General features: G+C 42.0%; 6 protein-coding genes across 12 annotated transcripts; 3 read left to right on the top strand and 3 right to left on the bottom strand.

Annotated features, from left to right (window-relative positions):
- Nucleotides 1–24,094: 24,094 nt before the first annotated feature.
- Nucleotides 24,095–66,950, bottom strand: setd5 (SET domain containing 5). Of its 7 annotated transcripts, none has more exons than XM_073469113.1 (25): nt 66,936–66,950; nt 42,419–42,688; nt 39,024–39,126; nt 38,373–38,632; nt 37,673–37,728; nt 37,372–37,559; nt 37,108–37,146; nt 36,691–36,981; nt 36,151–36,299; nt 35,399–35,516; nt 35,152–35,261; nt 34,641–34,890; nt 34,338–34,421; nt 32,499–32,660; nt 32,022–32,399; nt 31,639–31,899; nt 31,249–31,366; nt 30,746–30,975; nt 30,253–30,309; nt 29,659–30,144; nt 29,147–29,239; nt 27,127–27,410; nt 26,873–26,994; nt 25,938–26,026; nt 24,095–25,621 (listed from the first exon to the last, which is right to left on the bottom strand). In XM_073469113.1, the coding sequence occupies exons 2-25, from the start codon at nt 42,487–42,489 to the stop codon at nt 25,046–25,048; spliced, it is 4,575 nt and encodes a 1,524-aa protein (XP_073325214.1). In that variant the 5' UTR covers nt 42,490–42,688; nt 66,936–66,950; the 3' UTR covers nt 24,095–25,045. The 7 variants fall into 7 exon arrangements, with proteins under 7 accessions (XP_073325214.1, XP_073325213.1, XP_073325215.1 ...); XM_073469112.1 differs by lacking the exon at nt 66,936–66,950 and adding an exon at nt 64,887–65,316; XM_073469114.1 differs by lacking the exon at nt 66,936–66,950 and adding an exon at nt 64,887–65,316 and having other exon boundaries at nt 38,373–38,623.
- A 268-nt stretch (nt 66,951–67,218) lies between these two features.
- Nucleotides 67,219–72,453, bottom strand: LOC140998750 (probable peptidyl-tRNA hydrolase 2). The gene is made up of 7 exons (XM_073469120.1): nt 72,111–72,453; nt 71,323–71,436; nt 70,520–70,591; nt 70,334–70,408; nt 69,154–69,251; nt 68,799–68,913; nt 67,219–68,632 (listed from the first exon to the last, which is right to left on the bottom strand). The coding sequence occupies exons 2-7, from the start codon at nt 71,428–71,430 to the stop codon at nt 68,546–68,548; spliced, it is 555 nt and encodes a 184-aa protein (XP_073325221.1). The 5' UTR covers nt 71,431–71,436; nt 72,111–72,453; the 3' UTR covers nt 67,219–68,545.
- A 3,363-nt stretch (nt 72,454–75,816) lies between these two features.
- Nucleotides 75,817–204,271, bottom strand: plxnb1b (plexin b1b). The gene is made up of 40 exons (XM_073468036.1): nt 203,961–204,271; nt 173,948–174,018; nt 151,834–151,908; nt 127,064–127,152; nt 121,755–122,913; nt 116,712–116,894; nt 109,121–109,249; nt 108,708–108,808; nt 106,537–106,669; nt 104,056–104,212; nt 102,250–102,358; nt 99,404–99,512; nt 96,535–97,482; nt 93,281–93,415; nt 92,977–93,099; nt 92,731–92,824; nt 92,431–92,597; nt 92,108–92,259; nt 91,063–91,168; nt 90,378–90,514; nt 89,743–89,919; nt 89,416–89,650; nt 89,081–89,323; nt 87,772–87,951; nt 87,509–87,657; nt 85,850–85,950; nt 84,749–84,966; nt 84,470–84,648; nt 84,319–84,385; nt 82,925–83,071; nt 82,627–82,792; nt 80,997–81,100; nt 80,811–80,895; nt 79,700–79,866; nt 79,118–79,278; nt 78,827–78,974; nt 78,467–78,531; nt 78,207–78,282; nt 78,043–78,117; nt 75,817–76,970 (listed from the first exon to the last, which is right to left on the bottom strand). The coding sequence occupies exons 5-40, from the start codon at nt 122,901–122,903 to the stop codon at nt 76,866–76,868; spliced, it is 6,780 nt and encodes a 2,259-aa protein (XP_073324137.1). The 5' UTR covers nt 122,904–122,913; nt 127,064–127,152; nt 151,834–151,908; nt 173,948–174,018; nt 203,961–204,271; the 3' UTR covers nt 75,817–76,865.
- Nucleotides 204,272–216,349: 12,078 nt separating this feature from the next.
- On the top strand, nt 216,350–223,218 carry ube2v1 (ubiquitin-conjugating enzyme E2 variant 1). Its single transcript, XM_073469046.1, has 4 exons — nt 216,350–216,473; nt 218,266–218,411; nt 220,142–220,267; nt 221,770–223,218. Exons 1-4 carry the CDS (start codon nt 216,452–216,454, stop codon nt 221,914–221,916), a joined length of 441 nt encoding a protein of 146 aa, XP_073325147.1. The 5' UTR covers nt 216,350–216,451; the 3' UTR covers nt 221,917–223,218.
- Nucleotides 223,219–239,715: 16,497 nt separating this feature from the next.
- On the top strand, nt 239,716–242,431 carry LOC140998776 (transcriptional repressor scratch 1-like). Its single transcript, XM_073469151.1, has 2 exons — nt 239,716–239,872; nt 241,620–242,431. The coding sequence occupies exons 1-2, from the start codon at nt 239,716–239,718 to the stop codon at nt 242,429–242,431; spliced, it is 969 nt and encodes a 322-aa protein (XP_073325252.1).
- Nucleotides 242,432–252,110: 9,679 nt separating this feature from the next.
- LOC140997974 (zinc finger BED domain-containing protein 5-like) lies at nt 252,111–253,511 on the top strand. Its single transcript, XM_073468072.1, has one exon. The coding sequence runs from the start codon at nt 252,111–252,113 to the stop codon at nt 253,509–253,511; it is 1,401 nt and encodes a 466-aa protein (XP_073324173.1).
- Nucleotides 253,512–267,571: the final 14,060 nt, after the last annotated feature.

Here is a 267,571-nt window from a genome sequence, read left to right as displayed (position 1 = left end):
AGTTTCTGACAGCAGTCTTGTCATTTTAAGGTTGCTGGTTTAAATCTCCAGACCAGCAAGGGAAAGTAATCTCAGCGGCACCAGTAGACATGCTAAACACAGTGTGTAAGTTTGAACTGGTGTGAACGTGAAACAGTGAGTTGCTTGAAATAACAGTCATGTTATGTCAACTTACTTGAGACTGACGTTGATCAAAAACAAAAAAATCATGATCTTTTTTTAAACATGCTTCCTCCCTGTAGCTCCATCTTGGCTCCTCTCTACGAATAGACGGAGTAAGAGTTCGTATGATGTGTTCATCCAGCTGTGCAGCATGTCACCCTTGCATGCAGTTGATTACCTCTGTGAGAAACTGGTGGCTGTCCTTTCCTCTGTCTTGTAAAGAACAATGGACTGTGAACCTCTCTTGACCTCTCATTATTCTGTCTTTATGTTGCTCCCTTGTAATAGATAATGAGTTATTTGTCTTTTATGCCACTGATGTTGTGATTGAAATGTTGGTAAACTTTGGATTTGTTAAAAAACAAGAAGTACTAAGTAACTTCAGTGAGAGGTAGGATCACAGTGTTACATACATGTTTACTTCACCATACAAGTTTCAACACATAATGAGTTTTGTTGTTTTGTAGTTAGCACCTACCAATCTGACAAACTGTTACACACCTGGGATCTGTACTTACTGTCACGGTGCTACTATGGCAGCCCTGTTGTTTATCTGTGTTCAGTTCTCCCTACCTGCTTTCCCCCCTCCTTTTCTCCCTCACCTGCTCCTTCTTCTGTGTGTGTGTGTGTGTGTCTGTGGGCGTGACAGCAGCAGCAGCAGCAGCAGCGGCGGCAGCAGCAGAGTGGCACACCTGTTCCAGATCAACTCATCACCCACTGGCTTTATCTACCTGGTCTCTCCACCACTTCGGCGCTAGATTATTACATCCCACACAGTGACTGTAGTGCTGCGACATAGTGTTTCCTAGACACTCAAAGTATTTTGTGTTTTCTGTGTTTTCACCTTTGCGCTAATGACCCTGTTCTTTGGCTGCAGAAATCTCCAGCGCCGTTCTGCACTGTTTCCAGTTTGCTCTCCTGTGTTCCTCCATGCCGGCTCCAGCCAACCCTGCCTGCCTGCCTGCCTGCCTGCCTGGTCTTCTCCTCCCAATTACCCTCCGGACATCACAGTTTGTGAAATAAAATCCTTTGTTCACTGACTTCCTGTCTCGATATCTGCATTTGGGTCCTAAGAAAAACCCCCACCGTAACAGAATAATTTAGCCATAATGGACCCAGCAGACAACATCAGCGCACAATTTTTAAACATTGGTAACAAGTTGTGGGCTGCATTGAATGGCAGGATCGACATGGCACTGATGCTACAGGCCATAGCTGTGTTTGAGGGAGAACTGTTTTGTAGGCCCTGGTTGAGGGAGGCTCCGAGTGCTGCAGAATTTATTTCCGAGGTGGAGAATCTCAGAAAGACTTTAATTAAGAACCTGTATAGCGCTGACTCCCAGATGGCTGCTGGCCACCAGCCTGTTAGCCATCCAGCAGTTTCTGTGTTTGCTAGCCGTCAGCCGGCTAGTCTCCTGTCTGCTCCAGGGCCTGCCAGTTCCCAGGTGCTTCACCCAAGAAAGCAATGCTCCCAGCCACGTCCTGGCTCCCTGAGGTCCGGCTCCCTGTTCCGCGGTTCCTCATTCCAGCCCGGGGCTTCAGAGCTAAGCCTGCCCAGAACCCCAGCTCCAGTATCAGCTGCCCGGCCGACACCTGCCAGTGTTTCTCCTTCGGCAGCACAGCCAATACCTGCCGGGTTCGCACCATTAATGGCATGGCTGACACCCCGACCGACTCCTGTTCCTGTTTCCCAGTCGGCGTCCCGGTTGACTCCTGTTCCTGTTTCCCAGTCGGCGGCCCGGTCGACTCCTGCCAGTGGCTCCCAGTCAGCAGCCCGGTCGACTCCTGCCAGTGGCACCCGGTCAGCGGCCCAGTCGACTCCTGCCAGTGGCTCCTGGTTGGCAGCCCTGCCAGCACCTGTTCTTGCTTCCCGGTCGGCGGCCCTGCCGGCTCGTGTTCCTGTTCCTTCGTCGGTGGCCTGGCCGACTCCTGGCGGTGATCCTCAGTCGGTGGTCCAGCTGACACCTGCCAGTGGCTCTCCGTCGGCAGCCTGGCTGACTCCTGACCCTGCTCCTCTGTCGGCAGCCTGGCCAACTCCTGTCCCTGCCCCTCGGTCGGAGGTCCAGCCAAGTCCAGTTCCTGTCCCTTTCCTTCGGTCAGAGGCACAGCCGAGTCCAGTCCCAGTCCCTCGGTCAGAGGCATGGCCAAGTCCAGTCCCAGTCCCTCGGTCGGCGGCACGGCCAAGTCCAGTCCCAGTTCCTGTCCCTCGGTCAGAGGCACGGCCGAGTCCAGTCCCAGTTCCTGTCCCTCGGTCAGAGGTCCCGCCGAGTCCTGTTCCTGTCCCTCGGTTGGGGGTCCCGCCGAGTCCTGTTCCTATCCCTCGGTCGGAGGTCCCACCGAGTCCTGTTCCAGTCCCTCAGTCTAGGGCCCGGCCAAGTCCTGTCCCTGCGTCTTGGTCTAGGGCCCGGCTGAGTCTGGTTCCAGCCAGTGTTCCTCCGTCGGCTCCCAGGCCAACCGCTGCCAGTGTTCCTCCATCGGCTCCCAGGCCAACCGCTGCCAGTGTTCCTCCATCAGCTCCCTGGCCGACAGCTGCCAGTGATCCTCCGTTGGTGGTCCTGCCGACATCCAGGAGGACGGCCTCCAGAGGGTCACAGCCTTCATCTTCCCTGCCGGCTTCCAGAGGGCCTTCACCTTCACCGCCGGCCTCCAGTGGGTCCCAGCCCACGGCTTCCAGTGGGTCCCAGCCCACGCCTTCACCGCCGGCCTCCAGTGGGTCCCAGCCCACGCCTTCTAGAGGGTTCCAGCCCTCACCGCCGGCCTCAGAGGGTTCCAGCCCTCATTGCCGGCTTCCAGTAGGTCCTAGTCCACGCCTTCACTGCCAGTTTCCAGTGGGCCTTCACCTTCACCGCTGGCCTCCAGTGGGTCCCAGCCCACGCCTTCACTGCCGGCTTCCAGTGGGTCCCAGCCCATGCTTTTGCTGCCGACTTCCAGTGAGTCCCAGCCCACGGCCTCCGGTGGGTCCAGGTCCACGCCTCCGTGGCCGGCCTCCAGTGGGTCCCAGCCCACAGCTTCCAGTGAGTCCCAGCCCACGCCTCCGTCGCCGGCCTCCAGTGGGTCACAGCTCACGCCTTCGCCGCCGCCGGCCTCCAGAGGGTCTTCGACTTCGCCGCCAGCCTCCAGAGGGTCTCCGCCTCCGCCATTGCCGCTGGCCTCCAGAGGGTTCCAGCCTTTGTCTACGGCCCCCGGAGGGCTTCCGCCGTCTCCGCCGGCCCCCAGAGGATTTCCACCGTCGTCTACGGCTCCCAGAGGGTTTCTGCCTTCACCGCAGGCTTCCTGCTCAGCCACTGTCCCTCACCCTGAACTCCTGGTTTTCCCCCAGTGCTGTCACGGTGCTACTGAGGCAGCCGTGTTGTTTTTCTGTGTTCGGTTCTCCCTACCTGCTTTCCCCCCTCCTTTTCTCCCTCACCTGCCCCTTCTCCTGTGTGTGTGGGTGGGTGGGTGTGGCAGCAGCAGCAGCAGCAGAGTGGCACACCTGTTCCAGATTAATTCATCACCCACTGGCTTTATCTACCTGGTCTCTCCGCCACTTCCGCGCTAGATTATTACATCCCACACAGTGACTGTAGTGCTGCGACGTAGTGTTTCCTAGACACTCAAAGTATTTTGTGTTTTCTGTGTTGTCACCTTTGCGCTTATGACCCTGTTCTTTGGCTGCAGAAATCTCCAGCGCCGTTCTGCACTGCTTCCTCCATGCCGGCTCCAATCAACCCTGCCTGCCTGCCTGCCTGCCTGCCTTCCTGCCTGCCTGGTCTTCTCCTCCCCATTACCCTCCGGACATCACAGTTTGTGAAATAAAATCCTTTGTTCACTGACTTCCTGTCTCGATATCTGCATTTGGGTCCTAAGAAAAACCCCCACCGTAAGACTTACCACAGTGCTGTTGCAATCAGAAACTGTGGGGGGTGCCAAATCACACAAAATGTGACAATTTCTACATAATGTTGCTTTAATTGTTTGTTTCATCTGAACATCTTCATCTTCATCAGCAGATTCTGTTTGTTGTCGAAGACGGCTCTTGATCAGTTTCATCAGGTCCATCTCCATGACAATTGATGAAGACCATGTGATAGAAATGAAAGATAGTAGGTGGGCCTCTAGTTGTTTTGTAATAAATGCAGATTCTGAGAAATACTGGCCACATGCTGTAAATACTTATTGTATTTTTCCATTATATCTGCTGGCCTGGCTCTACTTGGTTTGACTCTGTTCAGCAGCCTGGTGCGGCCAGGGTTTGGCATTTCCATCACAACTGGGCTACCTGCTTGAAGGTGTGTCTTAAACCAATGACGCACTTGTCTTGATCCTCACAGTACTATCGAAGAATTACTGCTAACAAAGTGGCTCCGCTAATCCAGTTACAAACACGTTTCATTTGCTATAATTTCTTCACAATAAAAGCCCCCCATTATTTAGACATTTAAAAGCTTTTATTATGAAGCAGCATCACAGGAAACGTGTTTTCACCAGCAGTAACTAAACATGGCTCCTGAAACAGCTGAAAGTGAACACAACGAAACAGTAAAACACAGCAGAAGCTTAGAAGCAGAGGCTCAGTTAGAAGCTACAAAAGTACTGAGAGCTGAACACACTGACTTTTAAAGACATCTTTCTCTCAGGTTTCTTGCACAAACAATAGTTGAGTATTGATTTTAGGTGGAGAAAGGTGCTTGTTACGGGCTGGCTGCAGTCGCGAGACGTCACCGCAGCCTGCTTGGCGGCCGTGGCTTGGCCCTACTCCAGAGCAGAAAAAGCAAATCAGTTTTTTGGTTTGACTTAGTGCAGCCAAAAGTGCTAGTAGAGGAACGCCATTATTCTGTGACATACTGCATTGCTTGGTCAGCTGAATGTTGTGATATATCTAAACTCAGTTTGTTAAACATCTAAAAAATTACCTTCTCTAGGACAATTAAAAGTTAACAGCATGCGCACAAGGCCGGACGAGGGTGCTAAAAGGTGCCTGAGTGATTACCAAGAGTATTTTAATTATTCTGATTTTCTGAGGTGTGAGATTTGTAAGGTGGGGCTACATTTAATGGAAATACGTATTTTACATTGAATATTTGATCATTAGAAGATGCACCAAAATATTCAGAGGCTAGTGACTTTTGTATTGCCTGTATTTTCACTCCATCTATTTAGTTGTGTAATTGAATACATGTTATCTGTTGATGGATGTGTGTGCTGTGCGCATAGTGTGTCCAGGACTGACACATCTTCCTTATAGATACAAATGGAAAGCATTGGCTGAAGTTTTGAATGTTGCACTAGATGGGAGGGAGAAGTCTCAGAGCCTCATGTCCTACACATTAGAACACATTATAACTGGCTCTGTATGCACGGCTCTGTACAGCCGAGTCCCCCAGATAAAATCAAAAATGACGATGAAGACAGACCATCTCTGGAGGTCCAGAGGTCACCTTAAAAATATGTAATGATATCATGCCCACAAAAACTGTGGTCTCTCATCAAAAATATCCAGGGATTTCACATTTACAAATTTTGAAATGTAGTCGCAAACTGCAGTCTCTGGCTAGCCACCGTCCCCTACACCTCCTGATATGTCAGTCAGGTCATAAACATGTAGTTTTGTAGAAATGTCAGTATGATAGAGAAACGTTAACTGCCAAATAATAATAATAATAATGATAAAAATAATAATAATAAATGTAACTTATATAACACTTTTCAAAATACTCACAGTCTTATTAACAAAAGAAACCAACATTTTATTCTGGCAACTGGGCTGCAAACTGAGCACTAGAGGGAGGGTTGAGGGGTGGCAGGTATGAGTATCATGTTCCAGGTGGTGTATTTGTCTCTGTACTACGTGCCTTTTTCAGGCTGAGAGGATTATTGTCTGATGTAACAAGGCCATCAGCACACATTTGGCATCCACTCAGGGCGATGGAGCCAGAGAGACAGGTCATACTAAACAGAATAATAACACAATAATCCCCAATCTCTACACCTCACCATCCTCTCCACTCCACCCGTATCCACAACTCCACATGTCCTCACTCATTCACTGTTGGCAAACCTGATTCTCATTAAATTGGCTTGCATGGAGGATGAACCATCAGAAGGTGCTGCTCCACATGTTGCCATAATCAACTGCCCCCAATCGTCATCCCAGCCAATCAGGAGGTTCATCCAGTGGCAGCTCTAACTGGAAGGTCATGGAGGGTTAGGGTAGTAAATCATATTACTGCTTGCTTAATTGAGTTTCAGACTTCTTGTGATGGCCTCATTATTGACGTGCCAGTAAGTAGCTCTTATCTTCATCAGGAATGTGCTACTCTGATTATTTATTAGAAGAAGGGCAGTAATAAAATATTTGATTTATATTTTCATCCCTATTGACTACTTTCATGTTGGACCAAATCAACAAAAAATAGTATTCTCCTTTGACCCTCCTGTACATAGCAAGTTAACATTTTAATCGAAGAAACCAGAAGGCGGATAATAAAAAAAATGTTTTATGGGAGTCTGAAAAATGTGAGAGAAAATGTATGAAGGTGTGACCTTTCAAGCCCATTGCATTAGTTTGTTTCTCTGTTTGTTTTTGGTCCCTTTCATTATCCACATCTCACCGCCTCGTACTGACTCATATGTCAGAGCCCTCTCTCTCCTCCATCTGCAGCCAAATGGAGCAAAGCAACGGACACAGAGATGACTATCAGAATTGATATCTACACATGATGATGATGATGATGATGATGATGATGATGATGATGAGACTAGAACAGGTCAAACATCTTTCTGGGGCTCCAGAGACAATCATTTGAATAATAGCTGTACTCAAGTAAAGTTAATCAGATGTGTTAAACCTGCGTTACTGTATCTACAGTCTTTTGATTCAAATTTGATTTGAAAAATATAATGTGAAAAGGGGTGACAATTATCGCGTTTAAATGGCTCAGTGTTAAAGCTAGAATGAAGATACAGATATCATATGAAACTAGAATATATAAAAAGGCATCCATTGGTACCAACCATGGCATGATAGCTTGTTGGGCTGAATAATGCTCCAAAGTTAGGCTAAATTCTGGTGGGGGGAAAAAACTTTTAAAAGGGGTCCATTTGAACTCTATATCATCCGTGTGTGCTGTTCTTTTTTCTCTATCTCCCCCCTGTGTGTGTGTGTGTGTGTGTGTGTGTGTGTGTGTGTGTGTGTGTGTGTGTGTGTATGTGTGTGTGTGTGATTGATGGTTTTAAAAATTCAATTGGCACTTAAACAGGCTTGGTAAGGTTAAAGCAAATAACACTAGCAGCAATAAAAGCAGAATATTCAATGCATCAAATTAAAATGATCATTAGGGTCAGTCATTGTTCTATTACAATAATGGCATCTGGTCGCAATGCAGGCAGCACAGAGAGAGGGACAGTCACAGGCATGATATAGGGAGACACACAGAAAATAATATCCGGGGAAGGGCTCACATTTGGACCCCCCCAATATCTATACCATGGTTACGCCCTTGCATTTACTCAAGTACTGTACTTAAGTACAATTTTGAGGTAAACTCCACTCCACAGCATTTATTTGATAACTCGGTTTACTGATTGAAATTAATACAAAATATGATCAACAAATAAAATATGGTGTAATATAGATTAAGATAAAACTTTATTGAACTACCCAACACATAAAGTTGTTAATATTAGCTTCAAATGTTAAAGCCACCTAAAAGAAGGCACAAAAAATATATATCCGTTGAAGTGTATGCTATATTTTGAACGTTTTGGGCATTTTACACCAAAAATAAGCGCACTGACACTTTGCCTGTTGCAGCTGCAGTGTCTCTGTGCTCGTTAGTTAGAGCAAACGGGCCCTGTGGTGGAGTAGCAGCAGGGCAGCCTGCCCTGTGGACAGGAGAGGAGGCTGAAGACATCGGTGTGTTTACCAGCAAAAAACTACTGCTCAAAATCCACCGACAAACAGACATTTCCAGACCTACTGCTACTTAACAGTTTGAGTCAAACATAGAAAACGCTAACAACGAAGCCAACCAATCAGACGGAGAGTAAAGCAGGTCTTGTGAGAACTGCAGTGAGATCCATGATAAGGCCTCAGGGGGATGAAGAGGGATAGCAGGTTCAGTATCCCCCCTCAAATCGCTGACTGATTACAGAACATCCAACAATGGAGGTCACCTCTGCGGATCACCGCTGCAGTCAGGTTGATAAACAGGAGTGAAGATAAATCCACTTTTTAATTCTGACAAGTTTAAACATTAATCTCCTCCTGCTAGAAAAAAGTTCTGAGCAGCTGTCCCACCCTCGCAACACTCAGGAAAAACCTTTTTGTTTTGTTTTGGCAGAGACACCCCTAGTGGCAGAAATTTCATATTATGCATTTAAATTTTAATTCGTAACATTTGTCATTGTGGCTTCATAAAACAGTTCAGTGTGTGTGAGTGTGTGTTTAAAGGAGCTTGCAGTACAGTAGAGTGTAAGGTACACAGGGCATGAATGAGTGCTGGTGTTTCTCTCCTGTGTCATCCCCTCTTCTTTCAGGTATATTTCTCCCCAAAACACTTTTGGAGATTTCTTTTTCTCTGCTCAGATGTTGCTGCAGCCATCCTGACACCGCATTTCTTCTCTTTCTGTTCCTCCTCCAGATTGAAATCCGGGACACCAAGGATACAAGATTTGGAGTCCAGCGGTTCCACTGAGGGCCAAACTTCCTCTCTTCCTCTTCTAGTTGCCTCCACCCACCCCTCTCTCCTCTCCTCTCCTCTCCTCTCCTCTCCTCTCCTCTCCTCTCCTCTCCTCTCCTCTCCTCTCCTCTCCTCTCCTCTCCTCTCCTCAAGCTATTCAGGTCAAACTGTCTTGATCTTGATCTTGGAGGCCAGAGCTCAGCAGTTTGTAAGATAGGACTGAAGTGGAATCACCCAACAAAGATAAACTCTGTCTGTAGGAAGAGAAATAGATCCTGAGAGGAAGTCTGAGCATCGTCTATCATCAAACTCTGGGATAAAATGATTCATAACATACAGTGTTACTGTCTCATAGCATTGTTATAACAAAATATGAAGTTATTTATAATGATAATAATGCTTGCAGTGGGAGTATTCTATGAAAATATACATATTTTTATCGAGTGGAGAAAAGTCTCCAGCTTTAAAAGTAACATTATAAAGTGCGTACGGTATAGCACACAGGTGCTACTTCTGACGTAAGAAAAAAAGTACAAGATTAAAAAAAAGATGATTTTGTACAGCCACAGTGTAATTTTGAAGTCTTTTTCTGGACAATTTTCAACTACTCTTTGTATATGACAACGTCTGATCCCAGGAAATACAAAAATTAAAGATGTATGTAAATGAGATGTTTCTATGGAAACAGGGTAACAAAAAAAACTCTTTTAAAGATTTTTTCCTTTTGCCCCCATGTATGCAACATCCCTGTAAGCTATAAAAACCTGTTTCATTGTCAAATCTTGAAAAAAAAGTGTGGATTACACTTGTCTTTTAACCCTGTGTGTGTTATTTTGAGCCACTTGTTGTCATCCTTCAGCCCACACTACACTGAGAAAAGGAAACGCTGAGAGGCAGAAAAATGTCCTTCCTCTCCTCAGCGTTTTCATTCATTCACATTTCACTACATTCTGTTTCTTCTTTTTTCCTCCCCCAACTCACTGGTCCTGTTCAGTTCTGCTCTAGTCGACTGGGTTTGGTTTGTACATCCGCCACCAGAAAAGGCCCTGCATACTGCATCTATCTCAGGCTTCCTGTACACACTCAGCGGGGCTCCGACTCAGTTAAGTCTGACAAGCAGTCTGCTGCACCATCCACACCCACCAGCTGAGGAGCACAGAGCTGAGAGGACAGACCCAGCACATACTTTCCTCCAGGAATCCCTGCTCTGACTCTACACAGGAATCGTCCACTGGAGAAACATTAATGCTTTAAAATACATACATTTGAATTTGACATGTTCATTTGGAATGAAAGGCACTGTAACACTTAATAATAACTATTTTTAATGAATGGTAAATTTATGAATTAATTAATTTCGTTAATTAAACTTCAGTTAATAGTTTTTGGTATTTAATGGTATTTCACTGTTAAGAGATAATTAAAACATTTATGAACTAATTATAACTATAATTCTGCTTAATAAGTGGTTTATAAAGCATGTAATTGTTTTTTATTAGTGAAAAAGCTATTAACTAAAGTTTACTTAACTATAAAAAATTTACCATTTATTAATGATGGTTATTATAAAGTGTCACTGAAGGCACAATTGAATGCAGGCTGGAAAGTGTGAATGGCCCATATGTGATCATCATTTAATTTTACCTTGACCTACAGTTTTAAATTGAATTTTCTAAATTCAGTTGGTGCTCTGAAAAACTAATCTGGAGGAAAACAAAGAGACATATACAGATTCAGTCCAACAAAACTGTTATGGCTGCACCTGTTTGGTACCTTTGGGGCCCATTACAACAGAAAAGCGTTGGTGACCGCAGCATTTAGCACATAATTACAAAGCTATTTTTTTCAGAAATATACCAAATACCTAGAACCTAACTGAGTTCTGTTCTTGCTATTTGGACTAATTTGCTAGCCATATTAGCATCAATAGATATCCTAACAACCCACATTACTGTATAATGCAAATGTCAAATGTGCCTCCCTTGCCATTTATCTATTTTTACCAACCTGAAGACATGACACATGACATAAGAATGAAAAGAAATCAACTCTTGTTGTTTTGCTTCACAGATACCTGAACAAGTGCAGCAGCAAAATATGTTCTAAAAGGTTTCTATTCCGAGAAATAGTAAAAATCTGGCTGCACCTACAGCAGATAATAAACTGTCCCAGCTGACAGGACTGAAGGCAGGACAGCATCTCCTCTACAGATCTCTCACTATACATACTAATTTCAGTGAAGTAGTAATAATAAGGATTTTGTTTTGCATAGTTACATATGGTGTGTTTAGTTTGAAGGTTTTTTGTATGAAAGATTTATTTTGGAATGGTCTGTTGCTCACACTGTAGTTTTTGTTTGGTGATATCATTAGTCTGAACTGTGACATTCAAGCTTCATCAGCAGTCGTTGGTCCTCCTGGATGAATCATATGCCAGGGCCCAGCTCACTAAAAGCTGTCTCCTCTCTCACTCTTTCTCCTTTGAATTAATTGTACGTCTGCCCACAAACATTATACATCATCCCCTACACTGTTATTCAGTTGTGCCGAATGAAGATATGGAAACTGTACTTTTATATTTGACCCCTGACATTCTATTTCAGTGCTTTTCAATGTGTTTCTTTAGTTTCTCCTCTACATGGATTTATCCTCATTGCTCTGCTGTAGTTGTAATGTTATGTTCTCTGGTTATGGGATGCTGTGGTGTGTCAGTATTGAAAAAGGAATGTTTGTGCAGGAGAGTTCAGCATGGCAGCCAGTGTCATACAACACTTTCTTACGATTGGTACTGTTGTTTTAACAAGAAAATGAATAAACTGGTTGACTCTTAATATTATTTGACCTTTTTATTCTCCCTTTTCACTTGCAGTTTTTATTAAAGGTGCAATGTGTCCAGTTCAGGAAATGAACTAACATTACGTCTATGCACTGTGTTAGTTAGTTACTGACGTTAGCATGCTAAACCAACTAACCCCGGCCCATGCTGTCTTGTAATGCCACTTTGTACCTCAAGAGGTGATAGTCTTATAGTTTCCCCCTGTATCGTATCAAATGTTAGCCAAGGTCCCAGGCAGACTCCATTCACCTTATAAGGCCACTAGCTCCACAACACACTTTGCCAATTAGCTAAAAGTAGCTAGTGAAAAACAGTTGTTGGTTGCTTTGGTGATATGCTGCCCCCTGGTTTTGGAGCTACCTTTAATTTCTAGCTATATGTAACCTGGTGAAATTTAAATAACACTGGACACAACTATATCCAGGGTCTTTATTTCCCAACTACTTCTCCAAAAGGGATTAAATTATCTGAGTGTGTTTAATTTGGTTTAGATTTAACAATGATTTTTCGACACAAGCAAACTTACAACTAGGCACAAAGAGGCTAGGCAATATTAAATAGGCAGCTTGAAGGTTCAAAAGTCTTTTATTTACACAAAGATGAAAACACACTAACTAACATGCACTATATACAGGTGTGTGTGTGTGTGTGTGTGTGTGTGTGTGTGTGTGTGTGTGTGTGTGTGTGTGTGTGTATATGTGTCTGACAGAACAAAGAAACAATGGTGGTCACTGATATCACATGTGGATGTGATATGCTCCAGGCTCAAGGTATGTGTGTGTATATGTGTGTGTGTGTGTGTGTGTGCGTGTGTGTGTGTGTGTGATGTGATGCCAGGTTATAGAAGATGGTTAGTTGCATGCAAAGACCCTGAGTCTGTGTGAAGCATCATTTGACTAACATCGAATTAGCCGTCTAGGAAAGCAAACTACCAATAACCTGACCTGAGATCACAATAACACTCAAACAGTGGACACACATAAATTGAACATATATGCATTACATCAACCAGAGTTTAAAGTCCTGTGCTTAGCCGTGCTATGCTATGCTATCTAAGCCCAGTTCAACATTACCAGTCTTTAAAGAAATGGTGCTGGTGGTAGCAGGAGAACGTTGGGATTCCAATGCTGAATGCTGTTCTTGCTGTGCAAAGACGGATGAAAGTCGGCGGAGGAGGAAACGGTTCGCTCCTTTCCTTTGCAAGGATAGCAGCTCAGTGCTAACTTGCTTGGTGCTCCTCAGACTGTGAAGTTAGCTGGCAAGCTTCGTGTCGCAGCTGCTGGTGCTAACTGATCAGGAATACTGGCAGGACCTCGTGTCGCTGCAGTGAGGAGAAGTTCTTTGGGCCTGCTGTAAATGCGGCTTGCAGCTCTCCGCAGCTGTTAGGCCCAGAAGAAGAGATCTTGAAGGCAGGCAGCCCTGTGGGGGGGAGATGGAGAGGAGCCCTTGAGGATAAGAAGTCGGAGAGAAGAGAGGCTTGAGGAGAAGAGAGGAGAAGAAGGAGAACAAAGGAAGGCGCTGGAGTTTTGACTATCTGATCAGAGGGGGGTCTGTCACCCTGACCAATAGTAGCTCAAAGCTGAATTTTGCACCTAGGTGTGAACAATGGGGAATTCTGGGACACTGAGTTCAGTTCAGAGTCCATTTTGAAATCCACAATGAATGACTTCATCTGTGGGTCCCAACACTTTTCAAACATCCAAATGATTTCACAAATCTCGGATAATAATATAACTCTCTGAAATGTCTTAATCCTCACTCACTCTCACTCAAATTGTACCTTAGGCAGTTACTCAGCACAGTGCATAAACTCAGTGTATCAATATAAGTGCAGAAACGACTGTGTATAAACAAGAGTGCATAAATGAGAGTGCACGAACAACTGTAGATAAAACAAATGCTTTCAGAAAGTATTTGCCTTACCGTCCTCTCATGAATTACTCAGCGACAGAGCACATGTACAGAAAATCCAGTTGGAAAGCAGCAAAGTTTTTACAGGCAAACAGGTGAGTCACTAAAACAGACAAAGCTCTTCCCTTCCTGTTTTGGACAACAATTCTTGCTTTCTCACACGATTTTTGTGGGGTGATCTGGATATACAGATGTGTATGTTAGACACTAGAGGGGGCTCTAAGCTAAGGATTATCTGGGCCGCAATGTATGTTGGGGGATATAGTATGTTTGAGTGAGCAACCAGTAAAGTCACATTAACTTCAGCTCCTTGCAGTCTAGTCTTTATTCACTTACCTTGAAAGAACCCAACAAGATAATTTCCTCTGAAACACCTCGTGGGACGGCTGTGGCTCAGGGGTAGAGCCAGCGTCTTGTTAATGGAAGGTCGCTGGTTCGATTCTGCTGGTCTGTACCTCAAAGTGTCCAAGATACCAAACCCCAAAACTGCTCCTGATGTGCTGGTCAGCACCTTGCATGGCAAGAATACGACCAAGTGAGGAAGAAGCTTCAGAACATCGCTGGGGCTCATAACGCAATGGTCTACCCTGTGTCCCTCAGGATTATGGTGAATAATACTGTTAAAACTTTTCACTCTCCAGAACAAGCCTTACTCTCTAGCTGACATGTAATGCACAGCTGAACTTTCACTCTTTCTTTCAGGAGATGCGGTATGGGACAATTACATTTTATTTTTTAAAAACTGAAGGCATCAGAGGACTTCATGCTGCTTCCCGCATAGCCAGTGTTATTATCTGAGGTTGATTCAGTTGGTCAGGTCTCGGTTCAGCAATGTTATGTGCCAAAAAAATGAGGTCAGCTGACTACCTGAATATACTGAATTAAAAACCAGGTTTTTCCATCAATGGATTTTTTCTTTCTGATGGCATGGACATATTCCAAGATGACAATGGCACGATTCATCAGGTTCAAACTGTGAAAGAGTGGCTCAGGGAGCATGAGACATCATTTTCACACATGGATTGGCCACCACAGAGTCCAGACCTTTACCCCATTGAGAATCTTTGGGATGTGCTGGAGAAGACTTTATGCAGCAGCCCGACGCTCCCATCATCAATACAAGATCATTAATCGAAAAATTAATGCAACTCTGGACAGAAATAAATGTTGTGACATTGCTGAAGGCGGTCCAATGAAATATAAGAGTGTGTTTTTTTTTTGGCCGGGCAGTGTATTATAATTAAGGGTCTGTTATATGGGAAATATATCTCAATCCTTAATATGTATGCTCCTCCAAATCAATCCACTGACTTTATCACAAAGGTGTTGTTGGAGTTTGCTAAACTTGAAACTGAATGCTCTGTTGTAGGTGGTGACTTTGTCACCTAAGCCCACTTATTGATTGATTGTCTGTCTCATCTTACATGTATTGTTGTCTAAGTATAAAGTGAGGAATCTCTGTCTGTCTGTCTCTGTCTGTCTGCCTGCCTGTCTGTCTGTCTGTCTGCCTGCCTGCCTGCCTGCCTGCCTGCCTGCCTGTCTGTCTGTCTGTCTGTGGTCCACATATCTCAAGAACTGTTCATCTGATCTACTTCCCACTTGGCAGGTGCAGTATGTTGCTGAGGACCCAGGGAAGTGCAGTGTCAAATTTGTTTCTGCATTTCCCATCCTTTGGCCAGCCGACTCCTGACCCTGCTCCTCCGTTGGCAGGCTGGCCGACTCCTGTCCCTGCCCCTCGGTCGGAGGTCCGGCCAAGTCCAGTTCCTGATCCTGTCCCTCGGTGGGAGGTCCGGCCGAGTCTTGTTCCTGTCCCTCGGTCGGAGGTCCCACTGATACCTGGCATTGTTGCTACATTAGCGGTCCAGCCGACACCGGTTCCTGTCCCTTGGTCGGTGGCCCGACCGAGTCCTGTCCCAGCCCCTTGGTCGAGGGCAGGTCCGAGTCCGGTTCCAGCCAGTGTTCCTCCATCGGCTCCCAGGCTGACCGCTGCCAGCATTCCTCCGTCGGCTCCCAGGCCGACCGCTGCTAGTGCTCCTCAGTCGGCGCCCAGGCCGAGCGCTGACAGTGCTCCTCCGTCAGCTCCCAGGCCTACAGCTGCCAGTCCTCCGTCGGTGGTCCTGCCGACATCCAGGAGTGTTTCCCGGATGGCTGTTCGGCCTCCAGAGGGTCACAGCCTTCGTCTTCCCCACCGGCTTCCAGAGGGCCTCCGCCACCGGCCTCCAGAGGTCCCAGCCCTCACCGCTGGCCTCCAGAGGGTCCCAGCCCTCGTCGCTGGCTTCCAGTGGGTCCCAGTCCACCCTTCGCTGCCGCCTTCCAGTGGGTCCCAGCCCTCACCGCCGGCCTCCAGAGGGTCCCAGCCCTCATCGTCGGCTTCCAGTGGGTCCTAGCCCACACCTTCGCTGCCGCCTTCTAGTGGGTCCCAGCCCACGCCTTCCAGTAGGTCCCAGCCCACGCTTTCCAGTGGGTCCCAGCCCTCGCAGCCGCTGCCAGCTTCTGGTGGGTCCCAGCCTTCGTCTACAGCCTCCTGAGGGCTTCTGCCATCACCACAGGCCTCCAGAGAGTTCCAGCCTTCGCCGCCGGCCTCCAGAGGGCTTCTGCCATCGCTGCCGGCCTCCAGAGGGTTCCAGCCGTCGCCGCCGGCCTCCAGAGGGTTCCAGCCATCGCCGCAGGCCTCCAGAGGGTTTCTGCCTTCGCCACAGGCCTCCTGATCGGCCACTGCCCCTCACCCCGACTCTGTTTTTGTGGTTGTTTTTTTGTTCTTTTTCGGGTGTTGCCTCCCAGCTTCGTCCCCAGTGTTTCCTCCAGTGTCTCCTCATGTCTCCAGTCCGGTATGTTTCTAGTTTTGGTTTCTGGTTTCTCTTTTGATTTGTACTTTGCTTTTGTTTGCACTTTGTTATAGCCTTTAGTTGTTACTTTGTTTTTGTCTACTCGTTCCTTTTTAGTTTTTCTGTACTTCCTCATTTTCTTGTAAATTCAGCTTGGTTTATTAAAAGCTCGTCTTTTGTTTCCTCCCAATCCCGCCTCCTGTGTGTGTCTGCACTTGGGTCCTCATTTAATATTTCGTAAAACATAACAGACAGAGCAGCTAAAAGATGGCCGGCGGTGGAGGGCGCACAGTACGTCAGAAGAGATTGGTTTTCTTTGTTGTGGAGCAGTGTGTCCAGACTGTTGGCTGGATTGGGGATGGTAACAGAGATCCTTAGTGATGTGCCTTGCAGTCCTTACTGCCTCCCACTCCCTCATTTTGTCATCTCTCTGTCTGCCTGTCTTCACAACTCAAAGAAGAGCAGTGACCTCAGAGAGCTCATGTGGCCCTTCAGGTGAGCATCCACGTGGGACTACACACACCAATTATCAGAGAGGTTGAAGGTTGAGATGAGGGAGCAACAACATGGTCTGGGTTTACTACATATGGATGTCTTCAAAATCAGTGCTCATGTTATATTTCTCCGTCCCATTCATATCACTGATAGTTGAACAACAGAACCTTTTCTTTTCTAATGCAATGCAGTTCAAGAGTACAACAAACTACGTTTTTCTTCCAAAATTAGCCTACATTTGAATCAACAGCTTGTCTGGTACAGAACAGCATCAAACATGACCACAAGGCTTGCAAAGAGTGGTTCATTTGGCTAATAGCCATGATATACAATGTCTAAAGGATATTTACACATATTTACGTAATCAATGTGTGTCTGTGTGCCTGTGTGTGAGGGGGAGAGAGAGACAGAGAGAGAGAGAGAGAGAGAGACACAGAGAGAGAGAGAGAAAATCTTACACACTGACTCAAATTGGGACCGATCAGGGCTGAAGCTTTGGAAGCTCAGTGGTGTTCTCAGTGATCCTTGTGAAGGTGTCAGGAGGCCTGAGAGTCCCTTGGGTCCTTGGACAGTTATAATACTAGTTTTTAGTCTCTGCAGGTGTTTGTGAGTGTCTATGTGGGACTTTGAGACATGAAACCCTCCAATAATATCTGACTTTACTAGCAGACTGTCTTTGTGGGCTGCTGGCTCTGTCAGAGCTGTGCGGGTAGACAGTGTATACAGGCCATCTGGAGCGGTGGGAATGAAGACTTCCACATGCTGACAGGCCTCAGACCAGCCATCTGCTCTCTGCGTTTTCCTCCAGTCAGACAACATGTCATCAGCGTGGCCTCCAGCGCTGCTCTCTGACAACATCCCTGTTCACTCACTCGCTTCAATAAGTGTCTGTGTGCTTGCCACCTGCCTGAGGAAGCAAACAGAGAGGGGAGACCTCACACCGGAAATGTGTTCTTCCACATGGTCTCTGAAACTCATTCAGGTCCACCAGAGGCAGCTGTTCCAAATCACTCAGCGGTCTCCCCCCGATACAAACACTGCAAGTGTAATGTTTGACAGTCAATACTGATAGCTTTGCTCTGTGTTATACTGGGTGGATGACAAATGCCTTGGAAATGCTTGACACAAATTAGTTTATAGATCTGACTTAAAGGTGTTTGTACCTTTGGAAAACACTGACACACTCAGTACAATGGATATATGGCTTCATGGATAAATAAACAACCTAGACTTGCAGCCACCTATAGCCCATAGGTCACTGCTTTGTATGATGTATACATACTTTTAGTTTTAAGATTCAAACAGTACACATCCCATTACTAAAGTTAGCAATCGTAAACACAAAGAATATTCTCAAATACAGTGACTTTTCTGTCTTGGCAGTATTCTCCTGTAGCTCAATGCTGCCCTCTGGTGAATGAAGACAGTACTGATGATCCATTAGTAACACTGGATGCGTTGTCACAGATCAGATTTTCCCTACGTGATTATTATGGCCTGAAGTATTCACAATAAAGATACTATCAATCAATACCATTATCTATAGAACATTTGAAAATAAAGCTCAGTCAAATTCCTCTTTAACTTTGTTTAAAGTGTGTTTTGTCTTTGAATTACACTCAAATTACCAGTGCAGAGAGGTGGAGAGTCTGTAACCATAACTGTAAAACAACATACAAAAATAACAATTGTTTTTCTGTATTGCACGTGGCAACAAGAGTTAAGGTGCATAACTGAAATGATTAAAGATGCTGAATTATTTACATGATATTATCATATGTGTATTATTAACATGATACCAATATTTCAATAAACATGATAAATAATATCATATTTATCAGTATCGTCGTATCGCAACAGTACACTACACTACACTGGACAAAAAATAGATTTGATTAAAAAATGTAGAGGAACAGAAAAAAATGCTCAATCAGGAATAATGATGTAGAGGGAAATGGTACCTGAATCTTCTTTCTAACTGCTGACAAACATATGATGAGACCCATTGTGATTTTACAGTTTTTTTATTAAATTATGTGACACAACTTATTAACACTCAATAGCTGAATTGAAGAACTTGCTCCTGAGGAGGATGGCATTCTGGATCGGTAACTTCAGCACTTTACACCCAAAAATGCGAAATGAGACGTGCCATTTCTGTTCAGTCTACTGGATTATCTTTGTTCTCCATTAACAGAACGTCTTTTGAGTTATTGGAGATTTAGTTCTTGGATGGATGTGTAAAATTCATACAGATGGACTTAGTCAGAAATAAGTCAGAGTTGGAGGTGATTTGAATAGACTGTTTATAGAAAGATGAGCCTGAAAAGTCAGATTAGAATACGGAATTTATTTAAAATGCTAACACATATTCTTCACTAACAAAGAGTTATGAATTTAAAAGTTTATTGTATATTATGAATGGGGGAGATCTAAGATGATACAGGAAGGATGGATTAAGGGTCTGGAGGGAGGGTAAGGGATGAAGGGATGAGCTGATGAAGGATGAAGGATGAAAGGATGAGAGTTAAGGAAACTGGGGTGGTGGAAGAATGGCTGATGGACCAGTGTCAGCTGGAGGCAAGAAGACGGAGGTAACTGGGGGTGTTGAGAGTGTAGTGCCAACAAGAAAACTTCAGGAGGAAAGATATGCGAAAGAGAAAGATGTGTTGAGGTAGACCAGACTGGATGGCATTGCGGTGGAAGATGAGAGTTTCTGAAAAAATAATGTAAATGTCAGTTTTCTTTTCCATCTGTCACAGGGCATGTGAAAACTGAGTCTTAGGGAAAGGAAATGGATCAGGGGAGCTAAAACACTTGGGTGCAGTAATGTGAGTTGTTTAGGGCGTGGTCTTTGTTTCTGCACCTAAAACTTTATTTATCTTTCTATTAATGGGTTAAGATAAGATACGTGTATCCTTGTCATCAGAAAACATTATGAGTGGTTGACTTTAATATTAACATTAATATTATGTGTTGTAATGTAAAAGAGTTGTTGAAAAGAGCATCCTGCTATTACAAACTGTGGATGTGGGTCCACACCAAAACCTTCTTTACCAACTCGTTGCCACAATGAGACACTTCAGATTGTTTTGTTTTGAGTGCAACACCGGGTCAGTTAAACTTCAGGGATATCAATCTGTCCATTTAGGAAGCACAAGTGATTGTGAATCAATTTCACCTGCGTTGGTGCAAATGAAAGTGACAACAGGTGCAATGGATTGGCAAAACCAAGACAACCCCCAAAAAGGGAATGGTTTTGAATGTGGTGACCACAGACAATTGCTCTCTCCTTATCCTTCCTGACTGATTCTTCTCTAGTTTTGTGTTCTGCTAGTGTCCTTGTCACTACTGGTAGCATGAGGTGGTACCTGCAGCCCAATCAGTTTGTACAGGTAATCCAGCTCCTCTAGGATGGCACATCCATACATGTGGTCTCAAGAAGTTTTGCTGTGTCTCCCAGCACAGTCTCAAGAGAAAGGGGGAGATACCAGGTGACCAGCTGTTACACGAGGAGAGCTGGACAGGGCTGTAGAAGGGCATCGACCCAGCAGCAGGACCAGTATCTGCTACTTGGTGTGAGGAGGAACAGGAGGAGCGCTGCCAGAGCCCTACACAATGACCTCCAGCAGGCTACTGATGTACATGATTCTGACCAAACTGTCAGAAACAGACATGAGGGTGGCACGAGGGCCCGACGTGCTCTTGTGGGACCTGTGCTCACAGCCCAGCACCGTGTAACTCGATTGGCATTCGCGAGAGAACACCAGAATAGGCAGGTCTGCCATTGGCTCCCCGTTTTCTTGTTTATTGTCAGACCTTACGCTGGTGCAGTGGGCCCTGGGTTCCTCCTGGTGCAGGACAATGCCTGGCCTCACGTGGCCAGAGTGTGAAGGCACTTTCTGGATGACGAAAGCATTGATGCCATTGGCTGGCCCTCTCATTCCCGACCTAATACCAATTGAGCAACTGTGGGACGTGGGCATACACACTACTGAGTCACATTATGAGTTGCCTTGATAAAATTCACGAAAGTTGGACCAGCCTGTGATTTCAATGTTTTACTTGGATTTTCGGGGTGATTTTGAATCCAGCCCACACTGGGTTGATGGTTTTGTTTCAATCGACTGTTATTACGTAATTTTGTTCTCAACAAATTATACAATGTACATCAATAAAGATTTTCAACTTGAATAATTCGTTCATCAAGATCTGATGTGTGATTGAAGTGTTTCCCTTTATTTTTTTTACACTAGTGTATAAAGTGAGGAATCACTGTCTGTCTGTGGTCCACATATCTCAAGAGTCATTCATCAGACCTACTTCACACTTGGCAGATTTGTTGCTGAGGACCCACGGAAGTGCAGCGTCAAATTGTGAAATATTGACAAGCAACACGTTCAGTATTAATACATATTTGATAAACAGTGAACACTGCTCTGTGCAGCAGTGGGGGCATGGCTTCAACACTCACACCTGATCCCTCTTACATGATCTCATGGGGAAGCAGAGGTAAACAAAAGGTTAGCGTGGTATGACAACTTGCTTTAGTAACAACTGAAGTGAGAAAAAAACAAAAGCAGAAGGTTAAATGAGTCTGGATGAGTGGGGAGACATGGTCAACACAGGTTTTCTGTTCTTCAGAGAGAACTCAAGGTGAGATTTTAAGGGTGCGTTTCGAATCGCACACTTTTTCTTTTTTACTTTTAGTATGCACTGCAGCTGCCCTTACATACTTAAGTACATACTGTTACCTGCAGCATGCATACCATTGGGACAGACTACTTAGTCATGACACTGCGCCTTGAGCTTTGACACTCTTGCTCCTATATCTGTTGCAGCCTTAGCCAAAAAGAAGTACAAAGAACCAAGCACTGACACTTAAATGCGCTTTCATGTGTCATTGTGGTATCTGTCATCTGTTAGTGAGCTGTTAAATGTTTGTGCTCTTCCGGCTTTGTTTATATTTGTGTGACACACCGCAACGTATGTGACATGTGTTCCACTGTGCCAATTTTGTGGGTAATAGCCAGAAAAGCATGTTGGCTTGCATACTGCAAAATGCGACCGGATCTAAAAGGACATCCTAGTATTTTTTGGCATACTGCATTTCACATACTTCATATTGGGGCATTCTTAATCTTTTTCTGGCATACTAAATATTATGTAGTATGGGTATTGGAACACAGGGTACGTTTCTGTCAACAGTAGTATGCTAGCTTCATTAGCCTCAAGGGCTACAATGTTTACTGTTGCTTGGCAGCACTGTCGGATTTTAAATTGTAAATATCAGACGTTTGATATCATCACAGTGGCAGTTCAGGAGGCCTCAGATTGACTCTGTAAACCCCTCATATTACCAGTTGATCTGTGCTGAACAACATGTTTTGAACGGACACTGCACTAGTGGTTTAAATGGCAGAGGCAGACACTCCAGCTTTTTGCCAAATTTCTTTGACATGTTACCAGGTTATTAATATATCCTTAAAACCAGCAAAAACAGGCTCTTTTACAGAGATCAGAGGCCCATCAGGCCTAAAGAATCTCCTCTGCTGCGTGAAACTGAGCTTTGCAATGGGACACTAAAGAGCCCATTAACCAGAGCCATTATACAGACTTAAGAAACGAGAATGAAACTCCTCCCTGCTTGGACTGCTGTCATGTGTGCAAAACATACAAGGGACTCCCTCAAATGACACATCACAATGGTAGTTTTCAAAATACATTACCATCATGATTATTTTATTATCAAAATGCATTACATCTCTTGCTTCTCAAACCTTTTAGAGGGGAACAATTGAAATAGTTACTATGATCTGTGTAAAAATAAAACCAAATCAACAGAATGATCTTTGCAAAACAAAAAGAGAATGCAGCATCTGGTTTTTGGAGGAACCCAGGAACCGACCCAATCATTAGCTTCCAACCATCTGACAGTTGGCCACTCTGACCCTAATAACAAATATCATGCGATAAATTCAGTGTACTATATTTTCTCCGTACAAGTCTATATCACATTTCTTTCTATACAAGGACACATAATCATACATATTGTCCTATTGTGTCTTTTAGGTTGTATTTCTTTCATTTTTAAGGTGCTGGTTAATTTTGGGTCACAAGTTAAATTTTTCCATTTGTCAAACATTCATGTAACATGAGTACCCTTCTGTGTGTTTGTTAACTGGGGGAGGGAGGGTCTGGTAGGTGGAGTCCAGTCTCATGACCGGGCCCTCGGTCCTTGAAGTCTTCCACACAAACGCGGCTGTTTTCCGCATTCGGTCCAAAAGAAAAGTCTCAGAGGGAGGAGAGGGCGACTCCTGCTGCCGCCCAGCTGTCAGCTTAACGTCGGTTTGAGGTCCCACTGTGGCAGTCAGGAGAACCGTCTCTTTCTTAACAAGTCAGTCTTTTGAGGATCAGAGTTAAAAGGAAAAATAAAAATACAGCATTCTGTGGAAAGAGAAGCAGCTCTCACAGGAGAACATAGCAGCTTTTTTACCAAGGATTTTATAAACAATCCAAACACTCCCTCAGAGATCCTTTCCCCAGTTTTCCTCCATGTCACATGGAATGCGAGGATTGGTCAGAAAAAATACATACATATATACATACATATATATACATATATATGCACACATATATATGCACACATATATATGCACACATATATATATATATATATATATATATATATATATATATATATATATATATATATATATACACATACATACATATATATACATACACACACATATATACATACACATATGTATATATACATATATCTATACATACACATATGTATATCTATATATATATGCACATACGTATATCTATATATATATGTATATGTGTGTGTGTATATATATATATACATATATATACACACGTGTATATATATATGTAGTTATGCATACATATATACATACATACATATACACATATGTGTATATATATATATGTGTATATATATATATATATATATATATGTGTATATATATACACACACACACACACACACACACACACACACACACTTAAAGAAATCCTGCAGGATTACAGATCAATCCAACTTTTAGTTTAGAAATGCAGTTAGATTATTCACTTCCTATTTTGTTCTTGCACCCCATCACTGTAATGTATGATTCGTATGAATTTGGAGGAAGAAAACGGAATTGATATAATGACAAGATGAATGCAGCCATATGTGGGGAACATAACTGGATTTCAAATTTATTGGAAAAAACAAGAATGCAGCACCATGAATCATAAGACCTGTATGTCTCAAGTACAATATCAGACGTCTACAGTGAAGTAGTCCTAATGTAAAATCAAAACAGTCCAGTGGGGATGAGAGAACAGAAAAGAACCCAAAACAAAAGTACATTGGAACAGACGCAGAACGTCGAGAAGGGCTGTTTTCATGTTGAGTGAGTGAACACAGAAGCTGGTTTATCATATGGAATGATCCTATCCAGGGAGAACCCCTCCTCCCCACCTCCACAATGCATCTTTAGAACGGATGATTAACATGTTGCCTCTGCTCGCATCACTTCCCCCTTTCCAAATCACATCACCTATTTACTGCAGCACAGACTCGGCCACTCGCCAAATCAAAAAAGTAACATTGACAAAAGAAAAATAAATTGGAAAAAATAAAACAACTCTTGCTTTCAGTTACATATGCATTTAAGCATTTATCCCACCTGGGTACCATGACGACAGGTACGGCTTTTTATAACTTTGTACAGACATTTGTGTGGAAATTTAAACTTTCCGACATTAAAGAGCCTGTTTGCACAGTCCGGCACATGAGGAAACACTGGGGACAATTTCAAGTTACATGTGATTTCTTGTTTTTTTCTGAATGTGTCATCCAAATCTTTTCCCACTGATTCTGTAATGATGTCCAAAGTCAATGATTAGCTTTGTGCAGATTGTGGTATTTTTTTTTTTTTTTCTGAAAATAAAGACAGAAAATAAGAAAAGGAGAATTCTGTAAAGAAGTCTTTGCTCCTCTCAGGTCTGTACATTTCCCCTCCCCAAACTCCCTGAGCCCCATTTCACCGCAGCTTTAGGGGTTGAGGAGGTACACAGCTTCATACACACTCACGCAAACACACTCACTCACACATACACACACACTTGAACAAGGTCCTAAAAGCTTCCTGACTGTGTCCTTACTCCGGGTCCCTGGAGGGGGGAGTGCTGGAACTGACTGATGCTCGTCCCTCGCTGCGGGTAGTGCGTCGGTCCGGAGGCCGACAGCAGCCTGGAGCCGGCCTGCAGCGCCGTCTGGCCCGGGCTGCCCGACTTCAGGCTGCGAGATGCCTGCTGCTGACTCCCTCTGGAGGCCTGGGGACCCAAGTCTATTTTAGTCTGCCCTTGGACCCTGGGTCCTGGGGTGGGAGACCCCACCAGGCCACTGCTATTCAAAGGGCTCGCTCTGAAGTGGCTGGTGCTGTAGCAGTGGCCTCCATCCACATTACTGCTGCCAGTCTGCTGGTGTAGAGAGCCCGCTGGCAGCCTGGAGTCTGAGGAGGAGGGGGTGGGGGTGGGGGTATGACTGGGATAGGAAGATGGAGGGTGGTCCTGAGAGAGACCTGGGTGAGAGGAGCTGAGGCGTTGGTAGAAGCTCTGGCCTGATGAAGGACTGTAGGAACCCCGGAATGGAGAGTTGGAGGTTTGCTGGAGGAACGACGGGCTTTCAGTCTGCCGGTGGCTTTCTGATGACTGAACACACACATAAGACACACACACTTGTGACAATGACACATTTCTAAGGCTGCATTTCATGTCATTGGGAAAAGAAACAATTGGACAAATCAAAATGACATCTGTTACTAGCAATGAGTTTCATTTACAATGACTTTCAGAAAAACCAACTCATAAATAGCATTTAAATGTTTCTGTGAATAGTAACACAGAAAGAGACTCTAAAGACAACAAATGTTCATCAAGCAGCTTATCTACTAATATCATTCTCAAACGGTTCAGCTACTGGTGTTTAGGGAAAAAGCGATATACAGTAAATGGTTTGTTCAGGTACCTGGTGTGAGTACACAGAGGGACTGTATCTGTGTGGACTCTTCATGGGAGAAGCCATGGACACTGTCTGCATCTCATATCGATCTGTATCTGCAAGCACAGAAAGGAGGATCAACTCCAGCACAGACGAAAACACGTGTCATCATCTAGGAAGTTAAAGTACAACATACAGTCGGATCCAAAAGTCAGAGACCACCAGTCAAAATACTTCCGTTTGTATTTGTTGAATGTAATACAATTTTTTTCATTACAAATGTTAATACTGAATCAGTTTAACAGTTTGAGTGAAAAGCTACATTTCTGAAAAATATCCATGTATTTCTTAGTTTTTGGCTTGTCCCCCTTTGGCTTAAACAACAACATGCACTGGTATGGATTCCACAAGTTTGTGCAAAACCTAATGATAGCACGATAGTGAGCCCAAACACGCCTCAAAGCTTTGACACAACTACTTGATGACCAAAGAAGAACAAGGAGTCCTGACTGTCATGGACTTTCCTCCACAGTCCTCAACCTGAATCACATTCAGCATTTATGGGGGCACCTGAAGACTGAAAAAGCCAAGCACTCTGTGACATCAAAAGAAGCTTTCTGGAACACTGTCAGAGCATGCTCTGGTAACATGAGTTAGCAGGTTGTACACTTACTTGTGGAGTCCATGCAGCTCAGTGCATGCTGTCATTAAAGGAAAAGGGGGACAAACCAAATATTAAGATTCACTGATATTATAATTTGTAATGAAAAAAAAGAAAGAAAAAAAGCATTACTTTTGAAACAAGTATTTTGACTAGTGTTTGTCAGACTTTTTAACCCTACTGTATATTGCTGTACATTTACTTATATTTTTAGTTGAAGTATATTCTTGTTTTTCGTAGTTGTGGCTTTGTCAATCCAATTTCTCTGCAGGGATCCTTGGAGTTTCTAAGGTCTTCATACCCGATTCCTTCTCGGTAGAGCCATCACTCCTCTTGTAATTCCGCTCCATCTTGATGCTCCTTCGCACTCGCTCCAGAACCCCCTGACCTTCCCTTAGACGTTCAACAGTAGTGGGGACCATCCTTGGAAAAATCCAAAACCAAACGTTATCTGTCAGTCAACTCTACTAACTACTAAAGTATCACACATGCTTTTAAAGCACAAGAACCAAAGGTGATTTGTTGTGCACTGAAAGGTGTCTTAAAGCCTCTCACCACTGGTTGTTGCTGTCCTGGCGTCTGGGCTGCCCTGAGGGGCCCTGGTGGTCTGGAGGACTGACCTCCTCTATCTGTGGGATGGATTTGTGTGCTGAGGAAGAGAAGGAGCTGTGTGGGGAGGCTGGAGGATGCATCTGCTGATGGGAATGGGGATGATGAGAGTCCTGGATGTAATGGGAGACAGGCCGAGTAGGGGTGCCACCCAGAGACGAACTGCTCCCGACTGGCTCAGGGTCCCGACCGCCACCCTGCTTCCTCTTACGGTACTCCAGCAAAGACACCTGAAGCAGCAGAGGGGGGACAGGAGGGTTAGATACCTGTGTGTTGCAGGACTGACACACAGTCTGATGTGCAGGTTTAACATTACTTCACATCATTCAAACTGATGCTGGGCTGCGCTGACTGAATCACATCATTCACCAAAACTGAGTGATGGGCAGACCGCATGCACCACACCAGAGAGGACTCACCTGGAACCAGTTTTTATAACTATTCAATGTGACAAAAACAAGAACACACCTTCATCACCATGGACATTACCTTGGACATGAAAATGACACTGTATGCATCTCTGGTTTGTTCCATTCCATTAACATACTTGTAGTCATGAGAAAGGCTCAAATACAGCATACTGCAGATCACTGTGTCTCTCAATGCACCGTTAGTAACATACAGCATCTAAAGCTTTGATGACAGAGCAGGCAACTTTAAATGCATAACGCAATGACGCAACCACGCTGAAATAACTACACAAACACTCATATCAATGTCCACAGCATACGCATACACACACACACACACACAAAACATGTACACACACCGTCACTATTAACAATGAGAATGAGAGCACTCATCCTAGCTTAATGTCATCATGACACAGAAAAGGCTTGTGGGAACAGAGGGAGTTGTATGAATTAGGCAGGGAGAGGATGATGACCACAGTCACATACTGACATGGATGGCTCTTGCCTTAATCTTTCAAATTACATAATGTACCAAGCGCTAAATATCAATGACACATTACTACATGAGTCCTCTTAGACTTCCGAGTGGCTTTTGGAGTACATTGTACATGCCTCAGATATATATACTATACACACACAGTATTTGTCAGCTGTAAAACCCTCTATGAGCTGGCCACCATACACATTGTTTTTTCTGTGTTTAGTATGTTGGTGTGTTTCAACAAGGTCTCTGTTTGATTAGCAGTTCCAGCAGTGGCAAAGATATGTTTGAAGGAAAACTGCTGTTAATTACAACATTTTAATTTTTTTTATAGCTGTGGCTGAGCTTGCATGTTTTCCTCAATACAGAAGTTTTCACGACGTGCTGGGGTTTTTTGGTAGTGGGTGTGCAACATTGCATTACATCTGACACATTGCTACAGAAACCTGGGATTTGTATTTATGACAGTTGTGTTGCACTCAGAAGCATTGGCTTTAAAAAACTATGTGAAGTGACCAGCTACATAACCATATCAGCTCTGTTTAACATTACATTTGCTGGGTCAAGACTGATGAATTGTGTTACGAGGAAAACTCTCAGACACATCCATTTGTAGCATCCCCAATTCACTCTGAGCCCCTGAACTTTCAGATAGTGCCTTTTAAAATTGCATGTGTTTTGCTATAAACCACACTGGTAAATTTCGCCTTCCTTTAGTAGCAGTGCATGGACCATTGATCACAGTTTGGAAAAGAGCCATGGATGAGATGGAGCAGAGACAAGTGGGGCTTCATCTCAACAGCATCATGAGAATTCATGAACCATCGGCCTCTTATGTTGAAGGCAATGGATGAACCTTTACACACTTCAATGAATTTGACTGAAATGGCACAATAATACTCCTGCTCAAAACTATAGTGTTATAACTCAATGTGGGTTTGGAGGGGGTGGGGGGGCAGGGGGGGGGGTGGGACGGAACTGTTGGAGCATGGGGTGGGTGTTGTATGCAGATGCAAAGAAACAATATTTACATGCACACTTCTAAAGATGTAGTTGTAGGGAGAATATTCACCATATTTTGTACTGGCTTGTATTCACTTCTTACAGCTATAGCCTGGTAATCTGGCTTCCCTGTCAGCAGACTAATGGTATGCTGGTTGGCCCTCTGCCTTGGAAGAAAAGTGGAAGAGAGACTTGGCAAAGAGTGTCAAGGAGCAGCGAAGGTGAGGAAGGGAACTGAGGGAGAGGAGGGGGGGAGGGAAGGAGGAGGAAGGGTCAAAGCTACAGAGTGAAATCATTTCAGATATACACATATAATGGTTCAATATGTTTTTAAATGCCTGTTGCTTTTGCTTTTGGACCACCTGACACACAAGACCAATTGAAATATTTAAGACAAAGTCAACGGGCAAACAGAGCAAGGGGAAAAGCACATCATGATGTGTGGCTTTCCAGTTTGCACATATCACACTCAAAGTCATTCGTGCTGGAAAAGAGCAGATGAAACTGCTTCGGATTTACCTGAAAACTTTCTGAATACAAAACAGTTTTCACATTCGAATCATTAAGATGTGGAGAACTTGCCTTCTTCTTTTGTGGTGGGTTGCTGGTGTGAGGAGGTGTGCCACTATCTGGGTACCCTCCCCCATAATGAGGCTCGCCGTAGGGTGACATGGAACCAGTGCCCACATCTCCCAGCAGCCCCTGACCGCTTATGGAACTGTGGAAGGACTCTGCTGGGGAGAAACCGCCTTCTGACTGGGAGAGGCGGCGGTCGGTGGCCACGGGGTTCCCCAAGTTTGCGTTGAGGGGGGAGCAGGTATATATGAGGTTGAACTCTGTCCTGAAGGCCTGCTCCCTGTTTTGGGGCGTTAGGTCTGAGGAAGGACACGACACTGGGTTTAAGGAACTAGTCCCTACAGATGACGGGCCCTGGGAATCGTGGCCTGAAGGGCCTCCAGGAAGGGAAAAGTCTTCTGATGTCATAGCCACAGGGCTCTCCAAGCTCGAGGGCAGTGACAGGTCTGGGAACTGAGGCCGAGGGACGTCAAAGTCTGTCTGAAGACATGGCTGGAGGTGGAGAAAGAACAGAGATGAATTAGACAGAGGAAGAGCAAAAAAAAAAGTCAGTAGTTTGTCTGTTTGCATTAGAAAAATGGCAAAGAGATGGGAACCTACCTCAGGAGAGATGGACTCTGGCCGGTGAACAGGAGAAGCCTCGGGGGATGATATGTTCTAAAGAAAAAAGCAAAGGCTATTAGAAACAAATATTAACAAATAAGGTTTCGGTGGTGTGTTGGTGTTGAAGTCTAGTAGTTCTTCTCACAGTGTTTAATTGAAAGACTTAATTATGTCAGGCATCAAAAGGTTAATTTGAATACAAACAGTAGTTTATCCTCAATGATTAACAATGCTCTCCAGATGTAATGTATAATTCCAAACACTAAATATACTCAAGGGGAGGTCTGAATTAACTGACTTTGATCTCTTAAATACGCATTTACTCTATGCTGAAATAAACACAGACTATACATCACTATCTGGCTGTTGGGTAGCAAGCGACAACTCAGCCAATTGATTACAACACAGATAACAAAGATTACCATTTGGGACGGCGTTAATAACACAATTACTTCACTAATAAGGCAAGCTGTGCAAAGTAAGCCCTTACTTCAAATTGCAGTGGCGTGTTGCAGCGGCTGGCGGGCAGTGAGGGCATGGGTGAGTAGGCTACACCATTGGGCAGCAGGGAACCACAAGGGGTGTGGAGCAGCGGGTGGAGGGAGTCCTCTGGGAGCGGCGGTGTGATGGGTGACAGCGGGCGAAGCAGGTGGTCCGAGGGTGCTGGGGTCATCTCTGGTATATACTTGGAACGACGCTTCTTAAACGGTGCATTGAGTTCTGTGATTTTAAAACACAGAATGTGGGAAAGAAAATATGGAAATATGTATGGAAACAGATGACAGGACACAAGGGTTACAACAGTCAAGTATTTAATACTTTAATCTTGACTGCACTGACATGGAGAGTGCACCCTACATTTAGTTGTACTTTTAGTAATAGTACCAGCCAGTGTCTTCTTCTGATCTATAGTTTAATCTTCTTGCAGCTTTGATGATTTCATTAAATGCAGCAGTAAATGAGTCATCCAAATGGAGGTGGGAATGTACGTACCAGTGGACAGGGGGTTGGGGGTGGATCTGCTACTGGTACTTTGCTGGGAGGAGGTGGACTCTGTGCCATCCTCCACACTGGCTGAACAGCTCTCATCCTCCAGCTGCTTTATCCATCTCTGCATCGAGACAACAGAAATATCAGCATAAAGACAAAAACTGAAACATTTGTTTAGATTTCACAACTAGATAAACTCTAGACTTTGCATTTGAAACTTTAACTCAATACCTCTGAAAGTTGTTTTATAGAAAAAGAACAGTTTGGACAACAGAATTTAACATGTTTTATAACAGAACGTGAGTGGAAGTCTGCATACAGGCTGCACTGTAGGATGACAAGATGTACGTATTTTATATTCCTATACTCCCATCTTTCTATAATACTTCTCACCTTCTTGTAGCAGCCATAAGTGCCGTCCATTTGGAGTGGGCGGGGCCGGCGTCTCTCTGGGTTGAAGGGTGAGCCGAAGCGGACGTAGTGTCTGGGTGTCGTGCAGATAAGCGATGAATGGGAGAGGCCTGGCAGCATGTTGAGTGTGGTGGCCAGCACCGTGGGGTCAGTGGTTATCCGCAGCGGGCGCTCAACAGGCACCTCTTGGTGGACTTTGTCCCCTCCAGGGACCTTGTCATTCAACCACTCTGTCACCAGGTACTGAGAGCAAAGACAAACATTAACTCATCAACTCTGTGTCTGCATATACAAGTATAATCAATATTATTCAAGCTGAGTTGACAGTGGAAAAATAATATCTACAATCTCTAATGTTGACAAACCTTCTTGGTCTTGGGATAGCGCAAGTTGCCTCTGTTTATGCAGTTTAGACCCTGGCTATCTCCATCTAGGAGATGACCCCCTAGACAGCTCTCTCCATGGCCATGTTCAGCACCATATGGGCCCTGAGATCCCTCCTCATCCAGAGCAGCACCTTGATCAGCAGATGATGGTGTTGCTGCCAAGGCTGCGGCCGCAGCAGCAGCAGCTGCCTGCTGGGCAAGGGCTTGGCGCTGGCGCCGGGCACGCTGGGATGAGCTTGACCGGTAGCGAGAGATCCGACTTTTGGGCCGGGGCTTGGCAGGTCGCGCAGGTTTAGGGGGGGCGATTGGGGCTGGCAGGGTGGGTAACGAGGTCTTTTCTTCCACAGATGGGCCTTCCTGTGAAGGGGGTGTATAAATACAAACGATTGAACAGATCCAACACTAACAAGGAAGATTCACAAGTGCAGATGAAACAACCTGATTTCTGTCACTGACCACGACATAGGTGGTGCGTCGTGTGCTGACCCCCACTCCAGGGTTGTGGGGTAAGGGGATGCTTCCTGCAGGGTTTCCTGACCCATCCTCAGTCTCAACACCCTCCTCCTTTACCTCTGCTCCTCCTACTCTCCTCCGCCTCTTGTCCAGGCTGTTACATGTCTACATGAATAGGCAGACACACAGGAGAGGAATTACACACACAGTGTACCTAAAACATTTTGTCTTTTGAATAACTGATGTATTGCTGTAATTGAGATCCAATGGGCCTCATGCAGCAACATTCTCTTAAATTTCTTAAATAACTTTTTTGTCAAGAGAAAAAATAAGACAAGTCAACTCGAGATGTACCAAATGTTCTTACCATCCAAATCTGCTCTAACCCAGGTGTGTTGAATAATAAATCCCACTTGATCATAAATTGGAGGTGTGTGGCCGATTGTTTTTAATTAGCATAGGTACTGCCCAATAAACACCATATAAGGGCAGGTGTGCAAATAGTCGACACTGGCACAGTGATTGGAGAGATGCCACCAAAAAGGGTAGTAAGACGAAGGAGAATGTCAGCAGCAGTGAAATTGAGGTACTGTTAAATCAAATAAAACAACGTAAACATGTAATCTTCCACAGCGTCAGCACTGGCGTAACAAGAACGTCAAAAACACAGTTTCAGGGCACATCCACCAAGCCTTCAACACTCCGCTCTACCACGGTTGTAAGAGCACTCCGGTCTAGTCTGGGGATTTGCCAGGGGGTCATCAGCCATGGAATGAGGTTATAACCTTGGTCACCAATGTAACTTTTATAAAAAAAACATTTTATAAAAATGTAAAACTGGATGGTGGTTTTTAGAATTACAAATCATTTACCAATCAGCCAACGCATGTCCACCAGCTCCTTGAGCCAGCCGCATCCCCACGGAACTATACTTTGGACGTTAATAGAGTGATACAGCTTGAGGAACCAGAATGGATCTGGAGAGGGTGCTTTGATCCGTATATGCGTGCAATCTACAGCACCAATGACATTTGGCGCTACAGCAAAAAAAAAAAACGCTCTTAATCTCTACCTGCTGGTTAGCAGTGTACGGGAACGATACTGGACCATGAATGATATTGTGTTTTCAGTCCTCTCGAAAGAGGACAGCTGAAAGAGGACTGCAATGCCTGACCTGTCTCCTATCTCTCACAGGATTTGACCTGCATTTGTTTCTTTCTTGTTTCTATTTGTTTTTAAGTTGAGGCTACAGGTTTTTGCACAAATCCATAAGTAGTGCGCGTGGCAATCAGAAACAACTCAGCAGCCATTCATCTGTCTCATCAAACAGATCTGTGCGATCTCTAAAAACGCACTCTCTGCATAAGGCCCTGTTTGCCAAAGAATCTAGTAGCAGTAGGTAAGACATGATTCATGTGCTGAACGCAAGCAATCATCCCAGGGTTTTTATAGTCTTAATTAGTATCAGTTGACCAATAGTATCCCTCCCCCCACCGCCAACCCCAAGAATTAAACAATCCAATCATTTAAACATATAGGCTGATAATCTAAATTTGATTATATAAGGCATTTTTTTCATGTATGTTTCCGTGCATTGTAAATGGGATGTTTTTCTCTTTTCTTGGTAAGAGTGCTCTCGACCACTTACAATTTTCCGCCAAAGGGAAGAGCAAATAAAAGAAAACATTGGCGAATCCCAGAAATCAATGGGTACTAATAAAATAAGAGAAAATCGTGGATACAAACAAAAGAAAAAGAAGAAGAAGAGAAAATGATATTGCTTCTTGCATAAGGCACCATTGTCACACAAATCAGCATCGGAATATATTCAAAATGTCATACTCTTTTACTAGAGATGGCAACTCCATTTTCATCCATCTCTCCTTCGTCTCCCTCCTCTGCCTTCATATCATCCAGTAATCTCTCCTAATGGCACAAAGAGGCAGCACATGAGGACAACATCTTAGCCAGCAGGAAGTACAAGCAGTGTCTGGCTAATAAAGTATTTTCAAAAACTGCAAACCCAGTTTTTACAACTTTAATATTTGATGGAGATAAATCTAAGACTGATACCTTTGTTTAACCTCAGTTAGATTTATTTGTAAGATCCCTTTATCTGAGCCACACAAGCACACAGACACACACCTCTGTGTCACTAGTCCCCTGCAGTTCTTTGGCCTCCTGGTGCTGGTCCAGGGTCTGGTTGCTATCACCCGCAACACAGCCCTCTAGCTCTCTCCTGCGGGCTTTTCTCCGTCGGGTCTCAGCACCGACCAGAGGGGAGGGAGGTGGCAGAGAGGGGGCACTCAGCAAGCTCTCCCTGGGGCTCAGGTTGTGCTTCTGCACCGGGCAGTTCTGGTTGCCCTTATGGCAGGCACAGTCCACTTTGTAATTACTGGTTTGTTGTGAGAAAGAAGATTTTGATGAATAAAATGGCAAAGGATGAAGACAAGACACCTTGTAGCAATAAGCTTAACATGAGTTTTAAGGTAGATCAAAGGAAAACGTATACGTGGTTACATTTATATTTACAGTATGTTCCTAGAAAGGAATTGGATCATTACTACTTATGCACATGTTGTATGGATTTAACCTGTGTTTCTTTCTAGTTGCTGGTTTGTGGAAGGAGAAATATGGGTTGAGGGGCAGTACTGACCAGCTATTGAACTCATAGTCAAATCCAATGGTGACCTCAGCATCCTTTGTGATTTGGCTGACAGCGTAGATACACAGATGGATCATGCCATCAGCAATCATATGCCGGACCTGGGAAAGGAAACACATGCTTCTTAGTTATAAAAAAATAAATAAAATCAAATAAAGCACCTGACAAACCTCAGAGCTGCACAGAAGGGATACGTTGCTGGCAATTATTGAGACTTTAATAAAGCTTGCTGGCTGACCTCAGCATTGGGTGTGCAGGACCTCCTGATAAACCGTGCATCATTTCCAAAGGTCCTTGCATCTACACACATCTCTACATCATTGAACTTTGAGTAGAACAGCACAAATGGGTAGGGTCTGGAAGAAAAAATAATGACAATGGTGTCAAAAGCAGTTCACAGGTGATAGAACAGATGTGTAGGAGCCTAAATGCAGTTTATTTGATGTATAACTAATTAACAGTCAATAATTTAAGTTCATTGGTAAAACAGAAATTTACAGGGATTAAGAAGGAAGTGGAAAGAATATTTACATTTTTGCAGGTTGATATACTCACAGTGGATATTTACAGTGATGCAATAAGTTAAAATGTTTTAAAAGGTGTTGATAATTTAGTTAAAATGTGTAAAATCTCACTTATATTGTATTTGTAATATTTTGGAAGTAGGTAACTTTAATTGTCATTTCCTAGTAACTGCACTATTTTATTTTGAAAGTGTTGTAAGAATAGTTTCAGTTTCCAGGTGGTTACCCCCAGTGCAGTCAGACAAGGGGAGAGTGGAGACAGTTTTTTGACCTCTAGCAGTCAAACAATTCTTGCTTCAGGATTTAATAACTCTTGAAATGGATGTTTTTCTTTACCACATTTTCTTTTGTTGGAGTAAACTGGGAATTGTCAGAGCGTCAAGCTAAGGCTTAATTTTTTAGAAACCTACAAGGTGAGACTACATTGGAATCTTTGTCCAATAACACATATACCACAATCTCTTACTTTTTGAAGAAGTGCCCATTAACTTCAAACTGTTGTTTGAGCATGACCTTTCCCCGATATTCAATGATGAGTGTGTCTGGATCCAGGTTCTTGGCTGCTCGGAGGATCTTCCTGTGTTTCTGCACCCGTGTTACCCGCCCCAACTGGAGCTACAAACAGCAAATCACATATTGTTCATTCGCAAATACAGGAAAATATTCAACGTGTTGTATGCAGGCATCATTACACTATTGTAACTTGTTATTTGGCATGCAGGCAGCATATCTACAAAACATGAAACTAAGGATCAGGCTGAAGCAAGTGATTTATCAGCAGAACTCGACTTGTCTTGAAAAGGCTTTCGTGCTCTAATTTGATTTACTATCAGTTACATTTTTTTAAGAAATGTGTTAGTTATAAGCTTAATTATTATTGGCTAGTTGCTGCTATATTGCATTTTTTTTTTACAATGCTACAATTGCATTGTGACATATAAGCTGAATCAACATATTGTTTGATCCTACAGTGCAGTTGTGAGTTTGAATCAGGACTGTGGCTGACCTGCATCTGTGAGCCCAGCACTGTGTTGTTACAGGCCAGCTCAGTGCGGTTGATGGTGTCCATGGTAACAACTGAGGTGTGGATCTGTGTAGAGGAAGGAGGTGTTGTGGTGCCACTCTCAGTCTTTGAGATGGGGGTGCCTGCAGCGCGGTGAAGCTGGAGAAGTGTCTGGACATCAGCGCTGTACTGGTTGGCCAGAGCCTCCTCATACTGGTCTGTCCACTGGCGGATCCTGCTCTCCCATCCCTCTGCTGTGTTCTCATCCAAAACGTTGGCCTCTGTTGTTGAGTTCTAGGCAGAAGAAAAAATAGACATGGGTTTGATACAAGTTTTTCTTTACACAAAGGAGAAACATGAGGCCCGGAGAACTGAGTGAAGCATGACTGAACATAATTGTCTGGTTAACTCCAGTCTTACCTTCATCCTCATGGACTTCCTTGAACCCTCTCTGAAAGCCTAAAAGGGGGAAAATCAACCCAATTTAATACATGGACATGTCAAACAGCCACTATTCTCCAATCAAAAACCAAATAGAGCTCTTCTCAATATGACAAGCTAGTACCAATAAAATAAAACTTCCATTATGCAGTTTGATCTTAACGTTTATCAATTTTTTCCCTCTGTCGATTGCTTTTTGCTAGACTCACGCTTAACCACTCTGCTTCTCTACAGTTTGCACACCTTGACTTTCTTGCCCTTTGGCGTTCCACGGGCCTTCTCTATACTCTTCTTCCTCTTTTTGGATTTGCTCCTTTTGACCCGGTTGACAGTAAGTTTGATGCTGGTTGGTGTATGCTGGGTGGCGGTGTAGGAGATGGTGGAAGGCGACACCTCTTCATCACCACTCTCAGTGGCGCTGCTCTCTCCAGCTTTAAAAAAACAAACAAAAAAAATCATCAGATTTCATGAGAATATTAATTCTTAATTTATATTAAACTTGACACTAGACTTGAAACTAATACAGCAAGACAAAACAATGAACCTGAGACATTTTCTGTTTTTCTGTGTTGGCCTTCTCCTTTCCTCCTGTCGAGTCCCCTGCGACAAAAAAGTCAATAAAACACATCAGCACATAATATTAAACAGGCCATAACTCAAATGATCTCAGCAACAACATTTCTATATGGCCAGGCACAAAGCTAAACCTTTTAACTGACTTTTGCAAATGACAGTAGATTCTGCTAGCCTGAGCCTTTGAGAAGATTGTTAATTAAGCCTAAGGAGTGGTCACAGTTGAGGTTTAGAAACAAACAGTGATAGTTGTTTTTTGACCAGTGTGAGGGGTTTTACATCATGTTGTGTAAGGATATTAAGTTTGTCACAACCAAAGTAAGTTTTGTATCTACAAAATAAAATAATGTATTCTACTGCAATCTCAACACAGTGGATGTTATATAATAACATGGCATATAATTTAAAAGCTGTCTTAAGGGGAAACAGAGCCCTGATCCGGCCTGTGTATTGTTTGCACTGTTAAAACCAGAAGATATGAAACACAATACACACATTTTAGTAATAACTAAGCCTTAAAGGGTGTACTACTCTGCTAAATGGCAGAGCATTGTTTTGCTCTCCATTCTCATAAATTTCCAAGACTTGTGTGATCATTCCATACTTGCGTCTGGTACAGCTGATGGAGCTTAGCTCCAGCATCCAGACCGGGCAGGTTTTTCATCTCTCACCTGCAGTTGTCGCATTTGATTAGCAGGCCATCTGGAGTCAGGCTGCAGAGACACCAGCTGGCCACTGCACCGTCCTCCTCTGAGGAGCTGTCGCTGTCAGCTGAGTTGTCCTCAGTTTCGTGATAGCGGGAGCCGCGTACCACGCCGTTGAGATCCATGCGGGGAATGATGGTTTGGGAGAGCGGGGAGGCGGGTGGGGTGGGGGGAGGGGGTGCGCCATAGTTGTGATCCTGACAACACACAACGGAAGACTGTTGCATCTTCAAACAACGGGTGTTCAGGCAAAAAGGGAAACGGAAAATGGAGACGAATGAAAATGAGGGCAACAAAACAGGTATGTGAAACAGTACAGCTGTTAATAACGGACGTAGTTTATGGTTACAGAAGACTAAAAGTAGGATAGACATTCATGTACTTAAAACTAGAAGCACCACCAGTCCTTAGTTTTCCACTTACTGTTTTATTTTAATTGAACAAGGAACTTGAAAAGATTAGAAAACAAGAAAAGATTGGACAGATTAACCGAGTTATTATTTTAGCTTTTAAATTGCTTATAACTTATCCTTGATTAATACAGAGTACTACCAATTTCATACATTAAGACATGCTATGATTAGAATTGATGACTAGAAAAGAATTATATGAACTCACAGCATATGGTAGTCCCCGATACCCATGACTCTGCGCGCTCCCACAGCTGTGGTTGTTGTAGTTTTTCTCATTCACGGCAGGGCTTGCTTCAACTGACTCAGGGCTGGAAAATACAAAAAAAATCTATTATTTGAAGGAATACAAATTAAACAGGAACTGTATGTATAAAACAGTGCATACTTTGCACATACTTTTCAAGAGCTCTTATGCAAACAACATTTTTAATAGAAAACAGTCACTAGGTGGCACCAAGACCCTGAAGTTGCTCTCCAGCCAGGGAGAACAGCAATTTAGGAAATGGAATGTGGGCCGCCATTATGTTATGCAACTCCTTTTGCCCTTTAACTGGGGTCTCAGACAGTGAACAACCTTGCCTTTCCCCCCTGCTACTCCATTTCTGGAGCAAACTTAAATGTCAAAAGAATCAAAATGACAAAATGTTATATTAAAGTGCCTAGATTTGGTTTATTTCAGAAGAGAGGGTGTGTTTTCTTGTGTGTTAGAATCAATCTGACTGGAGGAGACTAAAAACGATAAATTACTGGCAGATAAATAATCAGCCTGATATTTGGAAATTATGTTAGCAGCTACTTATCAGTATAGGTGAAATTCTAGCCGATGAATGGAGCCAATAATATGAAGCCCAATTGCCTTCATTGACTTACAGCATGTACACACTGATAGAGTAGGTGGTGGTATGCACCTTTAAATTTGGCTTGGAAACCACCAGTAAATACAGAGAAGAAGAAAAAGCTGATGAAGAATAGGAACAAGTGCAGCAAGCTGTTGTCGTGCTCATGACGTCAAACTGCTGTACCTGTGTAGACTACAGAGACAAACACGTCGTCACAGGTGTGGCTGTTTTATATAGTTTCAGAGGAAGACAAACGGATCGTAATTTACAATACATTTACCAAAAGGGTTCAGACAAGAGGGAGAAAGTCTGTTATAACAACAAATCTCATTAGAGCTACCCAATACTGCATCCTCCATTTTTGCTCACTCCATCTGAGCCTTTTTTCTTCTCGGGTATAAATAAGCTACAGGTTACAAACTTACAGTTCAAATACAAAAATGTGAAACTATTGATTATCTTATCGGTATTTATTGTTTTTTATGAGAAAGAACCTACCATTGCTGCTTAATTGAGCATTCTGAGCAACAACAGGTCACTGAGTGGTGTGTGACTGCCATCGTAACACACTGTACACTAAATGTTTACAAAGAGTTTGATCCCCGTTTATTGTGAATGTTTTTCCAAGTTACTTGTTTACTTGACTTGTGAAATGTTGTCTCTCAATTGCGGTTGAGAGAAACACACTAACAGCGACCCACAGAAAATAAACACTGCAACACCGAGTGTCTTGGGTTCACCCATCTGGGCAGGTTTAATAAGAAAACAATAAATGTGACATGGAGACTTAGCATTAGGCATTGAGCTCCAACAAAGTTTTCATTCTCTCTCCAACATGTCACAAACAACAACTCCTGACTTATGGCAACTCTGACAGGACACACTACTTTTTGTGCTCTCTGGTGGGAGGCATCTTAAATCATGATGTTACAATGTTACAGGGCTCAGAGGTCCATGACTTTAAGAGTGTCTGCAATGGATGATGGCATCTTCTGTCAGCCCAAACCCTACTCTTTTCTAACTTCAACATTCACCTTTGGGTGTTGTTTTTGTTTGTTTGTTTATTTGGATCTGCATTAGCAACTGCGTTACAGCAGCTATTTAGGTGGTGTAGATGAGCAGAGGGCTATTCCAGAAAGGAGGTTCAACAGACTCTGAGCCTAACCCTGAACTCTGAGTTGACTTACCCTGTGAATTGAAACTCTGAGTTTTCAGTTCCAGAACAGCTGATCTGGTTAAGGTAAGTCGACTCTGAGTATGTTAACTCTGAGTTGAGCTCGTGCCTGACGACTAGTAAAAAGCCATCTGCAATGGAGCTCCGATACTGTGATTCACCATGGCAACAGGGGAGAAAACAGGAAGCAGACATTTTCTGGGGGGAAAAAAAGTAACACGGCTGCGGCCGTAATAAAAATCACTGACAGAGTTTTAGATGCGGTCGTGTTTTCATTTTGAATTTAACATCACTTTCTTTTATATTAGCCTTTGAGGAAGTGGTTGAATGTTGTTCAATGTTTTATTTTATTTTATTTTATTTTATTTTAGGCTATTTTATTTGATTTAAATCGGCTAAAAATGAAATATAAAAACAGTCTCACGATGGCTCCTCACTTTGGTTTTATTTCACATATTAAACATAGTAAAAGTTTATTCAGTGGATATTTTAACTTGTAGTAGCTTTTACCACCAACAGATGCTGTTTAACACACATCTGTGACCTAACATCCTGCTGAGTAGATGAACATGAAGTGGTGCTCACCTCCACCTCCACCACGTCCGCCAGAGGCAGAGGAGCTGGTCCTGAGTCAGGTCGCTGGGTGACCAGAGGCTGAGGGCGTCACTCACCCCCAGGACCCAACATTAGAGGCAGACACACACTTACTGTCTACAGATTGAACTAGAAGTCATTTAATCTTATACTCAATGCGGCGGCAAACTAGAAACACAGACTTTGAAATTACGTTGTTGGAAAAAATACAATAGGCTAGGCTATACTGATGGTTACTTTTGTAGCTATCTGTGGGAAATAAAGAAAGCCAAATGAAATGTGAGTTATTTCTCTTTTTCTGGCTGCTGGAAGGTGATCGATTAACCTGCGAAGTGATTTAAAAAAAACAAAAAACGAAGAGGATTGTTCAGATCTGAGAGCACGTCAGCGATGACGTGTAGCCTGATATTTGCTGTGCAGCCGGAGAATATAAATGACAGACTGATGAGAAGCGGTCTACTGTTCGGTTCAGTCCTCGTCAGGGAGTGAGAGCTCATCTAAATTAATCTAAATTCTCCTCCTGGTGTAAAACTATGTGAATTATTTCTGCTTCAACATGATCGGACTGAGAAGGAAAGGACAGCCGCTGTCAGACAGCTCCGTCAGACTCAGGGTTTCTTCAGGTAAACCTGCCAGTGAGCAGGTTAGGTTCACAGAGTAAGTTACCGCAGAAACAGACCCAGAGTTTAAGTTACCTCTCTTTCTGGAACTGAAAACTCAGAGTTTCTCTCATCTCAGGGTTAACAAACTCAGAGTTTTCACAAAACCCGCTTTCTGGAATACCCCCCAGGTTGAACAAGAAGTTTGTTTACAGTCTGTGACACTGCGTGTTTTACTTGAGCCGGATGTTACCACATCCACAGATATCAGCAAGTACGTTGGAGAGTAGAGAAAGACAACAAAAATAAGACCTGGGTTGTTAATACACAGATCTTTTCTTCAAGATGCAGGAATAACTATTTGAGGCCCACACAGCTGGTAGTGGCTACTTACTCTGATCCAGCAGCCATATCTGAGTAAGACGTTTCAGGTGTAGTGACTCCCAGCGCGATTACTATGCTCATGACGTCCAGCACAGCGGCGCGTGGGAGGGGGGGAAGAGGGGGGAGGAGGAGGAGGGGGAGGGGGAGGGGAGGGACAGGATGGGATGGGGGGAGGAGGAGAGGTAAAGAGAAGAATCACAGGGTCCCAACTACAGCAGCAGACCACTCCAGAGGTGGGGCGCCGCCGAGCCGCAGCCCACGGCTCACGGTCATGGGGGACCTGAGGAGAGAGGTCAACAGACAGAGAGACCATCAGATACACTCATACACAGCCACAGTCTACTACATGACTCAGCATGGCATGTGATACGCTGGAAAAAACCTGCACTTCACTAGACACTGTGTGTGTGACTGATACATTTTGGATTGATGCCCCTGACAGATAATATTCTGTATAACATAATATATATATATATATGTATATATATATATATATATATATATATATATATATATATATATATATATATATATATATATATACACACACACACATATATATATCATCTTTATTTACATTTAACATTTAGTCAGGAGTTGATTCAATTATTAGAATTTGGAAGAAATGTTAGAAATTGGATGACATAAAATTTTAAAAAATCATTAAAAAAAGAACAAAACAACCACCGCATGAGCAACTTTTAAAGTCAAAATTTGAGCCTAACCGATCTATTGGTTTGCCAAAATCATCGGCCGATATTTGCGTATCACAGATACAGAGATATATTGGTGTTGCCATAAATGTTGTCCGATATGCTCCAAAAGACTATTTTTTAGAGACCAAGAATGCAGAAAAATAAGTTTTTGGTTATTTTAAATTAATAACTTCCGAGTGAAGTTTACTGTCTGCAATAATGTTGTTTTGGACAATAATGTTTATTGTAAAAACTTTAAATATTCGGCCTCCATTATATATCTTTTATATTTGTGTAAGTGTTAAAAAAATACATTTGAAAGATAATTGCAAAAAATGTATTTATATCGTCAGATTTATCGAAATTTTTGCTCCCAGACATCACTATGGCAGTGCCCCTAGAAATGAGTATCAGTCAGGCTTTAGTCAAAATCTATGTGTTGTCATCTCACATGTCTTGCGCTATATGCCCCAACAATGTTAAATAAAGATAATTTCTTAAAATTAAACTTATTGGTATTTCAGAGTTCGTCATTTCTCGGAAAATTTTTTTTAAAAAAGCTGACTCCTGCACTCAGGGATGTATAATAATTCTGCATTCAATGAAATGCTTTCTTGAATTTTTTATGATGCCTCCAGAGCCAAGAGTTTTTTGGAGAACACTATTGTGTTGTTGTAGTTACTAGCCCTTTTCACACAGAGACTCTGTATTATCGCCGCAACGAAGGCTCACCTTTATGCTGCCTTTGTTTGCTCACACTGAACCAAGCAACGCCGGCTTAAAGCCGCTCCAGTGTGTCATTTCATACAGAATGCCTGCGCTGCGGAACCAGAAGAGCAGTGACGGTACACATCATGGGGTTGATATCCATGTGTTTTTTTTCTCCAACGCGTTTCCCCCCTTTTTTCCACCTTAATCTAAAAATGTATCAGCCGACTGTTTATAATCATATTGATGCAGTTATAATGTGTTGTGATTGAGATCCTGACCCACCATGCATCCTGGAAAATGACAAAGTTACGTTTTATGCTCTAAATTACAATTACCATAAGTAAAAAGCGGACCCTGTCTGATTCTGACTTGCGGGCAGGAATGCTGGGGGAAAGTTCACTGAAGTCTTGGTGAAGAGGTCTCACAGTCGCTGTGATTTTTTTCAATACTAGTTGCCAGAGACAGTAACCACAACAACATAATAGTGGAAGGCGACAAAAACGTGGTGAGTTAAAGTTTTTTGCTCTGAATCGCGTCACATAACCACGTCATTCAACTGTGGGAGCTGCCTGGCTCTGCGGCCGGGGACAGATGCTGTTTTTCGGGCAGAAATGTGATGAAGAGTCAGTAGGACAGACAGGATGACAGAGGCTTTTCCATCTATGGATGCAGTATTTTTTTCCTCATATAAGATGCCAAAGACACTACCTGTAACCATATTACTGTTGTCTGGTCCTGTAACGTTGCTTTGAAGGGTGAAGCGTGGGACATTTTTCTTTTATTTGATGAGTAAAGGATTGTTTAGTTATCAGACCGACACACCCTTGTTCCGCGCTGCAGGCTTTTCCATTCACACAGACACTGGCTCATCTCTGCTGCAGCTCTGATACTACCTCTGGAGGCGCATCAGAGCCGGAGCAAAACTGACCCCACCTGCGCATCTGTAACTTTCACACAGACGGCGAGGCGGAGTATCGGTGCATGATTCCCGCACTGAAAGGACAGTGTGAACGGGGCTAGTTTCTCTGGCAACTTCACTGTTAAGGTGAGCCCTCCGGACGGAACTTCAGTGAACTTTCCCCCAGAAAACACCATCCCTCCTCCTGAGTGAGAACCACACAGGGTCTGCTGTTTACTGATGGCAATTATGTAATTTAGAGCAAAAAACCTAACTTTGTCACTTTCCACGGTGCATGGGGGGCCAGGATCTCAATCACAACACATTATAACTGCATCCATAAGATAACAAACAGTCGGCGGATACATGTTTAGATTAACAGGTGTAAATCGATGTGTGCTGTCACGCCTCTTTTGGTTCCGCAAGGCCAGCATACTGTATGAAATGACACACTGGAGCGGCTTTAAGCTGGCACTGCTTGGTTAAGTGTGAACAAAGAAAGGCGGCATAAAGGCGATCCTTCTTTGCGGCAATAATGCGGAGTCTCTGTGTGAAAAGGGCTAGTGTTCAAAATGCACAAAGCAGTGGCCTGCAACTGACACTACATGAAATGCAATCAAAAGTAAATGTTACACATGTGCTTTTCCTGCTATGACAAATCAAAATGTCTTGAATAGGAGGCTTACGGGCTATTCTCTTGAATTTATGCTAAAATCTACCTGTATATATTAAATTATACACAGCAGAATTTGTTACTAAAACTGTTCTACAATTGTATAATAAACAGAGCAACGTCATCAAGCCCATTAAACAAGAGTAGGTCACCTTGGGGAGAGGTACAAGTGAAAGATCAACATTCAAAAGGTTGAGATAGATGGCCCAAACACTTCATTTATGCCAAGGGGGAATTCCCAGTCACATTCTCTTTTAGTGCATTATTTAAAAAATGTCTCACACTACATTATCTTAAATCAAAATTACCCATGACATAGTTACTAGTCAGACACAGTGCAGTTCCTGACTAGTAAAATGACTACTGAAAGAAAATGGGCAGTTCAAAAAAGGAAGCGGGGTCACATATAAACAGGGCCCCTGTACTTAAGGTCACAACAGTTATCTCAGTTGAACATTGACAAAGGGTTGTCAAGTTCACAAAATCCCAACACAACACAGGAAACCATCTTCTACACACCTGATCAGGACCCAAACTTGCTGACTCATGTTGACAATTAAGTCTTTTACGTGACAATATCAGAGAGCTTTCATCTGCCTTCATCTAAAATAATAACTTCATATGTACATGATGTCTCTCATCCATACAGACACTTTCAGCATGGGAAAGAGGGAGGGGGAGCTATTCAAGGAGCAGAAAAACAACCAGGGGCTTTATAGCTCAGCTTACATTCAGCCTCCCATGAGGATGCACTAACAAAGCGAACCAGCAGGAGGCGCATTCCACCCAGACGCCAGGAGGGGTGAGTCATCAAACATGAGGCCCGACCCTCTTGTCATGTGACCACACTCCTCTGAAACGTTGACCCACACTCCTCTGCTCTTACTGGCTCTCTCTTCCTCTGTCCTCCCCGCCTGCTCGCTCGCTCTGCCGCCAAGTCAGACGCAGAGCCAGAGACAGCAGCCACGGCTGCAGAAAGAAGCAGGCCCTCCTGAGCTCCGTTCACACGCTGACGAGAGGATTTGGCTTATAGCAAGGTCATCCCCCGGGCAGACACATACAAGTCCGTTACCTTACAAACATCAGAGTGATCAGATTCACCACAAGCGCATGTCCCAAAAAAGAAAAAAGCCTCTCTTCGACAACAAAAAAATTAACCCTAACATTCAAACAGAGGCTAGTTTAGTAGTAAAGAGTCACAGCAACAGGATGCATGACATTTCTCTAGTGGTCCCCTGGCTGCAGCAACTGCTGCCCTCGCTCTCCAGTACCAAGGCAACCACAGCAAGGCTGGGGACTTCCAACAATGTCAAGGTCAGTTCAACCATGCTCACTGTCAAATGGAGAATGTCAGCCCCATCCAGTTGGATCCAGCCACACACACAGGTAGGTAGCAACAAGAAATATCAGCTAGCCTTTGGTTACAAAAGCAGAACATTCTGCTACAACTCCAGTGGCCACAATGAGAACAGAGGCATACAGGTGAGGATATACAGAGACAGATAGTGAACGATAGGTAAGAACACTTCCTCTCGTTAAATACATCAAGAAAACAGCATGAAAGGGGACATGAAGGGTTAACAAAGATTTGTAACATACAAAGAAATGATAGCATGGAGTGGATCCCATGATGCCCCATTCAGAGCCTTTTTACATAAACCACTGGCTGTTTATTATCCCTGTGGAAGATCGCTGCCTCACACAAATAGCCACCTCACTCCTACCTAACTCACAAAGGGAGTCACTATTTGGGCCTCTTCCAAAAGAACCAGACGGTGAACCACGGAGGTAAATTCCATACGAAGAAGGAAAGCCTTTCTTAAACTCCCTTCTCCTCCTCCCCAACAACCTCCCTCCCTTCCTTGTTCGTTCCTCTGGCCATGAATACCGGGCTCAAATTACCAGCAGGCTCAACAAAGTCTTTTCACTTCCACTAGAACAGAGGCCATTTTGGAAACAAGTCCAAGGGGGAGGGACATACACACAAAATGAACAGCAAAGGAGACCCTCTGTCTCTTGTCATCTTTCACATAACTCTCTCCTCTCTTCTTTTTCTTGAACACAATAGTTCTGACATTGTTAAGCATCACAGATGTGCATTGTATTGCCCCCAAAAAGACATTTGATTATCCTTAAATATCTAACTTTGTCTGTAGGGTATTATAGAAGTACATTCATTTCACATAGAGGGATAAACATATGCACAGCAGTTCAAAGGCCTGAATAAACAAAATGCCACAACTCGGCTGAACAGAGCTCAGCACAAAAAGTTTTGCAAGCGTTATGACACGTTATGCACTTGCAGACACAGTGCCTATAGAAAGTTTAGCCAACCTCATGCACTCAATAATTACACAGATTAGGGTTGTGAAAATATGTAAACTGGTTTTATATTAAATCACATACCAGACTAGCAATACAGAGTTTTACCACTCCCAAGTGGAACATGAGAGCTGAGACTCCATGAATGAAGAGTGTAGCACAGGGGTATAACCATGCCACCAGGAAGTGTGCTGGGCTTTGAAGCCAATTTTATTTATAATGGCCAAACCATGCCATTACAACAACGTGACGCACAAGGACCTATAAAGACTTTTGACAAAAGCCGGTTCAGTCGGTTTGCATAAAATCAAGTCCATTTAACATCCTACACCAGACTGGCAATATTGGAGAGCAACCCAACACTGACATACAGTCCCCTTCAAAACTATTGGAACAGCAAGGCCAATTCCTTTATGTTTGCTGTACACTGAAAACATTTAGGTTTGACACCAAAAGATGAATATGAGACAAGAGATCAGTATGTCAGCTTCCATTTCCAAGTATTTACACCCAGATCTGTTAAAAAACTGAGAAGAAAGCACCTTTTGTTTGAACCCACCCATTTTTCAAATGAGCAAAATTATTGGAACATGTGACTGACAGGTGTTTTTTGCTGCCCAGGTGCGTCCTATCACATTGATTATTCAAACAATAAATAGCGCTGAATGTCTACTCTCAGTTTCAGCTTTGGGTTTTGCCTTTGCAGACTGCATTTATAGATAAAAAGGTGTAACCAACATGAAGACCAGAGAGCTGTCTATGGGAGAAAAGCAAGCAATTTTGAAGCTGAGAGAAGATGGAAAATCAATCAGAGCTATTACACAAACATTGGCCATAGCCAGTACAACCATTTGGACTGTCCCTAAGAAGAAAGAAACCACTGGTGTACTCAGCAACAGATGTCGAACTGGTAGACGAAGGAAAACATCAGCAGTTGATGACAAAACATTGTGAAAGCTGTAAAGAAAAACCCTAAAACAACTGTCAGTGACATCATCAACAGCCTCTAGAGGGCAGAAGTGAAGGTATCACAATCCACCATTCACATAAGACTTCAGGAACAAAAGTACAGAGGCCACACCAGAAGATGCAAACGAGTCATTTGCAGTAAGAATAGGAAGGCCAGATTGGAATTTGCCAAAAATTACCAAGACGAGGCTCATAAGTCCTCAGACAAAGTTTTATGGACTGATGAGACAAAGATTAACCTTTACCAAAGTGATGGAAAGGCTATTGTGTGGAGAAAGAAAGGATCTGCTCATGATCCCAAACACACAAGCTCTTCTGTGAAACAAGGTGGAGGTAATATCATGGCTTGGGCTTGCATGGCTTCTATGGGCTCAATTGATCTTCATTAATGATGTAACACATGATGGCAGCAGCAAAATAAACTTAGAAGTTGACAGAAACATTTTGTCTGCCAATTTAAAGAGAGATGGAACCAAACTGATCGGGAGATCCGTCATCATGCAGCAAGACAATGACCCAAAACACACTACTAAAACAACCAAGGAGTGGGGAAAGAAATGGAAAGTTTTAGACTGGCCTAGTCAATCTCCAGACTTAAACCCTATTGAGCATGCATTTTACCTGTTAAAGAGGAGACTGAAGGGAGAACCCCCCTAAAACAAACAACAACTGAAAGAGGTCACCTAAAAATGTGGTGTTCCTGCACCTCCAACCTTAGCGATCACAGTGCTTTTCATCCTTAAACTGGCCATATCATTACAAAGTAAATGTTGATTTCAAAATGCAATTGATATGTTGCTGTGTTGTCATTTGTGACTGAGAAAAATGGAAACCTTCCAGTTTTCTTTGTCAACAGTAGCGCCAACAATAATACCACTTGGACACACAAGGTGCATGCAAGATGTCTGTTGCCACTTTAAGTTAGTTACTTCACCTGTCACAGTTAGCTTTGTACATAACATATTGTTAAACAATATTTACCATGCATTTTTGTTCATGGTGTTTTCAGGATTTTTAATTGTTTTGATAATCACCTCACTAGCAAGTAGCGGTGTCACGATTCTCCAAATCCTTGATTCGATTTGATTTTTTGATTTTAAAGGTCACGATTCGATTCGATTCTCAATCTCTTTTTTGTTTTTTTTTCCTATTAGAACAGATACCTATGCCATTTTTAGACTAGTCTAGTCTCGGATCATTGGTTTTATGCCTTGATAACTCATTTAACTTTTTAATTCTTATTTCAAAGATGGTGTCATGAGTGATATAATCTCCATTATTTGTTTGAAATGTACAAATTATTGTCAAATCTACATAATTCATGAACAATATGTAACAACTTGTTTCACCAGTCAATTGGAAGTCATAGTCATAGAGGGTACCTGTCATCTAGTGACTCTTTTTTGTAACTGCAGTGTGCACTCTTCATAGCAGATGTCATTTAAGTTCACAACAAAACATCCAATATGTCGCGACACATATTATATGTGTCATAAATGTTGTGTTGTTTTCTCAGTTTCGTTTACTTCTTTATGATGCCTGCGGAGATGTCCTGCCATATTTGTCATGTTGCCTGTGGACGCGTAGTACACGCGCATAGCAAGCAGACAGTGGTGCGGCTAAACGCTGCAGGTTGGTGTGTCAGTGTGGGAGTGTCACGCCATGGTCCATGTGTGTGACATGTTGGCAACCCCCACTGATCAGACTTTTGCCGAAAGGGGAAGCTGCTCCGTTGTTCTGCTACTAGCATGCTGGACCTACTACTGATTGTTTGTCCTTGTCGACAAATTAAAAATAACAAGAAATTACTGTCATTACTGTGTGTTTTAAACTGGAGACCGAAGTGAAAGTGAAACTTAACGCTACATAGAGAAATGTCTATTGTGTTCCTTCTGTAGTATCTATCCATGCTAAATAACATGCCCTGCTTGTGACCTGTACTACTCATGATCTCTGGTCATGCCTCTGCCACAGTAGGTTAAACATGCCGGTCCTACAGTGATCATCGGCATCCACAGATGTGTTTTAAACTGGTGCACAAAGCCAAACTGAGTGAATACACACAACGCATTACGTTACACTCCACTGTGGCGTCGGTCGTAGTCTGATCAGCAGCTTATGTGACTGGTCACCGCAATGTGACATAGGGCTGTGTTTCTCTAAAAGTTGACTCCTTCTCAACTTTTTCGGCATGCAGCGTCGCAGCCAAAACTAACTATCCTCATTAAAATGAATGGGAAAACCTGTGTTTTCGCCACAGCGCTGGAACCAATCTGCACTCCACTCACTGCACTACGACATGCTGTGTGTGTTTTCTTCCCTCTTAGCACTCCTGCTGGACGTTACACTGGGGGCGTGGCTAAATCCTTGATTTCGAAGGTTGAGATCGTGACGTCATTTCGATCGATATCCGGCTTACAATCGAGATCCTTACACCCCTACTAGCAAGGTTAACCAGTCTGCTAGGCTAGCTGGCTCATAAAATGAAAAGAAGCAACTTTAAGAAGCAGCCTAAGTGCTAGGTGGTGAGGTGTAATGCTGGAAAGTATTTACATAACATGCCCATACTTTACTCTCCTCTGACACCCGTCATCACTAGGGATGTAACGATGCATCGTGACACGATTAAAAATCGGTACAAATGCGTGACGATTTGCACCGGTTGACAGAAAAAATGAATCGCGAATGCAAGAGAAGTAGGATACGTTCTTTTTTTTTTTTTTAGAAATAGGTTACGTTATCTTAAAAAAATGTCACTGTTTGGTGATTCATTTGTTCAACGTCAGACGTCAAGTCACGTGACTTACGTCACTACGTAGGTACGGGGCACAGAACGAGGGAAGACATGGCGACGGTAGGCAACAACTTTCAAAATCACCTGTGTGGCGGCATTTTGGATTCCCCATATACACAAATACAATCGGTGAGAAATGGACAGACAAAACCAAAACAGCATGTAAATATTGCAAGAGACTGCTAACATATACCGGCAACACGAGCAACATGCAGCAGCATATTAGCCGCCACCACAGTGAGAAGCAAAGTAACGGTACGCCACCTCCTGAGCGAAAATTGCCGAAGGGGCAAACCACCCTGACGAGGGGCTTTGCATCTCCTCTCCCCCATAACAACGCAAGAGCGCAAGGAATTACCAGGGCAATTGGTTATTTTATTGGAAAAGATTTGAGGCCATTTTCAGTCGTTGAAAATGAGGGCTTTCGGCTGTTGATGAACACGCTGGAGCCAAGATATCGCATCCCGTCACGACAGCACTTCAGCCAGGTGGTGGTGCCAAAACTCTACCAGGAGGTATGAGCTCATGTGGTGACCATTTAAGTTGCACTTTTTATAAGAGGTCATAAACTGTTTTACAGAGTTTCTGTAAAGAAAGCACCTCTAAGATTTTTTTCCTATGAATAAAAGATCATTTTATTTGGTCATAATTTGTCTGTAGCTCATTTTGATTTAAAAAAAAAAAAAAAAAATCGTGAGAAAATCGTATCGTGAACAAAAAATCGTGAACCATATCGAATCGTGAGTTGAGTGTATCGTTACATCCCTAGTCATCACTCATGCTTATCACATCTGTTTGCCATGTTAGTGAGGTAGCGCGCCAGTTAGAGTAGTAATTTAGCAGATTTAAATGTTAAATGGCATTTCTATAGTGCTTTTCCAGTCTACAGACTGCCCAAAGCACTTTACAACACTTATCAAATTCACCCATTCACACACACATTCATACAGTGATGGCAGAGGCTGCCATGCAAGGTGCCAACTAAGCAATTTGGGGTTCAGTGTCTTGCTGAAGGATACTTCAACATGCAGCTGGGGGAGATGGGGATTCGAACCAGCGACCTTCCGATTAATAGGCGGTAGGAAGATGGTGCGTTGGAGTTTCGAGTCTGTTGAGTGATAATTTCACTCTACGTTTGTTACCTTGTTTGTGAGAGGCAAGGCTGGGAAATAAATAAACAACGTCCCCAATCTCTAACTCTCCGACAACAAGCTTATCATATTCGTTGATGCCAAATGTTAACTGAGGAATATTGCAATGATGAATTGTTTTGATAATGAAGAAAAAAACTTTTCTGATTGGATTTAAATTAATTGAAATAACCGTTCGGAACAAAGCTGCTGAAAATGATTCCATTTATACAAGCAATAAAAGGGGAAAATATCCAAGGGGACAAATACTTTTTATAGGCACTGTACATAGGTAGACAGGCAGGTAGGCCATCCAATCGTTCAATTCAGGCCAAATTAAATGACTGGATGGCTTTATTACAGATATAGATATAGATTTTATTTTTTGCCAGAGCATTTGATTTATTGACTACCGTCAGGATGTTAAGCGCAATTCTGTTACTGTCAAAGGCTAATTCAGCATTAGCTAATTAACATCTGTAATTTGGTTGACCTACAAATTTATATTGTGGTGGGGGTGATGGCGAGTATGGCTATGTCAAGAACAAAAATCACTAGCTTATGTTTAAAAAGTAAAAATGGAGTCTGTTTTGCCATTTAAGCAGCCCTTCAGAGCTTTCTGTAGGTCACTCTGCTTCATTTTTGGAACCTTTCAGCTAAACCAAGGCTCTACACTGGAGCCTGAGACTTTTCCTTGAACACGACTGGTGTTTCTGGTAACAAAATCTATAAATTTACTTTTTGACAAAAAGGTCATCATGTTTTCTGACACAACCTCAGCCTGGCAATGGTAAAAACAAGCACTTTTAATGGACGCAACTTTGACTCTCAGAATTTCCCCACAGGATTACGTTGCGGCCATCACAGTTGTGTTGTGGCTGCCAGCTGACGCGATCTACTGGACCAATTCCACAACTTTTGGTGAGTATGAATCATTTACATATCAAACATCTAAATATAGGGCCCAGTTTAAAAAAAAAACAATTCACCTGTATGTGTTGGAGCTACACTCCAAACTGGATTCTCTGTTAAAGACAAACATGACTGGGTCATACGCAGGTTTGGTCACATTATATAGCCTAGCGGTATCTATAAAATCTATTGATACCTATAGATGCTGAGTATTTTAAATGGTATCAATATCAATTTTTGTCAGTACTGAAAGATCAGTACCAGCTGCATTTTTCCGCTCACCTCTAGAAATAAATTAACAAAGATACCGTTTTTATGAACACAAAGTAGACCATGTCCATTTAGGAAGCACAAGTGATTGTGAATCAATTTCACCTGCGTTGGTGCAAATGAAAGTGACAACAGGTGCAATGGATTGGCAAAACCAAGACAACCCCCAAAAAGGGAATGGTTTTGAATGTGGTGACCACAGACAATTGCTCTCTCCTTATCCTTCCTGACTGATTCTTCTCCAGTTTTGTGTTCTGCTAGTGTCCTCGTCACTACTGGTAGCATGAGGTGGTACCTGCAGCCCAATCAGTTTGTACAGGTAATCCAGCTCCTCTAGGATGGCACATCCATACATGTGGTCTCAAAAGTTTTGCTGTGTCTCCCAGCACAGTCTCAAGTAGGGATGTAACGGTATGAAAATTTCACACCACGGTAATAGTGACCAAAATTATCACGGTTATCGGTATACCGCGGTATTTTTAAAATGTCTTCAAAATGTTGAAAAAACACTGATACACTGATAAATTGAAATAATTTCACCAAGATTTATATTTAAATAGATTTATTATATATTAAAAGGCTTAGGGTATAAGCAGCCTGTTTTTGAAACGCGTCCTGTAATGTCTGCGTTACAGCGGTAGAATGAGATGTACTGGCAGTAGCACTCGATTAGCCAGCAGACCCTCTCTGTGAAAAAAATGAATAGAAAATGTCATTATTAATTATTACTGTCATTGTTACTTAATACTAAGGGTGCAACCAACAGATCACAAAACTCACAATCTAGATCATATCACTTTTGTGAGAAACAGGTTGGATAATCTTTTAGATCAAAACAAAAAGGATTATTGTTAAATTAATTATGAATACTCTATTTTGGCTCTTATCTCTATCTAGACACTTGTTATATTCACCATTTTAGATTATTCTTTATATATAGTCTATTCTACAAATTATCCACAAGTATTATATATTTCTGATATTACTTGTATATATTGGCTGTCTGTCTCTGTCTGCTTGCTCGTCTGTTGTCAATGGACTCGGTCAATCTGATTGGTCTAATGGCTGCTGAGCCACAGGTAGACGCTGCTCCGGTGAACGGAGCTGAGATGAAAGTCAGTCATCTCGGTCAGTTTGCATTCATTAACTCAGTCCACCCAGTACGTGTTTGTCTCAAATCCTCTTCCCTGCAGCTCTGCATCAATATTTGGGGAATTATTAGGTCGACTTTAAAAAGTGAAATCTACAATTAATAAGCGGTTCAGATAACGTGCCAAATCACGGATCAACTTCGTTCAGTTATACTACTATCTGGTCAGTTTACATTAGTGACAACAGCAAATTAGACAGAGAAAACTCGACATACACACACATCATGCACCTGAGCTTAAGGTTAATTTACCTTGCGTTCGCTTATCAGTTGAGGGTGATGGTCGCGCAAATGAGTAAGTAAATTGGATGTGTTGCCGCCCCTCGCAACAACTTTCTTCTTGCAGCTCCTGCAGATACGGCTGCCATCCTCGACCAGCTGTCCCTGAGCATTCTTATAATAACCAAAATACGCCCAGACTTCAGATTTGGTTCCCTTGAAGGCGGAAAAATGCCGCTACTATCACGTCCTCCCTCCGCCATGTCTTCTTCACTACATAACAAGCGCACGTTGCACGCTGCGCCTGCGTAGGGAGACTTGGATAAAGTATCTCGCGAGTTTTCCACACCGTGGTTATCGACCGCGGCGGTTACCATGGTAATTAAAACTTAAACGGTAACCTTCACCGTCGGGAATTTGGTTTACGTGGTTTACCGTGACACCGGTAACCGTTACATCCCTAGTCTGAAGAGAAAGGGGGAGATACCAGGTGACCAGCTGTTACACGAGGAGAGCTGGACAGGGCTGTAGAAGGGCATCGACCCAGCAGCAGGACCAGTATCTGCTACTTGGTGTGAGGAGGAACAGGAGGAGCGCTGCCAGAGCCCTACACAATGACCTCCAGCAGGCTACTGATGTACATGATTCTGACCAAACTGTCAGAAACAGACATGAGGGTGGCACGAGGGCCCGACGTGCTCTTGTGGGACCTGTGCTCACAGCCCAGCACTGTGTAACTCGATTGGCATTCGCGAGAGAACACCAGAATAGGCAGGTCTGCCATTGGCGCCCCGTTCTCTTCGCAGATGAGAGCAGGTCCACACTGGGCACATGTGACAGGCATGAAAAAGTCTGGAGACGTTGTGGTGAACATTATGCTGCCTGTTACATCATCCTGCATGACCAGTCTGGTGGTGGGTCAGTGATGGTCTGGGGAGGCATATCCTTGGTGGGTCCCATAGACCTCCATGTCATAGATAACGGTACTCTGAGTGCTGCATACACACTACTGAGTCACATTATGAGTTGCCTTGATAAAATTCACGAAAGTTGGACCAGCCTGTGATTTCAATGTTTTACTTGGATTTTCGGGGTGATTTTGAATCCAGCCCACACTGGGTTGATGGTTTTGTTTCAATCGACTGTTATTACGTCATTTTGTTCTCAACAAATTATACAATGTACATCAATAAAGATTTTCAACTTGAATAATTCGTTCATCAAGATCTGATGTGTGATTAAAGTGTTCCCTCAATGTTTTTGAGCAGTGTATTTCATTGCACTTGACAGCTTTTTGGGCACCTGTGTGACCAAAACAGTCACACCCTGGAGCCCTGTAAACATTTAAGCATGCTATCATTGTTCTTAAGCCTTAAAGCTAAGCAGAGACCTCAGAGATTTGGGGCCATCAAGTAATTTGAGCAGTTTGGTCATCAGTCAGATATAATGCCACTACCAGTTTACGCTGTCAGATGTCACTTACCAGGCAGCTATCCAAATTAATAATAATAATAAAAACTAATCAGAGTCATTTTAAGTTGAATATCCACATAGAATCACTGCATGTAGAATAAAAAACCCTTCTGCAGATGGCAATGTATTTACTTTCCAGTTTCCACACATACACAATCCCCTAACACTCATTCTAGAAATTCAGCTAAACCTCCACACAGCTCTACACAGTTGAAAGAACAAATGAAATGGGAGCGTTCACATGAGCATGCTCATTCACAGCAAACTCACAGAAGTTTATTCATCAATAAGGAACTTCTGAATTGGGTAAAGCGCTGATGAAGGGAAAAATACCAAAGGCAATTGTCATTCAGTAACTTGGTAACTTCAGTGACATGGGCATCCAACATTCATTTTAAAGGAATAGATCATATACAGCGTAATTCAGGGTTTCAGTGGATATCTGGATATTTGAACATTTGAAATGCAGCCTTGTGCAAGAAATTCAACAAAAACAGTATGTAACCAGCACCAGAGGAGACATTGTAACTAATAAGCAGCATCTTGTTAATTTGAGCATGACCCAATAAGTAAATTTATTTTTTAAACTTAGCATTACAGACATATAAGACTGTCTATAATATTGCAGCAGAGCACGAGACACTGTTGTTGTATTAATTTGTCTTTAATGCCACTGGAAGGCCATGACAACACGGCCTTCCTCATTGTATTTTTGTAGTTTGTTGATTTTGTGTGGCATATACATGATCAAATGCCTAAACCTAAAAAACTAGTGTCAATCAGATATGCAAATAAAGTAGGTAGATATCATTTTTATAAAAGGATTTTCACAACAACCTAAATTTTTCATGTTTGTATTCACTATGTCTATGACATAAAGCTCCAAGGAGAGACTGCTCGAGGGTATACATGAACATAAAAATGTAAAATAAATGTAGGTTTTTAACAGCACGTTTGTGTTTGCAGTGTCCACCTGTGCCTCGCCAAACCTCCACAACACATCTAGTCCAGTGAGATTACACCAGCCCCCTCAGTCTGCCCCCGCACACATGCTTGCTGTACAAGGCAGGATATGAATATCTGCCGTTCCCCAGCACTGCGCAGGGCGAGCTGCACTCTCTGAGCTACAGCAGGAGGAAATTGAAGTTGAACAACAGGCAGATCAATTGAGCCTGGCTTGAAGACAAATGCAATATGTGGCCAGGGAGAAAGCAAGGCTCATTGTAGATCTTATTTTCACACACACCCAAAAACATTTACAATATCACAGAGGTATAACAAACACTCACACGCAAGACATGATGCATCATACATGGATTTTTTACTAAACATATGCCACTCACTAGCAGCCTCCTTCCTATGTCACAATGCGAAAACATGCAGCAGAATGAAAGATTATAGGGGGCAGAGCTGCAATGATCTGTCATTTAATCAATTATTTGATCGAAAAATGGAAGTACATTAATTGCCGATTAGTTTGATAATCGATTCATCACTTTAGTCATTTTACAAGCTGTTTTCCTTGTTATTTATGACATTTGGTTTCATAAAGAATCAATTTGAAAATGTGACTTGGGGCTTTGGGGAATTGTGGTGAGTATTTTTCACAATTTGACATTTTATAGACCAAACAATCGGTTAAATAAATATGCAAACTTAAATAAATAATAATAAATAATCTGCAGATTAATTGATAATGAAAATAATCGTTGGATGCAGCACTAGTAGTGAGAGTTTGCACAGTCTAAGCACAAAAATAATACGAATATAAACATTGTGCTATTATAAACAGAGCTTCAATCACTATCATCCAACTTGTGCTGCTGTCTTCCTGAAACTCTGAGCCAGGTTAAATAAAACAATTATGTGATGTAATCAGACAAACCATTTCTCACAACAGCAGCATAATCATGTGTCTTTACCACAATTACAAAGCACAAGAGCAGCCTGAAACAGATATGGCTACTGCAGAGCCAGCTGAAAACATTTCTGGAGCAAGCTGTGATTAGACTAGGGTACCTTTAAAACATATTGTCTGCACAGGCTACAGGTGAGAGAAAAAGGCTTGACATATAAAAAAAATTCTGCAAAACATCTCCCACCACTGTAGGAAATGTGTACTATATTTCAAAGGGCCTGTGGCTGTGTTGTTTCGTCACTAGATAATGACTGGACTCTAGCAGCGATGTGGCTGTTGTAATACTGAGTGATCAAGCGTCCTGGGTGCACCGTGTGGCCCATCATTAATACAGCAACATCCAGCTGCCTGAATGGACCTGGACCAGGCCAGGGATGAGAGACACACAATGGGGAACAAAGACCAAGTAGGTGCTATAAGAGGGGTGGGGGAGAGAGCAGTCGACAGCAGAGCCAGCATGACACAAAATCAATCATCTGTTTCAGGACAAACAAGCCAGCCACTGTCCGTTTGAGGCTCAGTAACCCCGAGGAGGAAAAAAGAAAGGACTGAGCAAAAATACTGCTGCCTGTTTGGTCTCAACTACCTCTTTTTCCCTACTTCTGATTCCCCATTCCCTCTGAGGTGAAACAGAAATCAGACTGCTTTTATGGAATGAATTAACTCTATCATAAACGCATAACCAAGATAGCCGCAAAGTTAAAAGGGAATTGAAAAACGAGATAATGAAGTCAAAACTAACCCAAAATCTGTCTCTGTCTAAAATCTATCCCCAATTCCAAATGCTCTAAGAGGACACTTAGTTTTCACAGTGGCAGTATTTCCTGTGAGCCATGTCTACTCCCAAATGTGGGGAAAATTGTTTTCCAAGTACTGGTCTAGCAGAAGCATGAAGCCCATAACAGCCATCTCATTGTTAGATAAGCTCATGCTCCGGCATAACATAAACCAGAGACACCCTCTGTCTCTTCACCACATGATCTCACTGCATGACAAACACATTTACATGACATTTCCCTTTCCTCTTTTGGCCGGCAGTATTATTCAGAGCGACACAAGGGCTTGCCCTGGCTCCACCTCAAACAACATTTGTAGCACAACACGTGTGAGACTAGCCAATGCAAGACTACAAGGTGTCACTCAAAGAAAAAACACAGGATTGGCAGCCATTTTGTCCTGCTGTGGGGCTTCAACTATCCCACTCTGATTGCTTCAAGTTATGAAATTAACACAAAAAAACCCTATGATGTCTTGAGAAAGGCAAATGATTTGAGAAAGGCAAAAAAAACCCACAGGCCCTTTGAAAAAAACCCAAAAAAACCCTATGATGTCTTGAGAAAGGCAACCAAAACTAGGGAAAAGGTGTGTGTGTGAGGGGGGTGTATTTAAATAAATAGATAAACTGCCAAGCTTGAGTGAGGAGCAAATCTGGGTTGAAAAGGCTCAGAGGTGGTGTTCTACTTTAAGACCAAACCCATTTATAAAGCATGAGTGAATGGTGACAGATAAAGCTTGTTTACAAAAAAAAACAAACTAAAAAACCCACCTAACTCTTTCCAACAGGAACCATTTGCTCAAGGTGACAAAGCAAGACGCTTATGAACAGGAAAACCTGGCACCAGCAATTCGTTCCCCCCTTTGTTTTTAGCACTGCTGCTGTGCATTACAAAACAGGGCAGCTGTGAGCGGGCTGGTGTCGAGTGGCTCGACTTTGGTGCAAAAGGTCCCTTGGTTGTTTTTCTTCTGCCCTGCTCCTTATTTGCTCCCTCTCCCCGTCTGACAACACCCTCTGAGCAAACACACATGGAAATGTGCTTGAGGATTTTGCTATCTTGGTTTCACCTCACTCAAAACATTTAGGTGTTTTAATATACCATTATTCGGTCTCCTTTATTGTCCTGCTTAGTTACATGAAAGAAAGAGATGGACAGGACCAGGGGAAAGGGTGGGAAAAGAGAGAACGGAGGGTTTATGTGGTGAAGCCTAAAATGGCTTCCTGCAGTTCAAAAGGTGGATACAGAAACTTTGAATATTGGTGAGCCTTTTTTCCTGCTATGCGCTCAGCCAAGTATCACAAGAAAGCAAGACAGGCAGCGTGACAGCGAGAGAAAGAAAAGGAAATGAAGGACAAGGGTGCAATAAAACAAGAGCAGGAGAGACAGAAAGAACAGGGGGGAGAGAGCAAGAGAGAGAGAGAGAGGGAGAGAGAGAGAGAGAGAGAGAGAGAGAGAGAGAGAGAGAGAGACAGATGATTACGTAGATTGCCTGCCTCACCCCCCTTTTGGCCTTGTTTTTTTCCCCAGCCTACTCCTCCTCCTCCTCCTCCTCCATTATTCTCCCAAGAAGCATTGCTTCTCGGCACGAAACAGAATTAACCAGCACAGCCCTCTGCAACACTGCTCCCCCAGCGCCGAGGAAATGCTGCGCCCCATTGGAGCAGCTCCAGAGCTCCTGCACCAATAGGAAAGCACTGATGAGGCAGGCGTCAGAGCGACTTGTTTTTAACCCCCGTTGTGTAGGACGGCAAGCCACACAACACAGAGCAGCTGCAGAGGCTACAGAGAGGGGACGGTAGATGCACTGGTGCTACATACATCTCCAAAATTAAAAGGCAGAAGGTATCTGAGTCAGTCTCTCACACAACAGAAGAAATAAGCAATCTATGCAACATAATAAAAAAAAAATCTACATTGTTACTTTTATATGTTAAGAAAATAAAGAGATATAAAAATACATGTGAAGGAGCATCTTAATATTTTCATTTTTATAAAAGACTGATATCAATTTGCCTTTAAGGAACAAGAGAAAGACCATTTGCTCCACACTAATAGTATGCAATGCGGTCAAACTACTAGAGACAACATGCACACAACAGCTTCTCACTTATGTGCATTTAAATTGAATCTTTCTGCTTCAATGCAGGAGTAGAACCACAACACAGGCTTGGTTGACTTGGTCACATAGGCACAGCACACATGAAACCTTATTTACATATCAATAGCTACACCTGCCCTCCATGTAATGATACAGAGTGTCATCAGCATGCAAATGGAAAGCTAAAAGAACAGCCCCCCCCATTCCTATTCCTCACAGCAACACCCCCTGCTCCCTCTCTCTCTTCTCCAACCGTCTGCACCAAGACAGAATCCTGTCTTCTTATTTTGGAAATGGGCCAACATCCTGCTTCACTCTCTCTTGTAGGAGCACACATACAAACCAGGGTTTACATTCTGTATGGTGTATGATCCAGACTCATCAGAACACACAGCTCACCCACCAGTTACATTTCTGGGTTTGTATCCACTCTGTGAATGTGAATGAGAGAGACAGACTATTTCCTCAGCAAACAAAAAATGGGGCCAGTCTAACCTTGAATGTCTACACATTCCTTAGATCTCCAATGTTTCAGAGGCCCATATTGGGAAAGAAGGCTCCACATCCTGCAGACAGAGCCACACATACAAGTTCAGTGCTGCTCCAGAAGGCAGTCTTTCTTTATCAGTTGTTGTAAGGCAACACCCCTAATACATGTATCTTGCTCTACAACCTAATCTGAAGCTGCTTGAGAGGCCTGGAAAACTAACATGGCAGGTCAGTTCACAACAGAGAGGAACAGGCCGCCAAGCTGTACATGGCATGCTTTCCCAGGGTGGTAGGTTGAGTTAAGAAGACATGCCAGGGTCAGGGGGAGTGCTGGAGGGGCTTGTGTTTCCAATGATTCTGAGTGGCCAGGTTTGTACACTGCAGCCCACACAGTCTATTAAAAGACGCGAAACATATTCAGAGAATGTCAGTCACAACCAATGAAAACAAGGCACAGCACACTGCAATCTGGCTTCCAACAGTCACCAAGATCAATCCAAATACTTGGCGCTGGCTGAACACCCCCAGCAGGGCACGAGTGTAATCTTTGTACTCATGAGGCAAGGTCGACACAGGCTCAGGCAGAGAAAAAAAAAGGAAAAAAAAGAAAAAGAAAAGTTACCTAAAGCCACACATACATTCTGGAATCTCAACTTGATTTACTGTTTGGATTTTGAACCACAAAATGTAACTTTGACTGATTCATGGACACCAAATGTTGCACCTCTGGGGATGTTTAAGCATTCAATCGTATCTGTTTAAAAAAGATTTGATTGGGTAAGAAATTAATATGGCTGAAGTATGGGCAAATGATTTTCTGACACGTCAGACAAATATATTACTGCTGGGAGGTAGTCACACATCCAGAGGCACACTAATTGGTCTAAGCATATTTGAAAGAGAAAAATAACGTCTTGTTCCTATGTGCTTGCTGTGTCCACTGCTCCAGACTCCAGGCGCAGCACGACGCGAGCCGACGTGGTGCAGCTGAGTGGAGCACAGCTACTCAGGCGACGGTTAGGGCAGCCATTTGTGCTCGGGAAACACGGGGTCCTGATAAATTAAAAAGCTCAGAGAAAAAACACACTACACGAGCGGAAAGACGCTATTTATTTACTCAGCCATTTCCCTATATCACTTGTCAACTGGCGACTGGCTGTCGCTAGCTTACAGTTCTCAGTCTACTTAATTTTACCTAAAAACTACACTGGAAATGACGAGGCACAGCTTAATCTTGAGACCAGATTTTGATTCCTGAAATCAGCCCAATAGAGGTGTAACGTCAGATCAAACGTAGCATTGCCTCACAATCAAGAAAAGATCAGAATCATCAAACACGCAATGGTGTTTGAAAACATAGCAGCTATGAGGTCTCGATCCTGATCGAAACTTGTGATTGCTACATTCCGGTTCAACAATGACACTCGCACTTACTCACACGTCGAAATAAAAAATGGAGGCTAAAAAAGGAAACAAGAGCTCCCCTCTAAAATACCACCCATTTCTCTTAACCGCCACCGAGGCTGGGGGTTGGTAGGTGGGGGAGGTGAAGAACAGCAAGACAGTACTCAACAGATCTGGTTTTCTGATTGCTAGATCCCACACGCAGGAAAAAAAAATAACAAGCACAAATAGAGAAAACAAAACCGAGCTTTCAGCTTGATTCACACGCATGAGTGGAGTGAGGAATGTTGCCAAAGACAAACGCATTAACATGATGTAGCTAAACAACACCATGATGCAGACACCATATTTTTCATAAAACTATGCGTCCTAGTCCAGAAAAAAAAATAACCAATACGTTCGTACAGCTACGTCTTAGGGTGTATATATATAACGAACGGTTCACAGTATATATGCTGTGAAGTACTAGTTCAAAATGAGGACACAATCAACTGGAAAACATCCAAAAAGTTAGCTAAGAGGCTAGAATAGCAATTGTTGCCTATGGCGGTCTGCTAACGTTAACTAACACAGCAGCTGCTCGCTTAGCTAACACGAATCACCAGTCATGATCGATTTGCAAGTTGTGTCATGAATAACTTTACAGAAATTCGACAGTTTCGTGGTCCAAGAAGAACGTGTAGCATGTAGCCGTCAAAAGAACGATGCAAAAACGTGTTGTTGGTTCTTACGAAACAAGTTTGCATATTACCTTACGGGGTCTGATTCTGAACTTCCGAGCCCTAACCCCTTCCTATGGGCTGCAGATCGCTTGATCTCAAATTAAGCCAATACCTATGGAACACACCGAATAAAGTGCCTATGATGCGCTGCTGATGTTGTTTTTGCCTTTGTAATTGACTTTTGAATTTGGTATGTTAAGCCACTGTAGAAACACATTATCGAAACTTGAACAAAATTACTTATTAATGCTTTAAACCGGCACCCGTTTGTGGCCCAGTTGGCGTGGGGAAAAACTTACCTCTTCCAATTGGTAAGTTAATGTAACATTAACGATACAACGATAGCTAAGTGTGACAGATTCATCCCTGGTAAGACAACTGAGAAAAACCTGGTCGAGGGGGTGCCCTAATAAACTAAATGTCACACAAGTCAAACTCCTGAAAACTTGCAGCATGTTGTGGAGAGTTCTAGGGACAGGATTGCTCGAAATTATGTTACAACATTGGCTATTATTTGACTCGTAATGTGCTGGATTCCCAGCCTAACAAGCTAGCTATCAAAAACAACACGAGGACCTGATCAAAAATCCATAGGAGATCAGTCCAGACACAGCCAAATGCAGCCCTGCAAGCAGACCATCATTATGGGGAGCTTTTAACCACCCAAGCAAGCCGCTTGGACGTGGAAATGTAGTGGGGACAACCAACTTGTTCTTAGTATTAGCTAGCTGAGTTAGTTAGCTTCATGGCTATGTTTGGTTGACTGCAAACATGGTCAATACGTGAATGTTATATTTATGTTACTGCATGCATAGAGGGGGTTGCTAACAACTGACACAAATTTAATGTACTCACCTAAAGAGGCATTCCAAACTTGTACAAGCAAGGCAAATTCAAGTCAAGAAGAAAGTCCTTAGAGTATCCCAACATCAAATCCAACCAGACCAGTAGGCCTACAGGCCGGCCTCGGAGTCTCCTGTATCCTTTGCCCTTAAAAGTAGCTCCCTCTCCAGTGGTAGGAAACAAACTTCTCAGGGTCTCCAACGCAAGGCGGAAGGCGGAAAGTTAAATTCCCTGTCCTGTCCAGGTGCACTGCATCCATTGAGTGTCTATTATAGATCCTCGGTGGATAAATCCATTTATTTTAGTGTATTTTATATTTACAGTCGCTATTTATATTGGGATATATGCTGCTGTATGTGATACAGGGCTCTGATTCTGTCTCGGGTCCTTACATTCGCCGAGGCGCCCATCCCCCTCCTCACCGGCATCGACCGCGGGTCCCAGCGAAACTGACACACAACCACGCCACGGGGTTTCCCTGGCGACCGTGCAGGGGCTCTCTGTTTGGGCGGCCCTTACTGCGAAATCCCGCCTCTATCCGATGATTCGACAGCAATGTGCCAGTCATGTTACACACGACACATACATGCGTGTCTTTGGTAAAATACAACGTCAATTACATTTTCTCCGTCAGTTACGTAACACGGGGCGGGCACTGCTGTGAGGAGGGGTGCGAAAATTCAGTTCCATTATGATATGTGTGTGCTGGTGGCATACAGGGAGGAGAGCAGGAGAGAGTGGCTGGATTCGGGAAACATATTTCACACCCAACAGAGGATCTGCACCTTCGAGGTTTCGGGAAATGCTCGTTATTAAATTCAAATGCCATGGAATTAATTTCAATGCGTTAGAGGGACCAATGTTTTTTCATTTGAGGGTTACATCCATCAGTCTTAACGTGGAAGGAGCTTTCATACCAATAGATAGTAACAACGTTAGCTACACGGGGTCTCAGGGGCCCAGTTCCAGGGACACCAGAGGCAGGGTTAGCCCACTGGGTCAGCCCCACCTACCGGTATGTCAGACGAATGGGGTATGAGGTGTCGTCCTGGTAGCATCTGGAAAGGGGTTGGACAGGGAAATTGACCAGTGCTCCTGTGTTGCATCTTCTTATCACTGGTCCCTCCTACTTTTGTTCCTGCTGCCGAAATCAGTCTCTTCCCACACTTGGCAGCCACAGAAAAAGTGGCCGATGTGACGAAAATACCTCTACCAGCAGCGGTTCAGTAAAACTAAGTCACCTGGGAGTTGTCACTTACCAGAGGATCGGGTGAAAAATCGTAACGTTGGCTATGGTAGCATTTACAGAAAGAGAATAGAGGCGCAGCCCTTGTTTCTTGCTGAATAATGTAACGTTGTTTCCATGGCCGACCAGACACGCCGGATTTACACGCGTTTGGGAGACACTGCTTTCAATAGATACAAATAAATGCAGGATAATTTAAAAATGTGGACTACGATATTCATAAACAACTAATAACGATGCCGCAGTTGGTTTCATGTCATGTCATGAGACTTGGTGGGCGACTTTGATTGGCTGTGGTGATAAATGCCAACGTCATATGTTGCAGAGGTCTGACGAGCGATTAAATTAGATAGCAGAACAGTACAATTGATACGATGCGACTGTGGGGACAATAAAATCGACGAAAACTCATAAAGCACATTAAGTAAACATAGGTGGTTATGAAAATATTTGGGACATTTGCTTAGGCGATCGACACAGTGATACGAAAGACGTAGAGGGCTATCCTCCCTACTGTAGACTTCCCCTTCTCATAAGATGTAACAGATCAGAACTGTAATGTCAATGTCTTAACCACAGTTACACGAATAAGGTAAAATTAAATTAGTCCACGCCGGTACACTTTCGACTCAATGGCCAAGTCACGGACGAAAGTGTGTCTTTTTAGTCAGTAGATTATATTTTAAAAAAAACAAAAAAAACACTTATACCCAACAGCGACGTTAAGGTTGAACGTTGCTACAAATGTCACCGGTACATAAAAACAATTTGTCTGATTTCTTGAAATAACATCAAGTTGTCCCTTTCGTGGTTACCTTCAGCAGAATAATTTCTGAGAGGACGTCATGAGGTTAATAGTTGAACAACTTATCAGCAGGACTGCCATGGCAGGCAGCGGCCATATTCAACAACACTGCCATTGTTACTGCGGTGAAAAAGCAATGTCATATGGCCAGTCCAAACCACGCACTGCAACATGGCTGTGTTCAACCCTCCCCCACACTGCCTTCACCGCTACAGCCCCAGCACATCTCTTCTCTATGCACAGTCTGTATGTATGCTCGAGTCTGAAGGTAAAAACACGATTCGGGCTTCTCGTTACTTAATCTTGAGGCGTTTTAATTTTCCCCATAATCTGGAGTACTCACACAAATTACTGTATAACACAGGAGGTATCAAAGTGTGGACATGTTACTAAATCTGACATAATTTTAGGATTCCAGTGGTCTGTTTAAATATACATTTCATGAAGCATGCATGACACTGCCATTTTTTTTTTTTTTTAAGATTTCTCTTACAAATAAAATCTTTGACATTGAGCTACCAATTCTGGGAGTGGCAGCTCAAGGCCACAACTTTTTGTTAGTGAGAACACAGACACACAACAGCTCACACATCATTCTTTGTGTATTAAGATGATTAATGTTCAAGGCTATTCACCAAGTCCGTAACAACTGTCGTACACACAATCATCTGTGTTCTCTCAAGCTGTAAACTGATCAACTCCATTATTGGAAACTATCCACAACAGGCAGATAGAGTGCATAAAAAGCCTAGCACAAACCTTAACTATGTGTGACATTTGGCTCCCTCTCGTCCACCATCAAACTCAACCAATAAACCAAAAATTATAACACATCATTTGTTTCCTGTTGCAGAAAGAAAAACATACAATAAAACAAAGTTCAGTAACTGTGCATACTGTTTAGGATGGCACACCACAGATTATACGGTATATGGCCCTAACAGGCATATGTATACAAAATATAGCCATTTATCAATAAGTGATGTTATTGAGTCTGTAGGATAGGGGTCCTTGGGAGAATAGTTGCATACAGACACAAAATCATTTAAAATCAAATCAAAAATGAGTGTTCACATATTAATCAGGTTATAAGTTATTCTTCACTCAGGAGAAGTGGATCCAACAGGGAAATACTACATCTGCTATAGGCATAATTGTAATTACACTGTGTATTAGGCTACATTACATGGCCCCTTGAATAAGCATAATTACAATATTGTTCAGCCACTAACAAAACTTAATTTGACTTTTCCATATCTGAAATTGGACAACAGACTAAATGTGTTTGAAAACTGATATCAGTCAGGCCCCTTTAAGTAGGTGGCCTGTTTAAAAAAAGGGAAAGGTCACCGGAGAAAGACTGCCTTCGTCTTCTTCCCCTGTGAAGAACTCCTCCTGCTCTCAATGGCCGACAAAGCGGCGACAAAGAATAAAAGGGAAACAAATGGCTGAGAGTGTTTGTTTTCTGGTGCTGGGACTTTTGCCCTGTTCTTTCGGTCTTCTAAAAGGTTGTTACACTCTTGCATGCCAAGACTCTCCCTGCCGCTGGGAAATGCTGCCCTCCGCTGGTTGCATGGTGGCACTGCAGAGCCATGCCTTCCCCACTTGGGTTTGAGCCCCTCAAAGCAGCTTCAGACTCCCAGTGACATTGTTCACCATCTCCTCCTCACCCATGATGGCCAGGACAGTGCGGGACCCAGCCTCCACCTGTCAAAGACAAAAGGGGTAGGTTTAGTGCTCAGACTCCCAAATGTCTTCATGCCCTGTGCAACACTGACAAAATCAACCAAATTTTGACCAAAAATAATCAATAAGGGAAATAACTCTAAAAGACATTTACACAAAAACAACAAAAGTGGCCTGTTTCCCTCACCTGGGTGAGCCCTGCATCCTGTACCAGGTAGGTGGGCAGGCTGAGGCTCATGGCCAGAGCCTGCAGCTCCAGTAGATGAGCCACGTTGGTGCCCTGGACCACCACTTTCTTGGCTCTGTATCAACAACATACACAATTACTTTTTCATCAATAATGTTAAATTAGGATTGACTTCATTATTCAACAATGTTATAAATGCTGGCAAAAGATATATATGAAAAATTATCTCTGCAGTCAACTATGTCAGCATTGAAACACTTCACCAAGCAATGCTACAAAACAGACACTGAGAAAACCAAGGGTGGACAAGTGCCTAAATGCATGACTTGTCCTCATATACTATAGAAGGCCTTACCCACTGTGGTCCCACTTCCAGGCCATCTCCCTCCAGCTGTTCTTCTCCTGTAGAGCCTGGTACAAACCCACAGCAGCATGGCCAACCTGGGCTGCCACCTGCACAAACACACAGCACTGCTTTCACACCTACACATCTGTTTAAGTTTTCAGCCGTACTGAAAATTGCCTCAAATAAAGTTTAACTCTTAACTTGAAAAAGATAACTGCTCTAAAAAAATGCATTGTTTGCAAACTCTATCGTAAGACATTTGCATGAGATCACTACAATTACTTTTTCAGTGAAAATGGTATGAGCATACTATAAACTACCAGCAGAGCAAAAAAGCACATATGTAGTGCTCATTATTGGAAGAACCTGGAAAATTCCAGACAAATGCAAATTGAAATCAGTCGAACAGGACACACAGCAGCTTTACATCACTGTAAAACCAGAAATAGGAGTTAGTATACTGGCAATAAACCAGGTTTTTGCTTTAACCAATCATTATTAAGTAAATGTTGATAGCATAGTGTAATGGATATAAATTAACTTCACATGACATTAATGACAGCATTTACTTTGGTTCCCATTAGGAGTGTCACAAATTTCCTAATCCACAATTCGAGTACAAGTCAGGGCACATGTACAAGGATGTGTGTCAAACTTGGGCACAGACAGACAGCAGAGGAGAGAAGCAGACATCAATAAGACACTTTAAAGCACATTCCCCCGTGACCAGGAGGGATGTAAATGATTGCATCATACTGTGTAAATGTCACCAACAATTTATTGATCAATAGAAATATTTTAAAGATTTAAAATTGTGACACCCCTAGTTCCCAATACACTTTGCAATTTTGTCTAACACCAGGCACACAATCCCAGAGGGAAAATTAAGTCTGACTAGCAATCCAGTCAAGCAGGGCACCTGGTAACATTTCTATCTGCTTTCATATCTCCATTATAAACTTCACAAAGATAATTCAGTTGTCTTTGTAACAGCGGCACCAAAAATAATACCACTTGGAAGTGCTGGGGGCAGAAGTTGTATGTTTCCACTTTAAATACAGGCAAAATAATTTAAAAGCCAGCTTGGTTAAAAAGTTCTGCCTTGATGTTTTGTCAGTGGTGCATTTCTTCAGGATGGATTGTGTATTTGAACACAGCACACATTTGCCACTGGCACCACTGGACTCGCCTTTCCAACACCCATGGCAAGATCCATATTCACCACAAACACCATCTTGAACATGAGGTCATCGTCTCCCTCCTCCTGAGGGTCAGAGCAGACAAAAAGAGACACTGAGATTTGGCTTTGGACAAACTCCAGGAGGTCTAATGTACCAAGGTGTACCTGTGGGGACTAAGGCTAGCTTATTGGCACCTCATTCTCCAGCTTGTTGAAGTAGTACATGGCCGCCTCTTCAGCAGACACATTCCGAGTGTGCAGAAGTGCCTGAAGTGGTGAGAAACAATGAAAATGTTCAAAGAACAAAGCAGTAGATTATGTCACAATTTTGACCACCTGTGTGGTAATGTAAGAAAAATACATTTATTCAATTAAAACTCATCTTTCAAAAATGGTTCACTGGCACTATTTTTACTATATAATTATATGGGCTGTGCAATAAGTGGTGGATTTGAGCTGTTGGATTTCATCTCAATAAATCAAACAAACCTTTTACTGAAATGAATGAAACGCATAGCTACAATATGTTTCAGCAGTGGTATCTAAATCTAAATACTGGAGCAAGCAAGTCTGTTCGTCTGTTTATCACAATGCCGGGTCAAATCATCTTTTTGTTTTAGCTGAGGCTGTATCATAAGTCAGTCTTGGTAGAACTGTCCCTGAGGACACTTAGCATAAACAGTTTCTGGAAATCATCTCAAAATTCTACAGCTACAGGATTATGACATTCAAAAAAAGATTTTAAAAAAAACTTTTAAGTATTGCAGTGTTCACATTATATTGTATGGGTCATTGAAGGTCATCGATGGGAGCGATTACAACGAGATGACAGGTGCTACTGTAAGTCATTTAAGATGTAATCAGCGCAATGAATGAATACACTTCAGTATTGTTTACTGCCAAATCAACTATACCACTGAGAAGTGCAACATTCCCATACACAGTTATCATTGGATGTTGATGTGAATGTGGCCTTAATGGTGAAACAAGCTCCCCACCTGTTTGGCTGCCTCCTCTGGGATGTCCAGCTCTCTGAGCTGCTGCAGAAACACAGGATTGACCTCCTGAGAGCCCGAGTCTGGGCCTGACTGCTCTGATGGCTCCATTCACGACTGCAAGAACAACAGCAACACTAAACGCCCTGCACAATACTAACCCACATAAAACCGGATTGTGAGCAACTTTAAACAGAATCATATGCATCTGTCGGGCTCTTATAAAACAGATGACAGTGCTAATGAATGAATGCATACATTCATGGGTGGATGGCATTTTAGCACAAACATGACAAGCTAATACCATAGATTGAGTCACAATGGGTTTTAACCTCACGGCACAGCTCATGTGGTTACTTCTTGAATGAATTGAGCTGAAAATGGTGATTTGACGTTTCCTTCATACTATGCACAAAGGGAATTTAAGAGAATTAAAAAAATAATGTAACCATAACTGAGTGCCAGAAAGTGTGAGATGGTCGCAGAGAGGTTACCGTGAAAGCTAGCTGTACGCAGGTCGCAGCTAGCTCGCCAAATAACGTCAACGTACACGCCATTCAAATTAGCATTGAAAACACTGCAGCGAACGTTAACAGTTAGCGTTCGTTTGGACCACTGAGCTCTTTCAACAGAAATGACAAACTGCACTGAGATGATTATAGTTAATGCTTGACAGTTTAGCATCAGCTCATCAGCTGCTGTTACAGAGGTATCGTTAGCTAACGTTAGCATTAACGTTAGCCGCTACAGCTAACCGGACTAGCGTCAGTCATCGGTTTGTCTGTAGTTACCTGTTTTGCGCAGCTAGCTCGACAGCAGGAACGACGGCGACTTCCCCGCGGCTTCTAAAACTCTTAATTTTCCCCGGCGAGCGAACAGTTTCGGTCGATGTGGAATTGCATTCAGAGGGACTCCTGACTGTGTGTCTTCAGCGTTACTCCATTTTGGACCCTTGCTTGTTGGCACAGGATGCTGCTCCTTGTCGAATCAGAGTCAGCGCGGTGTTACGGACTGCTGATGTTAATGATGTGCTGAGGACCTGCGCCTGCACACAGCACATGAAGCCTCATCACCGCTGGCATGAACGCAGGCATGAATGTCGGCTGTTTATAACTGAGCTGCGTTTGTATAACCTCGTTACCACATAGTTATGCCATTTGTCGACTTAAAATCACTTGGACAATACCGTCAAATATTTAAAGCTATGACAGGTGAGGGTGTTCTGTAGTTTCTATCTAGTTTCAGTCGGCCTGTATCCTGTACCAGTTGACTATCTCCCACCTGTGTGGAAAGGTCGATAATAGATTAAGCCTTTTTGTTAAAGGGTAATTCCACCCATTTCACACCTTTAAGTGTGTTTACAGGTCTCAGGGAGTAGGACTGCATATGTGAAGTAATAGCATAAAGCCTTTTGTGGCTCCAGACGGGGCTGTGTGTAATCAGATAAATTGCCTCCAGTGACATCACTCAGGGCCACGGAAGTGTACAACACGGTACACTTCCGTGGCCCTGGCGAGGTTGGAAGTGGTGTGATTCGGCACAGTACGGTTGCTCATGCACCAGCACAAGCACAAACACGGGTGCACAACGTGGACATGAAGTATAATCATGTGTATTACGCCACCTTGCATAATCAAGAAATCCAGGAATGTGAGAGGGCCGTCTATGACCAAAACCACAAAATAAGCCACAAAAAAGTCAGTAAAGCGTCATGTTCTCTGTGTTGTTCTCTGTTGTGCTGCGACTGCACTACGACGTGATGAGTATGTACAAGAGGTAACCATGCTCAGGCCCAGTTGTGGCCAGAGCAATGTTTAGCGCAGGCCAACTGGGGAGGAGGGACAATCTGCTTCGGCACGGTACGGAGCAACTGGGCCAAGTGTGAGGTGCCGCGGTTTGAAAACCAGTCCATATCTATGTAGTAGGACTTCTGATGAAGAAATGCCTCCAGAAAATGAAAGAACACACTTCAGAGAGTAGGTTAACCAGATTTTTTTTTCTCGACACATTGTTCATCCCTTGAGTTTGTATAGGAAAGGCTCCAATTGGCGCTGCTGTTTGCGGTGTAAGTGCAGTCTTATTAGCAGAAATCAGTCAGACCTGCCTCCTTTGGTCACAATATTATCAGCCCTGTCATCATTTGGGGAAAATCAGGTGTTAGCCTAATCTCTGAGTAATTCTTTAATTTTCTGGAGGCTTTTTTTCATCAGAAGTCATCAGCATAGATATTTTGGGGTTTAGTGTGTTTCTCCATGCATCTCCCATAGACTTCAATACAACTGACACCACAGTCTGGCCCCAAAGCAAGATTTCAGTGATGTATTGACCCTTCCTTCTTTTTTTATTTCCTTGGTTATGTGGCCCAATGAATATATGCAGTAGTTTCCCCCACTGGCCCCGCTTGCGAGTTGATGACATCACAAACTTTTAAATAGCTTTTTTTCAGTTTGAGGGAAGTTTTACAAATATGAAACCTCCATGGATCAAACGTCTTATTTGTTACAGACGTCTCTTTTATAATAGAGGTCAGGGGAGACATTTTTTGCTGCAATAACACAAGTGGCCACTGGGCCAGATTGGAAGCAAGGCTGAGTGTGGACTCCAGGGATAGTCTATTGCCCTCCTGTTACACTGTTGGACTCATGGACAGTTAAAAACAAATGATACAGCAGGACCAGGGATATCACCTTTTTTATTCCACACATTCTTCTCCTGGTGCCTATATTACCCACAATATAACTCACCCATTGAGTGACATCACTGGAGGCAGTTTGTCAGATTACATTCAGCTTCTTCTGGAGCAACTAAAAGCTTTATACTACTTTTTCACATATGCAGTAGAACTCCCCAAGATCTGTGAACACACTTTACTGTGGAAAGTTACCCTTTAAACTGACACTTGCATTTCACATCTCAGCAACCTCACTATATTTGCATTTCACCAGATAATTGGCCAACGCCCCAACACACCAACAGTGGCATCCTGTTCACGATTACAGCTGGGTCCATAGCGCATAGTGAGTGTCACTTCAGTATTAATGCTTTCTTATGGAAAGAAAAAGAAAACAGAACACATCATTTTAAGAATACTTTATTACATCAGCATCTGTGAGAAGTTACACCTTCTCTTAATAAACAGGTTAAATCACTACAGTTACAATTTAAATCAGTATATACAATGATATTAACACACAAAATAAGAAATATTCTTAAAACTGCTCCTTGCAGAGCCTGCTCTACATTGCCAAATTTATACAGCCTAATAACAATTATAGTTTTCCCTCAGATTTTCCCTCAGTCTTTATCATCACTGAGCGTTCACCCCCATGGCAGATAAAACCATCCATTCATATGAGTCATTAGTTACTTGTGTGTGTTAAGTATGGGTGGGGGTTCATGGACAGAGATGAGACAGTTTGAAAAAAGATCATCCTTTTCACTATCATCTTTTTTGGTCACTGAGGACTAGGGCTGGGTATCCAACATCACTTCCTGAGTGCAGGTGAAACAGTCTAAAGCATTGACTGAAGTACAGATAAACAACTAAGCACCTAATTCAGCAAACGTTTTTTGAAAGATATTTATGTATTCTGCAAAGTTAAATTATTCTGGTGATGTGTCAAAGTCTGTTTCCCAGTTGATTTGGGCTTCCCCTTGCGTTCACCTGAACCCAACCAGTTATCTCTGAAATGCCTAACCATAACCTCAATATTAACCTAAATTAAGCCCCAACCACACAGGGCAGTGCCATAGCAAACACTACTTAAAGAGGAAACAGAGTTTGGCTCAAGACCAGCATCAATGAATGTCCAAATACAGTATACCCCACCCTACTAACCCCCAGAGGCCACCTCAGTCTTTGTCATTTAAATAAGAAAAACATCAGCAAATATGAGCTCATGTCTATAAGGTCTCTGTGCTCCAACTGAAAGCAGAACAGTATGACAAGATCAACTACACTTACTGAAGCAGGAGTAGTACAATCAATGCATAAGATGACAAAACAAAATGCCATACAGACTGTCAGCACATGAAGCAGTGCCACCTTGTGTTCAATACCTGAACTGTACACTAACAACAATGTCAAACATTTCAAGACGTACCGTTGCCTCGGCTTGGAGTGGAACAAGGTGAACCATGATTGAATACACTGTTCAAACCTACATGGAATGTTTAAAAGGTACAAAACAGAAATTTGACTGACTTACACAATAAAACACCGTGGTGTGCACTAACTTCATTAATGAGTTTCTTTATAGAAGGATTTTTGTTTCCCCCTAACATCTTTCCAGTGACTTGAACACTACAGACACATGAATAAGTATAAAAGCAAGAAACAAAAACAGAGTAAACTGTCACACAGTCGGGGTTAAAGTACCTAAAAATGCTGCAACGCGCAGGTTCTCATTTCTAATCTCACACAAAGTAAAGAAAATAATGAGCTCGAAAAGTCTGAAGTGTGTGTGTGTGTGTGTGTGTGTGTGTGTGAATGATTTGCTGCAAATTAGACTGTCCAGCAGGTGTGACTGTATATGTGCATGAGGGTAGATCTGTGCTGCTGTACTGGTAGTTGTAGCTGGTTGAAATGTACAGTAGTGTTACTGTTGAGTCAACAACATGAGAAAAAGTATTTGATGCAGCACAGTAGGCTGAGGTAGAGAGTGGCAGTGACTTAATAAACTCTCAGCAATTTGCTTTAAGTAAAAGGGGTTATGAACAATGATGTGGCCATTATTCTCCATTATTCATTATTCCACCTGTTCAAAATCTTCAAACTGGGTTCACTGTGTTCTGAATACTGCTGACTTAACATCTAAAATATAATAACCAGTTACTTCAATACTTTGAACTAGAAACCACAATTATGAAAATAACAGATGCAGATTGGCAACCAGAGCAATATGGATAGCTGCTGACACACACACACACACACACACACACACACACACACACACACACACAGAAAGAAATAACTTCTGACCGTACAGCTACGACAAGCACACAAGGCATAAGAGGTACCGCTTCATAAAAATCACTCGAGAGGGAAAACAGTGACATAAAATCCTCCTTTTATCAGTTCTGTCAGATCAGATCAGCTGGCTGTGGACCAGCTGGGTTCTTTTACATGAAAGCCTCTGTGTATAGACTGAAAAAATCCAGCACGTGTTCTGGAGAGACAAAACACTCCTTCAAATGTCTCTTCATAAAGTTAATGGAGGCACAGCAGGCCTGGCTGGTGTCTTTGTCCAGGTTTGTCTGGTGTCCATGTGCTATCCTGCCTCTACAGAGTGTCTGGACTCGAGTCACAGCTGCCTCCTTCACCAACACCAACTTTTAATGCCAAGCTGAATCTTCTGATCCTTTGTGTGGGAAGAAGTCACAGCTCCTCACCTTCAACCCTTCCTCCTAAAAGGAAGGCTGCGCTATCTTCTCCTTTGTCTGTGTGTTGCTCTCCTGCTTTTCAGTTCAATCTGCAGTCTCTTAATAAATCACCTCCTACTCCCAACCCACTCTGTTTGCTGTGGCTCTGGTGGGCGTTTCCTCTGTCACAAGTCCGTGACTTTATTCTCCACGGCGGCTGCGATCTGTTGCAGTCTGTAGCCGAGCTGCATTTTCTGGGCCGTGGTGTCCTCCTCCAGCGCTGTGATGATCTGATGAGAAGATGACAACACAAGGAAGGACGGATGGATGGAGAGAGAGGTAAAGAGGAGGAAAAGAGAGATGACAAACACAAAAATAGATTTATTATTCCTGTCAGCAGAAATTTAGTGAAAAATAAAAAACTCACAAAAAAAAAGTAGTGGTTGTATTTCCCCTTTAAAGGTCTTCTTATCCAAACTGAGGATCTAAGTATAGAGAGTGTTGTATGTTGCAAAGATTTCTGAGGCAAATTGTGTGATTTGTGATTTTTGTATAAATAAATTATATTGACTTCACTGGCTGATAGATCTGCAACAATTAGTCGATTAATTGATTAGTGGAACCAAAGAAAGTAAATTGCCAACTATTTTGATCAATTATTTTGATTCGACGGGTTCCACCAAGTGTATTCAAACCTCCACTGCTCTGACAGATGGCAGTGAGAGACCGCACAGATGGAGAGCTCAAAAAGCCAACTACGTATCTACATCCCAGACACCCTGGAAGGAACACCTTATCCCTCCACCTCTACACCTGTACACTAAATAAAGCTGTTTTAGGATATTAATGTCATTTTAGACAGTTGAATGTGTTGAGTTGAGTTGAGACTGAAGGGAGAAACCCCCCAAAACAAACAACAACTGAAAGAGGCTGCGGTGAAAGCCTGGAAAAGAATCACAAAAGAAGAATGCAAAGGTTTGGTGATGTCAGTGGGTTGCAAGCTTGATGCAGTTATTGCAAGCAAAGGATTTGCAACTAAATATTAAGTATTATTCACTCTAATCTATTTTAAGTCTACATGTTCCTATACTTTTGCTCACCTAAAAATGTGGTGTTCCGTTACAAATGACCAAAATGTTTTCAGTGTACAGCAAAAATAAAGGAATTGGCCTCACTGTTCCAAGAGTTTTGGAGGGGACTGTATATTCAGCTATTTACATTTTCAGTCAGAAGTAACTTTTGATATTTCACACTGACCTCTAGAATGTAGTGTAAACACAAAACACACCATCATATCTCTGTATTGCGCCATCATACACCATTAAACCTCTACTGTTGAGTCAGACTGAGTGGTGAACACACCTGGTCGTAGTATTTGTTGATGTACTTGTACAGCTCGTGCAGTGCGACCAGGTAGTTGAGCTCTCCAGAATAGTTCTGAAACACAAACCATCAGGTTAGTCTACATCTGTGTCTTGTCTCTGTATGTGTCCATACTGAGGGCTCTGGGGTGTGGCTGCACTCACCCTGGACAGTTCAGCCAGAGCAGAGTTCATCTCCTGGTCACTGGCTGAGATGGTCTGCCTGATGTCAGCATAGTACCTGCAGCAATGGCAATAACCATCAACTTCACAAGCATGACTTTGATACAATCATTACAATACATATAGATCATTTTATTCCAAAATGCAGAATGCAAAATTATAATTGTGTGAAATTAAAGTCCCATTGTCCAAGGACTGTTGGAGAATAAGTTCTAACTGGCTTTAATGAAATGTGAGCCCACCTTTCTACCATCTGTTTGTAGCGCGGGATGTCTCTGGCATACAGCAGCTTATTGATGGGAGAGTCCTGTTGAAACACAAAAGCGAGAATGAGAAGCAAAGACAGAGGGAGGGACAGGAGGCTGCTTCAGGGCCCGTCTGAATGTCAGCTCCATTTGTGACTGCTGTAAAGCCAAAACCGGTTTTACTGTACCAGCAGCAACTGAAAAAAGCCTTTTGTTCAGTCTCAATTATGACACAGACTAAAAAACCACAAACAACTATTCAAAATAATAATAATAATACATATATGTTGGAAACATGTTTTTTAATCAGTTCTCTGCAAGTTCTAATATGCATGAAGCTTGCACATGTTGCCTCACCCGTCCCAGTTTGTGCTCAGCAATGGTGCAGGAGTCCATGAAGGTCTGGGCAATGACAGAAAGCACTGCGTCCACGTGGTCCGATGCCTGGACGTCGAAGATAAACTGAGGATTCTTGACGATGTTGATCCAGAAACGCAGAGGCAAACTGAGGAAGCAGAATCATAATAGACAATTGCAAAAAAGCTGTGTTTATTTTTACCTAAAGTGGATCAAATTAAGAGAAAACCCTTTTGACAATTTCATCCTCATCTCTTTATTGTGAATTCACAGCTCCAGTCTCAAATGTACCTGTTGGTCTTCCAGATGTGTATCGTCTCAGGGTCGGAGATGCCGTGCTGTCCCGCCTGGTCGTCCAGCAGGTCAAAGAAGTATTTGACAGCCAGTGGGACAGGACGACTGGTGCTGAGGATCACTGTGAACAGATCGTCCACAAACTTCTGCAACGTCCCCTGGAGAACATGAAGGAGGAGGGAGAGTCAAAATGATCTAGTGTGCGTAATGTAAATTAATTACACCAAAATTACTGTGACTGTGGGCACCTGCAGCATGTGGGGACAGCTGTTTATATTTCTATATTTCTAGATTTACAGATGGAAACACGTTAAAAAAACGAACAAATCTCAATGTTATGGTGTATAACATCACACCTCTTTTGGTTCTGCAACGCCGGCATGCTGTATGAAATGAAACACTGGAGCGGCTTTACGCCGGCGCCGCTTGGTTAAGTGTGAACAAACAAAGGAGGTGTAAAGGTGAGCCTTGGTTGTGGTGATAATGCTGAGTCTCTGTGTGAAAAGGGCTTGTGTCTGTGTCTGTGTCTGTGTGTGTGTGTGTGTGTGTGTGTGTGTGTGAGTGAGTGAGTGTGTGTACCTTCATGGACAGCAGGCGGGTCAGGTAGATCTCAGGGATGGCCTTGGCCCTCTCTCTCTCCCTCAGGCTGCCTCTGCGGTGTTTGGGCAGCTCAGGCTCCTCACTGGCTTTCACCAGATGCCACAGCCTCACTCCACCTTCATCTGCATCCTCCAGCATCGGAGTCTCTGCACAGGTCAGTGTGTTCACAATGTTTTTAGGCAGAATTCACTGAGCAGTGATGACCTACTTCACCGTCACATATAAAGAAAGCTCATCAGTTCTACTATGTTTCATTTACAACAAACGGTTATTATAGGTATTTCCTCTGAATAGAAAACATCTGAATCAAAATTAGATTATAAAAGTACTACTTTCAGACAGTCATTTTGTAATTTCACTGTTCATTGTTTGAATAAAATGAAGGGAGTTTTCTTTAGAGTAACACTTCAAAAAGTACAACCCAATCATTATTATTATTATTATTATTATTATTCAAGTCAGGTGAAGTTCCGTGGTCCACAAAACATTTCTGGAGCTTCACAGCAAAACAGCGTTGCAGCATTCTTCTAAAGACCCAAAAATACAGTAAATAAATAAATAAAAAAGAGGGCTGAGATCCCAAATTGACTTGAAAAGCTACTACAGTGCGACAGTGAATAAATCTATTTGGGATCTCAGGGCATCTGGGAACTTGGATTATACTGTTTTTTAATTATTTTTCTTTTATGTTTTAAAACAAATCTCCAGCTACTTCAGTTGTTTAGAAGAATGCTAACGCTGTTTTGCTGTGAAGCTCCAGAAATGTTTTGTGGACTAAGTGTTCCTTTAAGATGTGCTGAACAGTGTCCTAAAAAACCTGGAAAGTAAAATCCAGGTCTAAACTCCAGGGTCATTTTGTGAAGAGTGATTAAAATCACTAACAGTGAGGCCTAGTTATACACATCAACAACAAGGACGCTGCCCAGTACAGTCCATGTTGAGTGATGCCTGCTGCCTAGATTTACCTACCAAATCAAAGTGAGTGCTTTGCTAACAACGGACAGTTTCTAGGTGGCAGTGTGATCACAATGAGGAAACTCTGATTTGGATTTATTATTACAGTAACAAAACTGCTCTCGTGTTAACTCACTCTCTCCTGCCACGTAGTCATGGTTGTCATGGTGAATGTGTTTGGTGTGACGAGGGACCAGTGCTACTGTTGCACCGTCTGGGACCTGATGAACAACCAAAAATATACAGTTAGCATTATAAGACCACAAACCCTTCAGTATGTAAGACATTGTATTTTCTCTGAGGAGGACGCGTGGACTCTGACCTTGTAGTGCTGCAGTGTGTTGAGGCGTTTCCAGTTGCCCTGAACCACAGACGTCAAGTCCTCGTCTGACAGGATGAGATGACCGGCTACACCAGACCGCCACTCTGAACAAGACACACCAGACACACAGTCAGCACAGTGTGTGTAAACCTGCCTATGTGTGTGTGTGTGTGTGTGTGTGTGTGTCTGATACATTGCAATATCAAAATCTCAAAAGCACTTCATAAATATTAGGGCTGGGTAACAAAATCAAATATCATGATATTTTTAAACAATTACCTTGATATTGTGAACATATTGTACAGATGACTACTGGTACTTTACAAAATAATAACACACTGAGGTTCTTGATAAATAATCAAGTGTGTAAAGACAGGTGTAAGAACAGGTAGAACAGTCCGGTGAGTTTTTCACTTTACTGTAATGCAGCCTTTAAAACCAGGAAAGGACAACCCTTATGATATATCACCATATAATAATATCCACAATCTGAAACCGTATATAGCATAGTTATCACGATAACGATATTGGGGGTCGACTGATATGTTTTTTTCAGGGCTGATACCAATTATTATTAATCAAGGATACTATGACTAATATACATATATTTGCAGTAAAAAAAAAAATCTTAGTGTCAAAATTTAGAATAACCAGTGATGGAATGTAACTAAGTACAATTTACTCAGAGGCATTATGTAGTTTTAGAGAAGAAACTCAAAGTCAGAATTTTAATATTTACAATATTAATGAGGTAATAATACAAACTCATAAATATGTATATTTCCCATAAGTGAATAAACAAGCTGTTCTACATGCTAGAAGCTAGAGAGGTGGCAGGGTCCGCCAAATATAAACAAAGTAAAACAGTATAAATTGTGTTGTCCTTTAAGGTCAGTTTGTTTATTCAGTCATGAAAACAAAGAGAGTTTGTTTATTTAGTTTGTTTATGCAGAAAAAAAAATCAATCAAAAAATATCTTCCTCTTCTGATTAACATGTCTTCTCAAAAACTACAGAGTGCTCCTTTAAGTACTATTTTGAAATACTTTACTTGAGTATTTCCATATTCTGCTACTTGTTCATGATGGTCTTCAGCCATCCAGGTCATGGTAATTCTAAGTGCTGTATCGTCGGCAACTGGATGTGTTTCAGTTTGTTGAAGAAGTTTCACCTCTCATCCAAGAGGCTTCTTCAGTTCTCACTAACTGGAGGAGCTGCAGGCTTTTAAACTCTGTGTGGGTGTTTCCATACAGAGTAGTTAAGGTCACGTGTGAACTCTTTCAGTTTCAGAGTCGTTAGGGCCACTTGTGGCCAATTTGATAGTATTGTGGGCTGGACATTATGTTTTTATATCAGTATTAAGAGCATTTGTCATTTTAACACGTGATAACTTTGATGAAAGACTGAAAGGTTCATGAACTTTTCTTGTAATTACGGTTGTCTTGCTGTAGGGGGCACCACAGCACAACAACTGTAACAGAGACCCTTGAGAGGAAGTGTACCATTTCATAATTTCTTTCACTTTGCTGTTGCAGATACAAGTGAATAGCTGAAATGCTACAATGTGTTTCATCTCTGAGTAAATCTGCTCTGAGTGTCAGGTGTGTCATGTGCTCTGTATGGATTCTCACCCAGGTCCAGTGAGTCAGCGTGGGGCCTATGGGAGAAGGAGGTGCCCTTGTACACCTGATCCAGCAGCTTCTCTTTCACCTGTGTGATGGTGTCACAGTCCAGCACTTTGGAGGGCAGCGGCTGGGTCTCGTTCACTCCTCCACCCTGCACCAGAACATTCAGAGTCTGCAGAAGAAGAAAAAAGAAGGGGTGAGGGAATGAAAAAGAAATACAACTTCCTGAAGGTCATGGTGGAAGTCTGGGAATCCTTAATTAGATGCAAACGATAATTTCATTGAAAGTCAGAGTTCTCCTCACCAGTGTCTTGTACTCCACGTCCTCCCTCAGCAGGCGGTTGTCATTGAGGGTGTACTTGGCCTTGCCGGTCACAGCATCCACCGGTCCTTTATCCACCTGGTGCTTTATGGCCCTGAACAGCATGTAGAGCGACTCCCCTGCTGAGTCCTGCGCGCGCACGCACACACACACACACGCACGCACACGCACACACACGCACGCGCACATGCACACACGCACACACACACACACACACACACACACACACTGAAGTCAGTTAGTCTTGGCCTAACACACTCTGCAGGAGAGAATGAAGGGCTCAAATGACGTGGACACAGAGATGGAGGCATTCTTCAAACTTCTTTGAAGTTAGTTACAGCTTTGTTGGGGCTGACAAGTTTCTACAAAGTCAAACTATCAGGAAAAGCTGGAATTCATATTTTCACCAGAAATTCTCCAACAGTTCTCCTTGGCTTGGAGCAGTGGGAATGACATTAGATGGTGCAATTAATCCATTGAGGTTGTTTTGGTATGAGGTGCAGAGTTTTGGAGGTATCAGCTGGAGAGTCGTGTCTGCCTTCGTTTCAGTACAGCGGAACTAGATGTTAATCAGCTTGTGGTGCCAAAATTAAAAAATAAACAAACAAAAAAAATAAAACTCAGCAGCTCTCTTTCCAGTAATCATGACCCAGTTACTCAAGATATTCAACAGAACTTGTTGTTGTGAACTAAACCTGCCAACCGTATTACTGCACAGAAGGAAGCGAGGATCTACTCATGGACAAAAGGCTTGTTCTCGTGAAAATGCCAAATGTAAACATTAATGGCATCTTCCTTGTGTGCTCTGTAACCCTAGCTAGCTCAGTTAGCTAGCCTCTCTTCCATCAGTAGATGCATGTTTCCTTCTGTGCAGTGATATGGTTGGCGGGTGTAGTTCAATAGAAAGAAAATAGTTCCGACATGAAACTGCTCACAACAAGGTGTGTGGATTATCTTAAATAACCAGGTCATGGGTGCCCCAGTGGCTCAGTTGGTAAGGTGGGTATCCCAAGTGCAGAGGCTTTGTCCTTGCTTCAGGTGCCGGAGTTTGAGTCCAAAGGTGGCCCTTTGCTGCGTGTCATCCCCCCTCTCTCTCATCCTATCACATCTCAATGCCATGACAAGGCTAAAAAATACATGAAAAAAAAAAAATTAAATAACCAGGTCAAGATTTCTGTAAAGAGACATTGCTGTTGAGTTCTTAAAATGTATTTTTTGGTGCTTTGAGCAACACAAGCTGGGTGCCATCTATTGCTATTAAATTGAAGAGAAGGCAGACATCTCTACGGGTGATATCTCCAAAGTGTCACTTTGTCACGTTTGACAGTTGTAGCAGAACAAATCAACATCAAATCATGTCTTATGTGCTGACTGACCCTGAGGAAAGCATAGAGGCAGATGGACATCCAGTTGGTGAGCAGCTTCTCCACCACCGTCTCTGTTCTGCAGAGAGAAAACACAGAGTGAATCACTGCTAAACATCTTTAAAACACCTTGAACCTAGAAGCACACTCTCTGACTTCTTACCGTCGCAGCATCAGTTTGGGGTTCTTGGCCACGTACTGCTCCACCAGGTCGTTGAGCAGAGTTTTGAGGATGTCGGTGAAATACTCCAGTTTGCCGTGCAGCGCCACCGTCAGCAGGGAGGCCACATAGGCTCTGTCTCTGGGAGAGAAGGTCCGCTGGCTCTCCAGAGTGTGAATGAACTGACAGGGAGAAAAGAGTGCCAAATTATCCCTCTGCTAAAAATGTAGATACTGTCCTCAAACCCTCTCCACTCACGACACTTGTGGTGATGATGACTACCTTGGTGAGGAAGAGTTTACTGTTGAGCAGGTTGGACAGCTGCACCAGGCCCTGCTCCACCGTCTGCCGCCGACACTCCTGAACGTCCAGGTCTCGCCTCAGCGGAGACTCCCGGTGGCCAGGAAAGAAAATACGTTCAGCGTACATCCGATAGTCCAGGAAAGGAATGCCAGAGCCCACCAGGTCACTGGACATGTCCATCATCTCTGTCATCAGGTCTGAGACAGGGTGGAGGAGGAGGAGAGACAGATCAGGAGGTTTTGCTACAAGCTCTTTGGTCTTCAGCTTCCACTAGGGATGTCATGATTCTCCAAATCCATGATCTGATTTGACTTTTGATTTCAAGGTTACATTTTGATTTAATTTGAGATTTAAACTTTTTTTTTCAGCACTGACAGCTCTGCTGTTGTCAGACTATCACATCTGGATTTGTAAAGATCAACAGATAATTGGTTTTATGGCCTGACAACTGTCATTACATTTTCAAATGTAAAAAGACAAGGGTATTTTACAACAACAGCTTGACCTTATCCTGGTGTCTACAATTGTTCAGTACTTCAGTGATTCAAAAATAAACAACTAAAGATAGAAATTCAGTTTGTTTTCTAATCTGTCACTCCAGTCAGTTGGTCATCTTCGTGCAGCTGAAGGCCATCAGTAAGCTAGCTGTGTTGTCCTTAAAGTGTTAAATAGGCAAGCTGGAGAGAAAGAAACTTTTGATTTTGATGATTGAAACTCAAAGTTCACTTTGACCATTTTTTAGTTCAGAATGGAAACCGTGATACCCCTAGCTTCCACCATATACAGTATTATATTCAAAGTGCATGCTGGGAGCTGTGTTGGGAGGTAGGAGCTGGTAAATATTGACTCTGGACATGTTGGCAGACTAAATTTAAACTCCTCTGCAGCAGCCATGTGAGGAACATTTCATCCAGGAGGGGTGATGTAATGGGAACATTTCATAAGCCCAGTGTGAAAACAAAGTGGATCTGTCGACCTCCACAAACTAAAAAAAATCTTTATTTTTCTTCCGTCTTTGGCTCTCCTCTCCCAACCCTTTCTCCTCTCTTTCCTGCTCTCTCTTACTCTTCACACTCTTACCTGTGAACTCTTTCTTGCAGCGGTCTCTCACGCTGGTTTCTAGGTTCTCCAGTTGGATCTGGACCTTCTTGTAGTCTCTCAGAGCCTGCTTACTCTTTCTCCTGATGGACACCAACAAGGACAAAGACAGAGGGTCAGGCAGAGATAGGGGAGAGAAGAGAAGTAATACCAGTTTCACACTGGATTAGTGGATATCCAAAGAAACAGTGAAAAGGTTGACTCAAGTAATTTGACCCAACAACCCCCCACCAGTGAGGATCAGGGTTAATCACGGGGTCATGCTGGGTCAGAAAATGGAAACACTGCCTGATTTGGTAACACCCAAAGGTGACTATCCTGATCCTACAGGTCTCAGTGGGCTAATGCTCAAACCTGCTTGACTTTCACTGAACAAGTCATCCACACCAAGAACAGTAACTACAAATGCATTGTGTTAAAAATCGTTCTAACTCTGGTGGTTGGAGGAACACTGACAGCCAAACCACATCTAGACTTACAGAAGTGTGAGTGTAATAGCTAACTGTTATGTGACATCCACATGAACGTTTAATGTTGTGGCGTATCAGTGTAGTTATCATTATAGTTATGGCTCTTGGTGTGGATGGCACTTTATAATGTTGGTAGGCTAAAGGTTCGGGGGATCTGTGGCAATAAAAACAATAAAATGCCGCCTTAATCAGTTCAGTACACTGAAAGGCTTTGCTGTTACAGACTTCTTTGCAGACTTAGGCTGGTATGACCTGTAGCTTATGCTGGTCATCTAGCTGACGGGTCCATGACTCTTATCTATTTGTACTAATGGTGAGCCCTTCTCAGACCCAGAATGTGTAACATTGGTGGCTTCTTCTATCAGTAAGTAATGGCCTTTTCTTGTTCACACATTAGTGTCCGTAAGTTTTATTCAGACATGACACAACCATTACAGAAAGTGACACATGCTCATGCCATTATTACCATCCAGAGTGACAGAGGGATGGTGTTGCTACAGGAGAACTATGAAGAGTTGGAAAATAAGGAGGAAGAGGAGTGTTTTCTGATCTCTCACTCACTGATGGATTCTAAAACTTGTTGTGCTGTTGAAGCCTTAATTAACTAATGTAACAAGAGGGAAACTCGCCCCTTCTTCTCACAGCAAATCCACTAATACATTTTCTAACAGGACATAAAGTTGGGACTCTCCCTGAATTTTTAACCTCTTCTGCAACACACTGAAAGAGGAATGTTTTTACGACTGATCTGACATGAGAGGAATCTCAACAAGTTAAAACTGGCTCATTCACACTTCTTCATGTGTTATTCAAATGTTGTGTGCATTAAAGACAAGAATTAATGTATCAAAATGGTCTCAAAGAAGTGCATTCTCTCTGGGTGCATAATAACATGCTGCTGCAGCCTTTGAGGTCACCTGACAGCATTCCATTGTTACATGATACGATCTGCATGACTGGTTATGTTAAAGTCATTGGCTTATTCAGATCAGAGATGGACATGTTGAATTGCACATCTACCTAATGAAGTTCATGTCTTGATGTTTATTACCAAGCCCTATTTAGTTCTCAGTATCATCAAAACATTGCTCTATAGCGCTACTAGTGTTTACTAATTTATAAATTGATCCAATTGAGTGCCTTTTTTCTTTGTCTGAGTCCACCCACTGACCTGTAAATGAGCACGATGATGAGGACGATGAGGGCTACAATGGATGCCCCAACCCCAACTCCAATCTGAGCCTCCAGGGGGAATGTGGACAGGCTGAGGTTGTCGTATTGAACCTTACCCAGGGAGAAGTTCAGGTTGCCCATTTGGACCTGAAACACAGACACACACTCCTTACTAAGTGCAGTGTCCTTGTCAGGTACTCGCACAGTCCAGGCACATGCTGTAAACAGTGTGGTATGAAGGTTAGAGTGTGGACGACTCACAGTGAATTCAGGCAGACTGTCGGAGCCCTCTTGTTTCTTGCCGTTGGATACTGGGGCAGGCTGCTGAGGTGGCGGCTCGCAGTACAAATGGTTTCTGGTCAGGGTCTTAACAGCACACACACCCTCCCCCACCAACACTACCACCTCATCTTTCGTGATGGCCAGGTCCAGGTTTTCCCCCTGAGAACACATGGAGATGGAACTTTTTAACTTCCAGTTCTTTTGATGTTGAAAAATGGATATCGTTTTAACCTTGTTTGATTGAAGAGTGCAGTTTTTGTTATTCTTTAACTATGATTAAACATGTATTTTTATAATAATTTTATTAGCCTTTTTAAGCATGCTTCATGCTAATGCTCTGTTATTCTACCACAATGACAAATAGCAAGACCAGCACTGAATTCAAGGCTACGCAAAGCTGTATCCAATTTAAGCAATGTCCAACAATTAGTGAAAGGTCCCAACACTGACGGGATTGATTGACATAAAATCAGAAGACACTCGTGGTCACCAGAGGATGAATCTGAAAGAATTTTTCATCTAGATGAGAAATGGTGGTATACTGTATGTAAATTAAGACTCGGCTAACATGATTGGATACCTCTTACACGACAAGTCCCATCTGCCTTAGCTGTACTTTGATGAATGTGCCCTACATGCTAAACGCCACTGTGTTAATATCCTGTAGTTGTTATCTCGTTAACAAGTTAAATGCGGACATGTTACCATGTATGTAAAGCAGTTAGCAAGCTGATGGAACTCTGAAAAGACTGTGACAGGACTTTTGTTGTAGCACAACTGAGACTGGTCGAAACAACTCAGACATTCTGGAGCTGAGTTAAGTTCTTAAAGGAAATTTACATTTTTCTAAGTCAGCTGTTTGTTGTTTTTTTCTGCTACAAGTGATCTGTTTTGATAAATGCATTAACACACAAGTCTGGTTGTTGTTTTCTGACAAACTGAGAATGCCATCATTGCTTCACTTAGTAAAATAACTTCTTCCAGAGCTGCCTGTCTATGGGTGCTTTTCATTACACTATGCTATGCTTCCTGGTCTCCTCTCTCCTCCTGTGACCTGGAACTCGTTCCCCCTAGGCCATCACTGACGATCTTTAAATCCCTTAAATGCACCTTGAAAAGCAAGAAGAGAGGAGGCTTCTGGAGGTGAAACACAGGTGTATTGTTCCCCACACCTCTATCTCACATCTCTCTGAAAGGAGCTAGGATGTGAGGAAGAGACGTGAGTGAAGGATCGAGGAGACATGCTAGCATAATGAAAAGCACCCTCTATCACAGCCTCTCCTCTGACCTCCAGCTGTATGAAGCTGCCAGGGTTGTAGCGGTAGGCCTTCAGAGGGTCCTGCTGGTTAAGGGGCCGCAGGACAGGGTTAGGTTCATAGCTGAAGGTCTGGGGGTTCAGACGGCTGAAATCAAAGCGCAGGTTGTCCAGCAGAAACTCCACAGTGACCTTTGACCCCCAGATGGAAGAGTCCACCATAGGAGAGCGACAGAGGATCAGAGTAGAGGAGTTCACCTCACAGCGCTCCGTGAACTATAAGAAGAGGGTGTAGAATAGATATTTAGTAAAGGAAGAAACTTGCTTTTAGTTTAGAAATAAACTAACACAGACACACACAAACTAACCTGTTTGACAGAGCAGACAGGGCCTCCAGGACAGACAGGGTTAGGAACCATCCTCGCTGGCCTCCCCACAGTCTCCTCCCTGTCCTCCCCCTGCTCTCCACTCCTCCTCTTCCTCCGTCTTCGCTTCCTCCTTTTATTCTGGCTGACTGACTCATAGGGAGTGACGGTCACCACCATGCGGGGCTCCTGCACCACGTCCAGGTTGTGGCCTGACACGTAGATCCGCCGGCCACCACTAAAACGACAGAAAAGTTAAATTTCATGTACTTCAATATGGACCACATATCAACTTTTAATTGAAGGTTGAGAAATTACGGTGAGACTCACTCCAGGAAGCTCTTTGCCGGTGTGGCGTGGGTGATGTTGGGGTTGTGGGTGAAGCGGTAGGCTGAGGAGTGGAGGTGGCGCTGGCTGCTGCCGTAGTGCAGGGTGAGCCGGTGATCTCCTGTCTTATTACTGCTGCCTGTCACACACTGAACACTGGACGTCTGCACCTCTGACACACTGAGGAGAGGAGGAGGAGGCACATAGAACACAATGATTCATAAATTATGCGATACTTCACTGACCCCACAGTCAAATTGTCTTTTCTCTTCCCCCTTCTGACACAAGGAGGTCAAAGGTCAGACTGACAGAGGGAAAGTTGCATGAAGAAGTGTGATGAGGAGAGAAGGAGTCAGAATAGCAGTTTCTATAGAAGCTAACTAACAGACTGGCCATCGGCTAATACATCATGTCAGTGTGTGTGTGTGTGTGTGTGTGTGTGTGTGTGTGAGAGAGAGAGAGAGAGTGTGTGTGAGTGTGTGTGTGAGTGTGTGAGTGTGTGTGTGTGAGTGTGAGTGTGAGTGTGTGAGTGTGAGTGTGAGTGTGAGTGTGAGTGTGTGAGTGTGTGTGTGTGTGAGTGAGAGAGAGAGAGAGAGAGAGAGAGAGAGAGAGAGAGAGAGAGAGAGAGAGAGACTTACATGTTACAGTGCACCCCTCCCACAGTGATGGTGAGGTCAGAGGGACGTCCTGTCAGCAGGTTTCGGCCAGTGATGGTCAGGGATGTTCCTCCGGCTTTAGGCCCCCTTTCAGGAGTCACCCCCATCACAAATGGGTCCTGACAGGGAGGAAAGGGTGGAGGAAGGTGACGGTTAGAACTGGATTGAACTCACAAACTCAAAGAGAAACTGATAATTAACCAGCTGATACATTTGGAAGAGAGTTGCTGAAATATTGATGTTTTTTTTTTTGCTCTGTGCTTTAGCCGTTTGCTACTGCAAAGACACAATTCCCTCAGATGAGTTGACAAAATCATTTTCTATTATAATTAAATGTCCAGTGTGTAGTATTCAGTGGCATGTAGCAGTGAAATGTAGCTGAACACCCATCGCCTCATCCTCCTCTACAGTGGCTGCTATAAATGTTGAAAACTCAAAATGCCCTCTCTGGAGCCAGTGTTTGGTTTGTCTGTTCTGGGCTACTGTAAAACCATGGCCAACTCTGTAGAAGAGGAATTTCTCCTTCTGTAGATATAAAAGGCTCAGTCTAAGGTCATGAAAACACAACCATTCTTAATGAAAACATCATTATAAATATTATCTTCCATTTCTGCCAACAGAACCCCTAAATTCTACATACTGGACATTTAAATGTAATCTGATGTACCTGATAGCTGAATGTCTGGCTGGACAGGCCAAACTCTCCTCCGCTCACTTCAACAGACACCTGGCCCTCTTTCTCTCCTCCACTGGCTTTGGTCCTGCATACAATCCTGGAAGACAGACATCATTCCTCTTAGGGTAGCCGACAGACATTCACCCTGGCACTGTTTAATTAAGCTGATAACAAGTGAACTTTTGCAAAGACCCATATGCTTTTGTAGTGTACAGTGTTGAGAAATGTGCTTAATCCACAAAGGATTTCATAATGCTGCAAAATTGTTTATGGATGCCATGATCACGTCACATCTCACATACTGTTTGACAAGCTGGGGACAAACTAACAGCTTGTCATTACAACAATTAGCAACCCTCTACAAAAAAAACCATCAAAGTACTGGATCAAAAGCCTAACAGTTCACATCACTGCATCATTTAAAAAAAAACATAAACTGCTGAGCTGGGAAGATATAATCAAATGTAAAAACATCTGCCTGGTCTTCAAAATCCTGCATAACATCGCTCCTCCCCCTCTCAACTTATTTATAATCCAACAAAACAGCAGTCACACCACTAGAAGCACCACACGAGGTGAGAGCAATACAAAACTGGAATTCACTGCCCACCATTATCAAAGACATAAATACATACTCCACCTTTACTAAACACCTCAAAACATGGCTATCGGATAACCATAACTGCAAACATTAACCCCCGTCAGACGTGATATGTGACGTAGTCATTATTTGTTGCCACTTCATGCCTTGTATGTACCTTTTTTTTAATCCTTCGCATTCGTTCTTTTTATCCCTTGCATTCTCCTCGTAATGTAAGCTACTCACATTTCTTTTATGTATTGTATCCTAGATTGCCTATTCTGACAACCGACCAGGGACTACAGCCAGAAATTAGCCGTAAAGGCTAAGATGTTCCTTTGACTGTTAAGTTTATTAAAGGGGACTGTCCACGTCATCATAAACAAATAAACTAAACTAAACCTAACTAAAATTGCCATAAAAGATGAAAATAAAGGTGCAGCAGATTGTATGTACCTGGAGGAGACCTCATAGAGGCTGGGGATGACCGTGCAGGGAACCCTGGCTACCATCACAGAGTTGAGGATGTCTTCAGCCTTCTGGCCCAGGTTGGAGCCTGAGATGGTCACCATTGTGCCGCCTTCCAACAGGCCAGAGAGAGGCTCAATCTGAGGGAAGTCAGGAAATGCTTCATTTAGAAAGGAGCTTTCTGGATACATGAGGTTATGATGATTATGATTAATGATACATTTGCAAGTGCCAAAAATTGATGGTGAAGAAAGAGCACTGTTGCTCCCACAGTAAAGATGTTAGTGAAGAGGTTAAAGGTCAGAACTCACAGAGTGGATGACAGGGGCAGGGCACGTCTCCTGTACAGGTTCACTGCAGCTGTCTGAATACAAGCAGCTGGCGTGAGCACCACCACACCACACGCAGCCATACTTGTGGTCAGCTGTATGACAGCGGCTGCAGTCAGTGCGACCCACAGAGCAGTTGTACAGAGTCACTGAGGGCAGAGCACACACATGACAGCATCAGTCAACGTTTGACTCAGAGGATAATAGTCACATGTTGAGAGGAAAAAAGCAGCATGAGAATAATAAAAATCTAGCACGGAACAATGTAATCTAGCTCCTCACCATACAGGTCAGGAGAGCTGTCCACATGGAAGGTGTCCCTCCTCTTCACATACACCATGGCGTTGTATTCCTCCACAGGAGAAGAATATGTGTACTGGACAAACAGCAATGACTTCATTAAAAAAGTAGAAACAGTTGAATCCTGCCTCAAATAACATCAGCTTATCATCATCAATGACATTTACTGGATTCAAGTTCCACACAGTGCTCCTGTTACATTCGTGTCTGTAGTGCACATTATCAGACCTGGTGCAGTTGACAGGTGATGTCAAAGTTTGACGGATTGGTGTCATCGGTCTCCACATAGGCGTCCACCACCACCGTCTGCCCTTCGATGACCAATACACACTCATAGTCCAGCTCTGTGTCCTGAACACACAAGGACATGTGTTTGGTGAGGGGATCATCAGCCAGGCTGTTGAAGCTGTGTGTGTGTGTTTGTGTGTGTGTGTGTGTGTGTGTGTGTGTGTGTGTGTGTGTGTGTGTGTGTGTGTGTGTGTGTGTGTGTGTGTGTGTGTGTATGTGTGTGTGTGTGTGTGAGAATGTGTACCTGATAGAGGTGCAGGTTACGGGCCAGTAAGGTGATCTTCCTCTCCACTCTGACAGGCAGCAGTGATGAACCCTGGACCTTCTCCACACAGGGACAGGCTGAGGAGCCCCAGCTGACGAAGGAGCCCTCGTCCCCCTGTTGCCCAATACACATACATACCAAGGATGAACACACAAGTCTCTGCTTGAGGCTCAACGCTCAAGGTCAATTACTAGCATAGCACACCTGAATATCCAACTGAACTGCTAGTGGAGTTGCACTGTGGGTAATGAAAGCACCAGGAAAGTTTTGCTTAACATGAGAGGTTATTTGTCCTGTTTGTTACTCTGTACTTCCTGTCATTTATACGTGGAAGATGAATTACAGTGAAGTTTAGCTATCAGAATGATCAGGTTACATGTTGTGAGTATCAAGTGTACAACTATAAGTACAGGCGTGAACTACTCCCTGGAGTAGGAGTAGGAGAAGAAGAAAAGGGATTACACTCTGATCTCCATGTGCTTCACTGTCAGCCATTCTCAACCTTGGGGTCCCGACCCCAATTGGGGTCAGGAGATGATTTCTGGGGGTCGCCAAATCATTTTGGAAAAATATAAAGAAGGACGATGAGTGGTTGGTCTGATACAGGCATTTTATTACTCAAAACCAGTTATTGTCGGCCGTATCTACACCAAAACAACAACAACGAACCTGTCCACTAGTCTCATGTCTGCCCTTCTCATTCACACATACAGACACAGCTGCACCTCCACCGCGCATCACCTGCCATCAGAGCTGCAGGACGCCCTGCTAGATCTCTCCTCTGACCGCACATTTCAGACTGCTTTCTCGGCATGCGCACTGGAAGAGTTCTGGTTGTCAGTAGCAACAGAGTACGCAGCACTGTCAAAAGCTGCAACCGATGTACTGTTTCCATTTGCATCCACATATCTGTGTGAAAAGACCTTTTCTGCGCTGACATACATGAAAAACAAATACAGATCACGACTCCTCAGAGTTGAGAGTGATCTTCGCGTGGCCGTGTCTAACATAAAGCCAGCTGCTCTGTTCAAACAAGCAGGCCCAGCCATCACATTAAATAGTGGTTGCCGCTATTTGGCTTTGTGAAGAAAAAAAAGAAGAAGACGTTCATGGAGTTAGGAGTTTTTGTTAACAAAAAACATCTCTGCTTTGACAAGGAAAGGGGCCGAATGAGCAGTTTGACAGTCTTAAGTTGTTGTTATGACAAAATGTTATGACGTTCTTTTTCATGTTTAAGCTCTCAGCAACATAGATGTTTAAAATGAAACATGGGCTGTTTTTCTCCCCAGTGTGTTTTGTTAAGGCTTCCTAATTAGCACACGCTGGTTATCGTCTTATGTCATTAAAAAGTGGACAGCAGTGCACCTCAAAAAGGTTGAGAACCACTGATGTAAATGACTGTTTGGGCTCTGTTAACCTGTCAATGTTAGCAGCAGCTATTTGTGAACACACCGTTTGTTTCAACTGATTGAACCATTGAACTAGTAACCACATTATCACCAGGCTCCTTTAACAAATTGTCTGTTTTTAGGAGTTGTTGAGTGAGGAGAAACTTAACAAACTTTGTGAAATGGCTACGACAAATTCTAAATCATTGGTGCCTTCTTGTAAATTCAGCATTAAATCAAAACACTGAAGTTGTGCTTCTGTGTCTACAGTGCGTCTTACCTGCCAACATTAAGCATCTGGTGGAACACACTGTTTCAACAGATTTCACCATTTACACTTAATTTATTAAAGACGACATTGTAATGATGTCAACATGTCAAATTTTACAAATACAGTAAACGATAACAGTAAAAGGTGTGAAGTGATGGCTGTTCTCTTGTAATTGGATCACTAAAGACTGTTAATACCAGGTCTGAATACCCTCACTGTCTCCTTTTTTTTTTTTTACAAGCCTTTTTGCTTTGATCTATTTTTGTATTTCATTTTGTTCTTCCTTCTGTTACTATATCATTATGACTGTACATTTTGTGTAACAAACCCTTTGCTTTTTGCCAGGCCGCCATTGTAAATAAGAGTTAGCTCTTAGTGACTTGCCTGATTAAATAAATGTCAAATTAATATAAATAAATAAAGCTATACAAATCAGAGCCGGACTTACATGTTGTTTTTAGATTTCTTTTTAACTCATCCTTATTTGAGCTTTAACACAAATATAGCCTTGCAGTAGATCGGGCAAGCATGGAATTTTATAGTCACATGTTCCAATTATGTCCACGACCAAACTCACTGTAGGCAGTTCATACAGACATCTGGGGGCTCATTCAGTCTGCATACATCAATGCTGAGCTCTGCATCGTTCAGGCTCTGTCAGGCCCCCCCCCCGACGTAGACTGAGCAATGTCAGGGGCAATCTGTGTCAGATTTGTTCCAGAGCTACACCCCAAAATTGTTGAAATAAATGCTTAAAGCCTTGACGTGAGTGTCCTGTGTGAGTATCAACTCCCTATACATTATTACCAGAACAAGCCAAGCATGCACCTGGTACCAAAAACGGTCTAATGACATTTGAGTATTCATGAGAAACACTGAGTGTATCACTAATGTAATATCTTGTTTTGTCTTGTCCACTGAACACTAGACGGTAAGGTAAGAAGGTAACTTATGAGTTGACTTTTTTTTTTCTATCTTTTAATCTATTTATCTGATTCTATTTATGTGGAAACAAGATAAGTTTGTGATTATGCTCAGCACGTTCACATTTAACAGATATTTACAGAAAATAATCACAGCATAAACACAATATTGGTCAGGAACATGATAATTACAAATTTAGTTTGAGATGTTCAGCTCTACTGTATGTATGGACAAGGATATGACCATGTGTGAGAAACAAGGACACACAATCAGCATCCTTAAAGAAAATCTAACATTCAAAGAGAGTTATTAAATGTAATAGTGAGTTGTAAATGCAAAACAATCTGGAAAGATTAAAAACATTTAAACAAAACACAACTTCTGCAGCTCTCACTGGAGCAGCTGTTTTTCTTGGGATCAGTCCATAAAGAAAGAAAAAGACAACATAAAGAACAGAGGTGTCAGACAGCAGAGAGGGAGCAGGGACATGGGGCAGACAAGGAGGCTTGTTTGAGCTGTGTTCGTACAGCAGGAGCACACAGTCCAGTCGGAAGCTGAGAGCTGCAGGAGACTGCTGAAGCTTTTAGAAGAACAAGTAGAAGAACAGGAAGAAGGAGAAAGAGGAGGAGGAGAGAGGCAGCTGAACTCACCGGGAGGAAGCCGTCGGCTTGATCATACTGGTAGTCCAGCTCTGAGTCAGTATCCAGCAGGTGGGGGTATGATGGGGGGGCATGGTCGACCTCCCCGTCACCTGACAACACAGTGGCAGCTGAAAATGTGGCTGTGTCATTCTCCGGCTGGACAGCACTCTCAGCGTGGACCTCTGTTTCTTCTTTGGGCCAGAGGAGCACCTCAGGGTCACCGCCTGGGCTTCCTGCCTCAGTCTGTGAACCCTGAGTGGGCGCTGGAGTGGGAGTCTGGATCACGTCCAGGTGGAGGGAGAGCTCAGTCTCACCGGTTTCGCCCACAGGGAAAGGCGTGGGTAGGGGGAAGTCAAATGTGGCCTGAGTTGGAGGTTCTGCCAGGCTTAAAGCTCCCTCGGCTTCATGGGTGTCACTGGAGGGCAACTCGGTCACCAACTCCAAGGGGGAGGAGTCAGGGTCATGGGGCGGGACAGTCAAAGGCATCACAGGCTCCAGATCTCCACTTAGACCATCAGCCACAGTGACAGGTAATAATTCCATGCCTACCGTGGGGGCACTGGGAGTAGCTGCTGCGACTTCAGTGTCACTTTGGGTGACAACAGCAAGCTGTCCTGCTTCACTCTCTCCTTCCTGCCAGGTGGTGACCTCTGGGGGTGGAGCTGTAGTGGGCGCTGGTGTGGTGGATGGCAGGGAGCTGGCAGGCTGAGGGGGCAGGGTGGTGGGTGAGGTGGTTGTCTCAGGGCTGGTGGTGGTTGTGGGTGGAGTCGTGGGTGCAGGAGGAGTGGTTGGCTCCTGGGTGGTTGCTACAGTGACAGGGGCTGCAGATGTTGTGGTTCTTGTTGTTGTTGTGGGAGTTGTCGTGGTGGTGGTTGTCATGGCAGCCATTGTGGTAGTGGGTGTGGTGATGACTTTAATAGGTTTGGATGTGGGTGGAGCTGAGGTGGGGAGTTTAAACTGGGGGAGGGAGGAGGAGGGGAGGACATGAGGAGAGGGTGAGAAAGAAATGAACAACTAATGGAGAAAGGAAAATGGACATAAACAATAACAGAACTTAAATGTGATGTTAAACACATAATTTGCTGTTATCGATGTATATGACAAATTCATGACTTTGTCACAAACAATGTTGGCTTGTATCGACATATGAGGTACAACAAAGCTTGAGGCCACTAATGAATGTATATAACAATCATTTTTTCTTAATAGGGAAAACTAGACCTTTTATCTACTTACCATGTTCTTATGAATCAGAAACACGCTCAGTGCAAGTTCATAACTTTGGCTTCACACAGCCACATTTAAGTTAACATGAGTAATCTATATAGTAATGTATATAGTGTATATAGTAATATACACTGAACAAAAATATAAACGCAACACTTTTGTTTTTGCTCCAATTTTTCATGAGCTGAACTCAAAGATCTAAAACATTTTCTATATACACAAAAGATCCATTTATGTCAAATATTGTTCACAAATCTGTCTAAATCTGTGTTAGTGAGCACTTCTCCTTTGCCGAGATAATCCATCCCACCTCACAGGTGTGGCATATCAAGATGCTGGTTAGACAGCATGATTATTGCACAGGTGTGCCGTAGGCTGGCCACAATAAAAGGCCACTCTGAAATGTGCAGTTTTGCTTTATTGGGGGGGTCAGAAAACCAGTCAGTATCTGGTGTGACCACCATTTGCCGCATAGAGTTGATCAGGTTGTTGATTGTGGCCTGTGGAATGTTGGTCCACTTCTCTTCAATGGCTGTGCGAAGTTGCTGGATATTGGCAGGAACTGGAACACGCTGTCGTATACGCCGATCCAGAGCATCCCAAACATGCTCAATGGGTGACATGTCCGGTGAGTATGCTGGCCATGCAAGAACTGGGATGTTTTCAGCTTCCAGGAATTGTGTACAGATCCTTGCAACATGAGGCCGTGCAGAAATTCACTTGCTCGTTAGGTCACCAGAATACACACGGTATGTTTTGGTAGAAAACACAAGCCACTGAAGATTTGCAATTCTGATTATTTCAAGACTATTTCTAGAAAGTATGGCAGTGTAGCTGAATACCTCTGAGAGAGAGAGACAAGTGTTTGTTCTCAATATTTGTGCCAGTGTTTGTCTGTGTATAGACAGTATCAGGGAGACTTCAAGAGCTTATGCTAGTTTTATTTGTGTAAACTATAATACAAAATAATTAACTACTGGGCAATAAATTAATATTATATCATTATTGTGATAAGATATATATTATCTTGAATATGGTTATATGGTGATATGACATAAGTGTTGTCTTTTCCTGGTTTTAATGGATGCATTACAGTAAAGAGATGTCAGTTTCTGAACTCACCACACTTGTTCTAATACCTGTCTTTACCCGGTTGCCCAGTCCTAACATTATGAAGTGCTTCTGAGGAGATTTCTAAAAAGACATATTGTGTATCCTGATATAACCTTAAGATATCACCCAGCTCTATTAACTAGCCTCTCAGTGAGAACCACAAATGTGACTTATATATGTATTAATCTGCATGTCCAAATCATCTAAAGGTAGCAAGAGGAACGGAGAATCCATTTTGTAAATGTAAATCCAATCTGCAAAGCCTCATTCAGAATCCAATCCAATCTGTGTGTGCCTCGTCTATTAGAATCGAGGAACGTGCAACTAGATAAATCCCTCATATTTAAACTGAATTTATTGTTTACAACAAAACCCCACAGGAGACCCTTCAGGAACCAGAACATGCTCAACTTTCCAGCCAATTGACCTCTTTGGCTGGTGTTTGATCACACTTTTCTCAAAGACCACCATGAACACTTTTGAGCACAAGTATCCAAAAAAATGCTTGATAACATGGTGCACTGTTTGAGTCACTTACATGTTGGTTGTAGATGATCACCCCCTCCTCACAGGTGGGCTTGTGGGTACATAAGTGCTGGTGAACACACCAGTTACAGCCCCATCGGCTCAAAACACAACCACGGCAACTGCATAAAGAAACAACAAGATGTTCAGATTAGACACATGGAATAAAAGTCTCTGTGGAAGGACTTGCAGCACGGTGACAAAGGGAGAGGAGAACAGTGAGTCAGGGTTAGGCGCTATGAAGAGAAGAGGAAAGAGGTCTAATAGAAGTAGTAGTAGTGCCTTTTTATCTAGAAGTGGAAGTAGGGAATGGTACAGAGTAAGAGAGATACAGCTACTGTAGTTTGTATCACACAGAGTAATCCAATTGAAGCCAATCTGGCCCCAGTGGTAAGAAAGGTCAGTGATCTAATTGAATTGAGCCTCAGTTTGTTATCAGAGTAGTGGCAAGGGCCGCCACAGACAGACAGAGAGAGAGTAGGAGAGAGGCTGACAGTGAAGGAGACCAGGATAATAGGCAAACAGTCAACACAATAATGTTCATCTGATTTAATTAGAGATCATTATGTTTTTTAATTTATCAAAACAAGGCAGCTTTTCTTCTAATGTTTCCTTCACTTTCTATTAAAGGAAGTGTCTTTTGACTTGTCCTCACCACCAGAGGACCCAGTTCACCGTAAACTGTGCTGTAAAAAGAACTCATTTTATTTGAGTGGGAGCAGATTTATCTAAACTGATTAGATGCACTGATGTAGTTTTATGAATAATGTTAGTTTCAGCTAAGTAGCTGGTGCTCAGTGTGTTCAGCCACCAGTGTTTTCAGATAGTTCAGCAACAACACATTTACACACTTGTCTGACAGTCTTTTACTACTACATTTGGTCGGTTTCAGGGCCTCATACTTGACATGAGTGGTGAAAGAGAAACTGCAGGGGACAAAGGCAGCCCATCAAAGTGTTGGAGCAACAGTCTTACCTAAAATAAACGATAACATGGTTGTGCTTATCTTTTAAACCTTAAGAACAAATTTGAAGTGACATAAAAACTACATGTACTGACAACAAATGACTCCAAAACCAGGCAGACGGAGACTCTTTGCATGATCACAGTTGTAATTTTGGGTTATATTTCCACAGGGCTTATCAACACTGGCAAATGATAACAGAACTCAAAATATTTTCATTTCATTTCATTTTTTAAATTACAATATCTAAAGTGAAACTTCACATCAGTCAAGTAATCTAAAAGCCTCATGAAAGAACCACTTGTACGAACAGGTTTGTTCTTCTTGTTCTGGCATTTACCCATTTTCTCATCCATGTGCCACTAATGTACAGATAGAGGTCAGCTTTTCTTCCTGAGTGGGTAGACCGTTGTTTGACTTGGGGATCATAACAACCATAAAAACTAAAACCTGCAAAGCAAGGTTTTTCTATGTTATGTCTATGTAGGTTTTCTATGACTCTGTGGAGGCATCAGCCATTTTCTATGGAGTAGTCTGCTCGAGCAGCAGCATCTCAGCAGCAGGCAGGAGGAGACTTGATAAACTTATCAAGAAGGCCAGCTCCATTCTGGGATGCCCTCTTGACCCAGTGCAGGTGGTGGGAGAGAGCAGGATAATGGACAAGCTGTCATTGCTGTTGGTGACGGAGTCCCACCTCCTGCAGGTCACTTTCACAGCACTGGTCAGCTCCTTCAGCAACAGACTGATACACCCCAAGTGTGTGAAGGAGAGGTATCGCAGGTCCTTCCTTCCTGCTGCTGTCAGACTCTACCATCAGTACTGCTCCCAATAGACCTCACTCTGCACTCTGCACTGTCAATTTTCTTAATACCCATATTTATTATTTATATTGTAAATAAAAAATCACTGCTGTTAATTTTGTACAATATCATGTTTATATGTATATACAAGTCTATTGTATTTCTTACCTTTTTAATGTATATTGTTAATTTTTGGCTATTGTTATTGTTTTTTTTTGTATTACTCGGTCCTTTGGCTGCTGTGGCAAACAAATTTCCCCGTTGTGGGTCAATAAAGGAATACTGATTCTGATTCTGATTCAAAACTGGATTCTGTTCACCATGTTACCATCAATTTACTGAGAGGTTTACAATATTTTTCAGATTTTTGGATAAGGCAACTGATCAGTTGGGTAGTTGTTGGGAAAACTCCCAGCTGCCTCCGGGTATTTACGTAGGTCGCTATCCACTGTTGCACCTGACAGTGTGACATCACCTGTTGTATAATTCTCACATCATCTCTGTGACGTCACATCTGCTTGACTGCATTTCATCTATGGGTGCTTTTCAGAGAGGTTTTTTAACTTTTTAACGTTTTTTTAACAAGTGTAGCATAAAAATTTGTGAGGTATGAGGCCCACTGTCTTTCACCTGTCATATGTTGGAGATCTATTGTGAACGAAGCCAGTCAGTATTATATATCTGTGTAAACCCAGGCTCAAGGAGGACAGCTGAGCAATGTGATGAGCATATGTGGAGATGGACAGAGTACTGAGAGAGAGTGGAGGGCAGGAGTCAGGTGTCTGCAGCCTTCATTGGCAAATGTTGATGATATATATGTGAGGATGTCTGGACATGAAAGAACAACTGGCTGAAGAGAATTGGCTCACAGATTTGTAGAGAACAATTAAACCAGGAGAGCAAGTGAAAAGAAATTGAAAAACAGACATGAGACAGCTGGTGAACGGTGAAAGTGATGGAGGGACAGAGAACGAACAAGGGTGCAAAATAAAAAACAGTCTCAGATAAAAACATTTGATTATGAGGTGTGAAGTGAGAGGAGCAGATCGGAAGGACACGGCAGAGCAGACTGATAAATCATCAGAGGTAACTCACGGCATGCTGCCAGACAGCTGCTTTACAGCCGTACAGTCGTAGAAGGTGAAGTCCCTCGCTGTGACAGTGACGTCTCCAAAGCGAAGAGACAGGATGACTGTGACAAAGTCTGAGAAGGAAAAATATAGAGAGAAATAGACCATGAGGAAGAGCTGGAAACAGAGTAACATCATGTTTACCTGAGCACAGTGCTCAGCGAGCAGGCCTCTGAAATTATTTGGCCAGGATTATAAGTAAGATGTTTCTCAAAACACAGTGAGAGGATGTGGGAGAAGAGTTGGTCCAGACAGCCAAAGCAGAGGCCTTATGGAGCCATGTGCACCCTGAATCCTCAGCCCAGGGAGTGCAAACAAACACAGCGGTGCTCAAGGCTCTGATGCTTCGCTTCTATCAAACACATGCTCAACACAGACACAAAGGTTAATTTACCCTGTTTTAGCTGCACGGGGCTTCACTGCATGGGTATACTTGATTAAAAAAATGATGGAATAATAGATTTGGATTTGAATTTAGTTTTATTTTTATTTTATTTACTTATTTAATTTCTTTACATGCAGCATTTTAGGGCTGGGCAATACATCAATATATCATTATTGTGATATGAGCAAGGAGCCTATAAAAGAAGGAAGGGTCATTAGGTCAATGGTACCAGACTTGATCCCTCTCAGTGCAGTTATGATAGTAGTGAATGTGCAGACCACTCCTTCATCAGCCCCGTCTCAGTTTCACAGGTTGTCTGCATGATGGAGGCACTGATATTTGTTATATGTTGACATTTAGCTAATGAATCATGTGCTTTTAAGGTACTATTTGTTTGATTTGTATGTTAATTCAATGATTTATTTGCATGCAAGTTATGTTGATCTAATGCTAAAATCAATAATGGGCTGGAGCTTCTGATTGAGGTTCTGGAACTGTGAGCCTGTTAGATGGCAGATGAGGACGACCTAGTCTGAGTACATTTTGAACTTGTAGACAACCAAGAGTTAACACTGTATGATGTGTTTTTGCCTTTTAGATGCTTTGTTGAACAGGTAGCACTCAGGCGAGAATCTGATCTTCAACTTTAAAGCAACAGTTGCCCTTACAGGCCCTCAGCTTAGTCTTTTATTAAGTGAGCGCTGGCACTAACCCTCTGTAAGTAAAGTTAAGCCACAGCTAGATCCTTAAAAACAGCCTGTGTGTCCATATCTGACTAAACCCCCCGGGCTGATTCTGCCTGAGCCCTGCTCCCTGAGAACTACAACAAGCTGGGAGTTTCAGGAATGCAGGCATGGGAACCACTGTGTATCTGTGTATCTGTGTATCTGTGTGTGTGTGTGTGTGTGTGTGTGTGTGTGTGTTTAATCATTGCCACTGACTTACTATAACAAACAAGCAGCTCTCAGAACACTAAATAATCACCAAACCTCTAACAAAACCACAGCGCACAACAAAGCATGGAACCACGACATGAAATAGATTTATAGGTACTTGTATGCTTTAAAATTAAGATTACTCCCTGCTGTGTAAACTGGATTAGAAAAAAGGAATTGGGTGAGCCCAGATTCATGGACACAGGAATTGAACTGTATACGGGTATGGTATTTCTGTCATTTTTACACACACACACACACACACACACACACACACACACACACACACACACACACACACACACACACACACAAAAGATTAATCTCATTACAGGGTGCAGCCAAATCCTCCAATCCCCAAGTTGAAAAGTTCAAATGAGTAATTTAACCAGCCTCCTGCTTCATCAGCTTTGTTCCAGAAACAACACAGTCGGGTCTGGGGTTCACTCACCCTGTCCTGGAGGCACTATGGGTACTTGGCTGGTGTCAGGAGAGTGGCAGGTGACCCCACTTTCGGTGACAATAGCAAGACTGTGGCTGTCCTGGAAGAAGCATGAGTAGGACTCATCTTTCTCTAACACTGGGAGTCCTGGGACTGACAGAGACACCTGAGGAAAGACAACACTTTAACATCAATCACATGTAGATCACTCCAGACAGAGTAGAGCGGGTTACCACTGATCACAGGGTTGGTGAATCAACCCGCACCTCCTCCTGTCCATATGTTGAAGTGCCCATAGGCAAAACACTGAACCCCAAATTACTTGCAATGGTAGGCAATCACTCTGCGTGGCAGCTCGCTACCATCAATGTGTGAGCGTGCTCAAATGGGTGAATGAGAGGCAAAAAACTTACATAAATAAATAAATGTCACATTTACCATTTGCTTTTGCTCTAAAGGTGATCTTGAGATATCGTGTTCACAAAAATGGGACAGACAGACAACCCAGAAACATCATGCCTCTGGCCATGGCTATTGCTGGTCAGGATGCATAAAAAACACCAAGAGGCATTTGAATATAGATTTGGACTTTGGTAACCATGGCAACCATGGCAAGCTTTAAAGCTTCAAAGCATTGGGGTCAGCCCTAGTCCTTTCCCCATGCAACGTGACATCATATTTGGCAAGACGAGCAGACAACAACCAACATCCAGCAGCAGACTGGTGGAGCATGAAAACACTGACCACACAGAATGAGAGCTCCCACATGCAGCAGGTGGTGTTATTGGACAGAAATCCAGTCCACACCTGTGCTGCGGACAGTGAAGGTCATAATGACAGTAAGTGATAAAACTGTCTGAACACATAAATCTCATCTGCTCACTTGTAAATGTCATTGTGGAATAATTCGATTTGAAAACTAAATTAGATTCTGCTGCTGCAGGAACATGAATCACACAGATCAAACTCTATTTATTACACTTATTTGACTAATTTTTATTTTGGCTTCACTCGTGGTGTTCACTGAACTGCAGCGCCAAGACATCATCTGTCAATAAAACAGTGTGACGTCTACAGTGACGTGTGTCCTTGGATTTTCAGCAGATGAAATGTGTGTAGGTGGTTTATTTGGAATTTGGAATTTCTGTTCAGCAATGGTGGTAATTAGTGCTCAGCTCAGGTTTTATACTCGGTGGTCGGGCTGGGTGTCAAATAAATGTCAAAACAAATAGTTCCTGATTTAAATCACCCGTTTGTTAATTTTAGACTGTTTTGTAACCTTTAGAACCTCTTTGGTGCTTGTTCATATTGGTACCTAAACTCCCTTAATTCCAAACAAACTCATCACTTCCTGTTTGAGCTTTCACCACACACATTATTAAAGAGGGAGATAAAACTAAAGTTTACATATAACAATGAAGAAAAGGTCTAGTTGAAGCTTGATGATGGATTCTATGAAGCTTAATCAAGTTTAGTAATGAGTGTTTGCTGACTCATTGTGCCAACAAATGCAAATGACTCCAAAACAACTTACAGATGTGCAGGTGACATCAAAATTTCAATTTCCACTTCATAAAGCCTAGGTGAAGTCATCATTAAATCAAACTAGTGCCCCAAAAGCCAAATATATTTAGTTTATCTATCAGAAAAAAACTGAAAATTCACATCACTAAGAAGCATGAAAAAAACAATAATCAAAATATTGGACTTTTCTGGAGATTGACTCATCAATTAATCGACTTATCACTTCAGCTTCATGGCAAAGCCTTGTGAGCGCTGTGGGGCCCAGGCTATAAACAAAGCTAACAGTAGCATGTTTGGTAGATATGATAGACGTGGTATGATTGAATTCAACCCTTGGTTTGGAACTTGATCCGTTTGCACAATTTCTTGCTTAACCGGTGACTTTCACAGTGATAACGTAAACTTGCTCCCTCAGTGGTCAGTATCGACACCTCTTCAGTATGTGCTAGCAGAAAAACTTTTTATACTCTTTCCACCAGTGTCAGAAGCTGACTTTAGACGTATACAGAAATGAAAACTTAGAAGATAAAATACTCCTGCGTGACATAACACAGTGTGTGTATTTTTATATTTTTTCCTTGCTGCTACAGGCCATCGTCCACACAGATGACTGATACTGTGCGTTCCTCCTGCACCAGGACATGACAGGACAGGGCTCTGATCACTATCTTCTCCCGACACCCTGGCACTTCACAAACTCATATTTCCAACACACACAGTACCCACAGCCAGCGTACTTAGAAATCTTCCAGCTTGGCTGATAAGGAGTTCTGGGATTAGTTGCAGTGAGGTGACATGTGGGCCTGAGCTTCATGGTGTTTTGACTTGTGAGGAGACTGTTATTGTGGTTGTGTTCCCTCACCCTCCCCTCAATCCTTTGTAAGGATGTGTACAGACGGGTGGATGCACGTCAGGAGTTTCTGCTGTGTTGCTGCTTCACCATAAGTAACTGTGCTGCAGACTCACCGTCCTGCTCTCCTCCCTGCTGACGTTGGAGGGGTTCAGGTCCTGGACGGACAGACACTGCTGCTCCATGTCAAAGCTCCAAAGCCACTGACCTGGCTGCTCCCCACGAGCACACTCGGACTGCAGCACACACCTGGAGGGAAACACCACATACACCATCTTCACTATGTTCTGAGCTAAAGTCAGGCTTTTCATCTCTGTCTCTCTTAAACGTAAACCATGAAATGACCTTCAGTGTATACTGCTAATCAATAAATCATACTGTGGTTGTAAAACTGCACACCAACTGCTTCCTAGAGTAATAACACGTTTCCTAATTAGTTGGGGTGCGTTTTCTACTCCAGCTGGAATGAAAACTATCTCATGGAATATGTGAAACAAGTTGAATAAAATATATGAGAGGGAGGTGGGAGGCCAGGTGGTGAGACAGCGCAGTGAGGAGAGGGGAGGAGACACAGATGGGATGATTTCTGGGTAGATTTCTTTAATCAGACTCAAACACAATCCCACCAGACTACACTCAATCTTTTAACATGATTTGGCAAAAACACTTCAAACATTAACAAGGGAGCCAGCAGTTTTCTTTCTCTGCTGATAATTCACATGTCAGCACTGAACTTTCTTTTTCAGTAGGATTCTTTGAACTAGACCTGTGTGGATCTAAATTAAATGAGCAGCTCATTCATTATGTGGTCTGGCTTTTAACATTCTTACAAAAGCAACAAGAGAACAACAAGCAGTTTTTGCTTCTGTTAATGTCAAACTTTAGATAAGAGTTCATCATGTGATTAAAGCAAAACGTTTCCCTTTCTCTTCTACTTGACAATGAAACATTTTTTAAGTTTTTTTTTTACACTGTGGCTACAGCAAGACTCAGTTTGGCATGACCAGCAGTTTAGAAGAGCTAATCTTGGCTAACCTTAGCAAACGTTAGCAAACCTTAGGGAGGTATTGTTGAGTAACTGACATATCTGAGTCACTTAACTGATTCTGTTTTTATTTATTTAGCATTTAGCATTATCATGTAACTGTTAATTGAGGCCACAGTCAAGACTATTAACCTTAGGTTGCATACACTGGATTTAACAGTAAAGACAGAAGTTTAGTTTCAAAATTGCTCAAACTGATCATTTGTCTAATGATTGTGGCTATTTTTTTTTTAATACTTTTTATAGTTATATCAGTCTTCCTTTACTGCACTCATCAGGAGTAGTGTTCCTAATGCTGTTGTATTCTGTACAGTGACGATAAGAATTAGAATTCTATTCTATTCTATTCAACAGTAAATCAAATTCTGAGCATGGAAAAATGAACCTTTAGAATCAGATATAACACAAAAAATGGAAAAAGATCTACCCCAAAGATAGAAAATGGTCCATTACTCCAATCTAGCCCAATATGAGCAACCAACAGTTATCCCTTTCCCATCACTAATACCAATGCCACCTCTCACCTAACTCCATCCTGCTTTCTTCCTTCTGTTACGTTTGGTTGAGTTTGGGCCCCTAAGTCATTTTCTGCTATTTATTAATTTAATTGAATAGAAAGTATAACAATTTGCACTAAGTAATCAATAGTCTGGATTATGATGAAGGAAACATTACAATAAAGCATTTAAAAATATCTACTGAACAATTAATGTAAAACATACCGTATGTATATTTGATTGAAATTGGTACAACATTGAAAAATAAAGCCACTAATGCATGATTGAACAACTATTGGATGGATGTCCAAGAAATTTGGTGCACAAACTTATGTCACCCTCCGGATGAACTGTAATAACTTTGGTGATCCTGTGACTTTTCATTTAATGCCACCATTAGGTCAAACTCTCAGTTTGTCCAATATTTTGGTTTATGACCAAATACCTACTAAACTAATGACAAGGTGACCATGCTAAACGTAATACTTTCTAGCATCAGCGTGTTGTCATTGTGAATATGTTAGCATGCTGATATTAGCATTTAGCTCAAAGCACAAAGCTGTACAGAACAGACTCACAGAGCCTACTCTTAGTCTTGTTTCATCATAAATCTCTCATCTTTAAGATTTATAAGACAAATGAGCTATTTTTAGTCAGATTAAGTAGATTATTTTACACAGTAAACGTTCAGCCATTCTTTGTCAGATGCTTTATTTTGACAGTTAACTGCTGGTATTTATCTCACCTTCCCTCTAGGACACACCAGCCACAGTAGGGGTCGTGGGCTAGCAGACAGGAGTGGCAGTCTGGGTGCTGCTGGCATTCAGCCACGGGCCTCTTCTGCAGCTGGAACCAGGACAACACAATCATGTTCAGTCGTGCAAACCATGCACACTAAGCTCCCAAAAATCAGATTACAAAGAAAAGGCGGCCCAAATATTCCAGTGGAACAATGCAAAATGAAAATATGGTCATTAGAATAATCCTAACTACCGGCTGACTTACTGGAAGAGAGAAGTGGGGCAGAAACAATAGAGTCTAAATTATTTCTCTTTTGCTTTAATGCTACAACACAAGAAGCACCCATCTAGAAACAGGAGCATGGAATGAGGCTACAAGAATGCAATTACTGCATGTTGCATCTGTGTTTGTGTATACCATGTTATGAGTCATGATGAAGAGATGTTCCTCTTTCTGGTCCAGGATGAGGTCTGAACTGATAGCTGCGTTCTGCTGAATGGAGATGACAGAGTACTCCTCCACCTCTCCGTTTGGCCCCAGGAACACCTAAAGAAATGTACATATACACATTACTGTTGTGATTATGTGAGAATTGTTTCATTACCTTTTCCTTTTTGCAATCTGAATCACTGTTGAGGTAGATTTTTAAGTATGTTACCACACAGACTACAGTACGAATTCAATTTGACCATATAATACAACAGAAAGTTCCTGAAAAAGCTAGTAAGTGCACGCTGAGTTGGGATTGTTTTTCCAAGGTCAAAAATGCACTTTGAGAAAAAAAAAAAAAGGGTTCAATGGAACTCTAAATGAGTACCCCATAGAGCACCCCCCTAATGTTGGGCTAATGGACTGTTTCTAAAAACAGGATAAAAAACTGCAGCACAACAACACATTGTATTTTTTCTTCTTCCTTGTCAGAACCTGGGGTAACCTAATATTGGTTTTAGCTTCCCCAACCGGCTAATATCAGTGTTAGATTACCCAACTGACTAACATCTATGTTAGCTCCTTTAAAAGGCTAACATCCGTGTTAGCTTCTTTAACATTCTAACATCTATGTTAGCTTCTTTAAAAGGCTAACATCCGTGTTAGCTTCTTCAAAAGGCTAACATCCATGTTAGCCTCAACATGCTAACATCCGTGTTAGCTTCTTCAAAAGGCTATCATCCGTGTTAGCTTCTTTAACATTCTAACATCAGTATTAGCTTCTTCAACATGCTAACATCTGTGTTAGCTTCTTCAAAAGACTAACATCCGTGTTAGCTTCTTTAACATTCTAACATCAGTATTAGCTTCTTCAACATGCTAACATCAGTGCTAGCCTCCTCAACATGCTAACATCAGCGTTAGCTTCTCCCACAGGCTAACATCCATTATGTTACATTCATGTTTCTTACTAGTGTTCTGTCATTGCCATACAGACCTAACAACAGTGAGGTCTTAAACTGAGTTGAGATGGGATTTCAGACTTAAAGGTCCAGTGTGTAGAATGTAGTGGCACCTAGCAGAACAGACTAGGCAGAAATGGAATATAATATTTAATATATTTATTTAATATTAATATTACAGTAATGTTTAAATTAGTGTATAATCACCCGAAAAAATAAGAGTCATTGCATTTTCATTACCTTAGAATGAGCCGTTTATATCTACACAGGGAGCAGGTCCCCCTCCACCGAGGATGCCATGTTGCACCACCATGTTTCTACAGTAGCCCAGAACTGACAAACCTGGCACTAGTGAGGGCCTTTTGCGTTTTTACATTTAGTGGGTGGTTGCTGGAAATGCACTGGTTGGAAGGTGAAGAAGAACAGTGAGTAGCTGCTGTTTCCTGCCAAACAATTTGTTTTGTGAGAAGTTTGAAACCAAGTTTGAAACCCCAATCTGATTAAGGATGGCAGATCATACTTATTGTGTACAAGAAAGCGAAAGGAGCCTGAAAACTAGATAATGTATACTGTTTATTAGCAGTACGTTTGGTTTCACTGAAAAGAAATGCCGCCCCATACAACATTAAATATTATCACACCATAGCCTCAGTTTGTGCCTCTCAGAGAGCTGGTGGTAAGGTCGCATTAGCAAGATTTACTTGGATTTATTTCTTGTCTGTTGCAGTGAGACAACACACAGAGCGATCACTATCTAAGATATTTAGGGCTGGGAGTGTGCCAAAGACAGTCAAAGTAATGATTCAGTGTGACCATAAACTGAGGAGTCCACTCATCACCGAGTTTATAAATTCTGTGAATATTTTTCATAGTGCTCCATCATTTCTTTGTATGATCCTAATTTTTTTTGGAGTTATAACTTATAGTTTTATAGACTAAATAACTAAATAAATCTTCACCTCATCACTTGAATAGTAGAAATACTCAACGCTGTTGTGGACGAGTCCATATTTAGAAAATGAGTTTCTTGTCCGTGAGGGCCACCGTAGCTTCTGGAGCTTCACTAACGTCTTCGGAAAGGCAGGGGTGAGCGAGTGAGTGTTGCAATCTAGAACCTCACAGCTAGATGCTGCTAAATACTCCATATATAACACACCTTTAAGAAGTTTCTGTATTGAGGCCCCCGGCATCTAAATGACCCAGAATGCAACTCAGCCACTGACAGTTCATTCTGAGTTTAGTTTTTGTTTATGCTAGTAACAGCTAAGGAGCTAGCTATAAGACGAGGTGAGGAGAAACTACAGAGGTCTGATCAGATTATTTCTTTCCAACTCCACATCTCCAGATTTTAATAAGATTCAAGCTTGTTGTTTCAGGCTCCACCTCATACTGACTCAAGTGACATCACTTGAGGACATTTATCAGACTTCACACAAATCGCTCTGGAGCCACAAAAAGCTTTATGCAACTTTTTCCACATATGCAGTAGTTCTCCAACACCTGAAAACCTGGGTTTCCGTTGTCCGGTAATTACCGGACTTTGACCGTTAAAATTTGCCGAAGTCCGGTATTTTCAAACCCCGCCGGTCAAAATGACCGGTGAAAATATTCCCTCATAAAAAATATATATATATATATATATATATATATATATATATATATATATATATATATATATATATATATATATATATATATATAAATTTATATATAAATTTTATATATAAATATATAAATTTGTAGCACTTGTTTATTCAGTCTTGCAAAGCGCGCAGTACCTACAATAAAAACAACAACGTGAGCGGGAAAACGAGAGGGACAGGAGAAATGTCGAAGCAGGCTAACTTAAAAAACTATTTTCTGAAACAAAACGTTCGTTCAAAGGAGACGGATGAGGCTGAAATCACGGAGGCGGCGGCAGGTGATGAGCCTCCCGCTGAGAAGAAAAAAAAATCTCGATTGTTCCGGCCTGAATGGAGAGAGAAATATCCCTGGCTGAGGTATGAAGTTGTGGATGGAAATGAAAAAATGTTTTGCTCACAATGCGAGAAGTCAGGCAAGAAGAATGGATTTACGAGAGGATCAACAAATATGAGAAATTCATCTCTCGTTGAGCACAGTCAGTGCAATGATCACATCGTTGCGGTCAGCTTATTGTCACAGCAAAAAACAATGGAAGCACAATGTGAGAAGGCTGTGGAAAAAAATAACAAGAAGCTGTGCTCTCAGCTACAAGTTGTCTTTTATATGGCCAAAAATGACGTCGCGTGTCACCAGTATGAGGGATTGACTCAGCATATCATTTATCACTTTAAGATCAATAAATTCTGATTGACCGGAATTTCAAACATTTGTCCGGTAAATTGAAACCCTGCCGGTCACGTTGACCGGTACGAATTTTTTCTAGCGGAAACGCTGCTGAAAACATACTTTGAAGTGTTTCCCTTTAACTTTTAACTTTAGGAACAACACTGATAATAGAAACACAGTATATCAAATTTAGGAATCTGCCCCGCAGGACGATGGGACAAATGTTTGAAAGCACAAAGAGACAAATCCAGTGCCAACACACAGTTGTGCTTGGAAACACTGCCACAAAAATAGAAATCCTGCACCACAGGATGGTGAGACAAAGACAGATACTCAGAACCAACTAACACCTAACAACCACTCAACATCAGGAGGCCTCTGTGAGCAGTCTGACATTGTGCTGGTTGTTAAAAGTCCAGAGCTGCTGTAATGTGAGTTAATGTGAAAGGACAGGCTGACCAACTTCTCCACATCAGCCTTTAGATGTTATTTACAGGAGCTTGAACATCAGCTTCATTCCATCTAACGTCATTACTGAGATACTCCTCTGAGGGGAACTCGCAGGAACAAAGAGAGCAATCATCCTAATGGGAAAATCCAGCACGGGTCAGGAGGATGTGTGGATCCTCCAGTCTGGCCTGTGATGTGCTAGGATGTATCTGATGCCAGACTAATCCCATCCTCCAGGTATGTGGAGGATTTGAGGTCAGCTATGCAGTCTGACACATTTTGAACCCACAGCTCCTCAATGACAGACTGTCCACGATTTAATGCGTGTCCGTCCAGACTACAGCAAATTACTGAAACTACACAAAACATGGGAAACACAAGTGACTAAATCACATTCCTCTCTTCAAGCAAGTAAAAGAAGAGCAGAAAGGGTACACACAAGTGTTTCTTCTGTTAGGGAGGAAGACTATCCTTTCAAGGTTTTAGAGGGAAGAACATCATTTTAACTAAATAACACACATAAAATATACCACACACAGATGTCAAAGGAGGATTGGATAAAGTAAGAGACAACATTAAACTGGATTCTGCGTAACAGCCGTTGCATGCTTGCTGCACAAAAACCCCTCTTTCTTTCACCATTACGCATGAGCTGACCTCAATAAAACAAACATTTAGAGATGGAATCTTGACTGCTCAGTGTCCACCTGTACTAAAACTATTTGTTCTGATAATAGTTTAACATTTTTTAGTTTTTATTATGATTGATTTGAATTCATGTTTCAGTGTTTTGTCAAGCCCTGTTATCTGGGGGACGTTAAGGACTGAGAGGACAGGGTCACGTCTTGAGTTCATTCAGTTACATTTGAATGTTTTATATGCAAAATGTTCTGCTATTAATCTGCAAAAAAAAAAGTTTCCCAGAACATTTTTTGCAGAATATTTTATGTCACAATGAAGCTGACATTTGACCTTTTAAAAATAAAATGTCATAACTTCATTATTTTATCCTATTAGACATTTGTATGAAATTATATCATAATCATCATATGAATAGTTGAGTAATGGCCAAAAATGTGTTTTGTGAGGTCAGAGTGACCTTGACCTTTGACCATAAAAATATAATCAGTTCCTTCTTGAGTCCAAGTGGATGTTTGTGCCAAATTTGAAGAAATTCCTTCAAGGTGTTCCTGAGATATCACGTTCACCAGAGTGGGACGGATGGACCGACAACCCTGAAACATTATGCCTTTGACCACGGCTCTTGCCGGAGTGGAGGCATAAATAAACAACAAAAGTCTCAAGGGCTATTTGTTTTGTCCCAAATTACTAACTTCACAAAATGTCTTATCACACTGTAATTATGATGCCACTAGAGGGGATAGGCTGACTGTGAATAAATGAATTAAAGCAAGAAAACAGAGGCAGTGTTTCCCCTGTATACAAATAGCAGCGGCGCACCTCCGCTGCGGAAATTTGACCACCGCTGCTGAGGAGCATCAGGTAGATTTCAGCACTGAAGCATTCCAGCAGAAGAGAAAAATATGTCCTGCCTCATGTGAGCATCGCACAGTAGTGTTACAGCAAACACATTCATTTTATACGAATACACGAGTCAATACTTATTTGTGAAATAAACAACATTTGGAAGATCCACATGAACTCACATTTTTCTCATCCTGGAGGCCTTACTGTGAGCGAGATGCACCGTGACATGACAGCTGTCAATGACAATCGACAGATTCCCTCAGAGACAGCCTATTAAGCATTATTTAGACAGAATTGAAAGAATTAAGTAGTGACAGCTAGCTAGCCTCTAGCTAACACAGTTAAAGTGTAAATCTCGCCAAATGCAACCTAGGCTTTTTTGCGAGAGTTACACTTTAATGTAAACAGTCACGCAGTGAGTGATGGGGGTCACACATAAAATAATAGCTGTTAGTTTGTCGAATCACATAGGCATAAATCCCAGGGGGACAAGGGGGGCACGGCTAACCCATCCTGGGAAAAATATAATAACTCTGTGGAGTTATTTGTGTGTAAAAGTTTCAGGTTTTAATTTCTCAAAAAGTTTTTTCACTTGGTTCTCTGTGCAACACAAGAATCAAACTGACAGTCTTCAATAGGATAATCCACTTTCACACATAAAGAGTCCATTAGAAGAACAGTTCAGGGTGCAAAGTTTGAATTTAAATGATGATTCTCAGTGGCTGCAGTGAGGAGGACACACACTGACAATGTGTCCATTAACGACCGTGACATTGACACTGACACTGTCTGCTGTTATGACCATTTCTCTACACAATTCTGAATGAGTCTCTGTGTTAGGAAGTGCACATGTCTGCCAGTCAGCGATGACAGTGCACAACACAAGTAAGGAGCTCAGTTAGCTGCTCACTGTGATGTGTGGCTCAGGGTTTAGCTGGCTCCGTGTGACGTAACTGTGTAAAAATACATGAATGGGCGTCATTGTGCATCTTGCGCTTGTGCAGGGGGCCTCAACCACAAATCACCATTGAGAAAAAAAATGACATAAAGAGCCAACTGTGTGGAGGCTAGCTCACGATTTGTAAACTCCTGATATCAAGAGGCCTCTACAGCTCCACTGACCTTCCAGCTTAGTCCAGTGCTTCATCTTATCAATGATCAAAATAAATATATACACAATAAATACAATAATTTTTGTGATCAACAAGCCCACCACTTTCCTGAGTTGTGTTTATGCTTCCCAACGAAATACACATGCTCAGCTGGCACATTCAATTCATTTATATTCTGTATACTTGCGATCCCATCTGCTTTTTTCCATCCCTGACAGGACATTCCTCATGTCTTCTTGTGTACCGAGCTCTGTCTGAGCCTTCAGAGAAACGGTCATTCGTGATCCCATTGTGACTCAACTCTGCCCCAGGCGCTCACCCGCATCACCTTGGAAATCAAACTGACAATCCAACAAGGACAACGCCACTTCAGAGGCTCTTCATATGTGCTTGCCATTGAGCTAAGCACATAAAGACTGTTAACCATGTCTGAGAGTTACCAACTTTTCTATTGTGCAGTGGCAGACTGAGCTTCTGTTACACAAGGAGAAGTCATAATTACTTCCTGTCCTCCATCCCTAAGCAACAAAATAGGAATATTGTGGAGTCCACCCTCTAGTGTTGCAACAGTATAAGATTTTCATGGTATGATAACCACTTCAGATTAAAACAGTTTAACAGTATCACGGCAAATGTTATTACACAAATCATTGTTATTATTATAAGTTATGGCGCCCTTGGGCCCCTTATTAATCAGGCCTTGGTATCAGCTCTTAAGTAAAATACTTCAATGTTAATTTTATAACAGGATTCAGAGCAATTGTTTAGAACCAGTCGAGACATCACAGCAGGTCAGGCTGTGGCTAATGAATAAGCATATGTTCACCTATAAATGTTCTAAAAATAAAACGTGGCTACATTAACTTTAAAGAATGACATCCAGTTTAAAACGTATTACTTTTTGGGCCATATGATAAAACCTTGTTTTAAATCTGTTATGCTCTTTAAGAAAAGCAAAAACAATAAACAAACATAAATCAAGATGTAGCAGGCCTCTGCTCCTGAGATAATTTCTGTTGTGCTGAGCACAGCCTGCCTGCCCAGCCGCACTGAGACTAGAGAGCCGGTGTCTGAAGGCGAAATGAGAAAAGTTAAATTTTCTGCTGGGTTGACTGCCATGTGTGCAGGGACAGGTGTTACAGTTATGTGAGAAATACCAAAAGCCTGACCCAAAGAGGGTCTAAACTCAAAATAATGACACACCAAAATGTAAGCTGACAGCTTGTCTGTGCTTTCAAATCTGTGACAGCATCTTACCTTGTGCAGGTTCCCCTTGGAGTCCCCCAGGAAGGCGATGGTATGTCCCGCCCTCACACTGACAGCCACAGCAGTGAGACGTGCTGACGGGCTGTCCAATATGGTCTCTGCTTCCACGGCCATCCTGCTGGCCATCGGGCTGGGGGTGTGGTCAGAGCCACAGGGGTAGGCATCAAGAGTGTTCTAGTAGTGGGGACACAGGACAGAACAATCAGTCAACATGTCACGTTCAAGTCACATGAAGATTAGATAAAAAAATATCATATTGCATTTGAAATTTTAAGCCTGGGCAGCCAATTATTGTTTGATTATATTTTGGGGTTCTTACTAGGGCTGTTTAAGTCAACACGATAATTAACGCACGCATGTTATGACCCTCGGCCTGCTCTGTAGTTTAGGAAATCAGGAAGCATTGCAGCATTAACGTTGTGGATGGCAGCAGAAACAAACCTCCATGAGCAGAAATGGATAAAGAAAAGGAACTTTTGAATGGCCAGTTCAGCTTCAAAGCCCTGCCAGATGGTTCTCTCAACAAGCACAAAGTTATCTGTCGATGTGAACTGAGTTACCACCGGAGTACGTCCAGTCTCAAATACCACTTGTTGGCCAAGCACACAGCTGATGCAGAGAGCCTCCTCCCCCTCGCCAAAGGCAGACCACGCTGATAGTTTGCAACGGAGACGCCTGGACAGCTCTACATGAGGCAAACGTTCAACAGCGATAGCTAAATGTGTGGCTACAGCTTGCAGGATGATTAACATTGTTTAGTTAACCTTTACAAGTGTAAAGTTGGACACTACGTTGTGTTAGTATTGCTAAGGAATGTTACATTCAGGTCAATATGTCCATCTGTTGTTATGCATATTTTTTGAGCATACAGTACCTTTGAGGTTATTCTGGAGAATATTCTGGACAGTATTTGTCATTGTTTTGGATTGTTGCAATAATAATAAACACACATTTGCATAAAGCAAGCATATTTGTCCACTCCCATGTTGATAAGAGTATTAATTTGCATTAATCGCGAGTTAACTATGGACAATCATGCGATTAATCACGATTAAATATTTTAAATCGATTGGCAGCCCTAGTTCGTACTAAAAAAAGTTTTATAGAAAAATTCAATGTGCCTGAAAATACACACTAACGTGTATTCAACATTACATAAGAAATGATACATTTGTAAAAAACTAAAATTGATGATAGTATACCCGATTTCTCGTGCAATCACATGAGCAAGCTAACCTAACTGTACGCTAAATTACCATGCAGCACCTGTCCATAACAGTGAACTAATTAGCTAACTATGTATTCTTAAAACATAACAGCCTGTTTTCTGTATTAATATCACCAGTGTACAGACATTCTTGTGAGCCACAGTGTATCGTTTTATAATTTATCGAGCAAGACACTCTGATTGCACAGGGTGAGGCTAACGCTGCTAATATTAGCCATGCTTCAACTGCTGCTGACTTGTTTCTACCTGGCACTACAGGCCACCCTACGCGTTATTGTAGGCCCGGTTTAATATGCAACAGAATTTTATATAATATATGTAGCAGAGGGTCCCTGCTCCGTCTCTCTATATCAGCTGAGGGGTCCTTGGCCTGAAAGACCCCTGATGTAGAGTATACTGCTTTTTTGTGCAAAGAGAAGCCCTTCAAGTGATCTGTTTCTCAGTTCTCAGCCAGTAAGCCAGTTACCAAAAATAACGCAGTAGTGTTCCTGCAGTGGTAAATTAAATCCCAACAGGATTTATTGAGGAGGGGTTGGGGTTTCGGAAAAAAACTAGCAGTGGATTTCTACACTTGCTGTTTTAAAGCTTACAATTTGTTTTTGCTTCCACAGTTTGGCGGTAGGGAGTCTTTGCTCTGGCGGGATGGCTGTTGTTTTTTGTTCCAGGCAATTTATTATTCGACGAGAACATTTGAAAGTGGGGTCATTGCTTCATCACTGCTAATCTTAACAATAGGAAGTAGAGGCAATGAACCTGAGAGCTGTGCTTGGTTAAGGCTGCTTGCTATGATGGATTGCGTGTAGTTGGCTGGTGTGTTGTTATGAATGGACTCCTTATTTGGCCTGCTCTTAAAAAATAGAGACTGCTGTGATACCAGCACTGCTGAACTCCCATCATACAATCCAACTACAGTACCACTTAAATACGTTCCCCATGTCATCACTGCACTGAACTGTGCAACTTAAACGTGGTTGTAATAGCATAGCTAAACAGTGTCCAAACAGCTATATATAGGCCTCAGTGAATTTTGATTAAGTTAAGGAGGGGAGTGAAGGAGAGTTTAAAAAGCCTGTGTTGTCCACATCATGAGAACCCAACCATTAGAGTAAAACAGGCAGGGATGACTACATGCTCAGAATAGCCTCAAACTACATTATGACTACTGAAATAGTTATGAACTTATGACGTCCAGTCTAGCAACATGGCCTGGAAGCTTAAAGCTGGCTTGTCGCTGATGGCCCGGGCTGATGGCAGCCGGTGATTATACTGTAATGACACATGCTGAGGAACGCTGCGCAGACTGCAATCATCTGGACATTAACCACAAACACTGAAGACAGTGAGAGCCATGAAGGAGTAAAATAACGAGAACATGATGCTAAAGTTGCATTTCGGGCTACTAATGCGTGGTACTCTCCTGGAGTCCTGAATCCTGACCATCAATAACAAAACATGTTCCCCAAAGCTGAGACCTTGCGTGAGAGTCCATCCCTGGTGCAGATGGACTGTGCTGGCAAAGACTGAACAGGGATGAAGCTGCTTTGGTGTTGTTGTGCACTGGGATCCAATTGAGAGTTGACATCTTAATGACACTGTAAATCTCCGTTCATCTCCAAATCTCTCATCACGGTTCCCCTCTCACCATATGGTTTGCTTTCATTTCCCCTTTATTTCACCTCTACTTTCGAAAGACATACAGTATATTCATGTCTGTCCTTTCCACATCCTAGCCAACCTTTTTCCTTTTACTGTCACTTTTTGCTTCTAATTTTCTGCTCCACTGCATCTGTATCCCTTAATGTCTTTTTCTGTTTCTCCTTCAGTGCCTCATCTCTGCCTGGTGTGTCTTTATCCGTCCTTGTCAGGCCTTGTTAAACATTACCCTCAACCCCACCCCACTAAGTACGGCTAATGCCGCCGATCGATGCCTCCCTGACCAGCAATTCTATTAAATTACACTGTCCGCACTACCCTCTCCCCTTGAGCTAATCTGTTGTACACGACTGCACAGGTTGAGGGGTCAGCGCTGCTCTACGTCCTCAACACAGGAGGAAGTGATAATGGGAGGAGGATGTCAAACTAGCCCCAGGATGTTCATCCAAATGTAGTGTTCACGTGCACACACACGAATATGCCACATAGTCCGGACTTCAGGAGTTGGTGTTATAAAAGGGCCAATCTAATTCAATCCCTCCTCCACAGTATTACATTTGTCCGTTACAAAAACGCCAAATTGAATTTCATCATCTCTGATACAAAGGTCACTTTGCTGGAAGAGGACAGCCCTGGACAGCTTCAGATGCATGGCACCAGCTCTGGCAGATGAAAGCTTTTATTTAGTAAAGCTGTCACAGAGAAAAAAAATCACTTCTCTGAAAAAATAAATAAATTGGACAGCATGTTCTGTAAAAAGAACTATAAAAACAAAGAGGAGAAAGTCAAGTGTACCGGGTTATTTAGTAATTGGTTCACTGTGTCATCTCTGCCTTATGTTTATGTGAACATTTACATTCAGAGAAAGAAAACTTACTCCAGTATATAACACAGCACAGCACAAGGGGATGTTTGATATATGTGGTCAAACATCTCACTCTTATACAACACAAGGCCATTCTTATTCTTAGAATGTATGCTGCTTTTCAGTAACACCCGGTCACACAAACATACAATTACACACAGTGGCACATGGGAGTGGAGTGGTAACTGCTGTCTGGTTCAGTGTGTTCACCACTGTGTGGTTTGATGGAGAATGTGACGATACGTGCCTTACCCAAGCTAATCTCTGCAGTTACTGAAAGCAGGAAAATGATTCAAACTGGTTTGAAAATCAAATCATTTTCTATTAGGGCTGGCATGTTACATTAGATTCAAACCACCATTCATTAGTAGTTGATTCATATTCATATGTATTTTCTTTGATTTGTCTGAATTAAGACTGTCATGATATCAGATTTATATTTATTAAGATTACCAAAATTCATGATAATATTATTGCGATATCTATAGAACTTTGGAAAGAAATGTCATCAATCCAATCCATTTTTAACTTTGTGTATTGTGTGTTTTGACTCTTTTTTTGGGCAAATAAATCAACCTCAAAATACAGGTGTAGGAAGGTGGAGAGAGAGTCTGTTGTCTGAGGGTGGAGCAGTTGCCTGTTTCAACGTCAACATAATGTGGAGGAAACTAGCAAGCTCAACAGTGCCGAATGGATAATCAAAATAACTTTTCTGCATTGTTTTAGAGTGGATTTAGGCCATCTAACCTGAAAAGAAGTCAACCTGAATCAGAATCATTAAAATCTTAATTTTCTGGCCAAAGAGCAGAGCAACTATTTTAGCAATTGCTATAATCAATGAGTGTGGCCATTTACAGTGCATCAGGATCTCAGTGTCTCCTCAACCCAATTTCCTGGAGACACTCTGAAATGGATGGCCTAAAGGATAGAGAAGTGAACTGGTAACCAGAGGGTAACTGGTTCAATTCCCTGGACTGGCAGGATAAATCTGAGTGGCGAAAGTGATAGGCAGTGCTTGCTCCTTCCTCATTACTACCACCTTCCAAGTGTGAATGTGTAACTTTATCAGTGTGTTTAGAGCACTCCTGCGAACCCTCCCTGAATAAATAAATGTTAAAAAATAATCCTGATACCACAGAATCTGAGAAGTAGTGTGTGGAAGTATCTTACAGTAAAGGTACCATGACATGACATAAGAGTATATGTGTTAGTGCTCATTAGTTATGACAGCCATGATAACTATATGCCAAGTAACCACAGAAACAAGCTAATTCAGTGTTGAACTCACCTCTGGCAGGTTGGCACAGTTGGATTTGACCTCGTACTCAATGTAAGCTGCCTCCACTCCTGTTTCTTTACCCATCTGTGTGTAGCACAGGTCTCTGGTGGAGTTAATCCTGCGGTCCACATCATCAAGGTTAAACATGCAGAGTGCTGAATCCTCACTGGGCCGAGGTGATGAAGCCGAACGAGTGGAGAAGACACCAAGAAGAGTTTCTGAACCTTGACTTAGTACACCATCCTTGGAGATCCCAAGCTGGACAGCTTGTATGAGGTTGTAAATTTTTCCTGCCCTGGAATGGCATGTCAGTGGTACTTCCACGTAGGAGTAATAGGCCTGGTCATCCAAACAAACACGAGACACGTATGTGCGGTACTCTCGTGACTGAGACTTAAGGTCCCGCCTGTAGAAGAGAAAGTATACATGCTGACGGTGAGCAAATGATGCTACAAAATGATGGTCATATTCTGAGAGACGGCCAGCCACAGCCAATTTGGCAGTCTCCTCGTAAGAGAAGACGGGGTCCTGGGCAAGGTTTCGTGTGGAAATAGGTGGGTGGCTGCTGGTGTAACCCCGCCCCACAAACAGCACTGGCTGCCTGTCAGGATGAGAGCGAACCACAAGTCCAACCGTGCTAACGTTGGGGTGATTAGCTGCTACATATTGAGTATCCACAGGCCTCTCTGTAGAGAAAAGTACCACATCCACAGAATCAAGACTACGTTTCTGGCAAATTCCTTGGTTGACACTCCCACAGGTAATAAGCTCCATGGAATATGGGTCAACCAGCAGGAGCTTGTTGTAGTTGCTGGTGGCCCTCGCCTGAGGGCAGTTGGTCTCAGTTACAGGAGGTAAGCACTCCCGGCTGTCTGTGACAGGTCCAGTATCATCCTGGAGTTCAGGCTGGAGGAATCGATCCAACTGGAACAGATGATCTCGGGCCCCGACATAGACTCGACTCACACTGGGGTCAGGATGCAGGGCCAAGTGCTCAAACAGAGTGTCATTCCGGATAAAGGTGGGATAAAGACTTGAAGAAGAGGAGTGCGATCCAACACCATGAAGTAATGAGGGCCAGCCAATGGCTAGCAGCAGGAGAGACAGCAGTGTTTGGGCTGCTAACACTAAAAGACGACGCACCATCCCCGGAGGCATGGTAGCAGAGCTGGGGAAAGACAACAGAACAGGTTCTTAGAAAGTATATCCATTTTTTATAGATTAGTGTCTGTACTGCATACAGGAGATACAGTAGATTGGATTTTAAAATATTCTTAATTGAGACATTTTCAAGTAAATTACATTACCGCTCTATTGTTAGAACCATGTGGTAAGGTCCCAAAACTCTAAAACAGTGGTTCCTAAGCACAAAGCTATGGATCAGTACCAGGCCACGGAGCACTGTAAACAGGCTGCAAGAATGCAATACATCAGTCACGGACAGACACTTCTCCACGAATAACTGTGGTATTTTTTTCCTCACATAAGTTGCCAAAGACACGACCAGTTACTACGTTACTGTTGTTTGGTCATGTAACGTTGCTTTGTGGGACATTTATCTATATTTTGTTGAGTGAAGGACCTGTATAGTTATCAGACAGTGAACACCATCAGACCGACACACCCTCGCTCTGTGCCGCCGGCTTATCCGTTCACACTGGTTCGGTTCGCCAATACTGCACCTCTGATACTACCTCTGACTCTACCTCTGACTCTACCTCTGACTCTACCTCTGACTCTACCTCTGACACTACCTCTGATACTACCTCTGATACTACCTCTGACTCTACCTCTGACTCTACCTCTGACTCTACCTCTGACTCTACCTCTGACTCTACCTCTGACTCTACCTCTGATACTACCTCTGACACTACCTGACACTACCTCTGACTCTACCTCTGACTCTACCTCTGACTCTACCTCTGACTCTACCTCTGACACTACCTCTGACACTACCTCTGATACTGCCTCTGACACTACCTCTGATGCTACCTCTGACACTACCTCTGATACTACCTCTGATACTACCTCTGATACTACCTCTGATACTACCTCCGGAGCCGCATCAGAGGCGCAGCGAAATTTCACTCCTCGCCGCATCTGAGACTTTCACACAAAGGAGGATGCGGAGAATTGGCGCAGGATCCCTGCATACAAACGGCAGTGTGAATGAGGCTAATGTCTATCCTATCCATCTTCACCGTAACGTAACACCAGAGCACTACTGTTTACCCTCACCACGCCTCGCAGTCGCACCATGCGTGTTTAGAAGCGCAACATTGAAAAGGGTCCGGTCTGAAACAGTGTCGCGCGGCGTAGCGTTCTGAACGGTGTGTAATCAAATACACCGGTATGGCAGTACATTAAAAAATCATATCATAACGAAAATATACACCGGTATTCGGTGTGAACCGGTATACCGCCCAGCACAATAAGACCCCTCACTGCAGCAGCTATTGTGTCAATGTGTTAGCAGACAGTCACAGAGCCATGAACTTGTGAACTTGGCTGAACGACATGGTAGACTACATGCCGTCATTTATGACATGCATGAAGTTCATAGGTGAACCGGGCAGAAGCGCCAGTGACTAAGGTTCAATCAGATTTCCAGTTTCTACCCCTACCCCTTGTTTTGAGTACCCCCTGCCCCTAGTTGTTGAAATCCCCCCTTTGAACACTTCAAGACCTTCATATATCATCAGTTGTCATCGATAGCGTTTATGTAAACAGATGCGAAAGGACATTTCCATTATGCTGTGGTATTTCTCTTGCATTGCTGTGGCAATTGTGGTATTATCACAATGCCATTTGCCTTTTATCTGATGGAGACAGAAAAGCATGGATGCTCACAATTTGTTCATTAAAGTCACGCCATCAATCAATCACTGCCATCATTCATCTTTTGCTTTGCAATGTTTAGAGTTATGGACGTGATAGTGCCCAGTACACTTATATGTCAACAATGTGCACTGCCATGTTGTAGAAATGGTAAAACTAGGCGAGACATGGCTAAACAAAATCTGACACACATTGTGTCCCAGATGCTCATTCAGTTATCTTCCATTATGACACACTACAGGGGATGAAACAAGCATTTGCTGCACTCGACACCCAGTTGATATCTGGTTGATAGTGTCCGGTCTAATCTCTGCAGTGAGTATAATACAAGCTTCAGAGGAAGTAGGAAAGATAAACATCCTTAACTATGACATATAAAACCCAAACGATGGATCTACTTAGAACCTAACATGTCAGTAGCTTTCAGTATTTACAATGTTGCCAGTAAAAAAACAATCCATGCTGCAAAAGGGTTGGAGAGCACTGCTTTAGAATCCTCTTAAGGATCTATAGAGGAACCCTGGAGAACTGCTGCCCACACAGATATACAGTTCCTATAGTGTGAAGCAAACAAGCAAACTGATCCCACATTTAATTCTAAACCAGCAGAAACTTGTTCTGGGCCTTTTACTACAGAAACTTGTACTTTTAACACTTTAGCACTTCTGCAGATTAACCATGAAAGGACAACTGATAAAACTGCTGTTAGATAAGATAAACTTTTACTAAACTCTTCTACTTTAGAATCTGTGAGTACACCAAGAAGAAGAGGTCGACCAACAGTGGATTTTTAAAGGCCGGGAGAAGGAACAATAGTCGGGAGAAGAAAAAAGTCAATAGCCATAAATGTATATATACATATGCACACACACACACACACACACACACACACACACACACATACATATATATATATATACCCTAGGGCTTTTGAACTTAACATGATAAAAACCATGAACGCAAAATCCTCTTAACGGCGTTAATTTGTTTGACTCCGATTAACGCATGCACGTTATGACCCTCTGCACGCCCCATAGTTTAGGAAATCAGGGCGCATTGCAGCATTAACGTTGTGGATGGCAGCAGAAACAAACCTCCATGAGCAGAAATGGATAAAGAAAAGGAACTTTTGAATGGCCAGTTCAGCTTCAAAGCCCTGCCAGATGGTTCTCTCAACAAGCACAAAGTTATCTGCATTTACTGTCGATGTGAACTGAGTTACCACCGGAGTACGTCCAGTCTCAAATACCACTTGTTGGCCAAGCACACAGCTGATGCAGAGAGCCTCCTCCCCCTCGCCAAAGGCAGACCACGCTGATAGTTTGCAACGGAGACGCCTGGACAGCTCTACATGAGGCAAACGTTCAACAGCGATAGCTAAATGTGTGGCTACAGCTTGCAGGATGATTAACATTGTTTAGTTAACCTTTACAAGTGTAAAGTTGGACACTACGTTGTGTTAGTATTACTAAGGAATGTTACATTCAGGTCAATATGTCCATCTGTTATGCATATTTTTTTAGCATACAGTACCTTTGAGGTTATTCTCGAGAATATTCTGTATTTGTCATTGTTTTGGATTGTTGCAATAATAATAAACACACATTTGCATATAGCAAGCATATTTGTCCACTCCCATGTTGATAAGAGTATTAAAAACATTGAAAAATATCCCTTTAAGGTATATTTAGAACAGATAATAAATGTGCAATTAATTTGCGATTGATCGCGAGTTAACTATGGACAATCATGCGAATAAATATTTCAAACGATTGACAGACCACATTGGTAAGTACAGTATTAAGTAACGTAACGTTAACAGAATGGTTCTGTTCCTGCCTGTCTGGCTGCCTTCACAGCCCTGTCCATATCGTGGACAAGGTGATGGTGTTGCGTTATATATTTGAGACTAGACAAACTGAAAACAGGTCAGATGAGAGAGGTGTGGCTATGCGAGACTAGATGACTTGAACGCCACACTTGTCAGCCTCCAGTGAAATCAGCTGTTCCAGCGTTTAATGTTGCCCCGGGACAGCAAAGATTTAACAATACCCCATATTTCATAACCCCATCAGCAGACTAATAGAATTACTTTATGAAAAAAATATCTCTGATGTAACGTCTCTTAGTCTACATTGAAAAACGTGACATTAATTAAACCATGTATATACCCTGCATATCTAACGTTAACATACAGCAGTTACCTGTCTGTGTCAATTTGTTTACTTTAGAGGGAGAGGCAGATTAAAAGGATTTAGATATTTTCAGCAGAAGTGGCCCTCAAATGATGATGACTGACTCAGCGTATCCTCCTTGCAAAATGGTGCAGCCATCGGCAACTAACGGAGCCAAGTTCCGCCAATAACAATAGTTTGTAAAAGGTCCTATCGCCGACCTCTACCAAGAAGCATTTGAAAGTTTAAATAACCTCAGGGGGACTCATTCAGCATAATAAACTATCTGAGACATCAGCTCCTCACCATTTGTTTCCAGTGGTGTTTTACAGAGGCATGTCACCTCTTGACCTCCCAGCAGCTTGAGTTTAAAAACACATCCTTCTGGAAACAACCTGCAATGCAAAGGAAAGAGAAAATCCATGAGTAAACTCCATATTAAGATCATTTATGGTAGCAAATACCGAGATGACAAACCTCAGCCGTTACTGTAAGCCAACCACGAGCCTGTTTGTTTGCTATAAATACAGCCTCTGACTTTCAAACACCTTGTATTTTTTAGCATCACTGCAGTCCACTAAAGCCATGGGAAACTCATACCCATTGAAATTCCTGTCAGACCTATGTCTGACTGGCCACATCCGTTTTTGCGAGTTGTGTTTCAGCAGAGGCCAAGTCAAGTAGTGTTAGTCCAAGGGGGCTTTCAGTGCCACACACACTCTGTCCCAGTTTTCAATCCTCCTTCACTGCTAGGATACAAGGCACAAAACACTTTGGTTTCAGAGTCCCTGCCAGAAAAACAAGTTGCTGTGAGGTAAAAGAAGATGGCATGAGAACCCTGAGAGGGGTAGAGTTCCCTTGTTTGGGCAGCTGAATCTGTGGTTTCACACTTACTTTGTGAAATACTGGAATGTCTCCTCTAGTTATGGCTGCTAAATTACACCCAATCTCCTTTTCAATCCATATACAGTATATCCTCCTCTTTCCTAGCTCATAATCTCCCTCTTCTTTCTATCCACCTCTCCTCCTCCTCCTCCCAACACTACATTACTGGCACAGAAGCAGGATTATCTCTTACGATTTCAGGCGGATCTCCATTGGGTTTATCCAAAGGGGAGGTTGGAAAAAAGACAGAAACAGACTGAAAAAGACACTATTCACCTCACTGAACAGACCGATCCTCATCACACACACACACACACACACACACACACACACACACACACACACACACACACACACACACACACACACACACACACACCTCTTTCCCTGGCACACTGGGAGCATTAGAAAGCTTGCTTTGTTGGTGGCAATCTCTTGTGTGTGGGAATGAGGGTAAAGACCTGGCAACAGGCCAAAAATGAGTAGAATGGACGCAAAAAACATTTCACTAGAGCCTAATAATTATGGTTATTGTTATTATCTATACAATTTCAACCAAACGTGAATCCATTCCTAAACTCCTAGTCAGGAACTTCCTGCAAATGTTTTTCCACTTGTCAGGCTCATGTAAAACAACCACCAGCTCCAATACAAGCAGAGGAAGAGAGGTCAGGCAGGCTGACTGATACCTCTGTGACTGACCCTGAAATCATCTCATCTAAACCAAAAGACAGACTTCATCCTTTGACCCCTGGGGGTGGAGACAGTGAGTTTTCAATACCTGGTCTCAAGCTACAACGCTGTGGCTAAAGAGCCTGAACTCAGCAGTCAGCATGTCACAACTCTCTGGTGGAAAAGCACTTTACGGCCCTGTGCGGATAATCCTGAAAGCACCAGTCCAGAGCCTAATGGAGCAGAGACAGGAATGACTGGCATGTTAACTCATAGAAGCGCTCGTTCAACAAATACAGTGCTTCTCCTGTGTCCTCCACTGGTCAACAGTTTCTGTAGGTGGCATGTTTATTTTTCCATCATTGGTAACAGTGTCGGATTTGAGGACAGGTTTGTCTTCTCCGATAACTCTCAAAATTTGCAGGGTGTCATTCATCCAAGAGTAACAGGCCAGTCAGTTCCTCATCTATCTGAATTTGCTATTGGCTGAAAGCTGCAAATCTAATAGCCAAAAAGTATTGTTAACTGGGCTGCCACTGGGCCAACTGGAAGAGGTTCCCTTTCCTGCAGTGAATAATCCAATCAGGCTCAACCTCACTCCGAGTTGTAGACACATGAGAACAAGAGAATGGACTTCTGATTCAATTCCTTCACATTAAAATTCGCATTTCACCTCTAGTGGAAGTCTTTTTTTTTGTAACTCCAGCAAGCAAAAAGGTATCAGTTTGATGAGAGGAGAGAGGAGGAAATGTTTGCCTATAATTGCTTCATCTGTTCCTTTACCTTTCGGTAATGGAGTCCACCTTGTTGCAGCACTGTCTACAGAAACAGTAACTTAACTCAGTTCACATAAAATGAAGTATGCATTCCAACAAAATACACAGGACAGTTTGGCAAATAGAACATGTGGTATATGAAGGGCGCACAGGAAATAAACATAGGAAGTTGGAAATGACACATTTCATCACTGCTATGCATCCTTAGTAGTATCACTATCAGTAGTCATCATGATGTTGTTTATACAAAGAGAAGCATGCATTTGACCTGTAGTCAGCTTGGATTGGTGGCTGACACTTAGCTCAATGCATTTTTCCGTGCAGTGGCACATCAGATCAACAGCACATTACCACCAGCAGAGCCAGTTGTTAAATGTAATTCTTGACAAAGCCACTAAACATCGGCAATAGATGCCAATAGTTCCTCTTAGGACACTGACTGGTTCAACACCTGTGTTTTCAACTGCAGTGCATAGCTTGACAGCCATGTGGACGTGGAAACCCTGAACTGGCCATGTACGGAGAGGTTTATGTTTGTCAATTGTAAAAACATCCTGCCATGCACATATCTTGGTCACAGTTTTCTGAAAAAAGAAATTTACAGGATCTTTACCTAAATTGTTAAGTTACATGTTTTTGTGAAAGAAACTATCTGTAGATATGCATGTTTTTCATGTTCTCAAATATTGATATTGGTATTGGCCTTAACAATCCAGTGTTGGCATATGGTTTGTGGTATGGTTGGTTGAGGGTTTTGATTGGCTGTTGTTAAAGCGTGGGGGAGTGCTGAATCATTGGACCGTGGATACGTTCACCAACCATGTTCATCTCCATGCCTTGACAGAGTTCAGCTGGGAGCCACATAACCTTCAGTCACTCAAATAACTCACTGTTTCATGTTGAAGAAGGCAGAGTCGTACCAGACTGATGGATCATGGGAGCTTTGAGACTGGACCAGGATTACAAAGAAGAGATTAAGTGTAAATGCGCTTCTTAACTTGTACTAAGGTATTGTTCAGAGGACAGGTAGTTGTGAGACCTCTATCAGATGGACAGAACCAACCAAACCAAAGTCTACCACCCTCACCTGACCACAAATGGAAGGGACTGGAGCCTCAGCCTCAGCCAAAAGACTCACACTCACACAACACAACCAGGCATTCCTGAGAGGCACATTCAATAGAGCCATCATCCGCTTCATTGAGTCCAGCCTTTCATTCATTTTCAATTCAGCTATCCTACATTCTGGAGGAGCCAGAGAAGGACAACAGCAGGGAGGGGGGGCCAGAGCATATTGGGAGAGTGAGATTAGTGGACAGAAACAGAGTTACAGGAAGACAATGGTGAAAAGGGGTGGACGGGGCTGAGACAGAGAAAGGGGAAAACGACGAAGGAAGTCTCCACAAACAAGTGCCTGCAAGCCTCACTGCTCACTGAGAACTGATGGAATGTGACTAATGATAATAAGCCAGAGAAAGAGGGGGAGGGAGAGGGAGAGGGAGAGGGGGATAGAGAGAGGGGGAGAGAGAGAGGGGGGGGGAGAGGAAGAGAGAGGGGAGACAGAGAGGGGATGAGGGAGAGAAAGAGAGGGTAAGGGAGAGAGAGACAGGGAGAGGAAGAGAGAGAGAAAGCGTGCGAGAGAGAGGGAGGGAGAGAGAGGGAGAGGAAGAGAGAGAGAGAAAGAGGGGGTGAGGAAGAGAGAGGGAGATGAAGAGAGAGTGGGGGGTGAGGGAGGGAGAGAGAAAGAGGGTGAGGGAGATAGAGAGAGGGAGAGAGAGATGAGGAGAGGGGTTGAGGGAGAGAGAGGGAGAGGAAGAGAGAGAGAGAGAGAGAGAGAGAAGAATGAGGTGGCCATTAATTACAGTGCCTACCCATAATGCACTATTCAACACCCACTCATTTGCAGAACAAGGGGGGGAAATAAAGCAAGTTTCTAATTAGTGACATGACTGTGAGCATAAACACAGAAACGTGCACGAGCACACACACATAATGAGTCCTCTTCTGTACACTTAAAACAAATAAACACACTCCAAATTCCCCCCCCCCCCCCCCCCACACACACACACACACACATATAGAGCAATAGTAGGACTCAGCAAGGCCTTGAGTCAGTGCAGCCATCTGCAATCAGTCATTGGCTTTACATCAACAAACAGTGTTTACAAAGGATGCTTTAGTGGCTGTGAGAGCCCATGGTGTTCAATTATACAAACACTGGCCGTCAACATCCTCCTGCTGCTTCTCCACAGCACAACTGTTACTGCTGTGATATACGAGCTGTGTAAACCATGAGGGTAACACCTCGCAGGAAGGACACTCGGGCTCTGCAAATGTTCACCACTGTCCCTCTGGATTCAGATCTAGTATCAAAACCTGTTTGCTGACCATGCCTCACACCTGTGACAAGAAGTATATGAATTATACATGGGTGTGTGTGATGACCATTATTTTGAATGACTAATTTCTAAGAAATGTATGTGTTATATACCAGCTTGGCAGGCCCAGAGTGCAACAATACCCATAAGCCTTAGCCGTCATTGGTATGGACAAAAAGTTAGTCAGAAACTAATCAAAGTGCTTTGTTGCACCATAGCTATTGAATTCATCCAAAATTGACCCAGAAGGTGAAAGTGAACTAATTTGAGCTGCTGAATGTTTTATGAGTCTTCTGCAAAGTCTAATCTTTATTTTGTATTCAGGCAAAATCTGCAGAACAGGATGGATGGGGATATGTACTCATGTAGGCTACCACCTTTGACAGTCCACATACAAGTATCCTAAATTAGCTATTTATAGTTGTACTATCACTCTCTATCTCTTATGTCTTGTACTATCTCTTTATGGACTTCTGACGATGTCCATCCCCTTCCAGTGGACCACCAAGGGGCCTTATTTAAAAAATAAGTATAGATAATGTAGTTAATGGCAAGAGTCAAATGATCATTTTATCCATGAATCACACATGTTTGTAAATTTAAAAGATAATTTTTCGACTCCAGAAAGTTTGTCATAAAACTGCTGAAGTACCAGACTGAATATATGCAATTAGGAAGACTACACACCCAACAGCAGCCTAAGTGAATCATTTTAATCGTTTAACACTTACCAAAACCCAGACAAATCTTGTAGTCGGTTCTGTATATCAGCTAGCTCATAATACTAACTACTTACTAGCTCTCTTTTCATATAACTGAAGCTGTCAAACCCTTTGTCATTTTCACCATTTTTCGTACTATTTCTGTGCCGAGGCGGCAGCCATGTTGAGTTGGTGATGTATATTGAGTGAGATGATGTAGTTCACTGAGGGCTTTCATACAAAAACTAAATGTTATTTTACTATCTTCTTAACAACAAACTGTGACTTTCTTGACTTGCAGAATTATCTTTTAAATTGACAAACGTGTGATTCATGGCACAAATATTATATATATATACATATATATACACATATACATACACACACACACACACACACACACACACACACATATATATATATGTATATATTTATTCCAGCGCTACCTGGGGCTGACTGGTATATTAGAAACATGTTAAACTCCAGCAATCAGTCTTTAGTGGTGGAGCAAAAGTCTGACTGTACTGCTGTCTGCTAGTGTTCTTCCCACCCTGCAGGAAGCTCTTTATAGTAACTAATAAATAACAGACTCAGTCATAACATCAGAGCGGTCGTATCACTCAGCTTGCTGCCAACATTGCTTCCGGAGATGTCCGAGCTGCACACTGAACCTGCACAGCTGTTTATTATAAAGTGTGAGATTTCCACTTCTCATATGGTAAGAAATAATGATTAGAGTGTGAGAATCAAAACAGATTGGTTGGTTTGTACATTTTTCTGACTTAACCTGCTTTACAAAAGTGTTTTATGAGATTAACTATCTACTTCGAACTTTAAATTACTAATTGTTTTTATTGTTTTAATGGTCATGTGCAGAAGTGGCAGTGGTTATTGTACTGTGTCAGAACTCAGTTGGTGCCTTCCCTCTCAGGCACTGCATTCGTCTGCCCACTGGCGCTGGACAGCCCAGCTGGCCAGCTGACAAGAGGTTATTTATAGAGAAGCCCCCAACAATTGCCGCCCTAAAAGAACACATTCCTCCTCGGCTGATGAACTTCACGGAGAGAGAGGAGGAGGAGGAGGCGGAGGAGGAGGAGGGGTATCATCGCCCTGTGCTCTCTTCTGGAAAATGTCCCTCTAAAAATTAAGACGTAAAAGTCCCTCAGTGTCCCTGATCAGGCCCTTTTAAGGGATGCAGTCCCTCAATGACATGACAGTGTGCTTTTCCGGACATGTTTCAGTGGTCAGAGGGGAGCCACTTGTCGCTGCAGAGGAGCTGGGTGGGTAAAGGAAGTACCCATAGCTGTTAACTTTATGGCCCTGAAGAAATTGCCCTGGGGTGACAGAGGTTCAGTGTGGACACAAGAGAGGACGGATATCCGGGTCTCAAAGACCACCTCTACGTTTGGGTGGAACTCAATAGCTTTGACCAGACGTGTGCATGCATTTCCCTTTTCCTCATCATGAATCAGTGCTGCTCTGTATGTAAAGGCTGCTGTTCACTGGGCTGAGGTCAGATGTGATGTCAACCACTGAGCGATTATTCCTTCGTGATTTGAGATTTTACTCCCATTTTCTCTTTCCATGTCGGCTGTGACCATTTTTAATTTTGGCATAATAAAAGACACTCAACATGTGTAAAGCTCAACAGCTTCCAGCAGACTGCAGACTTTTAATTCAGTCAGAAAATGAGCTGCTAACTAAGCCAAAATAAGATAGGAAGTGATTTTAACTTCTTATTTATTCTGAATTGTTTTCCATCTTCCCCTTCAAAATATAACTAAAACTACAGCTAAGCTCTAACTTTTAGTTACATTGGGACCTACCGCCTGTTTTAGTACTACATCATTAATGTCCAAACCAAAACAAGAACTTTCTCCAAGCGAGACAAATAAAAGAAATGATACGATTTTACAGTTAAACACAATCCCAATAACAGTTAGTTAGTGCCTCTTTTGTATTGGCTGCAGTGTCAAAAAATTTGATTAGATAAACAAAGAAGAAATTAAATTAAAAAAATTAGACAGATCATAAACTAGCAACTGCTCCAATCATACTGCAATAGTCGGTTGAGTCATGTCAACATGATAAAGGGTTGTTTTGTGGTGGAATTAGACGTAAAGGAGCATAAATGAGAGCAAGCAGCGAGTCATCAGGGCTATCATAAACAGTCACAGCTGCCAGACAGGAAGCTTTTAAAGTCTGTAGACTTTATCTGGATCGTAACTCAGAAGTAGACAGGTGCGGCTGGCAGCACACACATCATAAAGTATCTACAGTGGCGCAGGCAATAACTTCTGAATGCACTCAAGCAGAAAAGCAATAATACAATAACTTCAGGGTACGTTATAACTCATGTCTTCCCTCTGATATTATGTTGGTGGTATGTGTTGGTGGGACATTCATCTATTCCACATTAGAGCCCAGAAACACCAGAACAGTTGAGAGAGACACAGTGATGAGGCATAACTCACCACAGAGCAGAACATGTACTCATAATACTGTTAATGTAACCTTAACCAAAAAAGCAAAAAGCAAAAAGCATTAGTCTCTACAACTGAAGCAAGTATAACAGATCTGGGACATTACAGCCTGATGGTTAAGATTCATATTGCATAACTTGCAAAATCCCATATTGAGTTCTGGCCGGGGACATCTGTCACCTGTGTCATCTTCATAAAGACAAAATGCCAAAAAGAGAAAGAGTTTCATATCAATCAATCAGTGCCACTGCATTAGAAACAGGAGTGTCACAAGTCTCCAAATCCACATATTCAATTTGATTTTCAATTTTTCAGGTCACAAATCAATTTTTATTTGAAACATTTTTTCAGCACTAACAGCTCTGTCATTATGACACTATCACATCTGGATCAGTAAAGATCAACAGATCATTGGTTTTATGTCCTGACAACTATCATTTGCATTTTCCAATTCCTCTCGACACACACACACACACACACACACACACACACACACACACACACACACACACACACACACACACACACACACACACACACACACACACACACACACACACACACACACACACACACACACACACACACACCTCTATATTTTGGCTGACCCACTGTGGTGCAGAGGTTACTTGAACATGTATACTCTGCACCTGCACCTATAACAGGCATGTTCATCAGTGAACAGAACCACACCCACACACATTAGATGTGTGTGTAGAAACAGAGCTAATACATAAGTGTTGTCTTTTCCTGGTTTTAAAATCTGCATTACAGTAAAGTGATGTCATTTTCTATAAAATCATAAATCTCACTCTGTTCATATTTTGTGAACGTACTAATAGTCATCCCTACAATATTGTCACAATATTGATATTTAGGTATTTGGTCAAAAATATTGTGATATTTCATTTGGTTGCACAGTCCTCACATTTATGAAGTGCTTTGAGGCAATTTCAAAATATTGCAATATACAGTGTTTGTTGCTATAGAGCCTAAAAATATCATACTATCATTTTAAGGCCATATCACCCAGCCCTAACCTGAGACAATAAAATGTTTTGTTTACTGCACAGTTGGCTGTATACAAGGTCCTGTGGTGATGGGGACATTTCAATGTATCCTTACTATTAGTGATAAAACCTGAAAAAATAAAAGAAGAAAAAGATATTCAATGGAGCTGCAGGCTTTGCTGCACATCAGCTAATGTCCCTCAGAGTCATTAAGCGACCACAAACTCCAGATAATTGAAGCTACAGAAAGCATTTTGTTTTCAGATTAACCCAAATACAGTCAATAGGCTTGTTCTCTTAATGTGTTTGTCAACATCTGTATGTCCAGTGCACATGACTGATTAGTAGTAGAGGAAGATTAGTAGGTACTAATCAGTAGTACTCATCAGTAATGAGGGTGTGTGTGTGTGTGTGTGTGTGTGTGTGTGTGTGTGTGTGTGTGTTGAATCCTAGTGTATAATTCCATTGTTCAGGGCAGTCACTGGGGATGGCAGCTGTCCAGTGGGATGCTCACATTTACACAGAGAAGAAGGGTGGGGACACACAGAGACACACACACACACACACAGGTTATCATTACCGCCTTAACACAGACACACTCTTGGACGTTGTATTTAACTGCTTAAGGGTCGGAGTGGTTCAACGGAACACAGAGTTCAAAGATGACACTCATCACTCCCACAGACAGCAGGAGGTGGCATGTGACCAGGAGGGAGAAAACAGAAAGCCATAACACTATGGGGGGCTCGGAGGAGAGGAAGGATTAGGTGATAATGATAAACAAGAGACATTTGAGAGGATAAGGAGAAAAAGAGAGGGGGACACATCATATTGATATGTGACACCAATAATATAAACTGTAAAACTCTATCAAACTAAGCATTCCTCCACCTCCAACAGGGGGCACTGAGCAAGTCACCAGCTGAAGCCAAGGAGCTCACTACCACAGTAAAAAAAAAAAGTAAAGGTCACTGCACTGAATGGCTGTGCTGTTCCCCTCGGAGCTCTGCTGGTCAGGACAGCGGTTATCCTGAGGCAAATTAGCCAAACACAACCTTTGACATTGGTCTCCTCTGTCCCAACAGCTCTGGCCCTGCCCACCGCAGATTCTTGGCCAGTTATGGACATGAGTGTGTGGCTTCAGGCCTTTTTGGGCCCTGTGGACTTCCCCACTGTCGGCCATGTTGTGCACACAGGCTGTGTGTTTTGAGTGGCCATTGAGGACCAGTTGGCTGGTATATGCTGCAGACAGCTCAACAGCTCTGTGGAGGTTTTTTTTCACTTTCTATTAGTGGACGAAAAGCTGTCCTGACCACCAGAGAACCCTGATCTGTAAAAATGGATCCATGACCACAGGAAACAACACATTCTGATGCACTGCAACAAAAAATCTAGTTTTGTTTAAATTATAAACCTCTTCCAGGTATTACTGGATGAAAATCTAAAACAATCTACAAATTGAAATTTACAGAATATTGTAGTTCCTTTGCATAATTTGTAACCACAAATCTTATAATTCAATACATGACACTTAAATCAGAAAATCCCTACACATAGCAAAAACTCAGATAGATAAAGGGAATGATAGATTTGACTTTACGGTGTGTGTGCATGCTTGTGTTGGTGCACACTTGTGTTTTCATGAGGCAATGCCTTTACTGGCAAATTACAACTTGTGTTTTGACATGCCGATTATGGCCTGGAGAACTATGCACACATTATCAGAAAGAATGCAGAAACTCCTCTGTCAGAGAGGAAACGTCTGATGGACAAGAACTATTTTTTCCTGTCCACTCATTTTCATCACCAGGTTACACAGCTCAGCTACAGTAATGGGCCTCCAGGCAGCTGGAGATGGGAGCTGCTGCTGCCTCAACATACAGCTAGAAATACAGCACTTAAGAGTTAAAGCTATGGTCTACGATTTGAAAGATTGATCATTATTATTAACATTATTTAGATGGTGGTTATTGCCCAATAGTACAACCTACACAATGTGAAGAGCAAAAGGAACCAAATAAATCCATTCTCTTGCTGCATTCCAGTTACATGGGAGACCACTCGCCCGAGTTGCAAAGTGGGAAATCTTGCAGCTGTCTCGCGACATTTCACCGAGGCACGCCCCCTTTTTGGTCGGAATATCCACTGTCCGACTCGGTGCTCCTGAAAGTACACCGAGTAGAGCGAGGGTAGACAAACGACTAGACAAACAAAGATGGCTGCGCCCGTAATTGATGTATTTTCTTTGTATTTGTACCAAGTTGGTTGTTTTAATGTTGATTTTAAATGCTCTTACACATTTGATTACATTGCTGCTTTAATCCGGTCACCAATTTATGCATTGCACGGTCTTGCTGTGCGTGCAATACAATGTAAAGTTTTGTTTTCGAGCTGGTTTGCTAAAGAGGCTAATGTAGCTAACAATAACAATAACAATGACTAGCCTGCTACTACCCTGATGGCGTCCATGTTCTTCCGACTCGTCCTGTAGCGATGAAAAATGGGAACGCTATTTGTGCTACAAGCCAGGAAATGACGACACATTCTCGCGTAAGAGCAAATCGGGCGAGTGGTCTCCCATGTAACTGGAATGCAGCATCTCTAGCGCCTGCAAAACTGCAAAGAAATTGACCAATAGCAGCCATCTGGTCCGCATGGCTGCTATTGGTTAAATTTTCCATCCATTCCCCTCGCTCACTCTCCTGCTCACGTCTAGTCCCAACCCACTTCCGCATTTGAAACTACAAGCGGGCAAGAGGTTTATTTGGCCCTGAGCAGGTAATCTTTCGTCTTTATTGTGGATGTTGTGACACAGATAACTTTCATGCCGATGCTGGCTTATGACTGTGAAAGCTGCCGTTAGTTTTTTTCTGTGTTATTAGACGGCGTCGAAACAATTTCTGTCTCTGCAATATTGTCAACACTTGTTTACTTGTTCGATGGAGACGTTAGCCTCTATGTTAGCATTGTAAGCTAACATTGCTATCATGTTTACACCAAATCAGCCTATTTATTTGCTTGTGGCAGCTAAATGAAGCAGCAAGTAAGATGAATGAATGGTTGAATGAAACCCCTCCGCTTCACGTCGGGGTTTCAATCATCCTGTCCGGATTTATTTCTCCATAACAACCTCTTGCCCGGTCACTACTCAACTGTTTTGCTAACCCTCCTCCCGGTCTTGATCATTTGTTTTCAACGAAGCCTTTGCTAAATCAATATGATGGATTATCATATACGCGTTATGATATGTGTATTTGTTCGTCTTATCTGTCATAAACAAGCGATTACGGTTTACGGCACGTTTGTGTCGCGGTCTGGTGCTACTCAGACAACAGCTGGGACACAGCTGGTCCGAGGCTCATGCAGGTTTAGTTTTCAGCCACAATGTGGAAGCGATCGTTATGATTAAAGCTGACAGCAGCATCTGTTAGTCTCTTGGCCCTCAATAACTTTTAGAAGTGGCTAACTTAGCTGTTGATAAATAGTAACTTACTACCTAGCTGTAACGTAACGTAGCTGTAACATGCTAATGACGTTACACTAGTTTGGCTGTGGAGCTTAGCTGTGGACATTGTAATGACTTACAAGATTTACGTTAGTTTCAACGTGCATTGTAATAACTTTACCTGTGAATCCGACATCGTTCAAAGCTGGCGCCATATTTGGTTTCTGCCGGCCGGCGTGTTGCTCTTGTTGCGTGTTGCGGGAGGGGGTGTGTCGCAGGAGGCTCCGAGGGGAGAGCGATACGAGCTCGGAGGGGAGGGATTAAGGAGCACAGAGGGGAGGGGTGTGTGTGTGTGGGGGGATGCTTTTTCAAATCTTTCTCAGATCGTAGACCATAGCTTTAACACATGAACACGTGGTGAGCAGGACTGAGAAAGTAGAAGCTTTCTGAAACATAAGATGTTGAGTTGTGGTGGTTAATGGGTGAAAAGCATGGAAGTTTAAGTATGAGGACAACAATGTTTGACTAAATTATTTAGTCATCAGAGTCCCTGATGCACATTTCTGTTCATGCACACTGTTACTGTGTTACTGAGTGGGAACACTAGGTCTGGGCGAGTTGGCCTTAAAATAATACTTTTAATATTTTTAGGCTATATCGCAACACACAATATATATCTAGATATTTTGAAATCTCCCGAAGGACTTCATAAAGTTAGAACTGGGGGACCAAATACTCAATACTAATATTGTAACAATATTGTTACTTTCACAAAATATTATAAGAATGAGATTTATGATCAATAATCATCAGTAATGATATAATGACTAAGTGGGTGAAGACCAGAATTAGAACAGGTAGAACAGTCTAGTGAGTTCAGCTTTTAAAACCAGGAAAAGACCACACTGATGACATATCACCATTTAATAATATCCACAATCTAGGACCATATATAGTCTCATATCATGATGACGATATCATATTGATATATTGCCCAGCACTAGGCCATACATTAAACCACTGACAGCATGTCAACAGTAAAATAGAAATTCAACAGGCTGTATTTAAGAGTTTCAGGCCAAAATCAACAAATGAAATGTGGTAAAAAGCCTGCTGTCATGGCCTCCTCCCCTACCTCTTTTTGAGAATTCTGTGTTCTTGTGGGCCTTAATAGTCTCAACTCAATTAACTGCTGAAATGGGAATAACAACACAAAGGGTCAGACAATCGCTCCTTACAGGCATTCATGGTGTCACGTGGTTGTGCACAAGAAAAGTGGCAGAGGCAGGTGTGCACAGAGTGATGCTGATTTGACAGACACTTTGTTTGAAGCATATTGAGGCTTTTAAGTAAGCGATATGAGCATGCAGAAAGCCAGATAAACTGCTGACACATTTACATTTCAGTCTGTGAATGCATAAAGATTTTTTAACAAAAATGGATGTTTGTAACAGACAATTAAGGTAATCCTTTTTATTACTAACTGTGTTTTTGCATCCATATACAGTCAGTGCTCTGTGTAATACAGTCACACTTATGAGCTGTCTATCCATCAGGTTATGTTGCTTGCCCTACTGGACTTGTAAACCTAGCTGACCCTAAAGCAGTCTAATATAACATCCCTTAATATCAATGAAGTCAGACTAAATACTAGAAACACCACCCAGTGTGACTCAACATAAAGACAGCAGCACAAACCGCAGCCTACAAAATGATCCTACAGATAAATCAGCATCTCTCAAAGACACTTTCAACAAAAGGTGAACATTATAACTCTCATGGCAATATGACTTATTCCAGGACTGTTGTGTCAGATTGCCAAGATATTCACTATGCCAGCATGTTGTTGCAAGATCTCTTAATCAATTAACATAGTGAGTTAAATGCTATGGAACTGACAGCAATGATACACTGTGAAAATAAGATCTTGTTGGGGAAAAAATTGGTCTACGCACACCCACCACATCCTCCAGCCAGCCCATGTTCACCTCCACCTGCATTTCTCTATGCCTCACCAGATAAAGTGCTGGTTCAGGGCTTGCAATTCAGCCAGTCTAACCAGCTCTGAAGGCTCACTCTCATTCTGACAGTCTTATCGTTTGTTTGATGCTGTGTGTGAGTGACTGAACAAAGCCAGAGAATGCTCCATATTCATGACTCAAGTCACAGGAGAGGGGACTAGACACACACACAACCCTCAGGCCTCGACAGCTTGTTAATGCTACTTGGCCTTGCAGTACAGGATTTCATGCCAGCAGCACTGTGCTGACTCTGACCAATCATGCTCCATTTCGTGGCTGCACATTTCTTTCGATTCTCAAAGTTTCCTAGCACAGAGGAAGACTATATCCCAAGTAGGGGTGGGCAATATGACGATATTAGATCGTGAAGCATTAGAATGTGTAGACGATCTGCCAAAGTGCAGAGATCGTAGGGATCGTCTAGCGCACATTCTATAAATTGCAGTTCTATGCTGATGCACCGACGCACCAAACGTATTACGTCGTCAACCTGACCGACCAATCATAGTGAATTACGGGCAGTGACGCGCTTTCTTACCCACCTCCTTGTTTGCGGTTGCGGTAGCCACATGGAGAGCCATGGCTGAAAGCCGAACGGAGGAGTTGGTTGCTTTTTTTTTTTTTTTTTTTAAACAAAAACAGCGTTTCACCATCTCTCATCTCTGCCAGTTAGCCCCTCCACCTGCCGTGCACACACATGCGCGCACACACACACACACACACACACACACACACACACACACACACACACACACACACACACACACACACAGGCGCATGGATAGGTCGCACTTGGCCGCTAATAAATGGTAAATGCACTAATTGTACAGTGTTCAAATTCCCGCGACCCAACCCCCCACCCCCCCGTCGGATAGTCCGACCACTGACGGACCCTTTTCAATAAGCTATTTAGTGTTTTGATATACTTAAATCCTGTTAAAATGACTGTGTTGAATAAAACAAACAGTAATGTCTTCATTGATATTTTACTTTCATGTTTATTGAAAGCTACCTTTTATGTTGCAAGAGTGCACTTTATCAGAGTGTTGTTGTTTACCTTTTCGTATGTTTACTTTGTTTGCACATGTTGGCAAAACTGCAACTTTTAATAATAATTAATAATTAAAATCTGTTCAGAAAGGTTCTTTGGCCTAAATTGTCTGTTTTTCTTTTTTTGATTTAAGATCGTGATAAAATCGAAATCGTGATTTTTATTTTTAAAAAATCGTGATATGATATTTTTGCCATATCGCCCACCCCTAATCCCAAGTAACATCAACATTAAAATTTCACTTCCAGTCTCTTCCTGTGTGTGTGGATGTCAAACACACACCAATCCAAACTTTCTCTCCTCATTTTTAATGATCCTGGCTCATAGCTTTGGTTTTATTAAAACAGCTTTTCAACTGAGCTCAACTCGTGGCTGATTCATAGTTTTGTGAACTCCTCTGAGGCCACAAGGCCAATTGTTCCCACATTTCTGGATGCCCATGACCACAAGGTATCAAATATGGCTGCAAATACAGGCCACTACAGACCAAATTACATTTATGTGACAAAATCATGCAAACATGTGAGTCTTAACTTAATGTGACATTACTGGTTATTTTATTATAAGTATACCACACTAAACATACATAGTGCTAATGGCACTATTTTTGACCCATACTAGCCACACTGCTCTCTGGGTGGTGATGTGTCCGGCTGTTGTCTGCCTCTTTCAGTCCAGACTGAAATATCTCAGCAACTTCTGAAAGGATTGCCATAAAATACTGTCCACTGACATTCACAGTTCCCAGAGGATGATTGCTACTGACAAATCCAATTTTTCATTTTAGCAAATATTAGCCTGCTAACATGCTGAGCTAATATGGTGATCATGGTAAATGTTATGTAATGTAATGTTACATCGATCATGACCGTCCTAGCCAGGGTTGGTCAGAAGCAAAGTGGGATTCACAACTGAGTCATCATGACATTTCTTCATTGTCTTCAGGTTTAATACATTTACATGCTTAAAGTTTTTTTCCCCAAATGTGGTGACCATTCTGGGATTTTCTAACAAGACATTAAGTACAGCTTAATACCAAAAATACAGAAATGAAGGCAACATAATATTTGGTAAAATGGACAAATGTGCCATAGAGTGGGGTCAAATGAGAGAAGGCTGTGTCAGGGATTATCTCTTCTGGCAGCATTATTGGAGCCTGGTCCATTTAAACTCATTTCGTAGTTTAATTCTGATGGTCATTTTTAACATTGCTCTGCAGTAAGGAGATTTCAGTTTGACAATTATTGGGGATTATCCACTTTCTGCTACTTAACTTTGGCTGAATTGTTATGACTGCATATTCAGATTTTCATTTGCTCATGAATGCAAAAAACACAGTCATTTTTAAACAACCCCCTTTTTCCACCATGGTTTCATATTGTACACCATGCTGAAATACAATGAAATCGATCTCCAGACACCTGAGAATCTCCTTTTATCATTCAGTACGCAGCCTGTCACTCTGGCATTAATATTTAAGATGTAAGACACAAAAAGAGCTGTATTATGGGTAAAATCCAGATCCAGTTTTTTCTTTTCAGCTTTTACTCGAGTTCCCCTGCTTTGTGGAAGTGCAATTCTATATGTTTGAAGTGCCCCTTTAAAGTGTCTCGAGGCTCAACAACAACAAATTTTAGGGGCAACATGACTCCATATTTAAGTCAAAGCAAAGACATGAATTCATCTTGGCTGGAAAAAATTTAGGCAAAGAACTTTGCACCAGTTGGCAATGTTTCAACTTGAGCAAAAAATACAATTATTTACTTCACACTCAATGTAAACAGAACTGTAGAGTTGCCAATTTCTGTTTGTCTAAGCTTAGAAGAAATGTTGGTGGTCAACAATCCCTCAACACAGTGTGCAGTATGCTCAAGTATTATCATGAAGCACTGAAGCCAGTGTGTAAGGGACACATTTTACTGAATGCCTATAAAGACTCCATTGGGATTTAGGACCTTAGATGCTTGAAAATACTTTATTGGTGTCTAATGCACAGGAAAATTGTAATAATTTAATCAAATGGGCATGTGATTCTGTTTTCTGTTGTCAGACAACTGAACAATTCATTAATTTGATCGCGGCTCATAATATCTTGTACTGTGCTGTGGCTACAGTAATGTTTAATATGAGTGACAGAGGAGATTGGGAGCACCAAAAGGTGTACAGACACGAAGCATCTAAATTAGATGCAAATGTGGATTTATGCTTGTAACACATGCATGAAGTGGGAAAATCAACTCTTAACTATATTAATAATGTTGCTTCGCTTCTGAAAGTTGATTTTAGATGGAACGTTGACGCCATAGCCAGGAAATAATGATAATGAAAATACGAGAAAAAGACTGACTTAGCTTATCCTGAATGGGCCACACAGAAGACAAACTAGATCACTAGATAAAATCACATGAGGTCCCCTGGTGGTACTAGTCCCATGCAAATAAGGCTAAAGGAAAGGTCTAACTGATATTTCCGAAATGGATTTCTGCTCTGGTGAAAAACAATGGCCCTGACATATTAAACACTGGAAAAACAAACACAACAAACACAAGAAACATCGTCTCTCAGAATCTCCTGTCAAACCTGAAAAGAAATATAACAAGAAACACCTGAAGGAAACAACAGTGCACAAACACTCTGTTTAGAGAGAAGAGAGGGGCTCATAATTATTCCATGAGTCATTCATGCTTACACTGAAAATGGAACTATTGTGGTAGTGAAATAGTTAACACAAGGCGTCAAGGCTGTCACATCATTGTCCACAGCAAAGTGTAAGCACGATGAAGAAAAGCTGAACTACACAAGTTGAAACAGAGCTCAGTAGAGACTCGGCCTCCTACAGACCTCTGAAACATTCAGCAACTGTTATGAAAATTAATTTCCGACTGACATGGCACTCACCTCCAAGCACTCAAACACAATGCACCCTCTCTCTCTTTCTCTCTGAAAACCAGAACTATAATCCTCTTTTCTTCACAACACTGGGCTTTCCTGAGCAGCAGATAAAGTGCTAGCTGTTGCAATCTTCGAATAATGTTAAAGGCAGTATTCTTGAAGGCAGTCGCGGGGATTTGAAGTATTACAAGCATGGTTTGTGAAGCACGGGGAGCATGCTCTCATGGAGGGTTAGGGCACACACAGACACAGACACAGACACACACACACCCACACACACACACATATATAAAAGCTCCTTTCTGTGTCTGACTGGGCAATAACAAGGGCAGTGCAGAGAGAGTGAAGGGTAAATGTTAGTGTGGCTGCTGTGTTGTCTGGTCCTCCCTGAATGTTGTGTGTGTTTAAAACAGACCAGTGCACAAAGAGCCTCTTTGTGGTCCCATGCAGCTTATGCTGCTTTTCCATAGTGTTGCCTCATTAAAACATTAGGGTGTGTGTTGCTTATGGAGCTACGCTTGTTGTGTAACATAGAAAGGTGAGAATGAAGCCATAAAACAGTTTGAGCCTGCAAACGAGTCTGGAGCGCAGTAAAAAATCTGAATAAAAAAATCATCCTTGTATCGAAGCACAACTGCTGCCAGCCACTCCACAGTTTTGACAAGCCGTGAAACCATAAAGAGCTTCAGGCACTCCCAGGCACTATATATATATATATATATATATATATATATATATATATATATATATATACATACATACATACATACATACATACACACACATACATATATATACATTTCTCATTTGTGTTCATGTTATTTATGATGTAGCCTCTTAATTTTTCTCTCAAAGTGCACATTCTCTTCAAGGGGAGCACGCCCCCCAGGACCCCCCAACAGAGTCTCAGGCCCGTCCACCATGGACTCAGAAAATCCTGTGCCAAACACTGCATTCTCTGCAACTAATAACTTGAGGTCAGCCTCTCAGACAACAGGAAACAAAACGGGACAGAAAGATCAGATTTATCTGATTTGTGTCGTTTCTAAAGTAATATGACTTGGTTCCTGAAGCAGTACTCCTCTAAAGTAATTCTCTTTATCAAATGAGAAGCTGCTTACAGTCATGCAAATATTACTTATGTTGTTGTTGTTTTCAAACAAACACAGCTGGCCACCTCTCTTCACCAGGCTCTGTTAGATGCCATGGATTCCTCTTGGAGGTGAGCATCATTGTGATGGACCTGCTGCTACTGCTGCTGCAGCCCGGCATCAGAGCTCCAGGCTGGGGGAGGAGACCACAGCCCGACAGCCAATTATTGAGCTCAGGAGAGGGATTTTTATGAGCTGCTTACAATGCAAATGTACTTAATATTTCTGGATATGTCATGGGGGAGGGTAGACTGTGTGTGTGTGTGTGTGTGTGTGTGTGTGTGTGTGTGTGTGTGTGTGTGTGTGTGTGTGTGTGTGTGTGCATGCCTGAGAGAGAGAGAGAGAGAGAGAGAGGGAGGTTGAAAATCAAGTGGATGTATTTTTAAGTATCCGTGCAAGTACATATTGTTAATAAACGCCTCAAAGGGAGGCCAGTGTAGACATATTTGTGTGTGTGTGTGTGTGCGCGCGCGCGTGCGTGCGTGCGTGCATGCGTGTAGGCCACAATGCTTCATGTAATCTAATGTAACACCATGACAACTACAGCAAGTTACCTTTCAGTGTAATTCAGTCGAAGAACCATAACACTGTCTGAAGCTATGAGTAATCTCCAACAACAAACGTACTCTGCCACAGTAGACCACCCTAAGGGTGGACTTGCCATCGTGGTTTGGGCCACCCTTGGTAAATATGCCCTAAAGAAGCCGCTGCTGGCAGGAGCAAAGCATGCTGGTCCGTCAGAACTGACGCATGGGAACATCATGGAGAGGGGATGTTCATTAAAAAAGCAAAAGAGATAATAGCTTGGCATATTCTGTCTGACTTGAGACTGCATAAATGTTGTTTACAGTGTGTGTGTGTCTGTGTGTGTGTGTGTGTGTGTGAGACTTTCTCTCACCTCTGCCTGTTTTACAAGCAGAAGGTTTACAATAAAGTACTGAAGGAGGTTCAGTCTGGTTATTAGGCAGCAGAGGTGTAGAGGGATGGAGGGAGGAGTAAAGGGTGGAGAGAGAAGTTATTCCCTCATACAATCAGAAAGCTGCCTGGATTTCCTGAGCTCTAGTCACTGATTTTTTCCATCCTTCTTCCCCAATCTGTCTCTGAATTACACTTGTGAATACTCTCCCAGCACCCTCACATCTGACCTCTAACTCTGATGTGTTAGCCATTTGGTTCCGTTCGTTTAGCTGTCAATCAGACAGACAAACAGCCAGACTAAGACCATAAAAAGGGATGGTCTTGTCCCAGTTCCAAGTAGAATCTGGTGTGGACAGACAGTAATGTCTGAAATCAGCCCCTGTTTACTATACAGTGAATTCTATGTACCCTTTATTGGACTGTCTGAATTATGAGTGCCTATATAGTGCCCTCAAAAAGTCCCACAACACAACAAAAAGTATTTTCCAGGCCATACATGACTCTCCACCAACAATCCAACAATGAAGTGTGTTGCATTATATTTGTGAGCACTGTGAGACACTACAGCTGTCACTGATGATGCAAAATGATGATGACTCATCAGAGTCCAAAATCTGTTTACAAAGCAACAATATGCATCTATATTACCTTAAAACAACAGCTTCAAAATAATTTTAATGTTAGTGACTTGTAAAGGTCAGTGGTGTCTCTGTCTCCCTAATGTTTGTTTCTGCGCTTGTAACTTCAGTGAGAGGGTAGCATCACTGTGCATGACACTTGACAGCAGTACATCACACACAGCACACAGCACAACATCAATGATTTTGGTAAAACTGGATCATGTTTTATGTGAAAAAAAATGCTTTCTGCTTTTCCCTCTGATGTCCTCCAGCTGCTCTGCCTCAACTCTCTGTGATTTACAGAGTTTCCTGAAGGCAACCTGTAACTGCTGTGTACTGTAGCTACAAGTTAGCTCTGTTAGCTGACTCTGCTCAGCACACGGACCACTAGGGAGCGTTTAAGGTTTAAAACGCCATCACAGTAACTGTGGGCTGCCAGGAGGAGGAGGTTTCAGGTCTGGAATGGGCACCAGAACCGCAACAACTCGCAGGTTTTTGATCATATGCCAAGTCAGCCCATTTCAACAGGTTTAGCTGGTAGCATGTTACAGCCAGTAGTATTTCCTTGTAAACAACGACACAATCTGACTTGCCCAATTTTATGAATCACTGATCGCATATTAACATTATTATCTGCAATTACCAAGGAAAACAAGTGACTAATGCGGCTGGAATCAGTGCGTTCACTTCAGTATCATTCCCCTAAACTCCATTTCTCACTCTGGGTGAAGGAATGTCTCATCCCCGACCTCCATGCCCTCTCTTCACTCCCTCACCATAAATAGTGCAGCATCTCTGAAGCAGCTCTTGGCATTCAGAGTTAAATGCTCTCATAGGGAGCATTTCCCTCTCAGCTCCAGCCTCACCTCCTACTGGGAATATACAGTAAAAATCTGCACAGCACAGGACGCTTTTAAAGGTGAACCAGAAGGAATGGGCTTTAAATTATTTCTGTTACAGTGGACAAAAGGGAATGTAAAAATTTAAAAAGGTCTTGAAAATGTATCTACATTTGAAAAGAGCGCAGAATTTATTCCTGTGGGAGGGAAGCACACAGTGGAGCAGCCAGTTTTAGCTGTGGTCCAATATATACACAATAACGTCAGTGCTTGTTTCATGGTGATATTGTTTAGATTTTGGTGGTTCTTGCAGTGTTCTGGGTAGAAGTGAAGTCATACTGGTGGGTATTTTCAGCCGTGTGATGGCTAATTACAGACTGTTCAGTGTGCATTCATCAAATGAGACATTTGAGGAACTGAAGAACACAGAGGTGCCTTCACACTCTTCGTAACTTCGACAGGCTTCCTGCAGGCAAATGGAATACACAAAACTGTATGGGTGACATTTGCAACCTTCATATTTTTTCATTCCCAAGTGAGTAGAGAAAATGAGGATATTTGATCATTATACATTATACATTCAAGTACAAGTGCCAGTATGATACCTGAAAGTCAGTACAGAGGCAAAAAGAGTTATGATATATACATGTTTTAACTGAAGAAGCTCGAGTTACACATTGTGTGAACAAAAGCAGCCATACAAGAGCTTTGCCTTATAAAAAACTTAATTTAAAGATATGATATTTAAATCTGGTATCTCATTACTTGGAATCTTGCTGAAAGTTAAACCTCTAAGAGGGACTTAAGAGTTACTGGATTTATGAAGCGTCATACACTTACTTTTAGACTACTCTTCTCACTCTTGGAGAGAGTGTGACATTGCTACTTTATGACACTCTCAACCACAAAGCAGCAGTTATGATGACTTGTTGCAGCTTGTCTAATAGTTGCAGTTTGTAGTGTTGGAAATTCAGACAAGCAGAGAATGGCACAAATCTTTGTGTAGGCTTCATGTCTACAGGTAAATATTACAGCCTCTTTCTCTAGGTTATATATGAATTAATTAAGTAACTCATGTGGTTCTAAAAAAAAAAAAAAACTGTTAAAAAACTGTAGAAATGTTAACTGTGTGAAATGATCCAGGTCACTGCTATCTGCATATTATGGTTACATTGTGCAATATTGCACACACAGCACTGCAAATATTCAGTAGGCTATTTTCCATTTAGAACATAAAATATTCTCCTCCACTGTCCTGTTCCCCTCTCAACTGAACCCACTGCTACTTATGTACAGGAAAACATGTGTTATTTCTGTAACCTGTTTTGGGATTTTTCGATTAATCTGATGATTTAGTCTATAACCTGTCAGAAAATTGTGACAAATACTCATCACAATTTCCCAGAGCCATAAGTGACGTCTTTAAATTACTTATTCGTCCAACCAACAGTCCAAAACCCAAAGACTCTTCTTCTACTGTCACATAAATGACAGGAAAAGCAGCAAATCCTTCGGCCAGGTTAGCATAGCGTGCCTGAGCAGCGCGTCTCACACAAGACTCAAGCGGTGCATCATCGAGAGATTTGTCTCACCTATTTTTGTACATACCACCGTTTCACTACAGATTCAATGTCTATTTCCGTAGAATATGTCACAGACATGAAAAGACTATACACAACAGGTGAAGGGCAGGATTTTTATGGTAGAATCTCTGTCTGTTTCTCCCTCTTGCTCCATTGATCATTATCTAAGGCAAACTCCATGCAGAATGATAGGGCTGGCTGGAGCAACACGTGAGCGTAATCGATAATCAAAATATTTGTCAATTAATTTTCTTTCCATCGACTAATTGCTGCAGCTCTATGTATAAGCAATCAAAATGTGATTTATGATTGTCTAAATTGTTGGTTCAAACAGATGCAAATCGTCACTCCTGCAAAGCTGGCTGCAAAAGGCTGCAATAAGCACATGAGCAGCCACAAAATAATTGAAATTCTCTCCAACAATCTTTTAATGAGCTCTTTATCATTAAGCCATCCTAAAACATTGCTCCTCCCACAGGAGTATATCCAAAAAAACCTACCCAGCCATAGAGGAAACTGTTTAGAAGTTGTTGCCATGTCGCCTCTTATTCTTTGATCAGCTACTCCCTGATTTGAATCACAATTTTGTGGGCCTGAGTGATATGGGCTTAAAATAGTAATACAGCAATATTTTTAGTCATATTGCAATAGGCAACAATGTACAATGTACAATGTATGTTGATATTAATAAATCTCTTCTAAAACAGTGTAAAGACTGTTGGGTAAAGACAAGAGTTAGAACAGGTAGAGCAGTCTGGCAAGTTCTGAAAATGACATCACTTTACTGTAATGCAGCTTTTAAAACCAGGAAAACACACTTATGATATATCACAATAAAATGATATCCACAATCTAGGATCATATATAGTTTCATATCATGATAATGTTATAATATTAGTATATTGCCTAGCCATACAATTTTGCTTATACATTTGAGAGGTTTTCCTTATTTTTTCCTTCTTTATAAAAGGGACAAAATGCTAATACAAGGTAATAATATAAGGTAGGGAGATTTTGAAAAAGCATTGCTTTAGCATCATTACTGAAAGTCATTTATCATATTGACATCTGCATTAAAATAACTTTCAAGTGATACCCAAACCCAGAGAGGAAGAAATGTAATGTGCTGGCTGTAAATGCTAATTCATGGAGGACAAAGAAAGCCAGATCTACATGTACAGATTCATGCAGGATAGTATAATGTGCATGTGTGTGTATGTGTGCGTGTGTAATTGTTAGGTGGTAAAGAAATCCACAGATAAGTCTCACACCTCCACTGTAACAGTCTCATTTATCATTGTGTTCCAGACAGCACAAGGGTCACCAACCCTCTACTCTCTAGACACAGACACACACACACACACAGACACACACACACACACACACACACACACATTTATACAGGAAGGCAGGGGATAACAACACCTATCGTCTCTGCTCTGAATTCACCCAAAGCATCATTCACATCTAAACAAGGTCTGAGTGACCTGACCTTGGGAGGCAGGCAGCAGCCAGCACTTTGCTTTCATCTAGCCAGGAGGCAGCAACACAGGTAGACAAACAAGAACACACAGCCAAGAGGGCAGTCCAGACCTCTGTTACAGCTCTTTTACTGAGATCACCACAAATATTTTAGTAAAAACAATCTGACCTGATCCACTGTGGTCCAGCGAAAGTAAGATGGAGGTTAGTTCCTGACCACAGCTACTCAGGAGAAGGGAGGTTGCTAGAAGAAAGGAAGACAAAGCAATTTGCTCAGCAGTGTCACAACTATGATGTACAGATGCCACTTGAACAGCAAAACACAGGTGAAAACCCTTCAGGTAATTGGCATCTTGCAAGGTACTTAGACATTTGCATAGCAGCCAATCAGGATCTTGCACTCCACTGATGGAGAGGGTAGAGACTGGCACACTGTAAAAAAAACATTGTGTACCATCAACCAAATGTACTTATCACTGAAAAATAAATCAGATATTGAACATTTCTACAGATACAAATAACTGGCAGACAGTGAATAGTATCCCAACAAACACAATACCTTCACATTTTGACATAGAAATATAAGGAGAAAATGACTTCTACTGTGCATACAACCATAAAACTGTGGTTTTCTACCTCCACCACTCATTTCTATTTTTCCACTGCTGATGCATTGTAAAATCTACCAGTTTGGTAACGCCATTTAAATGAATGAGTGTAGGTTAAATAACAGAAAGTCCTCTCTCTGTAATGCAATAAATTTCAACAGCGCCACTAACTACTGTGCATCCTCCAAAATGACCATGAAGTTGAAGCAACTCCTCTCTAAAACAACTTCAACACAAACTAAACATTGTGATCTTCATTAACAGAGGATTCATTGCAGTAATGTTGTATTAGACCACATTTGACTTAGCTAGGAGTACATACAGCAGTTTGGTTGTGATGGTAGTTGATTACATCTGACTATTAACCACACCCCCTTTCTCTGTCTGAGAAAGAACATTAACCATTAAACAAGAAGAAAGACGAGGGAGTCGGGCTTTAACTGAGAAGCTCCATGTCAAACATTTAACACAACTTTCTAAGGTTGTCAGAGTTTGATACCATGTGTTTAAAATGATACAATAGCCACAGTGGATAGTCTCAAAAGTACCAATGCTATATTTTCAACCAATCAATCAATATCTATATTTTCAACCAATCAATTATTACAAATGTGTTCAATGACTTTCTATTTCTGTCTTCACTGTTTGCAGGTTCTTAATTGAGAAATAAAATAAAATAAAAGACAACATATTATCTTATTTTGTGTGCTGAGGACCTTTTTCTGTTTGCCCTGGTATAGAAATAGATCATCCTACCATTTTTTATACTGGTATTGTATCAAGGTTGAACATTTTGGTATCTTAACAACCTTGTCACATCCTGATGCTCCTTTGACACCAGTGTAGGCAGCTCTGTAGACTGAGCACTGGTTCAACATTGTTGGTAATGGGATCAATGAGATTACACAGCGTCAGGTACACAGCTGTCCGCGACCTGATAAGATGGGTGAGGTGTGACTGTGTGTGTGTCACAACCACAGACACACACACACGCAGCTCCCACTTAATGTCATGACAGGTTGCCTACCCTCAGCCTGAGGAGGTGAAACCCACAGCTCTCTCTCTTCACTGAGAGAAAAAAACATGTCTCATAGAGGTAAACCTGGAGGGGCCACTGGTGTACCTCACCCCTCAATCTGCATGCCCCAGCCAATTCCCAGTGCAACCAGTAAAAACCAAGCCAAACTAAAGTCAAGAGGATGCATTTCTGCAAAAGGGAGGTGGGAGTTTGAATGTGGGGGATGATTAGGGGCTGGGACATGTCATCGGCTTGATTTATGACTCATCCCAACCGTAGTGCTGCAATCAAAACGCACCAGTAGTCCCATCCACGTCCTCCTCCCCCAGTCGTAGGGCAAGAGAGGCTGGGAAAAAACTGGAGGGGTGTGTGTGTGTGTGTGTGTGTGTGTGTGTGTGTGTGTGTGTGTGTGTGTGTGTGTGTGTGTGTGTGTGTGCGTGCGTGCGTGCGTGCGGGGGGGTTGGTTGGTACTGTATGAGCACCTTTTGTGCCTTCTGTTCCAAAACAAGGGATGGACAGCCACATCAAAAACACAATAGGCACCCTCCCAGCCCCCATCAGTCTCCTGTTGGTTGGAACTGTGTGTGTGTGTGTGTGTGTGTGTGTGTGTGTGTGTGTGTGTGTGTGTGTGTGTGTGTGTGTGTGTGTGTGTGTGTGTGTGCATAGACAAAAAGGTGTGATCACTCATCAGAACATCAAAAAAAGGCACCCAGAATTTATTCAAAGACTAAACTGCTGAGTGAATGCATCACACATTTGAGCCTGAGCACAATCAATGTTTAAAAGGAACTGTGCCTCAAGATTTAAGGATTTTGGCTTCCTGTGGCTTCCATCTTAAAAGCTGCTCACTCTCAGGTTTGGTAGTCTGTACCTCTAATACGAAATCTCCAAATGAGAGTGGTTCGATTTGACCTGGAAAAGAAGTTTCATCCTGGTAGACTCTACCTTGTAATATCCTGTTTACTCTAGTTTAGTTTCATTGTTGATTACCTGTTTGGATTTTTTAATTTGCCTGAAATATCAATTTGTCTAGCACAGTGGCAGGGGGGGTCTTTGTCTGCTCTCTAACAGTCACAGTTTATGACACAGTCAATAACTGACCAATAACATTTTTGATATATTTTTGTGATTGCTACACTGTATTTTATTCAGTCCAAGATTTCTAAAAGCTATTGCGCTCCCGTGATGTGGGACAGGGTCTAGAAGCTGCCTCTGGAGGGGCCAGTGGCTCTAAAGCTTCAGCCTTTCAACTGGGATCACAAAGGAAAACACTGAGTTTGTCAAAGACAGTCTCAATGGTTAACTTTCCTAACAGGAAAATTCTGTTGTTTTTTTAAACAACCCTATTTTTGTAGTTTTTGTCATCATTCTGAATCAGCTGTAATAATAACATTATGTTTACCAATTTCATTGCTAAAATATGTGGACATTACCTTTTGGGTGGTGTTTAAAAGCTTTGTTTACTGCCATGTTGCCTAACCCTCATATTAAGTGAAAATGTGAACCAAAGTTCCACAGATATCTGTAATAGCACAGATTATTACACAAATGTCTGTAATGTGTGTCTGTTCAACCATAAAATAGTGCAGTGTGTCAAAGTTGTACCAGGAAGTTGAACTTTGAACAATTCCTTTGTCCTGTTTTTGTTATTTTTCATATAACTGATGACAGACGTGGCACATAAAAAAAACAACAAAAGGCAAACTCGTTCACTGCCACTCTGTCAACCGCCTTTTTCTTTTTAAGCATTTTTATGTATGTTTAAACAACCTGCTTATATGTGCTAATTTTGTGCAACACTTGTATTACAGTATCAGCCAGCAGCAGTGCAACAAGACCCAACCTGATGAGAATTAATATGATGCAGCAGCCTGACTGTGCTCCCTGGTCTCAGTGATTAGGACCCAAGTGGAGCGGTGAAGAACCTTAATCTGCATTACATCTCTGCAACGAAGCTGGTGAGTGAAATGTCACCATAACCAAAAGGAATGAAGGCCACGGCAAAACACAAAAATAAGTGAGAGGATTTTTCAGTGTCAGTGCAAGACCTAATTAAAAGGAGTGACTGGCGTCACACAGTAGCATTTCATAGTGTTGATGTGGTTCAGTCCCACACCACAAAGAAAAAACATGTTTATTTCTTCTTTGTCTCGAACCCTCAAGGGACAGAAAATATTTGGATTGACTGTTTAAAGCTCCACAGCAACTCCCCTGTACTTCATTTTACCCCCTCTCGTGTGTGTGTGTGTGTGCGTGTGCGTGTGTTTGTTTGTTTGTTTGTTGGGTGCTACAGTGGTTATGGCAGTCGTATTGAAGGATTGACAGTCTATTTCCACAGTCTCTCCCACACACCGTTATCAGCACAGTGGCCTGACAGCAGCCTAAATACTAGTCATTACTCTGTCCTCCCTGCTGGCTGCCACAGATGGAGCCCGGCTCACAGCAGCAGCTCCATGTATCACCATGACTTGAGCTTGCACAGAGTTAACAGTAAAACACTCCACATTTAATTACACATTACACAGTAAATTCATGGAGAGTTTAAACTCCAATCCATTTTTACAACACTTTGTTTATACTGAGGCTGCATTCAGCAGTTGACAGCTATAGTGGGGCTACAACTTCAGTGTCACTGAGTTTGGATTTTGTATGACTCCTCATGCTGTGTTGTGGATGTGGCTGCACAACTAGTAAACAGCAGATGAGGATACAAAGTGGATTTGGTTTCACAGGCTGCTGGTGGCCACTCCTTTGGATCTGTGGCCTTTGAAGGAGTCAGGTAACAGATGCACAAGCTGGCAGTTAACTAGAGACCAGTAATCACACACGCACACACACACGAACACACACGAACACACACACGCACACACGAACACACACACACACACACACACACAATATCAACATGTTAGCACAGTCACACTACAGTGCTGCTCCAATTCCCAAATGTCTTCATTAATTCTTCTTCACAGCAGTGAGTCCTCTCTGGTTGGGCCTGTTCTCCGAGCTCTGCTACTACAGTCAAAAGAAGAGCTACTCCACAACCAATCCAATCCACTTCCTTCAGGCCATGCACACAGTCCAACTGGCCATCCTATTCTCTTGTTATCATGATGGAGACTCTAAAATCCCTTCTGTCAGAGGGTCCCACACACCCTTTTTAATTGCCCTACCATGCTGCAGACCCTGTCTGGGACATCCCATTTGTTATGATATGTGTTTGATAGTTTCATTGGATGTCTTGTACTGATTGCATCGTTCGTCAGCATCTCTCTCTCAGATTTCCTGCAAAGACATTGGTTGAGTTATGATTTGCAACACACACTTGTTTGAGGGAGAGACGGGTGTTTGTTACGGGTTGGCCGCAGTAGCGAGATGTCACCGTAGCCCACTTGGAGACGGGGCGGGTACAGGTTCGCCCTACTCTGGAGCAGCGCTATCGAGGGTGCGGCTTCGCTCAACTCAGCGCAGTAAAACTGGTGACGCAAAAGCAAATTGTCTTTCTGACTCAGCCAAAAGTGCTGGTGGAAATATACCAACAATGGGGGGGCTGAGCCTGGCCCAACTTTTGCATTTTTACTGTTAGATCATTGAGCAAGGTGCTGCATTATCCAATTAAACATGTTGAAGTCCACATCTCCTCTGTGTTGCTGTTCAAAGCTTAATTGGTCAGCGGTCTAAAGCAAAAGGAAACAGTGGGGACAGGGGGTGTGTGTGTGTGTGCGTGTGTGTCAGTGGGTCAGGCCCACTCCCTCAGAGATGAGCATACCTTATTGATCAGCCTCATGTGTGTTTAACTGTACCTCTGGGTATCATCTGGCCTCCATCTCTAATCTGTCCATTGTCTCTTTCAATATATTCCTTCTCTCCATCCTATCCCACATTTCCTCATCGGCCCACAGTGAATTAGCTCTCTTTGTCTCTCGCACCATCTAATTTAGCTTTCCGTCTCTGCATCTTTGCTATTTCGCTGCCTGTCTATTAATTTAGTCTGTCTTGGATGGATAAGGGGGGGGGAGAATAGAGGTAGAGGACGGCCTGTTAAATGAGAAAGAGGTGAGAGTACGGTACAAGGTGGAGGATGGGAATTATTGAGAAGTAGAGAAAAATAAGAGACACACACCACGGCAGAGACATGTCTGTGATGACTCCGTCACATCCTTTGTAAATGTAATAATACAACCTAAACTAGAAAAAGAGATTGCACCCTTTCATGTTTTCATATATTATGGACATTTTAAATTCTTGACACAAATGGGAATGCAATTTCACACAGCTGCTGAGCCAAAACCTCAGTAACGAACAAGCAAATATTCAAATCCAAACAACAAAACCACAGCAGAGCTGCAAATGGAATACCCTCTCATTTTAATACATTTGAAAAGCAAAAATCAGAGTGTGATGCGGGCCACAGCCCAGCTGAGAATACCAAATCAGGGCTGAATGCACAAACATTTCATGCAAGAGTGTTTTTTTTTGTAGTCTTCTTTTTCTCATTGGCTATGACAAATTAGCATGCACAAATCTGGGCAGTGGATCAGAGATTAAAGTAAAGGTTCTCTCTCTCTCCTTGTTTCAGCATTTTCCTTTCAAAGTCTGGCACAATATGGAAAGAAAACCCATGGATGACCCACTTTTTTCACCTTTTCACAGCCTCCCCCACTTCTGACAGCTCTGGATTTTAACATCAAAAGCAGTATACGGCCCGGTAAAAGCACTCAACCCTGCCTGGGTCTAGTATTCTTGAGGCCTGGAGCATCTTCAAGGAGGACACTAGAATTAGACATGGAACTAAATGGAAAAAGCTTCAGGCTGTTTAAAAGCCTGAGTCAGTGAGTGAATGTCATGGAAATGGCCGAGCAGTGATTGAGATTCTGGACCCTGCTCTGCTCGTCCAGGAAGCCCAAGATGAATGTAGGTGACTTTAAATTAAAAAAAGAGGACACAATCAGCGAAATGAGTGAGTGGCCTCTACTCTCCATTCCTCTGTCTCATTCTTGGAAGTCATGTGAAGTTCAGGCGTAGTTCATGTGGCTCTTGAGACAAAAATGCATTCCAAGAAGAGAAGAGGACGACTAAATGACATGATTTGATTATATTGTCCTGCTTGCGGCGAGTACTCCAGCTGCCTCACTCCAGGAAAGTCACCTTGTCTTGCTAAGGGTGCGGAGATAAACGTGGGGTCGATTGCTCTTGGCATTAGATCACTTGCTGGGTTAAAGCTTTCATGCACTGTCAAACAGACAGGAGGAACTAAAAAAAGAATATAACAAATATTCAATAGTTGGGTTTACCTCCGAAATGATAAAGGAGAACACTAAGAGGGCTTCAGGAACTGCTCTTACAAAAGCCAACATCTTTGTCATCACGAACTTTTAGTCCCAGGAAACAAATGGCCTGCCAGTGATTTACAGTCCTCCGGGGGAATGGATTTATGATTAGCAGCCACTTTCTGAGATGACCACATCCTTCTAGCATACACACAACAATACATACACCAAGTGATAATGGATGCACCACTGACAGGTTTAAACTCACTAAAGCACAGATTACAAACATCATTACATCCCTCGTGGTCACCTCTGGAGGGAAATACTGCAATTTGCTGTTGCAACAGACTTTCCATTTATTAACCCTCACACGCTTTTTATCTGTACCATGATCTTTTTCATCACATGCATCTCTTGGAACTACAATGTGTTTGCATGGACACTTATGTTCCACTAACAGTCAGAATGTCGCACGTAACCGCCTCACTGATTTGATCAAGTCTGGTCTGAATGAACTTTCAATCAGGTCGAGAGGGGTGGTGCAAACCTTTGATAATCTGTTCAATAGGAAAATATTAGCACCTTATAACCATGTAAATGCTTAATCTGATTGTTTATTTCTAGTTGGGATACATAGATTCATTCTGTGCATGTTCACCTCACACATGGGTAACATTAGGTGACATTGCCATAGCAAAACAGAACTGGTCTGTGTACGATACAACTTTTCTCCTATATTATATATAACAAAAGATTTTATTAAAAAGATTTGAGAATTGTTGAGCGGCTCGATGATCAAAAAAAGATGATTGAAAAGATGAGTGAAGCCTGAATCCACTGAGCTAGAAGCACAAACATTGGACACAATGTTGGTCCATCTTGAAAATTGTATGAACAGGTGGCGTGAATTAATTGAATTTTCTCAAAAAAGCTAAATAAAAATAAAAGAATATTTTATTATATTTCTGTCAGATTAGATGCTTCACAGTCGGCAGAACCACTTTACGCATGCCAAAAAAAGTTATATTCTGATTAAATACTGTAAACGCACATCTTAGGAGATCACTTGGTTTAGCGTCCATGTAAACAGTTATGTTGGAATCTCTAATCAGAATGATTTCTGAAATATTGTCTACGTAGCCACAGCTATTGTATTGTTTCAGAATATTGAACACAGTCAACCATCATCACTTAAATGAGAACTGGTCTGGGTCAGCAGCACCACTTTGCCATGTGCCTACAGAGCAGTTTGCATTAGTCGCACGACACCACAGCTGAAAATGAAGACATTTCCGATGGGAGACTGAAAAGCTGCATTCACAAAGGAGTGAGAGGACCGTTGATTAAGGGTGATCCAACTGATCGGATTCGATTAGTGGTCTCTGTAAAGCCCAATCCTTAGAGCTCATCAGATAAACAAAACAGGCAGTTTCTCTATGCGCTGTTAAAATGCCACAGCCACACACACCACAGGACTCTGATGCTCATTGGCTGCTCCCATTGGGAGCGTTTCAGAAGCAGAGCGTCATGCCTGCCTGATGTTGCTGACTTGCTGACTTGTGTTTATTTCATCATTCCTCCTTGGTTTTTGTGCTTCTACTGTGTTTGAGTAGGCTACGTAGGTAAATCGTTTCATTATTTGGGACTTTTAAGTGTGTTTATTGTTAATATTTCTCACTTTGTGGTGCTGTAGAGCCTGAGCTGGTGATGGGTGTTTTATTTTGAAAATTAACCAAATGCACTTCGCTGTTTCGCTGTCTGACTTCCTGTCTGGCTAGATCTGCTCTGCAGTCCGCTTCCTCTAAAAATAGTGTTATCTCCACGGAGCAGAGCGGCGAGCGGCTTCTGGGGCGCTGCTGAAACATACCATGGTGCAGCCGGTGGAAACATGAGCATTGTCTAGAACGGCCGCTATCTAGACAATCTTCTGTTAGAGACGAAAGTGACTAAATACAAGCAGTGACCAGGTTGTGGAGTAGACTCAAACAACTAAGAGTGTTGATAAATACCCATTTACTTTTTCTTTATTCTCTTTTAACAGTTTACAGGTTACTTTTCATTATGTTTTAAACCCATTTTTTTTTAATTAGTGTACAATACATGCTAATGGTGATTTTACTATGCGAAGTGGGAAATCTCGCAGCTGTCTCCCGACATTTCACCGAGGCACGCCCCCTTTTGGTCGGAATATCCACTGTCCGACTCGGTGCTCCTGCGAGTACACCGAGTTGAGCGAGGATAGACAAACGACTCGTCAAACAAAGATGGCTGCGCCCGTAATTGATGTATTTTCTTTGTATTTGTACCAAGTTGGTCGTTTTAATGTCGATTTTAAATGCTCTTACACATTTGATTACATTGCTGCTTTAATCCGGTCACCAATTTATGCATTGCACAGTCTTGCTGTGCGTGCAATACAATGTAAAGTTTTGTTTTCGAGCTGGTTTGCTAAAGAGGCTAATGTAGCTAACAATAACAATAACAATGACTAGCCTGCTACTATCCTGATGGCGTCCATGTTCTTCCGACTCGTCGTGTAGCGATGACAAACGGGAACGCTATTTGTGCTACAAGCCAGGAAATGACGTCACGTTCTCGCGTAAGAGCATCTCGGGCGAGTGGTCTCCCATGTAACTGGAATGCAGCATTACCACTAGTAACCCAGTCTATATCAATACAAGACTTAAATGGGCGTATTGTACCATAAATGTAGATTCATTGATTTTTTCAGGTTATTTAAAAAAGGTTCAAATTTTAACATACATTTCCGTAATTTCCAAGAAAAAGTTACTTTCAGAGAACACCTCTGCTGCACATTCTCAACTTATAAAACAAACTAAGCAAAGCTTTAAGAGCCTGACAACAGCAGATGGTGGATAAAGTGGAAGCCTCATGAAACATGAATAAATCATTTCAACCATGCCTTTTTACCTCAGTAAAAGGCAAAGAAAGTCTCTGCCCCACAAACCAAAACCTTCTTTTACAACACAATAACTGACTTTTTGGAAAATGTGCTTTTTTAACTATGAGCAACTATGGTACTGGTATGAGACAGAGGTCACTGTCATCGCTGCCGTCATTAGTAGGTCTCACCGTGCCTTGAGTAACCCTCTGACACAGACAGTACACTGCCATTTGCTGGCAGCACCATTTAACATCACTCTGAGAAGACATTTCCACTCTGTTGTGTCTTCTACTTCATTTGGAGCAGTAGACACACCTCATGGAGGAGCCAATAGCTGTCTCATGCCGATCTGATCAGCAGCTGTAGCAGCTTCTGATGAAGCCCATGACTTCAGTTAATCCGTGAACACAGTATGGGGCTCATTTAAGGAGGTTTATTTGGTATCACTCCAGATTCTTTATCAAACCCCCTAATGTTAGTTAAGATGTCTGATACGCTTAAATGCACGCTAATCTGCCCCCCTATCAACCCACCCCTCCTAGCTAAAGTCTTTGCAGGTCAGGCTAGGCCACTGGTTCTCAAAGACCTGCAGCGGATGCTTTGTAACACAGTGCAGGCAGAACAGCCTTTTGTTCTGGAGCCATGGCATACCACACACAAACCAAATTTCTATTTAGCCACAGCTTTTAAATCATGTCTTTTTCGCAATCAAAACAGCATGTATGGGAATGTTGTCTGGAGCTTTTCAACCAGGGCTCAAATCAGTCTGTGAACTGAGATAGTAACCGGCCAACCATACAGACTTTGTGCTGGTGGATGTGCTTGATATAGTGAGTTGCTGAGTACAATGGACTACTGGAGTGGGCCGGACGGAGAGGTTGTTGGGCAAAACCCCATGGCCTGGTGGTCTAAAGCTGGATTTATACTTGATCAAGGAGTTACTGAGTTACTTCTGATTGCACAAGTTGATGCCACCCCTGTAAGACTACACAGATGTATCATACGTCAGGTCACAACGTGCTTTAATCATATTCCCCACATGATACCTCTGTAGCTGCTGTAACCCTGAAGTGTAGTTATGAGGAGGCAGCTATGTGTGTATGCTCTGTATGATATCATAACCATTTCTGGACCCTATATTTATATGTTTTGGTGACTAAATGTTCTTACTTGCAAAAAGTTTTGGAATCGGTCCAGTAGATCGCCTCAGCTTGCAGGCTGGCCATCTGGCATACCGGGCATCGTCCCGGTGGGCCGTTGACCCAATGTGGGCCGGTCTGGTCCGGTCCGCTATGTTTTTTTTTTTTTTTAGTTTTTTCTTCTTCTCTAAATTCCCTCCAATTGGCTACAGAGGGCTAGCAGTGTGTTCCCAGCATCGACACATATAATTGGTCTATTGTTTGTCATTGTCAATCAATCATGGGCTGACAGGCTCAGAGAGCCCTGACAGTGCTGTCAATCACTACACGAACCAGGGTGGCGCGGACCTCGATGGGCGGGACGGGCTGCTGCTGAGCCAGTAGTAACGTTAGTGAGTGGTAGTAGTGAGCGTCTTCCAAACTGTGTCCGCTACTTGAAATGGATAAGAGGAAGAAACAGCTGAGAAACAGCGATTAAAAAAGTCGAAGTCTCTGGAGGTGGAGGCTTCTAAATGTGCGAAGTTGACGGAGCTTTTTGGTGCCGGGACCAGTGACACCGACCCACCAGCAGCCACAGGTGCTGCTGCGCCGGGAGACGAGGGTGGAGGACCTAATGATGATGAGCGAGTGGAGGCAGACAGGGTCAGTAACGTCAGCCTGGGGCTGGCTAGGCTAAATGTTTGAGACATGTCCAAAACAAAGTAAAAGACGTTTTTACATTGAATGTGATGTGACCTCACTAACATACTGATGAATGCAGCTGCCGCTAATGCTAACGCAGCTGCCGCTAATGCTAACGTAGCTGCCGCTAATGCTAACGCAGCTGCCGCTAATGCTAACGCAGCTGCTCAGGGACTGAAACCATTATTGTTCTAACTTTGACAATCTAACATGTGGCAGCATATTAGCCCAGAGTTAAAGGGCTGTGACTGTTGGTAGCTGTGGTTGATTTTGTTCAAATATGCCGAATTGTGATAGTATGGGTTATTATTGTTCAGATGATTTAGCTAAGCTAGCTAACAGATGCTAACGTCAGCGGTCTCTTGTTGCCATAGCAACAGTAAACACTCACATGGCCTGATGAGCTGTAAATGGATGCAAAATCAAGCTGAGATACAAAACACAAGTAAACCTATAGGAAATAATAAGTTTAATTTGCAATATTTGCCATTGAATTTATTGTAATCTTTCAATTAATTTATTGTTTACTGAGGTGATAACTATCTAATAGGTATAATTTGTGTGTAACTTTAATTTGTGTGTAAATGTGTTACTTTTACTGTAGTTTTCAAATGGCTGTGTATAGTGTTAGTGTATAGTCTTGAGCATTTTCGGGTCACAAAGATCTGGCTTTTTTAAGTAAAGTGTCCTAATGAAAACACGACAAAGCCATTTGACTATCTTGTTCATAAATGATGGTGTCAGGACTTTTTTTTATGACACACACACTTTCATTGATAGGAATACTTGGTTTTGAGGAATGACCTCTATTTTGAGCATGTGACATGCTTTTGCAGGTTATCAACAAGGTTTTGCAGTTTGTAATAATTGTTTTGAGAAATGCACCAACTGTTGTGCAAATGTAAGTAATGATGTGAGAAAAACTCCACCCCGAGTCTGGTTTTGGGTTCTTCCCGTTAGTCTCGTCCCACCCCTGGTCATGACATAACTTCTGTTGTGATTTGACACTATAATGAACAAAGATTGATTGGTTGATTGCTATAGCTGTCAGTTTTAGTCCTTGAGTTCATAGCTACGTGCTTTATTTGTTAACTGCTATCAAGGAATATGACTCTCCTTTGTAGTATGTGTGAGAAAGGACGCCACGAGATTTGTGGACTTCTACGTGGTGTCCGCTGATAATGTAGTGGGCTGGTCTGGACAGAAAATGCCAGAGCTGAATTTTTGTCCCAGTCCACCCCTGCTTGCAGCCATGACATATGTGCAATGGCTGCAATGTAATCCTTTGGGGCAACTCTGAGCATCAAAGTTACGTCCGCTAGAACAGAAACACTGCGTCTTCAATATGCAGTCCACTACTTTTAGGACTGCACTTCCCTTGATGTTTAGCCACACAAGGTCAACTGATTGGGTTGTTTTCTGCACTAAGTGCTGTTCTTTTAACCTTTTGTACTACAGCAACTTCCTGCAGCCTGTTTGTGCGGACTGAGTACGCAGATACTTTGTTCTGTTCTAGTTTGATGGTTTTTAGCTCCAGAAATAAATGCTATAGCATTAGATAGATGTTTTTAGAAGTCAGTGTGTTCAGCTCTCAGCACTTTTGTAGCTTCTCAGCAAGGCAAGGCAAGTTTATTTTATGGAATTAGATTTGTGCCAAAAGAAACAAACACAACTTCTTAAATGTGTGTGTATGCTTGTAACGCCAACTTAACGGGACATAGCACGTTGGCTAACCTATACGGTAAAAGCTAATTTAACGTTACATAGCAAAACCTTGCTTTACTTTACTTATAACTTAACACAACAAATCAACAAAATGTCACTCTCAGACAATATATGTATGTAATAACTACTTATATTTCATTAGTTTTTTTTGTTGTGGATTGTTATTGTTGTTTTTCAGTGTCGTCGTCGTCGTCATCTTCTTCTTCTCTCCGTTCTAAAGCCAGGGTCGTTTAGCGCGCCAGCTACACATAACTTCCGGGGCACTAAGCCTACTGAGCTGTGTCAGTCAAAAACTAATTAGCCAATGGGGACGCTCTGCCGAAAAAGCCCGCCCACCCGAGAGGTTTGTGCCAAAACTGCAAACAAAAAGTCAGGGAGAGCAAACGAGAGAGTGCTGCAGAGAGACCGCAAAGCTGAGAGTCAGCCAAAAGTCTGAGCGGAGAGAGAGAAGCAGAGGGAACCGTAAACAAAATAATGCATTATTAGAAGAGTAAAAGACCAATACTTTACACTATTTGACAAATTATTTGATTGCAAGTTATAAGTTTTATTTTTGAAATTAGTTTTATGTTCTCTCAAATTCCTATTTTTGTTTGACATTTAAGAAGTTGTGTTTGTTTCTTTTGGCATAAATCTAATTCCATATTATTTGTATAGCACAATGCAGGCACAAGGCAACTCAAAGTGCTTTACAGGGGCATAAAATTATATTAATAGACATTAAAAATTGCATTTAAAATACATTAAACACAAGTAGGAAGACATCAAGAAACAAAACAGTAAAACAAGTTAGGTGGCAGTGGCAGCGGCAAACATAAAGGTCTTCAGCTTTGATTTAAAAGAGGTGACAGTTGGAGCGACCTGCAGTTTTCTGGGAGTTTGTTCCAGGTATGTGGCGCATAATAACTGAATGTTGCTTCTCCGTGTTTAATTTTGACTGTAGGGACTGAAAACAGTCATGTACCTGATGACCTCAGAGGTCTGGATGGGTCATAACGTAGCAGTAGATTAGAAATGTATTTTGGCCCTAAACCATTCAGTGCTTTATAAACCTCTTTAAGTGCTTTAAAAGTCTCTTTAGCTTCTCTCATCCTGTTTATACTTTCAAACTTTTTACTGTGTCGTCATTTTCACTTTCAGCTGTTTCAGGAGCCATGTTTAGTTACTGCTGGTGAAAACACAAGGTTTCCTGTAATGCTGCTTCATAATGAAAGCTTTTAAATGACTAAATAACGGGGGTCTTTTATTGTGAAGAACTTATAGGAAATTGAATGTTTTTGTAACTGAATTAGTGGAGCCACTTTGTTGCCGGTGATTCTTCGATAGTACTGCGTGGATCAAGACACGTCATTGTGCATCATTAGTTGAAGACACACCTTCAAACAGGTAGCTCAATTGTGGTGGTAATACAAATCCCTGCCACGCAGAGTCAAACCGAGTAGAGCCAGGCCAGCAGATGTAATGGAAAAATGGCAAGAGTTGCTCCAAAGGATTGCGTTGCATCTATGGCCAATACCCGATCCAGAATTTTAGGCAGTATCAGAACTACATGAAGTCTGGTTGTAGACTCAACATGGCTGGATGGCTGTTTGCTTGAATATTTTAGCCCTAACTTCTTTGCAAACAGTGGTGTCAAATTCCTTAGTCTGACACTAAAGGCTTTAATCATACTGATGTTAAATTGATCTCATGAGATATTTCTATATCTCTACCCTATTTCTTTATCTTAAACTTTTTTTATTTCGGCGAACTTCTTGTACTGTTGTCAGTGTTAAGACACTAAAATCTGATGCATTTGAGAAGAACTCAGCATATTGTGTTTCATGATAATGCAGAGAAATGTGTTATGCTCAGTACTCTGAATTAAGTTAGAACTGAAACCCTCACTTAAATGATCTGAATGAGAACCAGCCCTGTTCCTCAGTCCAAAATAAATCATGCCTGGATAAAGCCAGTCAGAAGATCCAATTGCAAGTCTCTACCAGCTCTGTGTATCCATGTGTATCCTAAATCAGATCAGATGCATCTTCACCTCTTTCTGAACACTTGAATCTATCTTACACTGTATGTCGCAGCTAAATTGTTAATGACAGACTTTGTGTACTTCATGTTCTATTAAACCCACACATGCATGACACTCTTACATGGTCTGGTTGTTTTTGGTCAGAGACCGTCTATGTTCAGGAGGCACACACACTAGTTCAAACACACTCTCCTGCAGTGTTTCCTGTCTACCCTGGCTGATCATTTCCCTGTAATCTAATGCTCTGCTGCTCAAGTGCGTCTCTGTGTATCATGAATTTACTTTCCGAGAACAATAGTGAACCTGTAATTCACTACTGACGACAGCAACACGCATGATTAAACTTTACCCTACTCCCAAACTAGTCTGACTCAAAGTCATAGTATGGTAATGTCTATACAAAAGTTCGCAAGTAGGCAAGCGTGATGACTTGCATATTTGAATGTTTTGCATGCAACACAAAGTCAAGTGTATGTCCTGTTAAGGCAAATGAGGTGTGTAGAGAATCCTGTATATGTGAGTGTGTGTGTACAAAGTACAGATAAAAGAGCTGCTGACATCGGAGCTATGTCAGCAGCTTATTCTTAAATAATATCTAAAACTGTATAGCTATAGTTTAGTCCAGGGGCATGTTTAATACCGGGCTCCTATACCCATCATTAACTGAACTTTCTGCACACCCCAGTCTGCTACCTTTGCAGAGGAGTTCAAAGAGCCATCTTCACTTGAGGAAACAGTCAGCCAGAAAAAGGAGGGAGAGCGCTAGGGACAAAATCAAGAGTGCTGCTGTCGACTGGCAGATCCAAGCTAGTCTCTTGAATTTACGATACGCATTTTCTAAGTCTTCTCTGCTTGTAAATATTTGCTTTGTAGGTCGCTGAAGGCAAAGGGAAGGAATCTGGTGCTATGATTGGTCAAATTCTTAATCTCTTCTTCTTTTGGTTTTCAGCAGGCCATACACTTGTTGGCGAAATGCTGGGGCCAAGAGAAGAGAGCCAAAAAGTAAAAAGTTAAAGTTAAAGTTAAAAAGTGCTAGCTGGAGCGGTCTGACTATAAGAGAAAAGAGTATTGTCTGTGCTCTGTAGGAGTGTTCCAATTTTCTTATTTTTTTTATTCAAAAACCTGTAAACCTCACTGTGTTGAACTGACATCATATGCAATGTGAATTAATGCACATAATCTTTTAACTGAGTGGAGATGTTCATATATCAATACATGTTCATTATATATTGTTCTCAAAGGTTTTTTTAACTGTATTGTTTCAACTTTGTAATGTGACTAAAGTGCATCTAATTAGGACTGATCCCGTCTGGCCGATCCACTTACTGAGGCCAGTATCTGTGCTGATATGGATCCATATATCGGCTCAGGGCATCTCTATATTACTGCTACACAATTAAAGCTGCAAAACTTGATTGAGCCCAGTCAGAAATATACGCTGGAAGAGTCAGCAAACATTTCACTGGATGGATGGTTTCAGGGAAATTTTAGGTGAAACTCAGGAGAGACAGCCACCAAGAGACCGATGAATGTTGTTTGGTCAGGTGTAGGAGAGTTCCCATTAGAAGGATAGGACTGATAATATCATTTTGCTACGGTCTTCGTATACTACAACCTGTCCTTCTCTCAACACAGACTTCCGGTCATAATTTACTTTTAATTATTTGAGATTTTAATGATCTGAAATGACTTAAAAGCCATAGAGGAGCTCCATTTCCAGATCTTTATCAGTGTTTGGCCTCTTTTTGGTGCAGCTGACACAACGTCTCCTTCCTTCAAATTCTGAATTGGATGTCAATTATCATGGCAACAGCAGAAGCTTTGAAGCATTTGGGTAAGTCCTACACAAGTCAATAGTACATTTGTTGGGAACATCTCTCAGCTGGGGATTAATACACATTTGGTGCTCTAGTGTGTATTTGGGGTAGCAGGACAGCGTACGTGTGGTGAAATAACTACAATTCATGTTGTCGACAGAACAATGCACTCAGTGGCTTATTGATTCTTCTGTGCTTCAAAGCACTGACAGATATGATGATTTGATACTTGTTAGTAGGATCAATCCACTGTTGATTTTGGCCTTTTTGTTTGAAAATAAGGAAAATATAGTATATCACCAGATTTTTCCTTTAATATCCACGTCAAACAAAGAACTGTCAAGCAGTTACTGTACAGCCTTCTACTAGCCTTTTTTACAGATGAACTCCGGACACTATCCAGACATTTTCCGGAGTTGCCCTTTAACACAACACTGTCCGTGTCAGACCTGTTTTCATGTATGGTTTCTCTGTTTGGTTGGGTGGACCATAGAGGAGGAGGACTTGTCAGTAATGATAACTGTTTTTGTGTTTGGACATTTCAGCAACATCAAGGAAACAGTGGAAAGCAATATACAGGCAATTAGAAAAGAGGACAAAGCAGTTACACTCCCTGCAACGTCATCAACATTATCACTACACTCACTCGCTCACTAGTTTGCAATGAATTCTCCAGATAATGGCCTGCTCAACTCACACATGAGCTCAATCAAACATTACACAGACTCTGTACTAGTTACCTGGGTAAAGTCTGTTTAATGTCCGGGCTCCGATTCACATATACAGCTCCCCCAAGTAATGTCCGGACCTATTTCAGGATAGCAGTGCATGTGTGAGAGTGACTACTGAAATGATTTCTTTACAAAGCTAACTCAACCATGGTTTCCAGATAAAATGTACCATTAATTGCTTTTCATTAAGTCAAAAGGATGCACAACCTTAAGCAATGGCAAGCATTGAGATGAAAGAGTGCAAGAAGGAACATGTATGCTTATGCAGGAACTCCCTGAATTGTCTTGCATGCTTCCAAAGGGGTCAAAGGTCAATATAAATTTTCAATAAAAAGAAGCACCAGTGGAGCCAACAGGAATTCACTGAAACCATCTTGCCATCTCTGTGAACATGATCATTCAGCCACTGTTGTCATTTGTGTCTGCTCACTACTCAGTATTCCTGCTTTAAAGCTCTGAAAGCGAGTTAGTGTCAGTCTCAATAACTATGCAGCAGACTGTGTGCTTCTCCAAAAGGGCCTGACTCCTCTGTCCTCCAGCTGAGGGACAGTTTGATGTTGTCTCAAACAACTGGGCCAATCTGCCACCCTGTGATGGCCAAAATTGAATGATGGGGTTTGGGTTCGGTACAGAAACTGCAGACAGTGAGATGAGACCCTGGGCAGTCTGCTTATTTGAAGCAGCTGGCTGGATGTGCGGCCCACAAAGAGAGGTAATGAGAAGACATAAACAGTTCACCCACCAACACCATCCGCCTGGTTCAACCACAACAGCTTCCTGGCTTCCCCCTCTCTGGCTTATCCTCCAGCCAGGTCCTCCACACTACCCCAGCCCAGGAAAAAATAGTCCTGGCTCCAATTTCACAATGTAATCAAAAGACTGGCCTTTGTGGGAGCGCCCAGAGGACAGGAGCCTGGCAGAGTGGAGGACAAGGAGGAGGAGGATCAAAGAAGGGGGATCAGGCATTAGTTTATGTAACCAAGGTCAGCTGGTGGAAAAACATAATAATCCTTGGCGAGGGCAAAAACAGTAAGAGCAAGAGGGATGAGGGTTGACAGAGGTAAGGGAAATATGAAAACAAACAGATAAAAGTCGCAGCGGGGAGGCCTCCATTTGCGTGGCCTGTGCTTCTGGTTTGGCGTGGGGAGGAATAATTGGGAGCAGCGGCTGACACTTTAAATAGCTGCAGAATGTGGTGGGATGCGGTTTGGGGGGAAGTGGACTTGACACCGCAGGAGGAGGAAACTGGATGGATCCCATGAGCCATTGTGTAATTCAGATGAATAGAAGGAAATAGTTAAAAAAGGTTTGAGTGATTGCCCTCTTGACACATCTGGCTATTTTGGTGCACAAGAATTATCACTTATAATGATTATGTGAGAATAAAAATGATAAAAATGAGTTAGTCTTCTAAATCTAGAAGACTAGATTTCTAAAACAATCCTATTATGAAGTTGGACCAAGGGCAACCAAATTACTGGCAAAACGATTAAAAAAACAGCAAGCGGATCGGACAATTCACAAGATAAGGGATACAAGTACGAATCAAATAATTCATGACCCCAAAGAGATTGGAACTCAGTTTATGAACTACTATAGAGACTTGTACAGCCAGCCTCCCTCTGCTGACACTGGCCAAATGAAACCTTTCCTTGAGAAACTGGACTTACCATCAATTGGAAAAAATCAAAATGATCATCTGACCTCACCCATCACAAAAGCAGAGATCGAGAAAGCGATAAATAAACTAAAAACAGTCTACCATCCGAGTGGTATAAAACATTTAATGTACAGCTTATACCTCTCCTCGAAAAATCATTCAACTATACATTTGAATATGGTGAAATGCCCCCTTCCTGGAAAGAAGCGGTAATAACAGTGATCCCCAAGAAAAACAACAGTGAGACTTGTTAAGATTATAGACCCATATCACTACTCAATGTTGATTATAAATTATATACTTCAATTATCGCCAAAAGATATGAATACTTTATCAGTAACATTATCGATGAAGACCAGACAGGCTTTATTAAGGGACGTCAAACCCAGGATAATATAAGGAGAACTTTACATATTATTAACTATATTCTAAAAAAGAAAAAATGTGCAGCCTTAATAAGCCTTGATGCGGAAAAGGCTTTTGATAGCGTAAATTGGACTTTTCTATATCAGGTACTTGAAAAATTCGGACTTAACGACAAAGCTGTCAGATGTATTAAAAAACTTTACCAAAACCCGACCGCAAGGATAAAAATAAACGGCAGTTTGACTGAGAGCATAACTTTAGGACGATCCACTAGACAGGGCTGCTGTCTCTCTCCAACCTTGTTTGCAATCTTCATAGAGCCCCTGGCACAAGCAATTAGGCAAAATGGAGATCTTAAAGGAATAGAGGTTGGGGGAGAGGAACATATCATTGGACTTTTTGCTGATGATGTGATCTGTTTTTTAGAGGACCCAGACACATGCATTCCCATACTAATCAACCAATTAGAGATGTTTGGCTTTTGTTCTGGATACAAGCTTAACTTGACCAAAACACAGGTCCTAACATTCAACTACTCCCCATCCAAAATCATACAACAAAAGCATAATCTAACCTGGAGAGCAACAAAGATGAAATATCTCGGGGTCACTTTAACACAAAACACTGGTGATTTATATGAAGCTAATTACGTCAAACTAGATAAGGAAATTAAGAGTGATTTGGACAGGTGGGATATCCTTCCATTAGACATTGGTTCACGAATAGAGACCATAAAAATGAGTGTTCTACCCCGACTTCTTTACCTGTTTCAATCACTACCCATTGAGATACCCGAAAAACAATTCAGACTGTGGGACAAAATCATTTCAAGGTTTATATGGAATGGTCACAGACCGAGAATCAAATTTGAAACATTACAGATTGGAAAGGATAAGGGGGGTTTGGCATTGCCAAACCTTAAGGGATATTTTCATGCTGCACAAATTAGATATGTAATCTGTTGGTGTGACGAAGATTATGTAGCCAAACGGAAGAATTTAGAAAAATCGGTAAAAGGAAGAGAAATTCAAAGTCTTATTGGAGACAGAGAAGAAGCAATGAGTGTAATTAAACAGGTAAATACAGTCACTCAGTTTACGCTAAAATTATGGTTTAATCTGGTACGAAAATATAAACTAGAGAAAGAGCTCAGACTGCTTCGGTGGATAGCTTATGACAAGAGTTTTATCCCTGGCTCTCTTGACCAAAGATATAAGCAATGGATTCCTAATGGATTAACAGCGATATGTACAGCAATTAAAAATGGGAATTTCATGAGCTTCCAGGAGATTAAACAAAAATATGATTTAAGTAACCAAGATCATTTCAGATATTTGCAGATAAGGAGCTTTTTCAATAAAGAAATACAACACAGTGTAAATCTGGACAAAAATTCAATAATCAAAACCATAACTGAAGCCTATAATGCAAAGAAATTCAGAAAAATATCAACAGTCTATGGGCACATAATGGAGGCAAAAGGGCATACAACGACATATGTAAAACTGAAGTGGCAGAGAGAACTGGGTGTGAACATATCTGATGATGAGTGGACACATATTTGGAAAACACAGCAGTCAACAACATCATCACGTGTTTGGAGATTACATTGCTGGAAAAATTTAATTAGATTTTTTATAACACCCGAAATTAGGAATAAACATACCTCATTACCACAGCCATGTTGGAGAAGCTGTGGAGATGTAAATGTAAACCACTCACATGTGTTCTGGCTATGTCCTAAGATCGCAAAATTCTGGGAAGATGTTCATTTAGTTATAGGCAGAATTTTGGGTTATGGTGTGTTCAAGTCGTGTACATTATTATATCTTGGTGTCATTACGGGAAATGTTGTGTCGAAAGACGATAGATACATATTGAAAATTATGTTAGTAGCCTGTAAAAAGGCAATTACAAGAAAATGGTACAGGACAGACCCGCCATCACAGGAAGATTGGATCAAAGTTATGGACGAAATCCATATTATGGAACAACTGACTTATAAAATAAGGACTCAAGAGGATCAGTGCCACCGGAAGTGGGAGAAATGGACTGAATACGTAAAACGACAGGACAAGGACCATCACATTGACATTAAAAAAAAGGATCAAACTGTAGAAGCATGGTAATCCAACATGTTCTATTTTATGTTCTTTTTCAGATTTTTGTTTTTTTTCTTTGTTCACCCCCACCCCCCTTGTATAATGTTTATACACTGCTAAAGAAAAACAATAAAAAGAAAGTGTCAAAAAAAAAAAAATGAGTTAGGGCTACCATTTCTTTTCCTGTGTATAATTATTGCACAAGCACACGCAGAAAAATAAGAATTTAGTTTCCTACCTGTGGAAGTTCAGTGCTCTTTTCCTGCCATTTCCAGTCTTTCCATGGCTCCCATGAGGATTTGTCAAAACCTGGAGGCGGACAAGCAAGTTAGAAAATCCACCAAGCATTTTTACAGCTTTCTTTCCTAAAAGCCAAAAGCATGACATAGAGAACAACACAAACTGCCACTGCGAGAGACCATAATGTGGAAACAGATGATGATAGCAGGAGTCAGTGGCTGAAGAAATCTCCACTACTAGTGAGCTTAAATCATTTGCAACACCTGCCATGTCTTCTTAATTCATGCTTTGCAGGTGAGGGCCCCTGTTCTTCATACGAGGCAACTATTGTTCAGTACAACAACAAAGACTATGCTGAACACTGCGAGGCAAGAGCAGCCACAAAGTCACCTTTTCAAATCCAGACAAATGGCTGCCACAGAGAAGAGAGCCTGGCACAGCATGGAACATGACACTCTGTAGCACTTTCATAGCACATACTCAAAGCTACAGTGAGAAATGGTTAGGAGAGGATTTAAGGATCATCAGGATTTAAGATACAATGAAAAATGTAGGACTGAGGTTTAAAATTTGCTATGAGAAGGTAAGTCTATCTTCTAGGGGCATCAAATTCCACTCTCTCTGGCTATCTATCCTTATCACTGCCCGATTCCAAATAACACTGACAGAAATTCCCACACAGAAAAAAGTATAAGAACCTGCCATATCTAACTGTGTCTAAAATCCATTACATTGCATGCGCAGTCTGGGGTTTTTCCACACCGATTTTAATTAGTCTGGACAGCAAAAATCCAAATGAAAAGCAATTTTTGCAAATCAAACCAAACCACATTTGGAGGAGGTTGGAAAGCAACTCATATCTAATTTCTACAGATGCGTCTCAGTCTGGACTATCTAAAAGCTCATGGACACAACTACATGGTCAAGTTCAGAGTGACAGAAATGCATCAAAGCAGCTGAGCAGAATCCACGCTGCTACTAGCAGAGGGGTGTGGAAAACGACACAGAGAACAACTGTCCGAGCTGAGTAGACTTCATGATTGTTGGGAGAGTAAGATGATGGATCTCCTTTTCTCATGCCTTCATCTTAGAAGGCTCTGTCCCCAGCGTACATAGTGACTGACATAGGTTGGTGATGTCTGGACACAATAATCTGCTCTGACCACAGTGCAGACAGTTTGTCTTTCAAATCTTATTTGAGAAACAAATCTGATTTGCCTGCAGTGAAAAATAGCAATAGTAGCATGAATTTTGAGCTTGGATTAAGATCAAACCAGGCCGAATGTTTAACTTTTTCCACATTTGAATGGCTCAATTTATAGATATATAATGACAGCCATAATTTGGATTATATTTAATACACAAAATGTTGAACAGAATCACACTTCAATTCTACTAAACTGCTGTACTGTATAACCCCAAGCTCAAACAACCAAGCTGCATGGGTCCAATTCTGAGAAACAGATGATCTGAAATTAAAACTGGATCCTTCTCAGCTTTTTAAAACCCTAATAATTTCTCATCTCATGCTGTCCTTCACCACAGGTGTCCTTGAAGGTGTAAATGCAGTATCATTCTGTTGCCAGAGAAGATCCAAATGATAGTCATTGTCAAGGAATGTTACCTTAACTTGGAAGAAGTTTGGTCTAACCTGGAGTTTTTCCAATACACCCTCAGGTTTGTAAAAAAGTTTGCCTGCTGATCCTGCATCTACTATCTCTGCCCCTGGCTGAAACACGTTGGGTCTTGTTTTATGGCGACTCCCTCAGATGCGAAGCTGGCTCTGATGCAAGACTAACTAACTTATACATATATAGATCTCATTTATGTTTGACCCAGACTGTGAGGATAAGTCCTAAAGCTGAGCTGCAAGAAGACATGTTTGAAGATGACTGTGCAGAGAGCAGTTTGTTGGAATTGCGGACAAGATTGATACACTAATAGGATTGACGTGACAGGAACAGGAAGGATTGCGGTCTTTGCTCTAATGTTTGTTCCCCTAAGGGAGTTTCCAATTCAAGGATTAAGGCTGACTTGTATCACACAATGGTTCATCAGGTTGGGCAAACAGGGTACAGATGGGTTATCAGAGGGCCTGGAGCACCTTTACTTAAAGAATGTTAGTGGATACGTTCAGCTTTTGGAGACTAGAGGCAGCGAAGCCATGTCCTCCAGCCAATAGCTCTTTTGACATCAGGCCAAATGAAGAAACCTTTTGTAAGAGCACTCACACAACAACAGCCAGACACACGCTTTCATGTTTAGGGGACGACTTGAATCCGGATGCATTTAAGCCTTAAGCCTTTGTGGCCATGAAAAGGGACTGTGCCAAGTTCAGCCAGGCTTCCCATTGTTAGGAAATGTACAGTGACTCAACTGGTGACATGGTGTGCTCACTCACCCTTGCCAAAACTAGTGAGTCACTGGCCAAAAAAGGCAGGCACACCCCCCCTCCACAGCAAACTCTACACAGAGGGACATCAAACCCATGAGTCCTCTCATACACATCCACTGCTCCAAATGCACAGGGTTTTTTAGACAGCGCCGAGAGGGACCGAACTAAACACAAATCAGGTCAGATTAACATGGGAAAGAAAAATATCACTGTCACAGCACAGCGGATGCAGGGGGTATATTTTCTGTAAACAGGAGGCACGTCCTTCAGAGTAACTAAAACCGTCACAAAAAGAATTCTCGTGAGAAAACAGACTTCAAAAAGAGGCCATTTCCAGGCATTATAAAATCCTAAATTTAGTCTGAGCTTTTACCCATGACTTGGCAACGCTGGAGAATTTTGGTACACATGATAGCACCATAATGTTCGTTTTTTTTAACTGGATCCTTTATTTTGTCTGTTCAGTGGAGTTGGAACATGTACATATCCCAAACACATCAAAACAGCCAGCTCTTCACAAGAGGAAATGACACAGCGTCACTAAAACCAACAGTGCCACCATTCCTGAGGTTGTTAAGCTGTTGGCCTTAAAACTACCACTGACAGTGTGCCTTTGGCCACGGCCGCTCTGTAATTAAATACCAGAAATTTCAGCTTTTTTCCCTTTGCTCCTTGGAAAATATATACAGGGTCTAAATACAACTGCTGCCCTGCCCTCTCAAGCTCGTTGGCTCAGAGCTGATGCCATCCTGCTTCATTCCTCAACCCACATCTGGTCATTCAACCTCAGAATGAATAAAGGTTATACTAACAAATTCCACCAGAAATAAGGCAGAAAGGGCAGCCTTGGTGTCAAACTGAAGCTGAAATAGTGCTGTGGTTGAATTCCAGAGAGACAGAGGTATATGTGCCACTGAATCCAAACAGCAGAAACCTTCCTTGAAAGTACTCTCCAGCAGTGTAAGCACACGGATTAATATTTTAACTTTATAGTAAACTAATGTGAGACTGGGCATCTATCTCTAAGCCCCAATGAGATAGAGGATGAACGCTTTCCAGCGACAGCTCGGTCATTAAGTCTAATTGTGTTCTCACACTGAACATGACAAGCAGCATTCTGTTGCCATGGCCAATTCATTCATTTGCAGGAAAGGATAAGCTCGTCATCGTAATCTGACAACACCACATGGCATGTGTGCCAGTTCCCCCAGCTCCCATTAGCAATGATTGATTTTTCGTAAGTCAGTGGGGGAGAGGCACATAAGGGTCATCAGCTACACCTCATCTGCCTGCTTTAATTAACGCTTCTCTATCCATCCTCACAGTAGCTTTTTTTACGTGACAAACATAACATTGCTTAAAGTGAGAAAGCTTCACATGTGCTGATTATTTCTTATCTATAGACAGACTCCCACAATATAAGTTAAGCTAATTTTAATGCCTTAATCCCCATTCCTTTTTGCAATTTCAGAAGAGTGCCGTCTCCAACGTTGATGAAGGCTCTCAGTCATCCAGGTCATGGTAATTCTAAGTGCTGTATTGTAGGCAACTGGACTTGTTTCAGTTTCCTGAAGAAGTTTCACCTCTCATCCAAGAGGCTTCTTCAGTTCTAACTAACTGGAGGGGAGCTGCAGGCTTTTAAACTCTGTGTGGGAGTGTCCTTACAGAGTCATTAAGGACACGTGTGAGCTCTGAGTTTCAGAGTCATTAGGGCCACTTGTGGATTGTTGACCCAACCAGTCTTCATGTGGGTTGTTAGGGCTAGCTGAGCCCAGGTGTGAGCGGTTGTTAAGCTGTCTGGGGAGGGAACTCAGTACTGCATTGTGGGTGATAAGTAATGTCGTAGGCCACGTCCTCTGTTCAAAGACAGTTGTTCCAGTTTGACATAGATGGATTCTTTTACTCCTCTTTCAAACCATCTGTCTTCTCTGGCCAAGATGTTTACATTGTTGTCCTCAAAGGAATGATTTTTCTCCTTCAGATATAAGTGGACAGCAGAGTCGGCCCTTGTGTGTTGTACCATTGGTTTATGAAGAGGTTGTTTTGTCTCCCCAATGTACAAATCTGTGCATTCCTGGCTGCATTGAACAACATAAACTACATCACTCTGTTTATGCCTGGGTGTTTTGTCCTTAGGATGGACAAGTTTCTGCCTCAGCGTGTTTGTAGGTTTGAAGTGAACTGGGATATGATGTTTATTAAAGATCCTCCTGAGTTTCTCAGATATTCCCGCGACATAGGGAATGACGATGTTACGTTTTTTCCGTCTCCTCCTCTCTGTCTGCTCTGGATCGTCTCTAATATATCTAAAATTCCCCCTTAAAGTGTAACTCTCGCCAAAATGCAACCTAGGCTTTTTTTGTGAATGTAAAAGCATAATTACGACGAAAAAGCCACTTTTAAGATTTACCGTAGTTTCGTTTTCAGGTCAAAATCATTTTTAATGGCGTGCTAGGGGCAACATTACTCAGACTCAGACAACTTTATTAATCCCACCAGGGGCAATTGGTTTCGTCAGCTTGCATACTGGCACAGTACAAAAACACAGTACACACAATAAATAGATAGGGAATAAGGTAGAGTAAGTAAATTACGGTAGCATCAAAATCGCCATTTTTAAAACACTAAGAAGAACAACTCACGTTAGCAGTAGCAGTAGCCGTCCTGCCAGAGAAGAGTCGATCCCCGAGTACGGCGTAACATGGAGCCTTCTCCTCCATGTTACGTCGCACTCGGGGATCGACGCATCTCGACTGGCAGGATGGTGGCCAGCGGAGCAAGCTACTGCTAACGTGAGTTGTTCAAAAACCTTTTTAGTAAACTCTGTGTACACAAACAATGTTCTCAATGCTCGGGTTCATGTGTAGAGACCCTGGTGATACTACGAGCAAAGTTTCATGTTGTGTTGAGTCTTCTTAGTGTTTTAAAAATAGCGATTTTGATGCTACCATACAGCTGCCCCTAGCACGCAATTGAAAATGATTTTGACCCGAAAACGAAACTACGATAAATCTTAAAAGTGGCTTTTTCGTCGTAATTATGCTTTTACACGAAGGTTTGACTCGGGTACATTCACAAAAAAAGCCTAGGTTGCATTTTGGCGAGAGTTTCACTTTAATGGATAATTGTAGCTTATAAACACTTTAGTCTTATTTTTGAAGTTTTTGCAATTAAAGTTACAATAACTTTTTTGCAATTGCTCAGATCTGGGAACATGGTGACATTGCTATAATGAAGTCCTACATGGACAGTTTGCTAAGATTGTCTAAGTCACTTTATTTGGAGGTGAAACAAAAAAATCGGCTCACCTCAAATGTCAGCATTAATCTCTCATAGCACACAACTACAGTAAGTACAGCAGGTCAACGTTGTACCTGGATGTTGGTCTGTTATGATGGATGCTTGTAACAATGGATGATACTTCTACTGTTTGCCTTTGTTTTCTACCCTGAATAAGTTTGCTTTGTATGATTGTCATGCTTCTTTACTTATTTTTTTCAAGTGTTGCTGTGTTTCCAAAACTCAGCAATTTACATGAAGAGTGCGATGTTAGTATTGAAAAGTACACAAAGACTACCAGTCTTACACAATAATAATGTCAACATGTTTAAAGCTGCTATAAGGAACTTTCATTTTGTGTTGATTCTGGTGGCCCCTGTGAACAAAATTGGTATGAGCACCATCCCCTCTGTTAATAAAGATCTTGATCCAACACGTGTTCATTTGTTTGGAAAGCAATTCAAAGAAAGACACAACATATTTTTAATAACATTTCTCTTTCTTAAACCCAGCTGTTTGTAGGATGCATAGCGATGAGTTAATGTGTTAATTTATGGCTACACAAGATTAATAACTGTAATATGAGGAAGGTGAAAAAAGTCAATTTTTTTTAGTGCCGTTCATGAATCTAGGTTAGCCTGCATGTAGCCTACAGCTAAAAGATTCGGCTGCTCAGTAATGGTAATTTTGTTGACAAACCTAAAGTTCTCAAGATTCTCTAGATTTCGAGGGGGTTAGGGCTAACCCTTCAAGGCAGTAACAGGCATTAAGAGAAACTGCATAGAAATAGCCAGTCTTCTCATTGATCTAGTCTAGTTTGTTCATGTAGGTCATATAGAGACATCAGTATTAAACTGCGACTCTTTCATAACCAGTTAAAAACTCCTTGCAGTACGTTTAAGGAGTAATGTTTACTTTGTTAACATCTAAGTTAGGCTGTCAGCATGCCAACATTTTCTAAATGGCACTTAACACAAAGTACAGCTCAGGCCGACGGGAATGTGTTAAGTTTTGCAGGCATTTGGTCTTAAACCAAAGTACTGGACAATCAAAATTTTAACCTGATGATGGCGATAGATCAAAAGTTAAGGGATCACAAATGTTAATTGATAGGAATTCATCCTCAGGGGAACGTGAACTAAAATGGTGGACTATGCAGCTTATGTGGCTAAAAAACAGACCCAAGTTGTAATAAATTTGAATTATGCTTTAAAAGTTTACTGTTCTGGACACTAAATCTTCATTTTTAAAGTTACAGGTTTGTTATTTTACTTAAAGTCCAGGGATTGTAACACTTATTGTCCTTTCAGACTCTGAGTCAATCTGATTTAGAGGCGGCAGACAGCAGAATTTTTGCGGCCAGCAGCCACCAACAATCAATTTGCTGAAGATGATGTCATGCCTAAATCAACCAGAGAAATATTCACCTACACCACAGACGGCTTTGTTGCAAATATTCCTGTTGAAATTCACGCAAAGTACAGCAATAAATCCAGTGTTGCTTGATTGTTTTCAGATGGCGCTCAATAGCTTGGATATGCAGCAGCAGCAGAGCCCAGGGGCAATCAATGAGGATATCCCCGAATGCCACTGTGCCAAACCCATGAGGCCCATAGTGTTTAGTCCAGTTGTTCAGCAGCCCAGACACCTTGCACAAAATTAGGACTTATCAGTTTGACAAAGCAGTGTCGGTGGCTCATTTGTAAAAGGAAAAGAGGTTGAACGTTTTCCTATTTGACATTATATGATTAGAACATAATACTGAAATTATGAAATAGTTCCTGTTCTGTAAATCCGCCCACAGATGACTTACATCTTAATCTGTCTGATTTAGAAACACAGAGCCAGGCTGGCGCCTAATTCACAGAGGGCATGGTTGTTTCATTTTCATTTCTTTAAATTATGGGAAGAAAATCACATCACGTACATACAGTATTTCCACAACATTCAATTAGCAAAGGCAGCCAGCCACTGCAGCACCGCCACCAACACTCCAACAGGATTTCAACATTTCAAATTTGATGAAAGAGTCACTTCTATTTGTGTGAAAGGGAGGCTCCACACTGTCCACAGTGTTACAAACATAAGACTGTTGAAGAGCTGAAGCAAAGTTGCAAACCAGAGTGACATGAAGCGATGGTGAAGCAGGCCTGAAGGTAGAAAAATGGTAAATGGCAGTCAGTGGTCCGTTTTTATAGATATATAAACAGTCATGTAGTATCCTCCGTGTCCAGTTCAAAAGCTGTGCACTGAAATGACTATTTTATATGAGACTAAATGTTTCAACTTCAAAGTGAAGGCTATTTTAATTTAGATTTTAAGTGTTAAAGTGGTGATACTTTTATCGTCAACAAATCCAATGCAAACCCAACGGTGAGCTGATCCTACTAATAAGTATTGTGTGTGTGTGTGTGCACAGTCATTCCTGTGTGCCATAGAGCTCCATTTGTCAACTAGCCACTGTACTTTATTTAGACTCCATCCCACATACACCGAAATTCACTCACTAGCATACTCACAAATGCGAATTAGTTCACGGCCCAAAATAGTTCCTAACAAATGCACTCTTCCTGTTCGAGTAGTGTTTAATAAACCCTACAGTGACCAGCTTTTTAAAGAAATTATTGTGTTTATCTTAGGGAGGAAACTATAAATCTGTTAGGTGATTTTAAAATTTTGAGTGCCACAGGGCCAGGGTGGGGCCAGGTGTTCTTGTATAAATTGCTCTCACTCATAGGTACCAGCCACCTAAATACGCCTGACTTTTTTAGTAAGATCCATGCATAATTCCCTGAGAAATTAATGAAAAACATGCAATGCTAAAGAAAGTGAGAGAAAAAATTCCTGGATCCATCCACCGATTATTCTGGACCAGGACCCATCCTCCATCCAAGTTTTGGGGAAATCTACTTAGTAGTTTTTGTGTAATCTTGCTGACAAACCAACCACCCAACAAACAAATGGAACCAGGGGAAAGCGTCACTTCCCTAGCGGAGGTAATTACAGAAAATATATTGAAAAATATCATGATTGCTAATTTCACTCAGGACTAATTTGAAGCTGAGGATTTTTGCATCAAATTCCATAAAAAGTACTACAGCACTACTCTGTACTACAGCAACACTAATGAGTATGAGTTCTAAATGAGGCCATCGCCTTTCGATTGCCTTCTACTATGCAGGATATCAGGTCATGGGGTCATCATAGTAATCAGTTTGTTGTCCATGATCAATAAGCAGCAGACTGAACATGTGTAATCAATAAGGGCCCAGAGAGAGCATTTTTATTTAACATCCCAGTCTGTTCAGTTTTGTTCATCTGCAAACATTTTCCATCTCCCATGACACCCATTTCCATTAAGACCATTTCTTACTTTGATAGAGACACCATTTGCACCTGGTAATAAAATGTGATCTTTATCCCGACAGGTAACCCAGATGAGGAAAAATGCATGTTAATGCAAAGTGTAAATGATCCAGCTTGCATTGTGTTCAGATCTTGGTAGGAGTAAATGTAATCTGTTCATGCAATCTTTTCCCTACACAATATAACACTGATACAGATATTTGTTCTCACCTTATTTGGAGAGCAAGTGAAATTTAGAGGGTGAGCAAGTTAGGAAGCTAAAAGAGATGCACCAGTAATAACTTGTTAAACGTCTATTCTGCACAATGAAAATGCCAAAGAATGCATTATTCAACCGAACCATTGGTGCCAACCTGAAAACAAAACATACCGCGATTAATCATCTGTTCGATCCACTTTAACAATACATGCGTGCTTGTTGTTGCTGCGCAACATATTCGTGTCACACAAAACCTGATTCCATGATCAATGTGATTGCATATGTATTTCCAGAGACGTGGCTACAAAATGGTTTTACACCATAGTAATTCACTTCAGCCTGGCCCTTAGCTGGTAACAGTATGGACCAACTCTGCTGTGAAGAATGCAGGGACGAAACCAAAGTGACGTTGGACTTCTTATTCCTCTTCTGTGGCAGTGAACACAACACACAGCCTTTCAGTAACTATTGAGACTGCAAACTCAGCTCATCTACACACTTCATGGCTGACTAACTACTTACTCCTAATAGCACCAACATTTCTGTGACTGCAGTGAGAGGATAAGAACCCGATTTAGGGCCAATACCAACACTATTCTTTTAAAATATTTATACACAGAATGTATTCATAAACACAGAATTTTTATTTGCAATTATGCCTTAAATGTGGTCATCAAACACTAGTGACAAACACATGTATGTAATAGAAGCAGGATATTATACTGTACAGTTTAACAATACGCTTAATTGTCAAAAATCAGGGCCTTGAAACAGTCAACCTCACTAGGAAATTAATATTCATAAAATAACCCAAGAATCTTTTTCCAGGCCAATATATCGATCAGGCTCTAGTTAAGATGTATTTGAAGATCAAAGTATTTGTATTAGGCTGTATTAGGATTGTATTCTTTACATACACTTCTACCCCACTTCCAAGCGGCCGCGGCGACCTCTTGCGACTGCAGCCAACCCATAACAAGAACCCGTCTCCACCCAAATTCGATACTCAACTCATGTCTGTGCAGGAAACCTGAGAGAAAGACATTTTTAAAGTGTGTGTTCAGATCTCAGTAATTTTGTAGCGTCCAACTGAATCTCTCTAGTTTCTCTGTCCTGTTTGTACTTTGAAACATCTGCTGAATTTTACCGTTTTGTCGTGTTGCTTTCAGCTGTTTCACTGCTGGTAAAAACACAACGTTTCTGTAATGCTGCGTCATAATAAAAGCTTTTAAATGACTAAATAATGGGGGGGCTTTTATTGTGAAGAAGTTATAGGAAATTAAATGTGTTTGTAACTGGATTAGTGGAGCCATTTTATTAGCCATGATTCTTAGATAGTACTGCGGGGATCGAGACAAGCGCGTCATTGTTTTAAGACAGATCTTCAAGCAGGTGGCCCAGTTTTGATGGAAAAGCAAAACCTCAGCCGCGCTGGGCTGCCACACCGTGTCAAACTGGGTAGAGCCAGGCCGGTAGATGTGACGGAAACATGGCATAAGTCTTGTATCCTGTGTTACTTGGTCTATAATGTTAAATCATCATCACAATCATTTGAACTGAAAACATAAACATTTAAACTAAATAATACCTCATATTCTATCTATGTTTACCCCCTGAGCTAAAACACAATAGACCTGTGATCACAATAGTAAACAATGTGCAGATGTCTGTAACATTAGCTCATTCTCAAACAAATGAAAGTTAAGACACATAATTAACAATCAGTCTGCTACTCCAGTGGAAAAAATGTCTAATGTGTTCCTGTAAAACACAGCAATAATGTCCTAACAGGAGGGGTAGTTTGTGCTGTAAATCTTTTACAGCTGCCCTCGCTGATCATCGCACCGGCTAAGGAACACATGAAGTAAACCACCAACACTTTACTGCCCTGCTCTTTGTCTACATAAAGACAAACTAAATGAGGGGAGGCCAAGTTGGCTAAACTTTAAGGATGCAAAAGAGTGTTTTATGTTTATTTCAGCCAATAATAATTTTTCAAATTTTATTGCAGCAGCACCATTTGTTTGGTTTCTACTGTTGCCTGTAGACACAGTTTTATTACCTCTACTGATTTATGGATCACTAAACACTAAACTGTTTCCAGATGTCTGCAATAACCAAAGGAAATGCAAACAAATTTATCAAATTGCATTATAATAGTCGGTATTGTGGCGGAAAGTTTTATTGATTCATTGAATCAATGAATTCTTTTCCGATAAACGTTACAACATCAGAAAATATCAACATGGCCTTTCTATGTTCACAATTTTTTGTATACAAAAATACCTCTTTACATCATGTCAATATATTGTGACCACAACAGTCCACTGTACATCTCTACCAGACCTGGGGAGTCTGGTCTATCAACAGGAACCCTGTAGGTCCAAGGACTTGTTGTGTTCACATTTTAACGGAAGGAATGTTTATGGTAGACAGCCTGAGATGGTGTACTGTCAACCAGATAGCACAGGAGGAGGAAAAACGTTTGAAAGAAATTAATAATTGCAATCAAGATTTAATACATTTCCTTTAGCAAGGCTGCTGCCAAGTTAGCCAAGTGGCTTCCTGTCAAACCAAAGCTGTATCAGATAACAGGGAAGAGTGATCCTTCAGGATTCAAATTACATTGAAGAGGATGTTGTTATTCTGTGCTGCCTGTAAGTCATTTGTGACAGGCTGTGCAACTTTTGTGTGTTAACAGTGGGCTGATATTTCATTTCTACACTATTGTGTAATTGACTAATATATTTACATCATTATCTAAAGAATGTTTTGTTGACAAAAAATACAGAGTGTTAATGATACATAATTTATCATGTTAATCAATTATTTAATACAATCCTTCTAATGTAAAAAGCTGCTTGTGTGGCTGACCTGTGGCCACTACAGGTGTGAATCTTCACTGGCCTCACAATTCAAATGACCCAATTCCATTATGACAGAGCTCCCTGCATGAAGGTGTGTCTTTAACTGATGCAGCACTTGTCTTGAGAAGAGGTTAATGGAGAAGCTGTGATTCATAAAATTCCTCCAGTAGTATTATCACTGTTAACAAAACTGTTAATTTGGTTCCTATAAATTGTTCACAATAGAAGTTATTTAGTTATTTAAAAACTTTTGTGATGAAGCAGCAAAATCAGAAAATGTTGGGTTTCCCTGTTTATTCTATTTGTATTTTTTTTAAAAACAGAGGCAAAGACTGAAGAACACGCCTATGTAATTGTATGCCAATATGCTAGCAAGCTCCCACAGAGCAAGAGACAGAAAAAAACCAAACAGCATAAGTAGGACATCTTACTCAATTAGGCAGAGCAGGTGGTAAAGAACAGAACAAAGACGTTGTTTTTTGTTTGAATAACTACACTTTCATCAGTGTGCTGTAATGCCTTATAATGATATGATTTCAAGACTACCTGCTTTCATATTTTTCTACAAAGTGAAGCAGCAAGCAGAGAGATACAACAGTTTGATGTGGACAATCTGGACATGCAACTTCCACATTATCTTGTGTGCACTCTTGAGTTACATGAAGTAAGGAGGTGGGGCGAACAATACACCAACACATACATACTCAAATCCCCCCTCAAGAGTGCTCCATAACCCTGGAAACAGAGGCCTGGTTCATTTGCAGCCAGATTAAGGCTACTGAGGTGGAGCGGGTGGAAAAGATTATTCCTGTAGGCAAGAAAAAAAACCTTAAGCTCTCCATTAATAACATGAAGAGAGTGTTATTTATGAAAAATGTCCCAAGGCTCATTGGTGCACACACGCACACACACATACATAAGTCTAGTATGTTGTAAGCTGAGCTATTACATTACACCGATTTGTGTCAGCCAAGTCTGCAGACACACAGCATATATTCTGGACTGTGAATTAGTCGCAGTGTGGTTCTGGTTTTATTTACCAGGATTACAGCACAGTAAATGAGGAATGGTACCAAAATTTCAGATCATCTTAAGGAATGCCTGAATCAAAGCCTTGTAAATCCAGCACAGTGAGGGCAACAGAGAAGCCTGTATACTGCGACACTGTGTGCCACAGCTCAGCTTACCAGCAAGTGGCAAAGGTTGCCAGGAAACACTGTGGGCCCACAGGGTGTTCACATTCAGACACACATGCACTCACATATTCATACAAACATTTCAACAAGAGTCTGAGTACTTCTGTGCTGTTAAAATGTTCAGTGGGACAAAAAAGTCCAGTTGAGGGAGTATCATGTCAAAGCAAGGATTACGGAGCCCCGTGACCCCTGACCCCTGTGGGAGTGTGAACCAACAGTAAGTGTCACGGTAAGAAGACACATGATAGGCAGGTTGTAAAAATACTGCTCTGCTGGGGCAACATGTCTACTGTCTGTACATGACAAGGAAGTGACACTTAACATAAGGTTACCAGTAGCTCCTGAAAAAAGCAATGATAAAAAAGAGTTATGATGACAGTTCAGATAATTAACTCACTCATTTGCCAAGTTCAATATGTCTCACATTCACTGCTCATGCCTTCTTGGATGTGAAGGCCTGCTGCTTTTCTCCATTTCATGCCACAGCAAACTGAATAGAATACTTTTAGATGAACAAATCCTAACTCAATGTCCACTGACTAGCATTTTCAAGAGCTTACAACAGCATCTCATCATTATTGGAAAGAATTGAATACTTTTCGTTTTTAGTTGAAAAAAAATGCAACTTGATCTTTCTTAACAAAAATGAAAATTCAATGTTGCAGCATTCTCCTAAACAACTGAAGTAGAAGGGGACTTCTAAAACATTAAAACATTAAGAAACTTCTGAAAAAACAAACAAAAAAAAACAGAACATAAAATGACTCCATAAAGCTTGTCCAATATAATCCAAATCTCCAAAAGCCCTGGGACCCCAAATTGATTTGAAAAGATGTAGTCTTCACTGTAGGTGCTAAGCTCAAAGTGTTAGCAAGCAACCCATCTGTACAAGCTTGACCGTGTGTCAGCGGTGTAAATAACGTCTTTTCAAATCAGTTTGGTATCTCAGGGCTTCTGGAGACTTGGATTACACCAGACGAGCTGTATGGAGCTGTTTTATGGTTTGTTTTTTCAGTAGGTTTTTCTGTTTTAAAACAAGTCCCCATCTACTTCAGTTGTTTAGCAGAATACTGCAACACTGTTTTGCTGTGAAGCTCCAGAGATGTTTTGTGGACTATGAAACTTCACCTGACTTTTCATCAGCATGGGGTGAGCCAGATAATGACTGAATTTAATTTTTTGTTTGCAGGGATTTGAATGATTAACTATTAAAAGAAAAATTCAAAGCTAAATTAAACCAATGAGATGCATGCAGGACTAAATGCTTTTCTGAGATGTAATTCTAAATTGAAGTGATTCTGATTCTTTTAACTACCAATTTTATTGTTTTTGCTTTTACATGACCCACCACTAGCTGGAAAAATGTAGTTAATGTGTTGTTATGAGACCATTTTAAAGCTCAGTGTATCATTTCAAAGGGCGTAGCCTCTTTTCAACCAGGAACAGTGATGTTCAGCCTGCATACCTTAAGCTAGGTAGTTTGAGACGACCCAGGAACATTGTTCTGTGGTCCACCAGCAGCCGGCCAAGGTCCTGAACCTTTAACACGCCTGTCCAACATTCGTCTTTGGCTTTCCATAGCAACCCCCCCTTTTCCCAGGATAGAGAGTCCCTCCCCCCTCGGCACTTAAAGGGAGTTGGGGGGGGTCAATTTAGGGGGAGCTGTCTTAAGAAAAGGGCGTTTCTGGGGAAACTGAGCGCTCACTGTTCTCCAAGAGCTTTCATGGTTGCCACTTGGCAACAGTCGACTGTCGGTATTTCAAAACGCTGGTTTTCACGCTTGCCTGCGTGCCACAAAAAGCCACACACACACACTAACATGAAGTGAGGAAAAAAGCCAGCTAGTGTCACCACAGCAGATGCCTCTTGCATTGTTGCCTCTGAAGTCAAAAACCAATCCTAGCTGCCTGACGTCATGTCAATGATATTCAATTTCAAGCGCGCTCAAAGTCCATTCATTTCAAATCATAAGCCAGGATGAATAGCCACCTGTCTGTCTACAGCCATGCAATGCAAAGAACAATTCAGCATGTGCAAAAGCAATTTCACACAGATTACTAGTCCCTAAATCTGCCCAGAAATTTCTTAGTTTCAGAATTAAAATGTTCCCACAAACCCTTGTTGACTTTCACAGTAACTTCACAAAGTTTATGTTCAAAAGAGTTGTTTGGATGCCGAAGCCTGGACGCTCACGGTTATCTTCCAGATGGTGGACACTCCTCCTCGGACACACCCACTCACCTGTCCTTCCTCTGAGGAGACGGAGAAGGAGTCTGCAGTAAACACCAGCTGTTTTCTAACTGACAGACAGGGGAGGAGACACACATCATCCTCTCCTTCTCCTCCCCCTGCCTCCTCTCTGCTCGAGGTATGCCTTCACCTCTCTAACCCCCACTTTTTCCTCACAATCCCTCTCTCTGGTTGGCTGGTCTTTTCAGCCTCCTCTTCAACAAAAGAAACAAAGGAGGCAGGGCCACTTTCCCTGTTTCCCCCACTGCAGAGAGAAGGAGAAGGGGATACAAGATCTGCAGACCACCCTTCCAACGCTTCACAGACCAAGCACAGCAGAAAGCGTGTGCAAGCAAAATTCTTACACCAAACATGCAAAAAAACCATGCAGACAATCAAACTAGGATCTGTGTAGGGTGTTCACCGGAAATTTGCAGGTGCAGACAGTAATAGAAGTGGAACTCATCAAACCCCTGCTTATTTTACTTACAGCTGAGCTGTTTACACATTGTGGATCAGTTTTCCACAAATTAAGGCATGTGCAGTTTGAAGTGCATGGAAAATGTGAATGAGTGAGTATGTACGTTTGTATCCTTGGAGAGAAGATGTTGTCGTCTGGTGGGGCTATATTGGCTGCTATTCAGATTTAGCCATTTTCCAGTGCGGTGCTGTGCCATGCCAACCACTGGAGCAACTTTGGGTAACTTTACAGTAACTTTGGTATTTTTCAACCTGGACCATATTTTCCCATGGTTTTGTGTCCAATACCACTTTTACACCACAAATAGCGTGTATATGCAGGTTTTTAAAGCATGGGTAAACCAGCTGAAAGTAGGCAACAGACTCCTTTTGCATTGCCAGGAGACGAGTTTGCCTTTATGGTTTTTTGTCTTGCATGTTAAATTTATCATCACAAACATGCCAGAAGAAAGTAGAAAGTAACAGATCATATACCTCATCAGACTACATCCAGAGGACATAAAACTTGTTAAAGTCTTAATAACATCCTGAATTACACACATCATTTTGTTTTCCAACACTGATGGCTGAAGTAGCTAAGGAGTGAGGTATCTTGCTTCTGCACATGTGCAGTATCCCCCAAATTCCACCACAACTTTGTTCGGCCCATCTCCAATCAGCCACGGCAACGGAGCTGATAGGTTTCACTCTAGTCTATGTGTGAACGTCCACTGGCTCCATTGTATTGCATTGCGTATCTACAATTCTGGCAGTCCAGACCCTTCCACAGCAGATACCCAAGGGGCAAATACCAGGGTTTTTGCCGGATGCATCAATTCAGCCGAATTCACATTTACAATACTGGTTTGGTCAAAATGTAACCCTTAAATCACTACATTAGATGTGAAAATGTTGGGAGGAGGAATTAGATGGAAGGCCATCAGAAGGGCAGCTGGATAAAAACGCGGGTCAAGCCAGAATATTTTCACATGGAACTACTTCACTTGACTTCCGAACAGTATAGTTATGACGCAGTATTACTTGCCCTGCCATTCCCTTTTTAATAGCATACTGTATGTTGCACACCTTGTTTACTCATTATAAAACATTCACATAAACCCAATAAAACTCATCAAAACAGTAGTCTTGGTTAGTCTTTGAAGTGTTCCAACTATCACCAGCTTTGGTTTTGTGGTTGAAATAAACCCTTAACACCCTGAGTTAAATGTGAAATACAACGACAATCACTGCCTGAAAAATATCAGGCAATATCACCCAAAAAAGCCAACTAGCAATGGACTCAACATCATTGGCTGATGTATTATTATATACCAACAGCCCTTCCTGAAACTTAGAATGAAAGCAGAGCTTACAGCTAAGATTGAAAACCAGAGAGATAAAAACAATTTCAGCATTAAATACTCACTAACTCACACTAATAGATATCATAGTCCACAATGTAGCTGTTTTTAAACTTGCTGCTGATAGTGCTGCTGTTATGATTTAATTTGATGTTGTTATCTCGTCATGTCCTTGTCCATCTCTCTCAAGACAACATTAAGCATTAGTACATTTAAGAAGTTTGGTTTTGATCTCTCTGGCAAATGGACAGTATTAAAAGCCTGTTGAACAATACAGCGAGCATGCACACAAGAAAAAATACTATCAGATTTAGGTTGGGCTACATTTAAAACAGTGGAGAGGTTTAAAGAGTAGAGAGTAGAGGAATTAATGTCCTCAAGTGAAGGACCTCATAAGTACAGAGGAACAACAATGTGTATGTCTGTGTGTGTTCAGTAATCCCTCCAACCTCACCTACCCCAGGTGGAGGTCTCATCTTCACATGTCCAGTGCAGTGACAAAGCCCTTCTCATCCATGTCACCCAATCTTACTAGCCGGGCCTCTTTCTCTGGGGGCCTTTGGTAGCTTCAGCTTGACAAAAAGATGGGAAATGATACTGGAGCATGCATAGGTATACATGAACACAGGCACAAGGGAATACTGAGAAAATGAGAGCTGTGGAAAGTGTTGAGTTAGGAACGATGAACTGTTGACTGAAAGGATGGTATGAAATTGCTTGAATTTTGGAGGAGAGACTGATGTATGGATGTTGAAGAGTGATCCGAGTGACAGACAGCATGTATGATGGACATGAGGAACAGGGTAGATCCTGCAGGATTCCTATAGATAGAAGAGAGGGGTGAAGTGACAGGAGCCACACCACTTTGCGACAATAACCTTTTCATTTCTCAAAATGAGCGAAATTCTCAATTATTCAAGTACCTTTCACCCCGCCTGTTAAAGTTGTGAATATTGAGCGTTATTCCGCCTCATAATCTGCATTAAAGTTGAAAAGGCAGAATGGGGGGACAGTTTCTTTCCGCCTCTGATCCGCCAGCGGAGGTAGTAACAGAGCCGCAACAGAGGTGAATCGATGTCTGTGTGAAAGTCTAATCCGGCAGGGCAGGAAAGGGGTGTGTCTGACGCTTCAACCCAGTAAAGCAACATCACAAGACTGGATTCAGATTAGAAAACGCAGGGTTTTCCATTCATTTTAATGAGGGTAGTCAGTTTTGGCTGCAGCGGTGCTGGCCGCAGGGGGTTCCACAGCCAGCTGTGTGGAAAAAGTTGAAACAGACGCAAATTGTGTAGAAACGCAATCCGACGTCAGGTTGTGGAGGCCAATCATGAAAGCTGCTAATCAAACCACAATGGATTTAATCTGTATTCACTCAGTTTGACATTATACACCGGTTTAAAACACATCTGTGGATGCAGACGATCACTGGAGGACCAGCATGATTAACCTACTTTGACAGTGGCATGACAGCCGGTCAGATCAGAGTAGAACAGGTCAGCAGCGGGGCATGTTAGCATGGCTAAATGCAACAGAGGGAACACAACGGACATTTCTCTGTGTAGTGTGATGTTTCACTTGAGATCACTCGGTTTGGTCTTGCAGAACAAAACTGTCCCCCCATTCCGCCTCTGTAACTTTTAACACAGACGGCGAGGTGGAATATTGGTGCAAGATTCCCACCTAGAAAAGGCAGTGTAAAAGGAGCTTACAAACATCCACTAAAAGTGCTTGTTTCTGCCAATGACAGGCTGAGGTTCTTATTCTAAGTGTCTGACAACATTACGTAAAAAAATTCACAGAGAGACCTGTTTGTTAGAGAATAAGATCCTTTTTGTACCAAGAAACACAAGTCTGGTTCAAGGAGAAGTCTCTCTCTGAAATCTCACAAGAGGCGAGTTGTAACAGTTGATGCCTCATCTACATTGTCAAGATCAGTTTAATAATTGCTTGCTGGCAGTTTCTGTAGGTAAACTCCAAACTCTCTCCAGCACTGACTCACAAGATTTCAGAATGAGACTTCTCCATGAGCGAGACTTGTGTTTCTGGTTACAAAAAGGATCTTACAGGTCTCTCTCTATATGAATCATTATCATAATGATGTCAGACACTTTGCATTACAACCTCAGCCTGTCAGTGACAAAACAAGCACTTTTCATGGACATCAACAGTTAGAGTTGCCCTAAAGGATTACGATGCAGCCATTGCAGCCCTGTTGCAGCTGCCAGCTGAGGCGATCTACTGGACCACTTTCAAAACATTTGGTAAGTATGAATCATTTACACACAACAGCATGTAAATATAAGGCCAAGGTTGAAAAATACTGGAATTTCCCTTTAAGTTGCATACAGGTGTACGGAATGCTGTGGAGAGATAGCAGGTTCCTGTTTCTAATAAATAAATTATGTGTTATCAGATCTGTCCATAGGCTTGTGCTTTAAACAGTATCGGAGGCATTTCTATAACTGTATCAGGAAAATTCCTAATTTTTACCAACATGAGTTTTGGTAACCTACCAACCCTAAACATGTAGAGTTCTTCATTCTGATTCATGTTCAGTTAAATGTTTGGCATCCAAATCCCTTCAGCATCGCATATGTCAGTGATATCTGTGAGTAAAGAGTTCTTTTATACTCTCAGTCAGTCAAATTCAAGCTCAGGAGGCAGACTGTGCCTGGTCAAACCATCACATCACATGTACTCCTGGTTCAACAGTAGCCCCATTCACACTGCCCTTTCAGTGCGGGCCGATTCTCCGCCTCGCTGTCTGTGTGAAAGTAACAGATGTACAGGTGGGGACAGTTTCGCTCCGGCTCTGATGCGCCTCCAGAGGTAGTATCAGAGCCGCAGCAGAGATGAGCCAGTGTCTGTGTGAATGGAAAAGCCGGCAGCGGGGAACAAGGGTGTGTCAGTCTGATGGCGTTCACAGTCTGACAACTAAACAATCCTTCACTCATCAAATAAAAGAGAAATGTCCCACACTTCACCCCTCAGAGCAACGTCACAGGACCAGACAACAGTAATGTGGTTACTGGTAGTGTCTTTGGCATCTTATATGAGGGAAAAAAATACTGCATCCATAGATGGAAAAGCCACTGTCATCCTGTCTGTCCTACTGACTCTTCATCACATTTCTGCCCGAAAAACAGCATCTGTCCCCGGCCACAGAGCCAGGCAGCTCCCGCAGTTGAATGACGTGGTTATGTGACGCGATTCAGAGCAAAAATTATGTAATTTAGAGCAAAAAACGTAACTTTGTCATTTTCCAGGATGTATGGTGGGTCAGGATCTCAATCACAACACATTATAACTACATCCATATTATTATAAACAGTCGGCTGATACATTTTAGATTAAGGTGGAAAAAAGAAAAAAAACACACAGATGTCAACGTCATGATGTGTACCGTCATGCCTCTTTTGGTCCTGCAGTGCTGTGGCGATAATGCAGAGTCTCTGTGTGAAAAGGGCTAGTGACCTTAGGCAAACACACCAGCTTCATTCATGACAGAACAATTGTAGAGTAGAACACACACACACACACACACACACACACACACACACACACACACACACACACACACACACACACACACACACACACACACACACACACACACACACACACACGTACGTGGCGGAGGCATGCAGTGAACCATGAGGAGTTAATAATTCACACTCTTACAGAGCACTTGCTGCTTCAAAGGGATTTCAACACTCAAATCTATTTTACAATCCACAGCACTGCATGTATCTGGGTCTCCATTTACATATCTGCATAATGAACAGGCTATTCTGTCTAATTAAATCCTCTGAGAATTATCACCGTTCTTGTTATCAAAGAAAATCCTCAACCCCCCCCAAAAAATCAAGGCTTTGCCGATTCAGATAATGGGCAAGGAAAGACAGAAGCTTCATCCTGTCCAGCCCAGGGCTAACAGTTGTAACGTTCACCAAAAGCAATATGCAGAGAGATGCTAGTCCAAATGTAACTACCAGTAAGAGAGCAGCCAGTCAAGTCTGCATCTCCAGGCCCAGCAGCTCCCTTCACACAGGAGGAGAAACCATCAGCTATTCATTGTCGTGACCTTAGGGGAGTTTCTTAATCAGTCAGAAACTTTACATCAATATGCAAAAAAACTAAATCTCCCCCTCTGAGTTGTCTTTTTACTTTCATCTCAATGTTTACAAATGTGCATAATCACTGCATGAATATGTTATGAAACTCCACTACAGCACAGAACAAATCTACAGCATACCACAGAGCATGAAACTACCAATCTCATTTAAGAATGCATTAAAACATCTTCAAGTAATCTTCCACACTACACAGACACTTTGAGTATACATACTGTATTATACTATACTCATACTACTACTATACTACTCTTCACTCTGGGTTTGCACCACCAGCATATTGTCCCTAATCTTGGTGCATCTGTTGGCTGACAAAGCCCCATTAAACAGCCAGAGCACTCTGATAAGGTTACTGACTTAATGCTCAGTGACATAATTAAATTGAGTATTTAATCTGGCCATGGGAGCAGAGGAGCCCTCGACCCCTGCTGAGCATTCAAATGTCAAGTCTCGGCTGCCCTTCCAAATAACTTGTTCTTTTATCCCCTTTAGGGTGATTGAGCTCTTCAAGACAAGACAAGATAAAAACTGGTTGCAGTGAATGTTCACTTCATAGATTTCCTGCCAGCTGTCTTCCCCTGTTGGTTACAATCCATACAAGTCATTAAGAAAATGGAATGAATTGAGATTCAAAACTAAGGTGTAGAGGCTGGAGTATGCTTCAAAAGTGGAACACACGTTTGTACAAATTGTCTTCCGACCTTGTGTTTATAGCGGTTACAGATGTCCTCACTTGAAGGCAAGGCAACAAGCTCACACGATGAAATGTTATATAAACGTACACAACTCAACAAATTGTATAACAAAGGTCTAGTTGTTTTTTTTATTAGATTTTAATGCAGAATGCTAAATTCTAAAACTATGACTTGAAGCAGAATCTTTGCAGAGTTATCCTAACAAAGAAGAAGAATAATCTTTATAAATCACAAACAATCATACAGTGTATAACATAGTGAAACTGTTCTCTGCATTTAACCTATCCTGGGGGAGCAGCTAACATACGGCGCCCCAGGACCAACTCCAGATTCAAGCCAATGCCTTGGTCAATGGTACCTGAGAATTAGCCTAATGTGCATGTTTTCATGGTGGGGGAAACTGGAGAACCCAGAGGAGACCCACACAAGCATGGAGAAAACATGCATACTGAACACAGTAAGGGCCTGCCACAGCCAGGATTTAAACCCTTTAAACTCTTGTTGTGAGGTAATAGTGCAACCACTGCACCACCGTGCTCCCCAACACAACCCAGAGTCCGACTGGTGACTTTTACCACTTTTACATCAAAAGTAGCATGTATATGCAGTAGGGGTGTCACGATACACTCAGCTCACGGGGTCTATTTTGAAATGGTCCATATGAAATGTTTTATCTAGTAATCATCTTGTAGTGAATGTCATGTCAGTTGTACTTTCTGACTGAGTATGAATTATCATACGCCGTAAAAGACACAAACAATATGTAAGCACTGTAAAAGGTTTTGCCACAAACTCAACTGACTGGCTTCTAACTGAACTTCTTTCCATATATTGAAAGTAACAAATAAAAACAGCATAAATAACAAAAATAAATAACACAAAGGGTTTTTTTTGTCTAATTTTTTAAGTGCAAACCATAATCAAAGTAGTACTCTCTCAATACTTAAAGTACAAACAGAGACTAACCAAATTTCTCTTCAAGCATGATACAGCGCTGAGAGCTGCCTACAACTACACTGCCCAGCCTGAGATATAGTCATGTTCTTTTTCAAGAATATAAGCATGTCTACGTTTTCTGGCAGCATTTGAGACCTTTGGGCACTAACCATGTCTCCTGCATAGGGCTGAACGATTTATCGTTTTCTGATCGAAATTGCGATTTCAGACACATGATCATGTGATCGCCAAAGCTGCGGTTTTTGCAGCGCTCCTGACTGACCCAGGATCTGTTGTGTCAACTATTTTACACATACATGCCGTCTCCCTACCATCCTGCCAAGCTCACCAATCAGAAGCGGCATGCTACTCGTGGACAGGTCACGCTAACCAATCAGTATTAACCTGATCCTTAACGTGTTCTGAAGTGGCTTCAGCTGGACCAGAAGCGGAGTTAGGGGATTTAATCCCCAAGAAACACAGCACGTCGGTCATTTGGGAGTATTTCGGGTTTGAGGCTGCAGACATACACCAGAAACAGGTACTGTGAAAAACCTGTCGCGCTAAAGTTGCAACATCCAGCGGAAACACGACCAATTTGTACCGGCACTTAAAAAATCACCACGGGCATTTGCATGACGAGTGCATGACGAAAAAGTCCGGTGAAAAGTCCGGTGAAAATGATACTCAGGCCCACTGTAGCAAACAGACTACAATTACATGCATCTTCTGCCAGTGTAACTTCGTATATAAATATCTAATATATAATATCCGTTAATAAATACATTTGGAAGCAATTTTTAACTTTAGTTTTCATCCTTGCATTAGAGTAATAGCATTTAATGTTTTAATGTTACTGTACATTGTGAATATTGCACTGAAGCTTGATTTGAAGGAAATCGTGAATCAAATCGAAATCGCAGTATCTGCCAGAAAAATCGCAATTAGATCTTTTCCTAAAATCGTTCAGCCCTACTCCTGCAGTTGAAAAGATAGGCTCACTTGGAACGGAGGTAGCAGGGATGGAAAGGTATGCTATCTCTGTAGAGGTTCGGGACCACTGTGTGAGTAAAAATGTGCACCTGATGGGATGGTGTACTTCGGTTCTAATGTGTGGAGGAGTCGCTGATTTTCCACCACGGAAAATGGCCTCATATCAGCTGCAATGAAAACACTGCTGTCTTCCGTCATTGCACTAGCACTCGACTATGGAAGATGAGATGCAAAGGTATTTGTAAGCATTGTCTGGCTGCTGCTCTGTTTTGTACTGATATCGCGAGACAGCTTTTCACCTTGACGAGATATATTGTCAAGTTTAATGATAATTCAGACACATCAGACACAAGATTTATGATTTGGGTGTGAATGGTTATCACCTCTGGCAAGGTGTGAACATTTTCACCCGTGCCCGTTTGTTGGTTGGTTTGTCAGCAGGATTACACAAAAACTATAAAACAGCTTTCCATGAAACTTGGATGGAGGATGGGTCTCAGCCCAGAATGGACCCCATTAACTTTTGGTGCTTAAACCGCATAAAGGGACAGATAGTAGAATTCTTTCCTCACTTTCTTTAACACTGTGAGGCGTTTTTCAACATTTTCGTTAATCCGTCAGGGATTAATGCATGGATCTTGATGAAAATAAAAATAAAAATCAGGCAATTTTGGTGACTGGTATCTATTACCCCTTCTCCACTGGTCAAAAATCCCACTTAAACTCGCTAAGATCACCCCTAATATGCAGGTTTTTGAATGCGGGTAAGCCTGTTAAAAATAGCCGATTTCCCCTAACAACGAATTCATATGTGTGTTTTTTTCTTGTGTGTTGCGATGACGAATATGCCAGAAAAACAGGGAAAAACATTTACAAGACAGCGTCCTTAACTTCAACGCGCGTGCCTGAAGAGGGTGTTGTACTTCCATCACAGCCAATAGGAGCTGGAGCTGCAGCAGTCTCACCATGGTCGGATCACCGACAGTTGCAGTTTATCAACCCTCAGTCCATCCTTGACATCTCCCCACCTGTTCATTCAGAAAGACTAATCAGGCGTTCCCTCATCCTCTCAGACAACATCTGCCCTTGCACCCTCACTTTTGCTGATGACACCAGTCATGTAAAGTTTGCATTAAGGTTTGGTTGGAAACAGCGTAATGATGAAAGGCTTCGACACCACATGCTCCCTGCAGTCCCTCCAGCTGCCAGACACACGAAACAGGAACAATCAACACCCAACCCCCCCTTCACCTTCTGACCTTTGGCACGTTGACTGTGACAGAATTTGTGAGGTGAATCTTGTTTGTTTGAAGAACAGAACCGAAACTGGATCTGAAATTCTTCTATCATTGTTCTCTAAATGCCAGTAAGTAGTAGGGATGTAACGGTTACCGGTGTCACGGTAAACCATGGTAAAATTCCCGACGGTGAAGGTTACCGTTTAAGTTTTAATTACCATGGTAACCGACGCGGTCGATAACCACGGTGTGGAAAACTCGCGAGATACTTTATCCAAGTCTCCCTACGCAGGCGCAGCGTGCAACGTGCGCTTGTTATGTAGTGAAGAAGACATGGCGGAGGGAGGACGTGATAGTAGCGGCCCTCAAGGCATTTTTCCGCCTTCAAAGAGAACCAAATCTGAAGTCTGGGCGTATTTTGGTTGTTATAAGAATGCTCAGGGACAGCTGGTCGAGGATGGCAGCCGTATCTGCAGGAGCTGCAAGAAGAAAGTTGTTGCGAGGGGCGGCAACACGTCCAATTTACTTACTCATTTGCGCGACCATCGCCCTCAACTGTTCAGAGAATGCAAGGTAAATTAACCTTAAGCTCAGGTGAATGATGTGTGTATGTCGAGTTTTCTCTGTCTAATTTGCTGTTGTCACTAATGTAAACTGACCAGATAGTGGTGTAACTGAACGAAGTTGATCCGTGATTTGGCACGTTATCTGAACCGCTTATTAATTGTAGATTTCACTTTTTAAAGTCGACCTAATAATTCCCCAAACATTGATGCAGAGCTGCTGTTTGGAGGATTTGAGACAAACACGTACTGGGTGGACTGAGTTAGTGAATGCAAACTGACTGAGATGACTGACTTTCATCTCAGCTCCGTTCACCGGAGCAGCGTCTACCTGTGGCTCAGCAGCCATTTGACCAATCAGATTGACCGAGTCCATTGACAACAGACGAGCAAGCAGACAGAGACAGACAGCCAATATATATAAGTAATATCAGAAATATATAATACTTGTGGATTATTTGTAGAATAGACTATATATAAAGAATAATCTAAAATGGTGAATATAACAAGTGTCTAGATAGAGATAAGAGCCAAAATAGAGTATTCATAATTAATTTAACAATAATCCTTTTTGTTTTGATCTAAAAGATTATCCAACCTGTTTCTCACAAAAGTGATATGATCTAGATTGTGAGTTTTGTGATCTGTTGGTTGCACCCTTAGTATTAAGTAACAATGACAGTAATAATTAATAATGACATTTTCTATTCATTTTTTTCACAGAGAGGGTCTGCTGGCCAATCGAGTGCTACTGCCAGTACATCTCATTCTACCTCTGTAATGCAGACATTACAGGACACGTTTCAAAAACAGGCTGCTTATACCCTAACCCTTTTAATATATAATAAATCTATTTAAATATAAATCTTGGTGAAATTATTTCAATTTATCAGTGTATCAGTGTTTTTTCAACATTTTGAAGACATTTTAAAAATACCGCGGTATACCGATAACCGTGATAATTTTGGTCACTATTACCGTGGTGTGAAATTTTCATACCGTTACATCCCTAGTAAGTAGTTTGATTTTTTTGTCCCTCTGCAGGTTTTCGAAACTGAAATGACAAATAGACATCCTCATTTATCAGGTGCCTTTTTAATTTTTTTCCAATCTGCGGTCACCTCAGGTCAAGCCTTTAAAAAGGTCAAATGTGCACACCATAATGACGGCATTGATACACTGGGCAAAGGTCATTTTACAAGTCAAGACAGGTCTGGGTCCTGGTGTCTGACTTAATCCAGGTACAAGTACAGGAATGTGCTGCCTACTAGTTGTGCTAATAAACATTCACTTCAGAAACTATGATTACATGAGCTCCACTTCAGTCGCAGAGACTCCACTTAAACATCCTTTCTAATTGCATTCCCTCATTGTCTGACATGAACCACAACTTCGGCTTAAGGAAGCAATGAAAAGCTTATACTTATCACACTTGACCAATTTTCAGTAGCTGCAGTTGATCGTCATTTTAGAACTTGAAAACTAGGGATAATTTGATTTGGGTCCAACACATGACTTCCTCCTAGTGCAGGTATATTAGCTTTCTGCTGCTGTCTTAGATCTTTGTAGATGATGTATGTTATAACAAAGTTGTTGGGATTAATTACATAAAATAAGTCTGAACAATTAATCAAAAATATTAGCAAAATCACAACATGCACAAAAAAGCCTGATCTTAGCGAGTTTAAGTGGGATTTTTGACCAGTGGAAAAGGGGTAATAGATACCAGTCACCAAAACTGCCTGATTTTTTTTCATCAAGATCCATGCATTAATCCCTGAGGAATTAATGAAAATGTTGAAAAACACCCCATCTCACAATGTTAAAGAAAGTGAGAAAAGAATTCTACTATCTGTCCCTTTATGCGGTTTAAGCACCAAAAGTTAATGGAGTCCATTCTGGGCTGAGACCCATCCTCCATCCAAGTTTCATGGAAAGCTGTTTTATAGTTTTTGTGTAATCCTGCTGACAAACCAACCAACAAACGGGCACGGGTGAAAACATTCGCTCCTTGCCAGAGGTGATAACCATTCACACTCAAATTATGAATCTTATCGCAATTGCAATATGTGTCAGAATTATTTTTTTTTTCTATCGTTCAGCCCTAATTTAGGTATAAAAAGTATAAAAGGCATTCAGTGCTGTTTTTGATCAAAAGAAAAAAAAGTAAAATTGAAAAACCTGAAAATTAGTTTTCATTTAAAAGAACAGACAATCACTATGCACAAGAACTAGCAGGCACAGTGTCTGAGCACATCCAAGTTTTCCCAATGCTACCGACAATCTGAAATAAATGAGCTATCATCATAATCATCATCATTGCAAGGGGATATTTCATCTCATTTCCTGGCTTATACTAAGCCCTCAATTCTGTTATGAGGCAATGGGAGCAGATGGCTGTGGTTTAAGAAGGCACTAAACTGTGAAAGGAGACCAACACCCACGGGACACAAAAACACAGAGGTCACACGCTCTCACTGGCATCCCTCTGATGAACTGTCAGCTATGACATTTCTAACCAAGTGCATATAATAATACAATTAACATATAATACATAATGAAATGTTGCACAAGTTACTGTGTTAAGAAAATAACAAGAACACCGGTATCTGACCTTTGATCTTAGACACAGCACAAACCTCTCCTGGTGATTTCTCATTGCTTATAATAATTTGACTTTATTTGCAATCTATGCAGTTAACTTTACATAAAAGTGGCATTTTTTGACTGTAAAATTAAAAAGTAATGTTTTAATGGTAGAATAGTCATATTTGACAGCAATACAGTATTCAACTCAGATGAGTCTTGCAAATGAAAATATTTTTTAAGATGTAATAAAGTAATCTGAGGCATTGTCTTGTATTATGCACATGTATAAAGATCAATAATGTGCAATTATGTTTTTTTTATGTATGGACAAAAACAAATAGCTGATCAACAAAATGAAATGCAAGACAGCTTTTTGAGTTTTTAGCCTTGTCTGGCAAATTCGGCACATATGAGATACAGAATTAAAGGAGCACTCTGTAGTTTTGGAGAAGAAATGTTAATCAGAAGAGAAAGATGTTCATTGACTGATTTTTTCTGTCTAAACAAACTACATAAACAAATTCTCCTCGTTTTCATTACTGAATAAACTGAAAAAAACAAACTGACCTTAAAGACAACACAATTTCATACGGTTTTACTTTATTTATATGTGGCGGACCCTGCCACCTTTCTAGCTTGTGGGTGTTCTGGGACCTTATTTTCCTCTGAGAACAACTTGTTTATTCCCTAATGGAAAAAACAAATATGTCTGTGTTTGTATTATTGCCTCAATAATATTGTAAATATTACAATTCTGACTTTGAATTTCTTCTCCAAAACTACATAGTGACTTGGCTGACCCGTTAATCAAAGCAACCGAGGTCAACCTCATATACTCAATCATGTTGGCTTTTATAGCGCCTGAATGTGGATTTTGATGTAGAATACAAGTGGTTTGATCGACAGAGAATGTCAAGTAAATGAAAGTATATCAGAGGGAAACTGCAGTTTCAAATATCCCCACTCAAACTGGCACATATTAGAGTGATGGCCCAGGGGTGAGTTCACATTTGCTGCTTTCTAAGTTGTCGTGTTGTGCCTCTGTGTTAATTAACACTGACCATTTTGACATATAATCAACACGAGCACGTTTTGAAAACTTTGTTTCATCACTTCGCATTTAAATACCGTTAAATGGCGGTCACACCTCCAAGAAAATAATGAAGATTGGTGCCTCGGAGCGACGACGCCTAGAGGATGTGTATTGGATAAGTTAGCGAACACGAGTAAAGTACGCAGGTATTTTAATGGGCTAACTTGAGGTTAGCTAACGTGGCTAATATAGATTTAATAAGCAAAAGCCTGAAATAAAAAGTGAGCACGAAGTTTAAAGTGAAAAGCTATTAACGTGACGAGCTCATGGATGTTACTATACACAAGACAGAAGCGCGCTCATTTAGAGGCAAACAAGTGGAAAAAGCATGAACAGTTGTGGTTTTCACTGAGATAAATGAGAACAGGACTTCTGTCAGTGTTGGCGCTCTAACGTTACACAGCCCAGACTACCACTCACCTTGTCCTGTGTACAACTCTTCAGTCACTTCTCGACACGGCGAAGCTACTTTTCTCTGGTTTCACTGAGTACCCAGCTCGTCCTCAGCCGGTGCAGTGTAGACACACAGATTAGGTTATTTTTCGAGGTTACGAGATCACAAATTCCGGTGTCGTTCAGTCCCGACTTGCAAATTTCCTCTCGGGCATCGAACTTTCTCCACTTTACACACCTACCACGCTTCAGTTTAAGAAAACAAATCAGTGCAGTTATTCCATGCAGTAAAAAGTGAGGTTCGGTGTTGTTTCTGTCCTCTGCTTGGTTTCACTCTGCAGGTCTCTCCCCCCACATGTAGCCGGTGAGTGGCGGTGGGAATGGGAGTGAGTGGCTCTCCACAGGCGTAAAAAGGGGTTTGGCAAAGGGGGATATATCATGCTGCCTTAAAGTGCTCCTCGTATTTTCTGCCACCAAGATAGGCGGTAAAGTAGGCATTCAGTACTAAAAAAATCTAATATGTTGTTCTCAGTTTTGGTTTAAAATTGATTTACATGAACAGATGAAGAGTTATACTCTACAATGAAACAGTGGTGCATTCAACATCATGATGCAAAGTGTAGTTACTATTTGTTACAGTCATGTCAAATAAATGCAGCGCTGTATACTCAATCACAGACTCATGGTTTCTGTTATTTCAGTGGGTTGTATTAGTTCTCAGTCCAGGTGTGCCCACCAAACCAGAACAAGCACAACTCAACAAGTTTGGAAGGAAAATTATTTTTGTACCAAACTAAATCTCACATTTGAACACACCTCTGGTGTAGATATTGAACTATAATGACTATTCTCTGCCTAGTGTAGAGTAAATATGAGCAGAGCAAAATTTAAACTATATCCTAAACAGCAGCAGGTAAACACTGTGCAGAGGGCTCACCAGTGTTTTAGCGCTCATGTCACCAGTATATTATATAACTGATAGGTATGCAGGATCACTGGCTCAGGTTGGGAAACATGAGCATTTACAGTAATCATCACATATTTAAGCTTCCACTGTGATGTTGTTAATGTGTGGTGTGATGTACTATTTCTCCCATATTTCCCCCAGTACGTGAAGGCAGCATTAGCTGCTGGAGAAATGACTGGTGCATGGTAGACCCCTTTTGGCCAACTGGGGACATGCATCTCATACAGCTGTCATGGTTTGGCCCCCAAAGTTTGTCGCTTCACAGACCACCATCTAATGACACTAGCATTTATTCAGAGAGATAAGGTTAAGGATTGCTTTTAAGTTCAAGGTTAATTTATTGGTCATTCTACAACACAGGGTTGTCTCTTTATGCTACACAGGAAAAACTACTTTTGAGGTGGCTGTGGCTCAGGGGTATAGCCAGTGTCTTGTTATCGGAAGGTTGCTGGTTCGATTCCCCTGGTCTGCATGTCAAAGTGTCTTTGGGCCAGATACTGAACCCCAAACTGCTCCTGATGTGCTAGTCTGCATCTTGCATGGCAGCCACTGCCATCAGTGTATATATGAATTACTGTAAGTTGCTTTGGACAAAAGCATCTGCTAAATGTAAATTGCTCCTCTGTAAAAGTTGACAAGTGGGTGAAAGCTATGATATAGATAAATTAATTTATTTAACATTAACATCTTTCACTTGAAAAGACAACTAAGGAGCCTCTAAACTCCATATACTGTTTAATAAGCTAATACAAGGAGATGTGATTTCTTTGCTATTTTCAAGCACCAGCCTTTAATTATATTGTAATACAGGATGAAACAAGAATTCAATAATCATTAAGTTGGTATGTCTGGATTTGAAGCTGTGCTCTGTGATGTTGTCCAGGTTCCAGTCCTCATCTGCCCTCCATCCACTCTAAGACATCACATGCATATCAATGGAGACCACACAGAGATCACAAAACCCGCTGCACACACTTGTCATCTGTAAGGAGGCTCTTTCTGCCTCTGTATCTTTCTCTCCTCTTGTGAAAAGAAGCCTTTTATCTCCCCTCTCTTAATTCTGATGTAATGAGGACTGAAGCTAGATAAGCTTCACTAACTTCAAAGATCACTCTGCCCCACCCACCTTCACTCCTTAAAAACCAAATCCCCACTGACAAGACCAGTGGGATCTTCTGCTCTTACAATAAAGTATAATATCATAGTGATGATATCCATATATAAATACATTCAAATATGACATAAAGAAGTAAAATATAGTATTTATATGTACGGCATGAATTACTATTTGTTATGTTTATTATGTGATATTTTTACGATTTGTCAAAACTTAAATTATGTATGATAAAGCAGATGATGGTTTAGTATAGATAAGTCTTCACATCATAAAACTATAATTAGCTTCAAATGCAATAGGTGCTACTGCAGATATCTCTGGAGTATTTGTCATTTCATGTAGCAAAGACAGAGCAGAAAGGCTACAGAAGTATATTAAAGAAACCAGATATTCATATTGTCAAGAAATTTCTATGTGTCTACAGTGTATCCACATACATACAGACAGATGAGAAATTATGGGGGGAAAACACATTATAATATGAAGAAGATACAATGTTTGTCCTCTAAACTGGTTATATGTTTTGGCATGAACCCTTCAAGACAGTTTTACAGCTGTTTTGAAAAATAAAATTATGAAGTTGTGAGATAAATCTTTTGCCTTTTTCAACCACTAGAGCAGTCTTTTCCAGAATTTGTTGTGGGGAATCTCATGTCTTAAGCACTGTAATGTGTGCTAGTCAAAATAAATACATTTTTAAAAAAAAAATGAAAATAAGACATGGCACAGAGCAGTTTGTCAGACTGGTAGGTGCTAACTACAAACAAAACTCATTATGTGTTGAAACTTGTATGTTGAAGTAAACATGTATGTAACACTGTGATCCTACCTCTCACTGAAGTTACTTAGTGCAGAGACAAGTGACAGAGACAAAGTTCACCCTGTTACAAGACACTGTACCATCAACATGACTCTGAAGCTGGTAGTTTAAGGTCAAAACATTACATAATGTCGCTCTAAACAACCACCATTGCTGATGAAAATCTATCTGACATGACTCAGGCAGAAATGTTCACAGTCCAGGTAATTTTTTTAAGTTTTATTCATTTTATGTTTAATCCCGTTGCTGACTTCTTCCACTCTCTCATTCTCTCCTGGAAGTTATGGCAGCAGGTGACCAAATGAAACGCACTTTACCCTGAGTAAAATAGAGTGCTGCAGATGATGTATTTTTCTAGACTAACAAAGTAAGCATCATCCTGGCTCCCTCCACAACAGCCTATGGGATTTTTTAATTGGATTTTGGATTATTGCAGAAAAAAAGCTCTATGGCAAACACAAGTTTATGATATATGTTTTCAGCAATCTTCACAAATCAACACCTTTATGATTTTTGCACGCTAAAAGAAGCTCAGTGTGCACTACCTTGAGCACAAGTACAGTATGACATTGAGAGCTGCTGTGACTAAACATATGGAAAAACATTTTGAGAAGAACAACGATGAGCTCAGAGTCAAGCTAGCCAGGGCAGACATGCTAACGTTGGCTCTGACAAGCGACCACAGGACGGTTCTTCACAAATGGAAGTTAACTTCACAACTACCTGTAACTTCATTAGTGCTGACTGGGAGATGCAGTCAAGTGTGCTGAGACACGGGAACCAGAGATACAAAACTGCTAACTTAACTCCAGGGTTTAGGAATCATTCCTGTAGCACTTTATTACAGAAGTTTCTGGTTTGAACACTGTTGGAAACATTTTGGATAACGAAAGCACATGCAAAAGGCCAACCGATTTTAGACATTTTAATACAGAAATGTTACATATTATATCTTTACGTCTTTAGTTAGTTGTTGCTTGATTTTCCTAGACTGTGGAACTCTACTGGAGGGATCAACATCATTCTTCCAAAAGGCAGAAATCCCTAATTTGATGATGGAGGAGGAGAGTGTCGTCTGACATGCCAGTTGAACATCACCCATTGGTGCTTAGTTACGTATGTTAACATCTGGTGATTGTGAAGGCCATATGATTCATATCTTTGTGTCTTCATCAAACCATTCAGTTAGCCCTCATGCTTCATGATATTGACACAACATATAGCAAGTTTATGAATGTTTTCATAATACCTGCTGTTGAGTAGCTCTTTCTTGGGACATTCTCTTGATGTGATGTAATTACATTTCTAGTTTGGTGTTCACCAGAGAACACAAATAGAGTAACAATACAATCGACAATTTCAATCAATAGAAATTCACAAAAGTCCCATTGTCAGATATCAAAGGTGAAAGAAGTTAACACTAGTGGACACTGTTTGACTGATTGAAAATGAGCTATTACTGCAACAGGGTTTAGCCACTATTAGCAACCTATATACAAAACACTGTATGTGTGAACCACACTTTTTAAAAAGGTCGATAGTACCTTCATACCCAGGAATTCTTGGGGATCTCTTGGTCTGTGTGGATCAGTGTGTATGTTTCTCAGCACAGGCCTGTATTCAAAGCAGGATGACAGAGAAATGAGTTTGAAGAGTGGAAAAGCAGAGTGTGAATGAGCATGCCTGTTTGTCAGGAGCAACGCACTGTATTCATGTCCCTGTGAGAAACACTGAGCCATTCATCCCCAAAGTTCACACACACACACACACACACACAGACATGCGCCTGCGCACACACGTGCACACACACACACACACACACACACACACACACACACAACTCTGGGTCTTGTTGTCTGGTAACCAACTTGTCTTTAGAGAGAAGAGGGCGGCTGGGCGGGCTAGTTGGGATGGGGGAAGGAGGGTGGGAGGCAGGCTGGTAGGCGATGGATAGCTGGGGGAGGTGTTGGTAGGAGTGGGTCAGAGGGCAACCTCCCCCCTCCCAGTATGTCCCAGTATGTTCATTATAACATACACAAACACAGTGACAGGCTCTGCAGTCTCAGCTCAGATGTGCTTTAATACATAACACTCTCTCTTCTCTCACTTTTCTTCCATCACTGAAGGTTCATGGAGGATTTGGGGGGAAAACAATGCAATGCATATAAGCCATGACCAGGTATTTACATGTGAGTTTGTCATAGTTCTCTACAGCTGAACTTACACACTAAAACAGTGACTTTATGTACATTAATTACATATACATTTTTCCATCCAACTTTATAAAAATAAGTTTGATGTAAAGTGACAGTTTTTCTATCATTTTAAGCCAATATGAATGTATCGATTAACTTAGTCTGATTTAATTAAAGTAATGCAGACTTAATAAACATAATGTGTTTTTTTAAGTGTGTATTGTTCAAATATTATACAGAAAAGTAATGCACTTTGGCCCAGAATAGACCCCATTAACTTTTGGTGTGGATCAAGATAACGGGACAGCTCCAACAATTTTTTCTCACCTTCTTCAACATTGTGAAATTGTGCGTTTTTCAACATTTTCATTCATTTCTGAATGGTGGTTTAAATTATAGAAGTATACAAGGCTATCTAGTTTGATATTAGGTTAAGCTTGATTGAATTAAAGGGGACTGTTGGGCCTTGGCGGAGGTATGTGCTCAACTGAGTGCCATTCTAGTTTAATTGTGTGTTTATTTGACACTTGGAGAGGATATAAAGTAATGTCACTGACTTGGAAGTCACTGCAGTCCCTGATAAGCAAACCGACAGCAGTCAGCAGTTGCCATTCTCCATTAATTCACATGAAAAAAGTAATAAATAGTAAAACGGTAATAAATATATATTGAGGAGACTTCTTTCTGAGAAGACAGACCCAAACTCCTGTAATTAAATATGGTTGAGGTGATCTACAATAGACCTAGATTCCTCAATCAAGTGGTGGAACCAAAACCAGTGTTCTCCGTAAAGAAACACCAACAGCTGTTAAGGAGATACCTATCAGAACAGCTGAGAGAAAACGTTTCTGAGAAGATGGCATTAGAAAATCCTGGATCAACATCTGATGTCATTGTAAAACTTCTACAGTTACGATTTAATAGGTTGAATCAGGTATTGGATGACCAGTTTGCAGCAGGGTATCTTCAAAAGTCTAAATGAAGTTTAGTGGAACCATCTGGTGACCTGGTGTGGACAGAACAACTTGAAGCTCAATGTTGTAAAGACAGTGGAGATGGTAGTGGAGCCCAACTGCTCCTCTCACCCTGTGTGACTCCCCACTCAACACTGTGGAGTACTTCCACTCCATGGGCACCATCATCACTCAGGACCCAAGTGACGGCTGACTCATATAAGGAGATACTTGTGTTATCACTATTGTTGTATTGAGAAAAAGTGGTGCTGAGCCATCCCTACGAATTATTGCTACATATGTGATACTGAAAGAATGCACTTGTGGCATTAGGTGTACAGAAAAGTAACACGGCATGTAAACAAGGGAACCTTGTTGATGAGTTGTTTAACAGCTTTGCAAGGTACAAACATGACAACATTTAAAATAACTACAAGAAAATTAACGACCCTGTTTGCACACTCAATCTTATGCAAATAACATATGAGATTATTTGCTTATTTACATTCTAATCATTTAAATCCAGCCTGAACAGAATATTTCACACTTGATTGTTTGGGGCCCCTGGTGGCGCTTAAATGCCCCTCTACATGTGACTCACATTTTGTTAAATGTGACCCAAGGAGTTACACTCTGTACTTTATAAAAACCATGATTGGAGTATAATTTCATACAGTTTTATTAAAATTAAATCTATTGTTAGGAAGACAGACAGAAGCAGATGTTATTTCAGTATATTTTAATGCTAATGAATTTTATTTTTTTTTTGAGGCATTGAAACTTATTTTTTTTTTAGAAGAAATGAGATAAGACGGGCAGGTAGGTGCATGGAGTTGGAGAGGTAAAGAGGGATTAGGATGTGTGGAAAGAGTGTAAGGGTAATACAGGGTAGGGGTTAATGCGTGGGGTTAGGGTTAGGTGGGTGGGGTTAGGGTCAGGGTCAGGGTTGAAGGATGGATGGTTTGCTGCTGTCCAGCCTGTGTTGCACAAGCTGCTCCTTCCTCCACTTTACTGTCGCTGTGGCTGCTTTTGCTCTTGTGAGCCCAGCTCCAGATGTTCTGTTTCTTCTCCTCTTTCTCCTTTCTCTCCTCCTCTACACTGCAGCCTCCTCCTCCTCACTGTCGCAAAATAAAATAAATATTTATTTAACGTCAGAAGGCTAATTCTGATACAAGCTGTTAGAATATAAAGAGACTGTATTCCAAAGAAACATTTTAAGGTGGAGCAGCATACCTGAAGTTGGATGTTTTGAATAATGTGCAGCTTTAGCTCCTCCTCTGCTTTGCTGGCCTGAATTATTACAGCATCTCCTTTTCCAGTCACAGCTTCTCTGTCTCCTTCTGCCTCCTCTCCCAGCTCTCCTCCCTCTCAGACAGCTCCTTGTTGAACTTCTCCTCCAGAGCATTGCAGTTGTTGATGCTCTGGTCCAGTTCAGTCTGTTGAGTCTGAGCTTGGATGAAATGATGAGAGGCTTCATTGTGTGAGCCTTAATTTCATCTCTGATGCTGCTGATCACTTTGTCTCGTTCAGTAATCTGGTCTTGTAGCTTGCTCACCTTCCTTTAACACTCAGCTTGCATTTGCTGCAGCTCGGTGTCGCACACTGACGTGACCGTTTCAGTTCGTTCCCAAAGGTGGCCCTTACCTTGCCACATTCTTTGGCTAGATAGCTTGACTCTCTCTGTCTTCTCCTTCTGTGCATGGAGACTTTCTTGAAGCAAAGAGATTTCCTTTTTGTTCTCTTTGATAGTTTCTTCTCTCTGGCCTGCTTCTCTGGCCTTTTAAGCCTCTTCCAACCTTTGTATTTGCTGTCGGGCCATGTGCAGCTTTCTCCCCAGGTTACTCTGTAAGCATTTATTTTCATTCAACAGCTTTTTATTTTCTTCACTCAGGGCAGCGTTTTTAGAAGACAGCCTCAGATTGTCTTCTACGGCTGAGAGAAGAGCTTGTTTGAGCGAGTGCACATCTGAGCTGGGAGGCACTTCTGCAGGTGGAGCGTACTGCTATGGCCTGACATTATGGGTAGTGTTGGCAGTTTGCACTCTACCAGATGCCTGAAAGACATATATATACATTTTTAGCTAAAATCAGTCCTATCCTCAGTGGTGGAAGAAGACCTTTTACTTAAGTAGAAGTACAACACCACAATCAGTATTTTCAGCAACAAAAGTATAGTATTTATTCAGAATGGTTCCTTTATCAGTATTAGGGTTGGAAAATTTGATCATAAGCTTGGGTAATTGACATTTTAATAAGTATTTTTAGTAATAATTTATGACTGCGTTGTTTAGTCTCTATTACTGCATCATATTTTACAAGTTGATTACATGTTTGGTTTGAAAAATCTGAATCTGCAAACTTGAACCGTCTAATAAATGTAGTGGAGTAAAAAAGAACCACATTTCCTCTTCAAATGCAGTGGAGTACGTGCAAAAGTAGCATGTAATTGTACCAAAGTACAGTACTTCAGGAAATGTACCTGGTTAATATCGGATAGTCTAACAGAAAGTTGCTGCAATCATTTGGTCAATCCTTTATGTATTGTATTCTAAATAAAATATATCTTAACTACAGTATTTCTCACTGTATCTTTACTTTTTATAAGTTGAAGTATTTTGTTGGCTGACCTTTGCTCAGTTCAGTGCTTAATGAAGTATTGGCCGTATTATAGAACAGTACTCTTGTTTGACTGAGAAAATCTTACCCTGGGTCTCAAGTTAGATCTTCTTTCCATGATGACTGGACGAAAAGATTGTGAAGGACTTCAGGATGTAATCACTCGTAATGAACTGTGGTTGACAGCTCTCGAGTTGACTGTAGTTGAGTAAATAATGTGAGCTGGTGTCGACCAGTTGAAATTCTGAGTGAAACTATGCTAGTTTGTTGGTTTGATGAGACAGTTCCAGAATGTTTCATTATGATGATGTCATGATGAAACCAAGGAATTAGAGTTCTGATAAAGAACTGATGATGATGATGATGATGATGAGGACAGTAATTGAAAGTTTAATTTACTTTCTGTAAACAGAAAAATAGCTCTGCACCAATCATTTATAAGTTACAGTATGACTAATGTCCAGATAGCATGTAAACCCTACTTCAGCTGTTTTAGTTTTGTTTAAAAAATACTTACACTGGTATAAAGTACAAAATGAGATGCAGTCTATTTTCGGTGTCAAACAAAGGAAGTTTCAATAAAAACCTTTATCAAGAAGGAGACTGGCATTCAATGTCTGACATTAAGAAATATGAGGATATAATACATTTTATTTCTCCATGTATATGAATAGTTTGTTCAAAAACAAATTCCTCTTGATGCGTGCCCAGATGTTTACAGACTCTACCATTTCTCAGCTCTCCATTGAGGTTAATAAAGATTGCAGATAACTTGCCATCTCCACAAATTAAACAGTTTAAAGCTGTATTGTGTAAAAAAAGAATGTGTCTAGTGTCAAGTGAGGATGTGAATCCATCCTGAGGAACCACATCACCTGCTGCCTCTGTCAGGTTGTAATTTTAGGAGGTTGTTATTTTCATATAACCTGAAAGATCATTTTATATGTACTTCCAAATGTCTTCCTAACTGCAGCTGGCCTCATAAACAAGGCCCAGGACCCCCCACTGGCAAAAACAATTATTGCCCCCTCCAGACACATTACATGACAGTGTACAGTGTCCACATCTGTCTCACAGCATAACATTAATGCACATTTTTTGGTTTATTATCTCTGCGTATTGCAGGTACAGTCTTTATACATTCATAAAGTGAACTTCTGGATTGGTTGTCTTCCTCATTTCAAACACTGTACAGCTTTTTAAAACATTTTAAAACATTATTTTGACACATTATTGATAGATTTTTTATTTTGTATCCCTTTTTTTTATTATTCATATTCATGATTCTTGGATTTTGTTGTACTTTCTTTACTTTTCCTGTACTACGTTTATTGTTATGCACTGAAATACCAAGGCAAATTCCTTGTATGTGTAAACCATTGAACCTTAAACTGAATTGGTTTCTGGAAAGTTAAGCCACTGGGCACGGTAGAACTGATTAGTCTTTGGTGAGGCTCCGGACCCACTACTGCCACTGTGTGGCTATTTGTAAAATACTCCTAAAGCATGAGATTAGGGCTGCACAATATATCATTTCAGCATTGACATCGCAACATGTACATATGCTATAGTTACATCGCAGGTTGTGCAATGTTGACGCAGGCAAATTAACTCAGACACATCCTGCTGCTTGATACAAAAAGAAAATAATGAATGAAATGACACAGTTCTGATGTTATGACTAATCTGTAAGATAAGATATGATATTACTATATCTGATATTACAACATTTAGTCAGATATTAAAGATAATGATCAATTTATCAAACAAAGCAGGGCCTACTTTGGTTGTTTGATAAAAATGCACTCATTTACCAAATCACCCCTATCATTCTACAGTGATTTTTTATGTCCAAACAGAGATATTAAAGTTATCTATTCAAAATTCCTGTATTTTTTCATGCCATAATAAATATCACAGAAAAACAAAATATTGCTATGTCTGTTTTTGTAGATGCAAAAGTATAAATAATTTTCCTGGATTCCTTTGCTAAAGACTGAACAAATTTGCAGAACAAATTCTATTTCATCCAATCTTTCCCAAATTAGAAACATAGCATGTAAGGTTACTGGTTTGTACGGAAGCCCTAAAGGGCCATGCATTCATACATTTTATTTCCTCCGTTTTCCCATGATAACGAGTTAGTTTCATTTGTTTTCTCGAGATCTCGAGTTATTATCTCAAAATAACAACTGCCGTTTTCCCGAGATAACGGGATCATTTTCTCGAGATCTCGAGACAACGAAACTTTTTTTTCCCGAGATGACGATATAATTAATTTGAGATCTTGAGAAAACAAAACGATAGTGTAGTATATTAAATCATTGCAGGAAACATCATTCAGTGTAGCAATGTCAGAGGAGCAGGAGCATATCGATCACCGCATCACATATCTTTTCAATCAAGGCCTGACACAGGCTGAAATAGCATCATGCCTTGCTATTACAGATAATATACACATTAGTGTGGGTAATCTAAAAAGACGGTTAGCAAGGCTTCAGCTATATCGGCGGCGCAATCTAAGTGAGCCTGATGTCGTCGTTAACTATGTAGCTGACCAGCTACGAGGTCCCGGGCGTCTCCATAATCTCAGGCCTATCACATCACAGTCATTATCTCGAGATCGATTAATTATATCGTTATCTCGGGAAAACAAAGTTTTGTTATCTCGAGATCTCGAGAAAATTATCCCGTTATCGCGAGAAAACGGCAGTTGTTATTTCAAGATAATAACTCGAGATCTCGAGAAAACAAATGAAATTAACTCGTTATCACGGGAAAATGGAGGAAATAAAATGTATGAATGCATGGCCCTGTAGGGCTTCTATAGGTTTGTCTGTTGATATCCCATATTATTTTTTCAAGGAAGTCAAAGTTCTCTGGCTACTTTTTATTCAGCAAAGTTCTGTAAAATGAAATAAAATAATGTGATGTGTGATTTTCATCTGGCAAAACTTTGCTGAATAAAAGTCTCATATTGTCATTGTCAACTGAAAACCACACATTTCCAATTTGTTGTTTTGTAATTCTTTGAAAAAACTGGAGGAGGGAGTGCTCGTTATGAGTGGAGACAATTCTTCTATTTGTTAAGCCATTCAAACCATTTACAAAGTCATTGAGTTATCTGAAAACATGCATCAGTGCAAATATGCACTGTATATATACATACATACATATATATATATATATATATATATATATATATATATATATATATATATATATATATATATATATATATATATATATATATACATATATATATATATATATATATGTATATATACATATCCATGTTAATAATGGGTTTGGCTGATGATGTGTGAGGTAGTAGTTAAGGGATAGGCTCACATTTTTTCAGTCAGTGTGAACACAGGGAATGTTAACAGCCAGACCCAGTGAAACCTGTTTCAGTTTTAAGACGGGGCCAAACTGTGAACCTCACTGTTCCTTTAGCCTGACATTATCCGTTTGGTCCAGTAGATGGCGACGCAGAGCTTCCAATAAGGCCCTCCGTAAGCGTGTTCAAATCAAATCACATCTCAGCTTCCGCTATGTTCCCACATTCTTGAACACAGCTGATTTTTTATTTATCCCCAGCAAAAGCGACACCAACAGCTGCTTTTTGTCTTGATAAATAGAGCTAGTGTGATGTCACAGTGGAAAAGGAGGGGACAGAGCCGAAACGCTAGTCTTAAAAACAAAGTTATACCTATAATGTCACGGAGCAACTGAAATTGAAGTATTGTGTGTTGAATATCGAACGCAGGAAAAGAGTCGTTACTTTTTTTTACGACGGACACGCGCAATAGAACATCGTACGTGCGCGCTTCCGTAGAGCAGTTACAAAGATGGCGGCCACCGGCGGAACAGGTAAGCCGACTTCGCCGACAGTTCAGACAGTACCTTTTTGTTGATTTTGCTAATGTTGTACAATGTTCAACATACTATATTAGCTGTCCAACAGTCTTACAATTCCTACGAGCAACGATGTACTGGAGTTTGAGCTCTAACAGGATTTTGTGTAACAGAAAATGTTGTCGTTACCGCTGCTAGCTAGCTCAATGGCTAGCCAAGCTGGCCCACAGCCTTTGAGCAACACTCGGCCATCCGCAACAACCTTGATGTAGCTACCATTATGAAGCTTGCCGGACAGTTAAAAGGCTACAAAATGGTACATAAGTGCACACCACATATCACACTTGTCTGGCGTGTCAGTGGATTACTTTGTTCGTAAAGCAGTGACGCCCGTGACTAGCTTGATGGTCGATAAGTTGTTTGTTGAGATAACGTTAGCTTGCAGCACAGCCCTGTTCACCAACTGGAGAATCATTGTGTTCCGGAAGAAATGCTACAAAGAAACGACAAATAAAAACCTCAACCCAAGTGAATGTACTCACTCGGTGTTTGGAGACAGTCTCACTGCGAATTCAATCTTAATATATCCCATTAACGGTATGTTTGACATGTTATAGTTGTGTAGCAAGGCAACTCTTTTCGTTTTTAAAGAGTGAAACATATTAAGACTATTTCTGTGCACCTGCCTAAAAATCTTTAAACTAAACAGGGTAGAAAATCTCCCTTAGGTTACGCTGGAGGATATAATTAGTACAAAAACAAAACATGCTTTAAGTTTTAATTATAAGCCAGGTTTCAACCATGCAGTATGGGTCATTCCATGCTAACTTATCCAGAGGTTTTCCCAGTTCATATCATGGATTTTCTTGGAAATACATGGGACCTGGCTAAAATCTGTATCTGTGCTCCTGCTATACTTTTTGAGTGAAGTTAAGATTTTTTCAGGTTGGACCTGTTCAATAAATTTCATAATTTCTGTGAGTCTTTGTGTGTGTATTCTCAGCTTCACCAACTGCCAAGAAACCCTAACAAAAATGTGCAACAATTCAGTTATTAACAATAAAATTATTTTTTAACGAAGAATCTTTTTAAAAAAAATCATATCTTCACTAGTTTTCACTTTCTTTCAACCAAATGTTGGTTCTGTGTAGTATTTGTGCAGTTCTATCACATCTAGAAGTTACTGTTTTTGCATAGAGATCAGTACAGATCTCAGTAAATATACACACTCACTAAACACTTCTTAGGTTATTTTGACTGTTTATTTTCCCAAGAAAGATCATTTTAATTTCATTTGAAGTTGTGAAGTTATTTGTTTTGTTGGTTTGGAACGCCTCATATATCACATCCAGACATGTTTGACCTGGGAATTAATGTAAACAAGTTTAGGTGGATGAAATGGCCAAAATCATCCTTGTCCCTGGTATATGTAATTTTATATCACAATTTAGGTCGGAGCAGACTGATGCTGGATTTTTGGGGACAGTATAAGATTTTATTGCCATCTGATCATGTTGAAAAATGTCTGATCATATTTGACTTGAAACAAATACTCTTAATCTCAGTGCCATGCAGTCCTATATTGGCCAATTGATCTATTTTTAAACCCTGTCTTTCCACTCATTGACATTTAAAAATATATTATCAGTTTTTGAAATTGTAAGTGATTTTTGAGGCATGTTTTTTTTGCATACACTTTTCTGTAGGTTAACTGAATATGATATGACTGAATTTCCTCCCAAGTGTGATCAGACAGAAGCGATTTAACTATTTAACTTAACTTTCTTTTTTCTGTGTGTGCGTGAAGTCGTTGTTCCCCGCAACTTTCGACTGCTGGAGGAACTGGAGGATGGCCAGAAGGGAGGCGGAGACGGTATAGTAAGCTGGGGCCTCGTAGATGATGAAGACATGACGCTAACTAACTGGAATGGCATGATCTTTGGCCCCCCCAAGGTGAGCCACCCCCTGGGCCTCCAACAATATCACATAGCATGCTGTTCTTCTCTTCAGTTGGCCGATAGACTTTCACCATTGCGTTGGATTGAACATTTGGTACATGATGGGCACATGTTGCTTTTGCTGACCTAAATCAACAGCTTGTCTTATAAGAAAAGAAAACACCAGCGCACAGGAAACAGACAAACACAGTATCCCAACTGCGTGGAAATTCAACATATGAGGAGTGCATATTAAAATGTGTATATCGTCCAATCAAAACACTCACCCAATACTTGTATTACTACAGATAATAGCAAAAAACTATTCTTAGCTCTGCAAGGCAAGGCAAGTTTATTTGTATAGCACAATTCAGACACAAGGCAACTCAAAGTGCTTTACAGAGGCATAAAAATTACATTAAAATAAATTAAAAATTTCATTTAAAATACATTAAAAACAAGCAGGAAGACATCAAGAAACAAAACATTAAAACAAGTTAAGAAATAGGAAAGTAGACTAAAATAGAATAGGTTTAAAAGAGACAAGACAAGAAAATAAAAGTCACAGTGCAGTTCAAAGTCTTGAAATTGCTTCAGAAAGGTCTTCAGCCTTGATTTAAAAGAGGTGAGAGTTGGAGCAGACCTGTAGTTTTCTGGGAGTTTGTTCCAGATATGTGGTGCATAATAACTGAACGCTGCTTCTCCATGTTTAGTTTTGACTCTAGGGACTGAAAGCATAACTTTCAGATGAATGAATACACTCAACAGGAGCTGGATGTGTCCGAGTTTGTGTAGAATTTGTTACAGTGTGTTAGGAGCTCTGAGGTGGAAGAGCCACCATTGTGGGTGTTTCTGTTCCCCTTGGTGGCTTTATGATGGTTCTCTCTACCCTCTAGAGAGTTAAGATGATGTAGTACTTCCTTGTGTGGTTTAGAGGCAAAGAAAAGTGCTTGCATGTACCAGTTAGATTGCAGTTTTGCAATACCAAAAGTGGCAGTCTTGTTCCTTCACCACTGTGGTATAGATGTATCACTCTGACGTTGTGCTGACAGCAACAGTCACTTCCGGGTAGACGACTGCAGTTTATCTGCCTGGGGAGATTCTGTGAAAATAAACGTGTTTATTTCTGTGGTCATTTTGTGCCATAACTGTAATGTAAAAGATGAATATTAAAACACAGTTGTCTGACGTTTCTGCTTTGCTTTATTCTGTGACACAACAGATTTTGTGTCTCGACACAATTAGGTCTCCAACAGAATGTTAGTGAAAGTGTTAGTGAGTTATAAAAGCATCAACAATGCCGTTTAGATGAATTAGATGTATACACTTTGGAATAACATCATGAAAAAAGAGAAGTTGTATGCAAGTGTGATCCAGGGCTTTTTTTTTTACCAAGGATCCAATGTGATAGCATATACAGATGTTGGTAGATGTGGTTGCAACAGTTGCAACTTAGGGTGTGAGTCCCCATGGTGACGAGAGCCCCTGTGGCTGTTTCCGAAGCCTAGCATTTTATATTCAGTGCGCTCAGCTTTTTCTGTGCAGCTGCCTTCAAACACTAGTTAAAATCAGCCTTCCTATTCAAACTGGTGCTGCAGTGGTCAGTGTTACCTGCCACAACCTTCCAAGGTCAATAATGCACTGACAACTCAATCAACAAATGTGGTTATTTAATGGCCAGCACATACCATCACATTTCCTTGACTCTTACACTGTGTGCTAACCTGTCATCTTCTTTAATTTTAGACTGTCTATGAGGGCAGGATATACAGTCTGAAAATAGAATGTGGAACCAGATACCCAGAACAGCCCCCTCTTGTCCGCTTCGTGAACAAGATCAACTTGTCCTGCGTACACAGTTCAAGTGGTGTGGTGAGTATCTAAATTTCAGTTGCATCCATTCTGGCTTGTTTGAGCCGCATTCTGAGCTAAATCATACATTTAAAGTATTTACTGCACTGAATTAGACCAATGCAATCTATGCGTAATTAACTGAAAACTACCCTCCTCCCAGAAGGAGCTGCTGCTGCTGCCTGTTCAATTTAAGACCTAAACTATACGTCAGTCACAGTGGTAGCTTTTAGTAGTAAGTTGTTGGACAGTTGTTGAGTCACTACAAGCAGTAGTCACCAGGTTCCATATCACTGCTACATTAGTCATTTTCTTCAGCTTTATGGTTTATGTGGCCTGTGTACTTCACAGACCTAATTTTAGGTAGAATGTATTTTTTTTTATAGAAACATTTAACAAGGTTTGGTATCGGTGAACCTCCTGCCATATAGAATGGCTTTGACCTCAGGCATTTAGTTTGTAAGGTTAACGGATCCTGCAGTTTGTACATGTAAACAGTTACCGGATGGTAATATTTGTTACAGACTAACCCACTGAATGAAATACCAAACTTATCAAAATCAAAGAACTTTATCACATTGAACTACTGTTGCTCTCTTGTAAACCACAGTGCCATAAAGCAGTCCTACGTCAACATTTGCCACATCATCTACAATGGTGTAAAGTGAAAGCTACCAGTGTTGGGAATCCCAACGTATTGGACTAAGATTCACAGGCACTATTTACTGTATTTAGAACACCTAGTGAATAGTTCTGAAAATTCCTTGTGAGGAGTTTCCTTTTAAAATGCCGTCACAAAGTTGCTCAGAGCAACTTTTCATGAGGAAGTGAAAGAACTCCTATGCCAAGAGAATGGGTGGAGTTGACTCTGTTGCTATTTAAGGACCTCATGTTTCATGAATGAACATACTTGTCTATACTGACTGGTGACAGGTTACTGGTCTGTGTTATTGAATATTAAACAAATAATATAATACAGTAGCACCATAACATTTAATGGATGAAACAAAGTACAATATTTACCTGTTTTTTGTTTTTTTCCTCCAGTCAACCAAACAACATTCATCCTTTGATTGGGTTATTCCACATATAATGCAAATCTGACCGGGTAATCCTGCTATGGCCACAAAATTAATATTTAATGTATACTTAATGAATTGTCACATAATTGGAGTCCAAAGAGAGTGAAGAGTTGTGTAAACTCATTGTCCTTGGTGTTATTGAATTTGCTTCAGATTAGGGATGCAAATTTTAAGCGGTTTCTTTAATTGATAGTCAGCTGTCTTAGATTAATCTGTTTAAGGAATTTCTCCTTCCCTAACCAGTTAGACTTTCAGTCCCTAAAAATAATTTTTACATTTCTGTCTTTTGATTGACAAAGCTCTTAAAAGAATTTAATTTCACTCTCTCACTGCATTCCACATATTTATTCTTACCGACAGGCTACACAATAGGTTTCTTATTGAGGCCATAATAATAAGATCTTGGCCTTCCTCCCCTCTCTCCTCCTTCTCTACTTTCAGGTGGACATAAAGTCAATGGGAGCATTGTCCAGGTGGAAAAACTCCTACAACATCAAGACGGTGCTGCAGGAGCTTAGACTGCACATGACGCTGAAAGAGAACAACAAGCTTTCTCAGCCACCTGAAGGCCAGGTGTACAGCAACTGAGGCCCTGCTGCGGTCCCTCCCTGTCACACACACACACACACACACACACACACACACACACACACACACACACACACACACACACACACACACACACACACACACACACACTCTCACTCTCACACACACACACACACACACACACACACACACACACATAGCATCTTAGACAATTAACACTGATTTCAAACGACACGAGCATCAAGTGATCCAAGACTCTCGACTCCCTCTTCCTTCTTTGGGAGCCTCCCATTGGACAGAGGGAGGGATGCGCAGGTGAACCTGACCTCCTCACTCAGTGCCCAGTCATCCATTAATGTTCACGGTGCAGACCAGACATTACAAAACAAGAATACTGTACATATTACTAATGTTATTTTTTATTATCTTTGTGTTCTACATCCAGATTGTAAAATAACAAATGACCTGATTAAGTGTACCAATTGTGTGTGTGTGTGTGTGTGTATGTGTGCGTGCGTGCGTGCGTGTGTGCGTGTGTGTGTGCTGGATTCTTTCCAGGAGGTGACAGTCCCTGTGTATGGGTATTGTGGCGAGGGATTTGGATCAACTTACTACACAGCAAAACAAATATACTTCTCTAACCCCGACTGAAATGTTAAATGTTTGGATTGTTTTGACATCCTGCAGTTTGCTGACACACATTCCCCTGACAAAGAAAAAGAAAAGTACCTCAAACAATGCTTTGCTTGGTCTCACAGGGCCACGTTAGTCCCAAATTCCCCAGCTTCCACAATCCCGATGATGTGAATTTGACGGGCCTTCCTTAAACGAGTGCATGTCCGGTACATGGGAATATACTGCTACTAGACATTCAGCGACATATGTATCAACGGGACACTACTGGCTCATCACTCATGTTCTCAGACTTGTCTTCTGTGTGCCATATGGTTCATAGCGCTTTGTGATAGTGATTGATTATGAGCAGCCAGTGGGAGGGGGGTAGGGCGGGGGCGGGGGCTACAGGTCCTTGTGCTTTCTCTCTTCAGAGAACATAGTTTCTGCACTTGGCACCTTTTCAGGATCACCACTATACTGTGGCCTGTGCAGAGCAGGAGGAGCTGTGATTTATTTTGTTTGCTGTTTTTGGGTCCTTTTTTTGGTTCTTTAGTCTCTGGGCTTACCTGTGTATACTCCGCGGAGTCATCTCTTCTCTCATACAGTGAATGCCCACTGAATGCAATGTACGGCTTTGGATGTTTATTTTATAACGGGTTGAATCTAATCAGGGTGATGGTGACCTGTTGCATGGTTTTATTTGAATTAAACGTTATTACTTTTGCACGTCTATGTGTCATGATTTTGAGGTAAACTTCACATCTGATTACAGTGGACAATACAACTTTACCTGAAGACAGTCATGGACGAACCCAAAAGTAGTTTTTGATGATTGAATGATTTTTTTATGATATAATTACTAGGTAAGTCATTTATACATTAGAAACACCAAATATGTATTACCTTGTTTTTTGACTGTTGGTCAGTGACTGTAAAAATGGATTTCATCGAAAATGCACATACTTAGTATAGACTTACGAAGTGGTTCTTAAAAGTCAGTGAGCGTTCTTTAAAAAGTAATTGTGGTCAGAGTTAATTAATTCAATTGTAATAGGTTTCACTGTATGTTCCTCCTGCTTTTAGTATAATGTGGCTACCTTTCATGGTTAGCCATTTCAATATTTTGGTAGCTCTTGAAAAATTAAGCAAATGTAGTCATAAGCCAACATAAGTAGCCCCACTTTTAAATTCTAGAAGACTTTCACTTGTATTAAAAAGACTTTTGAACATCTTTCCTTGACTAAATGAGACTGCTGAAGCCTCTTAACCTTTACATGTACTACAAGGAAACTTTGATACTGATGCCTCTATATGATCTACATAACGTCATCAGCAAGAACAGTGGCTATTTCTGTGTAGCTATTATAGCTGTTCTTAATACCCATCATGGAGTTAGTCATAAAATGTATATTATACATATATACATATATTTATGGTGGAGTACTGAGGATGAATTGAAGGGCCTCAGCCTGGGGAAAGAAGCTGCTCTGCAGTGTGGTGGTACAGCACTCAAACAAAGTTGACTTCTTTTCACCATCATCATATCACGCTTACTATTACTACTATTAATCTTAAGTGTATAGTATAGTATATTTCCTCATCGCTTTACTTTCAAGAGAAATGCACATGCTAGCCAGATCAAGATCTTTACAACAGGACGTGGTGGTGCCCATACTGCCTTTGTCCACGGGGGCCGCCAGAATCAACTAAAGGGGACTTAACAGACAGAATTAAAATAGATTTGTCAAATTGAAGCATCAGCCCGAGATTTCCTGACTTTTTTATTTCTTATTATGGGTCAAACACTGGATCCTACATTTCCTATAATGTAACCATTAGTGTAATAGACTCCCCCCTGCCAGGTAAAAGCTGACGTCCTTCAAACTCTGTGCCACCTGGCATGTAATGCTGGCTTTTGATTGTGGTGGGTTGTACATAATAGACTACATTATACTGAGTGTGCTGCTCAAGACAAGTTAACTGACTTAATAGTTGTGTAAAATCAGATTGTTTCCTACCAACCTTCAACGCTGCAGGGCTAAGTATTTGCTGCTTAAAAGCACTTTTCAGTGATAACATGACATGGGAAATTCTAATTATTTTAATATTTTATATACAGAATGAGAAAAAACCTTACTGCCCATGATGCTAACATGCTCTTAGTTTGTCTACATAAACAGATAGTATTGTGTTGGGAAACCCAAACCATATCACAAAGTGGTAACTGTTCATTTCTTAACTGGGCAATACTGTTAGCAACAATCCCACATATTGTTTTGGTCATCTTCTGTATCAAGCCTGTAACAATTCTATCTAGCACCCGGCAGAACAATACAGTCTCATCACATGTGTAAAGGCATCAATGGTAAAAGTAAGCTGTGGAGCTTACTGTCGCTCGAGTCCAGTGCGGCCAGCATGCAGCACTTCTCGTCTGTCTTACTGGGCTGACAGCAAGATGCTTCTCTAAGCAAAACCAGACGCAGCATCCCCATTCAACAGCTGTTGTTGCTTCTATTTGCATCTTTTCTGCTGCAGGGAAACAGGACAAAGAGTGGCACGTGATGCGAGCTCAGGGGAGAAAGGATTGGTGAATCAATCACAGCGGGTGATACAGCTGGGTGCCCTTCAGTCCCTTATATACCATACGCAGAGGCTCTTAAGGACTTCTAAGGGGAAACAATCAGCTAGATGCAATGCTTTATATAACTAAAACTCCTGAATGCACAGGGGCAAAAGAATTAATCTGACAATGGATGGTGCCTTGTTGATTCTGAAATGAGTCAAATATGTGGATTTGATTCAAGAACAAAAAATCAACAAGAACAGAAATGCTTGATAGAAGTCAATAAAAATCACATATAATGAAATGATTGAGTTAACATAATAACAAGTATCCTAAAACTTTATGTGACCGAGCCACCGAGGGAAATGCCTCTCCGGGACGTTCACCGGGAGAATAAACAGTACACAAGCTCAGTAAGAATGAGAGCAGAGACATGAGCTTCCAGTTCCAAAAAAGAATATTTATTTAAATTTTAGTAGCCAGAATTTGTCAAAAATTGCAATTAACCAATTTTAAAAAATTGAGTCATTTTATTACAAAATATACCTCATTAAAATACCATTAGACAGAAAACACTGTAAATATTTTTGGGCTGTTTCAACTTATAAGTCTAATATCAATTGCTGCCTTAAATATTTGAGTTAATTTAGGTTGAATAGTTTGTTTAAAACCTTTTAAGTTTTCTTTTTTTGCAAAACAATTTAAAGTTAACTGAACTTGAAAATACATCTTCAGTTAACTTAAGATATTAAGTTGAATCAACAACTGTTCAGTGACACTGACAGTCATTACTATTAAATTTGATTGTGGTTGGCATGTCAGTTTTTGCCAAAAGACTTTAAGTTAAAAGAACTAATGTTTATAAGTTCAGAAGTGGTCTGAAAAAAAAACAACTATAAATTTTAAGCCGAATCAACTTGAAATGAATAAAACTTGTATACGTATGTTAAGATAATTAGAAAAGATAAGTTAATTTCACTAAATTATCTAATGACTTTTTATAGTGTACAGGGGAGGGTGCCAGGCAAGCAGGTGGAAGAGGGAGGGGAACGCAAATGCTACCTCTAGCTAGCTGTGGTCTGACTGCAAACAGCACCTTAAACAGAAGAATCTACCTCCACAGAAATAATGACGTAAAGACGGGCGAGACAAAACTGCCACGAAGCAGCGCGAAGCTCCTTTTACGGGGGCTGCTAACTCTGATAATAAACAAGCGTCACCTGTCCTGAATCAGCTTGATTATAAAGGTGGAGCAAAACCTGCGAGAGCAAACCCCACCCATTACATTTATATGAAATTATCTTTTCACCATTTTTTGTCAGAATGTGGCATGGCGGCTGACGGGGAGTGTCACAAAAGTGAACCAGGTCATGGTTCCACACCCTGTCCTTCAAACAGCCCTAATGTCAACTAGACAGCGTGGTCAGTGTATGGGGGATGGGTAAAATAAACAGACTAGTCCTCAATCACTCTAATTGTATCTACTGTGATGGACAAGCTCTCAATCAGCCCAACTGTATCAACGAGTGAAAGAGAGGACTGCATGGTGTGCCGCTCAATCAAAATAATTGTATATGAACAGTTGCTGGGGTGTAGGGACAAAGAACTAACAAGCTGATTTAGGCTCAGCAACCAGTGGTTCCCTTCTGTCCTTTGAAAAAACCACCCATAGTTTTTACTGAATTACATTACAATTTAGGAGTCTCCATGAGGAATCTAAATGAAAATTGCTGTGTTTCCATAGAGTGTACAACACAAGATCTGCATCAGCCTACTCCCACAATATGATATCTGGTTCCCCATACAAATGGGTGTTTGTCAGGTTCGTGTTCCCTCAATATAAAGTGTTGCTTCCTTAAAATAGCGGCCTGCTTATACATACAATGTACATAAAATTGATCTTGTTACAATGTCTTGTATCCTCAGGATAACAACCCATGTACACATGTTTATAGATCTCGTTTGTCACATATACAGTACAGTCGTGGTCAAAAGTTTACATCATGGCAGTCTTCAGTTCCAATGATTTCTACAGCGCTCATGTTTCTGTGATGGAATGAGTGGAACACATGCTACTTTGTCACAAAACACATTCATGAAGTTTGGTTCAGTGATGAATTTATTATAGTCTTCTGAAAATGTGACCAAATCTGCTGGATCAAAAATATACATACAGTAATTCTAATATTTGGTTAAATGTCTCTTGGCCATTTTCACCTCAGTTAGCTGCTTTTGATAGCCATCCACAAGCTTCTGGTCGTCCTCTGGCTGAATTTTTAACCACTCCTCTTGACAGAATTGGTGAAGTTCAACTAAATTTGTTGACTTCCTGGCACAGACTTGTTTCTTCAGCACAGTCCACATGTTCTCGATGGGGTTCAAGTCAGGACCTTGTGAAGGCCATTCCGAAACCTCTATTCTAGCCTGATTCAGTCATTCCTTTACCACTTTTGATGTGTGTTTGGGATCATTGTCCTGTTGGAACACCCAAGTGCCCCCAAGACCCAATCTTCTGCTGACTATTTTAGGTTTTCCTAAAGAATTTGGAGATAATCCTCCTTCTTCATTATTCCATTTACTTTCTTTAGAGCACCAGATCCACTGACAGCAAAACAGCCCCACAGCATAATACTACCAGCACCATTCTTGACAGTAGGTATGGTGTTGTTGGGGTTGAAGGCCTCACCTTCTCTCCTCCAAACACACTGCTGCTCATTGTGACCAAACAATTCAGTTCTTGTTTCATCTGACCACAGAGTTTTCCTCCAGAAGGTTTTTTCTTTGTCCATGTGATCTGCAGCAAACTTCAGTCGAGCTTTAAGGTGCTGCGTCTGGATTGAGGGCTTCTTTCTTGCACGGCAGCCTCTCAGCTCATGTTGATGTAAAACACACTTGACTGTGGACACTGTCACCTGTCTTCCAGCAGCTTCTAATTCATTGCAGACTTGCTTTTTGGTGGTTTTTGGTTGACTCTTGACCATCTTGACCAGTTTTCTCTCAGCAGCAGGTGATAGTTTGTGTTTTCTTCCTGATGGTGGCAGTGACACAACTGTGCCATGCACTTTATACTTACAAACAGTTGTTTGTACAGTTGATCTTGGGACTTGTAACTGTTTCCTGACTTGTTCAAATCAATAATGAGCTCTTTCAGATCAATGCTGAGCTTTTTAGACTTTCCCATTGTAGTGTTTGTGGCTGAGTCTAGTGGGTGTATCAAACAAGCCCTTTTAAAATGGGCCCAGAAAAGTCACCAGCTGTTATTATTCATTATCACTCAGAAGCAGTTATGAGGCCATGCTACAAAGAACATTTGATTCACACAGCTTTCTATAATCACCAGAATTGATTGTTCTTCCGCACATATGTGTGTAGAGATCTTGTTCCCACAATATTCCTGTTTTCTCAGAACAAAACCCTGTTACATATAGACATATGTACACATAGGTGTGTACGTCTTAGATGACATCATGCTCCCTCAAAGTGTCCATCCATCCATCCATCCATCCATCCATCAACTAGTATTTCATGGTAACTGTGGATTTTTGTTCACTTATTTCAGTGGACAAAGGGATAATGGACATGGCCAGCTTTTCTGGGCCACCAGTGTTCAACAGTTGTTCAGTCATGAGTCAGACAGTGAAGAGGCAGAGACACTGGTTTTTCTACTTGACTAGAATTCAATGCAAACAACAAGAGGTTAAGTAAAACTGTAGAAGACGATCTAAGGGAGGATTTCTTTCTCTGTCATGCTGTGACCTTTACACTTGGTATTAGTTATTTGTAATTTCTAGTAAATTCACCAAACTCTGAGCTGTACTTATTTAAAACCATCTGATGAATACCTCAAACGTTCAGAGAGTCTTACCTGTAGAATTAGCTTTGCGCAACTTTTGCCTTCAACATCCCTGATTATCATATGAAAATCTGCGTTCACACACCATCGCGATAATTAACTCCACTGGCCGGATTGCACTCCATTTGTTACATTCACATGTAAAGCATGGGGGTGGTGTGTGTGTGTGTGTGTGTGTGTGTGTGTGTGTGTGCATGGGGGTGTGTAGACCAGTTGTGGGAGGTGTCAGATGGTCGCTGACACACACACACTCCCACATCCATTCTCCTGCACGACCTGGTGTGTGCTCAGGACTGAGCAGAGCAGTGTGGAGGAGCCCATCTGCTCGCAGGGTCAAAACCACTTTCTCCTGTCTCTCTGTCTTACACACACACACACACACACACACACACACACACACACACACACACACACACACACACACACACACACACAAACACAAACACAGCCCCATGCTGAGTATGCCAATTAGCTAAATGAGACAGATTTTTCCTCAGTGTTGATTTGCATTTTTTATGGTGAGCACATGGTTTAAATACTCACATTAATGGGCTGAAATGAAAAAAATGCTGCTTTTAAATTACACATGAATACTATATACAGAAATCCATACACTGTTCGCCCCAGGGAATGTTTACATCGGCTTCATTTATGTTCACAATTTGTTATTGAATGCAATATATGAATTATAAATGTTATACCTATTTTTAGTTGATGTTTAAGTAAGCATCTGTGACTGTTAGGATTTAACGGTACTTTTGTCGTCAGAATTTGTGTATATTTAGATATTTTGCAAATCCATGAGAGGGATCTGACTTCTTACTTTTTGAACACTGTATTGGTTTTATTATGACTTTTTACACACTTTGAACATGTAAAATTAAATTAAAGATCTCCATGGGAAAAAATTCTTTACATCCTGTGGAGTACAACAAACATGTTTTTTCTTGCACTGCTTTCTGTCTAGTAGAAATTGCTAGGCGTCTTTAACACTGCTGTAGGTGTGTTTCCTCAGAAACCCTCCAGTAAGACCAGTTTTAACTGCAAATCTCTATGAAGTGACAGGTTGCTCGCCCAGCCTGACCTGCTCAGCTGATGACGATGTATACTGCTTTCAGTTTCATCAGGACTTAACCATTTCCTCTCTGGTCTTAAGGATCATGAACAACTCAACTGCTGAGTGAGTGTGAGACACATCTGAGCCTTCATCAAGTACACATGACAGCAAGTTGGGACAAGATTTGGAAGAGCAGAACCAGTTCGAGAGAGAGCAGCTCAGGGCTGTGAGTGTAGTTCCATCAGCTGGAAGGTGGAGTGCTATCAGATGTTAAGAATGACATCTCATTACTCTGTGTAACAGCACACAACACCCTCTGATAAAATCTGTCCAAACCAGTGTTGCAACACAGTGTCTAGTGTGTTTTCACCACATTGAAACTGACTTATAATACAAGTAGTAACAATACACTGCTGACTAACATGAAATTTCTCTTTTCAGTTCAACAACAGCATCCAACACACAATTTTGCAAGACACGATAAACAGAAGAAGAATCTGTCTAAGACAGCTAAGCTCATAACAAGATGAAAAAAACATGTTAAAACTAAGAAATATATATATATGTGTGTGTGTGTATATATATATATATATATGTATATATATATATATATATATATATATATATATATATATATATATATATATATAATGATATAATAATATAAAAATGTAGTTGTTGTAATGAGAAACTGAGCAAGTCATTATGACTGTATGCAACAATACACTGTCGCACAATGAAAATACTAGATATGTACAGGTAATGTACTAGAAATATAAAGGCCTTTTACTGACAAATCTATTTTTTATCAATGATATTTGATACTGTGGCACATCTGCAAATAGTCTGATAAAAAATACACATTGTAACAGAGTATTTGTGAGTTAAAATTTTATAGTCTTAGTTTTATATCTTGACATCTATATATATATATATATATATATATATATATATATATATATATATATATATATATATATAGCTGGAGCTCTTTACACATATAAAGAGTTGATCTGCCATCTTTGTGCCATCTTTCTACATGTTGCCACAGAGTGTGACAACATGTAGAAAGCTGAACTTTAAATGTCCTGATGCAACCCTGTATATATATGTATATATAAAACATCGTCAGTAACCCTGATGCAGGCATCAATTAGGTTACAAAACACATCTGACAAGAGACAGTTTGTGGCATATAATCTAATCTTTAGCTTGTTAGCCAAGAACAATTTAGCATGTCACATTACCAAGTGCTCAAAATCTGCTGGGGAAAATACTAAAAGCAGATTTCACTGTGTGAACAAGTCAGGATGTTTCACTTTTGTTTTGTATCTAAAAACCTGTCCCACTTCTCTCAGAAATCTAGCAGGTTGGTGTTATATGTGCTCAGTTGTCATTAATAACCTGCCGTAGCCCTCCACTCCTTAACAAAATGAGCAATAAACCAGAGTGAGTGTTTGGGAAATGGAGAGTCATCTGAGTGGGGTCACTGAGGCTGTAAATTTCTCTCCCAGTGTGACAGAGCGTCTGCAGCCTCCTGAGGCCTGGCCTGCCTTGGCCTGGCCCAGTGTGGCTCTGCAGTGTGGATGGTTGTAAGGTGACGGAATGTACACCCCCCCACCCCCCTCCATCCAGCCCTACAACCCTCCACCTCCCCTCCTCACACGCACACTCACCCTCACGACCATTATGAAACCCCAGCAGATGGCCAGGAGACAAAGGGTGTGTGAGGGTGAGAGGCCCTCATCTCCACCAACCCCCCCCCATCCCCACCTCTCTTTTCCTAGTAAGCCCCCCCTACCCACCTTGTCCAATAAGAAGTAAGCAGTCTGTTGCCGTAGTGTTACAGCTGGAACCCATGGAAAGCTCTTTCTCACCCCCCGTCAACCCTTACACACACATACACACACATGCACACACACACACATGCACACACACTCACACACACACACACTTCCCTGCCACATGCCTCTCAATTAAGACAAATCGACAGCGCTTCCTCCATCCCTTGTTCATGCAGATGTGGCGATTTTGCCTCGATTCCTCACTCCGAGCGAAACGAGCTCCTTTAATGTGAAGACATTAGCCTAAATGATTCCTGGTGTCCTTTATCAGGCAAGAGCTCCCATTTGGGGCCCCGCAGCAGGTAATTCTCCTTTTGACAGTGCAATTGAACTGGCCAGCGCTGAAGGGCTGTTTGGCGAAGAGCCATTTAGTGTAAGTGCTCTCAAGGCCGGCGAATGACACTTGTAGAGACAATGTCACCCCCACTGACACTATCAGTTGATTGTGTATTGAACAGAAATGGACGAGTGGTGTAGGCCCCAGGCCAGAAATATGCAGCGTTATTGGCAGGGCGAAGTCCAAGGCGAGTGTCCGGGGAGAAACGAATTCAGGCGAGCTCTGTGGAGGTCTCTGTCAATACCAGGTGCCAAGGACACTAGGACAGGGACTGTGAGGCGATAAACTGGCTTATTTCACTAACGTGCTGCATGATCATTTGACACTTTCTACAGAATTACTCCATACATGCCAGGACAACGTCCTTGTAGAGATTGAGCTTCTGTAAATGGGCACGGGACTAAAAAAAATATGACAAAAGACTGATAGATTCACTCAAATTACAAACATTTTCTCACTTTCCTTTTGTGGTGTAAAGCCATGCACATTAAAATGTATCTGTCCTGCTTTGAACAGCTTTGAAACATGACTGAAGCTTTCCAAGTTAAATATCAGCTCAATATGAAGATTGGTGAACTTTTGCTTCCATTTTGTCATTTGGTGATGTGTTTCCTCATAACTACCTGCTGGAGAGGAGCATTGACCTGAACCTGTTGCTATTCTATTTCATATATTTCTTTAGCCCCTTCCATGTTCATCATTTTGCTCTATGTGCACTTTTATTAATGTGGAAGTGCTGCATTTTCATTTCTCATTGACTCAAGATTAGACCAGGTCGTAATGTACTTTCACCTCCTATGTCACTGAACAAGTTGTTATCTGGTACCTGCCTAAAGGCACTTTATCATTTTGTCTTAAGTAATGGTGCGTTTCAGTGAAACAAATTGGAAAACCAGTTCTATTCAGGTTAGCCTGTTAACCGCTGTTAGTCATCAGTTGATAACAACACATTAAGACTTATTTTGCTCACACAAACACTGAAGCAACATGTCTTGAGATAGAAATTGGACAGTACTATGTGTAAGACTGATTTAATGAGACACAAATAAGACAAAAGTGCTAGTTAACAGTATAGAGAGCTGAAATCCAAGCCCTTCCGATTTCTCCCATGGGACCTTATTTATAACCTTATAAAAAATATGTATGGTGGTGAAAGGAGAGAGAGAAATACATTTTTGATCCTCTTTGAATTGTGTCATGAATCACACGTTGATGTGATGATATGCTATTTGTCAATTTTAAAGATAATTTTTCATCTTGAGAAAGTCTGTCATAAAACTGATGAAATATCAGACTGTGAAAATACGTCATTATAAAGATTACACAGCCAACAATAGCATTAGTGACGTTGTCTTATTGAACGCTCACCAAAACCTGTAGCTTTAACATTGTAGAGCTGCTCTTGTATATTAGCAGCTGACAGCACTGACCAACTCTCCTTTTCACATATCATAGTCGTCAATATGAGCAGATCTATTGTGATTTTCAGCGTTTTTACTACCTTTTCAGTTTTTTTTTCCTGATCATGTTGGTGTTGGTGACGTGTGTTGAGTGAGACGATGTAGTTCACTGAGCGCTTTAACACAAAACTACATGAGATTTGACTTTATTTTACGACAAATGCTTATTAAAAACTCCTCTAAAGCTCACTTGTGAACACATTATATCTTGTTTTACAAAAACAGTGTGACAATTGGAGCTAGCCTATTTCTTGATAAATAACATTTTATTCATCTGCCCAGCACTTCTTGAAAGACAACCATCCCAATTTCTTTACATTTCTGTTCATGTATGGATTAGACAAATGAGATACAATGTTGACATTTTTGAGATTTAAAGGTGTTATTAGGTGAATTCTTTAACTTAACACTTAAACTTAACAAGACTAGCTTATTACACCTGCTTATAATTTTTATGCTAACATAGGCTAACTATGCCTTGACTCCAGCTCCTTAAAATACAGACATGAGAGAGGTATTAATCATCTCATCTCACTCTCAGAATGAAAACAACTGCTGCTCTTTGCTAGCAATCCTTGGCTGTAGCCAGTTAATGTAAGCTAATTAGCTCATTAGCCTTGTATCCAGTCACGCTAAAATGGAAGAAGAGCGAGAGAGAGTCTTGCATCAGCAGAGGCCGAGAATGGCATGTAGAGTTGGAATATTTTCACCTCTTACTCTGCGAATTAAGGATTTATTTGGACCAAACCAGAGGTTATTGTGGAAAGACAAAACCAAGACTGTTTTGGTGACTTTTATTTCTTTTTTGTGTAGTTTGAATGAAGTGTGTTTTATGATGAGTTAATGAGGCGATTCAGCTCGTCTTAGTTTAGTAAGAGAGAAATTCAGGAGATTTGTATTTTTCTGTTTAGTAAGGAAAATAGATGCAGGTGTATTTCATTTCTTGACATTTTGCTCATTCATCACACTAAAAGTTCAGAGACCTTGTGAAACATGGAGCATTTGCCACTTGCATATACTGTATTTACCAGCTGAAACTACAGGGCCAGTCAGACTATCACCTCTTGAGGTACAAAGTGGTATAAGGAGAGAGGACGGGCTGGGGCTAGCTGGTTAGCATGGTAACTTCAGCAGACATCTCTGCAACACAGTACATAATGTTTCTTCACATTCTGTTGATAATGTAGGTTCATTTGTTGAATGTTTTAACTAAAATTCTAAGATCTTACAAAGTGCATTCAAATATGAGTTCTTAGTAAATTATTAATGCTTTGATAGTTTAATTTAGAATATTTGTAGTAAATCCAATGCACCTGTTGTTTTACTATCTATCTCATAGCTTCATCTGCCATCAGGCATGTCATCACTCTATCTATTCACCATATTTCCCTTTCATTGCTCTGGTTTTCCATTTTGAAAAGCTCTCGCCTGGCTGCTCCCCCAAGACTCAGACATCCACCAGAGCAGAGGCCAGTGACACGTGTGATTGATGACCCCCAGAATGGAAAGGAGAGAGATGGACAGATTCCTTTTATCAGGATTGAGGTCTGACTAGATTAAAATGCAGTTGTACAACGCCTCCTCCCCCTTTTTTGGCGTCCCTGTCGGCCTCCTCAGCAGCCCCACTCTGTCCCCTGTCAGTCACCACACCTGACGGCTGGGAGTTTTTCCTCATCTCCTCCGCTGACCTCCAATCCCACCTCCCCACTCGAGGTGACATGGTGCGGACGTGGCCGATTGTGCGAGACTTTAACCAGTCACTTCCAAATTGACTTGATGTGTTTTTTTACTTGCTTCTGCAGAGAAGTGTGCCAGACAAATCTCAGTGGAGCGTTCCTAACACCATTTGCACAAAGCTGGTTGGTTTAAAAAAAGTATGAAATGTGTTGGAACATAAATCACAAGTCGCCCTCCACAGCTAACCACAATCAACCCATGAAAAAACATGCCGAGTGAAGAGGGGAAATTCTCCATTTTCTCACTCACTAAGTGCTGATTAAAAGAAAAGAGACAATCACTCTCATTCAGTGGTGTGCAGCTGCCTCGTTGTCAGATGGCAGAGTGGGAGATTTTTGTGGAGGTGCTGAAAAGATGCCTCAGTGAAAGGGACCTGCGTTTGTTTTTCAGATGGCTCTCTAATGACTGGATGTGATTAACACAAATTATCTCACTTATCACAACTCAACAGGCGTAGATAGACAGTCTCTGGGTACATTCTCTGCAATGCCACTTAACATGCATTTAATCAGACTCAGCAGTCAGATGCACAAGGACAAAAATAACAAGATTTCTCTCACAGAAATACCCTGTGTCTGGCTGTGTCATTCCTCTTTGTGTCTTTAAGGCAACTTGCTACAGTTTAGTGTCAAAGTATCACTTATTTTGATCTCCATGTCTGCGCTTTCTTCCCTGCTAAATTTGCTCGTTGATGATGTCACTGCTGTGTATTGTCCACATTAGTATGTAGGACTGAAACACCTGTGTAGAAAACACTGAAAAGAGGAAAATGTCTCATTTCCACAGTTTTGTTTGTGTTTGTAATCGTGTAATTGTCTTTACAGGTAGATAGAAACGTCACCGCTCACATGAAAGAAAGCTAATTCCCTCTGTTTTGGAGCATTATAGAGACAAAAACAGGACCAGTAATGTATGGCAACAAACAAGTGAGTAGTTTGGCCTGCCAGCTGTTTAGTGAAATATTTAGTTAAAAGATGTATGAATCATTGATGTTACACAGCTAGCATGCTACCACAGCTAGCTAAATATGCCATCGAACTTGTCACTTAGAAGAAATGTATAACATTCATCAATCAGTTAGCTAATTCATCTATTATATGCTCCTGTGACACAAAGTGTGTATTGGCTGTCCAAAATCCGGCACAAAAACGTGTTTATGCAACACATTGAGGTGCATCCCAGACTGAAAGACTTTTGTGATGACTCGCATACACACACAGAGATTTGTGGAAACAAGCTGTAAAACATCCTCTACGCATCTTTTCTAAGTGCTCAAACCAAGGCCATTCAGGCAAAGTTGCTCATAAATATGATTCTGCAGTAATTTTATATTTTTCATATTGTCAACCAAATCTCAACAAAAGACCAAAACCAAGAATGAGTTCATCTAATACTTTCTGACTTCCCTCCCACATCTGTGGAATTCAACATGCAGACGTACTGAAGACAGAAATCTTTAAGAGCAGGTCCAAAATGTATTATTTCATTTTTCAAAGGAAACTACAATGATAACACTGTATGCACCAAAGTAAGGGCTGAGGTTTCAGAATTCTGTAACGTTGCTAAAAATAGGTCTAAATGGTCAGTCACACAGGTTTAAAGTCATTTTTAACAGTTCACTTTTTACATACTGTTATCGTAAGGCAAAAAAGTAGTAGCCTAATGAAAGGTGGTTTTGTTTTCAAAAAGGCTCAGACAAGAAGGACTAGTTTATTTGTTGAGGACCAGTTGTGTGTGTGTGTGTGTTCATGATAATGTACATGGAGTGTGACATATTGTACTTGTTAGTATGATATATTCATTGTTGGTGTGGGTTTTTTCATGGGATTTATCTGTGAAGAAAATAAATACTACCACTTTCTTTAAAATTGATTTTTTTTTTTTTTTTACATTTTCCGATGCTTTCAGTATGTTGAATTGTTTTAAAAGTAGACCAGACCAGAGATGATTTGTCTTCTGCACACATGAAAATCCCATCAACATCTGTCTGTGAGATTATATATTTCCACCCTGTGTTAAAGCTGCTGCCAGCTCTCCAGTCAACCAGAATTTAACCCTGTGACCCTTGCAGGAACCCTGAGGTCAGCCTGTCACGGACGACGGACCGGAAGTCACCGTGGGGGCCTTTTTTATCCAGATGACGGTTATATGGAGGGTTGAGGGCTCTACAGAGAGACATAAAACTGCCAGGACAAAGAGAGGATGGAAGTGAAAAATAGAAATGTTAAACCTGCAGGCTGATGTCACAAAATCTGGAGATTGTAACAGTTAAATTAGTTGTAAAAGAGTTGTATTTGCATTACATATCCCCGTCTGTGTCTTCCTTCAAATCTTTTGATATATACCTTAAATCAAGAAGACTCTCCTGTGTCGTGCATCATCTATCTATAAAGAATATCAGGTCACATCAGTGAGACATGGACATGTAATGGTTAACAGTTAGGTTGCTGGTACATAAGCCAATATCCAATCATAATTCCTCAATAAATAAAATATATTGAATTTTTACGTGAGTTTGGCGTTGGATCCAGATGTCCTGTTTTATTTTGAGGGTCTTGTCATGCTCTCTTGGGGAATTTCTAATTTCCTGGATGACTTGGTACTAGTTATAGGGGCACGCAATCAGCAGAATAATGATAATAATAAATAATTACAAAGTACCTTTTCGCAAACCACGAAAACATTGAAACTTTACACTTGTTTATGTTCTAACTTTCCGTTTCTTTGTGTTTCAGTTTTATGTTGTGACAATGCTGTGCTTATGCTCTGGCTAGGTTAAGGCACAAACCACTTAGTAAGGTTTAGGAAAAGGTTTTTGTCGCCACAAACACGGCTGGAAATGTTCCAATGTCTCCTTAAAAATATTTGGTGGTTTCCAGATTTGGGAGGGTTACTCTGAAAATATATTCCAATACAGTTACTAATTACCTGTTAAAAAATAAAGTCAGTAACTCAATCCAAGTATCACAATATTAAAGGAATGTGACTTGATTAATTTCTGTTAATTTTGGTTTACCTCAATACCAAACATATGCAAATAGACGAGAGAAAATAAATATCAATAAGATGACTTGTATTTAATCTTAATCTTCTGTTAGAAGACACACTTCTTTGGAGTAATGTGTGTAAAGTGTGTGCATGTGTATGGTTACGGACTAGTATATCACTCTTTATGTTAATATTTTTAACATAAAGTTTATATTTTTTTATAATATATTTTTATATAATATTTTATTTTACTGAATGTATCTCTAATCTAAGTACATCTTTTTTTCTGTAACTTTACTGGAATACAGTTACCTTTTTTTTGTATCCTGATCACATAATCCCGTCACATGTATTTCCTTACTTCCCAAGCCTAGTGGTTTCACACTATTTAGATTTTGTCATGTGTGCACTAGTTACAATCAAACAAATTGCATTAAAAAAACAAAACAATGAAAAGTAATGTTCAGGGTGATAAAAGACCAATGAGAACTATTTAGATAAGTACTGAGATTTCATACATATAAGCATCTGCAGTTTGATCCTTTCATGTGTCTAAGGCTGTGTGATGCTGACCTAAATGTGATGAGAATGAACACATTCTGCTTTCCATACCAAGGCCATTTTAACATTTCAAGAAAGAGCTAATGATGATGATGAAATATCAGAGGCAGTAGTGGTGTTTGGAGGAAAGGGGTGTGTGTTTGGGGCAGCATAAATTGTGTTTGCTACTTCATTGAAAGACAATGGAGGACAAGATGTTGTGTGTAGTGTCACCCACGTGCTTCTGCACCACTATTGTCTGCTCTCCTTCCCTGGGAGAGGGGAGACGGAGGGGTGAAAGGAGGAGGAGGAGGATGTGGGAGGAGGTGGGTTAGTTGATTGCTGTGTGTGTGTGTGTGCACGTGCGTGTGCGTGCGGGGAGAAGCACAGACGGCTCGTGGTAATTTGATGTGTGTCCCCAGGGATGTTTGATGGATTAATGCTAAGCAGCTCCCTCTTCTACAGCACCACCTGATCTTTGGGGCTCGTGCCCCACATATAAAAGGCTGCAGTAGTGCTGAGCTCAGCTAGTCCAGCCATCTCTCTCTCTGCCTCTGTTTCTCCCTCGCCACTTTCTGTCTTCCTCTCCATCCACCCTGTCCTCTGCTTTCTCTCTCTCTGCTACTTTCACTACATTTTCTCTCTCTCTTTCCACTGGCTTTAAACCTTTTCCAGGACAAATTTTTTTCTAACCCTTTTTTTTCAATCCTCCGTTGTTTGGCCTGTTGAAGAAGGCCGTCTGGAAGCTCAGTACATTTCTGCTCTTTTCTTTTGGTTTTTATCATCAGTCTGTTCACATTCTTCTATGAGGCTCTAGCATCAGTTCTTTCATCAGGAAAAAAACATGCCACGCTCCTTTTTGGTGAAGCAGCCGAAGGTTCACGATTTCTCCTCCTCCAACTACTACCATCAGCACCAGCAGCACTGGGACGACTCTTACACTGTGACACATGCCATCACAGAGTCAGCCACCAACTTGGCGGTGCGTTTGAGTGAAAATGGTGAGTTGATATCTCTCTGAGTTGTGTTTTCAACTTTGTGTTTTTCTGCTGCACTAGATATTGATTTCTTCATTTGGAGATGATCCACATGGTCTTTCACACAGCAATGAAAATCTCAAATAACAGACAGTAATTCATGCAATAGTGTTTATGTTGTTGTCTCTGCTACCTAATAGTTCTTGGAAACCCCCAAAATCCCCCACAGGCATTGCTCACCCCCCTTCCGCATCCCTCAGGACTTTTGTTTTCTAACTCGGCGGATGCTAAACAGTATTCAGGTCACGCCGGCTCAATCTGCTTAATACTCAAACCAGATCACACAGCAGACTTTGGCTTTAATACTATTGTGTACATGAATGATGAGATATATGTGTACATGGGCATTAGGCACAAAATCTGATGCCTTTGTCAGGTCCAACTAGAAAGAAAGGGAAAAAAACTCATGAGAAAGCAGATAGCCACATGGGACTGTGTTGTCCTTAGATGGTGCAGTTGCCCTTGAGTCTCTCCTCTTATCATCCACCCCCCCTCGTTCATCTCTCCATCTCTCTCCATCTGATCCTGCAGGATGTTAGATAGCCACAGGGAGTAGGATTGCAGCAACACAATCCATATGTGGAGCAGCGAGAGGTGATGGAACAGGGTTTTTAGAGGATGGGTATTGACTGGAAAATACAGAGTGCTGCAGGTAATTCAATAAAGTGCAACATGAGCAGTACATTGGCAGACAGTAGATTTTCATCCACGGGATTTCTAGAGAGGCTGGATGTGAGAACAACCCTGCAATACAAACAATATGTGTGTGTGCCTGTGTTTGTGTGTGTGTGTGTGTGTGTTTGGCTTTGAGAAACATCCAAAGAAATGTGTGCTTTGAGCGGATTCACCCCCTAACACACACACATACACATACACACACACACACACACACACCACCACCACCACCACCACCAGCAGCAGCATCACAGATCTTGTGTTCGACTTGAATCATTTGTCCCCCAGATTTAGGATGCCAGCTGTCTGCTTCCCTTTGTGTGCCAGTGTGTGTGTGTGTGTGTGCGCGCGTGTGTGTTTGGGGTGGGTGGGTGGGGGGGTGAGTGGGCTCAATATACCATTGACTGCTGTCAAGATCAGACAGCAGTCCCCCCACCAAACAGACACACACACACACCCTCCTCAGCCCTCCCTTCCCTCTTTGCCAAATCGCAGTCCCCCACCTGTCACTCACTCTCCCCCCCTTACCATACTCATGAACACTCTCAAAAACGGCACAGATGGGGAATGATCTGATTAAAATGATTTAGTGATTGAGGGGATTTCACTGCTGAGACACTCTGTTTTGGTCACACCCCCCCCATCACAGATTCAGAAGCGGTGCTGCTGCTGGTGCTGCCGCTGTGAGGCGCCGACCGGTGGATCGATCCAGAGCCAAACTGGTGCTCTGTGACAGTTTTGTCAATGTCAGCACATTGTGTTTGACTAATATTCAGACACTATATGGCTTTCCCTTTTTTTCTCATGATAGCACTTGTTGGAGTCAGTGGAGGTATTGATTGGGCAGAACTGTGCACTCATTAATATTTCATTCCCAAAGCTTGCTGAACCTGGCACTTACAAATAGCTTCCTGTATAGGTTTCATATTGATTAGAGGTTTGGGTGAGATGGCACTTCTTTTCAGAGGTTATTGAGATGATGAAGATGTTCCATTCGCTTATTCCTCTTTTCTTACCAACGTTTTTCCTTTCCCAGGCTACATCCACGATTACATCATCCCATCAGTGTTGCAGAGCACAAAGGAGCCAGGTCATGAGCAGACCGGGCTCTCCTCAGGGCCCCTGTACTCCCCAGGTGGCAGTGTCGGGGAAGAGTTCTCAGACCACGATATGGAGCATCCGGACAGCCCTGTCTCCAGCGGCACGGTTGAGTCAGACAGTAGCGGCCATGAGTTAGAGGCTTGCACCATCGACGCCTTCCTCATCTCTGATGGACGCTCCCGCCGCAGACCCAATCCGAGGTGTCCCCGCAAGGTAGGTCGTCAATTGGACAGCAGCGACGGTGTGGTGTCGGCAGACTGCAGTCCTGCCAAAGGGAAATCCAAAGGGCGCCACGTGTGTGGCGAGTGCGGCAAGTCTTATGCCACTTCCTCCAATCTGAGCAGACACAAGCAGACTCACCGTAGCCTGGACAGCCAGCAGGCCAGGAAGTGTCCCACCTGCCACAAGGTATATGTGTCCATGCCAGCACTGGCCATGCACATGCTGACCCACGACCTGAAGCACGAATGCACGGTGTGTGGCAAAGCCTTCAGCCGACCCTGGCTGCTGCAGGGCCACATGAGGTCCCACACCGGAGAGAAACCATTTGCCTGTGCCCACTGCGGCAAAGCCTTCGCTGACCGATCAAACCTGCGCGCCCACATGCAGACACACTCCGCCTTCAAGCACTATTCCTGCAACCGCTGCCACAAAAGCTTCGCACTCAAGTCGTACCTCAACAAGCACTACGAGTCAGCCTGCTTCAAAGGGTACCAAGCAGAGGACGACTGCAGCTCTGAGGACTGATTGGGAAATATTCATCTTTTTCATTTCTATTTATAAACTTTTTAATAGTTCATACAAGCTTGATGACTTCTCAGGCTTGTCACATGCATGCATCATAATCCTGCCTTTTGATAAGCAATAACCTCACTTTAAATTATTCAGGAATTATGTATGAAATTCATAAAAATCTCAGTGTTGATCACAAATGTAAAATATTTTATATTGTTTTTTATAAATTGAATTGCAATAATTTACATGCCAGTATTATTTTAAATGCCAACTAGCTCTTAATTTACCTCAAACGTTTCTTATTTGTTAAATAATGTATTTGTGTATTTATTAATTTATTTAACTATTTATTTGCCAATTTTGCAAGATTATTTATTTATTATTGGTTGATGTATTTGTGAATTGAACATGGATTTATTAGGAGCCATGTATTGGATTTGTTGAAAACAAAAGCCAAAATATATTCTGACACCATATATTTCTCTGTCTGATCAATTTGGTGATGACAATAAAACTGATGAATATGAATAATTATGGAAACTCCCTTTACTCATTACTGAATATATGCTAAGATTACACACACTTATATTTGGACACCATATTCAACCCGTAAAAACATACAATCCACACATCTGCCTCACAAGTGACAGGCCATGTTTATTTTAAAGCAGTCAAAACTTTTACAAAGTCAGTAAAAACTTACCTTTATCAGTCAAAAGTCCAAATTGTCTCCACTAGAGCAGTCACTTTTTACTCAAACCCAAACTTGAATTATAACACAGGAAAAATGGTAATATTCTGTAATGACCATTTCAAATACAAAATGTACAAATTTTGGAACCAATTGTTTATCTTCTGACGACAATTTAGCCTCTGGAGACAATGTCCAGTGTTTCTGGGCTTCCAGTAACATAACAGATATCTGGGCCAAGACTTCCTCTTCTGTGCGCTGGTCATTATTTACAGTCTGATTAGCAATCACAGAACCCATGGGCTATCAGCTGGTGACAATTTAGCTAATCTCTATTGACAGTTATGTGCATATAAATACAGATGCATTTTTTAAAAAGCCAATAAAAAGCTAAATCGCTGTCAGAGATAGCTGATGGGTACTGGGATTATATTTCAGCTAAAGCCTTTGTTCTTGTGCTCTCCACACTGCCTGTTTATCTGCATGCAACCAAAGCTTGTTCAAACGCGATTGGCTAATACTACTCAGACTACAACTGGACTATAAACAGAAACACAAATGCTTCCGATACCAAAATCGGCCAACAGATTCTGTGTGCAGTTATCAGAAAAGTGTGCAGTGTATAAGCAGAGCGTTATGGTCCATCTGCATGACCTACTGCCCTATTAAAGGTGCATTAGTCAACTTTTCTGTGTTTTTTAATCACTTTTAATGCCAATGAGTTAGTTGATGAGATAAAAAATTAGACATTCCCCTCCTTACTCTGCTGCCTCTATCAGCCTGTGGCCAGCTCATCTTAGGTGCCTCTGGTAGCATAATCCCGGAAAAATGACGTCGGCGTGACGTGTATGACGTCACACTCGCTCCCAAGTGCCTTTCTCAGCTAGCTCGTAGCTAGCAACAGAGCGTTGCAAAAGCTCAGAAATGGAGTCCACTAACAAGCGATCGACAACACACACCCCAACACAGACTGCTCGTAAGCCCAAAAAAAGAGAGTAATATCCACTGAAGCCAGTCTGGCCAAACGGGAATTCGGAGGTGCATCCGAATCATGGAGGGAGCTTCACTATGTTTTGAAGCTCCTAAATGACGCAGATGTGACTTTCTTCCTGTTAGACAGGTAAGATAACATTACAGCAAAGGATGTGAAATACTTGTGTGTGTAAATCATTTGATATTGTGGCTGTTAGCCAGGTTAGCTTTCTTGCTAACACTGCTGAACTGCAAAGTAACTAATGTAGCAAGGAACTGTGTTGAGTGGATAACGTCAGCTAATTCATCTGGACTCCAGGGGCTTATACGGCTGGAAAATTGGCTGACTTGTTTGAGAATTACTTTGTCAGCTAACATTACGAAGCAGTCAACGCCAGATCAATGAAGCGTCACTATGTTACCACTGAAATGTCTTCTACTATAGCAAGTGATAGCTAAGCTAGATACTGCTATTGATGGTGGATGAAAATGGTTGCACTACAGGTCATTATCAGTTCTGGAGTCCTTTCAAAATCATGTTCTTACCTTCTCTCCTCCAGTGAATGAAGCAAGGTCCCTCCTCGCTGCACTGGACTATAATCACCACAACCCCCGGCCACTGCATGTCAACCAGAGAGATGAAGTTTTGTAAGTGGTACGTGTGAAAACATATTTTATCACCATCCACCTGAGATGACTTGTTTTGTGAATTCGGGCTCTATGAATAACAACTGATTGACTGACTGTTATAACTGACGTCAGTTCAGGATTGTCTTCATCTCAACAAACTTCGAGACCAATTCAGACCATATTACGCTGAAACGTTAGCGCATCTATTCAGCTAAATGAGAGCTGAAATTGAAAGTTGCGTCAAAAAGAAGTGTGGCAACTCTATAATTAGGTTATAATATGTCATCTAACTCTGCCTTTCTCAAACAATGGTACACGTACCACTGGTGGTATGCGGGCTCCCTCTAGTGGTATGCGGAGGAATCTCCAAAATAGCCTGCTTTTAAAAAAATGAAATAAATAAACCGGAACCGTGAGATAACTGAAAATGGGTTTAAAATAAGTTTAGCCTTAACTGTATTTTTTTTGTTCGATACGCCGGTCAGCCTGCTATGTAGTCGGGTTGTGGTGCGCGCGCCAAGCTGTTACATGGTGTAGAAAAAGATCGTAAGCGGAGGAAGCTAAAAAGAGTTAAAAATAATGCAGTCGTGGCTCCAAACAGGATCTCTTCAGAAGAGAAGTCTGGATCAGGAGGATGATAATGTTACGGCAGAAACAGCAGTGGATGCCAGTGATCACAGCAGCATCCCTGAAGTATCCACAGCACCAACAAGCTGCAAACAGCGTACTGCAAACTGTAAGAAAATATGCTGCTGGTTACATTTGGATTCAGCTGGAGCGGGACGGAGGAAGAGCCCAGGCCCAGTGTGTGGTATGTGGTGATGTTTTGAGTAATGAAACCATCGCATCTCAAATGGCATCTCACCCCCACTTACAGACTTACAGTTGTTATTGTTAATGTTCTCACTTGCTGCCGCTCTGTGTATATGTGTGTGTGTGTGTGTGTGTGTTTGAATGAAATGTGACTTTACAGGGACTTACGGTTGTTAATGTTAATGTTCTCACTTGCTGCCGCTCTGTGTATATGTGTGTGTTTGAATGAAATGTGACTTTACAGGGACTTACAGTTGTTATTGTTAATGTTCTCACTTGCTCTGTGTGTGTACCGTATGTGTGTGAGGGGTTGCCCCTGCATTATAGTTGTGTGAAAGAGTTTAATATGGTGTGATATTTGTGCCACATTTGTGAAGGAACAGCAAAAACATATTTTGAGCACAAAATATGTTTTTGTTTGCTCAAATGAAATTATGTTTTGCTCGTGTATAATTTCTCTTCAAAATATAATTTATGTGTTTGCAAAATATATTTTTCTGTGCTCAAAATCTCCCATTGCTCCTTCACGAATGTGGCACAAATATCATGCCATAGTTTAAGTGCCAGTTCTAGTGCTACTCCTTTGCACAGTGTGATTGTGGCCAACAAGTCAACAATAAATAATATTCCTATTGGGAATAACTTTGACTCCTGTTTGAACTACATTTAGCTGAATAGGGTTGCCTAATTCTACTACTGTATTTTTACATGTGTCATAATGGTGGTACTTGGAGAGCCGGATATTTTCTGAGGTGGTACAGGGTGTAAAAGGTTTGAGAACCACTGGTTTAACTAGTTCACTTAACGTTAAATTCAGCTGTGCTGACACTGCTGATGTTCACGCTGAAAGCTAGACGAAACAGCCATTGATAAAGCTGACTAAGTTGCTAAGTTAGTAAGCCAACGCCGACGTCTCATATGAATGTACAGTATCATGCAAGAAGTGATTAGTTCAACATAAACAACCTCACGTTATATTGTGCTAGCCAACAAGCTAATAACGATGTTACGGTTTATAAATACAATTTCTAAAAAATATAACGTTTGTCAAACGGTAAAAAGTGTAACTTTACTTACCTCCTCTATCAACATGATGTCGGCCAATCTTGTGTGGTGACGTTGCTGTTTTGGTCGATGCTCGCTCAAGGAGGGTGAGCACGACTGCGAGAGTGAGCAGCAGAATGCTGACTGCACGTCACTTAACTGCCTTAAGCCTCCCTCCAGAATAAGCTCACAATGCTTTAACAACTACCTCATTACAGTACTGCCTTCGTGACTGTGACTGTGCAGCCTGCAGACTACTTGGATTAAACATTTTCGGAGGAAAGAGGACGGAGCGCCTCAATCCCATTTCTGGAAGTGGAAAAAGCCTACAAAGTTGCTGCCACAAGCTGACACCAGACAACTGTGAACGTTTCATATCACTTGCAAGAAGACCATATTTCGGCAAAGTACTTGCCAACAGCACGATCTTCCGCGTTTCCGCGTTTGACAGCGTGGGAAAATCGCTGTCAGCTAACATCCACCTAGCTTACCGAATACCCAGTTACCTCACCGGGCCCAATTTTGGGCCCGTGCGGCATGCCTCCACTTACCCCAGCGGAGGCTGAGCTGTCCATCCTGAGATCCGAACTACACTTAATCGAGAGCCTCCTGGATGATGTCCTCCAGCGGCAGGCCCTTCTCCTTTCCCGGGTGGACGCACTGCAGCAGGGTGCTCCTTGCAGCTCTGAATGTCTACCGGCTGAGGATGTTCCTGGGCCATTTGAACCTCACTCTCCCTTCTGGGCGTCCGTTGTGAGGAAGGGGAAACGGGTCTCTCTCCCTCTGTTTACTCCTGAGGATGATGACCTCGACCCTGTCCCGCTGCACAACTTCTTCACACCTCTTGAGAGGCTAACTGAGCTTGCGGCCACATGCTCACAGCTCCCCCCGGGGCATCAAGTCCCGGTCCGCTCCCTCAACAGGAAACGTCGCACCCCACCGACGAGTCCGTTGACTTCGCAAAGTAAACGTCCCAGACGCTCTTCTCTTCCTCCTACGATCTCCAGCTCTGAACGTACTCATCTAATTGCGCAGCTGGACCCGCTGCGATCGTCTCTCCAATCAGAGGGACCGGTCACTCCAGAGGCCGGCGATGACGTCATCAGCACAGGTGACTCGAAGGTAGCAAACGATGATACATCTGCCACTATCCTGTCTTCCCTCTCACCCAAAATAACAATCCATAACTAAGGCTGTATTGATAGACCTCCTGAAATTCTCGTAATTGGTGACTCTATCATTAGAAATGTTGAACTCCCAGGCGCCATTACTTACTGTCTTTCCGGTGGTAAAACAGCAGATTTCACAGAGCTGACACCTGTCCTCCTTGAGCTCCACCCTTCCGTTCACTATGTATTTCTGCATACAGGAACTAATGATGTCATGTCTAGACAATCCACAAAACTCTACTATGAACTTGAGTCTTTGGTAAATACAGTTGAGAACCTCGGAAAATGTTGTATTTTGTCTGGCCCAATTCCTGCTATGACCAAAAGCTCAGAGCGTTTTAGTCGCCTTTTTAGCCTGCATACATGGATGCAGAACTTCACAACTGCCACTGGACTAGGCTTCATTAGCAACTTTGACTATGTCTGGACTGAACAGGACCTGTTTAAAAGTGATGGGTTACATTTAAATAGGATGAGCACCAGCAGGTTGATTCACAATCTCATCAACTTCACTGCGTTCAGTCTAAATTGACACTTTCCCCAGCTAGACCCTGCCCAGTGTCCTAACCTGGCATCCCATAACCCTGTCCCTGACAGTGCGGGTCAAGCTGGTGCTGGATCTGTCTCCTCCATTGACTCTCTCACCCATGTTAAATCCTCTGTCAGCCCTGGTGCTGGTGCTGGTGCTGGTGGTGATGGTGGTGATTGTTTTATCAAGTCACTTATTCCTGTTAGGATTCCTGTTAGGATCACTGAAAGGCAGTGTGCACTACCAACATCCACTCAAAGTCCACACAGAAACAACCTCATCACAGTTAAAACCACTTCTTTAACCCCGGCTTTTAAATCAGCTAATTTCTGCTTACTCAATGTAAGGTCCCTTGCAAATAAGTCTTTTATCTGCCAGGATTTTATCATGACAAACAATATTGACTTTTTTATCATCACAGAGTCTTGGATTAATCCTGATGAATGTGCCCCTCTCATTGAGTCTTCCCCCCCAGATTATTTATTTTTCCACCAGCCAAGAATGACAGGCCGAGGGGTGGGGGCCTTGCTGTAATTCACAGAAATGATTTTAAAGAATAAATTGCCTATTTAATGTGTTTTAATTTACCGACCCCCTAAGCTCATTTCTGGTTTTATTCAGGAATTTTCAGACCTTTTATCAGTCATCATGTTACAATATGACAGAGTTCTCATTCTTGGTGACTTTAATATCCATGTCTGTTGCCCTTCTTCCTCCTCGTTTACCTCTGATTTTATGAAACTTTTAGATTCTTTTAGTTTGACCCAATATGTGAAACAGCCCAGCCATGACAAAGAGCACACACTTGACCTTGTGCTCGCCCATGGTTTCTGTGTGGATGAAGTGAACTTGGTTGATTTTGCTGTCTCCGATCACAAGGCAGTGCTTTTCCAGGTTCCGCTCCTCTCTCCTGACCCCAAACCCCCGACACTGATTCACTCCCGCCCCCTAAATTCACTGTCTGTTCCTCGTTTCAGCCAAGCTTTTATGTCCTCAAGCACGGTTCTTAATACAGGTGAACAACATGGCCTCACCGTAGATGAACTTGTCAGTGGTTTTAACAGCTATTGCACTAACATTTTAGACTCTATAGCTCCAGTCAGACTTAAAAAGCTGAAACCTCATTCTCTGCCATGGCTGAACGAAGAACTAAAGATTTTAAAGAGACGATGCAGGATGGCAGAGAGAAAATGGAAAAAGGATCAACTCAGTGTCTCCCTTGCTTCTCTAAAAGAGCTAATGTTCAATTATCAGTGTTCAATCAGAGAAGCAAGAAACAACTATTTTTCTGAGTTGATTTCCAAACAGGGTCATAATCCCAGAATTATTTTTAAAACTATTAATTCTGTGGTTGGTCCCCCTCCCAGCCAGCCAGTTGAATCCTCCCCAGACAAAAGTGAAGAATTTCTTAATCACTTTTTTAACAAAATAGGGGAGATCCGTCAGCATTTTAACACTGATTTCAGAGAGTTGGTAGTTGACTCCTGCCCACTCTCAACGTTAACCCACTTCAGTGAAATATCTCTGTCTACCCTGGAACGTACTATTGCACTTTCAAAATCATCCACCTGCCTTTCAGACTGCATTCCCACTTGGTTTTTAAAAGCTGTATTTCAGACGGTTGGTCCAGACATCTTGGCCATTATTAACAGCTCATTGTCTACTGGTACTTTCCCCTCCTATTTTAAACATGCCACTGTTTACCCTCTTTTAAAGAAACCCTCTCTAGATCCCTCTCTTTTAAGTAATTTTAGACCAATCTCAAAGCTGCCTTATTTATCCAAGATTTTAGAAAAAATCGTCTCCACTCAACTGATTTCTTTCATGAACAACAATCATATTTTTGAAAATTTCAATCTGGTTTCCGCTCCCTTCACAGCACTGAGACTGCATTGGTCAAGGTCGCCAATGACTTACTGCTTGCAGCCGACACAGGCCTGTATTCAATATTAATTCTCCTTGACCTGACCTCAGCTTTTGACACAGTGGACCATAATGTCTTAATCAGACATCTGAAGAATTATGTTGGTATCAGTGATGTGGCTCTGGATTGGTTCATCTCCTATCTGTCCAACAGGTCATTCTCTGTAATGTGTGGAGAAGCCTCCTCTTCTTGTGCTCCTCTCTTCTGTGGGGTCCCTCAGGGGTCTATTTTGGGTCCCCTCCTTTTCACTGTTTACATGTTACCCCTGGGGCAAATCATGCGTAGACATAATATTGATTTTCATTGCTATGCAGATGATACGCAGTTGTATGTCCCACTACAGCCTGGTAAAACTGATGTTTCTTGTATTTTGTCCTGCCTTGCTGAGATAAAAAATTGGATGTCGGCAAATTTTCTGCAGTTGAATGACTCCAAATCAGACATTGTTATAATGAGCCCCTCTGGCCCCAACACTAGTAGCATTACCAATCTCTCCTCTAGTCTGGGCGCCTTATCTAACAATGTTCGAAAAGAGGCCCGCAATCTCGGTGTCATCTTTGACTCAGAGTTATCTTTTGATACTCAGGTGACAGCTAACGAAGATGAGGTCATTCTTGTCCTCTGCAGACTTAGAAAAGGTTATCCATGCTTTTATCTCCTCCAGACTGGACTACTGCAATGCACTTTATTCTGGTATCAGCAGGCGAAACATCCAACGACTGCAGCTGATACAAAATGCTGCTGCTAGGTTTTTAACACGTACTAAGAGATGTGACCACATTACACCAATCCTTGCTGCCGTTCACTGGTTACCTGTGAGTTTTAGAATTGATTTTAAGATTTTACTGCTTGTTTTTAAAGCCTTGAATGGTCAGGGTCCTGCCTATATTTATGATCTGCTGACTCCTTATGAGATCCTCCAGCAGGGCCCTCCTAATGGTTCCAAAATCTCGACTTGTCACTAAAGGTGACCGGGCCTTTGCTGTTCGGGCCCCTCGGCTATGGAACTCCCTGCCTGGAGATCTCAGGCAGGCAAACTCAGTATCCTCTTTTAAATCTCTTCTTAAAACTCACTTTTATCTTATGGCTTTTTCTTAATTGATGGTAATTGTTGTAACTATTTAACTTGTTTTAAATATTATATCTTTGTTTGGATTTTAACTAATTATTTTATCTGTTTTATTGTAAAGCACTTTGTAACTTGTTTTTGAAAAGTGCTATATAAATAAAGTTATTATTATTAACTGCTGGATCGCTAAAGAGGACCATTTTTTGAATCTTATCTAATGTCCCTTTAACCCAGTGGTTCCCAAAGTGGGGGGCGCGCCCCCTAGGGGGGGCGCAGAGCAATTGCAGGGGGGGCGCGGGGCGCGGGAAAAAACGGGGCGCGGGAAAAACGGGGCGCGGGGCGCGGGAAAAACGAATGAATGAAAATATAAATACAGTAGACTAAATAACACTGCTAGCATAACATGGACAAATTTTTGACGCAGCTCCCACGTAAACGCAAAGCAGAGGATGAAGCATCACCAGATGTGCTTCCAAAGCAATTTCCTTCCAAGGCAAAGACAAGAAAATATAACGACACATATCTTGCCTTTGGCTTCACCTGTACAACGGTGGGTAATGAGGAGAGACCGCAGTGTGTTGTCTGTCGTAAAGTGCTAGCTTGTGACAGCTTGAAGCCGAACAAGCTAAGACGCCACTTGGAGACAAATCATCCAGAGCACAAAGACAAGCCAGTTGACTTTTTCCGACAAAAACAAGTAAACTGCCGTGCTCAACAGTCTCTCTTTACTAAAGCTGCATCCGTGCCGGCAAATGCTCAACTCGCCTCATATAAAGTTGCCTACCGAGTGGCGCAGTGTAAAAAGCCGCACACAATAGCGGAGGAATTAATACTTCCCTGTGCTATGGACATGGTTTCAATTATGTTTGATGACTCTACAGCCAGCAAACTAAGGGCTATTCCTCTGTCCAACAACACCATCGGCAGGCGCATTTATGACATGTCAAAGGACATCGAGGAGCAGCTTAATGATAAGGTGCGAGACGGCTGCTTTTCCCTGCAGATGGATGAAGCCACTGACAGTAACAAAGACTGTTTATTGATAACTTATGTCAGATTCATAGATGGAGATGACATGAGGGAGGAATTGCTTTTCTGCAAACAAATTCCTGGCAGAGCCACAGCAGAAGAACTCTTTAAAATCATTGACACTTACTTGAAAGAGGCCAATCTGAAATGGGAAGACTGTGTGGGGATCTGCACCGACGGGGCGCAGGCTATGGCTGGGAAACAGGGAGGGCTGCAAGCGCTCATCAAGCGCGTCTCCCCCAATGCGCAGTGGACGCACTGCATGATACACCGCGAAGCACTTGCGTCTAAACAGCTGAGTCCCGAGCTGAATGATGTAATGACCCACGTCATTGCCACAGTGAACTACATAAAAACAAGACCTGTCAAAGCCCGGATTTTTTCGGCACTGTGTGAGGAAATGGGCTCCGACCACACAGCTGTTCTGTTCCATAGCGAGTCCCGATGGCTGTCACGTGGGAAAGTGCTGTCCAGGGTCTTTGAACTGCGAGATGAAATCCGCATCTTTTTGGAGGAAGAGGGCAGCGATCTTGCCCACAACTTTCACTGTAACAAGTTCCTCATGAAACTTGCATACCTCAGTGACATTTTTCTGAAACTCAACGAAGTGAATTTACAGTTGCAGGGCACAAATACACACCTCCCACATCTGGCAGATAAAATCACATCATTCACCAGAAAACTTGAGATGTGGCTGCAGCGAGTGAAAGTTGGACGTGTGGACTCATTTGAGAACCTGAAATCATTCATTGAAGACAACCAGCTGCAGAACACAGTGATCCCATGCATGGAAGCACACATCTCTGCCCTTCAGAAACATTTCCAGAGATATTTCCTGATGCAGGATCCCAAAAAATATGATTGGATCCGTGATCCCTTCAGTGCATCACCACCTGCCGACTTAAGCACATCAGAGGAGGAACAGTTCATTGATGTCACCTCTGACTCAACAATGAGGCTGCAGTTTCAGTCAAAAACACTGGCTGCATTTTGGATTGGAGTGGAGAAAGAGTACCCACTTCTTGGCAAGAGAGCCCTGGCCATACTCCTTCCTTTTGCCACATCCTACCTATGCGAGATAGGGTTTTCTGCTGTGGCCTCCATCAAAACCAAGTACAGATCAAAGCTGGACATTGAGAATGAACTCAGAGTGGCAATCTCAAAATTGCAACCCAGATTTGACAAGATCTGCAGCATGAAGCAGGCCCACATCAGTCACTGAAAAGATGTGAGGATTAAAGGTGCCATTTTTGCACAACAAACCTTTGGGTTTTTGTTCTTGTTTTCCTCTCAGGGAGTTGGTCATGTTTTAAAACCCATTTTTGCAGAGAAGCAATTTTTTAAAAAATGCATTAAATGTTAAATATATAAAAAAGAAACCTGTTACACTGAACATAATTACACAGTTAAGGTGCTTGAAAACTGTTACACTTATTACAATCTGCAGTTTATGGCAGTTCACTTTTATTTTTTCAACAAAAAAAAAAGGTTGAGGTTTGACACCTATTACAAACTGCAGTTTATGGCAGTTCACTTTTATTTTTTCAACAAAAAAAAAAAGGTTGAGGTTTGACACCTATTACAAACTGCAGTTTATGGCAGTTCACTTTTATTTTTTCAACAAAAAAAAGATGTTGAGGTTTGTATTAATTACAATGTGTGAAATAAACTGCAATGGACTCTGAGCAAAAATTTCTTATGTGCCAAAGGGGGGCCCAGCAGAAAAAGTTTGGGAACCACTGCTTTAACCTATCAGTTTACCGAGACAATTAATAAAAGTAGAGGACACTAGTGAGCCAACACTGAAGCATCTGAAAAGCAGTGTGTGGAAGTGTTTGGGGTTTTACAGAGTAGAAAGCGAAATTACCAACAAAGATAAAGCTTGCTTGCCTTACTCTATACCCACAACAAATTGCAGGACCCAAGTGAGGCAGTATAGGTGCCAGAAACAAGTGGAACAATGCCAACTGCATAACCTCATCCAAGCATCTATTCAAGACTCCTCTAAAGATTCTACTGAGGGGTGACACTCTGACCACCAACTGATGGGCAACTGGCCACTCATGCTTATGTGGCCATCACAGCTCAATGCATCTCAGACTAACACCGCTGAACAGAATAGACAAAGTTTAATCCAAAAACAGATTCGGTACACAGGTAATCAGTCCAAGACAGGCAAACAAATCCAAAGGGGGTCAGGCAGAGGCATGGTCGGAGAAACAGGCAAAAAGTCAGGTAATCAAAAAACACTCAGAACTCTAGGAAATGGCTGGAACGTTAGACAAGCTAAGACCAACTGGCACAGGAGTTGGGGGAGAGACACAGGTGAAACACATCAGGGCGGTACAGGTAATCACACAGGAGGTAAGGACACAGGGGCAGGAAGTGACGGACCTAGAAACCACCTAGAGACAACAGGGTGAGTAACAAAATAAAACACAGGAAGCAAAAGACAGAAACTGCCAAAATAAGAGGGAAACACTTAACTGGGGAGCTATGACAGTACCCCCCACCTCAATGGCCGACACCTGGTGGCCTAGGATCCCCTGGATGCTCACGGTGGAAGTCCTGGATAAGGTCAGGGTCCATGATGTGCTGGGCAGGCACCCAGGAGCGTTTCTCCGGACTGTAGCCCTCCCAGTCGACCAGGTACTGGAACCCACGTCCCCGTCAGTGAACAGCCAAAAGCTTGCGTACAGTGAAGACAGGACCTCCGTCCACAAACCGCGGGGGAGGCGGGGGTCTGGAGGCAGGGACCAACGCGCTTTCTCTGGAGGGTTTCACCTGGCTGATGTGGAATGTTGGGTGCACCCTCATGGTCCTGGGGAGTCTAACCCTTACAGCAACAGGGTTAATCATTTTTGAGAAAGGAATTGGTCCCACAAACCTGGGGGCAAGCTTCCTGGCCTCCACACGGAGGGATAGGTTCTTTGAAGAAAGCCACACCTTTTGTCCCTCCTGATAACTGGGTCCCTTGGAGTGTCGCCTGTCTGCCGCCACCTTACTGTCATGTGAAAAAATTAGGACACCCCATTAAATATTCAGTTCTTTATTAAGAAATGTTCACATATTGATGTCTAATCTTGTTTTTATTTATCTCTGGAAAAGAAAGTGATTTAATTGCAGGTAAACAACAAAAATTAACCTTGTTTTACTCATTAAACAAAAGATATCAACAAAAATGCGTATTCTAACTGAGGAAAAAGTTAGGACACCCTACCCCCTAATCAGTGCCAGCCCTGACCAATTTGGTGCCCTAGGCAAGATTTTGGCTGGCGCCCCCTCGCATCGCAGTCAATTTCACAATCAATTTTCATACACTCACACAGAAATTACATGTATGTATTCAAGATTTTATTTCTTTTAAGTCAAAAATATCACACCAAATAAAAACTGAAGAAAGAAACAAGTGGTAAATTAAAAATACAATATAAATAAGGTATTGCACAAACATATTAAAGAATATTCTATTTACATACAAAATAAAAACAGTCTGTATTCTTTGGGAGGAAACCTTTTGCAGCACAAGCAGTGCAAGCTATCATTCTTTTTTGAGTACATCAGCCAGCTTCTTTTGATTTTTTCCCCACTGACTAAGACTCTGGTAAAAAAGTCATGTGGACACTTTCTCCCATCTTTGTTTTAGACTTAGACTTAGACTTAGACTTAGACTTCACTTTATTGATCCCGTTGGGATGACTCCCTCAGGGAAATTGAATTTCCAGCAGCATACAGTTCACAATAAACTCTTAGCTAAAAATAGAAAATAAAGATAGGAATAGAACAAAATACAATAGAATACAATACAAATAAAATAAAATAAAATAAAATGAAATAGGATAAATAAAATAAAATAAAATAAATATAAATGTAGAGGACTGTATATGTGTTATTGTACAGAAATTATTGCACGAAAGTAAGAGTGTCCAGGTATGTATGTGAATAAATAGATACATAGATAAATAAGTTATTGCACAGTGACACAGTATTGCAGTATTGCCGGGTATATCTATTTCCTCCTCCCCCCAAGTGAGGAGTTGTACAGCCTGATGGCATGAGGGACAAAGGAGTTCTTAAGTCTGTTGGTCCTACACTTGGGAAGGAGCAGTCTTTCACTGAACAGGCTCCTCTGGTCGCTGATGACGGTGTGCAGAGGGTGGCTGGTATTGTCCATAATATCCAGCAGTTTTTCCAGTGTCCTCCTCTCTGCCACCGTCACCAGAGGGTCGAGCTTCATGCCGACCACAGAGCCAGCCCGCCTGATCAGTTTATCCAGTCTGGATGTGTCCTTCTTGGATGTGCTGCCCCCCCAGCACACCACAGTGTAAAAGAAGACACTGGCAACCACAGACTGGTAAAACATCCACAGCAGTTTGCTGCAGATGTTGAAAGACCGCAGTCTCCTTCGGAAGTACAGCCTGCTTTGCGTCTTCCCATACAGGTGGCTGGTGTGTGTTGTCCAGTCCAGTTTATTATCCAGCCACAGCCCGAGGTATTTGTATGAGTCCACAGCCTCCACCTCAGGTCCCTCTAGCAGGACTGGTCGCGGTTTTGGTCTAGACCTCCTAAAGTCAATGACCAGTTCCTTCGTCTTAGAGGTGTTGAGCTGTAGGTGGTTGGTGCGACACCAGACAGCAAAGTCCCCCACCAGACTCCGATACTCCTCCTCTCTGTCATCCCTGATGCATCTAACGATGGCTGTGTCATCGGCGTACTTCTGTATGTGACACAGCTCCGAGTTGTAGCAGAAGTCCGAGGTGTACAGGGTGAAGAGAATGGGGGCCAGCACTGTTCCCTGGGGGCTCCAGTGCTGCTGACCACAGTGTCAGACGCAATACCTCGGACTTCTGCTACAACTCGGAGCTGTGTCACATACATTTGTACACATACATTTCGTTTTTGGGAAATGTGTAACTGTTTTTTATTTGAAATAGTCCTCTGTGAACTAACTCCTTTCTTACTTTGTCAGTTAGAAGAGATGGCCAGTCAACAGGGTCTATTGGTGCAGCCTTTAGTCCTGTGTCACTCTGGTGTGCTGAGGTAGAGGACAGGAACACCTGATGCTGTGTCACTGGCGGTGGTGGTGAAATATTTATAGAAGAGAAGTATATGTGACCACTGGATGTTACATTTTAATAAAAAACAGATGCTTGGTGTGTGCTATACATAAGACTAATATAGACTTATAATGAAAATAAGATGAGATTCATTCAACTTTATCGTCATTGCAATGCAATTCAGTCTAACCAGAGTGCAAAAAGCAGTAAAGTGCAGTGACATATATATATATATATATATATATATATATATATATATATATATATATACATATATATATATATATATACACATATGTATATATGTATATATATATATATATATATATATATATATATATATATATATATATATAGATAGATAGATATGTAGTCTATGAATGATATGGGAAAGCTAAGATATGGAGTAATAACAGTAATACACTTTAACTGCACTTTAACACTGATGTAAACTTTAACAAACATAAACTGTGACACAATAAACCAAAGGCTTACAACTGCCCTATTACTTATAAAGGGGATGGAAAACTAATAGCATTGTAACTGACATACAAGCAGGAAAACACAGCCAACAGGTTAAAATAACACCTGAACAGGCCTGACGTTAACTTTCCAAATGTCCCTGATGAATTTAAGGTGAAGTAACATTAACTTACGTCGACTCAGCTATTTACTGATTATTAAACAATGCTGCTTTCGTCCAAAGTAAGCTAGCAAGTTAACACTCTGCTCCAACAACGGTAACCACGATGCATTAAACTATTAATTTCATTCACTTCAACACATTGACGTTACTGTACCTCTTTCTTTTTCACGTGTTTCTTCCTCTTCTTTCCTTCTTTTCCTTCCCTGGGCGCCGGATGGTTTCAGTCTTTTGGACATTGTGGTTCCGTACAGTATCAATAAATGTCTCTCTTGGGTCATGGTCCGGTCAGATTCAGGCAGCTCGCCTCTCGACCCCACCCCCCACCCTCACAGAGGGCAGGTACAGTGCAATGAGCCAGCCAGGAACCCAGAAAAAAGGCCTCTCCATTATTTAATAGGCTTTGCTATGAAGTTATGATGCTGTGGGCTTATATAATATTTCAAAATAATAGTTGTAATAGCACTGGTAAAAAATACTATTTTTTATTTTATTTTTTATTTTTTTCTCCCCCCGTTTGCGCGATCTGGGCTTTGACTTGCCATTCCAGGACTCCATTTCTTAGTTTTCAGCCAGTCCCTGGTGGATTTACTGGTATGTTTTGGGTCATTGTCATGTTGCAGGGTCCAGTTCCGCTTCAGCTTAAATTTTTTTACAAATGGTCTCACATGTTCTTCAAGCACCTGATACATGGTAGAATTCATGGTGGATTCTATGATGGTGGGCTGGCCAGGTCCTGCAGCAGCAAAGCATCCCCAAACCATGACACTTCCACCTCCATGCTTCACAGTTGGTATGAGGTTCTTTTCCTGGAATGCTGTATTTGTTTTACGCCAAAAACATGTCCTCTGTTCTGGTGTCCAAATAATTCAATTTTAGACTCATCTGTCCAAAGAACATTATTCCAGGAGTCCTGCTCTTTGTCTATGTTCTCTCTGGCAAACTTCAGTCTGACCTTCATGTTTTTCTTAAAGAACAAAGGTTTCCTCCTTGCACACCTTCCATGAAAGTTAAACTTGTGTAGTCTCTTTCTGATTGTAGAGGCATGCATTTTCACATCAACAGTAGCAAGAGCCTGCTGTAGGTCCCATGATGACATTTCCACTTGTAGACTATTTTCCGGACAGTGGAATGGCTGATTTCAAATTCTTTTGAGATCGTTTTAAATCCCTTACCAGACTCATTAGCTGCTACAATCTTCTTTCTGAAGGCCTCAGACAGCTCTTTCGATCTCACCATGGCGTTCACTCTCACTTCAACAGTCAGGAGCACACCAAACTAAATGTCTGAGATTTAAATAGGGCAAGCCTCCTTCAAAATGCTGAGTAATGATGTTCTAATCATGTGCGCCTGATGTGATAAACCTGTGTGTGATTTTAGCCATTTTTAGTGGGAATAAATGTAGGGAAGTCCTAATGTGTTCCTCATCAGAAATTGCATTTTTTTAAAATTACATTTTACAGAAAGTTTTAAAAAGTCTTTTCTTCAGTTTTAATTGTTTAGGTATATTACTTGAATCTCTCAGTACTGTTAAAATTGATATTAAATATCCATATGTCCAAATATGTTAAAAAACACACAGGCTTTCATAGAGTGTCCTAATTTTTTCACATGACTGTATACTGGTCTGAGTGGCGCAGTAGAGAGCATCTGGCGATGGCCCATGTTCGGCGGCAGCGGTGGACCAGGGCAAGGGCTGATGGGACGTTGACCTCCTTTTCCACGGAAGGGAAGAGAGGAGGCTGGTAGCCGTAGACACAGTGGAAAAGTGAAAAACCAGAGGAGGAGCTGGGGAGGGAGTTGTGGGCATATTCTGCCCAGATGAGTTGTTTACTCCAGGAGCCGGGGTTCTGGGTGGCGAGGCAACGAAGGCTGGTCTCCAGGACTTGGTTTAAACGTTCCGTCTAACCGTTGGACTGTGGGTGTTAACCTGAGGACAGGCTGGCCGTGGCTCCCAGGAGCGGACAAAAGGTCTGCCAGAACTGTGCCACAAACTGGGGACCCCGGTCAGAGACAATATCTTTAGGCAGACCATGGAGACGAAACACGTGTTACAGCATTACGTCCGCCGTCTCCTCGGCTGAGGGTAATTTCGGCAGGGGAATAAAGTGAACCATTTTAGAGAAACGGTCTACGACTGTGAGAATGGTTGTGTTACCTTCTGAAGGTGGGAGTCCGGTGACAAAGTCCACAGAAATGTCCGACCAGGGCCGTCGTGGCACAGGGAGAGGGCGAAGCAGGCCTGAAGCAGGGCGACGGGAGGTCTTGCACCGTGCACACACAGGGCAGGCAGTTACGTAGTCCGTAACTTTGTTTTGTCACAAAGAGGGTACGTTTAACTCCCGGGTGGCAAGAGAGTTGGGAAGCGTGAGCCCAGTGAATGACCTGTGATTGGAGATCAGGGACAAATAAACGATTCGGCGGACAGCCGACTGGTGGTGGATTATTAACATTAGCTTGCAAAACCTGGTCTTCTATTCCCCAGGAAACAGCCCCCACTATGTGGGACGGAGGGAGAATAGTGGTGTCAGATTGTTTGTTACTCTCGGCTGAAAACAGACGAGACAGAGCATCAGGTTTAGTGTTCTTGGAGCCAGGATGGTAAGACAGGGTGAAATTAAAGTGGGTAAGGAAAAGAGCCTGCCTTGCTTGTCGAGCATTAAGTCTCTTGGCCTTCTTCAGGTACTCTAGGTTCTTGTGATCTGTCCATATGAGAAAAGGACTCTGTGCTCCCTCCAGCCAGTGCCGCCACTCCTCTAGTGCCACCTTCACCGCCAGCAGTTCTCTGTTCCCCACATCGTAATTTCTCTCTGCAGGGGAACGTTTTTTTAGAGAGATAAGCACAGGGGTGCAAACGACCGTCTGCTGCAGACCTCTGGGAAAGGACTGCCCCTATGCCAACGTCCGAGGCATCCACCTCCACAATAAACTGGCGTTCAGGATCTGGCAAGGTGAGTATGGGAGCAGAAGAGAAACTCTTCTTGAGAGAAGTGTAGGCGGCGTCAGCATGGGTAGTCCACTGGAAAAGAGTCTTAGGAGAGGTTAGAGCATGTAAAGGTGCAGCAATAGAGCTAAAATTTCTGATGAACTTCCTATAGAAATTAGCGAAGCCCAAAAATCGCTGCACCTCCTTCCTTGAGGTGGGAATCGGCCATTCGGCCACTGCCCTCACCTTCTCCTGATCCATCGCCACTTTACCTTGGGTGACCATGAAACCGAGGAAGGACACAGAGTCAACGTGAAATTCACACTTCTCGGCCTTGACATAGAGCTGGTGCTGGAGGAGACGCTGCAGGACCTGGCTGACATGCTGGATGTGTGACTGCTCGTCGGGAGAGAAGATGAGGATATCATCCAGGTAGACAAACACAAAATTATTCAACAAGTCTCTAAGGACGTCATTTACCAGTGCCTGGAAAACTGCTGGTGCGTTAGTTAGGCCAAAAGGCATCACCAGATACTCATAATGGCCGCTGGGGGTTTTAAAAGCAGTCTTCCACTCATCCCCCTCCCTGATTCTGACCAAATGATAGGCATTGCGGAGATCTAATTTGGTGAACCACTTGGCTCCTTGTAATAGTTTGAAAGCGGAAGAGATCAAAGGGAGGGGGTACCTGTTCTTAATGGTGATGTCATTGAGTCCTCTGTAATCGATGCAGGGCCGTAGAGATTTATCTTTCTTGTCTACAAAGAAGAATCCTGCCCCGGCAGGTGAGGAGAGCCAGGGGTGACCTAAAACTAGTGAGTGCTGAGGAGCCTTGAACACATGAAAACTAAGTCTCTCCGTGTGGGAGTCTGGAAAAGAGAGGAGGAGAGACTAAGTGTGATGGGTGACCTTACAGATAAGTCTGCCGTCCAGTGCGAAAGCCTCGATGGGTCTCTGGAGCCGATAAGTCTTTAGCCTGAGAGAACTAGCAAGAGAAAAGTCCATGAAATTAGCCTGAGAGAACTAGCAAGAGAAAAGTCCATGAAATTAGCATCTGAGCCTCAGTCGATAGACACTGGGGTTACAACAGTTTGTGAAGGAGAGGCAAGGGTGACTGAGACTTGCAGTTTTGCAGGATTAGAAATGGATAAGGTACTGCTAGTGAGCACCCTTACCTCGCTGGGTGGTGTGGAGTTTCTCAGCCGGCGTCCTCCCTGCCGCAGTCGCATCAGAGCTTGTGCTGCCTCCCGGCTGGGGGCAGTCTACTGGAAGATCTGGGTAAATGCCTTGGTGAACAGAGCCAGAGAATTGCAGATGGCGGTACCTCGGCTCCATTCGGCTGTGGCCCAAGCCTCGGCTCGACCCGTCAGGTGGGAGATAATATACGCCACCCTGGATCGGTCGGAGGGAAAAGCAGCAGCCTGGAGGTCGAAGTGGAGTTCACACTGCGTGAGGAAGGCAGTGCAATCCCCCGAGGCCCGGGGAAAACGGCAGGCTTGGAGAGATGAAGAGGCACGGGAGGAGACAAAGGAGCGGTGTATCCAGCTGGAGACGCCGCGGCGCTGGTGGCGGGAGGCGCTGGTGGCGACCCATTGACGACATGAAATTCTCCTGTCTTTCAGAGAGTCCCCGAATCTCATGACTCAGGACGCTGATGTGGTCATCTTGACTCTGAATCTTCTGTGCATGCGCCTGCAGCACAGAACCAGCGTCCACTGGGTCCATTCTGGCCAGTTCGTTCAATCAAGACTGAACAGAGGGTGGACCCTATATGCAGGACACAGATCTCAGAGTAGACAAAGTTTAATCCAAAAACGGGTTCAGTACACAGGTAATCAGTCCAAGACACGCAAACAAATCCAAAGGGGGTCAGGCAGAGGCAGGGTCGGAGAAACAGGCAAAAAGTCAGGTAATCAAAAAACACTCAGAACTCAGGAAATGGCTGGAACGTTAGACAAGCTAAGATGAACTGGCACAGGAGTTGGGGGAGACAGACTACTTAAGCACACAGGGGGGTGAGACGATGAGACACAGGTGAAACACATCAGGGCGGGACAGGTAATCACACAGGAGGTAAGGACACAGGGGCAGGAAGTGACAGACCTAGAAAAGAGACAACAGGGTGAGTAACAAAATAAAACACAGGAAACAAAAGACAGAAACTTCCAAAATAAGAGGGAAACACTTAGCTGGGGAGATATGACAGACAGCCCCAGTCTCCACCATGACTGCACAGATGGTTTTGTATCATGATTATCTGCTCAGCGTGGCCTGCTAGTTTTCTACATTTTGTGTTGCGTGATCAGCCTATTGAATTGACATGCTATCAATACTTTGAATATTAAATTAAAAAAAATCAATACCCCCTGATGTTCAATGATAGATTGAATTTTGAATTACTCATATCAGACCTAATGCACAATGAATGTTTCTCACTGCATTTTTTTATTTTATTTTATTTTTTTTACCTCTTTGCTGCTCCCTACTCTACTCTACTCCGTTGGCAGGGAAAGGGTTATGTTCAATAAACTGTTTTGTTTTAATGAGTATGGTGGCTCTTTTTCAATGTATATTGCTGCAGGGTTGTGTGCTATCTGTGTTCCCTCCACACTGTGCATGCTGGCCAGACTTCGGCCCGTCATTCTGAAAAGAAATAAAGTGTGTCCCAGCTCAGCGGCTGGATCCTCCAAAGTCTGCATTTCTAGTCGTCATTACCTGCCAGGCCCTTCCATTTTTCAAAGAGCCAAGAAATGCAGTTATCATTTGCCTACAACCACTTCATTCTTTGTGGTCATGTTTATCATGCTGGGTTCAGACTACACAATGTTTTTCATCATAAACTCTTGACTTGACTTGGCTGAATCATGGTCTGAATGGGACCATCATAATAAATCAAGTGAGAAGTACTGTCATTTTCTCATGAGCTTATATATAATTGGACCTCTTTTTGCAACCAGTGTTGTCACCCTTGCTGACCTTTTAAAAGAATGCAGGTCGAAGGCACCTCTACATGGGCTTCACTTTTCATTCACTTTTCCATATTTCATCCAATCAATGGCAACATGGCAACATGACAGACAACATTGGCCCCCGACCAGTTGTAGCTTGTAGTCTGTGTCAGAAAAAGGCCGCTTTAAGGTCCCTTTTAACAAAATGATGGTCCAACCACAATAGCACTTCAGTGCAAAGGTGTATTTATTTCGTCCGTGCAAAACAGTGACAAAAAGAACAGAAGCCACAATGGATCCACAAGTATATTCAAAAGAATGAGAAAACACAAAAAAAAAAACACTATTATAGATACTGTCTCTCACAGGCTCAGAGTTCCTACTCCCTCTAGGACCCAGCCTCAACTCAATTTCCCAGGTTTCCTCAGCCGGTTTTATGCCCTGTAACCACATCCCCCATGGCCCAAACCAAAAATGCAGGGATGTCATATCAGCACACATTAATGAGTTACCAGGTAAAGATAACACAGACAGCAATCACACAACATGAAAACCATGTCTCTTTAGCAAATGTCTGAAAAACACCTAAATTTCATGTCTTCCTTCTTCACATATGCCCTGGCCAGTTTATTACCTCAGTTATTTCCCCCTCCCCGTGAGCTCACCTAAATTATCATTTTCCCGGGACTATTTCCCTTAAAAAGCCTCACTAGAGCGCTAGTTCAGTTTGTCCCGACGCAGCACCCATACCCCGGAAGTGCAACCACGGAGACGGGACCAAACACAGAGGAAGAGAGCCGCGTCTGCCGGTCTAACATGATAAGTACCCGTCAAAACTGCATAATTGCTGTACTCAGTTTCAACTAATAAACCAACGTATGATTGACTTATGGCTCTCGTCATTTTATTTCACAGAGGGTTATGTGTGTGTGTTTTCTGAAAGGGTTAGCAATTAGCTGCTAAACGGTGTGTGCACTCACTGCTGCAGCTAACAAACAGAGGGGAGATTACATGTGTGTTATGCGGGGGAGGCTGCCGTGTTCAGTGACAGAGCCCACTGTCACATTTACCCCCTTCTCTTCCTGATTGGCGAGAATCGGCAATCGGGAAAGGTAATCTGCTGTTACATTCTGCTTCCCCGCTTTATGCCTTATGTTAAACCTAAATGGTTGTAGAGCCAAGTACCATCGTGTCACCCTTGCATTCCGGTCCTTCATTGACTGGAACCAGGTCAAGGCCCGATGATCTGTGTCTAGATCAAACTCTCTTCCAAGCAGATAGTAACGCAGGCTGTCCAAGGCCCACTTCATGGCAAGGCATTCCTTTTCAATCGTCGAATACCGGGTTTCCCGTGGCAGCAGCTTTCGACTCAGGTACAGTACCGGTCGCTCTTCACCAAGCTCTCCTTGTGCCAGTACTGCCCCTAGGCCAACAGCAGAGGCATCCACTTGGACCAGAAATCGCTTGGTGAAGTCAGGACTCTGCAGGACAGGTGAAAAGCACAAGCGAGTCTTCAATGTGGCAAATGCTTGATCACAGTCCTTAGTCCATTCTACTGGATTTTTGGCTGCCTTGGTTGTGAGGTCTGTCAGGGGGACTGCTATGGTTGCGAAATCCGGAATGAATCGCCGGTACCAGCCTACCAGGCCTAGGAAGGATCTGACTTGTTTCTTGGTGTGAGGTCGGGGACTGTTGCGGATGGCCTCCTGCTTGTCCACCTGAGGTCGGATCTGGCCTCCACCCAGATGGTATCCCAGATACTGCGCCTCACTCCCTGCCCAGTCGCACTTCCTCTGGTTCAAATTCAAGCCGGCCTTGTGGATTTGGCTTAGGACACGTTGCAGATGATGGAGGTGATTGGCCCACGTGTCGCTATAGATGACCACATCATCGAGGTATGCGGCACAGCAGTCTTCACATCCCTGAAGCACACGGTCCATCAGCCGCTGGAAGGTGGCTGGAGCTCCGTGAAGTCCAAAGGGCATTACAGTAAACTGGTATAGGCCCATCGGCGTCTGGAAAGCAGTGTACTCACGAGATTTCTCCTCCAGTGGTACTTGCCAATAGCCCTTACAGAGGTCTAAGGTGGTGATATACCTGGCACGGCCAATCCTCTCAATCAAGTCATCAATCCGGGGCATTGGATAGGCGTCGAACCTTGACACGGCGTTGAGCTTGCGAAAATCCATACAGACCCGGAGTGTCCCATCCTTTTTGGGCACGATGACCACTGGGCTGCACCATTCACTGCACGAGGCCTCGATGACTCCCAGCTCTTTCATGATCATGATCTCCTTCCTGAAGGGCTCGAGCCGGCTCTCGGGAAGGCGGTAGGGCCTTTGCCGGATGGGTGTGGAATCTTTCAGGTGGATCACATGTTGCAGCACTGACGTCTTCCCTGGTCTCTCCTGGAACAGGCCCGGGTACTTCCTGAACACTTGCTGCAGGTCCACTCGTTGGTCCTCGCTCAGGTGACTTAGATCTGCCGGTCTCTGCTCTTGCCAGGCTCGAATGTCGCATGGGCCTTCATCCTCCTCCAGTTTCCTCGCCATCATGGCTTTGGCTGGACTCTCTTCCCGCTCCTTCCATTCCTTTATTAGATTAACATGGTATGTCTGCTTCTGCTTGCCACGGTCCGGGTGGTGGATTTCATAAGTGACCGGTCCCATCTTCCTGGTGATGGTGTATGGCCCATGCCATTTCGCCAGGAGTTTGCTGGTTGAAGTGGACAGGAGTAATAGGACCTTTTGATTTGGCTGGTACTCCCGCCGTCGAGCGTGTTCGTCATACCAGCGCTTCTGGTTGTGCTGAGCCTTCCTCAGATTCTCCTGGGCCTCCTCACGGTACTGCTCCAGCTGGTCACGCATCTGCAAAACATACTGCACCACTCCTACAGTACCTGGACCGCTGGACGGGGCCTCCCAGTGTTTCTTCAGGAGGTCCAACGGACCCTGCACGGACCTTCCGTACAGCAGCTCAAATGGGGAGAAGCCAGTTGAAGCCTGTGGCACCTCCCGATAGGCAAAGAGTAGAAACGGTAACCATTTATCCCAATCTCTCCCTGTATCACTGACAAATTTTCGCAGCATGTTTTTCAAGGTTTGGTTGAACCGTTCCACCAACCCATCCGTTTGCGGGTGGTATGGTGTTGTGCGGATAGCGGTGATGCCCAGCTGGTGGTGAAGCTGTTTCATTAGGCGCGATGTGAAGTTTGTCCCCTGGTCAGTGAGGATTTCTTCTGGGAAGCCCACTCTAGAAAAGAGCTGTACCAGTGCGCTAATGATCTTTGGTGTGGTAATGGAACGCAAGGGAAAGGCCTCTGGATACCTGGTGGCATAATCACAGATAACCAGTATATACTGGTATCCTGTCTGACTCTTCTCCAGTGGACCTACAATGTCCATGCCAATGCGCTGGAATGGAGTGGAGATCACTGGCAAAGGATACAGCGGGGCTCTGTCAGATTTACGGACAGTTTTAGTGGTTTGACAAATGGGGCATGTGTTGCAGAAGGCCATAACATCAGTGTACATGGCGGGCCAGTAAAAACGTGAGCTGATTCTCTGGTAGGTTTTCTGATGAGCTAAGTGACCTGCCCAAGGAATGGTGTGTGCCAGCTCTAACACGATGTGTCTACACTTTTCAGGTACGACTAGTCGTCGTTTCTCCCCCTCTCTAATGTACAGCACACCACCCTCTACACATAGC

This window comes from Pagrus major, chromosome 6, assembly GCF_040436345.1.
Source record: "Pagrus major chromosome 6, Pma_NU_1.0".
NCBI lineage: Eukaryota > Metazoa > Chordata > Actinopteri > Spariformes > Sparidae > Pagrus > Pagrus major.
This window is presented reverse-complemented; position numbering and strand designations above follow the sequence as displayed.

Excerpts from the sequence above, each read along its gene's own strand:
- setd5 (XM_073469113.1), bottom strand. The coding sequence starts at position 42,489 with ATGAGCATAGTAATCGCGCTGGGAGTCACTACACCTGAAACGTCTTAC. Across the intron at positions 36,300-36,690 it reads TGCTGGGCTCACAGATGCAG|CTCCAGTTGGGGCGGGTAAC; the intron begins GTCAGCCACAGT and ends TGCTGTTTGTAG. Across the intron at positions 30,145-30,252 it reads CAGAGTCCATCTCTCCTGAG|CCATGTCTTCAGACAGACTT; the intron begins GTAGGTTCCCAT and ends CTCCACCTCCAG.
- plxnb1b (XM_073468036.1), bottom strand. The coding sequence starts at position 122,903 with ATGCCTCCGGGGATGGTGCGTCGTCTTTTAGTGTTAGCAGCCCAAACA. Across the intron at positions 109,250-116,711 it reads CCAAGGGGAACCTGCACAAG|GTGTTCCTGGGGCCAAACGG; the intron begins GTAAGATGCTGT and ends ACATTTCTTTAG. Across the intron at positions 80,896-80,996 it reads ACACACTGCAGCACTACAAG|GTCCCAGACGGTGCAACAGT; the intron begins GTCAGAGTCCAC and ends GTTGTTCATCAG.
- ube2v1 (XM_073469046.1), top strand. The coding sequence starts at position 216,452 with ATGGCGGCCACCGGCGGAACAG. Across the intron at positions 216,474-218,265 it reads GGCGGCCACCGGCGGAACAG|TCGTTGTTCCCCGCAACTTT; the intron begins GTAAGCCGACTT and ends GTGTGCGTGAAG. Across the intron at positions 218,412-220,141 it reads TGATCTTTGGCCCCCCCAAG|ACTGTCTATGAGGGCAGGAT; the intron begins GTGAGCCACCCC and ends CTTTAATTTTAG.
- LOC140998750 (XM_073469120.1), bottom strand. The coding sequence starts at position 71,430 with ATGGAGCCATCAGAGCAGTCAGGCCCAGACTCGGGCTCTCAGGAGGTC. Across the intron at positions 70,592-71,322 it reads CAGAGGAGGCAGCCAAACAG|GCACTTCTGCACACTCGGAA; the intron begins GTGGGGAGCTTG and ends TCACCACTTCAG. Across the intron at positions 68,914-69,153 it reads TGGAAGTGGGACCACAGTGG|AGCCAAGAAAGTGGTGGTCC; the intron begins GTAAGGCCTTCT and ends TTGTTGATACAG.
- LOC140998776 (XM_073469151.1), top strand. The coding sequence starts at position 239,716 with ATGCCACGCTCCTTTTTGGTGAAGCAGCCGAAGGTTCACGATTTCTCC. Across the intron at positions 239,873-241,619 it reads GGTGCGTTTGAGTGAAAATG|GCTACATCCACGATTACATC; the intron begins GTGAGTTGATAT and ends TTCCTTTCCCAG.
- LOC140997974 (XM_073468072.1), top strand. The coding sequence starts at position 252,111 with ATGGTTTCAATTATGTTTGATGACTCTACAGCCAGCAAACTAAGGGCT.